The sequence below is a fragment of the Hemibagrus wyckioides genome, linkage group LG25 (genome assembly GCF_019097595.1).
Source record: "Hemibagrus wyckioides isolate EC202008001 linkage group LG25, SWU_Hwy_1.0, whole genome shotgun sequence".
NCBI lineage: Eukaryota > Metazoa > Chordata > Actinopteri > Siluriformes > Bagridae > Hemibagrus > Hemibagrus wyckioides.
The window spans coordinates 19530386-19818743 of record NC_080734.1 but is presented as its reverse complement, the minus strand read 5'-3'; the positions used below and the strand labels follow the sequence as shown (position 1 = coordinate 19818743).

Genomic DNA, 288358 nt, shown 5'->3' with positions numbered 1-288358 from the left:
AAAGCGTCGGATGCGGTGGTGTAAAGCACGCCGCCACTGGACTCTAGAGCAGTGGAGACGCGTTCTCTGGAGGGACGAATCACGCTTCTCCATCTGGCAATCTGATGGACGAGTCTGGGTTTGGCGGTTGCCAGGAGAACGGTACTTGTCTGACTGCATTGTGCCAAGTGTAAAGTTTGTTGGAGGGGGGATTATGGTGTAGGGTTGTTTTTCAGGAGCTGGGCTTGGCCCCTTAGTTCAAGTGAAAGGAACTCTGAATGCTTCAGCATACCAAGACATTTTGGACAATTCCATGCTCCCAACTTTGTGGGAACAGTTTGGAGCTGGCCCCTTCCTCTTCCAACATGACTGTGCACCAGTGCACAAAGCAAGGTCCATAAAGACATGGATGACAGAGTCTGGTGTGGATGAACTTGACTGGCCTGCACAGAGTCCTGACCTCAACCCGATAGAACACCTTTGGGATGAATTAGAGCGGAGCCTGAGAGCCAGGCCTTCTCGTCCAACATCAGTGTGTGACCTCACAAAAGGTCAAGAAAAATGCCAAGGGGGGTGTAGCATCTCCAGGTCGGCTCACTTGCCCATGGGGTCAGTTGCATCCTTCTCAAAAACTCAATTAACCACTACACAGCTCACAACTGACCTATTTCGCTTATAGTAGTTTCATTATACCTCAGCCGACATGCTGTAACTCATGAGAGCCAGGCTCCGGGATGTCTGATGGCTCTGGATAACGCCTAACCCCCCAACAAGACTGGAGACAAAGGAAGAATTCTACCACCATGAATGTTGGAGTTCTGGAATCGATGCCTTGACTGGGGGATGACCAAAGTTCTGACTGAAGACACACACATATACACACATACACACACACATACACACACACACACACGCACATAAGCGTCTGGAAATGCTCATCCTGACCCCCACACGCACACGCATAAGGAGAGTTCCTTTATTCAAGTTTCAATAGAACAATAGTAAAACCCTACCTGACCCATACCTAACACACCTATGTATATGTATTCCCCTTTTGCCTTTATATTTTTATTGTTGTATTACCACTCATGACCTGTTCTGTGTTTTGCATGAAACACATTCTTATCTGATAAAACGTTCTATGTTTTAATTGCCTATCCCCAGTTTCCTCTCCTCTCATACTGTCTCTTTCGTGTTTACTATCAAAATGAACCTCTTTTACTTTTAGAAGCAATAGTGTAGGCCATGTGGACATTCAAGTACATGACATGAGCCTACTATACTTTAATCGAAACTTTATCCATTCCCCAACTTCACCATAAAGTATGCAAATGAGTGACCGAACGGAGACAAAGAAACTTTTTCCCTCCAAAAGTTTCAGGTATTGGATTGGTCACTCTGAAAAACTGGGCATGACCAAGGGATCAATAAAAACCCTAAGCACCCATTTATCGTTGCTCAGCTCGGTTCAGCTCGGCTCGGCCCCATGGGGGCCAACCCCCTCTCGGCTCTGCCGTCGGGGGGCCCCGTGCGCCTTTTCTTCCCCGCATGACCTCTTCTATTGTCGCCCGACTCGACTCCGATCTTTCTTCGGGACAAGACTTTCACTTTCTTCTGAGACTTTGCCGGCAGCTTCAATCGAAGAACTTTGTTTGCACCACCAAAACCTTTTTCGTTCCAGCAGAATCTCTTGCTTACTCCAAGGACTTTGAATCTCTGAACCTCCTTGATCCACTACATCAGGACTCTTATCATCGAACCAATGCAAGTAAAAGTTACCAATTATTTTAGAACCGCAATTTTAAGCTGAAGCCCCTTTATTAAGGCAAATCCTAATTACCTTGACGATTCTCACACGGTGGTAATCAAAACTCGATCTGAAACTTGCCGTATTTGATCTCTTCTCTAGTTCCTTATCTCTTTCTCTCTCTTTCTCTCTCGTTCTGATTTCCTCCATATTCCCTTCCTTAATCTCAATCTCTCTTTGCCTACTTTTCCCCTCTCTATGATCCTTATTCTGTCTTTTATGTTATGTGTGTCATAGTTAGTATGTGTTGTGTGTTTGTCTTATTAAATGCATTTTATTCACGAGTGATTGTCTCTGTGCTTTGCTCACAATTTCGGGGTCCCTGAACATTGCTCTTGCTACATGCTAAATTACAGCTAGTACTTTATAAAGTAGTTATTCTTTCTTGGCCAGGAAGATAACTTTCCCTGGAATTAATACATAATTATACTGTCTGTTCGCTGGACGAACAAATCAGATAATAGTGTTATTGATTCTCTAACAGTTAGTTCTAAAACCCCGTTTGAATATTTATAATTAATTATAACCAGTTATAATTGCACTTAAATATTTAAATTTTGAGCTAAATTCGTTACAGGGGTGAATACTTTTGCAAGGCACTGTATACATATGCATATATTTATTAATACAGATGAATATATAGAGTAAATAATGCACAAATCTGCACATACATTATCTGTTCCAGATTCATATACATTTTTATTTATTGTCAAGCCCTACTATTTAAATTTTCTGTTCTCATGCCAGATCTGTATGTAGGCATGTATGTACCAAGAGTACCTTAAAAAAACACAAATTTCTTGTGTCTGTGCACACTTGGCGAATAAAGCTGATTCTGCTTGTGATTCTGATCTAAAATGTTTTAACATGAGTTTGCCATAATACCAATAACATCTTGCAGTAATTATATTAATTGAGATATGTCATATATACATTACAGCACAGTGAAATTTATTCTTCGCATATCCTCCCAACCCTGAGTTGAATTACTTGAAGCTTTTAGTGTCATCTAGTGGTCAGAATCATGAAGTGCAGAAAGTAGCTTGCTTCTAGTGGATGTTTCAGCATGGTTTGGGGTTTATTAATTGGTTTCCATCTAACAAATCTGTGCTTTGCAGTGCCTTGACAATTTTTTTTAAACAGTCAAATGTCAAACGGTTACACAATGGTCATAATGTCCTTTTTTTTTTAAATAAAAGAGTCATTTATAGCAGGTATTTACAGTGAACTTGTCTATATACAATATAACCTCAGTGGTTTGTTTAACTAAGCCATAGTTCTTTGCACATTACATCATAGACAAGGTGGGCTTACTTGAACAAAATTTACATTTGAAATTTTTTTTTTTTTTAGTGTAGTTTATAATAAAATACCAATGACTATCTGATTGAAGCCAAAGTGAAAGCGAGTCTTAGGCACAGTTCATTAAATATAAAGTGCATTAGGGAAGAATTGTTGGCACTTAAAAACGTATACTTTAGTAGATTTATACATAATGTACCTAAACTTAAAAAAAAAAGCTAGACATTGTTCTCAAAGCATGGAATTTTGACTTGCTATAACTTGTCCATGAGTCTCGGACCTCTGGATTATGAGGTAGATCTTTACTTGATGTTGTAAAGGAGAAATCTGCATCAGATTGGCAAAGTTGAGATTCACAGAATTGTTAATAAGTTGAGTGCAGAGCATAGCAGTGGTATGAAAAACCTTGTGAGGATATAGGACCTCACCAAGAGATTGACTGTAAGAAGTTCTGAGCCTTGTGGCACACCAGTCTACATGGAGCAAATGTGTGTCCACTCCATGTCACCTGATATGACCAACCCTCACATAATTGGGAGATTACTATCAACTATCGTTACGTTTATTATGTACTTACTAGTGAAATATGCTAGTGCTGTTATTATGCTCAGTGCTTCAGATATACTGCATATCTGAATACATGCAAATGTTTAATTTATTAAATAATTTTTCAATTTATTAAACTTATTCTTTTAAAAATAAAATCTTTTAAGGATTTTTCCCTGGCACAAAAAAGTTATGAAAATATGATTTAGGTATGATATACATGTATATGACTATAGAATAGGCATTCTACTCAAACTACTCTTTTACTTCTCAAACATTGACATGCAGCCTTTGATTCTGAATGTGTATTGGAGTTTTTTTTTTTGGTAACTCACTAACAAGAAAATTTTACATTCTGTAGCTTTAATGTTCTGTTATATATGTGTTTCTTTAATTATACAGTTGTTGCATGTTGTCTTGCTTATTTTCTCAATAAATCACTCATACTGAAGGGGAAAAAGGCCCATATACTGTTTTATTAGTTTAAATCACAACACAGGATGTAGTGCAGCCATGGCATCAGGGGCACATATACATGCAACATATACAAAATAATCTCGAAAATTAAAACAGTTGCCATTGCACAAATTTGGTGGTAGGTGAGTAAACATTTTATGTAAAACAGTATGTGTAAAGCTTTTATTAATAACATACATAATGTTAACATGAATTCAAACTTGTGAGCTGAATAAACAGTGCAGACTAGGAAAAGTTTCTGAACTTGTCACTAACAATTTGTTAATGGTGTTTTTTAAACTACATTTTCCTAAACCCTCATACGTTGTCTGTTATATGCAAGAATTAAAAAAACATTTAAAACCTTTCTGGGTAGACAATAAAATACCAGATCTTGAGCAAAATACAACCTTTTAACTGTAATATACTCTCATGTTGTCTGTCAAATTAAATGAGAGACAGGAACACTATATAAAGATCTCTTTAACAGAGCAGCATGTGTAATCCATCTGCAAAATGATATGCAGTGTATATGGGAAAATATTCAGTTTAAGGGCATTCAAATGATTTAAAATGGTACCATACTGCACATAAGAGTAAGGGTTTTTTTAAAACTACATAGTGTTATTGGGCAATCGGAGTATACATATTTTATATAGTATAAATACATTAATCTGTATTTTTTTTCAGTGATGATCAGTTGTGCACAGTGAGATAAATACTGCACAGGGAGTATTTGAGAATCCACGAGTGCCAGTAAGTTCAAACTGATAATATAATAAGTTATAATTAAACAAATTATAAAATACATCCCTCGTATCATCAGTCTTTGCATATCGTAGTAAACAGGCCCTCCTAATATTTCAGTTATACAGACCCACAGTTTCACTTTTCTGAATGAATATATATGTAAATGTCTGCTCAGACAATATCACTGGAAAATCTGAAATAGATACTCTTACCAATGGACCTGATTTTGTTTGACATTAAACAGTATTATGATACATTTAGCTAGCATCAATAATGTTGTACAATAAATAGTTGCTTAATTCAGTAGAGCACATCAGTGATGCTTAAGTTCCAAGTGAATGAAAACTGTATGGGACGTATGTTCTCCCACTTCACATATTGGCAGTTTATTTGAACTTTATGTATCTATTAGATCTATCTGAACTGTGTGTGTGTTTGTGACAGCCGGTACTGTGCATGTGTGTGTGTGTGCTTCTGTCCGTGCATGTCTAAAATTTGTTTGCAAAGAACATTCTCATGCACACAAGTGTTTCAAACACAGGAAGCAGATCTATTGAAAGGTAGTCCAAGCATTTTTTTTTTCAGTGGAAATAGCTGCAAACTGAATGGAACATTGATCTTCGGTGCAGTCTCTGGCGTTTCACTCAGACGCCACTTTTATTTTTGCAGGTCACACTGCAGCAGTAATACGATGGATGGGTCACTCTTTGCTGCCTCTTTGAACTCCTCCAAAGAGATCTGGTCATCGTTGTTCTTATCCATCTTGCTGAAGATTTTGTCGACCCGTTGCTCAGGGGTAAGGCTGTCCTCATTCATCTTCATCATGATCACAGTGCCCACCATTTTGTAGATTGCCTGTTGAGGGAAAGGAGAGTCTCAATTTTACATTTTTTTTATTATCTAAAAGCAGTGATTTCAATTTAAAAAAAAAAAAAAAAAAAAACTAATGTAACCTCACAGCTGTTAATTTCCTAACTAATAAACGCCTATCGTTTCTTTTCCCAGCCTGTCTACCGGAGACCAACGTTATATAATCTGTATGTGATATAACCTCTTGCTAACAATCCACTGAATGGATATAGACTAGATATTGCCAAAAAACTGTACTGTCTCTAAAATGGCTGGGATGTATGGTATTGCAGCTATTAATATTGTAGATAAAGTGATACTTTGCTGATCTTTACTATCTGTCTGCCCTAGACTCTCGTAAGTGTGATCTCAAACAAATACATGAATATTTGTAGGATTTATATGGAATTATGCTATAACTTTTTTTTTTGTTTTTGAGTACTACACTACTAAGTGTTTTTTTTTAATTGCTTATACTGCAAAAGTATTAAAAAAATAAAAACAGATTTAACATAAAAGATTTTCCCTGAAACACCCAATGCTCAGACTCTCGCATGACCATTCATCAAAATCTTCTACTTCTTTCAGCTTTTCACTTCAGGGGTGGCCACAGTGAATCACCTCTCTCCACCTATCCCTATCTTCTGCATCCTCAACACTTGCACCCACTAGCTTCATATCCTCATTTATTACATCCATATACCTCCTCTTTGGCCTTCCTCGTTGCCTCCTGCCTGGCAGCTCCATGTCCAACATTCTCCTACCAATATACTCACTGTCTTACTGCTCTTACTACAGATCACAAGGTCATCTGCAAACATCATTGTCCAAGGAGTCTCCTGTCTGACCTCCTCTGAAAACCACCTCTGGTCCACCACCATAGCAAACAGGAAAGGGCTCAGAGCTGATCCCTGATGCAGTCCCACCCCCACTTTGAACTCCTCTGTCTGCCCTACAGCACACCTCACCACTGTCCTGCTCCTCTCATACATGTCCTGCACCACTCTGACATACTTCTCTGCTACTCCTGACTTCCTCATACAGTACCACAGCTCTTCTCTTGGCACCCTGTCATACGCTTTCTCCAAGTCTTCAAACACACAGTGCAACTCTCTCTGACCATCCCTATACTTTCTCAGAATTCTCAGAGCAAAAAATTGCATCTGTTGTGCTCTTTCTGGGCATGAAGCCATACTGCTGCTCCACTAGCTTTCACTACTCTTTCCCATAGCTTCAGTGTATGGCTCATCATCTTTATCCCCCTATAGTTGCTGCAACTCTGTACATCACCCTTATTCTTAAAGATCGGCACTAATACACTACTTCTTCTCCATTCCTCAGGCATCTTCTCACTCTCTAAAACCCTGTTAAACAAACAGGGTTAAAAATTCCACTGCTGCCTCTCCTAGACACTTCCAGACCTCCACCGGGATGTTGTCAGGACCAACTGCCTTTTCACTTTTCATCCTCTTCAAAGCCTTCCTGACTTCATCCTTTCTAATCTTATCTACTTTCTGTTCCACAGAGTTCAGCCCTTCTACTCCTTTTTTTCCCCCTCTCTCATTTTCCTTATTCATCAGCTCTTCAATGTACTCCTTCCATATCCACTGTACACTCTCCTCACACTCTACCTTTACATCTCGATCCCTCTGCCTAGCTAACCTGTACAGTCCTTCTCTAGTGTCTAGTACACAAGGTGCCGCATTGGCCACACAACTCACCCATGGCCACCTGCTAAAAGGGGAAGAACCACCATTATGTCAAGCCTGAAACATCAATAAAACACATTCTACTCCACTGCCCTGCCCTGAGCACTATAAGGCAGAAATTTTATTCAGGAGAAAAATATCTTCAAGACAGCTCCATCGTACAAGATTCTGAACTTCTTAACAAGCATAAACCTCAAAAAACTTATATAAACCCTTCTTGTTATCTTGCATATCAATGTAACCCTATCTATTGAATATCACCCTATGTTTTAACTACATTCAAACTTTTGCCATAATATAGCCATTGAAGCTAACATGGCATTAAAAAATCAATCAAAAAAAAATCTCTAGTGTCTAACCTAGTGTACAACTCATCATATGCCTTCTGCTTGGCCTTAGACACCTCCCTCTTTACTCTGCTCTGTAACTCCTTGTATTCCTGTCTATTCTCTTCAGTCCTGTCCATGTCCCACTTCTTGGCTAACCTCTGAATACTATCCTAAACTTCCTCATTCCACCACCAAGTCTCCTTATCTTCTTTCCTCCTTCCAGATGAATGATCATTCATCAAAATGTTTTCTTTTAAATAAAAGATAAACATCACTGTGTGAATGCAAACTGCATATTATGTATAATTCTATAGATACATTTTAAATTCAAACTACACAACATTAAAGCTGCCACTGTAAACATGATTAAAAGGTTAAGTTGAGGACTACATGCATGATTTTCCTTTTACCTTCCATGTACAAATAGCAAAGTCATTGCATTGTGACTGTGGCCCCAAGCAAAAAGAAACCTTCCATGTTATGTTTTTTAACCCCAGTGACTAACCCCAACTTTCCTGGTGGGTTTCTTCTCGGCCGTAAAACCATGTTTATGTGTATCCTTCAGTTCTACTTCATTCGAATCATCTAGGATGGTTTCTTTGGAGGCCACATATTAAAGTCTGACAATGGTTGAATTAAATGATTCTGTTGTTTATTATGGATGAGACTCAAAGGTCTAAAATGGCAACTACTGAGGATAGAAATTACACTGTATCATACTGTGTATTAAACCTAGTTCAAAAGGAAAGTTAATCTGCTAGTGTGTAACTGGAATATCTGTATTCCACACCAAGTTCCAACCAAATCATCCTCATAGTGTGTCTGGTGCGCATAGTACATGCATTTGTTTGTTTGAATCATAAAATGGGAGAGCATAAAGAATGCAGCCAGTGCTTGTTTCTCTTGTTGTGACTGCACTTCGGCAGTCAATGTAGCCAGCTGGTGTGTCTTGCTCCTTTTGTAAAGTGGAGCCCTCTTTTGTGTTGGTCAACATTAAACCTGTAAGTAAATGTGTATTTTCAGAAATGATTATTTACTTTTGGTGAATTGTTTCAGTGGAGTGTGATCACACCCTGTTTACAAAACATTTCTAGCTTTGGGTTTATATCTCACACCACACGTACATTGCTGTGGTTTATAAAACCCAGGTTTGCAGGAACTTTGAGCCAGCCAACTTCCTTTCTTATCTGATTTAACAAACCCAGTTATCTACCACACTCGCATGTCTTTCAGTGCTTCGAAGGCTACCTTCAAGATATCTGTACTTATTGCTTCAGCAGTTTTAGGCATTCTCTCAATTAAGAACTAGGAACAACTGTGCTCTGTTTTAGACACACAATTTATGGTCATATTCAGGCTGGCTGCATCATGGATTTATGCACATGAGGTCATGCATGTTTCTTCTGGGGGTATTGATATCTAACATTTTATATCAGCAACTGACAATTTCAGATTGACAAGTTACAGATGGATATTTATTGCAAAAGTAACAATTTAAACAAAATCCTTGAAAGCATAAATCGGGCAAAAAAGTGATGGGTGTGTGAGGTCAGGCTAAAATATGTAGCTTCATTATGTTTAAAAAGAAAGGGCAAAAACCATCCTGGAATAAGATGTGGCAAAGCTACATGTTGCCATATTATAATGTTACACATTTAAATTCAGAATTTATCTAGGCATTCATAGAATAAGAAACAAATAGTACTGTTTTTTTATACATAAAGTTTTTAATCTTGGCCAGTTATAAAGTAACTGACAGTAACTCTTCCATGCCTCAGCTGAATACTCCAAATATATTATTCACAGAATACAGCATGTCTCTTATTCCCATCAGCCACAGACACTAATTTTTGTAGCATTTAAGTCATGTCTTGCACAGCACTCGTGCTCTAATGGTTGTCTTTTTATTATTATTTACCCTCTAGTCTATGTATGTCCTTTCGCCTTGTGAACATATTTTGTTGTGGTGCCTAAGGTTTATGTTTTCTGTATCATTTGTTTTATTAAAATATAATCTGCACTTGTATCCACCCTCTGCTCTACAAGTCCATGGCAGAAAGCTAGACCTAACATGGATGCAGTGGATTTTTTTCACTTTTCAAGAAGCCCTCCTGGAAAAGAACCACCTGATGTGGGAGGAACAGATATCCTCTGCAGAGCAAGGAGGTGGAGTGATGCTATCACTCCTCCTCCCTGCAGAGAATTTCAATCCCCACTCAGGCCTCGCAGAGAATGTCTCTCTCCATTCTGGCTCCAAGGACGGTGTTGCACAAACTTTTGGACAATTACTGAATGTTGGATACTATTGACTACTGTACATACCTCAATAATCTCCAGCATTTCCACTCGTGTGATCTTGCCATCTCCATCCAGGTCATACATGTTGAAGGCCCAATTGAGTTTCTGTTCGAAACTGCCTCGGGATGTAATGGACAGAGCACAGATAAACTCCCTGAAGTCAATGGTGCCGTCTCCATTTTTGTCGAAGGTCCGAAATGCATGTTGGGCAAACTTTGATGCATCACCATAGGGGAAAAACTGAAAGAAATGTGAAAAAGTATATTAACTGTAAATGCAAGTGCTGTTGCTTTTGTTTTAAACAATTTGTACAATACGGTTTAGTTTTAAATTACCAATGGTTAAGATGTGAATTATATACAATTTCATATGTTGTGCTCTGTGTGTGCGCTTCTGTATGTGTGTTTGATCACTACATCACTTCAGTGTGTCTTTGGCAGCCTCACCGCAGGAGTGGGCTGCAATGCGGACCAGCACTCAGAGCTCCGAGTGCTGCAGCAACACAGCTCATCACTCCTTCCTTTATGGGGTGGGCGGATAGATGATAAGACTCTTAATCACCTCAGACAGAAATGACCTCCACCCATCTCTAGTGCATACACTGCCTCTGCATTTAAAACTGTGAATTCATGCAGATGAAACACTAATCTATAAACTAATTACAAAATTAAAATACTTTTTCTAATTCAAATGTAAACACACTGACAGTTTATTGACTGAACATGCCCAGAAATGTTTCAATTCAGTCAGGCTTGGAATGCATTGTCATATTATGAAGGTTTAAATCATAGTATCATGAAAGTTTTAAAGGAAATATATAAGTATCAGAATTATTGGTATGTCTCTTTAATAAAACAATATTCCTGCATTTTTGATCAACTTAAATAGATGAACTGAGCTTGAGAATATTTAGATGCAATGTTTCCTGAACACTGAAGGCTTCTCTGCTTCAAAGCAAACACTACTGTAGATCATCTTATGCAGGTTGTAATTACAGATAACTATAATTTAATTAGAAATTGTGGACACAGTGGCAGATGTTATGTTCAAGTCAAGAAATGTCAATATTTGATAAAATAATGTCAAAGAATGGTGATAGATTGGGGGCAGAGGGAGACAATGTATACATGTGTGTAATGTTATGCAAATTTATGACTGTTGATCAAACTGCAAAAACGTTAAATTATTTGCCTGAAGTCTAAATCGTAATCACTACTGTCTTAAGGAATAAGAAAAACCATGTCACCTGTAATCTGAATTGAAAATGTACAAATCTGAATGTGTATAGCTTAATTTGTTTGTAGTTGTATTACACCAAATTGAAACTGTATTCCACATCTTGAATGTGTTTGCAAGGTTTCAAATTACATTTATCATTTGTCAAATTTATCATTTGGTTTTTACAACCCATTCCAGATTTCAGTCAAATTCAGATTAAAATGTTCCACACAGTCATTGAACCAATAGTTGATTGAGCTAATAATTTAACACTTTAATGAGCCAATGATTTGTTTTTTAAATGATTTAATCTGAACTTGAATTGTATTTGAAATGAATTGTGCCAATGAATTGAGTAGTGGAACATCTCATTCAATAGTTTATCATTTAGAACAAATGAAGTCTTAATTGTCTGACAGTATTTCATAACACAAAATTCTGACTGAAAATTCGAAACTGATCAACTATTATTAAATACAAATATCTGTAATCCTTATATATTGATTAGTAAAATTAAGATTAGTAAAACCCTAAAAAAGAGACTACGCTGTATTACTGAGTACAGACTGCAAATGGCGTCTGCATTCAAAGCCAAAGAATATTGCAGACAGCCATACATTGAACAATTCCTCAATTCTCCTACATAAAAAAAGGCAGCTGAATACACCGTTTATAGTCAGGAAGAAAAAAACATGACTGAATAAAACAGTGCACAGGCTCACTCTGAGGATTTCAACCTGAGAGACAGTGCACTCTATGATCATCTTTTGATAAGACAAAACACTAAGACATCAAGACAGCAGCATTCCCTTTCTATCCCTCCAGCAGTCTTCCTTTAGTGGAGAAGCACTGTGTCAGGAAACGGCGCATGCCGCCATGCATCCTGCAATAATGCAAAGTGACTCTCTCATGGGGCTGGCCCTTCTGCTCCATCTGTCATAACATGGAGGGGTAGAAAAGCAAGGGAAAAAAACTGCAAGTCATGGAAAAACAGAGCCACAGTGAAACCACCTCTATTTGTACTAGAGAATGCCAAAGATTTAATTAGGAAATCCCATCCAAACAAACATTTAATTAAAATTTTATATGGTATTTGCAAAGTTTGAGACTGATTGTGCGGTGACCGTGAGCTGATGCTTGCAGATTTAGCAATTCGCGTTCTGATGAAATGTGATCACTGGTCAGTGATGCTTTTAAATGCAATCCCAAGATGGATGTTAATACTATGTCTAACAGAATCTGAGGCATTAAAAGGGTCTGGAAATTGTCACGTTAAAAATAATTGTTTTGTGAACATAAAGCCACACAAATGTATGGGAAAAAAGAAAATAATGACCATGAATAAAACACCTGTAACAATGAAGCTTGTATGTGGAACTGAGTCTCCAATAGGACTCAAGTTCATATGTAAGGCATAACAGAATGGGACAATCATCAAACAAAACATGACGAAGAAAATTAGGAAATAATCCCTGTTCAAAAGTTTGCATACCTTTCATTCTTAATATCATGTACTGTCCCCTTTAGCATCAATGATGGCATGTAGTCTTTTGTGATAATTGTGCATGAGCTTCTTGATTCTCTCTGGTGATATAGCTGCCCATTCTTCTTGGCAAAATGCCTCCAGTTCCTGTGAATTTTTTGATTGTCTTGCATAAACTGCACATTTGAGATCTCCATAAAGTGGCTTAATGATATTGAGGTCAGGAGACTTTGTTGAGACCTTGTTGACTCCTCTCCAAACATAGTGTTTATGGTTGTGACTATAAAATTTAATTTTGGTCTCATCATTCCAAACGACTCTGCTCCAGAAGCTGTGAGGCTTTTCTAGGTGCTGTCTGGTGTACTGAAAGTGGGCCTTTTTGTGGCATGGGCACAGGAATGGCTTTCTCCTGGCAACTTGACCATACAGGTCATTTGTGTTCAAGTACCTCCTTATGGTGTTCCTTGAAACACCACTTTTTTCCGGAGCAGCCTGTATTTCTCTCAAAGTTGTTTGTGGGTTTTCTTTGTGTCCTGAACAATTCTTCTGGCAGTAGTGGGTGAAATCTTTCTTGGTCTACCTGACCATGACAGTGCCCAGCTGCATCACCTCATGAGCTGAGAAACTCGCTGACTATTTACACACAGACTCTAATTACAATTTCAAGGAGTCACAGGTGTGGATACTTCCCTTTAATAGCCACTTAAACCTCTGTTTGTCAACCTGTGTTTATAATGTGGCCAAACATTCAAAGATATGTAAACTTTTGATCAGGGTTGTTTGGGTGATTTTCAGTTAGTATTAAGTAAAAGGAGTCAAATATGTATAACTATGTGATAATTCCTTCATGTGACCACTATCCTTAAATATGGAAAAACTTTTGGATTATCAGTCACATTTTCCAAATTTAAATGCCAATATTAACAATTTCTTTCACAGTATGCAAACTTTTGAGCATGGATGGATGGATGGATGATATAGACAGAGAGATGGACGGACGGATGATATAGACAGAGAGACGGACGGATGATATAGACAGATGGACGTACGGACGATATAGACAGAAAGACGGACGGACGGATGGATGATATAGACAGAGAGGCGGACGGACGGATGGATGATATAGACAGAGAGGCGGACGGACGGATGGATGATATAGACAGAGAGGCGGACGGATGGATAATATAGACAGAGAGACGGACGGATGGATAATATAGACAGAGAGACGGACGGATGGATAATATAGACCGAGAGACTGACGGATAGAAGATGGATGGATAGATGAACACAGTATGATAGATAGGTAGATTAGATATATAGATCAATGAATACTGAATGAAGGGATAAATGCAGTATAGATGGACGGATGGACACAGTACAGATAGATAGACAGATGAGATATATAGATTAATAAATACTGGATGAATAAATACAGTATAGATGGACGGATGGACACAGTATAGATAGATAGACAAGATATATAGATTAATAAATACTGGATGGATAAATACAGTATAAATGGACAGACGGACGGACATAGTATAGATAGATAGACAGATAAGATATATAGATTAATAAATACTGAATGGATAAATACAGTATAGATGGACAGATGGACGGACACAGTATAGATAGATAGACAGATAAGATATATAGATTAATAAATACTGGATGGATAAATACAGTATAGATAGATAGACATAAGATATATAGATTAATAAATACTGCATGGATAAATACAGCATAGATGGACGGACGGACAGACACAGTATAGATAGATAGACATAAGATATATAGATTAATAAATACTGGATGGATAAATACAGTATAGATGGACGGACGGACGGACACAGTATAGATAGATAGACATAAGATATATAGATTAATAAATACTGGATGGATAAATACAGCATAGACGGACGGACGGACACAGTATAGCTGGATAGACATAAGATATATAGATTAATAAATACTGGATGGATAAATACAGTATAGATGGACGGACGGACGGACACAGTATAGATGGATAGACATAAGATATATATAGATTAATAAATACTGGATGGATAAATACAGTATAGATGGACGGACGGACGGACGGACACAGTATAGATGGATAGACATAAGATATATATAGATTAATAAATACTGGATGGATAAATACAGTATAGATGGACGGACGGACGGACACAGTATAGATGGATAGACATAAGATATATAGATTAATAAATACTGGATGGATAAATACAGTATAGATGGACGGACGGACGGACACAGTATAGATGGATAGACATAAGATATATAGATTAATAAATACTGGATGGATAAATACAGTATAGATGGACGGACGGACAGACACAGTATAGATAGATAGACATAAGATATATAGATTAATAAAAACTGGATGGATAAATACAGTATAGATGGACGGACGGACACAGTATAGATAGATAGACATAAGATATATAGATTAATAAATACTGGATGGATGGATGGATGGATAGCTGAATGAATAATAGATCGATAGAGATGGATGGATGGATGGATAATAGGTAGACAGTGAGACAGATGGATGGATGGATGGATGGATGGATGGATAATAGGTAGACAGAGAGACAGATGGATGGACAGCCGGATGGATGAACACAGTATGGATGGATGGATGGATGGATAAAGTATAGAAAGATAAGGCAGGCAGACAGACTGACAAATAGGTGATTGAATACAGGATGGATAGATGGATGGATGGATAGCTGAATGAATAATAGATAGATAGGGATGGATGGATGGATAAATAATATAGAGGATGGATGAACATAGTATAGATAGATGAATGGATGGATGGAAGGATGGATGGATACAGTATAGAAAGACAAGGCAGATGGATGGATGGATGGATGGATGGATACTAGACAGACAATTTATTTGTCTTATTTTTAGCTTGGGGAATAATTATTTTATTTAGGCTTGTTTACCACTGCAGCCTAAGCTTTCTGTTGACATTGTTGTCTGCTGTTGTAGCCCCTCTGCCTCAAGTTCAATCAGCTATGTTGTGCATTCTAAGATGTTTTATGCTCACCATAGTTGGTTTTCTGAGTTACTGCAACCTTCCCATCAGCTGTCTCAGGAACAAGGAATTTCCATTAGACGGATAGATAGACGGATAGATAGATGAATGAATGATAGATAGAAAGACAGATGGATGGATGGACAGACAGCCAGATGGATGAACACAGTATAGATAGATAGATAGATAGATAGATAGATAGATAGATAGATAGATAGATAGATAGATAGATAGATAGATAGATAGATAGATAGATAGATAGATAGATGAATGAATAATAGATAGAGAGACAGATGGATGGATGGACAGACAGCTGGATGGATGAACACAGTATAGATAGAGGGATGGATGGATACAGTATAGAAAGATAATGCAGGCAGACAAACCGACAGATAGATGAATAAATACAGGATAGGTAGATAGATATAAATAGATAGACCGACAGACCGACCGATAGATGGATCAATACTGGATGGATGGATGGACGAACACAGTATAGATAGACAGACGGATAGATAGATAGACGGATAGATGAATGAATAATAGAGAGACAGATGGATGGACGGACAGCCGGATGGATGAACACAGTATAGATAGATAGACGGATAGATAGACAGATGGATAGATGAATGAATAATAGATAGAGAGACAGCTGGATGGATGAACACAGTATAGATAGATAGAGGAATAGATAAGGTGGGCAGACAGACCAGGATGGATGGATGGATGGATGGATGGATGGATGGATGATCCATTTTACTATTTAACTCTAAAAACTGTTGAGCAGAAAAATCCCAGGAGATAAGCAGTCATAGAAATACTCAAACCAACAATCATGACATATTCAACATTAACCCCCCCCCCCACCCCCCACCCCCAGTCTCATGGTTGATGTGAACGTTAACAGAAGCTGCCACACAATTGGTCACATTATCATGGTCAGGATTGCAGCAGGCTTTACACCTACAGTACATGTTACAGCACATCATGCATTATATAACATTTACAGGGCATCATTCAAACTTCACACAGTCAGTAACTCAAGCTCAAGATCGTATCAAGGTACTCTGAAGCTGTGAGTCAGCAATGATAACTACTGCATCCATGCTGCCAATGTGTGTGTATGCAGGATGAGTCAAAGGTTTAGAGAGTAGTGAATCTTTACATGAGCCATCATAACAAATCATAGGTGCAAACTCTCACAGCTGGCCATAGGTGCAAGTTGCTTCCATTCATACAATAGTGGCTGATTTAAAACTCCACCAAAGGCATCCAGACTTTCCCCTAAAGACACTACACTACTATCACTATCACTAACTCTCTTTAACATCTAGATGCACACCTCTATTTCTGCAATCTTCTCCATCAGAGTGCTAACTAACATACAATTATCACACTGATAATCATTACATTATATTATATAATACACTTATTACACTGATAATCTTGTTCTCTACAAAAATCACCATTCGAGCGCAAAATTTAAAAGGGTACTCATTCCCAAAGGCCTTCATTCCATAACATTTGAAGATATTTTAATGATTGTTTAAAATAGTCCCTGTGTAAATATATTAGCTGTAAATCAAATATGCCTGAAAAATATTATTATTTTTTAAGCAGGAGGCACTGGATTGACATGGTTTATTCCTGTTTAGCAGGTGTAGGAATTCCGACAAGAGGAAGCTTATATAAATAATAATCTGAAGCGTCTTTTGTTTGTTGTATGTTTGAAGGGGAGGAAATTCTCTAACAATTTTTTTACCAGCATAAAGTTGAGCCTAACACACTTTTATAATCTTAGTAAGAACAAATATTTTAATGACCAGCATTTAACCTGTTTTGGCCAGGACCAGTTAGGAAATTACAGTTTTCAATTAACAGAAATATCTAGTGTCTTTTTTTTCTAATGGTAGCTTTCATTACAACAGTGTCAGAATGTGAAGTTTGTATGATTCAATCACAAGCATTTATTGTCTTGTCCAGAAACATTTAGTTCATCCACCTCCAAGAAACTAAGAAACATAACAATGTGCTTAGGTTTTATTTTAGAGAAGAGCACAAGTGAATTAAGCACTAATGCGCCGTAAGCATAGTTGATACAGTATGTGACACTGTCTGCTCTTGTTGTAAAATGTTCTCTCTTACAACACACATACACACACACAACACCAAGTAGCTTAAAATGGTAAGCTACAAGATCCATGCATTCTCCAGGTCTATCTTAGGACTAGAAAGGCAGTTTATTAGACCGTAGTGATAATGTGTGAATGTTGTATTTGAGGTTGTGTTATACTGAGCTTTGCAGGGCTTGAGAGAAGGGTTATGTAAACATTTAGTGCCTTGCTTCACTAAGCCCTGTAGGGCCTTGAGGTTTGAGGTTAGCTACAAATACAGCTTCAATGCCTAATTAACCACTATCATAAAGTTCTAGGTATAACTTAAGCGAATACCTAAAATTACATCAACTGGTTTAGACCCAGTACAGGACCAAATTTACTCCTGAATAATTAGATAAAACTGAAGTATATAGTAGTCTGTATGGTATTTGTGCTATGTCTAACAATTAAATAGATTTTAAAATCCCAAAAATTATATGGCAATGTATTACAGGTAAGACTAACAGCAGTTCTCTCATGTGGAACAATGATCTTTAGATTTATTAACCTTATTTATTAAATAATGAACACTATTCCAGTTCACATAACAAATAGACTGCAATATGATGTTTATTTACTGTCACAAAATTAAAAAAAAACAACCCATAAAACTCTTTTTGTTTAGCCTTATGTTTACAGGGTTATTTATACTTGATTCACGTTCACCTGTAAATTAATTTGATAAGCTGATAGAGGTGATGTGATTTTGAAAAGACACAACTCTATATGGTGTTGTAGTGGAGATCTGGGTAAGGGTCATGGAGAATCTCTGACAACTGCAGAAATGTTCAAGAACACAATGGCAGCCATTATTCTTAGAATAACCACCTCAACATTATGATCATGCCAAAAATGCAAAATGGCACCCAGTTTATTCCCGACAAAACAACCATTTTTTCAACCACACTTGCATTGTGTTCCAGCGTCATTGTAGAAATTTATTATATGCATGTCTGGTACAATAGTCACATTTATTCTGAAATCTTTATTTAAATCTGACATAAAACTTGTGGACTGAATTAAAGTTTGACATTCACATGTACAATGAAAGAATGCAAATGGGCTTGAAATATTCTGTATTTAGGAGTGGTCCAGGATCCCGCTACAGTGTTTTCCATTATGCAATTTTTCTATAAACAAAAATGTCTAACAACTTACGTGTTTTTGCTTTTCCAAGGGACAAATCATTTTGGATTTTCTGTTGGTAACTAGAGTCAGCACTGCTCTGATACCAAATATTATTAGGTCAATACCAGTAAAAATGGTGGATTGGACATTGGAGAATTCATACTAGATCCTGTAGCAAATAACAAAGGAGCAACTGTTTCCATATAAAGAGACTTGACTGAGTCATTTTTTGTTATGACTGTTTTTTATTAGATTTGTTCTTTATACTTTATTATATGTATGTGTATTTATATTTTGTGTTAACTGTGAAGTGCTTAAGTTCACAAATTAAAGCTAAGTAAAATTTTTAAGAAAATATTATTGAATTGCTATCAGCTTGAAACCCAAGATACTTGATTCAGAATCGGTTTCAGAAAAGGAAAAGTGGTATCATGCAATTTATATTAGTAACGTGTGCTGAGACACTATGAGACTATGGACATGTGATCATTTACTTTTATAAATTCTTTTTTAAAAAGATTGAAGTACCATTTTTATAAAATAACCAACCTGTTAAGGCAATGAAAATGTTCAAGCAATTAATGCTCTTACGAATGTATGATGGAATGAGCATGAGTGTAATTAAATGAATTTAAATTTGAAAGTAGTAGTAAAAAAATTATGTACAGGTCAGAAATATATCAATGGAAAAAGAGGAACATATCAATGGGTCAAAATATCCAGAACCTATATAATTTCTGCAGTACTACAGCTCAATTTGGCTTTCTTTCTGCAATTTAATCAGCATTTGAACCAGACTTCGAGCGCCTCACTTAAACGGTCTGCACTCAGCGATATTGATATATTCTTACCTGCTTTAAAGAACCGCACCAAGGAAGAAATCACAACCAGGATTTGATTTAAATTTAGTAAACACTGTCTATGTAAACATACTCTTAAAGCTGGGCTGGAGTCCAGTCCTCCATCACTTGAGCTAGACTCTTGTGATGTAGTGTATTACATAAAATTAACATTTGCAGGGGTCTGTCTCTCATCCTGTGGCTAGCCCTCTCCCCTGATTGAGTGAGCTGGGCCAGGTGCCTGCAGGGGTAATTGTGTCCAGTTGGCACATCCTTCCATCTGCTGCAATGGCTCCAAATGCCATTATGTAACCCCCTGCAGCCTATTCAATCCAAACTGGCTAGTGTTAAATCACATCCAAATTCAATTTTTAATAAAAACAGTTGTTATTTATATGCAATTTGTTCAAACTTAAAAAAAATATTACAGAAAAGGAGCAATCCAGCAATAACAATTCAGAATGTACATCTCACTGGGAAATCATAGATTACTATCATAGATACTAAATAATTACATATAATATTAATTATACACATAATAATTTTCGGTCTTTTTAAGGTTTTGAACCACTTTAACAGATTTTTAGATAAATACTTAACATTATTTATTTTCCGGCACTTACAAAACTTTTTAAATGCTAGATGGGGGGCTTTATAAATATATATATTATGTACAATCTATGTACAAAATATATATATATATATATTATGTACAATCTTAGACCTCCATCAAAAGAGAAGAGAGCATGGGCGAATTGAGTGCACAAAACAGTGAGCTGTAAAGCTAGCATGTGGGAGCACTTCTGTTTGTCAAGAACTGAGGAATGACTCAATCTGAGGGATTGACTGAGGGCTTTCTCCTGCTTGCCAAGGTCTTCATAATGACTCAAGTTTATTTCTGAGGTTTCTAAAACATACAACTGAAAGAATTCACTGAAGTGCATGTTTTTTTTAAACCAAGCTGTCAGTATACAACCTTTCTGATTCTGTTCACCTACATAACTACAGGTTACATGTGAAACCCATCTTCCTTATCCTTGAACAGTTCATTTGTTCAGAGTTTGATCTTGGATTCCAGCCCATCACAGGCAGGGGGCAGACATACAGGCATGCTCAATACATACAGTACACCAAGACATTAATCTACAACTGCTCCATGAATAAATGAGGAAATGAATGAATGATTTGAAGTAACCAAAACACAAGAGATTCAGAAAGAATAAAAGCAAAAGTAAGAGTTTTGGAAAAGTATCCAAAGTATAATCTCACAAAGGTGAATAATACTGGCCATAATCATGGTGATTAGGGTGATTATCTGAAATTTATGATATTATAGCAACTACTCCTACATTCATTAAATCTGATCACCATTTTCTATATTTTTGTATAAAAAATTATACAAAATTTCTATATTATTTTAAAATCTATTAGATGTTCTCTAATAAGAGATTAATTTTGCACTATATATGTTCTAGTAGGTGTTGTACATATAGTTTTATCTGCTTCTGATACTTCTGATGGTCTCATTCCATCAGTTTGTGAGTGCAGCAGTTAGTTGGAGTGGTTTACATTTTAGAGCTCCTGTACAATGAGACTAAAATCAATGGATGGTAATGTCAAAAGTTTCACACTTGACTATTTTGTTGCATTTTAACAATGGACTGTAATGTCTCATTGTAGAAAAAGAGATACAGTTCCGCCACCTTAGTTGAAATAAACCTTTATGCAGCTCACACAACACACTATGGATTTAGATTCAGATTGTTATCAGACAAAAACATGATACAGCCAAAAGTCCAAATGAAATCATTTGAATAAATACAAAGTGGATGTTTTACCATAAGTCCAATTCCTTAGAAAATTAGGTAACAAATATCAAACACTCAGGTCAGCAGCACTTTGATGAACTGGAAACATAATTTTTTTTTTTTCTATTTCAGTGTGTGTGTCTAAAATCATCTATGACCACAGTGCATCATTTTGTACATACACACAGAATTCACATCTAGGGCAGAGATTAAATCATTCATGTTTTACATTCTGTGCTCAGTGTCAAATCCTGGAGCTGCTAGATAGCAACGCCACCATGTCGACTAATTACCAATCAAGTGTCTGACATAATCTGTCCAGATCTCAGTCTCGGTCACGCCTCTTGCAGTCTCAACTACTGAACACACAGCATAGCTTCGCAACGCAAACACACAGGGAGTGGGTGAGAAAACAAGGGCTTGGTTGGTGAAAAAATAAGATGGAAACAGGAACAATCACAATACCAATAAATAATCAGAAATCTAATTTGTTTGTTTTAAAACATTAAAACATTTTTAATCAAACTTCATCCCGATTCACAAACCAAGTATTTTTTAAATCATATTCAGAATATCTACTGGCATAGACAGCAATGGATATACTTTATATACTTATGGGTACTTTAAATCAGAGCTACAATTGTAGTACCACTAAATAGTGGGAACCTGATAAACAAATCTGCCTAAAAACTGAGTATTTGCCATTCATATGACTGAGTGATCAATTAAGTGCCTACAAAGAGTCAGAGAGTCTTAGTTGTCAATTAAACTTTAGTGAGATCCACATTAATGTGCTATAGTTAATCATGTGACATGACACTGTTTTACTGTTTGCTTGCATGTCATACTGCTATTGAATTTCTATTACAGCCGCTCAGATGGTAATTCCTGCTGCAAATTTTATATTCATGTGGTCATTCTAATATGTTTTCATTTCTATAATAACACCTTAGAACACAAGGACTTGTATGGTGAACGCTTCACATTAATGCATTTAAAATAGTTGTTATTGTTGATGTTATGTAAGCATTCTGTGAGGAGACATTTATTGAGCATTTTTGCTAAGGGTTTTCAGTGTCAGCATTAACATTTACTAATACAGGAACGTTTTCCAGTTTCTCAGTAACACAAAATAACAAGAGGGAAAAGAGAGAAATTGGTGATGAAAGTTTATAGCTGATATAGTGAGCATCAACTATAAACAATTAAAAAATATAAGGTAATTCTTTAATTAATACAAAATGTTAATTAAAAATTGATGACTGACACATCCGCATCATGTCATTAATGTCCTGTTGCAGGCTGCTGTGGTGTTTTACTTTTCACTGGGTATAACATATAATACAATTAGTCAGTTAATCAGACAGCATTGCTTGTGATGTCTGCATCCTATCACATATCCAGCAAATAAATAATTTCCTTGTAATTGATGTTTCCTGAGGCACAAAGCAAGTGGTTACTAATCAGCATGTGAAAAGCTTTCATTTTTGACGTTCAATTACATAAATGCTGTTTCAAATACACCATTTCTAAATTAACACTGCTATCTGGGTATAGTAGGCAGTGTACACAATGCAGCTGCATAGAAGAGTTGGTATAATGCATGGTTAGTAAGTAATGAAATAATACTATATTAAATACAGCCTTCCTCAATGTATACAGATCAAAGTGCAAAGACAACATTTATAATAAGAACAAATTATTACCTGGAATCCCTGCCACAGACAGGTGTGGCAACTTTGGCATTCGAGCTCCAGAAGATATGCTGACAGGGAATGCTGCTTTATAACTTTTTTTTGCATAATTTTGTATTAATTAATTGATAAAAGATATGATAATAAAAGCTGTACAAGAAAAAAAAACCTCTAGTTCCTCAAATACCACTTAAACATGTTAGAAGCTAAATCAAAAATTCTAAACATTAGGGCTGTAAAATGCAGAGGTCAACCTCGAGGTGGGCAAAAGAAATTATACACCTGGCAGATTCAAAAAAATTTTGTGGTGCCAGTACTTTATGACGTGTTCAGTAAATCGAAAGTTTCTAACTGAGTTAGAAATCATCTACTGAGTGATGTTTTCAGGCTCTGTTAGTCTCTAGATCACTGGCAAAGGGAAGACCTTGGGGTAACATTGAACAGACATGCATCAGGGTTGCTGTGCTACCACACGCTAATCAGAGCAGCCATCCATGGCTTGTTTTTTTTTGTTTTTTTCACCCAAGCTCCACTGCATGAGCACGTCACACAGACCCGGCCAGGGTCAGGCACACAGTATACGCCTCCAACCTTGCCATCATGTGCTTTGAAGTGTTGTTGTGCGTCAGTGACAGGCTTGTTATTGACTGCGTCACAGCAATGGGACTTTTCCAAGGACTAGAGCGTTATCCTTTAACCTTTTCAAAGCTCTATAACCACCTACTTCTGCATATTTCTGCACTTTATTTTCCAAAATAAAATTAACATTTTTTAAGGTCAGTGGAAGATGGCAAGACCTAAAATCAGGGTTATTATCCCCTGAACTACAAATTACAGTCAGAATATTCAAGCAGGGTTGGATATGAGTCAACTCTGACAGTAATAGGAAAACATTAGGGAAATTTTTATACAAAGCCCTATTATTGAGTTGTGGTGAGCTCATAGGGCACCACTGGCAGTATTTTAGTCTAGACATTCATTCATTGACCCTAGAGGAGAAATTTATTCTCCTGTTGCAGGAACCACTTAGCATGACTTTGAGTTCACCGACATGCATGAATAAGACATATTGTACAATAACTATAAAACACAGAGTATTCCAGACATTTATAAATCCATTTGGCAGTAGAAGGGAGACTCTGCCCAGAGCTGAGCAGAACTTTATATCTGTAGATGTATTCCACCTGCTGGTTTCATTTTGTTCAGTAGTAACAAAATTATCTTAGTGCCAAAGGTTAGTATAATTAATATTAATATTAGTAATATTCTTGCATGTACTACCTGAATGCATTTACAAAAAGAGCAAAAAGCATTCATTTATTTATGCATTTTAGTAACCACTTTATTTAGATCAGGTTCCTGGTAGATCCATTGAATATTTCAGGATCACCGGGTGTGACACAGGAATACACCCTGGATGTGATGCCAGTCTATCACAGGGTTCCATGATCACACACATTCACGCCTAGGGCCAATTTAAAATCACTAGTTCACCCAGTGGCATGTTTTGAGAAGCAGGAGGAAACTAGAGAACCTGGAGAATACCCACATAAGTACACAGAGAACATGTACAGAAATTCCACACTGACAAAAGGATCAGGATCGAACCTGAGGCTGTGGAGCTGTGAGAGCTCTAGAACTCACATTATTATGTGATATTGTAACCCTATACTATGTATTCATAATCTCAAGGCTCTATTGTTATTATAAAAATGTGCTGCTGCAATGTGTGTGCCTCTTTTAAAATAAGGAATACAATAAATCACACATTACGATCAGCAGCACCAGAGCGGAGAGATAAATCTGGGAGCTTATGGTGTCTTTTGGAGTAGGAAAACTGAAGGGGTATACTAAGAGAAACTGGGAAACAATGGCAGCTTTCTATTTTTAGATGACGCATATGTGTTCCCTATACTGATGTACAAACACACTGTATCAAGTGGTGTTTATTTATATGCAAAGAGGGATTGAGTGAAATAAAGACAATACTGAATCCATTTGTCTCCACTGTCCACTACATAGCCATTTAAACCAAGGCATAAGTCAAGATTAAATTTATATCGATCTATTCTCTTCGACCTGGTTTGTTTTGCTGGGCCGCATTTTAACATTAGCAGAAAACCAGAACATATTTTATTTAGATTCAGGTTATCATACAAATGTAATTTACATGGTAAAGAAAAAAAACATTTGATGGCATGAACACAAACTTAGCTAGAAACTCAACAAAGGTTGATCCTGATATTTGTGTCCAACATTTTTTATATGTGCTTGTTTTTACAGTCTGTTCTGCAGCCATCTTTCTTGAGCACCACTGTGATAGACATTACTGTGAAATGATCTCAAAATCAGCAACAATGAGCATCAAAAAGGTTTCTTTACAAGCACCATGTTTTGCTAACCTACAGTTACAAGTGGTAAATATAGTGAGATGTTTTAACTGTTTAACTTTTAAGTAAAACATCTGCTATCAACCCAGTCTCACCAAAAAGAAGTGCCACAGATGCTGTATGTTTTTTTTGTTTTGTGATATGTTGAATATCAGCCTTCTGGCAATGTGTCAAACATTCAGGTGAATGCTCTGTATGCCATGTTCTGCACCAGGTATTCTCAAAACTCTGAAAGTCTCTGAGGTCTAAGAAAATTTCAGCCTAAAAAATGAAAATATCCACGTCACCATAGAGCCTTACCATATGACTTGCATGCCTGATTGTGTTTGCAGAGAAAAGGAAAAGCTTCATGACCCAGGTAAGTTTATACTGATATAAATCTATTTTTCAAAGTTGGTGCTTCGGATTTACTCTATTAATAAACAATATGTGTAGAACAAACCTGCAGTTATAGTTATTATTAATTTTGGCATATTATTTTGAAACTATTTAAAGTTTATCTAACTCTATTGCTGTCTGCTCTGAAAGTTAATGTACAGTCCTGGATGAAGTGTGCATGTCAAAATGCTGTGATACAAAGGCTGAGTGACTTATTCCTGGACATCCCTTAAACATTTTGCTACAAGCTGTCTCTGCATGGACAATCACATATCTCTGTCACTGCCCACTATGCTGTAGTCAGTATATCAGAATACCAAACCACCCAAATACTCCCAAATACTAAAACTCTCTCTCTCTCTCTCTCTCTCTCTCTCACTCTCTCTGTCACTCACTCACAATATCCCAACAACCCACTCACCTTCACATATACACACAGACACAATATCCCAACAACACACCCACCGTCACAGACTCTCTCTCTCTCTCTCTCTCTCTCTCTCACTCTCACTCACTGTAACACAAACACTTTTTCCAGCCCCACACCACCCTGATAATGCAAGGTCATCCATTTTCTCACTATCTTTGTCTCTGGATTTTAATAAAACCAAAAACTGTTGCTGGGTAACACATCACACTAAAAGGGTTTGTGACCAGCAGACTAAATTCCTTTGTGTTCAAAGCTGATCCAGGATGCAAAGTGGCCTCAAAACACTGGCAGATGGATGAATTGATCATTTAGTCCAGTTGTGTAATATCCTGTCCCTCTGAAACTATCACTAACTGTTATAACCATTAGGGTTTGAGATCAAAAGAATAATATAATCAGAATATTTTTATTTTAAGTTCCTTCACACATCTAGATGTAAATATCAGAAAATGAAAGCTGAGGTTCTGATCTATCGTCTTAAATTCAATGCAAATGAATTTGATCTACAGAAAAAACAACAGGACCGGCCGTCTTGTTTCCTGGTCTGTAATACTTAGAAGGTAACAGTATACACATATTAATATGATGTAGTTACAAGTAAAAACTGTGTAAATGTAGTTATGTCTTCTGTCAACATTATAATTTGGTAATGGTGGCTGGTGGATCTGAGATCCAATAATGTAATTTAAATACGTATTAAAGATACACTGCTTTATCCAGATTCTGAAAATATTAGTGAATGGTTAATACATGCTGCTAACTCCAGGAAAATCCAAAACTTGTATTTAATATTACTGTTCAGTTTTTTTTGTTGTTGTTTTATTTGTTGTGTAATACATTATTGGGCGCCAACTTATGTTTGTGAAGTCTGTATCATAATCCATGTTGAGAAATGGTTTAGTGAGAACAACTCACAGAGGACATTCACAGTAAAAGCTAACACGGTAACAGCTAACACTGGCTAAAAGAATTTTGTTGGTGGTTCTGCCCTTTCTTCTGGTGCTCAGTAACTGACAGTGCACAATAAAGCTTTTGTAATTCTGAACAATCATGGGTCACCCACACATGCAAATACCAACTGCATATTGCTGTGCTAAACAGTACTTACTATCACTGTCATTGTTGTCATCACTATTTAGCCACACTTAGTGTGCAATGTATGGTTTGGGACATGGCTAAATTTCTATTTAAATGTAATTACAAGAAGCAGAATGATGCACCAAAACCCAGGTTATTTTACTATTATTCCACCAGAGAGGGTTCAAAAATCCAAAAAATCAAAAATCATACATTCTGTTTTAAACACTTTGTCTGCAGTTCAAAGCCTTTAACATCTGTCCTGAAGTTCATTGGTTAAAACTTCAAATGACACATGGAAGAGCATCCGTCTTTTACGAATAACGTAAAGAAATGGAAGCAATAATAATACTCACCTTCACATATAGTTGCTGGAACTCTTCAAGGTTGAGGCGACCACTGGGGCAGTCCTTTAGGAAGCCCTTGTACCACTGCTTCAGCTCATGCTCATTAAACTCTGTGCTCTTTACCAGATCGTCCAGCACCTCAGGGGTCAGCTTGCTGTTCTGTTTCCCCATGGTGTCTCTGTAGGAGAAAGCCCAGAGAAAGAGGAACATCTGTACATTTGTATATAATTCATGACAAATTGGTCAATTAAATAACTGATGTTGAAAATGTACATATGCCCATATTCCCAGCTAAAAACTTTGGGGGTTTTTAGGGGCCCCCTTAGGGGCCCATAACCCTGTTGCAGGTAGATTGTTTTTTTTCCTGCCCATTCCTATGTTCTATGCTCTACAGTGCATCATATCACACAGATAAAGGTCTGGAAACATCACACTGGGATGACTCTGTCCAGTTTATTGGACTACTGTGGCTCAGCTACCTCAAGGTACATCATATCAAGCATTCTGAGATGCTTTTCTGTTCACCATAGCTGCAAATAGTAGTTATTTTTAAGTGAACGAAGACTTCTCATCATCACCATTCATTGTAACCTCTAGAGATTGTTATGCATCAAAATCCTCACTAGTTTTTGAAATATTCACACCAGTCCATCTGGCACCAGCAACAACCAAGCCACAGTCAAAGTCACTGAGATCATATTTGTTCTTCATGCTTATGTTTGATGTGAACAGTAACTGAAGCTTTTGACCTGTATCTGTATGATTTTATACACTGTGCTGCTGCTGCTACATCACTGACTGATAATAGAATGAATGTTGGATAATTGGAAAATTGCATGAATGAACAAGGGTACAGTTAGCCAGTGAGTGTATATTCTACACAATGTATTGTGTGTATGGTCTTCTACAAATATCATTGCATTGCACTAAAATGCGTAGTTTGAATTTGTTCATAGTTAAGAGCCCTTGAGAAAGAAACATGCATTAAATATGATTCAATTACACAATCATCACCAATAACCAAAAAAGATTATGTAATGATTGTTACAGGACAACCTGATACATGCAGAGATGTGCTGATCATCAGTTTTACAATATATTGTGATCTTGTACATTACTAGGCATCATATCTAGCTCCAAGTCAAATTGCCCCAAATATATTGATATTAATAGATATTTGAGGCTCATTACTAAGACTGTATCTTTATAATATCATTACTGTATCATGATATTTGGTGATTATTATAGCTACTGAGTCATGAATAGAGCCAGTCACTGAGGATGATATCATCAGAAAGATAATTGACGATGTATTAAACATATGTTTGGTGTAATTAACCAGACAAAAGAGTCTTAACAAAAAAAAAACAGAATGAGCAATCGAAAGTGATGGGCAAATTACAATGCCTAATACAACCACAGGGGACAATGTTGCATACAATGTATTCTGGTAAACACACAGGCGTGTGCATGGGCTGAGAAAATTAGACTTGCATAGCTTACATAACCATTTAGAAAAGAGAGAGCCTTCCAGAAAAACTCTGGGGAGGTTTGATGGAATAACAGGGCAGATGGCCTCTCAAAAAAACACATCAGAAGTGACGCCAAATCCATTCAAATCCCCAAATTTGCTGTCACATTTCACACTGTGCCAGTCCATTTTAGAGGGGTGATGCTATTTCAACCAACTTGCCACTGTTTATCTGTATAGCAAGCAGCTACCTGCTTCAGAGCTTCAATCACAGGTGAACGCGTGAATGCATACAGATTTTGCAGTGTTACCTGGCAGACAGGTTTATTAAGCAGCCTAATATCACGTATACAAACTCATAAAAAGGCATTGTTACACTCTTAGATAAGCAATTAATTAATAATTTTAAAATTAGGGAGTAAACACAAACAAAAATAATTATATTTCTCATGAGTGGTATTTCATTTCCATCAAAATGGAGGATTGAACAACATTTTATCTTCATGTTTTCCTTGTGTGGAGGTGGGTGAAGAATAGAATTTGCACTCCACTCTATATCTCACCTCACCACCCACACTGCACTGCTCTTGGAACGGCAAGCCATGGTCAAAGGTCATGGCTAAAGATCACATCATATCCCAAAAAAAGGAAGGAAAAAAGCCTGTGCTGCATCATGGTGACAAAATGGCTCCACATCAAACAAGTTGGTAATGGAGCAACTGAGATGTTTTGAGATTATTTCTCTTCACATCTACTAGCTTGCCCCAGGCATTTTTATGTGACACAGCAGCTGTCACTCTAGGGTATTTACAGTACCCTCATGGGCTCTGAATCAGGAAAAAATCTGCACAGTTTGGTCCTCTATGAAATGTAGTAAGTGTAATTATAATCAGATTCCAGACTTACCACATAAAACTGGGTTGTTTCTTTAAATAGACAAACATCCCAACAGATTCATCTGTTTTATAGATTATAGCCCTGGCAAGTCTGTGGTTACAAGAGCGTTTTGCAGTCCATAAAAAAAACACAGTGTGATACATGATAAGCAGTTAATAATTTTATTGGTGTTTTACTGTTAACATTATAGATTCTTTTTTACAGTAACATCACAACAATGGTACTGCTGGGTCTAATATCTATTGTTATGTATGTTACATCATTACATACAGTTATCGCTCCACCCATTCTGTAGAAACACCATGCAATCTAAATCTAAAGCACAAGCACAATTATTTTCTGTTCATTGGGTTTCTCTTTCGAGAGCAAAGCATTTGCATTAAACATATATTCACTCCCTCCTTTCATGACCGATCTTTTAAATTAAAAATGTTTCTTACATTCAAAGGGATGTGTTTTCTTTTCTTTCTTTTTTTACTGTATTTTTACTACATTTCTTATTTAGGGAGAAATGAGAAATATACAAAAAGCATATGTGATATGTAGTTTATGAGCTTCAATGATTATCAATATAGTGGTAGAATTAAGCACAAGAGTCATTAAGAACGACCACCACCTCCTGTTAGTCTGCATCACTGTTATTTATGCTTCAGCAACAACACAAAAAACAACCCAGTGAGAAGGTTTTCCATATACAAGCAGACCAGGTTGAATCGATCTGTATGAATGATCTTGCCTTTTCAGGCAATGCTGCTTTAATGCAGCTACGTTAAATTGATCTTTTTCAATTACACAGACAGAAAAACAGGCTGGTATTGAGAGCAGAGCACATCTAGCTCTAGTCCTGTCAACATTCACAACTAGATCATGACTAATAATTGTACTCAGCAGGGCATTCATTAGCTTATTACCACTTCTGAAACAATGATCACAATCATTATCATTTGCTCAGCACTTGTGGTGTTTATTGGCTATGAGCTTATTAAATGGCACAATGCTGACCAGTCCTTATAAGCTAATGACAAGCCATGTGAAGGTCTCACAACAGATAAAAGGGCTTTTCCATATACATGGAACCCAGCCTTTTCCATGTACATTAAGGCATTAAGGCGCATACAAATGTGTTTTAATTCATTGCAAGATTACATCTTCATCTCTCTATGTAGCTTTATGATAGCTATACACTATTTGTCATAGACTATAGACCTATACAATACATGGTAGAAATGAGAGGTGATCTGCTTTACTGGAGCAGACGCATTGTGTTCCCCTGAAAGCATAATTTCTCTTCTTTCTGTGATGACCTTGAGTGTCTAAGTTCACTGCGACGACAATAATTTCAATGTGGCCAAATACTAGTCGATTGCAATGTCGCCTCTTAAGATGTTTAAATCACGGACACCCAGCTGTCATTGCTTACTGCAGAGGAACTTTGCTTCCCATTAGGCTTAACCCTGGAATTCCAATCTCATGCGCAACAAACTGATAAAGTGCATAATATGGGAGGTAACATATGAGAGTGGAAGCCTTTTCATGAGTGCATACCGACACAGAATAAAAACATTAACAATACCTTCAAGGTCCATGTGCGTGTAAACAGTTACCAGCGGCTTCTTCACGCAAAATCCCGACGTCTCCTTTATTGCTTGTTTTTTTTTTTGTTTGTTTGTTTGATAGGTCCCGGGTTGACCGTTTTTAAGGAACTAAATGAAACAATTATTTTTTTCCGAGGGGAAAATGCGTTTAAGAGGGTTTTGTAATGACTAAAAGCATTCACACGGAATGAAGGTGGATAAATAAAGATGGTAAATACTTTTAAATGTAAGCGATCCATGCAGTGCGGTATACACTGCAGGTGGACGATTAATAAAAAAAGGGATGAAAAACACTTACCTTTAACAAGGAGGAGCAGAAAAGCCCGTGTATGTTTTTCGGTTTGAGTTACAATAGAAGATGAGTGCAGGCGTGTGGTTCCAAGGCGAGAAGTCGCGCAATAGAAACGGATGCAGGATAGGAGGAGAAAATCGTTAGCGCGCGACGCCGCAGATGAAGTGACGCTAGAAGAGAAACGACCAAGCGAGCGCTCTCTCTCTCTCTCTCTCTCTCTCTCTCTCTCTCGTGCACGCAGCTGCACAAGCCTGATGGGCTGCTAAAATCACAAATTTAACACAAAAGACACACAACTCTAAGTACACTATGGCCAATACCATGTGGACACCTCACCATCACACCCTCATAGGCTTGCTGAACATCACATTCGACATTGAGTCCCTCTTAGCTGTTATAATAACCGCCACTTGTTTGGGAAGGTTTGTCCATTCAGCCACAACAGCATTAGTGAGGTCAAGCACTGTGCACTGGTTGGGGATGTCTGGGGTGCAGTCCGTGTTCCAGTTCCACCATCCCAAAAGGTGTTCAGTGGGGTTGAGGTCAGGGCTCTGTGCAAGACATTAGTTTTTATCCTCTACAACCTTGACACACCATGTGTTCATGTAGCTCACCATCGTGCTGGAACCGGCCAGTAAGGTCCAGCAAAAGGAAACTGTAAAGCTTTTTAAACAGTTTTGGGTCATGTGTTCACAAACATTTGGCCTCGCAATGAAATTCTCTGCTGCAAAATCCTGATTGATCTGAGCAGGTACCAGCTGACAAAACACACACTGAAATGATTAAGCTGGAGGGCATAAACACTTTCTATATTTCCTGTTGCAAATGAAACATAGTAGGCAAGCTGCTCTTAGGAAATAATATACCAGTGAGGCACTTAAATCTCAACGTTTATTGATCAGTTTAAACAAGTCATTGGGAAGCTTTTAACAGCTTACTAAATGGCAAATATAGACTGCAAGCTTAAATCACTTGCCTGCATTTATGGTTGAAATTATAATTTAGCATTAAAAAAAACAGCATTATATTTGTCCTGGACATTTCTTAAGATCATATATCAAACATTGTATACTACAAAAAATGACGACAGGTAAAAAAACAACAACATCTGAATATATCTAGTCAAATGTATACAGTATTTAAACAAGATACAATAAATCATATATAAAATTATTAAACATGCTTATAGAAATCATCTACTAATTTCAGGCTTGAAATAGCCTTGTTCTGTTGGCAGATAATTTTGTTAATTTTAATTAACTAAATTGTCCACCAATAGAATAAGTTAAAGTTTGACATATATAAAAGAAAATATCTAGAAATAAGTTAATCATCTTACATTTGGTTTACTGTAATCATATAACTAATACTATAAGAAATACAAGTTCAATATACTATAATCAAGATATTTTCACTTGCTAAGATATTTATTGTGTATGAACTGAGACTTGGTTGAAAACGTATTATTATATTATTCTAAAAAAAAATGTTGCACGTGTTTAAAACTTCATTTCAAACAACTGGAGAAACAAGTGACTTCTCGTCTAACAAAACCATTCGAATAAAAATTCCTTTTTTTAAAAATAATAATAGTGTTCTGCTGTCTTGGTGCAGTGTCACAGTGAGTACCATTGCCAACTCAGAGCTCCAGGTTCCTGGGTTCAAGCCTGAGCTTGTGTTACTGCTTATTTGGAGTTTCTGTGCATGTTCTCCCCGGGACTGTGTGCGTTTCCTTCAGGTTCACTGGCTTCGTTGCATCACACAAAAACATGCCAGTAGGTGGGCTGGCTAAAAGAAATTAGTCTGTAGGTGTGAGTGAATAAGTAATTCTGAGTGTGAATGGTGCCCTGTGAAGGACTGGTGTCCCATTTAGGAATTATTCCTGCCTCATGGCCAGTGTTCTTGGGATAGGTTCCAGATCCACTGTATATTATCAAGAACAACAAATTACACAACAATGAAAACAACAGTTTCACCGTTCAAAGCTAACAGGATTAGACCTTTAACACATGAGTAACTGTTTGTGTCTCTGGGAATTAATGGCCTGAATAAACCTTGCAAGAACTAAAGATTCCACACGCCATTTCTTAAGTGTAATTCCCATTTCCTAACAAATTTGTAAGCCGAGTACAATGCCTAAAAACAAGTAAAAGCACTGATCATTTAAGACTGGAGTATAGAGGGACTAAGTATTTAATCAGGATTGATATCTATATCTAGTGACTAAGGAGCCTGAGAGTTATCCAACCATTACTGATCACATTCTTCCTCTATCTCTCTCTTGTGCACAATCCTCTGAGATTTTTTAATGAAAAGATACAACAGTGATTTTGAAAGAACATGCAGAACCTCTGTTGGAGAAACAAAAGATGACTGTTAATTAGAAGAATATTAAAAGTCTGTAGCAGGCCAGCTGTTTAGCAGACTGGTGTTATTGAATTCCTAACCAACCAAGAGTTCAGCTGCAGTGCTCTGGTTCCAGAAGGGAACTGATGCCATATTAGAAAATATGTTGTCTTCATTAACCATTCTTATGATTGTTTAACATATGGCTCTGAGTCTATTCCCAGTAAAACTGCATGACATAGTAAGGGATGAGACTCCAACCAGGAGTAGGGCATTAGCATGGATCATGCAGGTCAGGATCACTAGTATCTCAGGCATAGCATATGTGTAGCTTGACAGAGAAAGATTATTTTAGAATTTAAGTAGGGAGTTTTGACAATTCTAAAAGGTTACGCATGATATAGTAGGTGAATGAAAGGACATTATCCCTATAAGCTAGGTCAGCTGAAGTGCAAACAAAGGAGGACTAAAGAAGACTGATGCGTCCACAGACATTACAGTCCAAAACTGTTTCCCATTATACACATAATTTAATTCTTCTATAATATTTCATCCAGTCATTGTAGCATTTCACTAACACTGGAAACCTGACAGGATACTGAAGAGGAATGCAAGAGTAAAAAAGAAATATCATTTGTAGACCTTTCATGAACGAAACATTCGTTCATTCAGTTTGTTCATTTGAAACTGTTCATCTGGTCTATAAGTGTTCGATGTGACCATTGCTCTACCATTTGTTACGTTTCATCTCTTTTTCAAGCTTTTTTCATTTTAAGAACTTATTGCAATTCCATTTGACACACATTTACTGACACTCAAGAACATAAGGCTTAAAAATGACTTTGCAAATAATAATTTAAATAAATGTTATGTTAATTCACTCAGCAAACAGAGTTCATTTTGGTGAAAAGGAAATACATTTTGGGAAAGAATATGTCATAAATTGTTCTCATGGTTGTACAGTTTGGAACTTCTCATTGACTAATGTATAGAAAGAAAAGGCTACATAAAGTGTGGGAATTAGCCACTCTAAAAATATCTATATTAAAAAAGGAACTGAAATTAGTATCACATGCATTAGTGCACTTTGTCTTTTTACTGTGCCATTGAATTTTTAACAGTCTGCTGAAGATACAAAAGATTGAAGTTAATTAGAAGTAAGTAGTACTAATTTGTAATATCTGTAGCAGGCCAGCCATATGGAGGACTGATGTTATGGCATCATGCTGGCAGAAGTTCAGCAAGGCAATCAAATTGGACCGAAATACCTCACCGTCATTGCTTTCTTTCTTGCAGGGCAATCAAACTATTCTCTAAATCTAAAATAATTATTGCACGTATTTTCACAGAAAAGATTTTAAATTAATTTGTTTATAATAATTTAAAATAAATGCTTACCATGTGAAATAATTTTAACCCCATTAAAATACAGAGTGTTCATGTTCATGCATGTATATACAGTTTTGTTAAAAATGTAGTTCATACACAGTTAGAAACACACTTGTACAATAACACAGGTGAAAACAAACAAACAAGCACTGTTTACTGATTGGTTAATTGGATGGACGCAGGAAGAAAAGAAAGAAGGGGGGCAGTGAGCAAGAAGTTTCTCTGTGAAAACTAGGCATTATGAATAACTAATAAACAGTTTAAGTTAAAACTTGGGATTGTTAAAACAATAATCTAACTTACTAGTTACGAACTGTTGAGAAGGAGGGAGCTACTGTTCCTACACAAAGTCTGAACACCACGTATTACCTAGTTGACTAGCCTACTTATTTAATGAGACTGCTAGTTTATTGTTCAGCTCACAGCTTTACACTTTTGGCCGCCATTTTTCTCCTGGGAGTCACTGAGGAGAACCAGATTGCACTCCAAGCTACCGGGTAATGCTTAGGGTTTCAGCAGTGCAGGTGCTAATTTCGGAAACACTGAGCATGTAGAAGCCCCAGAAACTTCAGATACCAGGTACTTTTTTTACTCAGTATAGTCATAGACTTCATAGAGTAAAGAGGCCATTCCATGTCACAGGCCTGTCACTTTTGTTTTGTTTATGTGTTTTCAAGCTGCCAGCGAGCTTGAATAAATAATTGGCTGTTATCTGGTACAAAGTATTAGTTGCTTGGACTGTTGTTAATATAATGTATGATTACTGTAAGAGGAAGTACACCTTTGTTATGGTTAGGCTGTTTTAATTTATTTTGTTTTCATTTGGCAAGTACACATTTTGATTGTTGTCAGTGAATTTGTTTTATTTTATATACTGGCACAAGGGTCAGTAGCACAGCCAAGGCATTTACATCTACCAGTAAGTAGTCCCTCACGGTCACTGAAATACAGTAAGCTATAAGTAGGAGTCCAAGGGATTATATTCCTTCATCTAACATAATTTAGGAAACCACAAAGTGAGTTAGGAACCAGGAGCTCTGCTCTTGCAGCAACAGGGAGTAAAAAGGGCTACATAATACATTGACTTTGGAAATCATTTTGACCCCTTCATTTTTTTGCACACTTCTTATTTTGTTAATGGACTGGCATATGTTGTCCTTGAATGCACCCCAGAGCACAGGGGGGTGGCCAAACACCTAATTTCCACTCTAACAGAGCTTCACAAGTGCTCCAGAGAGATGGGAGAACCTTTCTAAAGACAGCCATCTCCAAGATACTCCAATCATTCAGGCCTTTGTGGTAGAGTGGCTAAGGCAGTAAAAGGCAGGCATTTAATGGACAGAGCATGAAAAAAACATTCTATTCTCTGATGAGATAAATGTAAAATTCTTCAACCAAATCCAGGATCTGCTCATCAACTGGCTAATACCATCCATATAGTGAAGCATGGTGGTGGCAGTATCATGTCATAAGGTGGTTCTTCAGTAGCAGGACTGGGGAGACTGGTCAGAAATGTGGGAAGGATGAAGGCAGCCAAATACAGAGAGGTCTTTGAAGAAATCCTGCTCCAAAGTGCACACAGCTCATCCAAGAATACTGCCAAAGGTGATTCTACAAAGTTTTCAGGTTTTGATTTTTAATAAATTTGCAAACATTTCTAAAAAACCTGTATTTGCATTGTCCCTATGGGTTATTGAATGTAGATTAATGGCAAAAAGTAAGTTTTATCCAATTTAAATTTAATTATTTGCAAGATTAAGCCTCTGGCATAATTTCATTAAGCGACTGAACATTTGTTTTTGATGCAGTTGGGTATAAAGATATGAATACTGCATACACACTGTTTAATCAGCAAAACTCTTTCTAAGCAGTTAAACCTATATATAAAAATAAAACCTATATATTAAATTGGATATAAACAGGTTTTTACAATTCTTTATATATATATATATATATATATATATATATATATATATATATATATATATCTTAACAAAAAAGAAAGTTATTCAATATCTTGAATAATTAATATTTAATTATATTAAGATTCTGCACTATTTCTTGGTCCCTAAGCAAATGTGATATCGATCATTTTAAATGCTTTCTCTCAGGTTGTCAATAATATAATTTCTAATAAATATATTTGTATGAAATTTAAAAAAAAAAAAAGAATTATACATAATGTCTCTCAGGCAGGGGTTCTGTTTTCCAGAACTGGAGATCTGACTTCATTAATGGTAACCTTGGTTTATCTAAAACAAATCAACCGTGCCTGTAACATGAAAGAGATAAGCGAGACATTGATAGGACATGGAGACATCAAAAGGATGGGAGGATGTCTTCTGGCTTTTTATAGGAAACTTTGAAGTTCTTAAGACATTAGCAGCCGCTCCTCTCCTACATGCTCTTCTGTATAATTTGTTTACATCTAATAATGAGATCCAATCATTCATTAATGTGACCTAACATCTCGCAGAGTATATCACTGAAATCACATTACATTTACATTATCAATGCATTTAAATAACGGAAAAAATATTCCCTAAATGGAACAGTGCGGTAATCATTGTTGAAACATCAGTCAGTGTTCACCAGTATGAAATCCCTGAGTGTGTTCATGTTAAAAGTAATCTGATGACAGAAAAAAAAATTGGATTTTGGTAAACACAAATAAACAAGAAAAGCTGGAACTCAGTGAAAAACACTTGATCAAACACCAATGTAGAAATGACTACACCATCAGCATGATTCGAATTCCTGCTGTGTTCACGATTTAATCTCAGCTATCAGTTGAGGTTCATCAATCTCAAGTAAAGATTGAGGACTCAGGACTGCTCTTTTTTTTAATCCCACTTGCACATATTTAACACATAGTTAACATATTTTTGTGCACATGGAGCACCAGTTGTGCAGATCCACATCATTCAAAGAATTTACCTTTAAAGACCTTAAAGACTCCAGCTTTCATCTTGTTTGTTTTTATTATAAAAGTTGTTAGTGCTGTTGGTTAGTGCTCTTACAAGCAGAAGCAAAAATGGAAATCTCAAATGTTGATAAGCGAAATTAAAGGTGATCAGTTCTTTAATAATAACCTGCTTATTGCTTATTAATGCTGACATTAGATAAACAGATACTGTAGTTTGTTATATAGTATATTTCAGCCTTGTCTGGTTTAGTGATATAGTTTATACACAACAGTGCATATAAAAAACAACATATATAAGTATAAAAATAGAATTTACAGAGAATAGAATAGAATAGAATAGAATAGAATAGAATAGAATAGAATAGAATAGAATAGACAGTGTCCCTGCCAACGAGAGACAAAGAAAGCGATTGGAGCAACCAGACGAAGGCATGTTATGAACTTGCTGTTGCTTTCTAGAATCTAGATGTGACATACGAATCATGATAAAGTTATGTAAGGGCTGCTGTTAGACAGACATTCTAAGTGATGAACAGAGCCACTGTGTTTGTTTCCTCCCTTGTTTGAAGGGAGTGTTAGGCATGGAGGGATTGTAATCCCCCCTCCCTACACCCTCAATGGCATAGGCTTGGAGCAAATGAGGACTGCAATGCAGCAAAACATCTAACGAGAATTATTTGAGAGGAGCTGATTGCCAGAGCTGCATGGCTGAGTGTAAATTTACTGTTCAAAGGAGCAAATCAGACTGAATTCAAAAATGAAAACATGAAACAGAAAGCAAGGCTTAAACCTGCAAAGGATGTATGGAGTGAACTGACACGGCATTTCCATGTATTTCACGCATCTCGAATTTACCCTGTCCTAGCTAAGTCATAAATGAGTCACTTGGTACACACAGCCTTGTATACACAGCATGCTTGTGTATGTCGTTAAACCTACACAGTTACACTCTCAAGTGTTTGATTGGCAAATATTCAGGAATCAGGTAGTGTGAGAAATCAGTCGCTCACTCATGACCTCCATGGGCTGGGGTTCAACATGCCTGCACATGCTGCATATTCAATAACTCTCTGCTCTGCCTTCTGTTATCCATGGCACATTTGTGCTGCACATTCTAATCAGTACATTATAATTACTGTACACTGATATCTAAACTCAGCTGTGGATTGTAATTAGAGCTAAACAAATAACGTGTTTGTTTGTATTGCACAATGATCCTGGTTTACTGACATAACACACTTACTCATGGGTTCCACTGCAGAGACAAATTGGTAAATATCAGGTCAATGAACAAGCTAGATGCACTGACCGTGTGCAGCAGGATACATACAGACATGCATACAAAAAATTACATCAAATTATCCAGTGTGACTGGAGTCCTATTGCTATGGTAACAAGCCATGCACCCTGTCCCCTGAATGCTATTTGCTTATTTCTCTGCACACCTGTGCTCTGGGGGAGCAGCAGGGGGTGAAGGAGGGGTTGCACCATGAATATGCATAAGGTACCACCTGTCCACTCTGCCACCCAAGCAACACAGCAGCAGCATTCTGTGAATTTCACTGTTAATTAGCATCATCTTTCACTTCTTAACAGACAGCACTAACATGCAAAGAGCAGCTCAGGCTTTGAAATCGGCCAGAGCATTGCCATAGTGCTGCCTATTAGAGCTGTAATTAAGTGAACTTTAATCTGTTTAAATGAATATCTAACACAAATATTTGAAGATGAATGTTGGTTTGAATTCTGAGTCTGTGTGTGTGTGTGTGTGTGTGATTTCCTTTAATGGATTGATGTACCATTTATAATGTATTTCTGCCTTGCACACTAACCAGGATAAAGTGGTTACAGTGGATAAATGAATGAGTGACTATAGTGTGTAATTTGTTGTATTTAAATTTGTAGTAATGTAGTTATTTTGCAGCCATTTTTATTAGATCACTGCACAGCTATCTGGGTTGTGTTTGCAGAATCATTAGATAGAGTGCTATTGACTTCCTATCCTGTTATTCAGTTCCAACATGTTCCTCTGCTATTAAAAATACACGCTCTTTCAATCTTGTTATGTATGGAATACTTCAACCCCTCTGCCTCATTCTCTGACCCATACACACCCACACAGGCCACACTTTTCTCTGCAGTTGCTCATAATCTAGCACACGATTTCATTAAAGTTTCAGTGTTCCAGCTCATCTCTGAGCCACTGTAGCACTCCTGAATTCTCCACCTTCCACATGACTGCTGATTAACAACAGCATCCACTTCCCAAAAAAAACACCAATCTCTCTGTAGAGTAGTAAGTTAAAGTTATGTAACGCAATGCCATTATTTGCACATGTTTAGTGCTTGAAATACTCAGATCTGATTTTAGATCTAAGTCCTGGAACTTCCTGGAATATTTTCTACCATCTTCTGACTAATGCAATTGTATAATTTCAAGTTCTAATTTTATTTGTCAAATACACAACCATATACGGTTCTACATGTAGTGAAATGCTTTGATCTAACTGTGTTCTTAACCAAGTTAAGAATTTATTATTGATACAGTTAAAATTGCCATCTATTAGCTCCAATTTATTTGAGATTTTGTGTTTGTTACTTTCAGGAAAGATCAGATCATTTCACTGGACATGCTCATTATATTACCGCTATGATTTTCCAGAATAGTATTCTTTTGACAACAATAAAGAGAACGTATTAACAAATGATATAAAACACATGCAATGAATGAACATAATTTTTATTAAATAATTATATTTGCAGGTCCAGCAGAGATAATGCTGCCCTGTGCACAGCACACAGTCTTCATGGGTCATTTGGAACAGCAGCTCTAAAAAACAAGCATTTACTATTTGTACAAAGATATGGTAGAATTATGTTTTTTATGGTTATTTAATTTCAGACTTTTATTATAAGATCTTTAAAGAACTAGATTCTACATATATGCCATTGTACCACAGATAGAGAGTATACTGAATATCAGAATGCACACAAGTGTTAACTAATTTCTCTGGACAAAATTTGGTTTTAGAGTAAATATTTCACTGAAACCTGGCAACCCTTCCTATGAAGTGGAAAAACCCTGCACTCATCTGGTTCCTTGATGCATACACCCATTCAGTCACTCAGTCATCCAGCCTTACTGTTACATTCAAGGTCATATAGATGTCAGTCAGCCTGTGTCTTTGTACAGCCAGAAGGAACTCTTTCATACTGGGGCACAGCCTTTTATTGTTAATTACAGTATATAAACATAATCACAATCCAGGTTTTCAATCATCTCACCGAGGTTGAATGTGAAGCAGCATCCAAGAAGCAGATCTTTAGAGCCAAATATACCTTGGCAGGATTCTTTGATATTTTTATTATTCGTTTTGTGATAGAACCACAAGATCAAGGCCGGTGCAACACACTTCATTATATCATTATATACCTCCTGATGAATTCTTGAGTAATTCATCCTTAGCTTTGCCTGCACTAAAAATGGGTGAGATTTGGAAATGGCAAGCATTAATTACAGTGGATAAAAGGATCAATAGAAAGAGATGTTTATATTGAAATCAATCCAGCTCACTGCATGAGTGCATGCAGTGATTGGTGAATCAATATGAGAAGCACCACCAACAAAGAAAAGGTAATTCCCTGATTCTGTGCAATATCAGTAATCCCTCTGTAAATCCAGTGGTGTGGGAAAAGAAAGAGGGGGATCTCTTTCCCTCTTTTATTCAACTTGCTTCATTATTCATCGGGCCATTACTTTTGACTGTGGCAAAGCCAGGCAGAGTAAACATAGTGCTTCCATCAGCAAAGCCCCACACTACCCAGAAACCAGAGGCTAAGTACATCAGATATAGTAGAGTCAACACTTTAATGTTGAATTAGTTTGTTTGTTTTATTTTTAGACTGGGGTAATGCATAGTCAATACCATTATAACTGGCCTTTAGAAAATACATGTACATATACACAGTATACAGAGATTAAATATACTGCAGGAATTGCTTGAAAGGAAGCTGATGACTTAACACATACTCTTTAGGTGTTATTGGGGAATACAGAACAATAACAGATTTTGAGATGATCATTATAAAAAAAAGTGACAATATTTCACCTCTACATGTGTGAAGATGAATAGGAATATAGGTAGGAGTTTTTTTTTTTTTTTAACTCAGCCTAACATCAGCCTACTATTTGCTATCATCCTACTTTTAATTTTTATATTATTATTATTATTATTATTATTATTATTATTATTATTATTATTATTATTATTATTATTATTATTATATATTTAAGGGTCAGTTCTAAGCCATTTGCTTACAGAACCTTGTGTACACTGGTCAAAAATGTGGAATGTAGAATAGTTCAAGGGTGTAAATACTTATGCGAGATAGTACTTCATGTATATGTTGTGGATAGTAGGTTTTATCAGAATAGGATTTGTTCAACCTAAATATCAGAAAATTGCTATTGCTGATATGAATGCAGGGTATTCCCTCACACCCTCCACTGTAGCTATGGCAACTAAATACTGGCTCTTATGTAATTTAATCACTGATATTTGCCTCATGAAACAAGGGGAAAACAGTAAGGACTAGTGTGTCTGCAAGTATTGTCATGTTCCTCATCATCTCAAAGGAAGCTGTGAATTTAGAGCCAGGAAAGAATAAACAAATGCTAAATAAATCAATAAATAAATAAATAAATAAATAAATCTTGTACAACCTTAAACAACTGAGCAATTTACTTGATTGAAATGTTCTGTTTTTTTGACAGCTTTACTTCAGTATTTGCCATTTTCACTAGCTCTGCATGTATTGCTAAGTACACTGTAACTCGGGAGTTTGGGCTTAGCCAAAAATAGACTAAAGATTGGCATGAACCCATCCAACTGCCTGGCAATAGTCAGTACACTGCAGTTACTCCCTGGATGATATTTTGATTGTGCCAAATTACTTTTTATATTGAGCTCTACACGTCAATTTAAGCCTCTAGCACAGCTGAAGTGGACCCAGCTTCTCTCAGGTTACAAGGGGAGATATGCATCTTCACTGTTCTGTCACCCAGGTTGTGGAATTAATCCCCCTTGGCTGTCATCAGACAGAGATTAAAAAGACTTCTTCATCAAACATTTGAATCAGCACTTATCTGTTTTTCAAAAAATACAACCCTTGTGGTTTCTTTTCATGCTGTACTAGTCTCCCCAATGTTTTTAGACTGGTGATAGTCCCTGACCTTGTGAACTAGCATGAGAAAACTAGAAAAGCACATCTGTTAATTAATCTGGATTTTGAATGGACTGCCAACTGTGAAGTTAAATATTTTTTTCTCTCTGACGTTTTTAAATATTTGAGAGAATTCCGATTAAGTTAGTGATTCCTATTATCTAAATGTATTAAAATGGCCTCAAATGTTCAGAAAGTCAGAAATAAAAGTATAATTCAACATTTAACCCCTGTAAAACCCTGCTAAGTACTGTAAGTGTGAAACGCAATATAGAAAAGGGGACACTGCATAAATAACATGTGAACACAAACAGAAACGACTTTCCCAAATAATTTGATGCTTCTTTTCATTATGCCTGTACGAAGGATACAGTCGCACAGGGGCTAAAAAAACACCTTGAATGGATGCCTGACTATAAAGTTCAATATTGCAATTAGAAGAATCAAATTTAAATATTTTATGAAGCAATTAACTATGTACTTATTCAGCAATATTGCACTTTTTAAAGCTTTAAATAAATGCAGCTAATATTTTTTTCAGACTGCACTGGAGGATATTTTGAGACAATGATGAGATATTGATTAGTAGTGTGCTGGTTGCTGATTGGCTCCTCGGTTGACACACATTGATCGATGGTACTTGTTTGGGTGCTTGAATTACGGCCTGGGTGTGTCTAAAGGCCATTTGTTTTTAGTGCATTGGTGGGGATAACACACATAGATGGATCAGATTGCCGCTCCTACAGCTAAACCATAAAGTTACCAGTCTACCGTATCTCACTGTCTCCTATATGACTGTAGAAAATGACAGCATTTCTAACATTTCTAAACACTGAACACATGCTCTAAATCTTTAATTAAGGATGGTGACTGATTAATAATAACAGCAGGGAACAGCAAATCTGCTTGATTTACTAAATGCTAGCCTACTAAAACAAACACAGGCCATTTGAATGACAAATCACTTTGGTGACATTTTGAAATGAATCACTGGTTGAAACAAGGACATCCTGCAGTGGTACAGATTCTTAATGTCAAATTGGCAGACTGATTTGGCAGAAGACTTAAAGTGGCAGCCTATCATGCCAAGCCATGAACACTCATCTGTCCAGTTGCAAAGGTCAGCTGAGTGACCAAGACAGACTCTCCATAATCATGGTCTTGGCCTCAGCAGCAGTGGAACCCAGTAAGCTGCATGTCTTTATAATGTACTTGAATATATAAGGATATGTTTTGAGCAGTAATCCCATGATTGGTATACACAGTATATATGAATTTGGTTGACCATACTGACCATCAAAGGTTAAGAAAGTAAGAAGGACTGCATTTCTGCAAGTACCCAGATCTCATTCTTCCTGTTTCCTTAATGCATTTCCATCTCCGTGACAGGTCTAACTAAACTTTTTCCGTCATTTATATCCTGTCTCTCTCCATCATCTTATGTTTCTGTCACTCTATTTCTGCTCTGCTTCTCCTGTTTCACTTGCCTGTCTGTATTCTCTTCTTGTTAGGGACACTCATCAGACACCTCATTGAAGAGGACTTACTTCCAGTTGCTTTCAGTAAACGAACAAAAATGTATGATTCTAACGAAATGATGCTTAATGCATGTAACAACTGCAATGTGAAAAATACGATTAGGATAAGAAGAGAATGAATAGCAATACCGTGAATTGTGGCATACTTTAGTCTGCTCAGCATGCAGGTGATACTTACAATGCTACAATAGAGCCTGAAGTGCTGGAAAGGAGTCTTTGCTGATAGACTGCTGTGACTGTGATGACAGCATTGTTCCCATTCTCACACCTATACACAATGATGTCTTTACACAGATGCCATTTCTATTTTGGGAAATATTTATTGTCAAATTTGATGTTTTTTAATGCACGTTATAGCACTTTACAGCTAACCAGTTTATTCCCTCAAACTAATATATATATATATATATATACAGTAAGAGTGTGACAGTGAGGAACAGTCACATTTTACCATCTTCAATAATTCATCAGAGTGCATTTCCACCTCATTTAAATTTCTGGGAACTACAATCACATGGGATCTTCAAATAGGAAATACATACATCAACCATCAACAGGAAAGCACATGTATTTCCTGTGGCAGATGGGAATGTTCCATCTACCGCTGGCTATACTGGATGGGCTCAATTCAACACTACCACTATAGAAAGCATCGTTACATCTGCCATCACTATCCAATTTGGTGTAGCCTCCTCCAGAGAAAAGAGGAAACTGCAGTGCACTATGGGTCTGATGAGAAAATCATCAGCTGCAGTCTGTCATCACTTTGTCCTACATCTCCAGGACAAAGAAGGGAGCAGGAAAAACTCATCGGTGACACCTCCCACCCTGCTAATAACCTAGTACAAAAAGTACCATCAGGATAGCAATTCTGGTCCCTGATAACCAAAACAGCATGCTACTGAAACAGTTTCTTCCACTGGCAATTTCTGTTGTTAACCAGGAATCAGTGATCACTACAGTAAGCTGCCAGTAACAAGTGATGCAGAACTACAAATTATAAATAATTGTATTTTTAATTAATTATTCCTGATGTATTTTAACTTGTTACATATTATTATTATTATTATTATTAGTTTTTAATATTTATTTAATATAGGATTATTTATTTGCATTGTCATTACCATATACCATTTACTGTATACTTTATTTATTGTTTATATCCACTCTGTTTAACACAAACCGAACTGCATCCAGCTGCTTTTTCTACAATCACTCTAAATTACAGCTACAATTTCAATCTACCATTTCTGCTTGAGGTGCAATATTTGTATTTTAAGAGATTAATTATGTGGTGGTGTTCATGGAAAATTCCTAATATGTGGAAATGTATATGGCAAATAAAATTATTCTGATTTTGTTTCAGCTATTTTGTTTCAGGCTGCTGGTAAATTACCTTATCCCCAGAGTCGGAAGGAAAACATGACTTCCCTACCTGGTTCGGTTTACAATTTGTCAGGCTTTTATTTAGGCTTTGTTGAACACCATGTAGATTTCTGCTGCATTATTCAGCTCACAAATAAACAAACACTGCAAAGTGTTTTCATGCATAATATCAAGCATAACATCATGCTGATACAGGGTTAAGAGCTTCAGTTAATGTTCACATCAAACATCAGAATGGAAGGAAAATGTGATCTCAGTGGTTGTTGTTGCCATATGAGCTGCATAAGTATTTCAGACGCTGTTGATCTCCTGGGATTTTCACACACAACAGTCTCTTGGGTTTACACAGAATGGTAAGAAAAACAAAAAAAAAATGGAATCTTCAACATCATTTTAAAATGAACCAATTATTTACGAATGTTTGTCCCTGTCTTGTGCTGCAGAGCTGTATATTATGAATTATAACCTGGGTTCACCATGTCCTCTTCTCAGTTCATTAAAGCCCTAACAACCTGGCAGTTCCTGCTTTCCCATCAGGTAGCAAAGCCCCAAGCCAGAACCGTGCTGAGTTCTACAAAACACAACACAAGCGTGCAGTATGCTTGAACACACATACTCCCACACATAAGCCTATAAGGATAGCACCTCGGCCATCTGTTTATAAAAGCTCTCCTCACATGCTACAGAAGATTTTTTTTTGTTTATTCACTGTTTTAGATGAAGTACAAGATGCCTAAGTAACAGCACTGGGTTGTCACAGAGGTAAAATAAATTATTGTTAACAGAAAACATATAACACCCCAGTCATAATCTCCTTGTCTATTAAAGGAATGTAAACAGCTAAAGAGACTAAATATATAAATAAACACTAATTAGAACAGTTTAGAAAAAGCTCCCTTAATCCCCGCCATATTAAATAAATTATTAACAAAGGGAGAAAAAAAACGATGAAACACAACATTGTAAAGGTCATTAAACAGCAGCAGGGGTGTTTAGAAACTACAGTTAAAATGCACGAGTACTAAAGAGCAAAAACATCGGTCAAAAAAAATGTCTACATACATTATGATGAGGAATAGCATGCTTATGTAGAGAATATATTGTTAGAGAAAAATTGACCAAGATGACACTGACCATTTGTCTGAGGTTCAATTTGGCGGTGGATGTAAATGCAGGAAATGTAATAAGGAAAAATAATATAGAAAACAGGTAACACATGCATTACATACAGAAAATAGGAATTAATAAAACATGTTAATTAGGTGCAAACAGGAAACAGGTGAGGAAACAATAAGGTCATGTGACGTGCAGCAGCTGATGTGTGGATTTGGTTGGAGGGGGTAGGTGGGGAGTTCTAAATGGTTATGCATCCTGCAAAATACATAAATCGGAAAAAATCAGAATTGAAATATCATCAACAACAAGGTTTTGAAATAAAATTTAGCTAAAATAACACTATGCTAACTTCTAACTCTAGGTATAGTGATGTAGATTGAGGTATCTGCTCTCCCAGTTGAACTTTGTTCAAGCTCTGTGTTCTGAGGCAATAGTTGTAACTTGTGCAACAGTGTTTTTTTTAATATTTAGCATTTTTATTTATTTATTTATTCTGAACTTACAATAGATTCAGAGGTCCAATAATGTTATAAAATAAGTTATTTCCAAATATATTTTAGTATTGGGGTAATGGCTAGTTCTGATTATTGTAGAAATAATTCCCCCCAGGAAACTACCCCCTGGCAGATGGTTAGAGTAGTTTTGGTGCTAACATGACACCATTCCCAGGCTAAGATGGATGGAGTACACATGACAGCACAGGAGTCCTGAATTATTAATACAAACTGATAAAAATAGGTGTCCAATATTGCAGTTTTTTACACATGCAAGAGATGTCTGTTGTCCATGCTGCAGCATGAAGGGAAGGCAGAGCGTGATTCACCATTTTCTGCTCCTCACAGGGGGTTTAATACCTGCTGCTTTACAATTTATTTAGCAGCATGCTTGATGGGTTGGGCTGAAGGATCTGACAGAGCTCATGAAAAATCACTGAACACAATTAAGCTACAGAAAGGCTTCCAAAAAGTTCCAGTAAATGGGAAATGCAGATAAACAAATGAATTAATTAATAAAAATACTAATTATTTTAAATAGGTCCCTCATGGATATGTATGTTGTATTACTAACCCTTTTGAATAATAGAGTGGAATAGTAAAGAACAGTGGCATCCTGGTGACAATGCAGGAACAAGCAAGAGCTTGAGTCTCTGTTGTTAAGACACAGCAAGACTAGGAGATAACATTCAGATAGACTACATGACTCTACAGAAAGGGTGTGATTTGCAGCCTCATGCCTCCTCCTCTGTGTCCATGTGTGTGTGTGTGTGTGGATGAGAGAGAGTGAGAGAGCAAGCAAGGGCACTTACCAAAGCAAATCAAATATGGAAACACAAGGGAGGAAGGGGGAGAACAAGAAATAAAGAGCTCTGAGGCTACAGAGAGGAGGTGAGAGGAGCGATACAAAGAGTAGGCTAAAGATAGTATGGGTGTGGGGAGGGGGGTAAGAGATTAAAAGGAGATGACGAGAGTAAAGTGATGGGAGGCAAAGAGAAGAGAGTAAGAGATTTGTAACAAAAGAAAAGGAGGAGGAGGAGGAGGAGGCAACAAAGGAGCCAAAGACATAGCATGGACTTTATTAGCCTGAGATCAATTGGTTTCAACTCTAAAATATACTCCAGACGCAGGTGGGTTATTCATACATGTCAAAACATCTTAGCAAGTAAAATATCTTAAGTACAGTCACATTTATTTAGTATTTTCAATTATAAGATTTCAATAAACCAAATATACTAAACAGTGAATGCTGGCTGATATACAGGAGTAAGATCACACAGAGTATCACAGCTTGCTGTGTTCAGAGCTGCGTAGCTGCAGAGCACTCAGAGTTCCACTCAAAGCTCCTACAATGTGCAGGTGGGCATTAGAACTGAACCATGGAGCATGGGGAGAGCAATGGAAGGAGGCCTGGTCTGAGGAATCATGCTTTCTTTTACATAATGTGGATGGCCGGATGCGAGTGTGTGTCACTTACCTGGTGAACAGATGACATCAGGATGCACTATGTGAAGAAGTGGAGCCGGTGAAGGCAGTGTGATGCTCTCAGCAATGTTCTGCTGGAAAGATTGAGTCCTGCAATCATGTGGATGTTACTGTGACACAAACCACCTTCCTAAACATTGCTGCAGAATAAGTACACCTCTTCATGGCAATGGTGTTCCCTAATTGCCCTGTTCTTTTTCAGCAGCATAATGCTCCCTGACACACTGCCAACATTGTTCAGGAACAATTTTAGGGTGGTTTTAAAAATTTTTTTTAATGTATTATCATATGTCCTAAATATATGAATGTATGATTGGCTGGGAAAAATATGTTGGCAAATTAATTCATATCACAAGCAGTTTTTCTTTTTATTCCATGTCTTTCATCAAAGTGAGTCCTACACAGTTATCCAACGGCAAATTTTCAGCTTAAATGTACAGTGCATGATTTTAATCCCTACAGACAGGGAATCCTTGTGCAGCACATTCTCTCTCTCTCTCTCACCACTCAATGGTATTCCCTCAACCCCCCCTCCTTCCTGTCCACTGCAGTATGCCCCCTCCCCTTTACTCTGACCTGCACTGGCATTCAAAAAGCCATACTGCAGAAAAAAGGCATCTGGTCTTACATACCAATCAGAGGATTGTGGGATATGGGTGGGAAGCTCAGCTCTCCCCTTCCTGCATATTACAGTCAGCTGCATGAAGCAAAGCTTAACCATTACAGTGCAGATTGCACAGGGGATCTAACCAATGACCGATCTGAGGTTACGCCCCAGCCGCATGCCGCCGTCATCATGTTTGAAGCTACAGACAAAATGTTTATGGAATTAACAATAAATGAGAAACTGTAGCTTTGCTGTCAATCAGAATGCCTTTGAGAAAATGGTTTGGATCTTTGCTTTTCTCTTAATCAAATATTCAAATCTGTATATTTCATATAAATACCATTAAAAATACTAACTGCAATTAATTCAATGAGTTACTCTTCAATTCCAAGGCAATGCTGAATGGTTACATTACGTACAGACTACAGTCAATGTTTGAATACTGCTTTTATAATTGAGCAGCGCTTGGGGAATTGATGAAAGGCTTATGTCAAAACACTTTAGATCATATTGGAGGTTTTAAGTACATATCAATCTTTGAGTTGATTGAGATAGTGTTCCAATATCTTATCTTGTTATGAGCTAACAGCACATTTGTGATACTTTCCATTCAATTCAACTATATTTGTATAGCACATTAAACAATGGATTTTGTCACAAAGCAGCTTTACAGAAATATATAAATTCAGGGTATAAAGTATACATTTTAAACTTATCCCTAATGGTCAATGGTGATGGTGACGAGGAAAAACTCCCTGCCATGATATGAGGAAGAAACATTGAGAGGAATCAGACTCAAAAGGGAATCCATCCTTATCCTCAATCATTTCCCTTCTATAACTGTGTACTATATGGTCAAAACGTTCAATGTGTAACCAGAAAATTCATTCTAGTTTGAGAAAGTACACAGAGCACACACAGTGCATAGTGTTGTAAATTTGACCAACACTTTCATTTAATGGCAATAAATTGTTCATTTCGCAGGCATTTGGACTTGATACCGCATGTACGCAACAGAAAGGAAGGTGGAGACATCTTGGAAACTTCTTATAGGAGAATTACTGCTCAGTCCAATGGTATTTAAATCCTTCTGGTCCTCCTCGCACAAAAGCAAAGATACCGATCCTACTGCTGGTTGTTGCCCTATTACAGCCCTGTCCAGCTCTCCTCATGTAACGGCCCATCTCCCGGTATCTCCCATCCGCTTGAAACTGGGGGTCTGAAGGTTTTCCAGTGAATCTTCACTGTTACACAACAATCCTGGATGGAGTGGAGAAAGTACCATTCATGTGGCAGGGTTACGCAACACGACACACTTTATCTCGAGCACACGGCAAAGACTTTGATGTATATTTCTGGAAGAAAAAAAAGAATCTATTATTCAGGGGAAGGAGACGGCATTCTCGAGTACATTTCTTCGCCGTGCTTTCTGAATTCTCAAAGTTTTACTTCAACCAGGCCAAGAAAAATGACTCACTGTTCAGGTTACACTGAAAAATTCATTTCTTTATATATTCAAACTGTGCCCTTACTGACATTTTCCAAAACTGTTGTCTTATTAATAATATAAACATGTGATGTAATCCTGTATACACAGTATTTAGTATGCATTGATACACACAAACGTCCCATTGCGGTTATAGTAAATGTAAGCACTCTTGGAACAGTTCGACCAATCGAACTTGTGAATTGGAACAAATTGTTGCATCACTCCGCTTGTCTGTGTTCTCCATGTAAACTTCCAAATTCAATACGTTTACTACAGTAAAGCTGCTCATGACATACAGACAAAAATGTCCTGTGCAAATGTAGTGTCTGAAAATTAGTCTGGAGTCAAGAGGAATCACTTCCACTCCCCCTCCTCCTGCTGCAGCGTCCGTGTTCATTAGACACCTCGATGAAGATGTAGTTCTGTAAATACATAGTTAAAAGTCTTACCCAATGCACAATTTGCACCCATTGTTCTCTTTCAGCTATGTTTTCATGTTCCTCCATGTTTCTGCTTAAAGCACTATAATGAAGGTAAATAAAAAGCCCCACCACATGCAGAGTGATGTTCTGCCACTTCAGCGCCACTGCTGTGATGAAAAAGATCATGACTTATTTGTGTGGTCAGTGCCTTTCCACTGGTAGTGGGGTAGAGGGAGTCTGATGAGCTGTGAGTAGGAAAGGATAAGCTACAGACAGTTATTACGGAAATGTACCTCATAGATACCCGATTAAACAGGTTTAGATGTTGTAGTGTAGTGTTGTACAGTACTGGGGTCACTGCTCAAACCACAAGCTGATAATACAACAGTACCTCACACATGACCTAATGCTGCCATCATGTGCTTGTGAAAAAATGCCATTTGCACCACAAAGGCAAGACCCTTTCACTCCATCTGTTTAAACCCTAATCTTTAACCCATGACTGAGATCACTGCAAAGACAAATTCGAGAAAAATAAATACATTTTCATGAAATATAGCTGCAATAAATAATAGCCTTGATCTACTGTAAAATAATTATGTTCATTTTAAACACATTTTTTCCAAAGAAGCAGCACAAAAATCTGGCAACAGAATAAGAAAATGTTAGTCATGTTTTAGTGTCTAAAATGTCTAGAAATACATTTTATTATAATCTTAGATTAGGAAATGCTATCCACCGTGATCATGACTCTGCGCTGTACAGAGGTGTTCTGCAGAATGATTGAAACAGTCTAATAATATTAAAATATACTGAAAATGTCAATTTATTTCAATTTTTAAAGCTGTGGCATTGAGCAATGATTGTGTTAGAGGCAGAGGCACAAAAACAAGAGCAAACATCACAAAAGAAAAAAAAAAAAAAAAAGTGTACAACAAAAACAAACTGAACTTCAAATTAAAAACAAAAAAACAACAAGATAGAGCATCTGTGGCATTATTAAACTGGCTTTTCACTCTTCCATAAGGAAAAAAAAGCACCACCCACTGAGAACACTTTTGTTTTTAGCTTGACATCACCTCGTCTCACTGCTACGCTGCATTACTTGCCCTGAATACAGACACTCCGCAACACATTAGCTACTTTGGTTAAAAACAATCGCCATTCTTGATTTTAAAGCGATATGGAGAACCATATCAGAGTTGTTGTTGTTTTTAAGGCTATACGGTTTCATTTATTTGTGCTTTGACAGAATATAGGCAATTTTAATTTAAAGTATATTGTTGGGAATGGCTATGTAAATACACATAAGTATTAACATCAATTTCTTAAATAAATGTAAACATATACATCTTTTGAGGTCTGTACACTGATCCTCTTCACTTAAAAAGAAAAACAAAGGTTACTGGAGCATTGTTCTGATATTTTTTGGAGTGGATTCATCGTTCAGATGCTTTGTGGTGAATCTAAGGAAAGAAGAGAGGAAGGAAAACAGGAGAAAAGGATAAAACAATTTCTAATGTAAGGACAAAGTTTTTTTTAATGTTTAATACCTCTATTAAAAGAACACACAAATGTTTAGTGGGAACACATTATGGATTGTTAAGGGCTTAATGTAGATCAAGAACTTACTTCAGGGCATTAAGGAGTCCTTCAACATTATCAGCTGGCTGGTCTCTCAGGACTTTTATGCATCCTTTCATCTGTACAAACACACACACACACACACACACACACACACCCCAGAACACAGTGAAATACAGAGAATAACAGAGCCAAAGAGTAAAGACTGGAAAATCATTATAATATAGTAGGTCTCACGTCTATTTTTGAGGATTTGGTGAAGGCACCATTGGGATGCACGTGGTCATAGAGAATGATGACACCCACCATCACCCTCATGCAGAAGAGGAGTGTGTCTTCACTGTTGAACCGGCTCGTGTACTCTCTGCCAAACAAACACAAAAAGAGATATACAATTAGCCTCACTTGACTGCGATTAATGCTTACATCATTTAAAAAAAAACAGGTCATATCTAGCTTTATATACAGCTTTGAGAAGAACGTATGAGCAAGAGAACAGACAGAACCTGAACTACAGCTCCAGGGCTTTCACGTCTCGGCCGTGGGTATGCAGCGTTTTTTGTGTTTTATGCATGAAACTGGATTAAAGTTATTCTTGTGTGTATATTTATACTGTATTTACAACATCTGAGAACCTCCTACTTCCCACATTAGAGCGTTCACACCTTCTGAAGTTCCTAAATAAAATGAACACACAAAAACAGTGTTCTGCTGCTGACTACAAGTGGAATTACAGTTCTTTGGTTATTGCTTTATTTTTCAAAGTGGATGTAATAATTCACCATTAATATCTGTGAGAATTTAATTAAAAAGCAGTTTAAATAATTAGATTTAAATAAAAAAAAAGAAAAGAAAAATTTGTGCAGAAAGCAAATTAACTTTTCAAAAATCTCAAGTATCAACTAGTATTAAGGATATCAAGAGTTAACACAAACTTGAGAGGCTGCTTAAAAACCTTAAATCACAGTTATTTCTTGTCTTATTTTATACCATGAAAGCCACCATACTTTGACAAACCACCAAAGTTTGACTAGGAATTACGAGTTGGAGAGCTAAAACTTTCCATGAACGCAGCATTTGAGCTAGCCCTGACCGCGTGCATGCAGAACCCCCTGGTGGTAGAACCGCGTAATTGCGGGTAAAGTGATATGGAGGAGATCTCACCACACTAATGGTTAATCGTCTCAGACAGATAATAAAAGATGCAGAGAAGTGATACGGATGAAATGTAACGTCATGTAAAGATTTTGCCACACAGACTGCCGATAGTTGATTTTGTTTACCCAGGCCAATTTTAGTTGATCTGTGCCAACACTACTTTTGCACAGGCCAACACATACACACACAACAAACACATGTAATAAACACTAACACTTCTGAAATTGAGGACATTGCTTTTCCACTTAAAATTTGCCATGATGTATGCTCATGTAAATGAAAATGTGAACAGTAACACACAATTTGCATTTTCATTTAAATTGGGTCACAGTACAAAAAAATGCAACTGCAAGTACATTTTGTCCTTAGTACTTGTACTTAGCTTTGAAACTAGCATGTGAAGGACTTCCAGAATATTCCACATCAGTTATAAATTCACAGTAAACTTGAGTAGTCTTATTTGCCAGGTCTATTTGGAATTGCCTTTCCCATATATTAAAAGGCATGACCCCGTTACAGTGAAATAGCTGTTACCCCGTTAGCTACTTCACATTGCATATGGAGCCAAAAGTTTAAATTGAATCATGGTTCACTTTGCTTTGCATTTCCGATGCCTTTCGGGGCGGGACATTACTATAAGGTGTGTTTGTATTTGGAAGTGACGTCAGTTTACAGTAGACTGCATTTTAGCGCACCTTGTGTTCAGTAATTTTTCCTTCTTGCCATTTGAACAGACCTTTTGTTCTAAAAAGCAATACAGCTTTCTTGTTGTCTGACTGAAGAATAGTGCTGATATTTATTTTTTATCACAGCTATGAAGTCAGGTCAAAACCATATACAGTAATTTGGGGGTGTTTATGCAAGTATGAGGCAACAAGCAGGACAATTTAAATGTGCAGGATGTACAGCTTTATGAGAAGAGATATCTGATTATAGATTTATTTAAATACAGCTGTGTGAATGTGTGTGTGTGTGATCAGTGCCAATGTCCAAGTTAGCACTGCTTCCTACATAACAGAAAGCTGTCTCCAGACACAGTGATAAAGGAGACTGGGCTGGATAATGAAATGAGAGATGCTGGCTGAATTACTTACGGAGTCTCCAGCATGACCTTGCACACACTGGCCATGGTGCTCAGACAGTCTGTGGTGTTCTCCAGGGGCAGCGTCTTATTCTACAAGGAGAGAGTTGGATGTTTGAACACAACTGATTCAATTTGTAAGATAAATAGCGAAACCTTCTTTCGATGAATCTGAGTGCAAATATGAAGAAATATTCCTTTTTACTATTAAAATGTTTTACATGATCCCACTTACTTGGTTGCATACTTGAGGAGCAAAATAAGAAAATAATTCAAATGGCAGCAGAAAGGAGTGCGTTACCTCGGTCACAAAGTTTGTAGTTGCTGTACTGAGGGTTTTCAGCATCGGAGTAGCCTCAGCATAAAAGAGTGACATTCTGTTCGCCATTTCATTGTTGACTTCATTTTCAATTTCCAGCTATGGGGAAAAGGAGCAAAGCACTCAATTAAATACACAGAGGTCCAGAAAGGTACACAAGTTTTTTGTTTTGGTAGTTACATCAGGATCACAAGTTATTTCTCTCATGATAAGTCAAAACTGATGGTGTAGCAGCGTACGACAGTGTAGCAACAGTGTATTGTTGTGACCAGTAGCACACTGGTATATACTGGTGTTATGTTATGGCAAGTCTCGAGATGCTGCCTATATGGTTTATTGTCCATATCATGCGGTAACCATAGAAACACCCTGGTCCCGAAAGCTGGCTGGCAGTGTAACTGATCAGCTGTTTATGATCACTGTAGTGTCCACGTCAGTACAGTTTCAGCTTTCTCAGTCACATTATCAGGTGACACTAATATGAAAATTGTGCTGACAGACGTACAGCTATTTCCTGTTGTGTCAGTTCCTGATTAAAGTGAAAATGGATTTGCTCATCCATGATAAAATAGTAATAGTCTTTTTTCAACTTCTGCACATATGAACATTTTAGAAAGAGACACGAGATTAACTGTATCTGCTTACGTTCATGTTATTTATCCTGTTTCGACTGATTGTTCGCCTGTAGTAGCTGAAGTCATTTTGGATGGCAGGAATTCGCATCTGAGGAAAGAGCAAAATTCTGGATGAGAGAGAATAAAAATGAAAAACATTGAAGCAATACTTCTGCCAACTGGTTATCTGGAGTTTTATGAAGAAATAAAAGTAGAACCTTGAGCTCATCGAAGCGCAGCGTGAAATGCAGGATCTCAGCGAACTGCTTGGCGAGGGCCTGCTCCTTCTCCAGATGCTGAGTGGGAGTGTACGGAGGACAGGTCAGAGACTCCAACAGGCTTTTCAGGGCTTTCTCTGCACCAATGGAAGGAGAAAAATGTGTGACAAGTGTGTTTTATTAAACAAAACAAAAAAAAAAAAAACAAAACAAGAGGATGTGGGATGAATAGTGAGAGTTACCCAGCTTCAGTGAGAAGCCATAAAACTTTTTGAGCCGGATGACGAGGGGACACACGGAGTTCCAAGCCCTTTCTTGAAGCAATAAATCATTGGGATTCTGTATAGCCTGAAAAACACAAATCGAAGGGTTTCATTGTAGAACATTCTTATCTACCGTTCGTTATGAATCCATGTGTGCAACCTACATCTCGTATCTCCTGCCCCGCTCCTTTGTAGGCCTGCAGGCCTGACAGGATGCTTTCAGATTCCTGGAGTACGGCATTCACCTGGTTCCACACGTCACGCTCACAATCTGTGGGCTGTGCATCTGATGCATATACAACACAAACCCTTACTCACTAAATAAGCAGTATTTAACAAATAAGATACTCCACTATCCTCCACATTGAAGATGATCCTTTTCATATACACACTATTGATCTAAAAGCAGTACATCTTCAAAATATAAAATATTGCTTCTTTGGCTAAACAATCATTTACATATGAGGAAATGTAAAGAACAAGGTGAATGGAGGAACATATTTACAACATATGGACAGTACATGGGTTAGTGTTAGTACAGACACATTAATGGGTTAAGGTTCTGTTCAGAGAAGTTGTAATAGCATGCAAATGAAGGAGAAAAAGATGAAGCAGATTCTAAAAGATATTGTAGGAGTGAAAAACGTTGTGCCATGCATCACAAAGCATGCAGTTCAGCCACTTCCTGGCATTGTGGCTATAACGTATATGAACAGTATCCATGCTTACGCACACATTCATCTGTAAACAATAAGGAGGTTCAAGTTCTCGTCTTGGGTAATGGACAAAAACTTTTGCATGTGCAAAATGTATGCAAAACGGTACACGCCCACTATGACAGCATCTGGTTTTCATGTGCAAACGTTCTCCCAGAGAATAATGCATGCCTTTAAATTATTTAAATCATCATGATGTACAATTTATGAAAGGTGCACTGATGAACGTTTGGCTGTGTTTATCGGGCATACAAACAAACAACGAGACACATGCAGGAGTTTAGTAGACAGCAGGAAGGACAGACTGGGCCAGGCAAAAGCTCTGCTCACTTTCAAAGTCAAGGAAAAAGTTTGGCCCCTGATCAAGCTCTGTGCAAGTGAGCACTTTTAAAAGATTCCCCATTTGGTTTCTGGAAGAAGAAAACAGAAGGAAAGGGAAAACACAGAGAGAGAGAGAGAGAGAGAGAGAGAGAGAGAGAGAGGGAGAGGGAGAGAGAGAGAGAGAGAGGGAGAGAGAGAGAGAGAGAGAGAGAGGTGTTGCATGTAATGGACAGCAATACTTCAATCTTACTGCTCCCACAGGTCTGAAACACTCACATAGACTTTTCTTTTTATTTTCAAAATGAAGCTCAGGTATAGAGAGCAAAACATTATTCCAAAGCTCTGACCTCTCTGGGTTTTTTTTTTTAAATTAATGCAGAGATGTCATTGTAGTCTATGTGAGCATTCAGACAGAGAGGTTCATTTAGTCCTGTGGAGTAAAGATCAATGGTTACACAGTTCCCCTTTCTGAGGCTGCAAGTCCTCGCAAACTTACTTTCAAAGTCCAGGAAAAAATGTGGATAGTTCTCTATTTCTCTTGTAAGGACTTTTAGAAGATTACCCATTCCAGCAAACCTAATCAAAATATAAATGATAAAGAATTGGGTGAAAAAAAAATGTAAAAGGTGCATTACACATTTTTTAACACATGCAGAACTTTTGCTGATATTTACTGAAGTCCTACATTAATGATTTTCGTATTCAACTATATATGTTCCACTATACAGAGCATATTCTTAATTAAAAAAGACACATGTACTGTTATTTGTAATTCTTGGCCTCTGACTAGGAAAAAAAAACCAAAGAAACACCTCTAAACTCGGGGCGGTCTCCTCAAACCTGAGCTCAGGAAGCGACGCCAAAACATGGCACAAGCAGCCGCACTTCGTACTTTTAAAGAAGTTGTACGATGTATATACACAGGTATTTACTTTAGATGAATCTACACACACATGCTTATGTTAAAACCACAGATTCCCATTTTGTGAGGAATAAAGTACACGTCACACGTCAGTCAGCTGCCTAGGGTGTTGCAAACAATAGACAACCATAGAGGCATCCACTCTGTAGCTTACAAGCAACGAGGAAGAAAACCCGACATCGTCCCAAGCTCTGATCTCTGACTACTGAGGAAATTCAAATGCAGAATGTCAATTATATCCAATACAATGTGCATGGAAAGGTAACTGGCCCTATTAAAGGACCATAAAACTCCTGTGTCCAGAGAGTTTAGTGCAAGATGAGTGAGTTTCTGGATGGTTACTTCATATGAACCTAGATGTTTGGGGTTATGATCATAAACTACATAGTCAGAAGTATGTGGTCACCTCGTATATGTTTCCCCCCAAAACTGCTGCCAAGTTAGAAGCAAACAATTATATAATGTCTCTCAATGCTGCATCATAGATAGATAGATAGATAGATAGATAGATAGATAGATAGATAGATAGATAGATAGATAGATAGATAGATAGATAGATAGATAGATAGATAGATAGATAGATAGATAGATAGATAGATAGATAGATAGATAGATAGATAAATTAAATTCTTGTTCATACATAAAGGACACACAGTACATTATCAAAAGTGCAGATGTCTTGTGTGTGTCTCTGAAAAGCAAGATTTGTCTATTTTTCACAAAATTTTCCCCCCCGAGTACCTAGATAGAATAATATTTTCTGTTTAGTTTTTTTAACACTGTATACTACATAGTTATGATTCCAAAATAAATGTCATGTGACTTCACATCCACCTCATTTACAGTAACTGATGCCGAGATGCAGAACTGGAGTTTGGTGTGTTAAAAACATCTATAGGTTCCTAACTTGGAATGGAATAAAATAATAAACAAAATATCATTAATCACCACCACAGTGTCTGAAACACCGAGCAACCAGCAGGGGGCGCAAAATGATTCGAGTTATTATATGCATAGAAGTATGTGGACATCTGACCAGGCATGCTGAACATCTCGTTCCAGATTTTATTCCTCTGTTTGCTGTTATAATGCACTCCACTCTTCTGTGAAGTCTTTCCACTAGATGTTGGAGTGTGTCTGTGGGGATTAGTGATCATTCAGCTACAAGAGCATTTAGTGAGATCATACATTTCCAGAGTTATGAAGGTGACATTTGCACTCACTTTGGCTAACAAAATGTCTCACAGCAGACACAAGCTTGGGGTCAATGAGTCCATTTGCATTGGTTGGTGAGGACAATGAGGGCAAATCTTAAAAACTCATGTATTTATTTACACATTTCAAAGGCAGCAGTTTCTCAGGGTGCGACATCAAACAAAAAAAGATTTTCTATAAAGGAGGTGCAAAGAGACAAAATGTAAAGATTTCGAAAAAATTTTAGGAACGCATTAAGAAAAAAAAAATGTGACTGCATGATGCATTTAACTTCCTTTTTGAATTATAGAGAAATTTACGAGTGAAAGGACATGAATGAACATGTTAAAAGTAGATCTGTTCCCTCCCTGTGCTCACAGCTGTATTGCGCTATGGGGACAAAATTAAAAAAGAATTCCCAGGAATAATTTCTAAGACAAAGCTACATGCATGAACAGGAAAAAAAAAACACCATGAACAGCAGGTATGTAGATACAATCTATGATCTGTTTACATATTGAGATTAAACTTCATTTTCAGCTGAGCGAATAAGCAGAAAAAAAAAAACAAAAAACAAAAAAAAAACAGGGTGCACACTGTGTGGGGAAAAAGTAATATAAATGCCAGACTTTTGCAGAAGAGAATATGAAGAGTACAGCAACACTGCTGGATGCGGTTAACCATATTACAAAGGGTGCTGCATGCTTACAAAAAAAAAAAGACTTCTTGTCGCACCTTTGTTACTCCAGCTGCCTGAACAGCCTCTTCTCCAACCACAAACTAACACAAAGAACGCACCAGATATCTGAGACAGCTGAAAACATTGGCGTATTCACACAGAACCAGTCAAAATAAACATCTTAAAAATCACACACTGTCCATAATCAGGACAGTAGTGATCCTCAGTCCTCCTCCTTCAGTAGGCGCTTTATTTAATCAGGGTTGTGGAGAATCTGGAGCCTGAGGCAGGAAAACAACCACGATGGTACGCCAATCCATCACAGAGCACACATTCACACCTTGTGGAAATTTCTTGTCTCTACACAGACAGTAAAGCTGAGCTCACCATGCTGCCAGAAATCCAAAAAGTTAACAAGTAAATGGCAAAAATGAAACAAAATGAATAACAACAACAACAAAGGTGTGGGCAACACCAGTGTGTCTAAAATGCCCCATGATGCATCTGCGCATGATGCACTCAAACCAGAGCAACACCCAGTACCACCTTATACATGACGTGTGTTGTATTAGAGTTACTCAAGCAGTGCTGCTCTCACTCTCTGCCTTCTTAAATCTCATGAGATGTTTTTATTTTGCTTATTTAAATGTTAAGATTATAAACATCCACTTAAAAAAATCAATTAAACCCAAATTCCTTTAAATAAAATACTTATTTTTGTAGAGTAAAAATAGCTGAGGGACCTTGATAAGTTGTGTGTGTGTGGGGGGGTGTCCTTCAACATGCCCGAGTCCGACGCAGATCTTACTATTGTACTATATTCACTAAAGATACTAGGAATCATTAGACCACAAATGTGAGGTCAGGTTTCACCAGGTCACGTTTTACAAACAGGGAATGCCACTGAGGTTTGGTCATTTAAATCAGTTTCCCTTTATACAGCTACAATGAGTAATGACTGAAACAAACAGTAACTGTTTCTAGAGTAACAGCTAATACACAGGAAACTGTACGGCAGACGTGGCTCATAATCTAAAACTAACAATGAGTGGATATTTTTTTGTTGTTGTTAGATGCTTAGTTAACATTAATGAAAGGAGACTCAGGAACAGTCACTGATCTGTAAAGTTTCCATATACAAGAAAAACTTCAGGACAGAGAAATCTGTCTCTTTTCACTGTCTCTCATTCCAAATGCTATTCTTTCTTTCAGCAAAATGACAAGCTGATGAGAGAGAGGGGATGTAATGTGATTGAAAACTAATTAGATGTCTCTCAGACAATCCACAACATTAAATCATAGACCTTTAAAATGAGTGATGTGTTAAATCCCTGTAGTATAAGCAGAACACACTCCAATCTGTGCTGTTATTATAATCCACTCTGGATGGTAACAGTAACTCTGATCGATGTCCCGCTGTATAGCACCATCCGGGTGATTACTTTTGTACGTCATTCCACTGACGAGTAAGAGCAAGTAAAAACTCCTTACTATAACGCATGTCCTCAAGAGGCTTACTGCTTTCATAAAACAGTGATAAACAATATGATCACATCCAGTATTTAATCAGTAATATTCGCAATAAACAGGTCTTCCACATCACGATGTAGTTTGTTAACAGTAGGTATTAATCGCTAAGCAGGCAAAGATGGGAGCATTTCATAGACAGAATAAGGGCTCAGATGTAATCGAGCATGTTTGATATTCTAGCAGATGCACTGCGTAAGGTAAACAACTTGACAACAAGATGACATGATACTGCCTCTTCACACAGAGCTGGTCTTCTGACAAGTACAGGATTGACTTCATGCAGTTTATCTTCATTTCACGCACCATTCACTTACGATACAGGAGTTATAAGATAAGATGGGTCGGGAACATCACTGGTGTCTCATTCCAAATGGCTTTTTGACACCATGTCTGTCTGCCCTGACTGCCGCCCACACGGCCCGCTGAACAACAATCAGAAAATCTGCTGCCAGTCAGTAAACCAGTGCAGAATCAGTGCGAATGGTTACAGGGTTCTTTATACAACCCATCCGCTGTGCTGATAAACCATGATATTGGGCAATGATCTAACCAAGTTTCCCTACACCAAGCGTGGTTATCTATCTGTGCTGTGGCTCATGGTTTAAGTGAACTTTCTGTGCCAAACTGTCTAGATGGAAATGATATTGGGTTAGTTACTTGCCTGCTTGGGTAGCTAATGAATTTATAATTAACCCATTCATCCAAAGAATAAAGTATACACACTTTAAACAGATGGTTTTACCAACAAATACTTAAGCAGACTTATCTCTAAAAAGTAAGAAACCTAGCTTATTATTTGTTAGCAAATGCAAACCAAATCAGGAGCATCAGAATACTATCTGATGACATGATGGTTATTTGCATGTACAGTACCAGCTTACCTTATCTGGAGGAAAATGTGTGGTTCCTTTTAGATCATCCGCTTCTTCTTGATTTCTGAAACACAAGTTTGTGAAAGGAAAGAGTTAGCTAAATCTGTGCAGCATACCAAAAGCTTTCATATAGATGAGTTTAAGAAATCTTTAAATAGCTTTTAATGGATATTAAACTCCAACAGTGTTTGAAATGAATGAACTTCAAATGAATAAAAAAAAAATCCTAATGAGTAGACAGCAACCCAAACCCATTTCTGTAATGGCTCACCCATTTGACTCATAGTACATTAGCACGAGCCTGGTACAGTTTCTTAGTGACTGGAATACAGCTGCCCCAGACAGCATCCCTTATTCAGGTTAATGTTTCTGCTAATAAATCAAACTGCCTCTCGCCTCGAGGAAGCAACAACAAAAGTGCATTTGAAATAGGAGAAGAGGGGATAGAAGACAGATCCTTCCCTCTAGATCACTGTCCATCTGTCACTTTTTGCAGGACACACACCCACACCCTTACATACATACACACCCAGTTTTACATTCATTCATACACACACACACACACACACGTCAGCAGTTGCGCTCTACCACACTCATGCAGCATAAAAAATAAAACAATATTTACCATTTGAATTTCTTGATAAAAAGAGACATAATTTAGAAGCCAAGACTTCCCCTACAGCTAAACTGATATTCAGACAGAGCTCCTATTGTACAATAACCCATAACACCACATGGCTAAATGCTTGTGGACACCAACTATCACACTCATGTGGTTCTTCCCCTAAAATATTGCCAAAAACTTGGAAAAGAATGTTCCCTATACACTGCATCATTTCAATTTCCCTTTACTAAAAGTAAGAGGCTTAAACACTGTTCCAGCATGACAATGCCCTGGTGCTCCACCTGTTCATGAGACATCATGCTAACCACAATCTCTCTGGACAACCAACCACAAAATAATAATTAAGGCATAATTAGGGGTTTGTTATGTTGATTATGAAAATGAGTCCTTTTAAAAAGTCTTTAAGGACGTTTCTTTAGCCTGCATTCTGGATGATCTGACCATTAGCAAGTGCTGGAATGAATGGGGTCCAATGTGTCCAGAGTCATCAGATCACTCGAACCACATTTGAAGATGGTCTGGGATGCAAATGATAAACAGACTAATTGGAAAATGCACAATTATTACAAGGAAAATCACACTAAACAAAGAGCTCTCCACCACCAGGGCAAGTGGATAAAGGTGACGCTATAACACCAGCTGCTTTTTCATAGCTTCATTCGTCATTTAATCTCCTTCATATACACAGAAATGAAACCTTTGAGAGCCTGTACAGGTACATTAGAGAGGATTCAGACGATATCTCTGCCTGAAAACAAATGCAGCAAACTAAGACGTGATAAATGTGCAGAAAACTTCCTCCAGAGGAAACGATGTACGAAATCCAAAATCACCACTTATCAGATCAGTGCATGTTAACAGCAGGCATGAACACGACCCTCAAATCTTACAAACCTCAAACGTTTACATTTTACTTGTAGAAATGAAAGAATTTCTGTAAAACTATAATGAATTCAGAGATTATGATGCTCACGCTTATAAGTTGCTCAAAAGCTCCTTGTTAGATGATTGCGGTTGTCTATATTATGTACAGCTGTATTTATAAATCTCACTCTCTGGTGTCACCGAGATGAGGATGAGGATCCCTTTTGAGTCTGCTTCCTCTCAAGGTTTCTTCCTCATATCATCTCAGGGTTTTTTCCCCTCATCACAGTCACTTGATCATTAGGGATCAATTTAAATTAAAATTCTTAACGTTATCATTTTTATTCTGAGTTTATATATTTCTGTGTTCTACAAATAACATCAGAGTTAACAGACCACCTCTGTGTACTTTGTGCTCAGTTACATCCCTTTACAAAGGCATATAACATGAACACAATTAAACAATTAGCCAGAAACCACATGCTTGAGTAAAAAAAAAAACAACCTTCAAATAAAACCCACGCTTATTTTATGTACTCTATTGTGTTGCTAGGTGTTCTCCCTGATCCCTATGATTTCACTCCAGCAGCATTTTGGCATTGAGACAAAACCAAAAATAGCAGACTTGGCTTTTTTTTCTCTTCAGAAGACTGACACTGCAAAGCTTGAGGACCTTGACAGGTAGATAGTTACCTGATCAAGTGAAACCCGAGAAGGATGATGTTTGAGTTAAGCAGCTGATGATATTTTCTCTGTGGCTTTTACCCCCTTGTCAAATTTAGGAGCTAAAATTCTCAGAAAAAATGTTCACAGCTCACACATGGAATTTTCCATTCATCTTAACAAGACTGAAACTGTAGACTCTGGATCTGTGAAATTTGTGAAGCGATGAAGCGAGCACCCTTAGCGCCTGCAGCTGCTGTATCTTATATACGTCAAACTCGCTGCGCTGCACCTGGATCATTCTTGACGAGCGGAACGCTGCAACATGTGCTGTAACACGAGAAGATTGTCGTCAAGAAGGAAATGGCAGACAGGCGCAAAGAAAAAATTTAACATTCTACGAGAAACAGACTGCAATTGTGCAGCCGATTGGCTTTTTTTCTCTCCTGCACCTGATGGAACAAATCGTCAAACATCTGAGCTCTAGCAGAGTCGTGCCACGCTTACGGCTTCGCTGCTTTCCTAAATGTCAACAGTCACCATGGAAACCAGGTCATTCCTGGTTAGTTTAAAAACTTAACTCGAATAATGATATAATGGTCACTCGCAATATAAACGGTTCTCTTTAAAGGAATTTTCCGAATGCCTTGCCACAATAATAAAAAAAAAAAAAAAAAAAAAGGAACTACAAATCCTTCAGCAGTGTTCTCCACTACTTCAGAAAAGGATTCATGTGGTCAGGTCCAGAGCTGTGGTCGTATTGCTGCCTGGGACGCCACTTCCTCTTCGCAGGAGTTCAAGCCCACGATCTTAACCCTTTCATGTGTAATAAACACTTACATGTAGTACTATTTATTTTGCTTGTTTGTTTATTTTTTTTTTTTTTAAGTCGTAAACCAGAAGCAGCATTTTCTCATTTCTGTTGCTCTCTAGACCGGGGGTCCCCAACCTTTTTTGTACCACGGCCCAATGGGCAAAGGAGGGGGAAGCTCTCTAGTGACATTTGTTTTTGGGTCATTTTAGCGTGGGTTAGCTTGTGGACTTATGTGTTGTGGATTTTTCCATACACCAGTATTCTGCACACTATCCCAAATGATATGAAATAATGTATATATGTATAAAATATCTAAAATATGTATAAAAGCAATAAAAGTCATAAATCATATAAGGAATCTGGATATGTTCCAGATTAACTGATGCGGAAAAAGCATTAATCCAGTACAACCTGCTCGAACCCTGCACACAACAGCTTCACAGTGAAGTCACGTGTTATATATATATGTTAATGAGCGAAGACGAGTGAGCAGCAGATGCAGGACTTCTTCATGCTCAGTGTTGTAGTATGGACAAGTTACCGCTGTTCCCAACCACAGACTGACCATGTTAGAGAAACTGCAAGTCCTGCAACCTGCAAATCCTCAAACCATTATAACAGACCTGAAAATCCTGGAGACGTTATACTGAAAATTCTGGGATATCCGCAATCAGACACTTCATGCTGCTAGATATCGAGCTCCAAAATAGGGCGACAAATATTTAAATCATGTAAATATATTATTTTACTGTCAACCTTCACAGAGTTTGTGAAGAAGCAATGCAGTACACTAGTAAGTGTCATCACTCAGGAATACACTGACCAGTACAATGGAAAAATCTTAATCTGGATTGATTTTTTGCACAGGTGCTCTGGACACACCAGGAAGCCCCGCCCCTAGAAGTATTTCTCCATTTCACCCACACTTGACTTGGACTGGTGTGATGCCCTCTTATCCTGTCCAGGTAAATGGAGAATGTTTTGAGTTGATTGAAATCCATTAGTGGAAGTTGACTAACATTCAAAAAGTGTATATTTAACATCAGTTAACCATATTTACCACAATGGGGGGGAGGGGGGGTATAGTGATTACAGCTGTCAGGACACTGCTCTCAACTGCACAGCGGATAACACGCTGCATCCGACATGTCTCAGAAATGTGGGAATTCGGGACCTCAAAGTAGGGGAAAAAGCCATAGGTGCCTCCATGTTAAGTTTTGTTCTGCAGCCAGAATCTATCAGGAGTGATGAATATTTTCCTTCTTAAAACAGTGAACTACACAGTCAGTGTTTTAGATATATTGAATGCATGTGTATGCTGACTGATCCAAGTAAATACTTGTGTATATACTAGGGATGCAACAATACAGTTAACCCACGGTTCAATACGTACCGCGGTTTTCGGTTCGGTTCGGATGGCTTGGCAAATTAAAGTTTTTTTTCCATTATTCTTTGCTTAAGTTACAGGAACAGTAAATATGTTAAGAAAAAAAAACTGGTTTTAGTTGCGTTTTTTTTCCCAATCCGCTATGTAATGAACAGTAAGGGTGAGACAACTCTCTGTTATTAGAACAAGGCTTTGCGCTTTAGCCAATTGGTTTTAGATTTTTTGCGTGTTTTTTCGTAGAGATCAGGGGAAAAAGGCCGTGTCGGTAGTGTGTAACGCGGTTCGAGCACTTTTATAAGTTGCCGAAAGCCCACATCACCGATCACAGAAAACGGCTACAAACCTTTACCAATTATGATGTTCTAATTATTTTTTGTGTCTCTCAGAACCGGTTGTGTATGAATGCTGGAAGGAATCAGTTAGGGACTGTTGCTTTTTGGGTTCCTGTGTTACCTGCTCTGCCATCCTGCTTCCACACAGTGATATCTCTGGTGATGGAGCTGCAGATGTGTGGTCATGTTGGAAGTATTTCCATGTGAGTAAAACTGCTTAAACAGTCATTTTTTTGTTTAGCATTTTTGTTTCATCGCCATCATGGTCAACAACAAATCCAAAATGTTCCCACACCACAGATCTGAAAGACGGAGCTGCTTCCTCATATTTGTCTCGCTTCACCGCTCTCCAGGGTTAGAGTGAAATCTGACACCAGCATCGCAAGCACAGTTACCGCCCCTAACTTTAGCGCTCACTGATTGGATATTTACTCGCGGGGAGGCGTGTCTGCCTGTACTGTACGTCTACGCGCTGAGACAAACACAAACAGGCAGTTCAGAGAGTAAAACACATGGTTATTATTGTTTTATGGAAAAACTGAAAAACTGCGGTTCACATATGCGTATTGAACCGTGGAGGGTCGAACCGAACGCTTCAATATTATATTGAGTATTGTGGCATCCCTAGTATATACACACACTTGTGTAACTCATTTACAGGTAAAGATGTGCTACTGTGTTAACAGCTGATGCTGTGAGCAGCCATGTTGATTCAACATCACTGCCTGAGCTCATAGAATTCCTGCTTGGGATCTAAGGACTGTCTTCCCATCTAAGATGAGGGGTTGGTTTTCTTTGGTTTTTCCTGGTCAGAGGTCAGAAATTATAAATTATAATAGCACTTGTGCTTATTCTCCGTAAACATGAAACGGTGGACATGCTTGCTTTCCAACAGCATAATATCGTTTAGGAGATGCACTCTGCAGAGATGAACCTAAGGGAGACCTCAGAGTACCTAATAAGTAGAGAACTTAAGTACTGGAGTAACACTACTGATTGAAATTATTCTCTTATTTTTTTTTTTTATTAAAGAGAGGAAAATGAAAACCCGTAAACTGAGTCTTTAGAGACAGGCAGAAGACGCAACATTAGTAAGTTAGAATCCATGGTATATTTTTCTCAAATTGTAAAGTTTCAAGCATTTCAGTGACCTGAAGTTCAACATGTTGCCAGAAAGTCAGAACTTGCCTCAGAGGACTGAATTGCGGTTTTCCACTACAAGCTTGTAGGAGTGTGGTGTGTAAACTTGACATCCATAAACGATTCTGCTTTTTCCTCATGGGAACATGACGTCAGATCTAAACAGCGATGGACCACCACAGTTTGCATCACCGCTCTGGGAAAAGTGTGAAAGCTCCTCGGTCTGTGAGGCTTTTTATAGAGTCGTGATGAACCTCACGCTGAGAAGAGTTTCAGTAAAAGGCTGTATTTGAGAACAGACTCAGGAACAGGACAACATTCTACACAATCATCTAACCAACAAGCCAAAAATAGACACAAGCTGCAATCTTTTCATTCTGAGAACATCAGCACAATGTACTTAAGCTCCATGTTAAAAAAAAAACAAAAAAACAAAACAAAACAACAAAAAGGTTGGTTGGTATTGCATTGTGCTCAGTCATGTGCGGTCAAAAATCCAGTCTTGCCACACAGTCTGCAGTCATTTAAAGAAAACACCACACTTAAACAGAGTAAATCAGACCTAGATCTGACCAACATCTGAAACCTGTCACACTTATCCCTCCTGAATAACTTGGTCATTTCCATCTCTATGCATTTGTCTGTCTTTATCAGAAATAAAGATGGACGACAGGAGAGGAGCTAGAGAACATGAAACAAACTAGACAAATAAAAGCTTTTCTACATCGGACACCAAACACTCAGACTTCTCTCTTCTACACAGCTCATAAAGAGCAAACAGTGACTTCTCACAGAAGGAGACCAACACTTCTGGGAATGTCCTCGAGCACACTGAAGAATTTAAAACATCCACACACACACACACTTTTCCCCAGGGATTTCCTGATGTTGGATTTTCTACTAAACTAGTGAATTTTCTTTAGCAAGTGTAACAAACTGCTTCTGAACCCCGGAGCAGTGTGACGTCCTGAACAGGAGACTGGAACAAGCCTCGTTCATCCATCTGGAGGTGAAGCTGTGTGTGTTGTGGGTAAAACTGAAATCAGATCTACAGAAGTTTCACTACCACTGATTTTCTACATCGTGTGTGTGTGTGTGTGTGTGTGTGTGTGTGTGTGTGTGTGTGTGTGTGTGTGTGTGCGCTGAAGAAATGCCAAATGGACAGTAAATTTTCCAAGCATGTTCACGGTGATTAGGTTTAGCCACACCCACAAAATTCCATAAAAGTCAAACGGTTAAAAAATGACGACCAAATGGTGTCAGTGAAAAATGCTCTGAATAACAGAGCATAACAGTGTGTGAGAAATCTTTCAGTATCACAACACAGCCACTGCAGATCAGCACTAAACACTTTTTACCCACTGGTTTGTCTTTACTTTTCCTGATTTCTGGATCTGTTGTAGTTTAATTCCAGTTCCTGTGTGTGCGATCAGAATAAACAAACCTACTTAAGCTTGACACAGCACGCTCACGTGGGATACGGAGTCTCTTTGGAAGCGGTGACTCAGATATTGGAAAAAACAATTTAACAAATAAATAGAATTAGATTAGGAAAAGAAATTTTTGGAAATGCTTGCATATAAGAAGCTTGACTTTTTTTCTAGGGCTGCTTTGATTTAAAAGGTTTCGATGTGAAATACATTTTACAGTTTAGAGATTTCTAAAGAAAACGTCGGCTGTGAATCCGCATCATCTCACACTCAAGGGTTTGGTTTCGTATCAAGTAAGGATTTTATGTATTAAAGAAATTCAATCAGAAAATATGTTTTTTTAATGCTTCAAAAATGTCTACAAAGACGAGGTTTGAAGAGAAGTAACAGGATGGAGTCCAGAGCAGCTGGCTCAGTTTTGCCCCTATATGGTCACAGGAGGTGGGGGCAAACAAGGGGCAACAAGTCCAAAACCACAAAGCGTGTGTTGCCTCTTGTGCCACATCACAGCCCTCGAAAGAGCAGTGAAGTGAATCAGGATCTCTCTCTCGCTCTCTCACACGCACACAAGCAGGACCACAAAAACCCAACACAAGCCCAAAAGGTGGAGTTCATTAAGTTCCTCCTCAGTTTCATTAGCAGTATTGTTTTGTTTTAATAAACTAGAGGAGTTGAGCAGCATTGAGGTTTCAGGGCGTAGCTGCTCCGGGTTCTGCTGGTGCTGGTATTCAGAAGGGGTCTCTGTGCCCCGTCGTAAAAACGTGTAGGAGTCAGAGGCACACAATTCCTCCTATGAATGGCCGCTGCTCTGAATGCCACTTCTGTATTGTGAACTCGACGCATCTCAAAAGCAGCGAGGCACAAAAAGCGCCGTGTCTCAGCGTGGAGGAGAAGACAGAGGGTCTTCACTGATCTGCAAGCCTCGTCTGAGACATCACTGTTAGTCCTGCCACAATATCAGCCTCTGACTGACTGCTGCCTCTGTTCCTCTCCATTAAATAAATAAAGAAAGGAAGAAAATCTTAGTGAGATCAGCGGCCTCGCATCTTCATTTACACGTCTGTAGTCCGACTTCTAGACTGGTCCGAGTTCAAGAACACAGAGCTAGACTTCCAGCAGTCAGAGTATTATCATGTCATATAACTACTGAAACAGAACTTAATGTTAATCCACTGCTGATATTTTACAATCCAAGTGATGATTTAGGTCAAGAGCTCTTACACTTATATATTTATTTATATATATAAATAAATATATATTTTATATATATTCATTCAGGAGTGCATCTCCTGAACCTGTAATCGATCTAACCTGACAAACAAGCCGCTGTAGGAGCAGGTTTTCATTCCAATCGAGCAGAAGCCACACCTGAGTCTATTAAAAGCCAAGATCAGTCAATTAAACAGGTGGAATCAGGTGTGGCTCCTGCTTGATTGGTATGAAATCCTGCGCCCACACTGGTCCTCTGTGGATATGATTGGACACCCCTGACCAAGAGTTAACATGTTAGCTAGTGTTAGCATTAGCGAGGACATCAGTTTCAACCAAACAGTCATTCAACTGTTTGAAAGCAGATTTGTGTAAAGAAATAGCGTGTTTTCCCCTAGAACAGCGCACTAAGGAGTGACATTCCAGCTGTAGCACAACAGTTTACCAACAAACACAATGTTTATTTTTTCATTTAATAACGAACACGTCACACAACAGTTTATAGATGTGATGTCATGGAACATCCGAGAGACGAGTTCCCATTCTCACTTACATTGTACAGTAGCTGCGCTAAAACAGCCACTTCCTCAACAACTTCTGTCTGCTCTCTCTCTCTGTGTCTGCTCTCGCTCTCCCTCTCTCTCTCTCCCTAGCTGTCTGTCTGCTCTCGCTCTCCCTCTCTCTCTCTCTCCCTAGCTGTCTGTCTGCTCTCGCTCTCCCTCGCTGTCTGTCTGCTCTCGCTCTCCCTCCCTCTCCCTCCCTCGCTGTCTGTCTGCTCTCGCTCTCCCTCCCTCGCTGTCTGTCTGCTCTCGCTCTCCCTCTCTCTCTCTCTCCCTAGCTGTCTGTCTGCTCTCGCTCTCCCTCCCTCGCTGTCTGTCTGCTCTCGCTCTCCCTCCCTCGCTGTCTGTCTGCTCTCGCTCTCCCTCCCTCGCTGTCTGTCTGCTCTCGCTCTCCCTCCCTCGCTGTCTGTCTGCTCTCGCTCTCCCTCCCTCGCTGTCTGTCTGCTCTCGCTCTCCCTCCCTCGCTGTCTGTCTGCTCTCGCTCTCCCTCCCTCTCCCTCCCTAGCTGTCTGTCTGCTCTCGCTCTCCCTCCCTCTCCCTCCCTAGCTGTCTGTCTGCTCTCGCTCTCCCTCCCTCTCCCTCCCTAGCTGTCTGTCTGCTCTCGCTCTCCCTCCCTAGCTGTCTGTCTGCTCTCGCTCTCCCTCCCTCTCTCCTAGCTGTCTGTCTGCTCTCGCCTCCTCTCTCTCTCTCCCTAGCTGTCTGTCTGCTCTCGCTCTCCTCTCTCTCTCCCTAGCTGTCTGTCTGCTCTCGCTCTCCCTCTCTCTCTCTCCTAGCTGTCTGTCTGCTCTCGCCTCTCTCTCTCTCCCTAGCTGTCTGTCTGCTCTCGCCTCCTCTCTCTCTCTCCCTAGCTGTCTGTCTGCTCTCGCTCTCCCTCTCTCTCTCCCTAGCTGTCTGTCTGCTCTCGCTCTCCCTCTCTCTCTGCTGTCTGTCTGCTCTCGCCTCCCTCTCTCTCTCTCCTAGCTGTCTGTCTGCTCTCGCTCTCCTCTCTCTCTCCCTAGCTGTCTGTCTGCTCTCGCTCTCCTCTCTCTCTCCTAGCTGTCTGTCTGCTCTCGCTCTCTCTCTCTCTCTCCCTAGCTGTCTGTCTGCTCTCGCTCCTCTCTCTCTCCCTAGCTGTCTGTCTGCTCTCGCTCTCCCTCTCTCTCTCCCTAGCTGTCTGTCTGCTCTCGCTCTCCTCTCTCTCTCTCTCCCTAGCTGTCTGTCTGCTCTCGCCTCCCTCTCTCTCTCTCCCTAGCTGTCTGTCTGCTCTCGCTCTCCTCTCTCTCTCCTAGCTGTCTGTCTGCTCTCGCTCTCCCTCTCTCTCTCCTAGCTGTCTGTCTGCTCTCGCCTCCCTCTCTCCCTAGCTGTCTGTCTGCTCTCGCCTCTCTCTCTCTCCCTAGCTGTCTGTCTGCTCTCGCTCTCCCTCTCTCTCTCTCTCTCTGTCTGCTCTCGCTCTCCCTCTCTCTCTCTCTCCTAGCTGTCTGTCTGCTCTCGCTCTCCTCTCTCTCTCTAGCTGTCTGCTCTCGCTCTCCCTCTCTCTCTCTAGCTGTCTGCTCTCGCCTCCCTCTCTCTCTAGCTGTCTGCTCTCGCTCTCCCTCTCTCTCTCTAGCTGTCTGCTCTCGCCTCCTCTCTCTCTAGCTGTCTGCTCTCGCCTCTCCTCTCTCTCCCTCCTCTCTCTCTCCCTAGCTGTCTGTCTGCTCTCGCTCTCCTCTCTCTCTAGCTGTCTGCTCTCGCCTCCCTCTCTCTCTCTAGCTGTCTGCTCTCGCCTCCCTCTCTCTCTCTAGCTGTCTGCTCGCCTCCTCTCTCTCTCTAGCTGTCTGCTCGCTCTCCTCTCTCTCTCTCTAGCTGTCTGCTCTCGCCTCCTCTCTCTCTAGCTGTCTGCTCTCGCTCTCCCTCTCTCTCTAGCTGTCTGCTCTCCTCTCCTCTCTCTCTCTAGCTGTCTGCTCTCGCCTCCTCTCTCTCTCTAGCTGTCTGCTCTCCTCCTCTCTCTCTCTAGCTGTCTGCTCTCGCTCTCCCTCTCTCTCTAGCTGTCTGCTCTCCTCCTCTCTCTCTCTAGCTGTCTGCTCTCGCCTCCCTCTCTCTCTCTAGCTGTCTGCTCGCTCTCCCTCTCTCTCTCTAGCTGTCTGCTCTCGCTCTCCCTCTCTCTCTCTAGCTGTCTGCTCTCGCCCCTCTCTCTCTCTAGCTGTCTGCTCTCGCCTCCTCTCTCTCTCTCTAGCTGTCTGCTCTGCTCTCCCTCTCTCTCTCTCTCTCTCTAGCTGTCTGTCTGCTCTCGCTCTCCCTCTCTCTTAGCTGTCTGTCTGCTCTCGCTCTCCCTCTCTCTCTAGCTGTCTGTCTGCTCTCGCTCTCCCTCTCTCTCTAGCTGTCTGTCTGCTCTCGCTCTCCCTCTCTCTCTAGCTGTCTGTCTGCTCTCGCTCTCCCTCTCTCTCCCTAGCTGTCTGTCTGCTCTCGCTCTCCCTCTCTCTCCCTAGCTGTCTGTCTGCTCTCGCTCTCCCTCTCTCTCCCTAGCTGTCTGTCTGCTCTCGCTCTCCCTCTCTCTCCCTAGCTGTCTGTCTGCTCTCGCTCTCCCTCTCTCTCCCTAGCTGTCTGTCTGCTCTCGCTCTCCCTCTCTCTCTCTCTCCGTCTGCTCTCGCTCTCCCTCTCTCTCTCTCTCTCTCTCTCTCTCTCCGTCTGCTCTCGCTCTCCCTCCCTCTCTCTCTCTCCCTAGCTGTCTGTCTGCTCTCGCTCTCCCTCTCTCTCTCTAGCTGTCTGCTCTCGCTCTCCCTCTCTCTCTCTAGCTGTCTGCTCTCGCTCTCCCTCTCTCTCTCTAGCTGTCTGCTCTCGCTCTCCCTCTCTCTCTCTAGCTGTCTGCTCTCGCTCTCCCTCTCTCTCTCTAGCTGTCTGCTCTCGCTCTCCCTCTCTCTCTCTCTCTCTAGCTGTCTGTCTGCTCTCGCTCTCCCTCTCTCTCTAGCTGTCTGTCTGCTCTCGCTCTCCCTCTCTCTCTAGCTGTCTGTCTGCTCTCGCTCTCCCTCTCTCTCTAGCTGTCTGTCTGCTCTCGCTCTCCCTCTCTCTCTAGCTGTCTGTCTGCTCTCGCTCTCCTCTCTCTCTCTAGCTGTCTGTCTGCTCTCGCTCTCCCTCTCTCTCTAGCTGTCTGTCTGCTCTCGCTCTCCCTCTCTCTCTAGCTGTCTGTCTGCTCTCGCTCTCCCTCTCTCTCTAGCTGTCTGTCTGCTCTCGCTCTCCCTCTCTCTCTAGCTGTCTGTCTGCTCTCGCTCTCCCTCTCTCTCTAGCTGTCTGTCTGCTCTCGCTCTCCCTCTCTCTCTAGCTGTCTGTCTGCTCTCGCTCTCCCTCTCTCTCTAGCTGTCTGTCTGCTCTCGCTCTCCCTCTCTCTCTAGCTGTCTGTCTGCTCTCGCTCTCCCTCTCTCTCTAGCTGTCTGTCTGCTCTCGCTCTCCCTCTCTCTCTAGCTGTCTGTCTGCTCTCGCTCTCCCTCTCTCTCTAGCTGTCTGTCTGCTCTCGCTCTCTCTCTCTCTCCCTAGCTGTCTGTCTGCTCTCCCTCTCTCTCTAGCTGTCTGTCTGCTCTCGCTCTCCCTCTCTCTCTAGCTGTCTGTCTGCTCTCGCTCTCCCTCTCTCTCTCTCTCTCTCTCTCTCTCCCTAGCTGTCTGTCTGCTCTCGCTCTCCCTCTCTCTCTCTCTCTCCCTAGCTGTCTGTCTGCTCTCGCTCTCCCTCTCTCTCTCTCTCTCCCTAGCTGTCTGTCTGCTCTCGCTCTCCCTCTCTCTCTCTCTCTCCCTAGCTGTCTGTCTGCTCTCGCTCTCCCTCTCTCTCTCTCTCTCTCCCTAGCTGTCTGTCTGCTCTCGCTCTCCCTCTCTCTCTCTCTCTCTCCCTAGCTGTCTGTCTGCTCTCGCTCTCCCTCTCTCTCTCTCTCTCCCTAGCTGTCTGTCTGCTCTCGCTCTCCCTCTCTCTCTCTCTCTCCCTAGCTGTCTGTCTGCTCTCGCTCTCCCTCTCTCTCTCTCTCTCCCTAGCTGTCTGTCTGCTCTCGCTCTCCCTCTCTCTCTCTCTCTCCCTAGCTGTCTGTCTGCTCTCGCTCTCCCTCTCTCTCTCTCTCTCCCTAGCTGTCTGTCTGCTCTCGCTCTCCCTCTCTCTCTCTCTCTCCCTAGCTGTCTGTCTGCTCTCGCTCTCCCTCTCTCTCTCTCTCTCCCTAGCTGTCTGTCTGCTCTCGCTCTCCCTCTCTCTCTCTCTCTCTCCCTAGCTGTCTGTCTGCTCTCGCTCTCCCTCTCTCTCTCTCTCTCCCTAGCTGTCTGTCTGCTCTCGCTCTCCCTCTCTCTCTCTCTCTCCCTAGCTGTCTGTCTGCTCTCGCTCTCCCTCTCTCTCTCTCTCTCCCTAGCTGTCTGTCTGCTCTCGCTCTCCCTCTCTCTCTCTCTCTCTCCCTAGCTGTCTGTCTGCTCTCGCTCTCCCTCTCTCTCTCTCCCTCTCTCCCTAGCTGTCTGTCTGCTCTCCCTCTCCCTCTCTCCCTAGCTGTCTGTCTGCTCTCCCTCTCCCTCTCTCCCTAGCTGTCTGTCTGCTCTCCCTCTCCCTCTCCCTCCCTAGCTGTCTGTCTGCTCTCCCTCTCCCTCTCCCTCCCTAGCTGTCTGTCTGCTCTCCCTCTCCCTCTCCCTCCCTAGCTGTCTGTCTGCTCTCCCTCTCCCTCTCCCTCCCTAGCTGTCTGTCTGCTCTCGCTCTCCCTCTCCCTCTCTCCCTAGCTGTCTGTCTGCTCTCCCTCTCCCTCTCCCTCTCTCCCTAGCTGTCTGTCTGCTCTCCCTCTCCCTCTCTCCCTAGCTGTCTGTCTGCTCTCCCTCTCCCTCTCCCTCTCTCCCTAGCTGTCTGTCTGCTCTCCCTCTCCCTCTCTCCCTAGCTGTCTGTCTGCTCTCCCTCTCCCTCTCTCCCTAGCTGTCTGTCTGCTCTCCCTCTCCCTCTCTCCCTAGCTGTCTGTCTGCTCTCCCTCTCCCTCTCCCTCTCTCCCTAGCTGTCTGTCTGCTCTCCCTCTCCCTCTCCCTCTCTCCCTAGCTGTCTGTCTGCTCTCCCTCTCCCTCTCTCCCTAGCTGTCTGTCTGCTCTCCCTCTCCCTCTCTCCCTAGCTGTCTGTCTGCTCTCCCTCTCCCTCTCCCTCTCTCCCTAGCTGTCTGTCTGCTCTCCCTCTCCCTCTCCCTCCCTAGCTGTCTGTCTGCTCTCCCTCTCCCTCTCTCCCTAGCTGTCTGTCTGCTCTCCCTCTCCCTCTCTCCCTAGCTGTCTGTCTGCTCTCCCTCTCCCTCTCTCCCTAGCTGTCTGTCTGCTCTCCCTCTCCCTCTCCCCCTAGCTGTCTGTCTGCTCTCCCTCTCCCTCTCCCTCTCTCCCTAGCTGTCTGTCTGCTCTCGCTCTCCCTCTCTCCCTAGCTGTCTGTCTGCTCTCGCTCTCCCTCTCTCCCTAGCTGTCTGTCTGCTCTCGCTCTCCCTCTCCCTCTCTCCCTAGCTGTCTGTCTGCTCTCGCTCTCCCTCTCCCTCTCTCCCTAGCTGTCTGTCTGCTCTCGCTCTCCCTCTCCCTCTCTCCCTAGCTGTCTGTCTGCTCTCGCTCTCCCTCTCTCCCTAGCTGTCTGTCTGCTCTCGCTCTCCCTCTCTCCCTAGCTGTCTGTCTGCTCTCGCTCTCCCTCTCTCTCTCTCCCTAGCTGTCTGTCTGCTCTCGCTCTCCCTCTCTCTCTCTCCCTAGCTGTCTGTCTGCTCTCGCTCTCCCTCTCTCTCTCTCCCTAGCTGTCTGTCTGCTCTCGCTCTCCCTCTCTCTCTCTCCCTAGCTGTCTGTCTGCTCTCGCTCTCCCTCTCTCTCTCTCCCTAGCTGTCTGTCTGCTCTCGCTCTCCCTCTCTCTCTCCCTAGCTGTCTGTCTGCTCTCGCTCTCCCTCTCTCTCTCCCTAGCTGTCTGTCTGCTCTCGCTCTCCCTCTCCCTAGCTGTCTGTCTGCTCTCGCTCTCCCTCTCCCTAGCTGTCTGTCTGCTCTTGCTCTCCCTCTCTCTCTCTTCCTAGCTGTCTGTCTGCTCTTGCTCTCCCTCTCTTCCTAGCTGTCTGTCTGCTCTCTCTCTCTCTCTCTCTCTCCCTAGCTGTCTGTCTGCTCTCGCTCTCCCTCTCCCTAGCTGTCTGTCTGCTCTTGCTCTCCCTCTCTCTCTCTTCCTAGCTGTCTGTCTGCTCTTGCTCTCCCTCTCTTCCTAGCTGTCTGTCTGCTCTCTCTCTCTCTCTCTTCCTAGCTGTCTGTCTGCTCTCTCTTTCTGTCTGCTCTCTCTACCTAGCTGTCTGTCTGCTCTCTCTCTCTCTCCCTAGCTGTCTGTCTGCTCTCTCTCTTTCTATCTGCCCTCTCTCTCTAGCTGTCTGCTCTCTCTCTAGCTGTCTGTTTGCTCTCTCTCTCTGTTCTATCTGTTCTCCCCCCTCCTCTCTCTGTCTCTCTCTCTAGCTGTCTGCTCACTCTCTCTTTAGGTCTGTCTTTCTGCAAATCCACAGAGACAATTGGTTGTGACAAAAGCTTGTCATAAAGCAGTCATCATCTTCACTCTCAGGATTAATTAATTAAAACAAAACTCTTATGATAATTTAGATTGTCATTGAGGTCTTCTAGTGATTAGAAAATTGTTTAGAAAAAATTTTGCATAAGCAATAAAATCACTTTTTGTACTCTTTTTGTATAAACTGTCTGTTCTACGTTCTCTCAAGTCTCACTGAACACATTCATGTTGTTGTTTTCAGTGTTAGAGCACTCCTACTGTGGGCAAGAGGGTTTTACTAAAATGTTTCGTGTTCTGGATTATTCTGATCTCCTGTTCAGTGTGAGGTTCTCCACACATCTCCGTCCTCGAGAAACTGCAGACATGAACGGAAACCAGGAGCATTCTCCTCATCCAGGAGTTCACCAGCTTATACTGTGTGTGTGTGTGTGTGTGTGTGTGTGTGTGTGTGTGTGTGTGTGTGTGAGAGACAGTCACTGCACACTCCTGATGTCATTTGAGTCATGCAGGAAAAACATCACTATACTCAAATAAAGAACTGAAAGTAGCAAAAGTTTAGATGCATTGTGTGATGCTGCTTTGTAAAACCGTCCATTCAAAGAGTTTTGTACCATTCAATCGAGTTTATAAACGAATCCAGGAGCAACGTCGCTAAAGCTACATCCAGCTCTTCTGCTTCGCCCTTCATCAGTAAAAAGCTCAGAAACATGCTGATAAGTACTGCCAGAATTTATTCTGGTTTTACTGCCTTCCTTCAAAGCAGGAGACAGATCATTATCATTATTATTATTATTATTATTATTATTATTATTATTATTATTATTATTATTATTATTATTATTATGATCAGTGGCAACACACAACACAAAGAACTACAAAGAACACTAAGAAGAAAGAAGAACTAGAAGTCTTAAAGTCAGAGATCATTAAACACATCAAAAGTCTCTTGATGTCCCTTTCTGAAGTTCTGCAGGAGAACGATGTGGCTGCGCTGGGCTTCAGACGGAGGTGTGGGCGGAGTGAAGGGGCAATGGGGCGTGTCTAGGACATGACATACAGGAAAATATTTCAAACACAAATTGAGCACATCGCTCCGTAATGACCGGGTTTTTTGCTAAGCCATGTAATACACTGCAGCTCTAATGAGTATTATAATTATAACTGACTACGTGAGGAACTAATGAATATTTTTAAGGATTTTACAAGGTTTCAGTTTTTATCCGTTTTAACAGTCTGCGCCATCAGATAGCATTTTATTCTTTACAGCAGCATCAAATGATAAACCGCCCAAAAAAAGTGTGCATCTCATCATCATGGTTCTGTACACGCAATCAGACACGCCTCCCTGTCAACCAATCAGCTTTCACCGATGGCACACACTGAAGGACTGCAACTGAACACATCACTGCATCTCATCTTTACCCATGATCCCTCACTGCGTTGCCATGCAAAAAACCTCCTGAACTATCTGTTAAAGTTCAGAGTTAAACTATAATCATTTACTGTAGTACTCTGACTCAATTAGATAACTGGACGAGAACTTTTATTTATATTCTCAGGCAGAAATAATCTATACAGAGACTATTCTCATACAATGAGTTATTATTCTGAAAATATAATCTTCTTATAACATTAATAAATGATCTTAACTCATCTTAGCAACAACAATTATTCCTTTATCATCATTTTATTCTATTATCAATTCCATCAATCTACAAATCAGGCAAATTATTTAATACAGATTTAATAAAGTTTAATAAACAGATGAGATGTTGAGTACATGATTATTAATTAAGAGGTCTTTAGTCAATTAACAAATAATGACTGGTACCGCTTTAACACAGTCATGCTCAGGCCAAGCTACATATTTTCCACATTTCCTCTGTATTCCCCGCCGCACCTTCACAACAACCGAAGCTCGATCTCTCAAAATCATTAGACTTTAACCTGCCTGCTTCTCAAATAAAATAAAACGTAATAAACAAATCCAACACCAAGTTCCTATTGACTCCCACACTCTGTAATTAAACTCGACTTTATAGCCCAGTGTCCGTGCGGTCAGGAATTATTTTCCTGCTGCGATCACCAGCTGTTCCCACGGACATAAAAACATCGTAAACTTCAGCTTTCCAGCAGCTGCTGAAAAAAAAAAAACAAGTCACAGCTACAGATTAAAATCACGTGCCAGCTGCCGAGTCAGCGCCGAGAGTACGGCAAGATCACATCACTCACAACAGATAACGGCAAGCATGCGCACACACACACACACACACACACACACACACACAATCCTCATATTACAATCACCACGTGAACCTGAGCCAACGTACTCTGACAAAACGCATGAGCTCAGCATGCAGCTCTCCCTCTCTCTTTCTCTCTGTCCATCCATCCACTTGTCTGTCTCTCTCTCTCTCCTTCTGTCCGTCTCTCTCAATCTGTCTGCCTCTCTCAATCTCTGTCTGCCTGTCTGTCTCTCTCAATCTCTGTCTGCCTCTCTCAATCTCTGTCTGCCTGTCTGTCTCTCTCTCTCGCTTTCCATCTGTCTCTCTGTCCGTTCGTCCATCCATCCACCTGTCTGTCTGTCTCTCCTTTGCTCTGTCTGTTTCTCTCTCACTCTCTCTGTCTGTCTGCCTGTCTCCCTCTCTCAGTCTCTCTCTGTCCGTCTGTCATACTCTTTCTCTCTCACACACAGGATGTGTATCCGAAAAGTGAAATGACAACAGGAAGTGCTAAGAATGCACTCCTCTCTGTGCTACAGTGAAATGTGTGATACTGTAGCACACTGATCCGAGTCCGGCTGCGTCGTTATTGGACTGGCACGGCAATTCACAAAAGGAATGCTGTAAAATTTCCAAAAGCAACAGAATTCATTTGTGTGAAATTTGAAAAATTTCCCCCCTGGATCACATTTTCCTCCGCTCTGAAAAACACTGTGTGGTTATAACAGGTCATGTATCTTGTCACTCCTCTGAACCCTTGTATCAGACTCACTGCTGTGTCCGACTTTAAAAACAGCCTTTCATTAAAAACGTGATTTCGGACGTCAGAAAAAAAATATATAAAAAAAAAAGGAAAATAAATGATGAGGTAGTGCGACACCGTGTACTGCATGTTTTATTGATCATGACATCATCATGACACCATGCAAATATCTGAAGTTTGTTGGAATACACGAGGCACATCGTAGGAATCAGAGGACTCTATTACACACCCGTTTGAGATACAGGAGCACATTATAACAGTTACAAAGAGTTCTTCAGTATCTTTTAAACGACTCCAGCTGAGAATCCCTGTGATATACGGTACCTGAGGAACAGGCAGTTCAGCCCACTTTGGAGCTCTATTACAGTTAAAATGGAGTCTCAGAAACTACAGGGTTCATTACGATCATCCTTTACCAAATCGATCACATTTTAGGAGAATTTAGAAACAGAAGAGAGAGAGAGAGCGCAGACAGACAGATAGAAAGAAAGAGAGAGCAGACAGACAGAAGGTGATGAGGAAATGGCCGTTTTTCATTCATTGTTATCCAGTACAATATTAAACCTATGTTAGAAGCATTTTTATCTCTTACAGACAGAAATGCAGAACGGATCAGATTGTTTATGATTGTAAAAAATTATTTTAAAGAGATAAACAATCTAGTTGTAATTTTCTTCATGCAAATTTACAACTGGATCCTGAAGCCAGAACTGTGACTGCAGTGTCACTTCCCCACACTTTTTATCCTTTTACGGTTACACTTTACCTAATGAAACAATGCTGCGCTCAACTAGACGTCACAATTCCTGATCCCCGGCCAGACAAAAAGAACAAATAAAACCACTCTCTACTAGGAATTCCTACTTATGAACTCAGGACCTCAACTTCGAGTTCAGCAAGTGGTGTGAAATCAGCATGTCTGCTCAGAGCATCAGCAGTACACACACACCAACTAAATGCAACTACTCTGTTTTAGATCACTGGACATACAGACATAACAATGTGTTAAATCATACAGAAGTGTGAGGAGGGAAGTCCACTGGAAATAAAAGAAACAGAAGAAAAGTTTTTTTTGTCCACCAATTTGTAGTCAAATTGTGGAAAGTGACGTCATTCTGAGCTCCGACTTCTGCTTCGGCTGTACTTTTCTTGGTTCTTTCTCTTGTTTTTACTGAAACAAAAAGAAGAACATGCGCCTTGTTTCCAATCAACCACAACATCCTGAAGACTTTCCCATGGAGGAAAACTAGCTGACGCGTGTAGATGACTTCCATAAAATGTTAAAATAAATGCTATACAGCGAGAAGGTTATTAGCAGGAAGAAACAGAAACACACTTCTCTTAAAATCTCCAACATTTCATCTACACTACACCAGAAACACTGGAGTATTTGTAATGTTTAAAAAATAAAAAATAAAAAAAACCTTATTGTCCAACATCTCTACAAATAAAAACCCACCAAATAAAATGCTCATTTTGCTGGAATTTTACTTTGCAAAACTTTTTTGCTTTGTAAATATTAGAAATTAAAGCTATGCGACGTAAACAGGCGAGCACTTGGTGAAGATCTTCACATAACCACCGACATCCTCATTTACTCAGGGATCTGAAACGTTCCTTGAAATCATCCATATTAAAATCACATCCATACTCGATTCCTCAAGTCTGAACTCCACAAATTTGCTCATGTCAATTATCAGGTTAGATCTTCAGAGGCTGCAGCCTGCGAGAAAAACAATCAGTGTGACAATACCACCAACCAGCAGCATCCTGTTTTCGCCGTTACAGAAACACCGCAGTCAGACGTGAAGCATGTTAACAGGTCATACTACTCACTTCAACATTTCACACCCGTCTCGCTCTTTTTGTCCTCCGCGGCTCTTTCATCAGCACTTTTTCTCCACTGCGCTTACAGGTAAACAAAAATGATCATCTGCCAAATATGTAAAGATGAAGAACTCCGACATAAAGGACAAAGTGCAGCTCACTTCATACGTCTGTTCACGTGGCCATCTTTTTAAATGAAGCAGCTGAAATTAAACCGGCTGTGAACAACCTCACTGCTTTATTTATAAGAATTCTTTTGTTCGCACCACGACTCATTTATCAACGTGAATGATGTATAGCGTTGTTCAGAATGGTGGCTGTGATTCAGATGTAGAGAAAAAGCAGAACCGAACTGAAACACCAAAAGTTTGTGCACACCCGGACATCACACCCATATGTGGTTCTTCCCTACACCTTTGCCACAATGTCTGCTGTAGCTTCATAATTTCCCTTCACTGGCTAAACGTTCAGTACTAAGTACATGTGAGTCCAATGTTTCCGGTGTGATCGATCACTCAGCAATGGTGTAAGACGCATATGAACATGTCACATCTGAAGCGATAATGGACTAATAAGACGCTGTAACAAGAATCTGCTTGTATTGGCTTCTTTTGTTTACTGATAAGCTTCTTAGATCATGTGATCACTAGGTTTGAAGCTTTATGAGATACTACTCCCATGACATTTCTGCCTGAAAATAAACAAGTGGAAAACAGATGTAATGAATGAGAGCGACAGGATCTCTCCGGACAGATGTTAAAACCAGGTGTGAAGAGGAACTAAAGACACTCAAACCCTGTTCCTGAGCATAAAGCACAGAGCTCCATGAAGACATGGTGTGTTAGGGTTGGAGTGGAAGCACTGGGGTGTCCTGCCCTGAGCCCTCACTCAACCCCACTGAACTGGGACAGTGACTGAACCCCAGACCTCCTCACACTCACAACATCAGTGTCTGATCTCACTAATGCTCTTCTAGCTGAATGATCACTAATCCCCACAGACACATTCCAACATCTAGTGGAAAAACTTCACAGAAGAGTGAAGTGCATTATGATGGAATAAATGTGGATTTGGACATCCCACAAGCACCTGTCCACTAAAATACTGACTATCTAGCATTTACAGCAACCTGTAAGATCTTACTCTTTAAAGTGGGTTTGTTTTCACAGCATGCAGATCAACCACAAATGACTCACCAGAAGATCTGATCTCAGTACAGTTGGCTTGTAGGGTCTGAGGTCTTTAAGTGATTACACACACCAAAAAAAAAACCCAATGATCTGAGATTATTGAAAGTGTGAACACACTCTGCATGTGAACAATCTCAAAACTCTACAACAACAACAATGAGGAAGCCACAGAGAGCTCCGTCCATCAGCGCTGTAATCAGATCCAGGTCTTTCTGACAGGACCAGAGGTTTGAACACACCGCAGCTGTCGCTGTACATCACTGAGGACCAGAGACAACAATCAATCTGAGGGGGAAAAACTCTGCCAGGTTTTAGATTGGAAATGAACTCATAATACAGGACTGGGGTATTAAGTAAAATACATATGACTTGAAGAATATTACAGAATATTATGGCATTTCAATGCTATGTACCTGTACGTTGCAACGATAAAGTTGTTTCTAAAGGGCAATGGAAAAAATATCTTTATAAACAAAAGCACTAAAGTGAAAAGACTCCATTTCATGAGGTTGTTATGAGAAACAGATTTCTGACATCATCCCATCTTTATACAATCCAGCTCTATTTACATCTCATTAACAAGTCTTCAGGTCATGATGAGGAAATAAAAGCCCTGATCATTTATTCCAAAGAAATAAAAAACATTTTCTCTCTAATTTTCTCCAGCATGAGCTATAAAACCTCATTTGTGCAACAAAAGTATAAAATCACAATGCAGAAAAACAGACTACATTTACGTTTCTAGCATTCGGCATTCTGACACCCTTATCCAGAGTGATTTACATTTTATATTATTTTATGCATAAAAGCAAATTGAGAGTTAAGGGCCTTGCTCAAGGGCCCAGCATGGCAGCTTGGTGGAGCTGGGACTTGAACTCACAACCTTCTGAGCAGTAGTCCAACGCCTTAACCACTACGCTACGAAATAGGAACTCAGAAATACTGAAAGGAGTCTGTTTTGTTTTTAAACCTTCAAAGGCCAACCTAAAGGAGAAAGGGTTTTCAACTAAATTCTATTCAATTCAGTTCCATCAGCCACTCACTCCTCAGATTTACACGGCAGGAGTGTGACTTCCTGCGGTTTTATGAGCAGAGAGACAGCAGTTTCCGCACAGAACAAAACTCCGAGTGAAGGAAATGATTTAAACTGGAAATTGAGATCCTACTAAACCTCTCAGTGAGCTCTCACTCTCTCTCACTCTCTCTCTCACACACACACACACGGCCTCTTATCTACGCACAGGCCTAGAAGTAAGCTCGGGAAGTTCAACAAACAAACAAACAAACATGAAAAAGAAAACAAACAAACATGAAAAAGAAAACAAACTCACGGGTGTTTCTCCCTCAAGCGCTGCCTCTGACTGAGATTTTCTCCCCCACTGATAGCTCTCAGTCTCTTGACTGAACTATTTTTCTAACACACACCGGCCCTGTCTAAATCCCAGCTCAACCCTTCCCTTATCGCTTCACTTTCAGGACAGTCCATGATGAAGGGGTGTGGCGGATTACATTTTATTTTTAAATGGTACTCAATCTGTTCCCGTACGCTATTTTTATTTCACGAAAACACAGGTTTAAATGAATTAACAAAGTGAGTAAATAACTCTTTGAGCCGTTTTAATGCCGTGTTTTATGAAAGAGACGTTTCCCCCCCCCCGCTTCTGCGCTTTGGTATTTCCTGAGTGACGTCACACGAGGGAGCGTAAGACAGTTTTTTTCTGAATTTGGGATCGAGCCAGAATAGTGACCACTGACACAATAGGAGAGATTCAAGATGGCGGCGATAAGGTTGGGTTTGTGTTCGCTTTTTAATAATAAATCACCCACGAAACTCCCAAACACGTCTAATAATTTTTTTTTTAACAATAATATCCTATAAACACTCTTTTATGAGGAAATATAATACACACTCGTTTAATAAGAAATGGAATAAACACTCTATTAAAAGGAAAACGTAATAAACACTCTTTTATTAGGAAATGTAATGAACACTTTTATAAAAGACATTTCTAATATCAGAAGGAACAATTTCATCATGTAGAATTTATTTATTTAACAATGCCACACTCTTGTATTTAGTAGCATTATTAAACTGTCAGTTTTGCTGGACTTGTTACTGGTTTGGAGAATAAAACACTAATCTGAATAAACCGCACCTGGGCTCTTAATTTGTCATTCACGCTAAATGAGGTTGAGGGTTGATCGGTACTGAAACCTAGTGGTCATTTAAGGTAATGTCAGTTAAATTCACAGTAGAAAACAAAACAATTAAATAATTAAATAAATAAAAAACAATTATCGCATTTTTCTAAAAAAAAAAATAATAAAATACTTTGAAAGAAACAAATCACAACACTACTATACTAATACAATTTCCCAGTGTGTGTGTGTGTGTGTGTGTGAGATTAAACTCTTAGTTGAATATGTGTGTGTGACATATACAACATGACATTGACATTCCTGAGGTAAAGCAGTACATTGGTGCAGTTTTCATTGTGCTCCATCAGATGGCGAGGATGTGCAGGTTTTCATCTCAGGCTGCTGTCCAGGTCGTCTGTCCTTCATCCTCTAGCGGTGCTGCAAGGTAATAATGCACACTGTTTATTCATCTGATAACCGTACCATAGTTTAATATATTTATACACAAAAATTACTGCTCAATGATGCAGATGTGTCTGTTCTTTTCCAAGGATCTCCATCTTTATATACACTGATCAGCCATAACATTATGACCACTTGTGTTGGTTCCCCTTCTTTTGATGCCAAAACAGCCCTGACACATCGAGGCATGGACTCCACTAGATCCATGAAGGTGTGGTGTGGTATCTGGGGCCAAGATGTTAGCAGCAGATCCTTTTCCATGAAAGGGTGTAGATGGTCTGTAACAATGCTTAGGTAGGTGGTACGTGTCACAGTAACATCCACATGGATGGCAGGACCCAAGGTTTCCCAGAAGAACACTGTCCAAAGCATGACACTGCCTCCGCCGGCTCGCCTTCTTCCCATAGTGCATCCTGGTGCCACGTGTTCCCCAGGTAAGAGTCAGATGTTATAGCTGATCAGTGTAGATTATAACACCACTGATATATGATATGGCCCACTGCGGTATCATATCACATCATATATAATACATCATATCATATCAGTAAAAACTGCTTACAGTATTAAATTTGAGGAATTTTTTTATACCGGTAGCAGAAAAAAAAATGCACATGCAATTTCAGAGTCACTTCACCACATGTACACATTGATATGACTGTCAAAGACATGCTTTGTGATTCTACAGTCTGGGTTCATCTATTTTTACTTTCTTTTTGGTTCCAACAGTCATAAATAATCCACTTGTTAATGTATGCACACAACTGAGGTTTAGTTTTACATGAATTTCCTGTGCCCTTTATCTCTGCTAGCCCATATTAACCAGATGAATTGAACAAAGTTGATCGTAACTACATTATAAAATGAATATCCATCGTAAATTCCTCACTTGGTGTGCTTCTGTGAGATCTTAATGAAGCTCGGAGACTCTTCTCGGTCAGCCTGGGTACCGGATTCCTCACCGGACCCGGCCGTATCCCAGCGTTCCACTGGACTGTACTGATCCTGTCTTCCGGGTCTTTACTGGAGAATGGCATGGTGTTCTGCGTGGCCCACTGCGGTCTGCTCTGCCTTCTCTTACTGTCTGTACTCAGGTCCAGTGATGACAATATCTGAGAAAGAACAAGGCTGTAATACTCTAACCTTCAGGACTTTATTGGTTAACCAACCGCTTAATGTTGTAAACATCCTGACCAATATCAGATGTTTTCAATCAGACTTTGTGGCCGTTTGTCTGAAAAGTGGTGTCTTATGTAATATCTTTACCCACATAAAGAAAAAAAAATGCTGGAAAGGTAATGTTTGGAAATCTGAAATGTTTTAGTATTGACTCAATAAAGCAGAAGTCATAAAATCATCTATGAATAAGAATAAATTTGTGCCTGGACTTTAACACAGTGCTGTCTTGTTATTTTGAGAAATGCATTTTGATTAAAGCTTTTAGTTAATATTTCTTTCTGAAATGAAGGTGAATATTACAGCTCATGTCCATGTAGGTTTTTTTTTTTAATCAAAATGAGTTGCATAAAAAACTGCATTACTCCACATGTTTACAGGCTGCATGGTGTTTACTGTGTCTTCATTATTTATCTAAAATCAAAAAACAAAAACAGAAAATAGAGAAAATGCAGACACTTTTTCTATGAACAGGTGATCTAATGATCTAAATCAGGGATCCTCAAATCTGGCCCACTAGATCCACTTTCCTGCAGAGTTTAGCTCTACCCTTAATCAACACACCTGAGCACGCTAATCAGTGTCTTCAGGATCATTAGAAAATCACAGGTAGAGGAGTGTGATCAGGGTTGGAGCTAAACTCTGCAGTGGATTGACCCTCTAGGGCAAGATTTGAGGAACCCTGATCTGCATCATGCCATGATAAACTGTGTATAATGTTTTATTCCACACAAAGGCAAATTTATTGAAAAATGTGTCTCTGCCTCTGCATGCCACTATAACATTAATTATTAAATCTGTTCCATACACATAGCTCCTTTAATATACAGTATACTCCATGCTCAGAGTAAGCCCTGGGTAAGAATAAGTGAAGAATAATTCCCACTGCAGGAGCTCACCATAGACTTGGCCTTGCACCGTTTGTATGATGAGGCAGAGAGAGCTTTCTTCTCTGTGCTTTCTTGTGTTGTGTTGGGATTCATCCTTCTGCTTCTTGCTTGTCTGCAAAAATATCCATGATGTTTTCATTTCTCAGTTCACACTAAACACATAAACTCTATTCATATGCACAAGAAACTGTAGAGAAGGACATTTTTTGATTGTATCAGAATAATATAGAGGGTGAAGTATGCAGTGGAAGATAAACTGTGTGTGTGTGTGAGTGTGTGTGTGTGTGTGTGTGTGTGTAGTGAACTGAGGACGGTGTCTTACACTTGTCTTGCATGCTCGATTGGGTCGAGGTTGTCTAAGTAGTTAAAGCGTATGGTGTCAGTTGGGTGTCTGTCCGAGTCTCTCCACGGCGGAGGTCCTTTTGGTGAAGTCACCGTGGCACGACCCAGTAAACTCCGCCCATGCTGACTCAGGGCGCTGGGCCTCGGCTCTCCGTTCTCCAGAGTCGGCTCCTCAAATTCACTGCTGATCATCTTCACCTCAGGAACGATAAATTCCTCCTTGTCAAAAGTCTGTGTGAAAAAAACAAAACAGCAATGATTGGACATGGAAGTGTTTGGCTGTAGAGAAAATTATAGTTTAAGAACCGTTGATGATTTCTGCATAAATAAATAAATATTAAGTAAATTGACTTAAGTTACAATTTTCTAGCTTGAGAATTATACTGTGTCTCCAACGCATGGCTTCTAAGTTGAGTCTCACCTGGGGTCGGATGACATGAAGCCCCTGCACTGTCTCTAGATAGTGCCTCTTCCACACCCCTTGCTCAAATGGTGTAGGTGTGAAGGTTATACACCATCCCAGTCGCAGGCATTTTGGCATCCAGAGTTGGTCCAGTTCCACCAGGCTCTTCCAATGCCAGCTAACCTTAGAGAGGTTCACAATAAGTAGATCAAGCATTAGTTTCTGTGTTAAACATGAATAATAATGTGCTGAAGGACATCACTGGGGGTCACTCACAACTGAAACATAAAGCAGTATGAACCCTTTCAGGTGTACATGCCCACATTGATGGACAGTCGATTTAAGGCTGTTAGAAGAATGCAATCGTACTCAAAATCACTCGAGACTATTACTGTAATTAAACAGTATTTTGATACTGTTTTGTGATCAGTATTTTTGATAAAAAACATTAAAATTTTTTTTTACATAAAATAAAATGGCAGACTCTATTAAACACCTTAGCTTCCACAATGAGCTACATTATACAATAATTATTATACAAGTATAAATTTGTCAAAAACTGTCAAGAATATTGCAAATTTGTATTTTAAAAAAATATTTTCTATCATTTAAATCTTCAACATTTATTTTACTGATTTTTATATTTATTTACATTATTTATGCATTTATAATTTATTTTACACCTAAATCTTTACCAGTTGTCAATAAAGCCATCATTAAACATATTAAGTAAATCAGTGCAAAGAAGATTATATATATATTATATATTTTTTTTTACATTATAATATAATTTAATAATAAAGGTGAAAAACTTCCCCTCAGGTTTAATGTTTTTTACTCTTGCAATTCCTGGGCATATACATGGGCAGTCCATTGACATTTTATTGTCATTTATATTTATAAAAGAAGTGTAAATTTGTATGTCATGCAGTAGAAAGTTATATAAGTATTCAAGTATGCTTTTTAATATTATTATTTTTAATAACATATGTATGAATTGGATAAGCAATATAAAACTAGAATAGCATGGGAAAACTGAATGATAAAATAAAACTGTGTGGGTGAAGCTCCTTACCTGTGCACATCTACAGAGGCTTCTTGGGTCGAGGAAGGAGAAGACATAGAGAGATATGACCCTGGGCAGTACACTGGTGAAGTCCAGTGCTTCCTCAGGCACCTGAGTGCACAGAGTCTGTCTAAGATACTTCATCTGGGCCGAGGAGCAACGGGAAAAGAAGTCCTGTAGCACCTGCTTCCTCTGGCTATCGGACCACTTATCAAACTGGGAAACAGATCAGTATAGTGGTGAGGTGAATAAACAGTGTGGTGGATGTGTGTATGTCTATACATGAAGTACAAAAGGCCAGAGTACTGAATATTATTCCTCACCCACTTGCCAACGAGATTTCTCCTCTCTTCAAAGACCTGTAATATTGAACAAACCCAAAAAGATTAACATCTGGAGTGCATCACCGCTACATAAAGGAAGGACTAGAATAAGTGTGGTGCTGTCAGATGAGCGTACCTGGCTGTTGGACAGGTGATGGTTTAGCGGTGTCCAGGAGCTGCGCTTGGTCTGCATCTTACCACCAAGTTTTTCTTTAGGAGCGAAAGCCATTTCAGTGTCACATACAACACACTCCTGTAAAATAATAGGTAGCACAAGTGCTTAAGTACTTAATGATATTTAAACTATAGACACTCTGCCAAAATCATACTCAATTACAAGTGGACGTATCCAGCCTCAAAATGTTCTCAAGGGAATGTAAATAAGCTGCTACTTATAAAGGTGAAAAGTAACTTTTGTTAGTAATGTGAAATTTCATTTTTTTTGTTGCATGGCATTTTGCCTGAAAACATCATTTGATCTTTGTAAGATTTTGACTACAATTTGACTTTCTGCCTAGTCATTAGCATGAGGGACTGAAACTGATGCTAGCCTAACCTGACATTATCAGAAAAAAAAATCACAGGTGAACTTAGTCAATAATATCCAGGTAATGTTAGCAAATTAGCAAAACTTATGTCAATGTCCCTTTTCAAATTTAAACCTTACAAAACAGACCATTTTATAGGTTGTTTACTCGAGCATAATAAACCATTTTACTGATGAAGGGCCAGGAGTGTGTATACTCAATTCCACACTGTAGTGTTGTGGATTATCCATATTCACTCACACACGGAGGAATACAGAGCTAACTACATCATGTTGCACAGGTGTGCACATAGGGTGCAGTCATGACATGAGTCAGTTTGTGGTCACTTGATGTACACATGGGGTCAGGAGAGAAAGCCCCAACCTCCTAAAATTTTACAAACTAATATTACAAATATCCGAGAGGTGAACGATGGCATTTAGACGAGCCACATTTAATTAATAGGTGCTTTTTTTTCACAATCCTGAAATTAAAATGTTTTTACATCCATCTACCTCCACTAAACAAACTAGTGTCTCATAAAGTGTATTTATTGACCACTAGCACTAATTGATTTTCCTTTTACAGCTTGTGTTTTTATTTATTTATTTATTTATTTATTAATTACTATGCCACCTTCAAACCTAACAAATGGTCTGTTTAGTAGACTGTTCATCAGGATTTTCTAGATTAGTAAACACTTTTTAAAGATAATTGGAAACATTTCAGTTTAAGACACAACTCATGACGAGTCAGCTAATGATGACAGCTAAAGGTCACAGCAAAGCTCATCAGTGTGTTTAATCATTAGAGTGCAGATCATCGCTAAACATTTTACAGGGTCACTTGGAAACCTAACAGATGGGGTGTTTGGCCTTTTAAAATATTTTGGATGTACAGAAGATACACAGCAAGTGTGTGAACAATACATCAACTAGAGTATAGGTTAGTCAGTGTAAGGAATATTCCCTTTACACATTCATATGTTTCTGACATAAATAATATGTTCAGTTCTATATTATAAATCTATTGTAACCTTTTTTTGTGCAGTGTCCACATTTCAGTACAGTCAGTTTAAGGCAGTTTTTAGGAAAAAGATCTCTCAATCACATCAGAGCATTACAGTAACTTCATTTTCACGTAACATTTCAAAAGTAAAAAAATATACCAGAATCCACACAATTAGTTAGCATTTTAAAAACCGCTTGGAAATTTAGACCAGTGTATCGTGGTTATGTTTTATTCTGAAAAAAAGTCCAAATTCACACATGCACTATTAAGTAGTAAAACCATCTAAAGGGTCTAAGGGTTATAAATATGTAGAAAGTCATGTCCGGCGATAAACTAGCACAATTCAGAGACCTCCGTGATTTCTAATCAGTACTTTAAAGGTCTAAACAGAACTCTAAGAAGTTGTTTTTTAACGTAAATATAACTAGGTAAGAGTATTCAATTTCAACAGTACTGAAGTTACACACCCAAATAATACTTACATGTACAGTATAGTAACCTAATACTCAGGTGTTGTCCAGCGCAGGTTCTACTGCATTACTGCACCTGAGCAATGTGGCATAACATGACACATTCCAGATAAAAGACAAAATAAAGATATAAAACCAACATCACGAGCTTCTACAGTACCGGTAAAGCAACCTGGAGATGTCATACCGTCGGTATTAGCCTAGAGAAGCCGAGGAAGAGGTCATAAAGCGTCATGAACTGTATTTACCGTTGAATGGTTTTTAGTTTAGTGGTTTCCATAGAGTTTGTTTGCGCCGCCTCTTTACACCGCTCCGAGCAACCGACTACACCACCACCACCACCACCACCACTACCACTACTACTACTACTACTACTACTACTACTATTACTATTACTACTACCACTACTACTACTACTACTACTGATACAAGCCCCGCTGTTTCATTCAGATTGACACGACATGATAGACCCAATCAGGTAACGTCTATCAGGTATCTTGTCTTTTAAGAGCGCTTGTGACGCTCACGCGCTGAGTGACGACAGCGCCTTTGCTGTTTTTGTTGTCGCCGCTGCTCGACGCGTTGAATGCGCGCGCGCACGCCACACACACACACACACACACGCACACACACACGCGCACACACACACTCACACTCTTCACACGTACAAGGGACGTGAAGGCGAGCCGTTGTTTCAGAGTCCTGTGCGTGATTCCCGGGAAGTGAGAAGGCCTACAACACGTTACGAGCAGCCGGAGGATTAGGAAACAATAACGGAGACGCCTTTTTCCAGGTACCGTCAGTTTACATCATCTCAAACAACACGACTGAACAACGCGCTTTTGTTCATCCAGGCAGAATCGGGTTAAACCGGGAGCAGAAGATGGCTCGTGCATGAGTGAAGTGATACCGATGGGATGCTTGTGTCGGTTTATCATATTAATATCGTTAGTTTTTTTCTTTTTACAAAGCTACTTTCTTGTGCAAGGAGTCTAAAGACGCAACTGTACATAAAAACTGCATTTCACTTTAATATAAATAAACAAGGCGAGTCAAATAAAACCTTATATAAAAATAAATAGCAGTTTAAATCGATCCCTTTTTTGTAGAAGAACTGGAACACACACATTGCATTAAACGTAATGGAGATTATGTAGAAAAGCTGTTTGTGTAACCTTGTGTGCAATAAACAATGCATATATATATATATATATATATATATATATATATATATATATATATATATATAATATATATAATATTAGGCTTTCATTTGACTCACCATCCTATATCTTAAATGTATAAATGCTAACTGATATTTGGGTCACTATAAACGATCATCACAATCGAGATTGCTGAACATCTCATTCCAGATTTATTCCCTCTATACCGATATAAAAAGCTCTAATTATCTGTGAAATCTGTGATCATTCAGCTACAAGAGCATTAGTGAGCTCAGACACTGATGTAAGAGTGAGGAGGTCTGGGGTTCAGTCGGTGTTCCAGTTCATCCCAGTGGGGTTGAGTCAGAGTCAGGGCTCAGAGCAGGACACTCCAGGTCTTCCACTCCAACCTTAACCTCTACACCACGTCTTCATGGAGCTCTGTGCTTTGTGTACATGGGTGTTGTCATGCTGGAACAGTGAACACTCGTAGTTCCAGTGAAGGGAAATTGTAAAGTTGCAGCATACAAACACATTTTATACAATTGTGTGTACAATATTGCTGTTTTCTACATTTTTCTGTTTTGGAAATTTTATATGAATGTTTTTAGAATTGATCACAGTAAGAACTGAAATCCACACAGCATCAAAGTATTAATAAACAACAAGCTGCTGTTGAGAACCAGAAGAAGAAGAAAAGACTGAAAATAGCCTAAATTTTCATAGTGATTCAAGTTAGGATATTCTTGAGCTATTACGATGCCTTCTTGAGCTATCTTAGCAGTGTGTTTGGTTAGATGTCTTGTAGAAACATCTCTGTCCATGGATTGAGTTTCCTGGCTGATGAGATTAAATTCTCCTCTAATATGTCATGGGACATCGCTCCATTCGTGATGTGTACTGACCCAGTGCTAATTCAGAGAAGCAGCCACATATAATGACACCCCCACCACCATGGTTCAATGTGGGTATTGTCTTCTTGGGCTCATACACACAAGCCTTATTTTTCCAAATATGATGAGGTGAATTATTGCCAAAGTAATAATTTATTATTGACCAGGGTCTGTTATTACAGAAGAGCTCAGATTGTAACCAGTCTTACTGACAGGGAGGTCAAGTGTTGTTTAATAATGTTATCCCTGAGAATTTTAGGAATGATTGTCGGAATGATGTGGCATAAGAGAAACAAGAACTTACTGGTTACAATCTTACTGGTTTTTCTTGTAATATTTATTCTTTCTCTTATAGACATGGTGAGGCAGTAAACTGGTAACATAGGTAAATACAACAACAACAAGGTCTTTCAAGTACACCTGAAGATGGATCTCTACTGAGATGATCTCTTGCTACAGCAAACAAAAATGGAGGTCACCTACACTACTGACAGCACCTCCGGAATATATTCAGCTCTCATCGAGTCAGTGAGGCATCTCCTGCTGTTGTAACACTCAACTATCCCTCGCTGAGACTCAGCCTAGAGTGACATCATTCCGTTCTTGCCATGTTTCTGGCTGGGTTTAGGACAATGGATCTCGCTTGGGTTGTGCTTTCCATGCTGACAACATGCTCGGCTATCAACATGCAGTCAGCAGGCAGCCACAGCACCTTCACGTGCGAGCCGATCACGCTGCGGATGTGTCAGGGTCTCTCCTACAACACCACGTTCATGCCCAACCTGCTCAATCACTACGATCAGCAAACCGCAGCCCTCGCCATGGAGGTACAGGCACATCTTTTATTTGCAAAGTGTGCTTTTCAAGTTACTAAATATATGTTTAGGTTTGTAGATATGAACCTGATGTATGAACACACTGGTGTGTGTGTGTGTGTGTGTGTGTTTAATATTTATACTTATATACAGTGACAAGAAGTATTCCTTCTCCAGTGAATCTTTGTGCTGTGTTGCAACATCAAATTTCAAGAGTATTTAGATGACCTCACCCTGTGAATGTTCCACATTTGTGCAGCAGTTCCAGATCTGAATTGTCAGATGTCCCTCTATGAGCTCTGCACATTTTAGATTTGGGCATTAGATTTTCTCCTACTGTGCTAAATTAGATGCAGTCTGTAGGTGGACAGCAATAATTTTAGCAAAAAGTAAAATTATGCCTTGGCTTTGACTTAACTTACCTTTTTTTCCAGCCACTCCTTTCTGTTGTTTATATGTCATGTGCTTTGTCTCATTGTACAGTTGAACTGCAGATTCGGTTTGATTAGATTTGCTTTCATCCATTTTGACCATATTGATGGCAATAAGCATCATATATCTACTTATCATGCTTTATCACTGGAGTCATGTTACCTGGGTGCTGTTGGACTTTTAGTTGGTTTTTGAATAAATGACTCAATTAGTTAGTTTCATCAGAGTACAAAATCTTGCACAGATTCTGCTAATTTTGCTGTCTGGGTTGTAACATATTACTATAATCTAGAAGTTTCTAAGTCAAACCTCTGAGAGACATTAATTGTGCTAGCATGCGGTTGGATTGAAAATGATTGCAGGTGTTTAACCTATTTAGTCAGAGCTCTCAAAAATTCAATAATGCTTTATGGTTTGTAGTTTTTTGTAAATAATTCAGAGGATACCTTGTGAGCACTTTATTAGGAACACCTGTACATCTACATTCATGCAATTATCTAATCAGACAATTATGTGGCAGCAGTGCAATACATTAATCGTGCAGATAATGACCATCAGCTTCGGTTAATGTTCAACCATCAGAATGAGGACAAAATTGCTGTGATTTTGACTGTGACATGTTGTTGGTATCATATACGCTGGTGTCACCTGGGATTTTCACACACAACAGTTTCTAGAGTTTATTTGGAATGATGAGCAGCAGGTCTGTGGACAGAAACATATTGTTGATGAGAGAGATCAACAGAGAATGGCCAGGTTGGAGCTGAAAGGCTACAGTAACTCACCTTATCACTCTGTACAACTGGGATGAGCAGAAAAGCATCTCAGATTGGGGCAATTATTTTTGCTGATCATGTGCATCAATTCTTGCCCACAGTTTATCATATTCTATTGGCCACATCCAGCATGATGATGCTCCAGGTCACGAAGCAAACGTCGTCTCAGATTTGGATCATGAACATGATAATGAGTTCAAAGTTCTCCAGTTGTCTTCCCAGTCACCGCTTCTGAATCTGGCCCTTTGGAATGTGGTAGAATGGTACAACATGGAAGCGATCCTTAAAAAACCTGCTGGAATTGCGTGACGCATCCCAAACGAACGTGTGCAGCATCTTGTGGAATCCATGCCATGAAGAATTGAGGCTTTGTGTGTATTCCTGTGATGTTCTTAGTGAGTGCAGATGTTTTACTTTATTTCATTTCTGTAGAGAGTCACTTTAAAATGAAGAATATTCTAATATACTTAAATTTGATGTTGCAACAGAGCAAGAAGAGAATGAATTGCTTTAAGGGGGATATTTTTTGAAGGCATTGTTTGTCCCAGATTTCAGCGAATGACTCAATTATTTAAAATAAACCTTTTATCGTGACTCTGGTACAGGAGAAGGCAGGGCTAATGGGTGGGAAAAGGCTGAAAAAGACTGACAGGGAACACTAAATGGAAATGAGACTCCTTGAAAAGCCAAGATCAAGACTAGAAGAACTATAGTGTTTCTCTTAATCTGTACTTTCGTTTAATTTATTTCTTTATTTTTTATTTGTTGATTGTACTGGAAAGATTGGCTTGTAAAATGTGTTTTTTTTATTATTTATTATGTTAGTATGTTAATTTAAATTTAATTCAAGTAAAAAAAAAAAAAAGGTAATTTTCTTTTTGGGACCTCAGAAGATGGGAGGTTTAAATGCTCCAGTCTGGACTGAACTCTGGGTAACCTCGTTTGTGAAATGAGACGTTTGCCTAAAGGGTTTTGGGGTTGATGGAACGTTGTGCTCACAGAATGACAGGGATATTTGAGCAGGATTAATGTTGTCATGGACAACTCAGAGCTGCTTCTTTGTTCCAGTATTTGCATTTTTTTTAGCCTTAGTTATCCAGCAAAGTCTGACATTAAAACCTGACCACTGTAACATGACACAAGTCAATTACGTCATTGCGTTAAACCTGCTCATTTCCTTCAAGCTGCTCTTTCAAAACAGATGTACTTTCCGTGTGCCCATAACTACTCCAAATGTACTCCAAATATCATACCATAATGTCTTATCACATCCTTACAGCAAACATTATTAATAACATTTATTCATTCAGATCAGAATGCGGCATTCTGTTATTTTTACATCTTGACCATTCAGCGCAATTTACCCTGAGCCAGTGGTTTACCCATCATTCTCCCTTCTACACCGCAGTCTTTTGTTCCTTTTCTACTTTATGTCTGTTCCTCTCTTCCACCTCCTCCTCTCTCTATCTCTCTCTCTCTCTCTCTGTCTCTGTCTCTGTCTCTTCATCCCTCCCCCACATAAAGTAGAGCAGTTGCTTTGGAAACGAGTCCCAATTGTCTTGCAACAAAAGAACAGGGCTCTTTTCTCTCTCAGGAGGTGGTTCCCCTCCACCACCACGCCCTTTGACCCTGCTCCGTAGAGACCACTCACTGAACGCAGGCCCTTGCCTAGATCACTGGTTGTCATGACAGCAGGATGGATATGCACAGATCCATGCAGCCATGATGAGGAAAAAACAAATATTTAGTTTGATCTAGATAAACACAAAAAAGCAGTATGATTTTTTTTTTTTTTTTTAATGATTTAAGGCCATATGATGGCTTAACTGTGTGCAGTTAAGTGACAGTGAGAGTCTTGATGCATATTCCTGACCTTTTCTGAACGATGCCTTTGGTAATTATTTGGGCACAGTCTTTGTTCACAGAGGGGATATGTGGAGAAGAACATATGCGTCTAGATTAGATACAGAGTCATGATAAGAGAGAACAGATTGATGCTCTTTTTTCTGATACTTAAATACTGCATATCATGCAATACTGATACTGGTCCGATTTTAGCACTCAGGTTGAACACCTAAAAATCACCATTCACAATCTGCCAAAAGGATCTGAAAACCCTTTAAATCTAGGATTTCAGTACTTGAGCTGATGTGCCGATCACTGAAATGCTCATGTCTGATTTTTTAACGTCTGGAATTAAATTTAGGCAATAGTTAAACTTTAGGTTGTTTGTCAGTGCTGAAATTACATTGAAACCACAGTAGATAACAGCTGCTGTTCTCAACTCAGTGACCAGATCAGTTTCCCCCAACGCTGGTTATAGTGATTACACAAGTAGGCATATGTACAAGAAGTACAAGAAGACCTGAGGGTTCAAATAAAACAGCTGTTACAGCTTAAAACTCACTCTTTTATGCATTGCAGTGGGTTGGACTTGGAGCCAAAGTCGAAGAGGATAAGGGTTTTTAAAATGTGCTTTATAAAGGGTTTTTTAAAAGATTTAGAGACTTTTATTCTGATATTTTTTGTTTTTTAAACATAGTCCTAATTACTGATGTTAGAAAAGGTGAAAATTTTATTTTTTCCTTTGTATAATTTTTTCTTGCACATTCATGAAAGCGAGTACAAAGTGGGGGAATACCGTATGTCTGGACAACTCCATGGTCATGCTTATCTTTTGTAAGCAACAAGCTTGCCAAACTGTGATGAGTGACGTATATTGTCCTCCTCCCTGTATAGTCAGTGTTACAGGTGCGATTGCGTCTGTATGTTAACTGATCTAAAGCAAAAACGGACTCATTAAGTAATAATACTCATTAAAATTTACGAAGTACTGCTGTGTTTGCTGCTGATGCTGTCATGAGCAGCCATGTTGTTATTATGTATAACATTGCAATGAAATGAAAACCTGGCCTTCACCTCCTAAGACTTATTAAATTAAAGATAATAAGAAATAGAAACATTTGCATTAAATATGCAAAAAATGACTAGTAGTAGTTCTGAGCTCCAGCCCACAGTCAAATGCAACAGAATATTCATGTATATTAATAATGAGAATTATTATTCATAATATTTAATGTTAATTTTTATTTAATTTTATTTATATTACTATCTAATCAAAAAATATATAAGTATTATTTTTGACCTATCTATTTTATACTAAATAACGTATGAAACTTACATTGATGTCATTTATTTTTGTCCATAGCTTGTGATTTTGCATCATGGCTTATAAAAAGGCTTTCTATAAACCCGAGCAAGGACAGCACAGATTTTTGGAAAGATTTTTGCCCGAGGACAACCAGTGACCATCAAGATGCACACATTGTAAATGATGTGCAGGCCAGCAGGAGAATAATGCTGTCTACTGAACCGGTTCAGGTTTAATTCACTTTACAGTTGACCGGTCTGGATACACAAATATAAATGTAATGTAATTACTGAATTTGTTTACATTTAGAATTCTACCTTTAAGGTAAAAGAGGGCGTCCATTACATTTCTCATCACTCAGAATATAATGGACTGCGGTCCAATGCTGGGGGAAAATGTTTTGTAAAACCGTAGCCTCTGTCACATTCCTGAAAACAAGCATACAGGGAACATGAACAAAATCTGTAAAAAGTATAAACGTAAAAAGAATTTTATTCTCCTACACAGAACTCAGAGACTGAAAGGCTGGCGGCTACTTGAATGCTGCACACATTTATGCGTCTCTGTTTACAGCATCACGATTGTGTCAAGTCTGAATCCAAGCGGAATTCAACATGTTAAATATGGATTAGGTGTGAGGAAAAGATGCCTTGATGAGGATGCTTTGTGTCAAAATGGGCAAGACTAACATCCATCCTAATCCTTTTTTACAGGCAGTTTGGTTGGCAGCTTGGAGAAAGTGTCAAAGGAATAACGTCATTCAGTTATTGATATGTACATACGAAACATCTTACATCTTCTAACACTGACTGTAACATGCTTACTACTGGTTTGTTTCATTTCTCCAGTTAACCCAGAGCACACGATAAACGTTAGTTCAAACATCAAAGGCTAAATTTAACATTTGCTCATAAATCTGTAAGGACTTTGTGCTAATCTTCATAGATTCACTTCTGGAGGTTTCAGCTTGTTAACAAAGAGCTACACAACACCTTAATAGCTGATGATGACTTTAAACATTTATACTCAGAAATGTTGTTTTTGGAACATTTGGCAGGAATGTATAAGCAACATTTACAAATGCTATAAAAACCAGGATGTTTTTTCACCTCAAAGTTATTGTGGCAAAAGGACAAAGGCAGAGAGGCGCTATGCCGTGTACTGGGTGGAGTTCTCCCCCACTGGGAATTTACAAATCCAAGTCCAGCCCCCGTGGCTCATATACTCCAGTCAACTAGAGCTTGCAATTCCCAATATTCCTAGCAGGAAAAAAAGAAACAAATAAATGCCCCTTTAACTCAGAATTCCAAGGTAACTTAGAAAGATCTCCTCCAGGTCTTTTGAGTTCAGCAAGTGACAGCTAAACAATATGGCTTCTCAAAGCATCAGCAGTAAAAACAGCTTTAAATGAGTTATACTGTATAACTTATAGATATGTAAAATCTGTAACACTGACTCTACAGTTTGCTGTTTGATGAATGTAAAAATGCTCATCATCACAGTTAGATGACTAGCTTGTTGTTAACAAAAGATGAACACTGAGGTATCTGTGTTTTTTTTCCCCCCACTTTACCTGACTTCCTGTGTTCTGAGGTAAGTCAGATGGAGCATATGTATTGAGGTCTCGCCCATCGTATTTTGCATATTTAAGTCCAGCTCCCATGGCTCAGACAATCCCAGAATGCATAGAAAGCCTCAGTATAAAACCCTACACAAAGGTGCCTGAAAAATTCAAGCGACTGAACAGAGACGGTTTGTCTATAACAGGGGTGTCCAGTCTTATCCAGAAAGGGCCGGTGTGGGTACAGGTTTTCATTCCAACCAAGCAGAAGATACACCTGGTTCCAACTGGCTAATCCACTGATCTTGGCTTTCAGTAGACTCAGGTGTGGCTTCTGCTCAGTTGAAATGAAAATCTGCAACCACACCGGCCCTTTGTGGATAAGATTGGACACCCCTGATCTATAGGAACTAAAGCAAATGAAGCAAATCCTAATGTACTGCATTACCAGTATTTATAACCACTAGACCTTACTGCTGCCATAAAAGTAACCATTAATAAAGATCAAGACTATGTTGTGCCTTGAAAGCTGATGTTAGTGATGCTTTAATGAATCGTTTTCCCGTTCCAGCCCTTCCACCCCATGGTGAACCTGGAGTGCTCGGCTGACATGCGTCCATTCCTGTGTGCGCTCTACGCTCCGGTGTGTACGGAGTACGGTCGAGTAACCCTGCCGTGTCGCCATCTGTGCCAGCGAGCCAAGAGCGACTGCTACAAGCTCATGGATATCTTTGGATTAAGCTGGCCTGAAGAGATGTCCTGTAACCGGTAAATCCTATCAGATGTTCTGAAAAACACTAGGATACATGTGTGCTTATTCAGCCTTAGTCAGTTTTTTAGTCTAGTTTAGGAGTAATAAGAGAATAAGGACAATTGCAGCTACACTAAGCTGTCTCATATGCTTTCTGTGGCTGCAAAAATCTTGATGTTTATTTTGAACAGGATAGTATGCATATTTATTAAAATCATACATTACTGGTAACCACAGCTTCCCAGCAGATGTTTGCAAATGGCTCATCTGATATACGGATATACAGTTTGTACTACAATAGCCTAAAAACTGCAGTTTGCCCGAAAACATTAGTCATATTAGAGCCAGAGATAAACCAGCAACATTAACACGTGGTCAAATCAGTCACCGTGGCATTGTTTCTGTTCTTCTGTTGATAGGAACTCATAAGTTACTGTGGTTCAAATTCACTTGCATGTGATTAAGATTTAATCATGTCTCACACCAAAAACAACTGAAAACAATAATTAACTAACAGTTGCACAGTTTCATTATTCACAAACCTTTTCCATAACTTTACATTTTAAAAATGGCACAATTATGAGGTATCTCATATTCTTAATTGTTTCTCAGGTTTCCTGAATGCGACGAGCCGTATCCACGAGCCGAGGACCTCTTCTCAAGTGCTGACTCTACAGAGGAATCTCCCGCATCTGTACAACGTGATTATGGCTTCTGGTGCCCGCGCGAGCTGAAGGTTGAACCTGAGCTGGGCTACAGATTCCTTGGAGTGCGCGACTGCTCACCCCCGTGCCCAAATATGTACTTCAGCAGGGACGAGCTGGTCTTTGCCCGCTACTTCATTGCTGTGGTGTCCATCATCTGCCTGTCCGCTACGCTTTTCACTTTCCTTACCTTTCTCATCGACATGGGACGTTTCCGCTACCCCGAGCGGCCCATCGTCTTCTACTCTGTGTGCTACATGATGGTTTCGTTGGTCTTCTTCCTGGGCTTCCTGTTAGAGGAGCGCGTGGCATGCAACAAGGCAACAGCGGGACATTTTCGTGCTTCCACTGTCACACAGGGCTCACATAACAAAGCGTGCACACTACTTTTTATGACCCTCTACTTCTTTACTATGGCGGGCAGCGCATGGTGGGTGGTGCTCACCGTTACATGGTTCCTGGCTGCGGTACCTAAGTGGGGCAGTGAGGCGATCGAGAAGAAAGCGCTGCTCTTCCACGCAGTAGCCTGGGGACTGCCTGGTGTTCTCACTGTCACACTCATGGCACTGAACAGGGTGGAGGGTGACGGTGTGAGTGGCGTGTGCTTCGTGGGTCTTTACGATCTCACGGCTTTGCGCTGGTTCCTCTTGGCTCCACTAGCTCTGGCTGTGACTGCTGGAGTCGTGCTGCTCTTGGCTGGCATTGTGGCACTGAACCGTGTCCGTATGGAGATCCCCCTGGACAAGGAGAACCAAGACAAGCTGGTCAAGTTCATGATCCGCATCGGCGTGTTTTCTGTGCTCTACCTGGTGCCACTGCTGACGGTGATTGGCTGCTTCATGTATGAGCAGAGCTACAGGCCAGTGTGGGAGATAACATGGGTGCAGGAGCAGTGCAGGAACTACCACATCCCCTGCCCATTCAAGGTAGGATACACAAAGTGTACACAAAGCAGCAAGATCAATATTCTTTCTAATTATTTCACAAATTTATTTGAGTTGTGATTTTCAGTCAAACAGAATATTTAGTTTGAAAGAAATGGCATTCAATAATTGATATTGTGTAAAAAACCTAATAATGCATCACTGTGGTGCCCACAAGCCTCAGGCAAACTCCTAGTCTCTTACATTAGCTTGGAATAATTAAATACTGTACACTCACACACATGTATTCAAGCACTTACTCTGCATGAAGCTCTTTCTGTCTGTTTCTCTCGTACATTCTGCTTTTTCTCTCATATTCCTGTGATATGATTCCTTACTGAAAATGTGTGTAAAGGACAATAAAACAGACTTACACTGAATGATGATATTTAATCGATAATTTATATTAACATTTTCATGTCATTGTGACCTAATCATTTGCCAGAATTCCATATAGTTTGAAAAAAAGAGGCTATAATGTAGATTTTAACAGGTAATATGAATCTGGTGTAGACAAGACAGATGTGAGTTGTATGTCTGAATATAGTGCACTTTTGCTGTGTGTGTGTGTGTGTGTGTGTGTGTGTGTGTGTGTGTATATGCTGAGCCTGTATTAAATTTGTTTTTAATGAGGTCCCATTTTCTCCATTGGGCTTTAGTGTATATATAATATCACATAACAAGGGGAAAGGATAACTTTGTTGTATTATGCAGTATTATTATATTTTTATACCAAATAATTAATAGTAGTTTTAGAGTCTACAGTGAATTAATAGTGCATGTATTGCACGGGGAGGATGTGCCCTAAGATATCTATTCTTTTTTATCTCCTTTATTTTATTACTCATTTTTTTAATCTCCACAGACAGTGATAGAAAGCAGGACTCAAGTACCAGCATGCATTAAAACGTATGAAACTGTATAAAAACGTGTTTAAAAATTTTGCTCTCAGATTCCTTACTCAATATTCTTTAATGTATCTAACCTAATCTAATTAATCTAGACTCAATGAGCACTAATTAAATAAAAATCCTCAACTTGTTCTACATGTACTCCTCTTTGACAGGATTTTAGCTTGATATTATTTCTGGACCTATATGCACTAGTATGAGGATATGGTAAAGTTTACAGAGCATTTGTGTAAGTCGCTCTGCATAAAAACATCCACCAGATGTTGTGAATGTAAACTTATTTTGGCAGCGAGAAATCACTAGACAGAGGGGTGCCATTAATTGTGACACATGTTTTGTTATTCCTTTTTTAAATAAAGGGTTATATATATTCAGTGTGAGATGAAGCTCATAAACCATGAACACTTTTTTTTTTTTTTTTTAAACACAGAGGTGCCAATACTTTCGGAGCTGCCCTGTATGTCCTCATGAAAATATCTAAATAGATGGACACAGTAATTTTTTGCAGCAATTTATTAAATTCTCCAATCCAGAGTCATCCGAGTCACAGTGATGAGACATGTAAACTATGACATGGTTCAGTCCAAGTGTTTTCAGGAATATGAGTGTGTAGATGTGATAGATTTTTATTTTTAAAAAATTCTCATTTATTGTTCTGCCTAATAAATGAAAGGCGTTTCTGTGTCACTTGCTGTCATCAGCAATTTGTACAATATTGTCTGATATCTAGCTGTTGGACTGTTGTGTGTACAGGTGGAGCAGACAAGCAAACCGAATGTTGCCCTCTTCCTCATTAAGTACTTGATGATGCTGGTGGTGGGAATCCCCTCAGTCTTCTGGGTGGGCAGCAAGAAGACCTGCTTTGAGTGGGCCAGCTTCTTTCACGGGCATCACAAAAAAGAGTGAGTCTCCTGAAGAGATGAGCTGTCCCTGAAAAGGCCTGTGATTATATTTTTGTATACTGAGTTGGTCTTGGTTTTGTGACATGTGGCCACACTTGGCTCTTTGTATAGGTGATTTGACACAAATTAGTGTTTCTTAATTTATCAGATACAGTTTAAAGTAATATTTAACAAATGCAAATTCTAAACACTCCCTGCACTCTTTATGTATATTCATATCTTTATTTTTTATTCTCCTTTGCACATCAGCAGTGTGGTGAACGACAGCAGACAGGTGCTACAGGAGCCGGACTTTACTCAGCTGCTGCTGCGTGAGCCTGGAGTTCCTGTGGTGCGCCAATCCCGTGGAACCTCCACACAGGGCACCTCCACCCACGCCTCCTCCACCCACCTGGCCATGCTGGATGAAGGACACAGCGGTAGCAGCCGTCCGAGCAGTATGCACAGCAAAGCCAGCAGCTTCCACAGCAGCCGGCGCCAGTCTCATGATGGCAGGTGAGGAAGCATGAGCTGGTTAAAGAGCTCTGTGTTGTTGAAGTATTATTTAGAATGTTTGAGTGAGTATTTGGTAAGTTCTCAGGCTTCACTCGTTTTGAATTGGCTACAAAACAACTGAGTTTAACAGCAGGATTGAAACAAGACGTGACCTAAAGTGAAAGGTTGTGATCTGTATTGCTGCTGTTAGAGAGAATCTGTGCAAGGTAACTCGATTAACAGAGCATGCGAGTGTGTAAGGGCCCACTTCAGACTGCTGCACTGCTCTCCAATCAAACTTTTCAAGTTTTTTAATACCTCTGGGTTTTCTCAACCTGTTATGTTTTAGAGAAACAATGAATTTTTTTTTTTTTCACTCTTGCAAAAATAAAAACTGTTCAGTTAGAACAGAGCATGCTCTTCATCTCTGCTTTAGATTTTTTTATATAGCCTAAAACATTCAGTAAACTGTAAAATGTTTTACCTAAACTAAATAAATTTAGTTCTGAACTTTTGCTCTGGGACTTATGAAGCTTTGACTGGATTAACCCTTGTAAGGTTTGTAAAGTAGACTGAACTAGACCTGTGTTACATTAAATCCATGCTTAAACAATCTGTTAGAGAAAGAAAGACTCTAAATTGCAAGAAACACCGTTGGAGCCAAATCGGAGAGCTTTTCCCCCTGATTTGATTTTCCTGAACTCTGATTGACAACTGTTCCAGTACCTTGGCTTGGAAAAACATGAACAATCAGAACACAGTTATATTTGTATGCCTAGTCTTTATTAATCTTCTTCTTCTTTCAGCTTTTCCCTTCAGGGGTGGCCACAGCATATCATCTCTCTCCACCTATCCCTATCTTCTGCATCCTCAACACTTACACCCACTAGCTTCATATCCTCATTTATTCCATCCATATACCTCCTCTTTGTCCTTCCTCTTTGCCTCCTGCCTGGCAGCTCCATGTCCAACATTCTCCTACCAATATACTCACTCTCCCTCCTCTGGACATGTCCAAACCATCTTAATCTGTCCTCCCTAACTTTGTCCCCCAAACGTCCAACATGAGCTGTCCCTCTGATGTACTCATCTCTAATCCTGTCCAACCGTGTCCCTCCCAAAGAGAACCTCAACATCTTCAGCTCTGCTACCTCCAGCTCTGACTCCTGTCTCTTCCTCAGTGACACTGCCTCTAAACCATACAGCATGGGCGGTCTCACCACTGTCTTGCATCACCTTCCCCTTGATTCTCGCTGAAATTTTTGTATCACACAGAACTCGTGACACCTTTCTCCACCCATTCCAACCTGCCTGCACTCGCTTCTTTACCTCTTTCCTATACTGTCCATTACTCTGGACTGTTGACCCCAAGTACTTAAACTCCTGTACCTTCTTCACCTCTTCACCCTGTAATCTTACTGTTCCACTTCCCTCTCTTTCATTCACACACATGTACTCAGTCTTACTACAACTGACTTTCATTCCTCTTCTCTCCAGCGCAAACCTCCACCTCTCCAGGTTTTCCTCCACCTGCTCCCTGCTCTCACTACAGATCACAATGTCATCTGCAAACATTATTGTCCAAGGACACTCCTGTCTGACCTCCTCTGACAACTGGTCCATCACCATAGCACATAAACTATTAGTATTGCATGATTAACAAAGACATACAAGAAAAATAACTTGTTTTTCATTGCGCATCAAATTGTTATTGTAAATGTAAATTTTAGCTATAATCAGAATAAATTACTTTAATCTAAAAATTATATTCTATAAATTTAATTTAATCTATAATTCATTTAATCTAAAATCCTGACCTTACAAAGCTGTTAAAAAAACCTTCAGAACACTAAGCTACACATCAAGTCAGATAGTAGGGATAAAATAGTAACATTTAATTAAAAATTTATACATTTTTTCCTTCTATGTTTTTATACTTCTGTAAAACTTCTTTGAGACAATGTCCATTGTTAAAAGTGCTAAACAAATAAATTAAATAGAATTGAAATTGAAGTAAAATCAAGTCTTATGAAGTAGAAAATAATGCAAATTATTTTAATTAATGGGAATTTTGTGGCCATTGTCTGTGTGCGCTGCTGTATCTCTGTGATGTCAGGTTTGTTTATGTTGGAGAATTAGGGAAAGGTGGATTTTGCCCAAGTTCCTGACTTGGAATTCCCAGTCGAATGACTGTTCCATTGCTCTTTTCCAAGTCAGAGGTCAGGTTTTTCCAATCCAGGTACAATGGATTGCAGTGGATTTTCTATTAAGTTTCTCATGGAAATATGTAAACAGACAACACAGTCATTTTTTTTGTATGTGTTTCATAATACTTCTATGTTCAAAATACATCACTGTGACTGTAGAGCAATGCAGTGGAGTCGCACATGCCCAGTGACACCATTTCATGTACAGTGAAAAAGCAAACAGAATGTAGATCAGTGCTGTAGAAACAGCTGACCTGCTCTGTGTTGTGTTCGTTTCTCATTGCAGGTACACGTCCTGTAATTTCCGTGGTGCAGAGGAGCTCCGTCTGCCCCACGTCAGCGCATCCCGCCTTCACGAGCAGCTTCAGCAAAGCAGCGCGGTTCGATTGGAGAGCCAGTCACGACACGGCGGGTCACAGCACCTAGACAGCCAGTCACGACACGGCAGCATCCGGGACCTCAGCAGCGTTCAGCTGGCGTCCCAGAGCGGCCCTGTTAACGGCGTCCACTCAGTCACAGAGGAAGGCGGAGCCACTCCTTGAACCTTACACACACTACGTTTGTAAATGAAGCACATGCTGAAGAGGTTCTTCCTGCACACGGATGCCAAACAGACTCCATCAAATACACCCTGATCCAGCATTAGACACAGACACTGCAGGAACTTTAGGAAAGCTTTCTGATCAAAGAGCTTCAGGATCAACAGGGTAAAAACAAGGGCTTTTGCTATATTATCTTTTTAATACTGTATTGAAGCACTTGCTGCTTTATGTTCAGGCGTAAACTTTTGTGTAAATTTTGTGTATGTTTTTTTAATACCCTTTATAACATTTATAGACGGAAACAGGTTTGTGTTCCACTGTTCCTCGGTTGCACTTTGCGTAGATTCCTTGGGTTAGACTGACACGTTACAGTACGCCTTCCTCCTGACGTAACGCCCGATTTCCCACAAAACTAAGTACAACAGGAGTGGGTGAAGACTGAATGTTTTATTGGTGATAAACATTTGGCATGTAAAGAGCAGTATTACAGAACAGACAGACTGCAACTCAAGTGCTTGCTGCAAATGTAGAATCATTTGATGTAGAATCACTTTGAATAAATCGATGAGTAAACTGTTATGTCTCACTTTATAGTTTAGCAGATAAGAGTAAAGTTTGGTCTTGAAAATGAATTCTTCTCATTTGTAGTCTTGAAGTAGTTCTCAGTTATGTACAATTTTAGAAACTGTGAAATTTGTCCTGTTTGTGCAGGTCCAGTGTTATTTCTCAGCCAAATGAAATAACAGAACAGAACAAAAAAAAAAACCCACAGAGTCGCTTCCTCTTCTGTTTATAGAAATACATCAAATCAGTCCATAGATTTTGTCAATCTTCTGCTTGATATGTTTGCAAAAAAAAAGAAAAAAATTCCAGCAGTGAGCTCTCATCAGGAAATACACACTTAACCTTTCAAAGGTGTGACAAAACATAATACAGCCCTGTAACAGAAGCAGGGAATTAATACATCTAGCATGCAAAACTGTACAAATTATTACCAAATAACAAAAACGTGATTGTGTGATGTGATAATAGCAGAGAGAGCTAACGTGGACTACTGCAGAATGTCACTAACTGTGCAACAGCTGCCTGATGACTTCCTTCACGTGAATGAGCTACAGCTGACACAATATTGCGACTCCTGAGTTGCGAGCTGCTCAAATGAGAGCCAGCGTCTACATTTGCACTCGAGAGGAAGCCAATTATTCAGCAGCACAGTGTAACTGAACTGATCGAGTGAAGACGGCAATGGATTTTCACACATAATCACATCAGATCCCAGAGCAAACACTTGTCCAACTCTTAAGGCCTTTAGTGGGGAACTTAACAACGTTCTCTAGACCACTTCAATGAGTTTAACATGTAATAGAATTGGGACTCTGTCTCAAAAGACCATTGGCACCAAGGCAACTCTAATGAACGATGACTTACTTCGAAATCAAGTGGAACCTGTTCACAACATTTCCAGTAAACACACAATAAAATAATCAGGATTAAAAGACAGGTTTCTTTTTGCTTACAAAACACCTTTCTTACAGTTCTCCTTCTTGAGCTGGGAATGTAAAAATGTGGGCGGAAATATGTTTCAACCAATAAGTTATACAAATATTCTAACCTTGTTTCAGATAATGCGTATTAAGGTCTCTTATAATAGAGATCCGAGGGGGAAAATTATAATTTTTTTGCAATTCACTGATCAGTTTTTAATAAGATATAAAAAATCATCATTGTAGTTTTCAGGAACTGGATAAAACATGTTTTAATTAAATAATGCAGGTAAAATGCAGCTAAATTAATAAACTAATTATTTCCTTGTTTTCCCATCTACAGAATTTCCTTATATATATATTATCATATACTTCCAGCCTATGTACATTACTGTGATGGAAATCCGAAGTCACAGGTTAGTGGTGGATTGTGAAAGGCTCTGACTGAACGGAACTCGTCAAAATAAAACACTTTTAGTCTTAAACCACGTCCTGTTCTCTGTACTGTGTATATAGTGCTTTATATTTGGAGGTTGACTTTTTGTCGTCGTGTCTGACAGCACAGTGGTGAAGATCCAGTGCACTCATGAAATCCCACAGTCGGGATGTAGGTAGTGACCCCAGCCATAACACTATGTTGGTGTAGGTTGAGCGTGGCGTCGGACCTGTGTACTGTTGATAGGGTGTGGTTGGTGTGAGAGAGTTGGGCGTGTAGGGCAGGTAGCAAATGTCTGCATCGGCTAAGAGAAAGCTGTAGACGGTCAGAATGGCAGTTTAAGTAGTAATCAGGTTTCCAGAATAATTGCATACTAGAACAAAAAAAAAAAGAAAGAAAGAAAGAAAATTTTCTCCCCACAATTATGGTGGTTGGTACGGTCCACAGTTGAAGTGCGTGAAAAAAAAAACTTAAACAGCTAATATTGGACTGAAATAAATAGTTCACCCCATATCCCAGTTTATATACAGTACAGTCAAGTTCAAATGGAGTGTGTCTCTGAAATGGCTCAGGACCGACGTGAACTTTGAGCCAGACTGAGATGAATTCTGATTGAAGCCCTGCTTCACCCCGGTCCCCAACACACACACACACACACACACACACACACACACAGGTCCCATACATTTTCCTCTCTTAAGAAGCCAGATAAATAAGGAGAGAGGATCCAGTTATGCTTGCGTTTTATTTATATGGGCGGGGGGCCGCAGGGCCAGGACATGCCGCCATTAGTCCTGTGATGTGTCCATCATGTGTCCCAGCCCACACGGTCTGTGCTCTCCAAAGAGAGAGACTTGGTCTTGTGCGGTGATGCAGGACTGGGCGGGCTGCTGAAGGTCGAGCTGTTGGAGGCAGTGGAGTGGCGCGGCGAGTCTGAGTCCTGCAAGTCCAGATAGAACCACAGTGTTAATCAAAAAACACTGGCTGTGTGATGCTTTCAATTTTCATCTTTGTGGCTGAATTGTCTATTAAAAACCATCACATCATCACATTATAGACAGAAGTAAATCATTTATTAGAGTAATTCCACAAGTGGGTTCTGTCCCGGCCCATTATAATTACATTTTACAGTGAAAAACTTAAAACAAATACCTCAGACCCAAAACATCCTTTTATAGTAAAAATAGTGGATATTTTAGTCCCACAACATTAATTGAACCCTGTTAACTAAACACATTCACCCCTCTGAATATTCCACAAGGCATATGTTCAACAGGAAGTTGATCATCTGTATTTCCTGAAGATTATAGGAAGAAGAAATTCTTTTCTTCTTAATTTTCAATGATATTTTGATTAATGTCGCTTTGAAAATACAGCCCAGTAAGTAAGTAATAAATAAATAAATAAATAGTCCTGAGCCTCCTGTTTGTTTAAATAAAATTTTGACATTTTGTTTCCAAGTTAAAGAGCTAACTGGTGCCGCAATCATTGATTACAGGAAATTAAGTATAAATGATTCATGTTTATTTAAGTAAAACTGCCGCTGAGGCCTGAAATCAGCACAAACACAAAAACACGTAACTGCAGCTACACAAAAGAAGCAGAGACATGTATTACAATCAGTGTACCGTGAACACTACAGCTACTAAAGATGCGCATGAGATGCATATTTAAAGCCTCAGTCTGCACATGCATAAACCTCGTATAAATATTTGAGTGTTTATATCTCCTCAAAGGATCAGTTTGACATGGCAGCCTTGAAGTGGAATGAATGAATATGGATGAGAGCTGCGACTAGCTCAGTGCTCTCACCACACATACACTGTGTTCTTGCGCATTATTTAGTTCGTTTTCAACATCAAGATCATCAAATGTGGCATAAAACCAAATCCAAGATCCATCTGCAAGGCAGTTGAAGTAAAATAATTACAAGCCATAATTTGCTTTGACAAAAATAACTGTTTTAAGGTAATGATTTATTATTGAGACTCTGTAATGATTTAAAAATGTAAAGAATATATGAAACTATTATTGGTCTCGCTTTTCTTTCCATTCCTTTTTTTTAGTACAGTTTCTTTTAATTAAATAGAATTAAACATTTTTTCTTTGATGTTGAAAATGGCAAAAAACTCAGGCAAATTTGAAGCACACTAAATTCCCAAAAATCAGTTAATCACTGCCATGGCGTGTTTACCATGAGAGTTTTTGGGAACAAGTCACTTTGCCACAATGGCTCAGACACTGCACTTTATCTGCTGGGTTTTATCACGAGTAATACGTTTCTGCTGGAATTCCAAAAGTGTCCATCCTCAAGCAGAAGTGCTGAAATTAAATGTACAGGGATGTGGAGGTGCTCCTACTAACACAATATGCTTTCAAATGCATGCAGAGCTCTGAATGTAATCCATCAGCCTCAGGATGACTATCGAACATCTTTTCTCCTTCTTTAATACTAAATTGGAGTTCAAGATGGAGTTAGGGCATGCATGTCAATTCAAACATTTTTTTTTAAAGCACAATCCTGCTGTTATGCAGATTTGACAATCAGAGGCTGAGGATTTTAAGTAAAAGAAAAAGAAAAGCAGTAATGTGGTTGTTCTGGTGGAGGAAATGAGGGAGTGCTTTCAATACCGAATGCATCAACGTTACCTTCATCTTACTAAGCAGGGTCCTTAGCGCCCGTTTCAGATCGGGCGTCTTCTCCGAGGGCGAGACAGCCTGCCACTGGGAAGGAAAGGTACACTGAGAGCCCAAAAGTGGCTTCCACACCGGGGGAAAGGATACAAAATGCTATAGTATGGGTATGTGTGGTGGTGTAGCAGGAGCTAAAGGCTCCAGTGGAGGCGAGTTATACAGTCAGGTCCATAAGTATTAGGACAGTGATTCAATTTGGGTCATTTTGCTTCTGTACACCAAACAATGGATTTGAAATGAAGTGATTAAGATGTGATTGAAGTGTCAGAGGTGTGTATAAATGACAGCCTCGTTTACTTGTACCGACTCTACAGACCGCATACTGAGACTTTCCATGAGCAGCAAATACAAATCTGACACTTAATCAACCTTTTATCTCGTAATTCTTCATATAATAAGAAGGAAGCAGTCCACAACTGAATAATTACTATTCAGCTGTTCATTTCTTTTGTTAAACTCCTTCAAATAAAGCTGAAAGTCTACACATCTTCATTTCAAATCCATTGTATGGTGTACAGAGATAAAATGAACAAAACTGAGTTACTGTCCAAATGCTCATGAACCTGGCTTGAAAGGGATGGTGAATGAGAGCCAGACGTGTATAGTTTGGCCAGGAGGGTATTGGAAAAATTCAGGCATGACAGGACTGGATATATGACTATACTGAATGAAGAGTACGCTGAACAGGAACCTGCTGGTAGAGTACAAACTAAGAGAAGAAATCAGTTTTTAGTATCAGATTAGTTCTTGTTAAGGAATCTGCTGACATGATGTTTTACATGTTTGAAAAAAAGTTATATTGTATAACCTATAAGATATCTTTCTAATGTTTTTTGAATAGACATGTTGAAGGACAGTCTGTTCCTGACATCTACAGAATGAATGATGAAGTGATTTTCCCCCATGGAGATGTTTTTTCTATCCACCAGAATGGAAGACATGAAGTTTCATTTTCATAGGCTGGTTACTCAAGTTACTCACCTCCCGGTCAAACTGAGAAAGCGTTGCGTCTCCTACATCCATTCCTCCGCCTGAGGACAGAGAGCTCTCAGACGGAGATGTCATGGTTTGCCGCTTGGAGCTGTAGCTACTGCTCGAGAGCTCCCTCCTCAGGGCACTGCCATTCTGAGAAGAGGAACCTGAGACACAGAGAGACCGAGATAGCAAAAAAAAGATTTTACAATTTAAAATACTTAAATATTGTTTCCAAGTAGAAGTACCTAAACACTCATTCTTCAATCTTTCAAAACAGTAATATATTGACATTCAAAATTAATTAGTAGTTTGAGTTTTTATTACTGCACTTCAAACATTATTGCAATATTTGCATTTTCTACAATGCAAATCTTCCACTAGTCATTCATACAACTATCTAATCAGCCAGTCATGTGGCAGCAGTGCAGTGTGTAAAGTCATGCAGATACAGAATAAGAGCCTTAGTTATTGTTCACATCTATAGGACTGAGGAACAATACGATCTCACCGGTGGCACGGTTGTTGGTGGCAGATGGCCTGGTTTGAGTATTTATATATATATATATATATATAACTGCTGATATTCTGGGATCTACAGTCAATAGGGAACAGTCTCTAGAGTTTACATAGAATGGTAGGAATAACATCCAGTGAGGGTCAGTTCTGTGATGAGAGAGATCTGAGAAGAATGGTAACTCAAACAACCACTCTTTACAACCGAGGTCAGCAGAAAAGGGTCTTAGGATGTACAGTGTGGCAAATCTTAAGGTCGATGAGCTATAACAGCAGAAGGAAATAACTTGTGTCAGCTCAGAACAGGAATCTGAGAATACAGTGGACACAGGCTCACTCTAACGACTGGACAGGTGAAGGCTGAAAAACCAGGTGACCAGATAATGTTTAATCTAATGTTTTGATCCTTATTCTGATTAACTAAAGCTCTTGACCTGCAGTATTTATATATTCTCCCTGCCATCTGTAAGAATTATGCATTGCAGCCTCCTTGAGCATATGCATAGGATATAGTAGCACATGGTAGTATTTTAAATAAAGGACAATAGTGTGGTAAAGATGTAAAAAAAAGTGACTCATTATTACATGCATGACTGAAATACACACAAAGTGAAAGAAATATCACAGTGCTTAAGGACTTATAGGAGAATGATATGATGGTGTCAGCATGTGGAAGATGCAGAAACTCACGTATACCCAGGCCACTGCTGGCGCTCATGGAGCGACCGGGTTCACTCCGATTCTTTGCTAAGGACGGGATACTGACTGAACCACTGAAGCCAGACCGGCTCTCCTGAGCACGCACGTTCTACAGAAGTGAGAGCAAGATAAAGAAAATTCACTGGAGAATTTGTGTCCAATTTAGCCTGAGTCGTGTTACATGTGCCTGATGTACAAATACAAGGTTAGTAGAGAGCACACATATTACTCCTACCATCGGTAAGTCCTTAAGAATCTGCATGCCATCTCCAGGTCCCATGTGAGCCACATGGTTGAAGTTAGTGGGGTTGGAGATCAGCTTGCTTCTCTTCTCAGGGTCCCTCAGCATCTCTCTAAAGACATACACAGGACCTTAGTAAAACACTGCAGCCAAGATCACTAATGCTGCTAAGAATGGCTTATAGCCTGTGGGGATTAGTTGGCATAACATTTGCTTGACTGAGCTTTCATAGAAATATTGACAAATGCTGTTACCAGTGATTTTAATGACTATTTTGCTCATAGGGAACATGCAGAATGAACAGCATCAGCTGATGCATCGATAGCCAGATATTTGACACTCACTGTGATACTGATCATAGTAAATTAATGCAATAATAAACTACATGAACAAATCTGTGTTGACATCTAACTATCACAATTATATGGGGTTCTTCCCCAAACAAAGTTGGAACCACACAATTGTACAAAATGTTTCTGTATGCTGCAGCTTTACAAGAGACTCGAACCCTTTTCCAACATGACGATGCCCCTGTACACAAAGCACAGAGCTCCATGAAGACATGGTGTGTTAATGTTGTAGTGGAAGAACTGGAGTGTCCTGCACTGAGCCTTGACTCTGACTCAACCCCACTGAACATCGACTGAACCCCAGACCTCCTCACTCTTACAACATCAGTGTCTGATCTCACTAATGCTCTTGTAGCTGAATGATCACTAATCCCCACAGACACACTCCAACATCTAGTGGAAAAACTTCACAGAAAAGTGGAGCTCAGTATAACAGTAAAAGGAGGACGTTCAACAAGCACATATTGGTGTAATGGTCAGATGTCCACCAACCTTTGGCCCTATAGTGTATCTTCACAATTGTCACATTGCATAAAATTACATTTTATGAAATATGTTTTCAATGTTAAATGGCTGCTAAATGTACAGACTGGTGAAAGCACAAAAAATCATCTGTTTGCTCCATTTATTCACTGAAATAGGCCAGAAACAGGCCTTTTTGTATTAAACTACATTATCTCACAACAGCTGTGTTCTGATATCCCTTATCACGTAGTTATCACACCCTATTTAATCAATAAAGCAAAGGAGTACAATAACATATCTACCTCTCCTTCTATATAAAGAGTAAAGGGATGTTGGAGAAGAGTGTTTTTCACAAGTGTACATATTTTCACAGCATATAATTGTGCTTTTCAATGATATTCTTTTTCTTCTGTAGAGTATAATTTAGTGTAATAATGAATATAATTAAACACCTGCTGTGTACGACCTAAACGGATACTGCAGCTGTGTCATAGTGCTAATGAAAGTTTGAACATCTAGTGAGGCAAAAAGGCAATCTGCTCAGCAGTACAGTGAGACATGTAAAGCTTTTGTAGTGTGTGTGTGTGTGTTTGTGTGTGTGTATGTGTGTGTGTGTTCGTGTACCTCCTTTGTTGTAGTCTCTCCTCCTCAGGTATGCGGAATGAGAAGCGCCTCTTGTTGTTCATACTGCGCACCATCTGCTTGCGGCTGTTATCTGACACCTCTGGCACCACCAACTCGTCTCCCTCTGACAAACACACACAGATTACAGACCAGAAACACACACCTCAGACTAAACTGAGGTAAACTGAGGACTGCCTGTTACCTGCTGTCTTGTTTCTGAAGTAGATGAGCCTCACTGTTTCTGAGCCGAGGAGATTCAGAGAGCCGTCCGTGTTCAGAGGCCGCATCTGCGCACATTATATATGTTTAAACAGAGAAAGTTCCCAATATGATACACTGCTACACTTTAAAAATGTTGAGTCGCAGATGAATTACTCTTACTGATTATCAACAAATGAATGAATCTTCCTGTGGTTAGGATTCAGAAAAACAGTCACCTTTTTTAGTGGAATGGTCTGAATCCATTCCATGGTGTTGACGTCAAACACGTCCACTGCGTTCTCGCTGTACACTGAGAGGTAGGGGGCGCTGTAGCCTGCAGCATGTTCAGGAAATAGGACAAACGTGAACGAAATCCCTTTCCACAGTCACATAATCCATGTTTAATTTCTTACTTTTTTAGATATTATCTGTATACACCACTACATGAATATTCTAAGAGGAAAGGTTGTATATAAACTTGACTATAATCACAATATTAAAAGGTACTGTACCTCAGTCTTATCTGATCTGATCTGTACTAAAAATGACATCTTAGTAAGTAAAAAAATAACTTGCATATAATAAAATGTATCTAGGATCTCTTGTTATGGGATCAGATTATCATATATTAAATCTAAGATTATTTGATCTATGTCTAGATATTTTTACTCATTTCAAGCTTTAATTGTGTTTTTCTACTTTTTTTTGCTTAAAATTGAAAAAAAAAAAAACCTACATTAGATTTTTGCTTAGATTTGCTTAAGGCAGGTCTGATCCACTCACAGCAGGAGGTGGGGACAGCAGGCCACATCAGCTCCATCTGACGTGAGCGTCGGCCATGGAGGTCCACACAGACGCCCACACAGCTGAAGCACAGCAGCAGCTCCTTGCTGGTGATTTCCACGGCGCACATTGCGTCCATGCCCTGCTGCGTGATGAAGGCCAGCGTGTGATCGTCAGGGTGCAGGAGGCTAACAGGAGGAGTGTCCGAGTGCAGGCTGTAGCGCATGAAGCCGCCCTGAAAGCCCACTACAAGATATTCGCTCAAAAACATCATCCACTGCACCACGCCTGGCACCTGCAACAATGGAGGGACACGTAGGGTAATTTGAAATAAGTGTAGTTTGGGGGTTCTCTTATAATAATCTTATAATGAAGAGTGTCTGTATTCTTTATGACTCCATGTGACATCTTGCACAAGCGTACGCTGCGGCCTATAAGCATGGCCATACATGACTTCATTTACATTTCAGGCATTTAGCAGACACCCTTATCCAGAGTGACTGGTATTTTATCTCATTTTACACAACTGAGCCATGAAGGGTTAAGGGCCTTACTCAGGGGCCCAGCAATGGCAGCTTAGTTGACCTGGGATTCGAACTCACAACCTTCCAATCAGTAGTCTAACACCTTAACTACTACCACATCACCTTCCCCTTCCCAGATTACACTCTCACTTTCTCGTTCATAGTCATCAGCTTACTGATCACTACCACCTGTGTCCAAACACACACACACACACACAGACAAACACACACACACACACACACACAGTCCCTATTAAAAGAGACCTTCACACTCACAGCAGTTGCAAAGTTTACCTTCAGTGTGTCTTACAAGCCTTTTTACTCTGCCATCCTTTACCTGGTTTACGAGCTTGTTTGTGCAAGTTACTTGACCCCATGTCTATTTATTGATTTGGATTTTTTTTCCATTGTGTCAACTTCATTTCTCTCATCCTCTCTGTTGTGACTGTGGGCTAGTTATAGAAATATCTATTGTCTAAAATAATAACCAACTTTCCACCACACTGCTCTCGTTCACCATGTAAAAATACCCTCGTGCTGGTGCTTACCTGAATCTCTCGAAGGCGCTGGTGCCGTGCTTTGCTCTTGTTGAGCTCGCAGCAGATGACCTGACGCTTCATGGCCACACACAGGCACATGTGGGATCCATGGCGAGATTTTCCTGAAGTCAGCAGCTGACACCCTTTAGTCTCGAGCAGCTTGAAAGAGTCGGTGTCGCGTCCGTCAAGACCGACCATGGGCAAGAGACGCACGTGACGGTTCCTGCCTGAGATCACAGCCAGCAGCTGCTCTGAGGGTATCAGCTCCACATGGTGCACTTTCTTATTGTCGCCCACTCGGATGATCTCTGTGTGACGAGTGTGAACGTTCAGTTACAATCAAAATCTAGGAATTTCACAGCTTATGAAGTCTCTATTAAACATAATTGTATCAGTACACTGTTACTTTGCACACAGGAAAGGTCAATTCTGCAACATTTAAAGAATCTAGACACAATAACGTACCATCTTTGGTGACATGGACCACGTAAAGGCCTTCCTCGTTACCTAGAGCCACACGCTCATGGTCTAATGAGGATAAACAATAAAGAAAAACATTTACTAAAAAGCACATTAAAGTCTTGAATAAAAAAATAATTATAAAAATGACAGAAGCCGTGTAGTGTCGTAGTGTTGGGTGTGACGTAGTGCAGCACCTATAATAGCAGCAGTCTGGGTAGATTTGATTAGAGGCAGCGTGCAGTCGTAAGCTTCTTTGGGAACGTAGACAGAGCGATCCTTCAGCTTGTTCTTCTTCAGAATGCGGTGCAGCTCAAGCAGCAGACTGACCCACTTGGTGCGCTCATGATCGCTATCAGCTAGAATCAAGATGGACGTCTTCTGGCACAAGGAGGACAGATAAGACGCCGTTACCTATGGAAAAGACAAAATACAAAATAAAGTTTTAAAATAAAAATTTGTATTAGTTTCTAAAAATGCAATCTTTACAAACAAATTAAAATAATATGTGATTCTGAAAGTTAAATCGTGGCCAGAATAAACATTAGGATTTCATTATGAAATGAAACAAATGAGATACAAGCTACATTTTGGGATACATTTCCATATCTCACAAAAATTACATAAAAGCAAAAAAAATAAATCTATTTCTCTTAGTTCTAAAGAAAATATTATTGACTAATATAGCGCAAATATAATTATTTTCATTGCTTTTGGTTGTAGATCTAAACTTTTTAGGATGCTCCATTATACCATATACAAGGTTTATATGAAGCTGACAGAGTTATTAGATATATTCTTGTACACACACACAGCAAAATGCTCAAACCTCTTACCCGGAATATACAGGGGACGTCCTTCCTGTTGGCGTGAATGACATCCGAGGCCAAGACGGAGCTGACCGAAAACTCTTCATCCCTGGACAAGCAAAAGGAACATGTGTGAGATGTCAAACAAAATACTGAAAAAAAACCCGATTTGTTGGCTCTGGAGCTCCTGCTCACCTCATGTCTATGACCTGGCTCACTATCACACTGGGCTGAGTAGTTTTGGCTTCACCGAGCTCATACAGAAACAGCTTAAAGTCACACACTACAGCCAGTGCCCGCTGCCAGCCCTTCTTCACCCCTGTGGGCTTGGGCACCTGAGGGGCACAACATGGCACTGCTTAATCACGTCAACTTCTTAACATCATCAATAAGTATCACACACACACACACACAGACACCAATACACACACACAGAAAAACTGTCATTGTTTAAGTGGTGAAGCTTTAAGGATGGGTGATGATTTCCTCTGAGATATTTTAAAACTGTAGACATATAAAAGTTGTAACAACCTTTGTGTGTCATGAACTTTTCTGTTTTTTCTGGTAGAGTCATTCAGCTTTTTTTCCTGAAAAATGACCTGCTATTTCACCTTTTAAAGGACAAACAGTAGATCCTGAACAAGACTTTATTCACTAGCACCACCTAGTGTACAGAAACTGTCCAGCGTTTTTAAGCGAGGTTTTATTCCTGCCTCAACACCAATCATGAAGACCTCTGAATGCTGTATTTGGGTCAAAGCTCACCCGCACATAGCCCTCGTAGGCTGTGCCAATGCCTCGCAGCGGGTCGATACCCAGCGGTCCTTTGGTCTGGTCAGAAGGGATGGGGCATACAGAAGGAACCTTATCAGCACAATTTACGTGACAGGAGAAATTACACACTGAAAAAGAGAGCAGGCAGAAGATCATTAGAAATGACGAGGCATTATCACAGGAATCTTAAAGAAGTCTACATGGGGATGATTATTATATTAATGAATCGTCTATCAACTTACTAATTTCTTGATTTGGCAAATTTACTGGGCAACTATGAATAGCTTGAAATGAATAGCCTGAACACATAATCTCTCTCTCTCTCTCTCTCTCTCTCTCTCTCACCTTCGCATGTGCAGCCCTGCCGCATGAGGCCGACCATCAGCGAGGTGCAGTAATTACACTTGGTGGGGACGCTGAAGGATTTCACTGCAAACTGATGCGGCTTGGGCTGCAGAATAGAGGTGGTGAAGTTTTACTTTAATATTCCCTCACAGTTACAAACAAACTTCTTCACTTCATCATGCAATATTTTACTTTTCATGATTTAAAACCAAATAATCCAAATAATCCATACAAACCAATTGTCTCATCACTGGGGAGTATAGTTAACTCTACTATCAACAATCTAAATCATATCAGCATGTCTGTGGTTGTTCAGTTTCAGAACTGAGGCTGTGGCAAAACAAACTGTGTGATATTATGTTACTTTTGCTCATTTATTTTCATCACAGTTTAAATAAACACACATTTTAGTTTACAGTAACATCATTACATCATTACCGGACACATATTGGACACACTGAGTATCAGAGCTCTATTATCCAACGTGAGTGTAATCCACGTGCTTACTTTATTACAGCCGTGTTCTTGGCTGCTGTAGCTGGATCTGCTAGTCGGGGTGTGAAGACGTGACGAGTGATCCACCAGCTGCGGAAAGATAAACCCCAAAAATGTCAGTGGAATTCAGTAGATTTCAGTAGATTTAGATTTTTCAGTAGAGAATACAGTATTTCCTAGGATGTGAGTATGCTCCAGATTACCTCGATCGGCTCCATGTCACTAGCAGTGGATGGAGAGCGTGAACGGGACATGCGACGTGATTTGGAATCTTCATCCCGTGATGGAGTGTTATAGGGAGTAAAGTCACCTGAGTCGATCTGGAGAAACATAAAGGTGGAAGAAGTGAGAGAGAGAGAGAGAGAGGGGTGAGAGGTCTCCAAATCTGATGACAGTGCTTATTAATGTACATTGCTTATGAATAATTATTAACAGTCTTATTTGTTGTTAATAGCAAATTAATTATAGTTCATTTGTAGAAAACTGAATTGGGCTTATACACTAGATAACAGCTCTGATTTAATTAGATTTGTCTAGAGCTAAACGTGGCATGTGATATGATCCACTTTATATAGTATGAATTACAATAATTACCTATTAAGCCTATTTAGAGAATTTTTTTAATCATTTCAAGCTTGTTGAAATAGCCTTTTTCTACTTCCAGATAAATGTGTTCATGTTTAGCATAGCTAGAAAGTACCAAAATTATTTGACAATAGAATAAGAAAATGTAAAGCTCAAAAAATTCTAAAAATCAATCAAATCTATGGCATTCTCAGCACATCAGTGACATGGCCATGCGATGAGCTTTTAATGGTACGTGTGAATCAAGCGGCTGTGTTGGGCTAAGAAACAGTCCACTAGCTAAGGTCCAGCTTATTTTCCTGTAGTCAGATCCTGACACTGATCAAGGGGGAATTTCTGAACACCTACAAGGTGCTCTATCAATACAGCTGCTCCTAATAAAGAAGCCAGTAATTGTTTAAATGTTTAAATAATGTGTTTGATAAACCAAGTAAACAGGTAGTAATAAACCATGCCTAGTAACAGATGGACTACAGTAAATAACTGTAAATAACCTGCCCTCTGTATATGGAGGGCACAGGTACGAAGTACTAAAGTGGCCATTAAGTAAATGTAAAATGTTCTTCTTGTAGTATTTTCTTAGAATAAATCTACTTCAATTATCAATTCTTTTACATTTTCAGTGTGACAGACCTCAAGCTACTTAAACACAAAAACATGGTCATTTCTTCTAACTTTAACAATAATTCTGATGCTGATGCAGGTTAATATGACACCAAACAAACAAGATAAATGAGAAGTAGTCCAGGAATAATAAAATGTAAACAGCCATTTTTCTGCAGTTTAACGATTGCATTAGCGATTGAATCTTTCCTCAGTGCTGGATTGTGTTTCCTCAGTAATCAACCTACCAGTGATTTAACTAATGAATTAACTAATGTCCAGCCCATAACCCAGCATTTAAACACGTATGTAGAACCTGTGGCTCTTTGGTTCCACCCACAGAGCTCAACAAATTCAAATGCAAAGGCTTCAAGCCAAAAGAAACACAAACCACCCCGAAAAATCCAAAACACCCCACATGCAGGACAAAAGGGGAAAAGGATCCAACCACAAAACCATGAACCACAAGCCAGGGCATGCAAACACCACATGATAGCAGATTTCCAAATGCATCAGACGTGGGACAGAAAAAGAATAATGACTGAACCTCAACCTTTTTTTTTTCATGCAATCGATTACAGACACAACCAACACTCATGCCATAAACAGAACACACAAATATGAGCGGAGATCACAGGACCCGTGAAAAACGCTCAGCAACAAGACTCAAGAGTCTTACACGTCGGCCTTTGCTTCCTGGACCCCATGATGGTGAGCGCTATGAAAATCGAACAGAATTAAAGATATGTTAGTCTTATACATATACAATGACAACAGCAGAGTGTTGAAGCTGTAATTCAGGGTTTGATGAGCATTCTGGAGCTGATACAAGGGAGAAAAGTCAGAAAAGACTCTTTGGAGGCTCAGAGTGTTATGAAATATGTTAGGAAAAATAATCAGTGCTGGAGCATTGAGAGAGATGAGGACCATCACAAAGCAGTCTTTACCACACTGAGGCTGATTATTTTACAATATCAGCATCTACCACCACAGTCATTTACCAACAACAACACTTTTTATTCATCAAAAACACAGCATTTTAGTTTCATACCTATTATGTGTTTCATTCCTACATTACAGCAGTAATAAATGGTCATTTTGTATTTAGACCCTCTTTATTTCTCTCTCCTTAAGTTAATAAGACAAAAAACAAATAAAAACCCACAGCTTGTCATTTTACTGTGAAACTACAAGCACAAACTGATTTTACAAACAAGTTTGTATATCCTGAAAAAGTTATCTAATATCTGGTTTAATTATATAGCAGACATATGACCATTAAGAATAATCCTATACATATTTCCTCACTGGAAGCTTGAAATTGTTTTCATTTATCGGCATATAATCTAAGAAACCTTATAATAAATAAACACTTCAAAAAAGCAAAATTATTTGGCAACAGAATAAGACAATTCCAAGCTTGGAAATTTGGAAATAAGCCTAATCATTTTAGATTTATTTCAAATAAACAAAATAATGAGTTAATACCCAAGACATTTTTATTACCAATATATCATTTCTTGCATTCATGTCCTGAAAACTCTCCCATGGTGGAAAATTTACTGACTGATATTTCTTTAGAAATAATTTTTTAAATTTTCCTTCCACATGTACAGGTGGGAAGAGTGAGAGTGAGCATGTGGTTCATCTGAGAGAGTAGAGTCAGATACTGTATTTTTTCCAAATTCTGCTCATCACAGTGCTCTAAATGAGCTCTACCAGCCCTCTTCCACATACATGATGTCACAGTTCTCTATCATCAGCTAGCCATGCTTTAATTTAACAGGAGAGAGACAGAGACAGATTAATGAATAAACCTGACCGATTTTGCTCTCTTGGACAGGCCACATATGAATATCATATGGTATTGTACTGGGATTTATATTTGTCTGGTGTTGACAGGAGGGAATGACTTTCTGCTTCTATCCTGTTCTGTTGAATCTCTAAACTAATTTCTGCTACCACACTTTCTTTATATAAATGTTAAACACCTCCTTACAGTGAGCATCATCATATTAACAACAATTCATTTTTATATGTTGAATAACAACAGGATATAATTAGTTTATTGTTGAATGAGTGGCTACTACGGGATTGATAACATTAGAATGAGCGCTTTAATGTAAGAAGGTGATTTGTATTAGAGCTGTCACACTTCTGCTATTAGAAAAAGAAATAATCAACACCTTCTGACCAATCAGATTCCACAATAATGTAGTGTAATGTAGTTTGTACATGTAACATGGTTCAGGAGAACTGCATGAGGGTTTCATGCACATATTCATCAATAAACAAGCACTAACACTCTTAGTGCTGACTGAAACAAACAGACGTGTGTTAAAGTCTGCATTTTGGAAAAAACAAACATGGAATGGCAACAAAAGTCTATGCAGAAGCTTCAACTTACATTTTCCACATACGCAATTAAGGAGGATGAAGAGGAGGAAGAAGAAGGATAGTCCTGATGGACAGTGAAATAAGAGAGAAAAAAAGGAAAGGAAGGAAATAAAGAAAGAACAAAGAAATGAACTGAATAAATGTATGAATGCTGTACTGGAATAAAAACAGAAAAAGGGCAAAATGCAGCAGAAAAACAGTAATAAAAAATAAGGAGAATATGACATTAAATGTCAGACATGTGCAAGAGAGCAACAGTAATCTGTTTGTGGTTCTGTATTGTGTTAATCTGGAGAACAGACTGTACAGATTTGTCACAAGCATTAAACTCACCTCAAAGTGATCTAGCACAGAAGAGGGAGCGTTCAGGAAAGCCAGGAAGGAGTTCTGAGAATCCTGATGCTTAACACCTGATAACAAAACCATCTCAGGGTCAGAGTCACACAGAACAGGAACCTTCAAGAGCACATATTCCCTCAGCTGATAATTATTTTCCCCAAATATTCTATTTAGAGCTAACAAAAATCTATGTTGTATGAAAATCCAAACTCTCTCAGAGTGAGCTTGTCTACTTATGTAGAATACAGTATACAGTCCCCTCCAAAAGTATTGGAGCAACAAGTCCAATTATTTTAGTTCCAATTGTTTGGGTTTGAAAGCAAAATATGAAAATGAGACAACAGATCAGAATTTCAGCTTTCAACTCCTGATGTTTACATCCAGATGTGTTAAATAACACGGCACCCTTTGTTTGAACCCACTCATTTTTAAAGTGTTCAGAAATATTGGAACATGTTCTCCTAGGCGAACACCATTGAAAACAGCATGTCCCAGGGGGAAAAAGTGGAGGTCAGTCACCAGACCTTAACCCAACAGCAGCATTGGGAACAACCTGCTGAAGAGGAGACTGAAGGGAGAAAAAACCCTGAACAAACAACTATTAAAATAAGCTGCACTACAAACCTGGAAAAGCTTCAGGATAAAGCTTCAGGATTCTATCAAAAGTAGAATCTAACAGTTTTGTGATCACCCACTTGATCCAGTTATTGCAAGCAAGACACATGCAACCAAATATTAAGTGTTATTATGTTTACTTCAAGACTGTTCCTCTTTTTTAACCTCCAAAAAAAATCCAGATGTCTTCAGTTAATAAACTTGCCAATTTGCCTTGCTGTTCCAATAATTTTGGAGGGGACTGTATACAATATACTGCATGTATTATTAATATTAGTACAGTAGTAGTATTAGATCTGCTTCACAATACACACACAATACAATGAATTTAATGTCAAAACTCATTCACAAACAAAAATATCCACCTCTTCTGCGACGCAGATCCTCCGTCTCCTTCTGTAACCTCTCAATCTCAGCCTGCAGCATCCGGTTCTTGTTCTCAGACTCCTGCAGCTTACTGGCATAATGGAACGAATTGGATATAATTTAATAATATATGATGTTGTTGTAAGCAATTTGCAATATTTTGAGAATAAAATGCAATTTCTCTTTTAGCAAAAGATACAATTGCCTTCAATTTCATGTGTTTTTTTTCTCTAAACAAACACAATTTCTTGTCCAATCGAATCAAGTTCTAATAATAATAACAACCGGGTGCTGGTGTAGAAGAAGATTATGTATTTCCATTTGTAAAGTATGAGTTTACTTTAAATTGCTCTACAATGTTCTAGTCTGTCATAATATTATGACTTTATTCTTAGATTCCTTATTCTGATTATTACTGGTTTTTCCTCATATGACTTTCCTTTTAAACTTTATTCTCAAAATACTGCACCATTTTCTCGTAATATCTTATGACATTGTTCCTCTAAATATTATGACCTTATTCTCAAACTACTGCCATTATCTTTATTTTTCTAACAGTGACCCTAAAACACTATTATAGTCTTCAACCTTAACACACGTAACAAGGCAATCATTTAAATGCTTTTTGCCTGAATCTATTAATTGTAATCCTGACCTACCTCACTATAAGTAGAGTTCAATTCAAAGTTATCTTAGCTTAACTTAGCCCTCCAGATGAGAAACAAATCAGTCACATCCACCAACAGAAGCATCTTATTTCATTCTTTTTCCCAGCGGCCAAAAAATGGCGTTTCCTCCTGTTTGTTTGTGTCCATGTTCAGCACTGAAAGTCTTTGTCATGTCTGACTCCACAGTGGTGCTTAATATGAAGCTCATATGAAAGTAGACACTCAGAGCTTTAAGCTTTCTAAATGGATTTCTGTTTTTGTCCAACCTACTAAGGGGCAATATACACAATATTGCTAAAAGTTTTGGGACACCCCTCCAAATCATTGAGTTCAGGTGTTGTTTTTCAGGGGTTAGACTCGGCCCTTTAGTTCCAGTGAAAGGAACTCTTAATGTTTGAGCTTCATACCAAGACATTTTGCTCCCAACTTTGTGGGAGTGACTCCTTCCTGTTCCAACATGACTGCACACCAGTGCACAAAGCAAGGTCCATAAAGACATGGATGAGTGAGTTTGGTGTGGAGGAACTTGACTGGCCTGCACAGAGTCCTGACCTCAACCCCATAGAACACCTTTGGATGAATTAGAGCGGAGACTGTGAGCCAGACCTTCTTGTCCAACATCAGTGCCTGACCTCACAAATGCGCTTCTAGAGGAACGGTCAAAAATTCCCATAAATTTTATTACTCATTGTCTATTTTTAGGACTTGTGTGTGTATGAAACCCATTTCTGCTCTCTGAGATGCCAGTTTAATTTAATTCGGACTTCCGGCAATATAATAATTGCATAATAATAAAATGTGCCATAAGTCAATTTTCATTCTGCCAACAGACATCAGTGTGCTGGTAAAAAGGGTTAAAAACATCAGCATGTTGTGCCCCTGGAATCTGAGGCTGTTTTTGCACTCAACACACACACTCCCACATTCCAGCATGATAACTGTATTGTAAATAGGGCTGAATCTGTGTGACTTGTTCAGTGAGTATGATAAGTGAGTGCTATGACTCTCTGAGAGTCGTAAAAATCAGCATAATGCGGTAGAAAGCCCGTGGGATTATTTGGAATAGCAGGTACCATTAGAGGCACATATAAACTCTATCTGGAGTGTGGAAGTCTGGGATAAAATTGTCAGGAATGACAATAGAAGATACTGGTGGACTTCTTATCTGACAGATTTGGCATTGTTATTAAGGAGAAGTGAGGGCTGTGTGTGTGTGTGTGTGTGTTTGGAATCCCACCACTCCGTCGAGATGTTGGAGGCCTTGACTTTGTTGAGCTCATCTTGGATGGTCTGCTTGGCACGGATCTCAGTGTCCAGTGCAGACTGAAGCTCCAAACGAGCCGACATGTCCAGCTTGGCTAAACGGCGCATCTTCCACGGCATGTCCTGAAAAAATATAACACATATTATCTTCAGCTATATACATATGAGAAATATGTGATTTAGAGAAAAATGTAGGTGCTAAGTGGTTCACTGTATCATCTAGCTGTATCTGCTTGTAGCTGATGATGGTACAGAAGTAAAATAACAGCATTTTTAAAAAAAATAGACTTACTGTGCCTCTGGCCCCGAGGCTCGCGTTCCTCAGACCTTCCAGCTCCTCGGTCATCTTAGTGGCCAGTGCTTGAAGGTAGCCTCGAGCATCCTTCTCATCACTTACCCTTTAAACACACACACACACACCACAGCATTCAGCACCAGTAGTTCATGTCTGATGGAAGCAGTTAGGCCTGTTATATACTTATTCTATGCAAGTACGATTGATGCAAATCTTTTAAGTCTTACACATAATCTCAAGCTCTGCTTGTGTGTGTGTGTGTGTGTGTAAAAAATCTACTCACCACTGGATGATCTCTGTGATCTGAGCCTCCCAGTGTGCAACGCTCTCCTTCTTATCAGCCAGTTCTCTCACCTCCTCCTCTAGCTGCTTGTGGCTACCGCTCAGTGCCCCGTGCACGGTCTTCAGCTGAAAGAAGAAAGGAATAGCCGGTTAGGAGAGAATTATTTGGAATTAGAAAGAAAGAACCCATTACAGAAGAAAATCAGACTGTTGGAGAGAGACCGGGGGTCGATAGAGGGTGAAAAGGAGAACAGAGGATGGAAAGGTAGAAAACAGTTCAGAAGGAATGTAGAGAGCAACACTACCATACTCCAGATTATACAATAATTCATAATAATCCATTTTACTATACTTTTATGCATTGATGAGTTCTTATCTTTCAGCAGACACCAATCATGACAATATAAAAGCTAAAATGTAACGTGCACAAATTTAATCAATCCTAATCATAAATACAATTCCTTCCAAATGTCATCAGTGTTTTCTTTAACCACTCAATCTGACAGCAGAATCTGCATCTGTGCCACGAGTTTCCAGACATTTCTATGAAATAAATGATATTTGCTCCATGAAATGAAAAGCTACATTTATATCTGACATGTCCAAATCTCCAGCAGTTATTTAACTTGGGAGCTCGTGCCTCAGAGTGATATGTAACCTCAATCCAAGACAAACAGGGATCAGGTCAGAGATCCAGAAAATAGTTTCATTTGCATAAGCATTTGGGGTTATAAAAGCTCTAAAAGAATGTGCAATAATATGAGACAGGCTTGTAGACAAAATAGCAGAGAAGAAAAAATGTACAATGAAAAGCGACTGCGCAGCACGGACACATATATTTATCTGAAGTTTTCTTTCTCTTAATTTCTCTTCAAAGTACTGTATGTATAATAATAATAATACTAAGAAGAAGAAGAAGAAGATGAAGAAATGCAAGCAGGATTTTCTGCAGCCAAGCACCCAAATTCGGCGAGTGACACATTCCCAGAGTCAAAAGTGTTCATTGTGTGTGTGTGTGAATTCTCTGACTGTAGGAGGAAAGATCTAGACAAACATGGGGCAGCAGGGTGACATTGCTGCTGTAGCTGACACTGCTGTGACCTGTTAATGTTCTCAGTTGATGTTTGATCGATGTTAAGATGATGAGCCAAAGCTAGTGAAGAAAGGGCAGAGTGTGGAGGTGGAGTAGCAATAATGGCATAGCCTCAGATCTGAAGTTCTGCGTCAGTGTCCAAAGTCGTTGCTGAGATACAGCCTCATTTCCTGTTTGGGAGCTTCACTGTCAGATTGATTGGCCCATTATAGAACATTTAAAATATTCAAAATTCTTTTGATGACCTTTGTCTATGTTGGTCTAAAGATGATGAAGAATTAAGCAGACATTCTTGAAATGATGAAAAGGACACGAAAGTTGTTACTGTTCTTGTACAGTTCTTGACCACAAGGTGGCGCTGTCACAAAACTTCCTAGTAACATTCAGGTTATGGTCCTGAAGATAAGCACCATGTTCTGTGATAACATATAGATAGCATTGGTGTGATACGCACTCACACAGCGTTATTTGCAGACATGTTACAGGAAAATAGTTTCGAATAGCTAAATTCATCAAATGATGTCAGAGGAGTAGCAAGAATAGCAATTAAGCATTTTTAGCATGTTATTGTGACTATTGGGCAGTAGGTGACACTGTGACAAAAACTGGGGCATAGACTTTGGTCATGGTTTCGAAGAAGCTGACCAAGATTTGTGTCAGTGCTGAGATAAATCGTTGCTGAGATGCAGCATCACTGTCATCACTGAGTATTCAAATTTTGTGTGATAACTTTTGTGTTTCCTAGGAAGATGACATGCCACATATGGTGAAAGTGGACACAATTTATAGGAGTACTAAAAAAAATTCTTGATTTAATTGATGTCACGGTGTGTTAAACTTGACCTAAAGAATCTATGTTAAGCCAGTGGGTAGGTTGAAATCCTGTCAGCTATGGTGAAAACATAGTTTGTCAAGAACAGCTGAAACCTTCTGGCTTGTAAGACAAACAACAGAGTCGTTCAGAGTGTCCTTAACCAAAACTGCTGCTCTTCTGGAAAGGTAGGTCAAAGAGGACTGTTGTAAAAACACAATAGGGACTGCTTTTAAAGCACTGACCATAGGTATTTGAAGCAGGTATTAAATGCACTGCCTACTCATGTGGTCAAAATAAGAACTGGGCACATTTACTTATTTACAGTTCACAACACAACTGGCCTCAGGTGCTGCTTGTCAGAGTGGCTGAGCAGTCTAACGTGCTGTGTTCAGATTGCAGGCTCCTCTGGAGGTGTGGGTTTGAATCCCACTTCTGACATTTGGTCTATCATTTTGCTGCATTTTGGTGATGGTGTATTGATCCCATATTGAAGACCATTGTTAAGATATTGAAAGAAGTCCTCTGAAGTGTCCCAGTGGAGTCGCCCCACTGGATGTTTGCACAGTAAACCAACTATACTGCATTGTTGTGTTGTCAAGGCACACAAAACCTGAGCATGGTCCCTAACTGAAGCCTATAAATTCTGAACGGAAGCCCTCTGAAGCATGTTCAAAAAATCAATTTAGATTTAGAAGTTAGAATGCTCAAGTGTCGGTCTGAGCTTCTGTTTGCTGGGAAAATGGGTGAAAAGTGCTCAATGCGTTTGTTTCATGGTCCATTTTACAACAATGGATAGATTTTACAGCACTTCCATCAAATAGTTGCACAGTAAACCAGATAATACATTGCCTTGCAGTGTTGCTGACATAAAACCGTGTGCCTGGACCCTATCAGAAGCCTGAAACAAAGCGCTATAAAACATGTTCAGCCATTGGTCCCTGCTAAAGTCAGAAGCTTCTGTAGTCATGGTGTTTAAAGCAAAAGACTAGATAGCCACTGATATCTCATTGTGCAGGTTTGAATCCTGCTGTCTTTGTCTGATATTTGGGCAGCTGAGAATGTGATTGTGGTGGCTGTCACAAAATGAAAATGATTCAAAATCCAAAGCTGTGTCCTTAACTAAAACGCCCTCTAGGATAGGTCCAAAGCACTGTTGTGAAACATTCAACGAGTTACTATTAAGCACTGACCATAGGTACTTGAACAAGAAACCAAATGCATTGCTTACTTGTGAACATAAGAGCTGGGCATGGTCCACTGGGCACTCAGGACCTCAGATTGTGTATTGATTCCATCCTGAGGTTTGTTTTTTTAGATTTTTAGATTTTGAAAATAATTCTCCCTACATAGGTTTGAATGTTTATGAATAGTCTTGAGCCAGAAAATGGGAGAAAACTGGTCACTGCAGTCCATTCAAGAGTTTGTTTTACAGCCTGTGCTGCATTGGACATTGGACTGCCTATAAAGAGTTACAAAGTGAAGCAACAACACTGTCTTGTTGTTTTAAAGTAAATCCCATGGATGGTCCCTAACTGATGCATAAATTCTGAACTGAAACACGTGGAAGCACATCGAAGCATGTTCAGACATTGCTCCACTGTACTCCTGCAGCAAGTGGTTATGGTGATGGATTTGAAATTGGTGCCTCCCTGTGCAGGTTCCAATCCTACTGACTTTTGTAGAAATGTATTTTGTTGGACAGCTGAATCCTTGTGACTGACCCAAAATCTTTGACATGTCCTTAACTAAAACTGCTGCTCTCCTGGAAAGGTTGTTCAAAGACCAGTTGCTTTTAAAGCACTGGCCATAGGTATTTGAACAGTAAATCAAGTGCACTGCCTACTCATGTGGGTAATATAAGAACTAAGCTCGATCCACAGCACCCCTAGCCTCAGGTGCTGCATGGCTGAGTGGTCTAAGGTGCTCTGATCATGTTGCAGCTTTCGCTGGGGCTGTGGGTTTGAATCCCACTTCTGACATTTGTTCTATCCCTTTGGTGATGATGAATTAACCCCATCCTGAAGACCATTGTTAAGATATTGAAAGAAGTCCACTGAAGTGTCCCATTACTTTAGAATGCCTATGAATAGGATTGAGCTTCTGCTTTTCTAGGCAGATGGAGAAAGATGAAGAATATAAATTCTGAACTGAAGCCCAAAAACAAGTAACTAAAGTAAAATTTGAATTGTTTTTAAGTGTAATTTTTGTGAATTTTAAAGAAGATAAGCTAACACGGGAATGCTTATGGTTAATGATACACTTATGATACACTTGGCAACCCTTGTTACTGCATCCACCCATGTAATACAGTCAATACTTCTGTAATAGTTGAGAGACCTCAATAATGGCTGTAGATATAATACTATATTCCAGTTTGGGCCATATCCCAAATCATATACTACTATATTCTTCTAATGGCATCGACAATACTATTTGGCAATGTATTTCACTTCTAATTGATCCAAATTTAGTTATAGATTTATAGAAATCTAAACTTTTCAAAATGTAGGTGCATGAAATTTTAAGCTGGAGCTCACCTGCTCCAGCTCACCAGTAAGCTTCTTGTTGTCCTCCACCAGAAGTCCCCTTTCCCGCTCATACTTCTGTTTGCACTCTGCCTCGAACTCCTCACGCTCACTTTGGCTAAAATAAACACAACATTACAGACATCATCAACATGTCTCTGCTTCTCTCATACTTCAATGTTTTCTAATATAAGCCATAATCACTTTACTGTAAGTAATCATTGTGTGGTTTTAGTTAAATAAAAAGATTTTGAACTTTATATTTAAAGGAGAATAAAAGCCAAATAACGTAATAAGGATTTTGTAGAGCATAAAAACACTGCAGGTAAAGGGTAGGATTGAGCTAACAGCTATTTATCGAGTTCACACAGAGAGGGTGGTAAAACAAGTTCTCTTTCCCCCCTCAGAGCTGCCAGGGGTGATGTATAACACCTGAGTAAGCCAACACCCGCATGCCAAGGTACTATTATATAGCATTGTTTTAAAATGCTACTGTGTACCATAGCATTTACTACCATGAAATATATTTATTTAGTTAAATATCGTGTCATCTACTGCTTTACATTTATCACTCACTTTTATTATTATTATTATTATTATTATTATTGAGGTGTGAAGAGCACATTCTGTGCAACATCACATGATGAAATCAGCTTTTATACAATTATCCAGACTATGTCTCCTGTAAATAACTGAATAAGAATATTTCTGTATCTTCTGAAGCTGAAACCCAGGCTTCTGGGGTCAATATCTTTTGAAGCCATTGTCTGGGGTCAATTAAAAAACCTCCCCAATTTAAACAAAAGGTTTTAACATCCTTTAAAACGTTCTTCTCGTGCTGGAGACTCATAAGGATGTTCATTGTGATGTAACTGTGACATCATTCACGCTTCCTGGTTATAAAGACCTAACAATAGACTATAATAACAAGCCAGATTTTGCTTAAACAATGTGATGTTACGCTGTTGGAGGTCAGAATTAGAGAGATGTTCATTAATTTTTACCATGTGCTATCAAATCAGACACTGTTCAAAGCAGGTTGTGGTTACAGGCAGAATTAGGTGTCATAGTGTCGCAGAGGTCTGTAGAGAACTATAATAGCAGTGAACTAACCAAGAAAATAACAGGCTTAGCTTACTAGTCAGCTATAATGCCTAATCTAGATTGCTTTAACAAACCTACCTAGCTCGCCTAAAATTTGCATCAATAAACTATCTGTCTAACTGTGAACAGCTAGGCCATGTTGCCTGGAATGGAGATGTTTTCCTAGCTAATTTATAATTCAGTTTATGATGTGTTTGGGCAGCATCTTAGCTTTCAGTGCCACAAAGTCATCAATGTGGTAATTGGAAAACATCTTGAACAAGCCCAGAAATATTAGTAGACTTGCATCCGAAAAATAGCATCCAAATAACATTAATAAATAAATTTAATTCTTTATAATATTCTTGCTAATCTGACTGCTAATTCATAATAATAAGTGATAACATTTTAGCCATCAAAAGAACATTAATAAATAAATAAAATTCTTAATAGACTCTTTAGTCAGACTCTGTATATATTGTACATTTTGAATTATTTATTTAGTTTACATGTTTGAATTATTGATCCTCCAAAATCTCATGAATATATGGCAGCACACACCTATCTAATTTCCTTCATCACTGGATCACTAAAATAAGAGAAAGTTAGGACAAAGATTATCCTCAAACTGCAGTTAAACGCAGAGAATAACAAGGAAAGAAGATCTTAACCCAGTCTACACAAACGTGAACATACTTTTCTCGCCGTGTCTTCTCCAGCTTGTCTTTGAGCATTAGGATCTCCTTCTGCAGAGTGAGCTGCTGAGCTTCAGCATCATTCAGCTCTTTCCTGTGGCTCTTCAGCTCAGTGCTGTATTGCGTTTCTCTGCGACACAGCTCCTCTTCAAGCTGCACGCTCTTCTTTTCCAGCTCCGCTCGCAGCCACGCCACTTCCTGCTGCTGCTGCTCCGCACTCGCTCCTGGGTGCAGAGGTCCAGCCTATTTCAACAGATACAGGAGCTGTGTGATTATCTGGAAGTGTTAGTTGTTAAGTGGGATCACTATTGAACTATGAACACACACAGATCACACACATTGCTCAAGAACTGAAAATTATAAGTCATTAAATGAATCTATTCACTGTAAATAATCCTGGTCAAAATTCTAAATGCCTAATGTTGAAGTGCAGTTTGTATTGATTGAATGTCAAGGCCCAAAAAAGTGTGCGATTTAAGATAACACCGATCAGGCATAACATTATGACCACTGAGAGGTGAAGTGAATAAGACTGATGATCTCCTCATCATGGCACCTGTTAGTGGGTGGGATATATTAGGCAGCAAGTCAACATTTTGTCCTCAAAGTTGATGTTAGAAGCAGGAAAAATGGACAAGTGTAAGGATTTGAGCGAGTTTGACGAAGGACCAAATTGTGATGGCTAGACCACTGGATCAGAGCATCTCCAAAACTGCAGCTCTTGTGGGGTGTTCCCGGTCTGCAGTGGTCAGTCTCTATCAAGAGTATCCTTTAAGTCCTGTAAGTCCTTTAAGTCCTGTAAGTAAAGGATCTGCTGCTAATATCTTGGTGCCAGATACCACAGCACTCCTTCAGGGATCTAGTAGAGTCCATGTGTCCACAATATTAGGCAGGTGTTCATAATGTTATGCATGATCAGTGTACATTTCAGGTGTCTGTGTACCTTCAAGAGCAAATCAATACATAAGACAAATTTCAGCAGAAATAGAGAGAAGGAGAGGCTTTTCAGTGGTTTAACTGTGTTACAGTCACTCTGCTCTTGAAGTGATTTATAATTACACTCTCTGGTGTCACTCAGATGAGGATGAGGTTCCCTTTTGCATCAGGTTCCTCTCAACGTTTCTTCTTCGTATTGTAGCAGGGAGCTTTTCCTCACCATCATTGCCTCATTAGGGATGAACCTAAACTTAATTTTAAACTTTATTAGTTTTATTCTGTAAAGCTGCTTTGAGACAGTGTCCATTGTTAAAAGCGCTTTATGAATAAAATTTGTTTTAATTATTTTACAAATTAACATTAGAAACATCATAAAATTTTGTGTGCTAATATTTTTAATTGTTACATCCCATTTAAATAAAACACATTTATATTAATAGTGCTACAATCCTGATACATTGCACTAATGCACTGCAAAAAATGATTACGTTTCCTCATCCATCTTCCTCCACTACGTAAACTAGTGTTGACTAAACTCACATGCTCATTATGACCAGCACTGAGTGCACTGAGAACACTGACCAGAATTCCAAAGACAGTTAGTGTATCTTCTGAATTTCCTTCATTATTAAATACTTCTGAATGTAAGAGTTCGTCAGGATTTTCAGTTTGAGATGCAGCTCATGACAGCAATCACGATGACAGCAGAATGGTTTAAGAGAGGAAGATCATCAGCGTGTTTAATATCACTGTATTTAAAATGGCTAACATTTTGCAGTTTCACCTGGAAACTTGATGTATTGGGATGTTTTGGCTATCTAGTGTATTTCGTTATAATGTTCTGGATGTAGTGATATGCAGCGAGTTTGAGAATAATGCCACGCCAGACTCCTCTGCCTAACCTGTATCACATCATTCCCACTAGATTTTTAAGTCAGCGGCAGGAATATTCCTTTGTTTGTTTGTTTTTTGGTCACGTTACTCATTCTGTCTGTATGTTAATCACATAATAAAATGTTGACATTAGTCATATATTATAAATCTGTAAAAGAAAAAAAAAAAGGGTTGTTGCTATAGCAAGTTTGGGAATCGTACCTTGAACCCCTCCAGTTCCTCCTCGAGCTGTCTGCTGAACTGTTCATTTCTCTCTCGCAGTTTCCTCTCTTTCTGCATCTCAGCTGCCTGCTCCTCAGCCTGCACCTCCAACTGAGCAATACCAAAGCACCAGTTAAAGACATTTCATTACTTATTCAAGAAACACAGATGGAACAGACAGTAAGATCTGTTCTTGTTCTATTCACTGTTTAACAATTTATAGAGCTGAAGTAACAGCTAGCATCTTTACAACACATTCCTGAAGACCCTGATCATTTTTAGGATAAAGGAATAACAAACTGATCACAAAGGGATTTAACGTTTTTTGGTTCAGCCCATGTGATTTTGACTGTTGAAGTTCTTGTTATTTATTCATTCAGTAATTTTCAGTGCTTTATCAGGGTAAGGTTCTCCATGGATCTGCAGTCTTGGGAACAATCTCGGGAACACTAGACATGAGGCAGGGCTACACCACACACTGCCACACACTTAGGGGGCAGTTCAGCCAGCTGTGACTGTGTCCAGTCCATGTACCAGCATGTTTTTATAAGATTGGTGGAAATTTTAGAGGAAACCATGGCTTCATTAGTAAAGGTGAATAATCCTGCCTTAAACATTTCACAAGCAAAAGATTTGATTTTTGTTTTTGATCTGGCAACCGAATAGAATACTTTACTTCCTCCATCATAAGCCGCATTTCTTATTAAGCTCTAGGATTTGATCACACAGCGTAAAAACAACATTTATAATAACCAGGCAAATCAAAGCAGGACATTTTAAGAGTAGAGGAGATCCATTCCTACCTCTTTGCGAGTTCGCTCAGCTTTACGTATATCCAGCCTCAGCGTTTCCATCTTCTGTGAAAGACCTTCCACCTCTTCCTCCTTGTCCCGAAGTTGGCGTGCGAGCCGTTGCTTGTGTGAGCGCAGCTCAGTGAGGCGCTCATTCAGCTCAGAGAACTCCTGCATGGCCATCTTCCTTTGACTGTGTGCCTCCTTTAGCTCCTTTCCCTGGGCTTTGAGCTTCTCCTTGGTGTCTAGCAGCTCCTGTACAGTACAGTTCAAACATGTAGATTGTGTCTAAACATACTAGTTTCTAATCAGCTGCTTCCAATGTTACATTACCAAATTGTAAAAAGTTTAACCTCTATGACCCTTTAGTATATACAGTATACTATCACAGAACCGAGACGGAAACCAAATCTTTTCCACCCTTGTGGAGATCTGTTACCTGCTTCAATATCTTTATCTTGCTCTTTATTTCCAAACTCATGGCTTTGCTCACTGAATACTGTATCCCCTGACACAAGGATACAGAGCACCTATGCTTATACAAATAACAGTAATTATGCCTACAGGGAGAGATTTAAAAAAGGACGCATTACCGTAAACCATTATGCTAAACTTCTCCTGACTTAGCTGCAAAATTTTTCCATCATGAAAATTCATTGCACCTTGTTCAGGTTGTCTTTCTCCAGTGTAACAGACTGAAGCTGCCTTTCCAGGGTCTTCATTATCTTAGACGAGTCATCTTGGTCCTTCCGTGCCACACTGGCCTCCTCAAACTGCTGCAGCTCCAGATGACCTGAATCTGAGACCGAGCAGGAGATTAGAACAGAATCAGACCAGAAGTGTGACTGGGATCAAATGTGTGTGAGATTTCTTCAGAAATCAGATTTTGCACAATGAAATCTGTATGTTTGTGTGAATCTGTAACCTGCTATCTGCTTTTTCAAGATGTCTATCTCACTCTTCAGGCTCCTTATCTCCACCTCTTTGTTGGCGCCAGGTGGCACAGTTGAATTAGTGTGCTGCAGAGCCTGCACCGTCTGAGTGGCCTCTGCAATGGGAAACACACCGGTGTGTTTAAGGGAACTTTGTTTTGGTTGCAGAAGTAAAAAAGAAAATCGCCCGATAACATGAAGACGAGGTCAAATAAACATTTACATTATTATAGAAATATAAAACTGTGTGAATTTTGTGTATCACAACTAGCTTGTAGTTTCTTTTTGATTCATTGGTTAAATATCCAGAACATGTAACATTTCTGCTGCTTTACAGGTCTGTCTTTGCACCCTGCAGGTCACTTTAACAGCTTGTATCTACACAGGAAAAATGCTGCCTGCAACTCATCATACACTTACTGCAAATCAAACCACGCTACGGTTCACTCAGAACCAAACCAAGATTAACTTGATCATGTGGTTGTTTTCCTCTACACCTGAGTGAGACTGCTGTGTTTTCACCTGTCCAAACGAACCACATCGAGCCGAACATGTGCCAGGGTTCAATTCAAACAGACGAAATACTACATGTGATAACATGCAAATAGTTTTCTCTACAATTTATTTTTGTAAGGAAAACATCTCAAAAAATCTTTCAGGTTCCCCAAAATGGAAGAACCACTTCAAGTGCCAGATGTTGCCTTTTTCTAAGAATGTATATATGCGTCTCTGCTCACCCTGGAGCTTGCGGCTGAGCTCAGTTTTCTCCTGCTCCAGTCGGCGGATCCTTCTTTCATAGGCTTCAGAGGCCAAGCTGTCCTCTAAAGTTCTCTGTAGACAGGAATCCACCCCTAAAGATCCTCCAGAATCTTTCAAACAGCCCCGGTCTGAGAGAGAACTACAGGCACACACACACACACACACAGGGGGAAAGAGAGAAGGTTTCCTTCTAAACTAGTATGCAACACTAATCCCAGCAAACAGAACACCACAAGCCACACATATCTAATATCAAAAGACTGTCAATTTTAGATAAACATGGATGCTGCGAGTCTGCTTGCTTTACCATAATCATTGAAATAGTTGGGAAAAACTTGCACCCAAAAGCCACATCATTCCAAACCAAAGGCGATAGAGTTACACGTAACTCAACATGAAGCTTGAATATATTAGTTGTATAGCTGAGCAGTGGATTGTGCCACGCTGACAAATTCCTCTTTTATGATAACACACGTCAGATCATGGCAGATTTCCCTGAAGTGTTCTGAAACGACAAAAAAAAATCCACTCACTCACTAAACACTTACCATTTGCTAGTGTAGGTGAAGCCGATAAACGGGAGATGGAGTCCGGAGAAGGCTGCGTGGGAAGGTGGAGGCATCGTTTCCTGTTAAAATCAGGCATTAATAAATCAATGTTTTTGAAATGTATTACTATAAATGTTTCCTAAATTGCACTGCATCGATATAACTTAATGGTTCTTATATATATAGCATTGGGTAGACGCCTTTATCCAGAGCAACTTACATTTATCTCATTCATACAACTGAACTTAAGGGCCCAGCAGTAGTAGTTTGGTGGGTCTGGGCTTCAATCTCACAACCTTCCAAGCAGCAGCCCATTACCTTGACCACTGAGTTACCAGTGTCTTACAGTGGCTTGTATCTAAGCATTTAATTCCCTTGACCTTTTTTTTTACGTTTTTGTAGTTTTTTTCAAAAACTTCAGATGAAAGTCTCAGCAAACATAGGAAAAGGATCTTTGGTCTGATGTGAACAACGATGAACTTTTGAGCACATCATTTGGCAGACATCCAGTGCTGCTCATCACCCTGAGAACTTTCTCCTCCACCATAATCATTCACTGGAGTAAAAGTCACCAAGAAAAGCACTAAGAGCAAATAAATCATCTGGTGAAAAACTACTTATGTAATTACATTACAGTTTACCTTTTCATACAGTAAGCCTACTACACAAAAAACTTAATCTCTTATTATGTTATTATCCAAGAGAGCAGAAGGCATCTCTTTCGGAGACATTGCATTGTGCCGAATCAGACAATAACCAGAATCTCGAATGGATGCATGGACACACCTAGTAGTGGAGGCATGAAAATGAATAAAACTAAGCAAAAAATGATTACAACTAAACTAAATGTCCTATGATTTAGTTATACTGAGAAGCAGGAGTGTTACAGTGAATCATGTTCTGTAATAAGAGAACAGTTTGCTCTTTTCCATCCAAACTTATGAGTGAATACTTTTTTGTGTATTACACTTAATAATAATATATTTCTTGCCTTCAAATGTTAAGACATGTTTTGTAGATCAAATGGTAGATTTTAATTCAAGGTAGAAGCATTATACACTGGAAAAATTCAAGGGGGTGAATACTTATGCAAGGCACTGCTTATCAGTTAATCTGAACAAACAGGAATTCAGATGCCTCATACAGGGCTGAATATGTACAGGAGACATTCCTGTGATGCTGTTTTAACTGATCTCGGTGGAGAGAAAAAGAATTTTCACCACATACTGAATTTTTTAGGCAGTCGTCTTCCACATCAAAGTTGGAGGTGTCTGTGGGGCTGCTGACTTCAGGGATGTACGGGGCCTCGCAAGTGCGGATGTCGTCCCAGTTGATGCCTGAGAAGAAGGGGTGGCTCTTGAAGTCCTCGATGCCGTTCTGGCCTAGCCGGTGCTCACGAGAGCAGATCAGCCTGCGCATTAAGTCTTTGGCCTCTTCAGATACATCAGACATCTGCAGGGGGAACTGAAACCTCTCCTATAGAGAACAAATAGGGCATGATGAAGTGAGGGTGAAGTGAATATATGTCAAATCAGGATTGTGCACAGCAAGTAAAGGGCTTGTCTACTGGACCTAAAAAGTATAAAAGTAACACACAATCCTAAATTTAACCTTGGTACCAAGGGTTAATGCCCTCAGTGACAGAATCCAAAATAATCAATTGAAGCAAAGACAAATTATCTTAAATTAAATAAATAAAAGTTATAAGACTATGATGATTAAAGCACAGCTCTGAGTTGCAGGTACTTATCAACTTATCTAAAATTATTACATATGGTGTGTTCACCTTATGGTTCATGATTTTGCCATATGTCTCCACTAGTGACTCAGCGTAGAAGGGCGTCTCCCCATAAAGCATCTCGTACATACACACTCCCAGAGACCACCAGTCACACTCTGGCCCATACTTTCCTTTCCCGTCTTCCATGGCCTGCAGGATCTCAGGAGAGATGTAGTCCGGCGTTCCTACTGCGATCGAGGATTGCACCTGAGTGAACCACAGCTCAGAGTTATTCAGAGAACTCAGCAACAAGCTCTGGGGAGGAATAATTCAGCTCCATAATGCAGCACAAGTTTAAATATAGAGGGACTTACTGTTCCGTCCTCCTTAAGTCTGAGACAGGAGCCAAAGTCTGCCAAGCGAATGTGGCCGTTCATGTCCAACAAGATGTTGTCAGGCTTGATGTCCCTTTTAGACACAAGGGAAAAAAATGAAAATGACAAAATTGATTGTTTTTACATATCAGCATTCAGAAACTCAATCTTAAACCACAGAGCAAATGCAACATACAGCATATATTATACAATGGAGACGAGTTGATTTTACAGAATAAAGAGGACAGTTTTAGGCTTTGTATATTTTTTATTTCCATGTAGATAGGAATTGGCTTTAAGCTTTAAAGCTTGCAGTACAAAGAAAAGCCATGAGTGCTCGAGTGCCGCAGCATGATCCATTCAACACATTCATTCATTCATCTTATGGATTGGTTTCTCCTGCTCAGGTTTAATGTTGTTTAAATCACACATTTGTTCACATTTTGTAATACAGAACTATGTTCATCAGGTGCAAACAAAACTGTCACGTGTGTGGAGTCGGTCAGACTACTGTCACGAGCTGGAGCTGTTCCAAGGGGTCTTAAAAATGTATTCTAGCCCTGGAAGATGGCGAGAATCTGACTGGAAAGATAAGAATGTTGTTTATGGACTGCAAAACAACCATTAAGATGTCATTTTCAGTTTGTTTTCGGTAAAAACATGTGCTAATAAAAAGCTGCTTCCCCTGCTCTAGTCTCCAAGTTTATACTCCTGAATCAGTGCCTGCTGAACTTTGGCTCATCTACAGTGAGGATTTTAGGTAGTGAATACGATAGTCTTATTGTGTGATCAAATATAAGCCAATGCGTATGTTGTGGGGGTGTGGTATGTAAGAACCTTTGTACTGCGTTTTAGCTGGGGAACCAATGTAAGGAAAATCACATATGAGGTTCTTCTCCAAATTGTTGCCTCGAAGTTGTAAAAACACAATTATACAGAATGTCTCTGTAGATAGATAGATAGATAGATAGATAGATAGATAGATAGATAGATAGATAGATAGATAGATAGATAGATAGATAGATAGATAGATAGATAGATAGATAGATAGATAGATAGATAGATAGATAGATAGATAGATAGATAGATAGATAGAGGTACATAGCAACGAAATGCCGTTTAGCATCTACCAGAAGTGCACATAGTAGAAATTGTGCAAATGAACAAGTGCAGAAAAATATGTAAATATGTACATCAATAAATAAGACTATGTCAGTACATGCATAGAGAAGTATGTGCTGTATTCTACAGCTTTACAGTTTCCCTTCACTGGAACTGAGTGGAACTTGAACCCTGTTCCAGGATGACGATGCCCCTGTACACAAAGCACAGAGCTCCATGAAGACATGGTGTGTTAAGGTTGGAGTGGAAGATCTGGAGTGTCCTGCACTGAGCCCTGACTCTGACTCTGACACCTTTGGGTTGAACTTGAACACAGACTGAACCCCAGACCTCCTCACTCTTACAACATCAGTGTCTCTCTTGTAGCTGAATGATCACTAATCCCCACAGCAACACTCCAACATTTAGTGGAAAACTTGGAGTGGAAGAGTGGAGCACATTATAACAGCAAAGTCATAGGAGTGTTATGGTCAGATGTCCAAGAACTTTAGGCGATATTGTGCATATAGACCAAAAACTAATACCAGAGGAAAGGATTGTAGGAGGATATCTGTAGGCGATGTAAAATGTAAAACAGGCTACAATATGAATCAAGAGGAAAGAATTAAAGTATACATTATGAGTCACACTACAAAAACACAGCACCGAGGTTGAGGAAATGAAGAACCAACACCAACATTAACAAGAAGAAGAATGTTAACAACCCTCCGAAGAAAAGTCTGGGCTATAAAGTATGTAGAAGCAGAAAAAGTTATGAACAGCGGAGGAATCATCACTGAAGTGGTTGAGGATAGAGATAATGACAGCAGGCTTAAGTGTAAGATATGTTAGATGAGAGACAGGATTAGGAATGCTTGGAGACTGATATTTGAGAGAGAAAGACAAGAGTAGACTGGTGGAAGGCTCGTGCCCTCTCTCTCTCTCTCTCCCTCTCTCCCCCCAGAATTCCCAGTGATCCTTAACCCCTTCTGCTCTCCAGACCTCCACAGTAATGGCAATAATTGAAATAATAGTTTTGCATTACTGTGCTTCTTCATTACAGTTTCTGTAGTAACATCTCATTCACAGCAGATGCTCTTCATAATCAAAGACTGCTACATTAAATGCATTAATAATGTGGTTGAACAAACCAATTATTGAAAACATTTAGACAGAAATTTTCCAGTCATGGGAGATAACAGAAGCTAATTTGTGGATGTTCTACAGTATGGCCACAAGTATGCATGCATTCATTATAACTGTTCTTCTATTACAAAATATTTTGTCCCTGTTCAGTTTTATACACCAATCAGCCATAACATTAAAACCACCTGCCTAATATTGTGTCGGTCTCCTTCTACCACCAAAACAGTCTAAGGCCTCGACTCCACAAGACCTCTGAAGGTGTGCTGCGAATCCTTAGCAGCAAATCCTTTAAGTCCCATAAGTTGCGATGCGGTGCCTCCATGAATTAGACTTGTTGGTCCAGCACATCCCACAGATTTTTGATCATATTAAGGTCTAGAGAATTTGGAGGCCAAGTCAAGTGCTTGAACACTTCAAACCATTTCTCTACAATGTTTGCAGTGTGTCAGGGAGGATCAACCTGCTGAAAGAGAACACTGCCATCAGGGAACACCACTGCCATGAAGAGGTGTACTTATTCTGCAGCAATTTTTATGTAGGTGGTTCACGTCACAATCACATGAATGAAGGACTCAACGTTTTCAGCAGAACATTGTTCAGAGCATTACACTGCCTCCACCAGCTTGACTTCTTCCAATAGTGCATCCTGATGTCATCTCTTCCCTAGGTAAGTGACACACACTTGCATCCGGCCAGCCACATGATGTAAAAGAAAACAGACAAGGCCTCCTTCTTCTTCCATTGCTCCATGGTCCGGTTCTGATGCTGATCTGCACATTGTAGGAGCTTTGAGTGGTGTTCAGGAGTCAGCATGGTCACTCTGACCGCTCTGCAGCTATGCAGCAAGCTGTGACGCTCTGTGTGATCTGACTCCTGTATATCAGAGCCAGCATTCACTCTTTCACTAATCTGTGCTACTGAAGCTCTTCTGTGGGAAAAGTCCAGACGAGCTAGCCTTCACTCCACATATGTATCATTGATTCTTGGGCCTCTCGGAGCCTGTATCAGGTTCAGTGGTTGTTCCTTGGGGTTCTTTTGGTAGGTATTAACCACTGCATACTGGGAACACCACACAAGACCTGCTGTTTTGGAGAAGCTCTGACTCAGACGTCTAAACATCACAGCTTAGTCACTCAGATTCTTACACTCGCCCATTTTTCCTGCTTCAAACACATCATCTTTAAGATCTGACTGTTCACCTGATGTCTAACGTAACCGACCTCTTGACAGCTGCCAGTGCAATGCGATAATCAGTGTTATTCATGTCACCCGTCAGTGGTATTAATATTATGGCTGATCTGTGTATAAATATTTTGTGATATGTTTTCTCACGGTTGCACTAAACGAGAAATGATAGACAGATCGCTGGAGAATTCAGAGAGAGCGAGTTTTAGTCTGGTTTTGATTTGCATGCTCATTTCCTCAAGCTGTTTGTGGGTTTGCTCTGATGACAGCTTACTGACAGACTGATTTGTGTGTGTGTGTGTGTGTGTGTGTGTGTGTGTATTTCACTGTTCACTTTTTAACAGACGTTAATTTTTTGTAAACCAACTTCAGCTGTCCAGATAAAAAAAGGTCACCATGTTACTCCTAATTCATTTTCTCATTACTGTTCAAGACATTAACATACTGTAAAGTTTATATTGCAATACATGACATAAATGAAGCAGTTAATGTGAACAAACTAACACACACAAACACACACACACATAGGGCCACACTTATTCTAAACACTCCATTACACTCCGTCAGTACAGTTAACAATCAACAGCTGTAGAAAAACAAACCTTCCATCGAATGTTTTTTTTTTTCTTTCATCATGGTAGGACTCCGGGGTCTGCGCACGTACACACGTAACACATGCAAGCGTAAAGGCTTTTAATGGCTATATTTACTGCTAGCTTTTGAGAAAACCGGTTAACAATTTGTTGTTATGATGCTATAAAAAGAACAAAAGTGTGTGTGTGTGTGTGTGTGTGTGTGTCCTGAATCGAGGTGAGATGAGGATTGCCATCTCCTCCTGCTGTTAAGCACTACAATGGAGAAGTTTGTGGATGTGGCTCCAGCTGTGAGGAACTCCACAGCTGTAAGCCATCTTTCAGAAAGCCAAAAATTTTCCCGACAAGTGGGGGACCAAGTATGGTAAAATAAGTTACATGAGCATATATACTGTAGATAACGTCTGGATATCTTACTCAATTAAAAGTGGCCGTATCCAGCCAAAACAAATGTATTGAAGCAAAAGTTAAAAAGTTGCTACTTCATACTCAGTCATTAAAAGAGTAAAAAGTAAATGTTTTAACTAGTAAAACTAAGCTAACGTAATGTTTTCATGTGAAAAACAGCTATCTAAAACAGATTTTTGCTTACATATATGAGCTGTTTTGCCTAAAAACTTCATTCAGTCTCTGTAAGTTCAGGATATTTACCATTAGCTAGAATCTGATCAGCTACCTAGCCAGTTACATTAGCACCTGGAATCAATGCTAGTCTAACCTGATATTAGCAAAGAAAACAGGCACACTAAGTCAGTTTTAGCCAGATAGTTTAAAAAATAATCTTAGGTCAACTCTCTTTCAGATTAAATTCAATCCATGCCATTAATTAAAGAAAAAGCACATTTTTTCCAAGTCTTCAAGTTATCTATGTTCAACTCATCAACTACATTGTGTAGCAGAAGAAGGTCACTGCAGATGATGAACTGACCCTCTACAGTGATTGGATGCTAAACTGAAATGATTAGATACTGAACTGAACCTGTTCTACTGATATATTACATTTGTAATGACTACTTTAAAGGTCTAATTAAAAATGAACGTTTTCAGAAAACCTTCAGCTTGATGAAAATGGAACTAAAATAATATTGAAGTATATTAATGAATTAATGAATTACTTGAGTATTTTCTAACCACGATTGTGAGTAAATACCAAGTTGGGGCAGAAACTGGCCTGAAACAATAGAGTACATCGTATTTGATTTGGTTTTATGCAGTGAATATGTGCACTGTTGACTCACTTTTCACAGGTCCTACACGCGAGCACCTCATCTTAAAGTGTATTATTGTTCCTCATATCAAAAAAAGGATCTAATCAAAAATGAAAAACAGGAAAAAGTGGAATTGGTGAATCCCTTCACCTGCTCCTGAAAGACTCCTTTATTTGATTTCTGAATGCGTCAGCAGATCATTAATAAATGTCTCCTAAAACATACGTTAAAAATAACAGCGTGAGGTAGACGAGGTGCCGGTAAACCAATTACAGAGCTGGAAGTCATCAACACCGAGTCGTCAACAAACGCAGAGCAAATAAACAAACAAGCTGCCAGTGGAGTCAATACATCAACACGGGTGTGAACGAATCATTATTGCGCCTCAGCTGGACATTTCAACTCAAAATTTAGAACACGCTCTCATCCAGGGCCACTTACCACAAATACAAACACAACTAACAACTGAACAGAAGTCTGTCTGTTTGTTTATAAGCGAAATCCCTCAAGAGGAATACCGCTGAACTGCAAAGATTATATTTCCAAATATATTATCATACCTTTATCTTTAGTAAGGGTTAAATCTAGAGCCAGTACTTTTTTTTTTTTTTTTTGACATTTGGGTTTGAGATGATATATATGAGATGATAGTACAAATATAAGATGATAGCTCAGAATTTCAGCTTCCATGTCCTGATATTCACATCTAAATGGGATGAAAACACCTTTTGTGTGAACCAACCAATTTTTCAATGACCAAAAATATTGGAACATGTGACTAACAGGTAAAATGGTCACATTTTGCCTGGGAGTGTTCCTGTTAGATTGATTATATGAACAGTCAATACCTCTATTCTTATGTTGAGCTCTGAGTTTTGCCTGTTAAGATTGTAAAGTGATGAACTAACATGAAGACCAGAAAGATGTCACAAGACAATAAACCCAAACCCCAGAATATTAACAGCCACCTCAATACATTTTGTCTTATATAATAAAATAAATTACTTTCTCACTTCTAGCTGTTTTGCCATTCTGCTAGATCTGTGATTAGCAACACTAAGATGCTTCCCTTTTATTTAGCTGTGAGAGACCTTTCCTTGAATTTATTCCTTGAAGAAAACACTGCTGGGGTTTCAGACTTTCGGTCCAACTTCCAATCCAAGCAACAGAGCGAACTTACGCTCTAATATCCAGTGTAGATATTGCTGGGCTTTGTTTTTCTTACGATTGCATCGTGAGAGCAGACAAAAGAGTTGGGATTGAAGGAAGTCGAATGGACTCTATTAGTGGCCTAGTGGAAATTAGTAAGCAACACTAACAACACTTCTTTAAACTATCTTAAGAAAAAAAAAGAAATAAAGAGCCTGGATGATTTAGCTACATCTAATAAGGACACCTAAATGACTTTATTTCAAGTCCAGAATATCGACAGACATGATGGATCAACACCATGCAAGGGTCATGATCCTGTTGTGGTTTGCAGTGTTAATCCATTTGTTACAGCCATGTGGGTGTGCTTCCTGTCAGCCAGGCTACGAATAAGAAAAAGATTGAGAATGAGACAAAGAATGGGAAGTGAGTGAGCTAGGGTGTTGATGCCGGTCTCTTTGGCAATCAAATTGCTTTGATTTGCAGATTTATGATTAAAGCCGCAACACTGAATCCATTTAAGCAGCAAATTTCCATCATTTCCTCTCAAGCCTATAGATTAACCTCTTGGAGAGCTCATATGCATGCGCTGGTACTTGTTCAAACAAAATGAGCTACAGCCCGAGGCTGTGGTTGTACCTAGGTTATCTGCATTAGTTGGTGTTAGTCATGCGATGCTATTTTAAGAAGAAGTCGTTAAGTTTTGTTAACCAAAATTCACCTCAGCTCAGCTTCTGCAATGGCACACATGGCACTAATCAATAATCAAATGTGCATATGGCTCAGGTCAATATCCTGCTGGAGACACACAATGCAGTGGTCACACACCCCCAAACACACACAACACACAAAGGGACAGATGCAGCTGTGTCTGGTGGAGAAGGGTTCAGTTGTGGCTACAGAAACATGGGCCACTCCTCTTTGCTGAGGGTTTACTGAGCACAGCAGGAGCTCATGCAAATATCTGGGGCAAGAGAACACAGTATTTAAACACTGCACTTCTCTGTCTAGCCATGTTTGTGCTGATCACAGACTTAGCATTAGCATGTCAACTTAGGCATGAGGCTGGTGTATAGAAAGGCATTTAAACAATTCTAAAACAGGAGAAGAATTATCAGATAAAAAAACAAACATTTATGTCCTGTACACTGTCTTACGCTTGTTCGCGATTATTCTCCTGACAAAATGTAATCAATTCCATAAACCAAGCTCAAATTTCAACTGTAGGCCAATACTTTTTTTCTTGTACATTAACATATGGGTTTGAGATCTGCTGATATGAGATGATAGAACAGAATTTCAGCTTTAATTTCCTGATATTTACATCTACATGTGTTGCAAACACCTTTTGTTTAAACTCACTCATTTTGACTGAGAGGTAACAAGGTCACAACTTGCCTGGGTGTGTCCTGTTAGATTGAACATTTAAACAATATTATATATTACAATATATTAGCTCTGAATGTCTACTCTTGTGTTGAGCTCTGAATTTTGCCTGTGAAGATTGCAAAAGGATAAATCAACATGAAGGCCAGAGAGATGTCTATGGGAGAAAATTTTGAAGCTTTTGAAGCATTTTGAAGCTGAATAAAGAAAGACAATCTTTTATGTTTAATATGTTCCAATACTGTGCCCTGCAATAGACTGGCATCTTGTCCAAGGTGAACCCTGCCTTGTGACCCGAGTCTCCTAGGATAGGCTCCAGGTTCCCTGCAACCCAGTAGGATAAGAGGTTGGATGGACAGATGGATGTTCCAGTACTTTTGCACAGCTTAAAAAAAAAAAAGCCTGGTCTGCCACCAGTGGTGCCATGTTATAAGTTGTATATGTAGAACACATGTAGATGTAAATATCATGAAGTTAAATTCTGGTCTATTGTGTCATTTTCATCTTCTGACCTCGACCTCAAACTCAAATGTGTTCAGCATATAAGAAAAACAACAGAACTGGCCTTTCTGTTCCAGTACTTTCAGAAGAGACCATATGAAGCTAAATATGAGTGGTTTTAGAGAAAGTGTGTGCTGCGCTGCCATTTCTAGCCTGTACTTATTTACTATTTATTCACATACGCTGTTCTGTCTTAGCGAACCGCAATTTGGATATTTTCTGTCTGTCTGTGTTATTTTTACTGAAACACAAATATACATCAGAGATGCTTGTGCACTGGGTATTTTTACATGTTACTCAGCATGAGAACACACACAGACACACACGCACTGTTTGCTCTCAGAGGATCTGACCACGCCGTCCCCACCCTCCTATAGCTAGATGTGCCAAAGTCTCACGGGAGCAAGCTTGACCACACCTCTAACCCCATCATTACCGCCTCACTGCTCCCCCCCACTAACCCCAAAACCAGCATGCAATTATCACGGCAAGAATAGAACATGCGTGTGTGTATGTATGTGTGTTGGGGGTGTGCATAAAAATAAACACACATGAGAATGTGTTTATGTGTTTTAGGGGGTGTTGGGAGGGGGCGGGGTTAGGGCTAGGTGGGGAGGGGGTTGTGTGTATCTCTCTGCAGGGTTGATTAAAGTCCCACCCTTCACGAGCGCAAACACATCAATCACAGCAAAGCTCGGAGCTACTGGTGTTCGTCTTTAAGCAAACGAGAACGAGCCACTTCCTGTGTATTTACAGGTTTCCCAGCGACACTCAGACGTGTGTCTGTCTGACTGAAGACAATCCTGTTACACCACAGCGTTCGCTTGACATGAGTTTTATTCATGAGCGGCTCTTTGTCGAGGCTGAAATCTTTACCGTAAACAGCGTACTACATTTCACACTCTAAGCAGGATTATGACAGGATTTTTTGAAATAACTAAACCTGTGTTTTCAGTTTTTTTAAAAACCGCATGTCAGCTAAATCACTTAAACTTTCCCTGCTGGAGCATGGCTAGTGTCTGGCACACAAACTGCACCGCTACCTACAGAATGTATGTTAAAACACATATGTTAATCCACAAATCAGACATCGTTTGAGAGCTTTTGCTCATTTCAACCGCAAATCAGATGTTTTACTTCAGTTATTGAGAAAGGACTTGTGTATAAATTGTATTAATTTATAATAAATCACAAACATTGTTTGCATTTCACGATCGCTGCTACATTCATCAAACACGTCAAGTTTTCACATAAACACAGGAAATAGAAAATTCATATAATAGGGAAAAAATTGCCACATAGCTTTGCTTCTTATTTGCATAAATTTAAATTCAGCTCAACTTCTTTGTGTAGCCACGCCCACTTTACTCTCATTACAAATGACTGAGTTTTACTATAGCTATATTTATGACTTTTACAGTAGCTTTACAATAATGGAAACAGTATTGAAGTCAAAACATCCCAAAACTCAAAAATAAAACAGGATCTATGCTACACTACGGCCAGGTGATGAGGTACATCAGCTCACCTGTGGATGTAGTGCAGCTGGTGCACAGAGTCGATCGCCAGAACCATCTCTGCCAGGTAAAATTTAGCCATGTCTTCAGGCAAGCGGTCCTCGAACTTGCTCAGCAAAGTCAGCAGATCACCGCCAACATAGTAGTCCATCACCAAATACTGCAGAGAGAGAAGAAGAAAGACGAAAAAGATGAGACTTTGGAAATGCACAAGACAGTTAGAGAAATATAAGCTAATGCATTAGAGACTGAAACACATTACTGATGTAACCATTCATAAAAACTCATTCTCGGTTTGGGTTTCTATCCCACTGTGGGAAATTTGTATGTAATTATGGAAAATAATCTTAGCAAGCAACAAAAAGTACAGTGAACAGGAGAAGACGTGTGGGGCGAAGTGAGGTCTCAGCCATGTTTTTGTTCTTCTAAAACAGATGTTTAAACACACAACACCAGCAGCTTGAAACCCTGACCTTCTGATCAGTAACCCAGAGTCTTATGCTACATTCAAATGACCTCAGAAATGAGAATTCATAGGTTGGAAGTTATGACCTCTTGTCGAATGCAGCATTAACCACTGATTCACCAAGGAAAAGGTGGATTCTAAAAAAATAAAAATAAACTGTGCACAAACCATCATTTCCTTGTTCCATGCCACCCGGGCTACATGAAGCACACAACAGTGCACTTCTGTAACGGTTTTAACTAAAGCTAAAACAAAAATATTGATGATTTTCAGCCAAATTCAGGATTTTAATATAGTGGATCTGTCAATCAGTGCTGAAAATTCTGCACAATATTTCAGGTTGTGTGATTTTGTGATCGAAGAAACGAACACAAAACCAGGCAAACTCTGGGATATTCTGAATTTTTAAAAATTACAGACAGATTCGTTCAGAGACGTGTCATGTGACAACAAAACACATTCAGCCAAATCGCTTCCATTCGTGTGTGTCCTAGAAAGTCATTACATAGGTGTCTCACTGCTAGGAGTTTAAAGGAAGAATCCAGTGCTTGTGATTTCACCAAGTCAAGTAGTTTTCTGCAAAAAAAACAAAAAAACACTGTGAAATCCTGGAAGGACTGAATAGCTCCTGCTCTGCAGAAAATTGCCTGCTGTGGAGAGCAAACTTGATGGAACTAAAGTTCTTGGAAAAAGTTGCTTCCAAAGGTTCCTGAAGTGGAAACATGGCAGCTGTGTGGCTTTTTTTTTTTACTTTTAGTGTCTCTTCTGTAAATAAAAGGATTATGAAATAATATTATTCTATATGCAAAACTCTTCCTCATCTTTGATCATTATAGCACTAATGTAATAGCGCACAGGATCATTATCAAAAACACCTCTCTCCTTTTCCTCAATATTTTCATTCAGCCTTCACTTATTTTTTTCACTGCTCAACAGAAGCAAGGAAGTTTATCCTCTACACTACACCGAGGGGTATGCTACACCTCCATCACTCATCCCTCAACCCAGACCTATTTTCTTCTTCACACTTCACCTGAATCCCTCAAATCCTCTCACCGCCATGCTTTCTTCGTGTTATTTTCCCAAAAACCTCACACAATTGCTTGCACATTAATCAAAATAGCAACTAAAGTGCCCAGTTTAGTCTCATCAACAATCTCCTTAGAAAACAGACGGGCAATCAGACGCTGAAAAACACAAACCTTAGAAAATTCCATAACAGATTTTCCTCATTGCAGCTCAGAAAATCATTTGTTAGAGTTGAATCACACAGATAATCTACAAACATTCCCTCCCTCTTTTCACTGCTCCGTAAACACAGACATGGGAAAGTCTCTCTCAGTAGGAGTCAAAAGCATCCACACACACACACACACACACACACACAGACCAGCTGTGAGATCATTTCCCCTGAAACCTTCTGTCTATAACAGTAGACTCAGGGACAAGCCCATCTTTTCACTTCCAAAGCTTATCTGACATCAACAGCCAGACAGCAGCCAGGAACCACACTCATCTTTTCCTCTTTTTTAATGTAAAGGTTTTAAATATCTCCTAAAAGCAGAAAGTTTCTAGTGTGGTTGCTCTTTCCTCTGTAGACTGCACTAATGTTGACTCCAACAATATTACACTCCAACATGGAAATCATGGGAAATTCCTCACCAAGTTGTTCTCATCCTGGAAAGCGTAATGTAAAGTGGTGATCCACTGGCTGTCCCCGTTCACCAGGACGTCCCGCTCCTCCCGGAAACACGCCGTCTGAGAAATTAAGGTGAAAAACTGTCACAGGAAGTTCATTAAATCCAGAAACAAACTGTTAAAGATCATTATCAAGTTTTAGAATTAAACTATTATTATTATTTCTTATTATTTTTCCAGTAAAATAAATCAAGCAGAAGGATCAGTGTGGTGTAGTGCTCATCTACGAGACTGGACACTCAGTTCATAAACATTTCAGGTTAAATATGAAAAGATCATTAGCTTTAGGTCCAAAACCCCAGAGCCATTTTAGTGTGAGATACACTGGAAAAAGTGAAGCTGGAATTATAAAGCGATGCTCACCTCAGCCCTCTTCAACATCTTCCACTTGTTTAGGATCTTCATGGCAAACACTTTGTCTGCGTTCTTCACCTTCACAACAGCTACCTGTGAACAAGAGCATTTTATGCTATTAATAAGCTATAATAAACTCTTTAAAAGGAGAAAGAAATCTGCATTGCAGAATCATAATTATCACGCTGATCTATTTTCACTTTATTAGCCATTTCCCTTTTTTATTTCTTCCAAAGCATTTCATTTTTCCATGTACACAACTTTTTGTATAATGAGGTGCTGTGAGTGGTAGATGAAAATCTTTTTTTTCCCTAAGTGCATTGTTTCAAAAAATGCCAGCTTTGCTGAGGAAAATCACTGGATCTCATTATACAATGTCAAGGACAAATGTACATGGACTGCATCCAGATAACTGAAGGAAGGAAGGAAGGAAGGAAGGAAGGAAGAAAGAAAGAAAGAAAGACAGAAAGACAGAAAGACAGAAAGAAAGAAAGAAAGAAAGAAAGAAAGAAAGAAAGAAAGAAAGAAAGAAAGAAAGAAAGAAAGAAAGAAAGAAAGAAAGAAAGGCACAGACAAATTTTGTGATTATTTTTCTCCTGAGCTTTCACTGACTGGTTTCTCTGAATATCACCAGGAAAACGTTGCTCTCACTTCTGTAGAGCGCACCTCTACACCAACCACACAACAGACCGCAGGCACTAAATGTCATGTAGTGTGGGGTTTCAAAAGTTGCAGTGCCCACTAGGCATACGGTAACACAACACTAATTCTTTGGCCGTGTTTTTGTTCCCTACATGGTGATTTGATCAGGGAGGGAACGCGCTGCTCTTGGCCTCTGGCTTTACTCATGGTGGACTAGCTTTCACGGATCTTTTCGCTCCCTAACATTTAAAATGCCAGTTCCTTAGTCTGAGACTTTCATCAGGCCAATACTGTGAAACGATTAAATCATAGAAAGGTTTCTAAGAGAATAAGGCCACTTCTGAGTCATTTCAGGATGAGCAACTTATGAACTGTTTGTGTTTGTAAACGACTTCATGCTGAATTTCTATTTCACTTGTTTTTCACTTGAACTCCAGGAGTCCTGTTAGTCCTGGTAAGTATTATAATTAGATGGCTCAGGATGGCCTGCTACTACATAAACAGAAATAATAATGTAAAACACCTGCTGATTCCTGCTCCAAACTCGGGGTCACTCAAATATCTCAAACCCACTAAATCCCCCGGAGCGTGAAGATCACTCATCCGAGACCTTTTTCCCTGCTCGATTCCCCTCGGCTTCACTTCCCTGGAAAAGGCCTCATAATATAAAAAGTGTGGTGTATGGCTGGTTCAAGTTGTGTCTGAGAGGAAGGGCGAGATTTAAAATGTATAAAATACCATGTTAATTCACGGCAGGTTGCCAAATCACTTGGAGATTTTTGACTCTGGCTTCAGAACGTTCTCCATGTGTTAAAGCAATACAGGCTGGAGCAGGCTGTGAGACACAAAGTTTTCTGAGTTACTGTGAAATAAAACCCCAATAAAAACGTCTGTTAAGCCAGGCATCGGGGCTTTAACGCTGGGCTTCTCTCCAGAGCCCTCCAGTTCACAAGGCCAATGCTCAACAACCAGGTCTAGGCACCTCATCCAAAAGCACTGGCTTTCTTGGCATACCTGTCTGCCACACATTCCCCAGTCAATGCATCATGGCTAGTGAGTCTACCAGTTATTCTACAGAAGTTCTGAAGAGCGCCCTTTTACTCATCTTCTGAATGAATACAAAGAATCCTTCATCAAAAAACTGCACATTTAAGCCTTTAACATCTTGACCAAATATGTGTTTTGGACACAGGAAGCTGATTTTACAACCTGCATATTCTCCATATTTATGAATCACGGTCCCACTGACTAATGCTGAGAATTAAAAAAGAAAAAAGAAAGCAAAATAAATGTACATGGAGGAACACACTGTTGCCTTCCCTCACCTAATTCAACAAAAAGACACTTTTATATCATTAGATTGCATAAATTATGATTAGTTAGCTGATTATCCTACAGCATTTTGGGGTTTTTTTCATCTTGGCATATTAATAGCATCCTCTAAGGCATTGTTTTATAAAGCCCGCTCCTGTGCTAAAATAATACGATGAGCTTTACGGTGCAAATGGGAATAACTCATTACACGTGCTGTACACGTACCTCTCCAAATGCTCCTCGACCAATCACCTTCAGGATCTCAAAGTCTTCCTTGTGCAGGCGCATCTGCTTCACATTGGAAGTGAAGGGTTTGGCTGTAGAGAGACGAGATGTGATGAGATCAGCATCAAAATATGAATAAAGCATTGCTAATAATAGGTGGAGGTAAATTTCTAATTACCCAAAGGAAACCATGTACTAAAAAAAATGCAGATGAACGGAAATAAACCTGCTTTAGCATGGTGGCCAGTGAAATGAAATGAAACTGAAGTCAATAAACAACAACTACTAGAGAAGAGCCAAAATCTGTCAACTTCCATCAGTTGTGTATCAGAATCATGACTGTTTTCATCTGGAGAAAGCCAGTTAGAAAAAACTAAAGGTCAAGCTAGGCCTCTGTACACTTCCACATAGACTCAGCTCACGTGGAAGCACTCGAACAGTGGCTACATCAACACTGCTTATGCTTTTAATAATGATGCGCTAGGCAATTTGTTCCAGTTTGTGGCCACAGCACATTTTTTCAGCACTAGGTATTTACTAAGCTATTAATGTTTAAGTGTTTATTTAAAGTGTGTAATTTTTATACCACAGATTCTGTCTTGACCTTGCTGTTTGAAAAAAGTAGTATATTCTTTTGAATAATAAATCTTTTATAAAATGTATAACATTATTTATACTGTTAACTAACTAAGTTAACTATGTCAGTCACCATATGCCATGGAGTTCTACTAGAGTATATTCTCATCATCATTGTGGGATACTGAACCACGCTGTAATCTCACAGAATAAACACACTCACATACATTTATCAGTGTCAATGTCTACATCCCATGTCACTCCGTATATTTCTCTCTTTCTTCTTTTTAGGTGCAAAAGTCCACTGTCCACTTAGATCAGGGATGTCCACCTGATTCCACCTGTTTACTCAAATGATCTTGGCTTTTAATAGACTCGGGTGTGGCTTCTGCTCGGTTGGAATGAAAACCTGCACCCACACTGGCCTTGTCTGGATAAGACTGGACACCCCTGACCTAGATCATGTTCTTTTTGATCAGGTTTTCCAGCACAAATAAACCTGTATGTATTTATACACTTCCACTGTTGTTAAACATCATCCAGAAAATCTGAAGTCGTATTAAACCCAGAATCTGTGTTTTTGGTGTCCTGGTACACAGAAGACTGAAATACTGGATTGATCATTCGGTCTCTTCTGTATTCTGAATGAAAGTGACCTGAGTGAACTTGCAACTGCAGGGTGAGACTGTAAAAACACACCCGAGACTGACGGAGAGAGTGTGAGGGTTTGTGAGCTCGTGAGAAACAGTGAGTGCTGAGGTAAGTTTGTCTTTCTTTCAATTCATGATTTGAGGGATGTGGAGATGTCTATGAGGTGGTATTTACATGCTTTTGTGTGTACGTGTTCCGAGTGTGTGTGTGTACGTGTTCTGAGTGTGTGTGTACGTGTTCTGAGTGTGTGTGTACGTGTTCTGAGTGTGTGTGTGACACAGATCTGGCAGTGGGACATCTGGAAGCCATAAGAGAAATTATTTACGGTCGCGGTGAGGTAAAAGCACAAAAATGCCGCCTTGAGGAGAAGGAAGGACCTGGGAAATGGCTTCCCCTGCCACCTTCCAGAGAGCAGAGATGTGCAGCATGTAGTGCAAAAACACACCAATGACTCCAGGATAATATTTCACATAGTTCACATGTGTAACATATGAGTAACTTTAACCATTTTTTAAATTATTGTTAAATAAATACACAGTAAATATGTGATCAGACAAATTTTTTAAAAATGCTATGTATAATTTACTTTTTACTTGTTTGTTTATGTTAATATTATTTGTATGTTACATTATATTATTACTTGTTTCTCAACAAAACATGATTTAATTGCTTAAACAATTTTCTAATGAACTTGAACAAGTTTCTGAATGAAGTAGAGTGATAATTCCATGTAGAATACATAAATTAATGAGGCAGGTAAAACATGCACAGGCAAATAGTGTAGTGTAAAAAACAAAAAAGCCCAAGGTTCGAGTGTCAGCTCAGTGTTTGCTTTTATTCAGGATATGTGATATCACATTGTGTTATATGAATAAAAACTAATTGTGTTCATGTTACTCAGTTCAGTCACGTGAAACCGATTCAGTAAATAATTAATTAAGCAAATTCAGTTACCTTTTTTCCAGTGGGCACTTTTAAAACTAATATTTATAGTTTATATTTAACAGTCAACAGCATACAAAGTGTGTAAACATCAGGAAAAACCTCAAATCACTATTTGCCGTGATCACTCTTTGCCTTTAAAATCATCAATTCTCCAGTAAACGTTCACACAGTCAGGGATTTTGTAAGCATATAATCCTATTAATGTTTAAACAGTTAAGCTAAAGAGCTGCTAAGGATCAACAATATACTATTGAAACCTAATCATTAGCTGAAACATAAAAAGCTGTTTGGGAAGAATAAAACTGGATGAGGAACAGCCATGATCTACTGACATGGTGAGAGTGCTAAAGAAGACCGAGCACCGCAACACGACATGAGGTGGTCTAACAGCATCAGCAGGCTTGTCAAGGCAGGCAGGTGTTTCCAGATGTGGTGTCCAAGCACAAAAAAAATAGGTAGTGACAGATGCAGTCACTAAAGAAACTTAGTGGAGCAGATTAAAGGAAGAGTCATCAGCTCAGACCTGGCGGAAACCAGCAGGACTCCATCAAAAATGGTCTTCATGGAAGACTTGCAGATGGAAAGCCCTTACCTCTGGCAGGAAATCAGGCTAAACGACTCAACTATGCACAAAAGCACAAGAACTGGGCTGCAGAACAACAGCAGCAGGTGGTGTGGACTGATTAGACAAAATGTGTAATATTTGAAGAGCTGTACAAGAATGAGTGTCTGCAGGCAACAGTGAAGGATAGTGGAGACTCCTTTCATGCTTAGGGCTGAATGAACGGTCTTCTCAATGCTGAGAGGTATAGACAGATATTCAACAGATGTTCATCATGATCTACCATCAGGGAGGAGTCTGATCAAATTCATTCTGAAGCATGACAATGGGATCAAACATACAGATAAAGTCATAACTGTCTTAACATACATTGTTAGAAGGTAAAGAAAAGGAAAGGAAAGGAAAGGAAGGAAGGAAGGAAGGAAGGAAGAAAGCTATCTTTTTAATCTTCTTTTTAATTAATATAAAAATAAATAGCGTGCACGGCTTCACACGAGACTTGAGAGCTGCAAGAACCACAAGAGCAACTCTCTAGTGGTTTACTTTTTCGAATAGTCTGTGGCACTCCATCGATGAATTACAGATGTAAATTGAAACTGCGGGCTTTCAATCATGGGCAGAATGTGATGCGAAGGCAGACGGTGATATTAAAAGAGAACAGCTGGTCAAAATCAAACACAGAGTAAAGGCCTGTAATTCATGCAGTTTGTGGGGAATCTCTCTCATACACACACACACACACACACACCAGGGATAGGGGGGAAACTGTAAATCATTCATACTATCTAAACATATTGAAATGTGCCCAAGTATCACATTCATACACAATCCACATGCAGCAGGGCGTTAAATTGAGTTCACAGCTACACTGAACCTCTGAAGTAAATGTTCTCCGGCTTTAAAAATGTTCCTCAGTCTCAAAAAGACACAATCTCGCAGACATTGTGTTTAGACATCTGTATGAACCAGTTTTTACAAAAAATCAGAGCTTAATAATCCAGGACTCTCAGAGCCTCAGGTGAAGGACATGTGGGGAAAAGAAGCTCTGTGATGTGCATCATGGAGCCTTTCATATTTATTCCTTAAACAGAAACACATTTTTCAACAGCAGTGTAACTTGGTGTATTTAGTTGAAAATATTGCTTGACTGCCATCTTCATAGAAACTACAAAATTAAAGACTAAAAAATCTAAATTTAGTCAAAAATTTTCAGAATGTTCAGTCCTGATGAGAAACTGGTACAGTATTAGCCAAACAGCTCACAGCACACGATTTACCTCAGCATCCAAATTATTTGCCTCTAAAATATATTTTAAACTAATGGTGCTATTGTAAAAAGTGAAACACTTATGAAAATTGGTCATTTGATATACATTAGCAATAGATTAGCGGTGTGCGCCACTAATTACTAGCACCACCACCGTGTACTTGAATATGGTTATGCTGTATCTCCAAGCTAACAAAACACAAATTCAACAACACATAACTCGTTGTGAGAACTAGTTATCTGATTTACATAGCAGGTTTGATATTAGCTATTAGCAGATTAGCAGCTGAAGCTTCCTGCGACCTCAATCTCTGCTTTTTCCTTCCAAGTTTTATTTTATTTTATTTCAGTTGTAACATCTCTAGACACATTTAACGAGAGATCGGAAATTTAATAAGATGAAAAAGCAGTTGAGTCAAACAGGAACTAATTAACTGCAGAAATTGAAAAATGTACCACACACACCACATGACTGATGAGGCAAATTATTCAAGTCTAATTTGCATAAAGTTGAGAAATTTCAACACACGTCACAGTGTAGCTTGCTGGTGTCACGGCTCTGTGTGTCACATATAAATTATTAATAGTCTCCTGTCGCTTTGTTGCTCGCTAGTGAGAACACACCATAAGATGCTTCGCTCTCTTTATTCTGCTGATTTACTAAGGGTGCTTTCACATATGTCTCTCTGTAAAAAAAACAAACTCAGTCCACTTAAAGACTAGAAATTGGGCTGATAGAAAGAGAACACAGTTTTCTCAGTTTGCGTTCACACTGTCTCTCGCCCTGAAAGCTCAATCAGCTCACTGCTTCAGCTCTTATGAGGCTTTTTGGACTGAGACTCTTCACCAAGCGCCAAACACGAAGCAGAAATGAACCGTACTCGGAGCACATCCCGCTTCGAATTCCTCTGTACATTTGGCAAATAAACCAATTCTGAGTTGTATATGACATTCTTTAAAAATTGAAAACATATGAGAAATACTTTCAAATGAAACAGGAAGTCCAAGTATCATCTATTTGTATTATCTCTTCTTCTGTGCATCTACACTTAAAACCTTCTGTCAAACTATTCCACTAAACAAACCCAGATGTTAGATCAGCATTTCTGCTTCATTAATGAATCTCCCTGTCGAGAAAGCCTACAAAATAAGAAATACATGGATCAGTGAAATCGGGTCTAGCTGGTCATGATGATTTTAAAAGAAAACAAACAGCAGGAAAGCGAACGAAAAAACTGGCATATTATCCGGAGAATGAGAGTGAAGTGACCGTAGCATAAAGATGGCCTCCAAAATTAGCATAAGAATATAGAAATGCACCAAAATTTGACCAAAGCTCTCAAAAAGTAACCAAAAGACACAGATTGTTATATAAGCTACATATCAGGACAGTACTCTTTATTTCTGTCTCTTTGTCAGGATACACATGCTGCTCCTGAGCTCCCAGTGTTCCTGACTGCTTCTGCTCTCCAGACCTGCCTGATCCATCCTGATGCCCTACTTCTGATTGGAGTCTCATCGCTTGGTGCTCACTGCCGCTGAGGATGGCCCACGTGGACTACCTGGCGTTATCTGGGACTGCTGTGGAGAGAAGCACTTGGAGACCACAGCAGTGGCTTGGCCAAGCATTAACATGACCCACTAAACTAAAAAACCGACTGGTTTCATATGGAGTCCTGGATTCTTCCTCATGTCCCTCAAAGAGTTTTTCTTTGCCACAATCACCTCATTTTCCATAGAAGTTTATTCATTTATGTATCAATACCTTAAAAATAAACACTTAAGATGATTCCCAGGAAGATCTGTGACGTTAAGAGCTTCTTGTGTATTTAAACCTTCCTCTAACCCACAGGCTGTTTCCCTCCACATCACACAGCTTGTGAAAAAATGAACTGTTCATAGCTTTGATGGGACGCCACAACATCCTTAAAGGCACACGGATAAAATACAAACATAAGTCATAAATATACACAAACAGCAAGTAAACATTTTCTCTGTAGTTTTCCAGTACAGATACTTTCTAGGCCACAGCTGATCCCTAAGGCTGGGAACAAAGCACTAATTATAACCTGCAGAAGAAAGGTGTCATGGCTGGGTCATAAACCCACAGCCATCCTGAAAATATGCATTATGGCAAAACATGTCCTGACGAGTGTGTTAGTGAAAAGTGTAGAGAGAAGAACAGCTCATACACATAAGAGATTATTGCAAAACACCATGCTGAACAGATAAGCAGTAAAGGGGGGGGGGTAAGTCATGTACTTCCAGCACTGGAGGAGAGAACACACACACACATACACACACACACACACACACATACACACACACACACACACACATACACACATACACACACACACTAACACTGATTTGTTATCCGTAACAAAGCATGATATCGTTCCAGGACCAAACGCACAGCCTCTGATGGCTGCTTTAATCCCATACCCTCTATTAAATCTCCACCCCCTCCGTCTTCTTCCTGCAGCAGGTCGGAGACTCTCTCAGCACTCATAATGAGATGGAAGCTGTCTCTGACCTTCACATCAACAGTGTGACAGGAACCAAACCTGACCTTCACTGCTACATTACTAGCATTTAGTGCTTAAGCCAGTTATCCTGCAGCTTTCCTGAACTAAATCTGATCAATGTGAACAATGGTAAAAGAGGCAGTTTTTCTTTTCCAACTGTTATAACATTGATACTGTTACAAATCCATGTGAAATCCATGTGTGAGATCTGCCATGAAAAGAATTCTACCACTTTCTAGTACGTTTGTTTTCTTTCAGCAATACACCTAATATTTACTCTGGGGTTTCCTCCAGGTTCTGCGGTTTCCTCCCCAAATCCAAAGACAGGCTCTGGGGGCTGATATGCATTTCTACAGTGTATGAGTGTGTGTATGATGTAAGGAAATGTCTGATATTGACCATTTTAATTGCTATGTACCAAAAGTCAGATGAATGTCCAAGTCTAATCTACTGTTGAAGCATATGATCAGGTAACACTCTGATTCAATTCTATTCATTTCAATAGTAAAGAAACAGAATAAAAAATGATGAAGTTTAAAGTTAAATTACTATTTATCTCTAACATTTGTCCATAATGAGAAGCCTGAGGCGATGGTGGCAAGGAAAACTCCCTGAAATGATATGAGGAAGAAACCTTGAGAGGAACCAGGCTCAGAAGGGAACCACATCCTCATCTGGGTGACACTGGACACTAAATAATGTAAATGAAGATAATATGCTTTCTTCAACTGTTTATAGTCACATGGAATTGTGCAACCAAGAGCTCCTGAGGAACTAGAACTATTATAGATTTAACATTAATTATGATCTGATGATTTGATCTAAAATGAATTGTAAGGTGTTGCTTGCTTGTGGAGTCCACGGCAGCTTGAGCGCATTAAAGTGAAAGAGGGACGAACAAAATGATGGGTGTGTATATGTGTATACATCAAGGCATCGTGTGTGTTGAGAGTCTGCATGTGATATCTGCATGTGATGTGAATGTGGCCTTTAAAGGTCATAATAAAGGTCACTGCAGAAGTAATGAGAAAACTTCCTGGTACTAAGTCCAAGATACCACATGAAATTCCAACAGATTGAGGACAATTTTAATTTTATATATATATTTTATATATATATATATATATATATATATATATATATATATATATATATATATAAAAACATGTCTCAATAAAGAAAATTGAAAATAGGATCAAAGTTTTTTATGCTTTGTGCTCATTACAGTGCTGCATCAGGATGATTCCAGGTCAGATTATAGGATTATTTTGGCAATATTCCTATAAAAAAGTATGACACCTCAACTAACTACTACAAACTAAACAGTGTTTACTGTAAAAGTTGCTTCACGCACAGATGACATCAAATCCTACACAGGGTGAGGATTTCAGGAAATAACACGCCACCCTCCCACCTTAACCCTCCCTTCTCTGCATAGCAACATGAATACACCTCAGTGACATAGATAACACACAGCTCATCTACTGCTATCTCACCTCAATCACAACTGAGACACGGAATAATCCAGCAGGCTGAAAATAAAATGATCATCTCGGACTAGGTGATAAATTGTGTCTGCTTTCAGCAAGAGGGAATTGTTTAGTATGCAGCCGAGCGTCGCTCTGCATGCGGTACAGCATCACCAAAAATAGACTGGCTGACCCTGTAATGCAGCAATGCACTAAAAAAAAGGGCATAGCACTATGAGAGCTGCAAACACACACACACACACTCACTCACACACACACACACACAGACAGAATTCAGATCAATCAAATGACAGCACAGCCAGCTGACCCCTTCCTGCTCGATACAGTCAGCAGAATTTGAGGACGTCGAACAGCACCAGCTCTTCAATACTGTCAAGACTGCTCGCTAATGGAGACCCGAGACAGCCACAAAGACAAGCAGACTACAGCAAGCATATATATACGCCAATATGAAGATGAAGATGAAAAGAGAAAGAACAAAACACGTAGGCAAATCTATCTATACTTTAAACTATTCATAGGTATATATTTGTATTTATGTAAAAGACAGCAATAGGGAAAGAGGCAGCTCCAACAGCTGTGTGTTTTGTGCATGTCCTCGTTCTGCAAACTGGAGCTCTGAGTCAGCGATTTCTTCCCCAACCCCCATCCAGGGCTGCTCATGCCTAAAGAGAATGCAGTGATGCTTCACCTACAGCTACGCTTGAAGGTTCAAACACACCACCCAAACCCCAGACCAGACCCTGTTTATCAGAAATCCTTTCAGCTTTCAAAACATACATGCACTGCACACACTGGAGATAAATATGTCTCTAAAGCAGGCACTTGAAAGAGCAGCCAAGGAAAAAAATCTGCTTTAAACCATACTGTTAAAACCAGGTCTTGAGTGTCAAGCGCTCAGGAGGAACACAATCATGTCTGGTGCAACTTCAGAGTATAAAGTGAAGTCCCTGTGTTGCTGTCAAAATACTGCATCTACCTCTCCCAGGTAGATTAGAGTAGAGTAGATTGAGCATCAGAGCAGCCATGTTGACTGGTATAGAGTAAAGTAGTGTAAATTAGAGCAGAGTCTTGTAGAGTAAAGTAGAGAAGAGAGGAGTAGATTAGAGTGGTAAAGAATAGAGTAGTGTAGAATAGAGCGGTATAAATTAGAGTAGAGCAGAGTAGAGTGGTATAGAGTACTGTATATTAGGGTAGAGTAGAATGGAACAGTATAAAGTAAAGGAAAGGTGAACAGAGTAGAGTGGAGTAGAGTAGAGTAGAATGGAGTAGAATAGAGTAGAGTAGAATGGAGCAGTATAAAGTAAAGAAGAGTGGTACATAGTAGAAAAGAGTAGAGTAGGGTAGAGTAGAGTATAGTAGAGTAGAGTAGAATGGTGTAGAGTGGTGCAGTATAAAGTAAAGGAGAGTGGTACAGAGGAGAGGAGAATAGAATAGTATAGAGTAGAGTAGAATGGTGTAGAGTAGAGTGGTGCAGTATAAAGTAAAGGAGAGTGGTACAGAGGAGAGGAGAGGAGAGGAGAATAGAATAGTATAGAGTAGAGTAGAGTAGAGTGGTACAGAGAAGAGTGGTGTAGAATAGTGTGGAGTATCTACCTCTACCAGGATAAAACAGAGTCTCATTCTTTACACCTACAAAAGACCTTTGAATTCCAACATCTCATTTTACATGATACTAATTTCCACACAAACGTTTCCAGTGTAATAACTATTTAAAATATTGCTCTGAAAAGAAGGAACCACAAGCCCAGACACCCGGAACACACAGATTTCATCTGCAATTAGTAAAAAAGACCACTTGTTTATTTATGTATAGTTGCCTGAGGGACAAGTAGATTCAACAAGCAGAGAAAGAAAATCCTAATTCCTACTGACTTTAGCAATTTTCAACTGTGTGTGTGTGTGTGTGCTTGTGTGTGTGTAAAGATAATGAATTTCACAGTGGTGTTACACACATCAGGAGCTGAAGAGCGATCTGGCTGACAGGAGATGTATTTTTTTTTTACTAGACAGATTAATAAGCGTGCATGTGTGACAGACGATCTGTTTGGAACTGAACTGATGAAACAGAGCCAAATGAAATGCATCACAAAGCCACCGTCCTGCTTACTACACCGAGTCACCTCACATTCACACAGAGAGAAATAAAATAAAAAACTCAGTCCAAACTCTGTAGTCTAAGTACAGAAATATATAGTTTATGTACAATATTTGCCAATTATTTTGTAGCTAAATCAGTGTGCTATGATGCAATATCTTAATCAGTAAAGGATAAGGACCATGTCTGTGACTGGTTTTTAGGATCGTCCATAAGGTTTCCAGGCAACAAAAATAAGAAAGAGAATTTTAATTGCTTGGTCAGCTTCCTATTCAATCATTTGTCCAAGCCAACTGCTGTGTATTTTCCTTCAACAATTTTTTATCAAAAACAAAAAAAAACTAGCACACTAGCTAGATCTAGCTAGCTAATATCAAGCTCACTAGATTTCTATAGATAGATCCTTCTGAAAAAGGATTAAACCCTGAAAAAAACAGTAATAACTCACTGGCAAGTAGAGTAAATTATAGAAAGGTAGAGTAGTGAAGAATACAGCAGAGATTTTAAAGATTTAGTGTAATGAAACATCTGAGAGACAAGTTAGTTCTTATTCTCACTTTATAGCCATGATAAAAATTCTGTCTGTCTGTCTGTCTGTATTAAAACACACAGCTTGTCATTTTACATAGAAACCAGAAAGCCTCCTCTGTCCTGAATACTTTTCTGTGCTGTGACACTCAAGACTCCTGCAATAAATGTTAAATAAACGTCTCCTATCAAACGACCACCACATCAAAAATATTCTTTATTTCGTTAAACATTTATTTGAATGCAAATTTTTATTCATAGTCGTAGATTATGTACAGCGTCCACAGTACAGGTCCCTGTGTACGAGCTGTTATTAGTGACAATAATGCGTACATTAATATAAACCTCTCCATCAGGTTACAGTGACGTGTTACTAGTAAACAAGAATAAGCCACAATTTCTGACCAATCCGATTCAAGTATTCAACCACACTGTGGTATAAAACAGATTTAACCTTGTGATAGACTTTTGAGAATCTAAAAAATGTGCAAAACAGTACAGAGGATATCATCTTGAAGAAAATGTCGTATCAGTTAACTTCCCTATGGCTTCACCTCATGAGGCTTAAATAATCCAATTTATTTAAAGTGCTGTAAATCTACAACAAAATAAAGAATTCCAAAATGTTAAAAATGAACTGACAGAACAAGACAGTAACAGAGCGAGATTATTATCTGTATTATCTGTTATCTTGTGCATGATTCCTTAAAGTTTGCTTTCCGGAAGCGACACTATGGTCATTTCCACAGTACCGGATCTGCTCATAGGTGAAATACACACAGAATATAAACTTAATCTTGATCCTTATCTTAAACTTGATCGTTACCACAGAGATCAAAATTCATTAACTTACTGTATACGTTTATAGATTTTCAAAACATGAAAGGATTAAATTGTATTTAATTGTAATTAATTCACACTTTGATTTTCTGTGATATTATGGATGTTGTGATAGTTTTTCATAATTTTATTTATGTTTTTATTATAATGTGCTGTTACAATTATGTACTTAAAATTTAAGAACGTAAACATATACATTTACAAGATTTTACCTTTTATTTTCCTATTCACTGTACAAGTACATTGAAAAAAATAAAAATAAATGTATTTTGTTGCCATTAACTAGTGTCATCAAACAAGCTTTCATTAATGAATTGCGTCCCTCAAAAAAGTTTATGAGCAAACCTTTACATCTTGATAAATAATGTAGAAACTCTTTGGAGTAATATATAATATTTTTGTCACATCACCCAGACCGAGCTCACTGTACTCCAACTCCTGTATGGATTCAGTCAAAATCCAGCTGTAGATCCAGCAGTAAAAAGCTACAGCATTCATTCATTCATTTTCAGTAACTACTTTATCCTGCTCAGGGTTGTGGTGTTTCCAGTCTGCATGAATTCACCCTTTGAGAAGTGAAATAATAATCAGAACCAAACCAAATATCTAGAGGCTGAATTTGGTTTAGTGTAGAAAAGAGCAAATTGGGTATGAATCATTTATCCTGTGCCGTTTAAGCCTGGGCGTATGTTTACTGACCGTTTACAGCATTCCACAGAGTTCTTCACTTAAGCACAGAATACTAGGCTCTTCTTTGTGTACATGTGACTCCAATTTTTTCACCATGAGCTTTTCAAGACTCCACTTAACTCAGACCCTGTCCTTAACTGAACTATTATTATATAAGGAATGAAGCTGGATGTGATGGACTGGTATAGAAAAATAATCAGTGATGGGGTGGAATGTTGAGGCCTGATGTGAAGCAGACTTCCTTTTAAGACTCGAAAGGAGAGTATTTTCAAATAACATCACATCACAAAGTGGTTTATTCTTCTTATACCGCTGATATTTGGTTTTTTTAAATTTATTTATTTAACTGTGCAGGGGCATCAGACAGGACGTAGTAATGGGTCTGAGTAACCTTGGTCCTTGTTGTATTATCATGACCACAATGACAACAGTTACAATAGATATAATAACATGCTATCGATAGGACCAAATGTAATAAATTAAGTGAAATGTATTTTACTTGCTCTGCAGCAGTGCCCTGCATTTTTAACAATCCCCCTGGTTTACAATATAAAATATAGCATTTAGACACTTATGCCTGGTGGGACTGGAGCGGAGGGGGGTGGGGCAGTTGGTGTAGTCAGGGGTCCACCCTTTGGTTCTGTAACCAGGGCCTGAGATTTGGTGCTACACCCTGTAACTGTGCATCATTATATTAAATGTTGTGGAACATCCACAAGACAAGTCAGTTCCTGTTATGCTATAGCAGCTAGAGACAATTGTTCCCACAGCAGAATCTCTCTTTGTCTCTTCCTTAAACAAAGAAAACGAAAAATATCCTCTGTCCTCTGTCCTGTAAGACGTCAGAGTCTTACTGACTCTTACACAGCCCTGACATCAGGGACTCCTTCTATAAAGGTTTGATAAATGCCTCCTTACAGAAATATTTATCATAATGGAGATTATATGTTTGTCTCATCTGACCAATCAGAGTCAAGGATGCTTATAGCACTCTGGAAATAAAAACATTTATCATACAGCAAATCCACAGCAAAGAAATGAGATTAAGTGACAACATCTTATACTGTATGTGTTCACATTTGTCTAGTATTTTCTATTATATCATTGCAATACACCCAATCTCTACATTTTTTACTCATTTTAAACTAGAAATAAGGAGACTGAAGCCAGCACCCAGTGTCTACAGACACGACTAATGAATCAGATGTAGTACTAAGGATTTCCTTGACCCAGGAAACCAAAACTCATCTTCAGCTTCCTTCTCTCTGGTCCTGAAACCCTGTCAGAGCAGGTTGACTGAAATATTACGGCTGTTATATGCATGTTGAGTCGTAAAGAGACAGGACACAGGTGACAGAGACAGTCCCTGGTGAAGTCACCAAACCTCCATGGCCTAAGGACATTTATTCTGGAGTGAATGAAGATGTGTGTGTGTGTGTGTGTGTGTGTGTGTGTATAGGTCAGTTAATGAGCTCATGAGTAAAGGATCTATCCGGAGGCTCTTTAAATAGTCGTGCACACAAAGAGGACAAACACAATGTGCAGCCGTTTCCCTGTATGACATCACTGCGTGTCCAGTGGCCACAGGCTGCTTCCTGACTCGGCCCTGGCGAGCTTCCCACAGGAAAAGGGCACAGAAATACATTCAAGCCCTTCATACACACTCTCTTTCCTGAACTTTAGGCTGAATAATGGATTTTATGAAGAAGTGAAAGCATAATAAAATTAATATTAAGCTATGTTAACCACCAGTCAGTCTCTCGTGACCAGAATGTACCTACAAATCAAACAAATAAATGTCAGCTTCAGCTAAACTGTAGAGGCTGTCAGAACCTCGGTCATGTGCACCTTGAAAGAAATAAGATTCAGCGTTCAGCAAAACACAAGGCACACTGTTTCAAAAACGCAAAACTGAAAAATTGATGTCCAAAGCTGAGATTTTATTTTATTTAAAAAAAAAATGTGAATGAATGTTTAAGTAACAGAAGAGCTAATCTGCACAATTTACAGAGTTAAACTATAGAGACAGCACACTGGGCCCAACAGCTCCGGATCACAACAACTGAAACACATTATAGGTTATATGGTTACCCAACCGGCTTAGTGGTTAGCACTGTTGCCTCACAGTAAGAAGGTCCTGGGTTCGAGCCCCAGGTTCAAACAGACAGGTGCCTTTCTGTGTGGAGTTCTCCCCGTGCCTGTGTGGGTTTACTCCAGGTACTCCGGTTTCCTCCCACAGTCCAAAAACATGTACATTAGGTTGATTGGTAATTCTAAATTGCCTGTGTGTGGTTGTCTGTCTGTGTGTGTGGCCCTGTGATGGGCTGGTGACCTGTCCAGGGTGTACCCCTGCCTTTTGCCCAATGTGTGCTGGGATAGGCTCCAGCAGATCCCTGTGACCCTAATTAGGAATAAAGTGGGTATAGAAAATGGATGGATGGATGGTTACCCAACCATGTTATAACCATTAAAAATTGCTCTCCAGTTACAAAATTCAGCCATTTTAGCCGATGTTGGAGCTCTATTACGGTTATATTGATATTTCAGGTGCTGCTACAGGGCTCACTGTCTCAAACAATTATTTTTTCCCAAGTTTTTCAAAAGATTTTGTTTATTTAATTAAATATTTGGAGCATTTAACATTTGCCATTTTTAAAAAAAAATTATTTTGTTGTGAAAATCCCAGGAAATAAAATCCTTAAGCCAGGCCATCCGGTACCAACAACCATGCCATGATCAAAGTCACAGAGATCAGACTTTCCTCATTCTGATGTTTGATGTGAAGATTAACTGATGCTCTTGGACTGTATCCATATGATTTTTTACCTTGTGCTGCTGCTGCCATATTGGCTGCTTAAAGAACTGCATGAGTGTGTACAGGTGTTCCTAATAAAGTGGATGGTGAGTGTATATAATAGAAAAATCAAAATTAACAAAAAGCAATAATAATATATTATGTACAGAGTGCATTATATATTGCTTATCTGCCTACAGATTCAGTAAGTGAATACATTTGTGACTCAGAATCTCAACCTCCAACTAGGGAAGATCTCCAACTAGTTCAGGAAGTGACATCATGTCAGCATGGCTGCTCGCAGCAACAGTAGTAAACAAAGTAGCACCTCTAACTTTTAAATAAGTTGTACTGTATATACAAGTAGATCAATCAACATACAGACATGTTTCTATGATAAATCTTTAACACTGACTTGTGAGGAGGAAGATTGACATCACTCATCACAGGTAGCTGGCTAGCTCGTTGCTAGGAAAAGACAAACACAGAGGCACCCATGCTTCCCACAAAAACCCTCCCGCACCTGACTTGTAGCTTGAACACAAGTAAAACATGAAATAACTCCAGTTTCTGACATCCCACTCAGTACATCACCGTAAGTCAAATACCGCTGACACACAGCAAGTCACATCCTCTCTTCTTTACATACTTTAGTCCACTGCACAGCATCTGCCTTGTAGGCATCCATCATTAACTGACATCGATGAAAGCATCTAAGGCAACCAGTGGAAGTGCTATGGGTGCTTGTGATTGGCTGTAGACTTCAGCACCCCCTGTCAGTCCCTGTTCACACCTGGTCTCAACGTGTATCTGATAAGATCTGACGATAAGGAAACACCTGAAACACAGCTGTTTCCACCTGGCGTTCTGAACATGTCTCTAACAAGCACTTGTGATCGGATTCTGTGGTGAATTCATACAAAGAATGGCGCACATTTACATTTACGCCAGTTTTATCCAAGCTTCATCCTCTCTCATTTACCTGTATGGACTGTTTCCAACATTACAACTGCATAAAAAAAAAAAACCCATGAGGCTCCAAAAAGCTCCTAGTGTTATCTATTAGACTAGACATGAAGTCCAACCTACTCGAGTATTTGCAGCTTGGACAATGACTAGGCTGTCGTTCGTTGCTGTCCAGCATGCTTTTGCGTTCACACTACAAATGGTCACGTGTGTCTCATAGATGGATTGCATGATCAGAGACAGCAAGACACCTGAACCTCCGTCCACTAAAGGACGCATGTTAACACCGGCTGTGAAGTGGCCTTCTGACCTTGTTCAGGGCCAAAGCACCGGAAACTGTAACTGGGTTAAACAGAGAGTAGCCTTTACATTCCACTTTCATGCACAAACCAGTAGGTCGATGATGCATTGTCATTTTTTCCCCCTTTCCTGACCCGGTGTGTGTTGTGTGAGGTTACATGTGAAACAGACATCACTCGACTGCAATAAAGATTACTGACATGCTACTGAGTTGAAAAAATATGATTTTACCCCAGTCAAGAAATTCCAAGATGTTTTTCTCTCGTCTGAGTGGAGAGTTGCTGCACTCGTCGTACAGACAGACGAGGACATCGAGCAGCGTCTCCACACTGAGACACTGACCCCCCGAGCGAGCCGCTCCGTCCAGCAGCAGCTCCTCCAGCTTCTTTAAACGCACCTCTGCCGACATGATGCACAGCTGCTGCTGCTGATGATGATGATGATGGGTTTTTGCTTCAATATCCAATTTCCAACCTCGACTGGACGACACGAGAGGCACCTCCGAGTGACCTCAGCATTTAAGAGCTGAAGTGCTGCATAGCTGAAACAGTTTAGTCATGATCCGACACACACACATGCAGACACACGCGCGCGCGCACACACATCTTGAGGTAGCACGAGGTTGCGACACATAATATCATTTTCCCGTCATCTGGACACATGAACCAGGATCTGCTAGTCTGATCTGACCGGTAGATCTGACGTCTCCAAAGACCCGAGTGTCTTCTTTCCCTTTCTATTTACAATCCTCCGGATCCTTTTTAAAGGACAGCGCTTGCAACAAAAAAGCGACCTTTTCAGTTCTCGATATACATGTGTGTATATATGTGTGCGCTCATCCGTCATGTACTAACACACACACACACACACACACAGAGAGAGAGAGAAAGAATATGCACCAGTCCGGGATCTGCAATGCTACAAAAGCGCGTACGCCCCTCCTCTGCGAGAAGGCTTAGCAGGCTACTTTAGTTTTTGTCCCCTTTAAATTCCAGCTAGAGATGAACTGATCCTCGGTGGGACATGAATTTATTTATTCCTAGGAAATACAGCCCTGCTACAAACAGCTCCATTGAAAACACCTCCTCCGTCCGTGCTTTGGCGTTATCCCCTCTCTCTCTGTCTCTCTCTCTCTCTCTCTTGCCGTAGCGTCACTGCTGCAGGCAGGATCCGGCAGCATCATGGCGGACGTCATCATAATATCGCTGCGTCCACATTATGACGTAGGAAAGAAATAAGCTGAAGATTGAATTGTATTGGAAATGTTAACAGACGAGGACATCGAGCAGCGAGTTAACAATGAGTTAACATTTCCAATACAATTCAATCTTCAGCTTATTTCTTTCTTTCTATTCTTTCTTTCTTTTTATTTTTACTTAACGCACAGCAAAAAGTATTTTCTATCATATTAAATCCAACAGCCTGCTGCACAATCCCCCCTTCTTTAATTTCATATTTTAATTTCTATTTTATCCTCTATTCATTTTCAATTCTGATTCTCTATTGTCCCAGTTTTCTGCTTCAAGTTTATTATCAGGTTCCCGAGTGGAACAACAGAAAAGAATTTGTCCTATCATCCAGTCCAAGTTCAAATCCTGACGATGCCACAGTTTCTTCCCTGGGCAGAAATCCAAGCGTCATTCAACTAAAGAGAGCAAAATTGCTTGTGCTCAGTGGGTGGAAGTGATGGCGTACACTCTGTCAATCACTAACCCATCATGGGTGTCTGTGAGCTTATCCATGTGGAAGATAACGCTTCCCTCTCAGTGGGTTACACCCCTGGCTAGTGGCACAGCAAGTTCGAAAAGATGATGGTTGCTTGCTTCAAATGTCTGCGAGGAAGCATGTGATCTCTTTCACACTTTCAGACTGGTAGCTGTAGCGTGGTGGGTGGAAATTGGCCGAGACTAAATTAGAGGGAAACATGTTTGCCATTTGAACTGAGTCCTGTTTTTTTTTTATATCCTTTTCATTCCTGCTAGCATTTTCAGAACACTGCAAGATGCAAGATGCAGATGAAAACAAAAGCATTTTGTTGAATGAAATGAAGAAGATGGGCAGCTGAGCTGTTCATCCTAGCAGATATGACCCAACACACTAAAAGTTAAAAATAACCTGATCTGGGTCAGACTGAATAAATACAAGGTTAGGTCTAGGATGGTCCATCACAGAGAGGTTGAGTTAAGATGATGACCTAGAAACTGGGTTGCTTTTTTGTGGGTAAAAAAATGGGCAAATATTTTATCAATACTAAACTAGCTTCAGGCAGTGTTTCCCTCCACAGTCCAGCAGCTCATTTTGAGCAATACCTTTGTGCAGCTGTGATTGAGGTAATATCAGTAACCAGGATTGAAAGCAACATTCCCAGTCCAGCAAAATCATTAGAAAACTTAAAGAAAAAGACCTGAAAATAGATTAGAAATATGGGAATGGAAAAAGGGAGACATTTTCTTCTTTATCTCCGTCTTTCTCAGAGTGTGAAATACTTGTTATCCTCTCCATAATCCATCTTTTTCTCCCACAGTCATTAGAAAAGTCTCACAATAGATATGGATTTGTACGTACTTGACAAACTTACACTTTGAGTTTTATTTGTGAAAATGTTTTAGATTTAATTCTGATGATTTGGTATAACACAAGATCTGGGCAGCTGGTCCACTGAAAAGTATACAGGGCAACAAGATTTCTGCCTCAGTGCCCCTCTATTAGCACTGGTTAGTACCATTTTTGACCACTAGGAGCATAAGAACTCAATTGAAGCTCAATAGAAGTGGCACAACACCTAGAAAAAAAAACAAGCTTATATGGGTCAAATTCAAATGCATGTTTTTTAATCATTGGTCAAAGAAAGTTAATGAGTATTTAAACATATGGAGTTGTCAATAAAAACCTTATGAACTGCTCTTATAGAAAAACTACAACAGTCATAATTTGGTATTATTTATAATTTAGGCAAATTTATTCTTTTTTTATTAGCTAATATCAGAATTACATTTGGCTATCAAGCCATGGTAAATGTTTATGTTTAAAGTAAAACAGTTGTAACATCTATATAAAAAGAATATAGAATAATATACACAAATCAGGCATAACATTATGACCACCTGCCTAATATTGTGTTGGTCCCCCTTTTGCTGCCGAAACAGCCCTGACCCGTCGAGGCATGGACTCCACTAGATCCCTGAAGGTGTGCTGTGGGATCTGACACCAAGATGTTAAAAGTGGATCCTTTAAGTCCTGTAAGTTGCGAGGTGGGGCCTCCATGAGACTTAAACGATACTTAAAGGACATAAAGGATACTTGTTATAGATACTGACCACTGCAAACCAGAAACACCCCACGAGAGCTACAGTTTTGGACATGTCCTGATCCAGTCATTCACCCCTTACAGTCTGACCCTTGTTAAACTCACTCGAATCCTTACGCTTACCCATTTTTCCTGCTTCTAACACATCAACTTTGAGGACAAAATGTTTACTTGCTGCTTAATATATCCCACCCATTAACAGGTGCCATGATGAGGAGATCATCAGTCTTATTCACTTCACCTGATCATAATGTTATGCCTGATCGGTGTACATTTCAACCAAATAAAAACAGAAAGGTGACATTAAAAAAAGTTGTGAACAGAAAAGTATCTTGCAGTTACAGATCATTTCTTTTACATTGACACTTAATCAGTGGAAAGTTCCAGAAAATTAATCTTAATGGAATTTGCCTGTATCCTTAAAGGTCTATATCACCAACCCTACATATTTATTTGTCTATTATCCACCCAGTCTGGCACTGGGTCATGCCAACCTAACTACCTGACCCAGGAATTTAAACCCAATAACTATAAACAAATCATAGTGTTTTTATACTGGTTTGCCAATACTGGGAATGCACCACAATACACTGTAGAATCACATTAATTAATATGAGCAAGGTTAAGGCAGGCAATGATGTGGCAGCAGCAATGTATAAATACAGATAGAGGGCAAGAGCTTCAGTTAATGATGACACCAAGCATCAGAATGGGGAAATAAGTGACTTTAATTAGATTCAGTGTCAGTGGTACCAGAGTAACTGGTTTAATTTGCAGGGGAAAAATCCAGTGGGTCACAAGAGCAGAAATGCCTTGTGAGGTCAATTTAATTTAATTTGATATAATTGTATAGCGTTTTTAACAATAGACATACTCTCAAAGCAGCTTTACAGAAATATAGAAACATAGAATAAAAATGATAGCGGTTAACTATTTATCCCTAAAACTTATCACTAATGAGCAAGCCTGAGGTGACGGTGGTGAGGAAACCAGGCTCAGAAGGGAACCTCATCCTCATTTGGGTGAAACTGGACACTAAATAATGTAAATGTTGATAATGTCCTTTCTTCAACAGTTTATAGTCACATGGAACTGTGCAACCGGTCAACTAATAGGTCAGCAAAGTTTCTGGGGTCAGAGGAGAACACCCAAACCGGTTCAAGCTGATAAGAAAGCAAATAATGACTCAGTCATTTTTATAAAGAATTGCAATCATGCTTAGCTGAAAAGTATCTCAGATCACACAACATGCTAAAACCTGAGGGAGCTGGGCTACATCAGCAGAAAACCACATCAGGTTCATTCATGTCAACCAAGAACTAGAATCTGAGGCTACAGTGGGTACAGTCTCACTCATATACACCATTTGGACAAAAGTATGTGCACACCTGACTATCACACCCATATGTGGTTCTTCTCTAAACTGTTGTATAGAATGACTCTGTGTGGTTTAGTGTTACAGTTTCCCTTCACTGGAATTAAGCAGCTCACACACATTTCCAGCATGACAATGCCCCTGTGCACAAAGCACAGAGTTCCATGAAGACACGGTGTATTACACCTGTTTCACACTGGATGCGTGGGCAGAGCAGAAGAAGCACGCTTGTAGAACGACAGCTTGTGTACTGCAAGTCTGCATTACTTGAACTTGATATTAAACGCAAACTGTGTTAAAGTTAATACATCTTTAATGAGAGGAAAACCTCTCAAAGAAGCTTAATTACTATTAATGTAGTTTGTAAAACTTTAAGTTTGTGTTTTATCCACACTGTGGATTCTCTTTGTGAGTAGTGTTGTAGTGCGAGTGGTAGACAGAAGAAAAGCCTGTGTACTTAGAGGATGAGATGCAGAATTTGGGTTCACTCAGTCAACCTGAAAAGGAGAGAATATGCTGAATGTTATTACTATTATGTGACCTCAGATACATCTGGATTAGTGCAAGGCAAACAACAAAAAACCAAGAAAGCCATCAAACCCAAGCAGTGGCTTGCTGTTATGCTGAGATAAGGCCTATTACACCTACTACTACATATATATTAAATATCTTATTATCTAGATTGTGATATGTGTTGCTGACTGGAAAGGTTACACGTTTAAGGCCTAATTTGAACTGTGACAATATAACTTTGGATTTTTGATAATTCCAATAAAAATGATTTATTGTGCAATATGCATGCAAAAAGTCATGCAAACTATATACAATGACAAAAATTAAATAAAAAATTCAGAACACTGTTAAACTATAAAACTACAGAATTGTTTATAACATACAGGCTACAGTGCTGTTTGGAATGGTATTAGACTAATACTGAGGAAAAATAGGAGTAAATGGGACAGGAATGCTGTGTCTGCTCTTTAGGGTAGGAGGGTGTTGGCTGAAATCCTGTTGTTTGTGGGTGTTGGCTACTTCTGCTAAAGATGACTGGGTGGGCTGATGTGGATTGCTGTCTCTGATTCTCATCCTCTGACTGTAGGTCAGCCAGGTAGCTCAAGATGAGAATTTGGGCTCTGTTCTGGTTCCTGGGAAACAGCCTGTTAAGTTTGGGCTCTAAACTGAGTGCAAAATAGTAAATTTTATCCTCCTGTCTAGCTGAGGTTGTGGGTTGGGTTATTCTGTTATAAAGCTTTTGCTCTACTGCACTTGGTGTAGTAAATCTCTTCCTTTTCTTTCTTGAACTCTGGGGTGCGGTGTGGGGGAATGGGTGTTATCTGGCTGTCAGCTGGGTGTCAGTGGTTATAGGTGGTGTGGAGGTGCCTGGTGGTGGTGTAGGGGAAGCAGATCATTTATGTGACTGTGTGGATGTTTCAGACTTCTGTATCTCATTACGGGAACTGTATGGTCTTGTTTCTGCCAATAGCTCAGGTTCCACATCCTCCTTGAACTACAGTCAAGTCCAGAGGTTCCTCCCCTGGCTGCCAAGTGTGTCTGGAGCTAAAAATGAAAGAAAAGCTGTTAATATATTGACACCATCTCACAAGCAAAGTAATAATAATGTACTTTTGCTCAGTGACACCATATTGTTATTACATTTCCAAAACAATTCAATAAGAACAATTACATTTCTTGTGGTCTTTGACATGCTAAATTATAATGTCAATACCAGTAACATATACTAACATTTAGGCTGTGTATTTTGCAACAGGAAAGACATCAATCTGTCAAACTCCCTCACCACCAGCAGAACCACTGGGCTTTTTTTTGCTTCTGATTTCTCACAAAAGCATCTCTCATCAATTCCCATCTATGCTTGCATTCACTCACTGTAAAAACAACAACAAAAACACACTTTAACAAATATTTCTTTCTGTCTTCAACAGATATCTTGGAACCAGTGAGAGTTTCATCAGCCTGGCCTTCCAGTATCAACTAGGAATAAGAACCGAGTTTGTATTCAGGACCTGCAGAGCCATCCAGAGGCACTTGATGGCATCACAGTTCCATATACTAACTAAGGAATTGTAGAGCCACAAACCTTTGGGCAAGATGGAACTTTTTAGCTGCCAGTGATGGGAAACATGTCACCACAGTGTCCTCTGCACATTCTGGCAGATGCTGACTACAGATTCACATTTGTCCAGGTGGATGACTTTGCCAGAACAAGTGATGGTGGAGTGTTCTGCTTTCTGAAGAGCCAAAGCTTTGTCCCTGCAGACTGCCAGGATCAGGTACAGTGCCATACACCATGGTGGGAGATGCTACATTTTCCCTCACAACTTACTTGATGAGACCATTTCCAGACCAAGAAGCAAATTCCACACTGGAGACAGATTACATACGTCTATCATCCACCTGGAGGAAACTCCTTACAAAGATGAAAATCCTGACTCTGTGACCAAATGGTCTAGAGATTATCACAAACAGTGGGAAACTATATATTATATACACTATATTGCCAAAAGTATTCGCTCACCTGCCTTGACTCGCATATGAACTTAAGTGACATCCCATTCCTAATCCATAGGGTTCAATATGACGTCGGTCCACCCTTTGCAGCTCTAACAGCTTCAACTCTTCTGGGAAGGCTGTCCACAAGGTTTAGGAGTGTGTTTATGGGAATTTTTGACCATTCTTCCAGAAGCGCATTTGTGAGGTCACACACTGATGTTGGACGAGAAGGCCTGGCTCTCAGTCTCCACTCTAATTCATCCCGAAGGTGTTCTATCGGGTTGAGGTCAGGACTCTGTGCAGGCCAGTCAAGTTCATCCACACCAGACTCTGTCATCCATGTCTTTATGGACCTTGCTTTGTGCACTGGTGCACAGTCATGTTGGAAGAGGAAGGGGCCAGCTCCAAACTGTTCCCACAAAGTTGGGAGCATGGAATTGTCCAAAATGTCTTGGTATGCTGAAGCATTCAGAGTTCCTTTCACTGGAACTAAGGGGCCAAGCCCAGCTCCTGAAAAACAACCCCACACCATAATCCCCCCTCCACCAAACTTTACACTTGGCACAATGCAGTCAGACAAGTACCGTTCTCCTGGCAACCGCCAAACCCAGACTCGTCCATCAGATTGCCAGATGGAGAAGATTCGTCACTCCAGAGAACGCGTCTCCACTGCTCTAGAGTCCAGTGGCGGCGTGCTTTACACCACTGCATCCGACGCTTTGCATTGCACTTGGTGATGTATGGCTTGGATGCAGCTGCTCGGCCATGGAAACCCATTCCATGAAGCTCTCTGCGCACTGTTCTTGAGCTAATCTGAAGGCCACATGAAGTTTGGAGGTCTGTAGCGATTGACTCTGCAGAAAGTTGGCGGCCTCAGCATCCGCTGACCCCGCCCCGTCAGTTTACGTGGCCTACCACTTCGTGGCTGAGTTGCTGTCGTTCCCAAACACTTCCACGTTCTTATAATACAGCTGACAGTTGACTGTGGAATATTTAGGAGCGAGGAAATTTCACGACTGGATTTGTTGCACAGGTGGCATCCTATCACAGTTCCACGCTGGAATTCACTGAGCTCCTGAGAGCGACCCATTCTTTCACAAATGTTTGTAAAAACAGTCTGCATGCCTAGGTGCTTGATTTTATACACCTGTGGCCATGGAAGTGATTGGAACACCTGATTCTGATTATTTGGATGGGTGAGCGAATACTTTTGGCAATATAGTGTACATGTATGCATCCGTGGGTTTAACTGCAATTTACAAATGAAAAGTAAATGCTTCCATTGAGTCACTTGTTTATGGGGAATGAGGGGTAACACCGCTTTGAAGGTTTGGTCATCCCAGAACAGGAGAATGATTTTTCCAAGAAGGAGTAGTGAAATTATTAGTAAGTCAGGATGCCAACTGATGAACTCTTACATTAAAATATTGAATACTTACTATGATAAAATGTATAGGTGTATTAGTTTATGTAAAGGTCTACTCTTTTTTTAGTTTTATTAGTTTATTAGTTTTATTAAGTGCAACCAGGTTATAGTACTATGTTTTATTATCTTTTCCCCTGTACTGTTTTTCATTTTAATTTCATTTAAGTCAAAATATAGTTAGAAAAAATACTGACAAGATTTTGTGCCTTTTTTAACAGGGGTGTCTAGACGCTTTATATCTTGTGTGTCTCTGTATATATAAAAGAAGGTCTTTCTATAGTGTTCTTAACATTTTGGAGCTTATATTACTACTTTCCTCTCAGGCCACAAATGCTACAAGGGTTATTTTAATGAAATAATAAGCGCTACTGCCATCACCTGGTCACAGTTAGTTATTGCATTTGAACGTGGACATGAATGATGTATGGATATTTACCTGCTGGTGGTGTGTAAGGAAATTTATATCCAGTATCAAATCTATAATTTTCTGCCTCTTTGATATAAAGACAATACAATATAGAGGCAAAATGAGTGATAGACTGAAATTATTGATCATTATTTAATTATAAACCAGCTCTTGATATTCAGATATTTGTTTGCTCATACAATATATAGAGTAAGATGGGGTGAATTGATATATCGTTACATGGCTTCACACTGCTTAAATCCGCCATACAATAAATATTAAAACACAGAACACATTCTGTAATGCTTCATATCATTTCAAGTCATTTAGAAGAATTTGAAAATAATTCAGTTCTACATGACTGACACTTTATTCCACATGACTCTGTGTCTATCTACTTAACTTACTGACTTACAGATAAGTGTGTCTTAGGAGACGTCTGTATCTGTAATGTCATGTGTCGAGTCTGTAATTGTCTGGAGTTCATGTGTGGGATTAAAATAGTACTATCTATCTATCTATCTATCTATCTATCTATCTATCTATCTATCTATCTATCTATCTATCTATCTATCTATCTGTCTGTCTGTCTGTCTGTCTGTCTGTCTGTCTGTCTATCTATCTATCTAAACCCTTTTTCTTTTTCTTTACACCAGAACATGCATATAAACATCATAATGTGTGAAAGTGTAAAATAAACAAAAGGCTACATGTCTGGTATTTCATGTCTCTCATATACAGTACAGATCCAGGTGAGGTGTATCATATGCACTTCATTATCTGCTCTTTAAAGCCCTTTATTGATGTTTATGTAAAGCTTTCCTGAGGTAGATCCTGTGAAAAGAGCTCTTTTGAACTTTTTATGAAGATATTCAAACAAATTTAGATCTACCCCCCCACACACACACACACATACACAGCGATTAACAAGGTGCTAATCATGTCTTTCGTGTCAAAACATTTGATGTAAGATCTCATGTAAGACACTATGGAGTTGTCTAAACCGGAAGTATTGCGTATATTTATTAACCTGTAAGCACGCCTGAATAATGTGTACTGTAAGAGCAGGTGGTGTATATTGTATAGCGTGCTGTGTTGTTGTTGTTGTTGTTGTTGTTATTTTGGGCTAAACCACTTGAGCAGGTTGCGTTAATTCAGTGTGGGACGGCAGCAGAAAAGAGGAAAAATACACCGATTTGTAATCTGTTTTTACGCCGTTACATTTCAGTGGAGCGACATTGTTTGTTGTTTTATTACGAACCAGAGGCGGGGATCCGTTTAAACAGAACTGCTTTTCATATGCAGTTGCTAGGTGCTAATTAGCACGTGTTTTGTTGATTGGGACTCCTCTCTGTCCTTTGATTAAGGACTGTGGCATCCGCGAGAATGAGAAGTTCCCCCGTGTTGACCAAAGGGCCAGTGGATAATTGACAAGGGAAGGGGAGAAGACTGACACATATCACACAGGGGATTCGGGCTCTCTAATTTGCTACAGTGTGTGTGTGTATGTGTGTGTGTGTGTATGTGTGTGTGTGTGTATGTGTGTGTGTGTGTGTGTGTGTATTGGCGGGATGCTATATGAATGTGGTTTTATTGAAAAGTGAAAAACATTGCTCTGTGTATTCTTCTTCATGTAAGATGTATAAACCTTTCACCAAACCTTTAATATTTGCAGCTCACTCTATTATAAGTATGCATGTGATCTACAGTGATCCATTATCATTCTTTTCTTCTTTCTTTTTTTTTTTGTTAAAACCTTGTTTGCAAAAAAACTTTGCATGCGTATATGCATGCTTGCACAGAGATTTAAAATGCACAGGTTGTATATTTAAATATAAATAAAGTCTAACACACAAATGGAAATACTTGGTCATGTCAATACGCTTGTGTCTGTATGTGTGTTCCATTCATTCCTTCCTCAAACCACAAGAAAAGTCATCGGCCCTTCCTTTCCTGCGAGCTACCTCAGTCTGTCTGACATCTCAGAGCAAATAGAGGGGCCAATACACAAACTCAGACAGTGGCCCCTCACTGCCACTAGGCCCTTTTCTTATGTTTGTGTGACCAAACAAGGCATGGCAAATTTGGCAATGGAATCAGATGATCACCAACCTGTGAAGAGCTCCCCAATCCACATCCATGCGGCCTCCCTGGATTAGCTGTCTGTTTGGCTAATAATTTTAATCTGGGGATGTAGAAACAGGGTGGTAGTCTTGGAATAAACATCCAATTTCCCCAACTTCCTTCAAGACTTATCAGCTGATGATGATGATGATGAGTGTTATAGTTAAAGTTGATCACCAGAAATGGCTGTCAGACACATAAGAAGACATGTCCACTTGCCAGACTAGGAATGTTTTACAATGTCCAGGGGAATGTACACATGAAGAACAAGGGCGGTACAGTAACACTCGTGTGACCAGGACAAAAAAAAGTGAATCCAAGGTTCATTATGTATGAATATATATATATATATATATATATATGTCATTAATAAACAGAATGATACCTACAGATGATAAGAACCATTTATTTGTTAGTAACTGGTTTTGATTAAATGCACCTGTTTGATGAATGAATATTTTTTATTATAAATTATAGTGATATCAGACTATTGGGAAAGTATTTCCCAAAATCCATAAGACTCAAAGGCAGAGCTGTGTGCATATTTATTTGCTTTGATTTCCATGATAGCCATTGGAGCAAGTTGTTTTTAAGAGATCAGATTTTAATGATCAAATATCAGTTTGGAGTTATGACTTGGAGTACACTGTAACTAATAAAGGGATAACTGAGAGTTAGTAATTGGTCACAGGAGGGAAACCATTAGATTTGAATTCATTCAATGACAATGCATCATAGGCCAATCTTACACACTGAATTTGGGCATTTTATATAAATGTTTGCTTTTATGTCGCGAAATTACGATATCACCACATACACCCCCCTCCACCCCCGCGCGCACACACACACTCCCTCCCTTTTCACCTTTGTAAGTGCGTGAACAGTTGGGGGTCGCGGGTGCATATAAAGTGCGAAGCTCGCTGTCAAAGCGCCAGTGTTTCATTTCCACTCTTTGCAAGAAGGACTAAGAACTTCAGAACTTCTTCGGGGATAACCATGGCTTCTGTTTTTGCCTCCTGCTTCCTCTGCGCTCTCATTCTGGCACTGACAGAAGCCTTTACGCACGACGACATGAAGGATGCCATGTTGAAGAAACTAGGACTCAGCGAGGTTCCTCAGATTCATAAACGGGACCTGGAGAACCTAGTGGTGCCGGCGCACATTAAGAACAAGTACTTGTCCATGCTGAAGCTTCACCATGAAAGGAGGCGCCGGTCTCTTCCCAGTTTGGCAGGAATTTTACGCGGCATCCCGGGTAACGCAGGTGAGCTTATTATTATTATTATTATTATTATTATTATTATTATTATTATTACTATTATTAACACCTTTAGAAGGTTATGTGCAATGTATTTGGCTGTAGACATCAATAAGACGATTAGGTCATTTAGTTAATAGATGTTTATTTCTTTTAGACATTTCCGGGGAGTTCGTGTATTCTGACACGACACGTCAGCGCGTGCTGTTCGAGATGAACTCGAGGATTCCGGATAACAGCGAGGTGACCATGGCCGAGCTGAAGCTGTACAAGAAAGCGCCACACAAGCGATCCATGCCCGAGAGGAAGGGTCAGAGGCCAGTAAACAACGCGCGAGTCAGCATTTACTGGGTGGAGGTGCTCGGGAACGGCTCCAACCGCACATCTCTCGTCGACTCCAGGTAAGCCGAGCGCGCACACGCCATGTGTCACTTTGAATCCTGTCTACTAGTGCGCACGTTTTCTGTCTCGCGCGTCCGACGCTCACTGTGCGCTCCCACCTTCTCTCCAGGTTGATTCCCATCCATGAATCTGGCTGGAAAAGCTTCGATGTCACGCAGGCTGTGCATTACTGGTCCAAGAGTGAGCGGAACGCACCCATGCACCTGGAGGTGTGGATCGAGGGTGAGAGACCCGGCAGTTATGCGGCGGAAATGGCCAAGAGCGTCCAGTTTACCACTCAGGAGCCGAGCGACATACTCGGCAAACCCGAACTCGTCCTCTACACACTTAACCTTGAAGAGTTTGGGTAAGAACTTGTTTATATATCTATATCTATTTTAATATATTTTCTGCAATTATTGTACATTATATAACAAATACGCGTAAACATTTAGCCAGCTGCGTGTTGCTTAAAGAATACAACTATGTACCTTTTATATCTTTTATGTTTACTTGTTTATTTACTAGATCTCTTACATATGTACATAAAGCCTAAATTATTATTATTATTATTATTATTATTATTATTATTATTAGTAGTAGTAGTAGTAGTAGTAGTATTGTTATTATTATTATTATTATCATTATTATTATTATTAGTAGTAGTAGTAGTACTAGTACTAGTAGTATTATTATTATTATTATTATTATTATTATTAGTAGTAGTAGTAGTAGTAGTAGTAGTATTGTTATTATTATTATTATTATCATTATTATTATTAGTAGTAGTACTAGTACTAGTAGTATTGTTATTATTATTATTATTATTATTATTATTATTATTATTATTAGTAGTAGTAGTAGTAGTAGTAGTAGTAGTACTAGTACTAGTAGTATTGTTATTATTATTATTATTATCATTATTATTATTAGTAGTAGTAGTATTGTTGTTATTATTATTATTATTATTATTATTATTATTATTATTATGCTTATGCTATTTTGATCAGATATATTGATTCATTTTCTTTTTTTCTCCAGTTCTAACGGTGACTGCGAGCCAAACAAAAACAAGGACATGTGCTGCCGTGAGGAATACTTCATTAATTTCCGCGCTCTGACCTGGACGCAGTACTGGGTGATCGAGCCTGCGGGTTATCAGGCGTTCCGGTGTGCGGGGGGCTGCAGGCAGCCACAGCGCGGGGTTTACACTTACGGCCAGAGGAAATGTGCGGTGGTGGAAAGCGCCCCTCTGCCCATGATGTACCTGGTGAAAAAGGGCGATTACACCGAAATCGAAGTGGCCGAATTTCCCAACATGATCGTCGAGAAATGCGGCTGCGCCATGGACAATGTTTCTCTCGTGTGACTCCAGAGACCCCCATTTAACTAACGCACAGTACTTATAGCTTCTTTTAAGCTTGGGCTTTTTATATTTTAATTATTATTATTATTTGTTTTCTGCCCAGGCTGAATCACATCGAGCACTTTTGTAATAAGTTTGTATGTATTTGACATCATGAAACGTATTATTATTATTTTATTATTATTGTTTTTTATTGGCAAGCGACGTGACGCCGCATTAAACGCTGGAATTAATGAGAAGTTATATTTTTGACTGTTTTTTCCACTGATATATGAAGTAAAATATTTTTCACTGACGTGTGTGTCTGAGCGCGTGGTGTTCATTTGGAAGAGCAGCTTTGGTTATTGCAGTGTTTGTGTTTGCATGGAGCGCAGACTGTTGGCACACAAGTCCATCACAGCTTTGTTTACTCTGCTTTGCCTACATGACCTGCACTGTGTCCACAGCAACACTTTATTTAACAGGTATTTAAAAACTGTTGGAAAGTGGATTATGCTTCACGTATATAAGTGAGGTGTAATGTAATAGTGTATAGAGTTGGAGTGAATGTGCACGGGATACAGGTTGCAGGCTGTGCGTCGGAGAAATGCTTGTGCAGGGGGGGGGGCAAAGCTTTTGCACTTCAGTTAAGTAGGAAGGTTGACAATTACCTTTATTAAATAAAAGAGTGTATTCCATTTTTTTTAAATCCAAAACCACTTAATCATGACTTGGAAAATAGCATGTTAGTGTCATGTAAGAGATTCATTACAAAAGGATGTGGACACCTGAACCACCCATATGTGGTCCTTCTCCAAATTGTTGTCACAAATTGTGAAGCACAAACTTGTATAGAATGTCTCTGCATTACAGTTTCCCTTCACTGGTACTCCAGTATAAGATACTCAGACACAAAGCACAGAGCTCCATGAAGACATGGTGTTAAGGCTGTAGTGGAAGAACTGGAGTGTCCTGCACTGAGCCCTGACTCGACCCCACTGGGATGAACTGGAACACCGACTGAACCCCAGACCTCCTCACTCTTACATCATCAGTGTCTGATCTCACTAATGCTCTTGTAGCTGAATGATCACTAATCCCCACAGACACACTCCAACATCTGGGAAATCCTGCACAGAAGAGTGTAGAGCATTATTGCAGCAAAGATATGGGTGTGCACTAACATGTAGCTGTATAGTGGATATTGGGACAGTTTAACTTAACTGTATGTTCCTAAGCCCTTGTGGTGAAACTGAAATAAAAAGAAACCAATTGATAGAACTGCCATGACTTAATTCACATGACATCATATTATCTGTCCTGTAGTGTATTGTGCTGTCTGTCTGCACTGTCTTTTGTCTTGCAGTGTTTGCACTAGGTTGCACACTAGGCACTTTATGTGGCTACGACAACTTACTCTTTTGTCCTTAGCTCTGTGTTTTATGTAGCACCATGGTCCTGGAAGAACATTGTGTTATTTTACTATGTACCGCGTCAGCTATATATGGTTGAAATGACAATAAATGCTTCCTGACTTGACCTTACCTGGGTTGCCAAATTTCAGCAGATTGTCCAGCCCAGCTACATCTGAAAAAACACATTAAGGACTGAAACTCATCCAGAAAAATCCATCACCTAAAAACTCTAACTCATTCCAGTCGTCTCCATTTCCTTGTCTTCGAGGATTTTCTAAACTCTGTTAATGTAAGTTTTTTATAAGAATTATAAAATTTTACTTAGGCCAACATGTTTATGTGTAGATTTGTCATTTTACTTTGTGTTCTTTGTTCATCTAAAACCAAGATATATTGATAAATCATTGTAAACATATTATACCTTGGTTAGTTTAATATAACTAGAGACAACTTTTCGGGAAGGAGGAAATTGGAGGCAGTCTTACGAACACAAAATTTTATTTTATTTTAACACTTTATTTTAATTTTGTTTTTCAGCATCACTATTTAAGTGACAGGTGTGTGATTTACAACCACTTACCTTCCTCGGCTCTGCCCTCTACTCAGAAAACTTGACCATGCCCCCACTTTCACAATACTAAATAATTGAAATGGAAGGAAACTAAACAAACAAATGAAAATGAAAAGCATGGCATCTTTATGAGTGGTTGTTCTGCATGCCCTACACCACACATGGTATGGAAATCTATCATTTACTGTTCTTACTCCAATTAAAGCCTAAAAGCATTTCACATGCAGTAACGTCCAGCGGTTTAACTTTAAGTAACATGTAAGTTTACCAAATGTTTTGAGTGATGTTATAGTCACAGATATATGTAGCGTTACAATTGTGCCACTTTGCCCATTTTGTTTGTACTTACTGCCACATGTGCTTTGTTGAGTTCTTTATGGAGTCCTCATCCCTCACCAGCGTTTACCAAAGCCAACATCAAACCCTTTACAAGCTGCTGCTAAGCTTTAGCAATGCTTCACAGGCATAGGCAGAAGATTGACCAGTGTGTCAGAGCTTGGTCCAGCTCATCGTTACTCCAACAGCAGTCACAGTAGCTTCAGTATCTGTGACCGTCAGGAAGATAAGAGCTCCACAATGATCTAGAAACATTTCTTGAGTGTATGTTGGGTGCATGAAGACTTGGAACACAGCAGATTGTTTGTTTGTTGTTTTTCTGCTGTTGTAGCTTATCCACCCCAAAATTTGATATGTTGTGCATTCTGAGATGCTTCTGCTCACTAAAGTGTGATTATTTGAGTTACTGTAGACTTCCTGTCAGTCCAGACCAGTCCAGTCATTCTCCTCTGATCGTTCTCATCTACAAGGTGTTTCTTTCTGCAGACCCTCCACTCATGGGTGATGTTTTGTACCATTCTGTGTAAACTCTTGAGACTGCTGTATGTTAAAATCCCAGATCAGCAGTTTCTATTCAGAACAGCCATTCTGGGACCAACAACCATACCATAGTTAAAGTCACAGAGATCAGACTATTTCTTTATTCTAATGAACGATGTGGACATTAACTGAAAATTGGCATTCTGCATCTTCCACATTGGCAGATTGCAGGACTAGATTAACGAGTTCCTAATAAAGTGGGCAGTGAGTGTACTCATGACTATTGTTCTCTTTTCCAGTGTGCAGAAATGGTGATGCCTATGTACTTTTTATTATTTTTGAAATTTTGGATTTACAACTTTACAATGACTGTAAAAACCAAAGGATTATTCCTTGCACAGGCTAGTAGAAAAAGGTGAACGTTCATGGTACGTCTTTTACAAAACCCGTTGTCTGAAAGGTTGCACACACTTATGCGCAAATAGCCACATCAGATTGAAAACACTGACCTTACATTTAGAAGAAAGTCCCAGAAGACTGACCTAACCTTATGCAAACACCATAATAAAAACACAGGCATGGTTGAACGTCTGTGGAGCAGAACATGAAGTACAGATCAGCCTGGCGAGTGAGTGAGGGGGCTGTTGCATGCTGTCATTGTGTAGAAGATGCTGCAAAGCTCCATGTCACCATTTTGCTATTCAAAGCATTACTTCTGAAAAACATTCGAAAGAAAAAAGGTGTGTTGCTGTAACACCAAGTGCATTAACGTGTTAATTCAACGCTGGGGGATTTATTCCATGTAGGAGTGGTGAAGTAAGGCAATACGGCACCAATGGAAACGGTTTCATATGTTTATTACAGTCTTAAACGCCATGGACACCTTTGCAATATCAAACTAGAACAGGTTAACCTTGTAAGATAAATAGCACAATACAAAAAAACTTGAAGTAAATCAAAGGACACTTTTAATGCAACAAGCCACAAATGCCCTAAACTCAGTCATGTAACTCCAGCGCTTAATAAACATTTGTTATAATCTCAAAGATTCTCAACTCTCGTGCGCCTAAGTAGAAGATTAATACAGTATTTATCTCTTATAGGGAAAAGACCTAATTTATAGGAGAAAGACGCCAGTGTGACAGCAGTATCGGTATGCTCCAGGGGGAAAAACAAACTCGAGGGTGGTGCAGGTTCTCTCATTACAGTTAATAAAATAGCTGCCATGATATCGGTGGTCATTTCCCCACCACATAATTATAGAATTGCACCACTCCAAAGACACACATTCAAATACAAAACAGGGCTTTCTATTTAACACCAAGTACAGCTTGGCAACCAACTGATAACTATTTGCAAGGTTTGTTTTTATTTAGGTTTATGATCAATTTCTGCCAAAGAAATAATATTAATCAGTGGCTACATACTGGTCAATTCGGCACATAAGAAGATACCCAATCTAAAACATTTACCTTCTCATCTTTCCTGTACACACATTTAAAACAAAAATGGTGTAAACAAACCTGAACCTAAATGGACATTCAAGAGATCTTTCTCAGTGTATTAATGGGAGTGTAACGACATGAATTTCTTTGCTAGATCATTCAGACGAAAATAATTAAATGATGTCTCACAATTAGAAGCATGTAGGCCTACATTATACTGTAGATGTTGCAGTTTGTGTAACATGGCTTATAAACAGTATGTGATGAAAGTCTATGGTCTCCAGTAGGAGTAGGATCAGCGCCTCTGTACATGGTCTCTCTCAGTTCGGACCAGATATAACAAAGTTTAAGAATAAGCTTAGAACCCGTCAATGTTTAATATTTTAAAGCCGAGAAGGGCTAGAGAGAAGCGTAATCAGCTTATTCAAAGGCTAGCTCGTTTAATATAGCTTGTAGAAGTTAATAAAAAAATTAAAATAAAAAAAAAAAAACAATCCAAGTTGTACAAAAGCAAACAACCCATTTATTGTAAACCTATGGAGTTTAACTAGTACATATTGGACTGAAACACAAAATGACAGGAAGGAAAAAAAACGACGAGAGTAAAGTAAAATAAAATGAGCAGTTCTAGAGTAGTTCTGAGTAGAATCTTATGAGCAGTGAACAGGCGTTTTGCTAAACCACTACAATTGCCTTTAATAGCCTCTAAAATGTTAGAGAGATCTGTAAGATCCGATCCTCAAATGCCATGATCCTTACACAAAAAACATACTTGCAAAATAATAATTTACATTTAGTAAAAATGACAATAAAATCCACAACTCTCAAATTCAAAAGCATCCCATGCAGAACAGAACAGAACATGTGGTTCCTGATATGATATATATATCAAATAGTTAGGTCTAAAATAAGGACAGAGGGGATTTATTATTATTATTTTTTTTTTTACAAAACAGGTATGGAAAAGGGAACCCCTCACATCTACAGGGGGACCTGATATTGGGATGTGGAATGCATGTCCACGTGTAAATTATCTTAAAACACGTTTTATTATTTTTTTTTTTTTTAAAAGACAGTAAAAGTAGATCATTGGGGCTCTGTGGTCACAAGAGGGAGTCCTCCACATGCCACCAGTCTTTAATACAAAAGCCCACTTAATAATATCCTGGGTGGTACTGTTGACTCCATGGCTTCTGGTTCCAGAACTAAGGGGTTAAGAAAAGGGACTCGTTACTCATCATAAGAAAGAAGCTGAGAAAGATGTGCTTAACATAAAGCATATAAAGTTATTCTGATGGTTCAGTTGAAATTTACTATTAAACAATTCATCACCATTTCACAAATCAGACCTGATGACAAGTACACTCTTACTTACCCCCTGCTGCCAGCTCTGGTTGAAGGCTTGGGCTTTATTCATGCCAAAGTTCCCATTTCTGTTGCCAAATCCACCGCGATTCTGCTGGTTTCCACCACGTCCACGGAACTTCTACAGACAATTTTCATGCCTTACTTTTGTGCATACGTAATGACACACTGATATGACAAAGGTCTAAAGTAATCTCTGCACCTCGGCCAGACATACCTGATTGAAATTGCCCCTGCTGGGTCCACCACTGTGTCCACCTCCACGGTTCATGTTGCCTCTGTGCATTGGCTTTCCACGGTTCATGGCTCCACCTCTGTTTCCCATGCCGCCCATGCCACCTCTGGCAGGAGCTCCTCTAGGCACCATGTTTCGGTTGGGGGGTCCTCCACCACCTCGGCCGAAGTTGCCACGGCTTGGGAAGCCGCCTCTGAAGGCAGGAGGTGGTAGTGCGCCTCGGGGCGGCCGACCGAAGCCTCCACGGGGACCAGGCACTAGCAGAAAACAGTTCATCTTAAAACAATATCCTGAAAAAACGTGGTATTCAAAAATTCCTGCAGCCTGTAAGTGCAAGTAGATAGTACTGGCTCCAAAACCACATGTCCTGGAGGTGGACCTGATCCTATAAACCCAACCCAAACCACAAGACCATCTCCACACCCCAGGTAGAAGGTGGTCCAAATTCATCTCCCATTTGGTTCTGCACTGATTGGCAGTCCAACAGCTCTGCCTTAAGAGCTTTACTAGAATCCTACCATGCATCTAATTTAAGCTTTAGCCTGTGTTACATTTGGGAAGCAGTTTTCTTCACCATATTAAAATAAGAATGAAGAATTGCAAATTAATATTAATATACTAGAGAACAAGGTAATGTTTTACATTACCATTAATTTAATTTTACAGTATCATAAAACCTTAAACATGTTTAACCTCAAGTGTCTGGTAGCTTTATCTTTATTACCCCTGATTAGTCAAGGGGCTGCAAGGACATTTCATATACCCCAGACTCAGGAAAATTCTTCTTAGTTTGTGTCAAAGATACACACACAATACTAGAATACACACAGGAGTGTGGTTACTTAAACCACAGCAGTAACTAAATTCAACATGTAGTTGATAGCCAAGTGGGTTAAATGTGCAGAGTCTAGGCTGACTATACTATTTATCGTATTTTCATTTAGACCAAAAACCCCAAAAAAAGCATATTGTGCCAAGTAGAATGTGATGTCCTTACTTCCTCTAAAGTTGCCACGGTTCTGGAAAGCTCCTCTGCCCCCTCGTGGACCTGGACCACCTCCCCTGTTGAACTGGCCTTTGCCCCCTCTGCTGCGAGCACCACCTTTCTTGGGTGTGCCTTGGTTAGGTTTCTTCTCTGGGGGCAGGGCACTTTTACTCTCCTCTTTGTATTGGTCCAAGAGCTTGGTAGCCTCCTCCTTCTGCAGCTCCACATAGGTGACCTCTGAGAAACAGTCGCCTACTTCTGGCAATGTGTATATGCCTGTACAGGAGAGGCACACTTACTTTCAGCATAGGCCACAAGAGCATTTGAAGATGAAACACCTTTTAACATACACCCAGAAGGAAATGTTCATTTAAGCAGAAGGATTTTTACCCTAAATTTGTTTTGCATTTATTCATTTTTTTAAAATCTATTGTGAATTTTAATAAAGGCTCAGTGTAATTAAACACAATCAAGTTATACTGGCCATTTCAATACGGCAGAATACTCCTTGTATTTAAATGATGTACAGATAAATGAAGGCTTACCCTTCATTTTTAGTACAGCATGCTCAGGGACATCTTTGCCATCAGTTTCAGCTTTCTTCTGAGTGCGCTCCTTGTAGGCCTCATCTGTGGGCATGACCACGACAGCTTTGCGCTGGAAGCCAGCAAACAGACACATCTTCCTCCTCTGGGCTGCAGCAGAAACGTTGGTCTTTCAGGGAGAAAAGCATGGAGAGGGTGAACGAACTCTGTATTACACCAATACAAATTTAAAAGAAAAGAAAAAAAATCCCACAATCTTTCCTTGTCCTTTCCATATTGGCACGGATGGTGAACAAACGCTTACCTGGTCCAAAATGTAGTTCCTCTTCTTACGGGCAGCAATCTCAATGAACTTGCCAAGGAACAGAGGTGCACTCTGGGAGATGGCAGTGAGTTTTGCCGTGTCTTTGTTCTGACGCTTCAGACTGTTAATCTGCAGATGGAGAGAGATGATTAGCCATATGCTTTACTGTTGACAAATAAAAAGTGTAGAGGTGCACTCAGCAACAGATGAGAATGCTCACCATCATCTTTTCCACAATGGTGTTAGTTCCCAGAACTGTGTATTTTCCAGGGTTCTCTTCAACATGCTTGGTCACCCATGTGGTCTTCCCTGATCCAGGGAGGCCGACCATGACGATGACCTAGACGGTCAAATTGTAAAATGTTTACGGATGCATAAAGACAGTGTAAATTAGCCCTAAATAATGATTTTTTTTTTTTTTTTTTTTTTAACTTGCTGGGTTATTGAAATTACCTCACAATCCTTCTTGGTCTCAGGCCCTTTGGGTCCACGCACACGTTCATCTACAGGAATTTGCTGGAGAAAAGTGAAGCCCTCTGGCTGAGGAAAATATGGTGTCTCCTTCTGCCCAAAGTTGAACTCCACGGCACAGTTGTGACAGAGGACATGAGGGAAGAGGGCATGTTCAGCCAGAGCCTCCTTATTGACTCTGAATGCCACACCGAGATCCTTCCCATTCTTAGAGTATGAAATTTCAACTTCATCGCCATCAAAATTCTGTGTGTGGTGAAAAACAAAGGAACATTAAACAAAAACAGACAAGAGGACAAAACGCATACTCATAAGTGACAAATAAATTAGCTGTTAAAATGCAGGGGGTAAATCTTACAATGCAGCAGCCAACAACATCATTCTCATCAAAAGCCTCGCCGTAATCCTCAGTCACACAATTTGTCGTCTTCTTCCCCTTGACAGCAAAAGAATATGAATGCTCTTCCTCACCTAGTGAGAATAAAGAGACATGCATCACCAGTCAGATAAAATCACACGTTAAAGTGGGGTAGTAAATGGTGGAAGGAATGGATCTGTGTTTTTCATGGCACACAAACCTAAATACCAGCCTCGGGACGACTAAGAATAGTTTTGGGGGTCTGCAACAAATTCCAACCCATGTGATAGCTATAAGGCTGGATGATTTAAATATCTGTCAGAAAATGTAGCACCAGCTAATAACACATTGGGTTTATTTATCTTGAAAATGATTATTTTGGTCAATTAATTAAATAAAATCATTTAAAAAAAAAAAAAAAAAAAAAAAGGTTAAATGCTAATGTTGCAGCTACATAAAATGTGTTAAGTCCCCCATCATCCACACTGTAGTGACGTACTGGGGTCATGACGCGTTACTACAGTTTTGCGGTCAGTGTACATACCTAGCAGCAAACTGCCATTAGCCAGTGACCAGCCAATCTGCACATCATGAACATCCATGTTCTTACTCTTCACGTGCTTCACAGGAATCTTCTCAATTATCTGCAGGTTTCACAATTACAAGACATTCAGACACCCTGTTTACTCTACAGAGATAAAATGTATGCGGTGCATGAAGGGCTGCGATTCTCACCTTCATTTCGATGCAGACTTTGCCTTTGTTCACGCCATAGGAAGCTCGGCCTCCAGCCCAAAGGTAGGCAAAGCTCTCCATCGTGAGCGGAGTAGCACTGTAGCGGTCTCGTGACACCTTGAAGTGCAGGTCACAGTTGTCTACGCAAACCAAGAGATACGAGAGTCACAAACACACACTCCACTCTACACACAACTTAGGGCTGCAAGGTTATGACAAATAATTCTCTTGAAACTGTAATTGCGATTATTAATTACGATTATCACATTTTGCATTAAATGGTATTTTGTATAGCTTTATACCATTGTTTGAAGCAAATGCATGCCATATTTTATATAAAAATTAAAAAAAGCTGAAAACATTCTTCCTGAAAAACTTCTATTACTTAAGACTCAAATGTCAACTATACATTACATTGGTTTCTTTAAATAAAAAAAACAACATACATGGTATAAATAATGTTACACTAAAAAATAAAATTAATTTTTGAGTCTAGGCTAGGTAATTGCGGGAGGGAACGACATCTCTCATCCGGTGTGTTCGAGTATTTTAAACCCCGTGCTGGAAACTATTAATCTGCACCATGTCTTACTATGAAATGCGTAATGGCTTCAGTCCTCTCCATTTGTCTTGGAGAAGCTGTTGGATACGGAGAAGCACAAAACAATGTCGTGATGGGAGAGTGTACTGCAGTTCTCGCATGGCTTGTTGCTTTTTTCCATGCTAAAACACTGGTGGTATTACACTCTGTGGCTGAATTTTAAATGATTGAATTAATTTGTGGTGTTGCTTGATGGTGCAGAAACACACTAACACGCCGCTCGACATCACTGGGGAATCCAAAATAATTCCACACCACAGATAAAGCATTTCTTTTTGATTCTAATTCTTTATTCTTAGCAACACTTTGCAAAAAAAACTGATGTTTCTTTATCAGCGCACATGCTCACGGAATTAACATGAGATAGACATGCGCAAGTGGATAATCGGGGCATTGATAAGAACACGCCTACAGACCATTAGGCCTATAAAAAGTCTTTATTGCATGTTGTGTTGTGAGGGATAAATAAACACCCTTTAAGCATGCAGAATAATGTAAGGAGATAATTTTTTGTAACCGCAGCTTTGAACAATAACGTAATCACAATACGAGAGATGTACTAATCTTCAGAGAGAGAAGCATAACTCACATGGATCCAGACACACCAGAGTATCATCAAGCTCTTCATCCTCCTCCTCCAGAGGCGGCAGTGGAGATTTAGCCCTGAAACAGACATCCAGAAACATTAGACCCAAAAGACAAAGAGCTAATCAGCCCTCACTGGTGTACACTGGCACAACAATGCAGATTAAAAAGACTGCCTCTGCCACAGAAATGAGTTTTAAATAAATAAATCACTATGGCAGGGCTTAGTTTGGTTTTGCATAAGTAGTTGTTTTAAGGGCTAATCACACAGCATGGGTCATAAAGGATTCATCAAGGATTCTTTTTTTTTTGAAAAAAAATTAATGATACATTTTCAACAAAGATAAATTATTAAAAAGCCCTCCAGTATATTCATATTCCCAAGCTGTGTCTCGTGTAAGTCATTATGAGGCAAACACTTACACAGGACTGGACTCCTACAGAAGATAGGTCTGAAGCTAATCATTTTTTTGGTTTAAAAAAAAAAAAAAAAACAAATATTGAAATGGAAGAAAGTGCTCAAGTCTAATGAGAATTTGTACGACATCCATACAGATGAAATCATACTCACCCATTTAACAAGCAAGAAATAAACATACTGCCTTACCTTCCTTCACTCTCACACACAAACGCACATTCAAAAGTAAAAACGAAACCAATACAAAGACAAGGAACGCAATACAAATTTCACGTCCAGAAAACAAAAAACAAACAAAAAAGAAACTGAATAAATAATCCTGGAAGAGAACATTAAGTCAGAGGAACAGCTAAATGTGCAATGCATGCAAGCCACGAAAAATGAACGCTGGAACATTGCCACAACGACCCCATCCTGCTTGTTATCTCCTGCAAGTGGTTCATTACCAGAACACCTCAATCGCCACAAGGCATGCGTTCGGCTACATGACACGCTGAAATCTGGACATAACGCCCCTCGTCCCTTAGCCCTTTGAGCCAAAGGGGTGCTTTCACAAACCATATGTGCGTACAACAATGTCCCTGCCAAACAACATGAGGAACAATGACATGGTTTTAAAACTTAAATCCAAATAAATAGATTGAAGTTTTCTCAGATATTTTTACACAAAAGCACTGCAAGGTAAGGTTTTTTTTTTCTCCTTTAAAGAATAACCCTCAAATGATAAATGTATACTTTATTAAAGAGGGTGTTTTTTTATTATTATAGGTAAGGCATTGGCTCTTAAAGCCAATACATATTAAAAGTGGCACTTCGGGGATAATGAAGGCCATTACTCCAATCCTTACCGGCTGTATTTGCTTTCTTCAATAAATTCAAAGTAGCCCCTTCCATGTTCCTCTCGGCGTCTCTTAACACCCTTCTTATTCTTCTGATCAGCACTGATGTCTTTGTCCGCATCTCCTTTGAAAATAAAACAAACAGTGATGAAATGCTCAGGCGTGTTGGACCCTGGTTAAGGGTGGCCCACACATCCAGGAGCTCTCAGAGGCCTCCTCCTTCCCACACGCTTACTCACGTATTCAGTTGACCACCTCTGGTGAGTTTTAAAAAATAAAAAGGGAGGAAAAAAATGGAAAGTGTATTCATGCTCTAGATTATATCAAAAGTGAGAAGCCCATTCTGGTGGAATGAACCAGATCAGAAGCTTAACATTACATTTTTAAATTAATATATGAGCATTTGAGGAATAATAAAAATAATTTGCTATATACACTTAAGTCCTTTTGTGCCCCAACCCCATCCCTCCCACACAAAATAAAGGGAGAATATATAACATGTGTATAAATACACCTGGAAAGGTTTTCATGACCAGTTACTTACATACTGATCATTACTCCAGCTCAAAGTGATGAGCAAAGACGCGACACCTGACGAGCTCGCTGAGGAAGCGCTTAGCGTGCTAGCTGATTTAGGTTAATGAGCGCATACACATAAATATATAAACATATATATGTATATAGAAAGAGCGCTAACCACTTATCTTTAGCCGCTTACAGCTAAACTCAATGCTTTTACAATCCTGAACCAGAACCGAAACGTGTTTGTTCTTAAACCTCTAAGATGGCCATGAATAACAAAATGGCAAATGATGCTAGACAAAAACCCTCATACAGAATTGCTCACAAGCATCAGCACCGCTGTATCATTATGAAATAAGCTCAGTAGTGACCGAAGAAATATATATAAACTTTTTTTTTAAATCTTAAAAATAATCCGTACAAGAATATTCGTTAATTGCATATGGAAAAAGAACAAGAGTCCAATAGATACCGTTGCGTTAGCTATCTCTCTCAATCACTTGGCCCATTGTCCCAGGAGCACGGCTAATTACTAGCCTAGCAAGAAAAAACCCGACTGTATCCAAGTTAACCTTACTCTGCTAGGCTAGGCTAGGCTAGGCTAACGACATAAAGAAGTGCGCCAGGAAACCAGGTCGTAACTGCACAATAAGTCAGATAATAAAATAAACACGACACGAGACCAATAAGCTATAATTAAAAACAAATCCTCCGAGAAAGCCTGCCTGTCTTATGCGACGCTGAAAACCTTTTATATACACCGAGCGACAGGCTGCTAAACCAATCATAGCGTTACGGCTAGCGGTCGCGTGATGTTCGTTAGCAGCTTTAAGCCCAAGTCACCGGCACTCACCCTCAGTCGGCTGCGACTCTTGCTCACCATCCTCTTCGTCGATTTTGTCGGCGGCTTCGTCGTCCTCCTCTTCTTCCTCCTCCTCTTCGTCGTCGTCGAACGCTTTGTCTATCTCAATCCCGGCGTCTCCATCTTCCTCCTGCTCTTCTTCGTCGGCCATTTCGTCGTCCTGTCCAATGTCCTCCTCGCAGTTGCCCTGTGTGCTCTCCGGCTCGCCGCCGCCTCCATTTTCCTCCTCGGCCTCCATGTTCTCGCCCGCGGGCTCTTCGTCTTCCTCCAACTCCTCACCCATTAATTCTTGTTCGAGCTCAGCGCTATGCCCCTCAGCGCCATTTTCCTCCTCTTCGTCTTCCGCATCGAGTGCAGCGTCTCCAGCTTGGGCCTCGGCGTCGAGCGCGGCCTGCAGCCGGTCCATGAGCTCGGCCTTCAAGCCCTTATCCGAAAGCTGACGCTTCTTCAGTTCATCCTTAAGCTCGTTCACCTTCAGCTTCTTCACGTTAATTGTACTCATGTTTGCCGTTGCTTGAGAAGTAGAAATGATTGTAGTGGTTTGAATGGGGGGGAAATGTTTCTGCTGCGCCTCAGTACAACAATGAACCGCCTGCTTCAGTGTCTACAGCGCCGAGCCGCGTTGATCCTCGACCGCGCCGATGGTCGTAAAATCCGCTCCCGCTTTGGCATCGCTGGGCGGAGCCACACTCTTTAAACACGCCCACCATTACAGCGTCTCCCGCCTCGAGACCTGACTAGCGGATGCGTTATTATCTTTGTGTACACATGCAAATAAATAACAATTATTGATTCGATTTATTCAGAAGTGAATTTTTCACTCTTTCTGAGATTTAGATACATGAAAAATCTAATTAAAAAGACCCGCAAAGACCCGCATACATCCACATCGAACTTTCTACTGCTAAAATTATAGCTGCCTTGCAATCTCTCTCTCTCTCTCTCGACAAAAACACAAAAAGTTAGACATCATTCAGAAACCAGATGTGCAAAAGGAGATTATTTGTCTGTTTGGTGTTCTGCAGCACTCAGGTGTGTGTCTACATCGTGCCAGGAATGAAGGAGATCAGCCACGACCTCAATGAGGCAACTGTTACTGGTGATTAATCTGGGAATTGTTATAAGGCGATCTTTAAACAATCTGAAATTCATCATTCTACAGTGAGGATAGTTTTCAAATAGAGAGCCTTCACAGTTGTGACCTTGTTTCATCTTGGTTCATCTCGCATGCATAATAGCCTGTCTTGCATTTACTCAGTTTCTGACCACGGGTCTACATATGAGTATATGCAATTGTCACATACACTATATTGTCAAAAGTTTTGGGACCCCCCCCCCAACCAGGACACTCACTTCCACATTCTAAATTGCACTACTGTTCATTCAAACTCACACTTTTGTACACAATACTTATCTCATTCTACATTGTGTACATACCTCACATCTGTATATATGTTACAGTCACTTTCACTTTTTACATTTTTCTATTGCACTAATTTTCATACAAGTCACCTTATACAGTATTTATTTAAATTATTTACCTGTGTATATGTTTGCACCTGACACCAAGACAAATTCCTAGTACTGTAAAGTGCTCCTTGCTGACCCTTTGCTGTACCTGGCAATAAAATATTTTCTGATTTCTAATTTCTGAAATCATTGAATTCAGGTGTTGTTTTTCAGGGGTTGGGCTCGGCCCCTTAGTTCCAGTGAAAGGAACTCTTAATGTTTCAGCTTCATACCAAGACATTTTGGACAATTTCATGCTCCCAAATTTGTGGGAACAGTTTGGGGATGACTCCTTCCTGTTCCAACATGACTGCACACCAGTGACCAAAGCAAGGTCCATAAAGACATGGATGAGTGAGTTTGGTGTGGAGGAACTTGACTGGCCTGCACAGAGTCCTGACCTCAACCCCATAGAACACCACTGGGATGAATTAGAGCGGAGACTGCGAGACAGACCTTCTCGTCCAGCATCAGTGCCCGACCTCACAAATGTGCTTCAAGAGGAAAAGGTAAAAAAAAATTCCTTAAACACTCTCCTAAACCTTGTGGAAAGCCTTCTCAGAAGAGATGAAGCTGAGGCAACTCCATATTACATTCATGTGCATGTAAAGGCAGACATCCCAAAACTTTTGGCAATATAGTGTATGTGTATATCCATGTATCTTGAGTGCCACAAATCTCTCTGAAAATCTCTGAAGATGAATATATTCATGCCTTTACTGGGACAACTGCAAAATAAATTACAATTCCTGAAAATAAAAAAGGAAATCGAAGAGGAGAAGAAAAGAGGAAGCAGATCGACTGAGAGGGAGCAAAGTTTCAAGAGATGAAAAGAAAGGAAGCACTAGACAGGGCAAAAGTCTGCAGTTCTTCCAGAATGACAGAGTGAAAGGATTTCATGTTAGTATAGGAATATTTTTAATTGGATTTCTTGTCATGCTTTTTATCACATATACTGTAATGTAATATTCTGCATGTAATTACTGTATTCATTTTGTTATTGTTAAATTAATTTCTCCTCCAGAGCTGATGACTGAAGTCCTGAAGGAGAGGGAGGCCCAGATTGATCTGAAGAAAAGAAAAGAAATTCGAGGCTAAAGAAGCAGATGAAGAGATCTGGGCCATGATCGCACAAAATGAGGAGCTGGCTTTACAGCAGCAGCGTCAAAAATCCATGGAGAAGAAGCAGAAGTATCTGGCGGATGCTGAGAGTTTGAAATAACAGTAACATATCAGATAACCTAAACCTAACCATATGCCCAGTATTATAGCCATTAGTTTAATTTCTGATGTAACAAACAAGTCAACAGACCACAACACTTTGCTGTGATTCGAATGAGTCTGCATTTTGCCATAAACAATCAAAGCTAGTAATATATTACCTCTGTTTTGCTCAGTGAGGAGCACATATGTGCTATAACAGTGTTTTTGTTTATTAGGATTAAGAAGCATGAGCAGGCAAGAGAGGAGGACATAATGGAAAAGAAGAAAGAAGCAGAAAAACTCAAGCGTTTCCAAGAGCTCTATGAAATAGAACAAACCATGAGCAAGCAGAAGAAGCAAGAGGAGAAAAGAAACAACATGAGGGCTTTTCAAGTATTTATCTTTAATCAGGAACACTTAATAATAAAATCGTCCATGCGCCTGAGGCCAAGAACCAAGAGATGGAAGATGAGAAACTGAACCTTGTTATTAGGGCTAAAGACAAAATGGTGAAACTTAGGAAAGAAAAAGAGGCAGAGATGTTCAGGTACTCAAAATCGGGATGTTTTTGAAAATTTACAATACCGCATTTAAACCTCAGCTTGGTCCATACACTCCATACTCTTTGACGCTTGATGGATCAGGTGCTTTTTGTTAGTAATGGCTACTAGTTTTGTTGACGCAAAATTGTAATACTGCAGTATACAAGACATCCTAGACCATTGTGTGCCTCTAATCCACATATGGGTGTGAAGGTCAAGTGTCCAGATACTTTTGGCCATATAATGTGCTGTTACGTATTTGTGTAATGATCCTGTATTGTGACAGAGAGTTTCAGAGACCCAGGGAAACTGGCAGCATATCTCGAAGAGCAAACCGACAAGAAAGAAGAGCTGATCTCCAAGACAGCTGCAGAAGCCGTGGCCAAGAAGAATAAACAACGGTGTGAGAAGGAGAAGATGAAGGCTGCCATGTTGAGGAGTATTTCTGAACACAGAGAAGCTATAATTAAACTATAAGGAATCAAAACAAGACAATATTTTACCTTTAATGTTTGAGTAATTTACACTTTTTAAATGGTTTCTGGTCTTTTTTGGGGGGGGCATTTAAATGTATTTTTGTCTCCAATTATTTCATTTTAACAAAAAGAGCTGAAGTACAAGAAGCAAGAGGAGAAGCAGAACGCTGCTGAGATGATTAATGCAAGCAAAGCAGCAGATTTCTTTTGAAAGAAGAAAATCAAGGCCCAGAAAAAGAAAGAGGCTGCCAGAATGCTTCAAGATCAGATGGTGAGTCAGATCAGGTTTTTGCTTTGGTTTTATATAAAAACTTTATATAATACAATTCATAATACATAATTACATTTCTTTAGACTTTATTTAACATAACTACATAAGTACACTACATAATTAGCTCATGAAAAACCAAGAGCAGGACTCTAAGGTGAGGAATGTGAAGCTTATTACAGAGGAAGTGTCTCAGTTTCATGTGGCTATGTGACTGCTCATACTGCTGAACAGAGCCTTGAGTGAATGTTACCAAAAGTCGCACTGTTTATCTCTCTCTCACACACACACACACACACACAACACAAACAAACAATAATCTGACTCTGCACTGCACATGCAACTAAACAGCCAGCACTAAAGTCCATAGATCATTAAATACTGTGTGTAAAAGTCTGGTATGAATGTGATATCCTTTTGTATCCTATAATGTGATATATTTTGTATTTCAGTATCCAATCACATAACGTATGTTCAGATATTCCCTGTTGAACTGCTGTGTTTTTTCATTATCTAGATAATAAAGTGTTTGAATTGAAGCTGGATCCCAGCATAGGAGAGGTCAAAGCTTTTTAATCACACTGCGCTTGTGGCAGACCAACTGGTCAATTCCTGTCACAGAAATGTGCATCCAAATAAAGTCAAGATTATTAACTTTAAACACACTTTGTGAGAAAAGGAGTTCACCTGAAAGCCAATTCCTCCAAGGATATGCCACTGCTTTATTGGCAGCCATTTAAAGCTAATTTTAGTCAAATTACATTCACAACTAAACTCTGACAAGGATTTTAGTTATAGCACAATTATCAGACAATTACAGCTGATTTTCTTTATTCGCTAAGTAAAACGTGTACTTTCTAAATAAATTACTATGCCACACACCTGTGTTTTTGTCAAATCAAGCCCTCTCAAGTCCAGGATTGCCTCCAGTGTCTGAGTGTAACATTCATCCATCCATTTTCTATACCTGCTTCATTCCTAATTAGGGTCACGGGGATCTGCTGGAGCCTATCCCAGCACACACTGGGCGAAAGGCTGAGTGTAGCATAAAAAATGCTATTGCAGAATAATAAATATACTGAAAAGATCATCCATGTAATAAAAGGAGCAATATAAGCATTTAAGCACAATGACCCTGTGACAGGAAGACTTGTGAAATTCAGAAATGTCTAATTGCATTGTATCATTTGTGTATACATGCATTTATGTTCTTATTTATTTCATAGTTCTTTTATTGTCGTTAACTGCTCTGTAGTGGATGGAAGAAATCCTGCCCCTAAGTGTTGCTATGATTCATTCTTTTATTGGATGGAAAATCTTCATGGAAAGACATTTTAACAGAAATAACTTTTATAGGGACCAGCTCATGTTGGACTGGAGGGGGTGGATATTATAGCTAAGCATTTAAAAGACTATATAAATGTCCCTGTAGTTAACTCTGAAGACGTAGGATTAGTTAAAGTAGCTGTTGGAGCTATTATATTGAGTTGTAATGTTTGTTCCGGACACTAGAGGGCACATGTGAGCATTTTAAGTGTATTTCAGTAAGGTAGTGAAGGTTACATGTAAGGCATAAGAGGTCAAAAACCTTTTTTTTTTTACTGTACTCGTCTTGATGAAAATATTTGTTAGTTAAAAGTTGTATTTAATACGCAGCAGTTTTAGTGTTATAGTTGATCAGTGCATTCTTTGTCACAGAGTACACTTATTTGCCTTACCTTAAATATCACACTTTTGAAGGTCATTTCCTGATATTTTGTGCTACAAAATATGCATATTATGTTAAGTTTGATCATTTTTCTAATGTATGCTTTTTATTGCTCAAAATTAGGTAACTGGAGTGGACTTTACAACAAATCACAGACTGTAGATGATAATTATTTTATATAAGATGATGTAATTCATGTGTATTATATTTATGAACACCAGATACTATTTTTACAGTGAAGAAGAGAGATTCCCACTGTCTGTGAATATCATTTGAATATACAGTCAGCAATAATACAGTATACTGTATATAATATATAATAATGCATTTGTTCTGCACAGGTGTGATAAGTTGGGCTCTTAAAATGTTAAGAAAAGATAATACACTGACATAATGTCCTTTCTCTGAATATTAACTAAATTTCTAACTCAGTAATAATCAACTTAATTTCAAACAAGTTTCTTTAGAATGCTTTCAGATAGAAATGTTATACTGAAATCAAACTGGTGTACTGGTGGTAATGTTTTCTTGTTCGTATCAACCTGTCGGTAGGAGGCGCTGTTTCTCTGTGCTGATGGTTGTAGTGAAGGGCACGAGGACTCACTGTACTGAATCGATTCTTTTAAACTACCAATTTAAATGAATCAAAATGTCCGAGTGGCATCTAGTGACAGTGTAGGCTGCATGATTTAACAAAAAAAAAAAAAAATCAGTAAGCTAACATTTATAGTTCATACTGTCAATTTGTACAGGCCAAATAAAATAAATTAATTATATACCTTTATAAAAAAATATTGCAGGTTTAAGTGTGATCTCTCTCTCTCTCTCTCTCTCTCTCTCTCTCTCTCTCTCTCTCTGTCTATCTATCTATATCGTAACACGAAAACTTAACATGATAACAACAATGAAAATAATAAGAATTTGGAAACTTGCAATTTGCGCAAATCATAAAAGACTCGATTCATGAACCGATTCATTTATGAATCTCCTTCAGCATCTCTCCATGCGGTAACCAAAACAAGTCCCGAGCTTCAGGTCTCCTGACAATAACTGGGTGGCACCCCTCTTCTGTACGGACTTGGAAAAGACAATGAAGGCGGAAAACATCGCTTCTTCTTGTTTGTTTTGTTGTTATTTACAGTTTCCCGGCTAGTCTAGAGAAATTTATTAGGCCTATCAATTTCATAATTAGCTTAACGTAGTTTCATTTATTAAAGTGAATATAAGTCTAGTCTCCGGGACTTCTCCGGCAGATCAGGTGGGAGACTGATGATCAGTGGAGTCTTGAGTGATTTTTGGAGCTGGATGCAGCGCGTGCACCACGGCACCGAGCGCAGGACACTTTAAACACTGTTTCCGCGTTGATGCGCCTTCGGCTGCACCCACAACCTTTCATCACTCCAATTTAATGGGAGAACCTACAGGTTACGAAATTGTACTTTTAAACCGCGTCTTTTTATACTATGGGGTCTTCGGAAATAGCTCGGAAACAAAGATACGTAAGTATAATAAGCGATTTTCACGCAGCCTACGCGCATTAATCTAACGCACCAAGTTAAATTAACGCGCCCAGTGCGCAACTACAGGTGGTGTTTCATACGTTTTGTAGTAGTTGTTAATTAATATCGCATAACTGCATCCAGGCACACACAAACATGTGGCTGTCTAACTTGGCTGGGTTGATGATGTGTCCGATCTTGTGCATATGATTGCCTCCAGCTCGCGCAGATGACCAGCAATAAGTCGCTCTCCCAGTCTCAGTTCAGCGCGGTGTGTGTCCCGCGCGCAGAGCGGCTATCCCCAGAAGGCGCAGGAGCTTCAGGAGCTGCAGGAGACTCAAAATCCTACACGAACAAAAGCGAGAGACCGGTAACACCAGACGTGGCACGTTTGTGTGAAGAATGCTTTGCTCGTGTGCTTTATTTCAAGGAAGAAGCGCGGCGAGTGTTAAAGGATGGACACTTTTCTACCAGCGTAAGGACATCTCTACTACTCTTACTTACACTCAATCAATACATTTCAGACAATCTATCTTAAGATATGGCTGTGCGTCATGGTTTTGCGCACTCTGATACTCCTCATACAGCAGTTTTTTGTGACATGAAACTGACACACACATTGTAATTTAATATCCATTACACACACAGGCATCTCTCTCTCTCTCTCTCTCTCTCTCTCTCTCAAACGAGTTTAAATCGATTAGGCTCTGCAATAGAGCCGTGACTCGCATGTCTCCCCCCTCTTTACCTCTCATTACACAGGGAAGATGGGACATAATGGGTGGAATATAAAAAAAAAGGCCCAGTTCCTACTGAGAAGATAAAATGAAAATGTAATGTTATTTAAAAGACAGGGATGCACCAGTGGGCAGCATTTGTCTCAGTCTACAGTGTGCAGTGGCTTAAACGGGTTAGCGGACCACTCCTTGGTGTATGCTAGTCACACTCATAAAATGTCTGGACTTGTAGACTCTGCCTCCTTTGCATCGGGCTTCATATGCACTAATTAATTCTGATGTCCATTTGTTGTATTTGTGCGAGGAAGGATATGACTTTTCATGCAGGCCACGCCATCATCTTGATCTATTTAAGCTAGATTGTGTCACTGTGGCACAAATTTATGCACAGAATTTGCAGTTTACTTCACATGCATGAAATACTACTACTACTGCTATTACTGCTACTACTAATAAACTTATAGGTTAAGTAGCAAGATATTATGCGACAGCCTTGCATTCTTTTCCCTCTCTTTTTACTCCAGGACCCAAAACTGTCCATCCTTCTCCATGAGAGCTTGCGAGTGCCTTCTTGGATTGGTCTTGCTGGTTGCTGTGACGTCTGCTTCACTCACCTGAGCCAGCTCAAGCGGGAGGCCATCCACATGCTCCTAAACCAAAACCGGACCATCTGGCCCAATTCTCCCCCTGCCAACGGCTCACCCAGCTACGATGCCTTGGGTTCTCACACTTTGCCTAGAGCCATCAGCTCTCGTTCTCCAAGCCCCAATAAACGCCAGAAGTTCAGCAACCCGAGGACGGAAAGCTGGGTCAGAGAACACTCACGCTTTGAGACCCTGTGGAGTGCAAATAACGAAATGCCACCTTTTGCTGACATGGTATGTGGCTCTGTTTAAATACATTTAATCCTTTTTTATTATTCTGAACTGCTTTCTGTGAGCGTTGATTTTTAATCTAGAAGCCTACAAACAAACCTGTAGTTATTTCTTTAGAATCTTTCATAAATAACCTACCATAACCATTTGAAAGAACCTAGGCCCTGGTTTCTAATGTAATTCAATACATTTCTGTGCACTTGATATGAACTATGGACAGACATCAGTAAAAACCATTATCTCCGGCGGATGACGTAATCCCCATGCATTTCGTTAGGACATGTCATGTTACTTTCATTTTATGTGCGTACTGATGATAGCCAGGGCACGTGTGTGTGATTCACTGCCCCTCTAACCAGTCTCAATTAGAAACCAAGAAATTGGCTGCATGCCTTCTATAGTTAATTGCAAAGTAGTTCTTTAGTGATTTATTCCTCGCATATTTTGACCAGTCAAAAATAAGGACACAATCAATATCACTGTAATATTTAATGACTAGTGGAATATTCATACAGTGCAGGGCAATAAATAAAGATGGAATGGAAAGCTTTCTGCTGTAATAATGTTTCTGTGCAGCACTTGCTGATGTGGGCTGGGCATGGGGCTCAGCTGAAGAACTGCATGTATGTGTAACTAAATCTTATTTCACCCCTCCCATTGGAGGAGCTAAGCGCAAAGTGAGAGTAGAGAGCGGCTAGAGGAAAGAAAAAGGCGAGCAGAGGGAGTATCAGTGTGATGTACAGAGACCTCAGCACCTCCATTCCAGCATCTTCTTCCAAATGAGTCACAGGATCCCTCTCAGCAGTAATTGGCATTACAGCATGGCATTAATTTCTTGTTTGAAATGCATGCAGTGTTCTCTCGTTTCACATAGCTGGAATAAAACATCGATGAGGCTTAAAGGCAGAAAGTATTGTACCTTGCGTTCACCAGCACTTTGTGCATGAATGCAAGTGATCCTTAATCAAGATCGAGCCGATCTGATCTGGAGAGAGACGGGCCACAGACTAATCTCTGAAGGGCTAAGAGCTGACTGAAATGAAATGAAGCCGAGGGCTTTTATAGTCTCTTAGGAACAAAAGGGGGATCTTATGCAGTATGCCCATCAGAAAAGGGGGTGGCTAGTAAACAGCAAAGTGCGGTACAGAAAAGCACACTTTTATTATTGTGTGTTTAAACAAAATGATAACCTAATAGAACTGTGATGAGGATGATTTGCTTTTTCTTGCTTCTTGGTTACGTAAATGCCAAGAAGCATTTATTTATTTATTTACTTAGATTTTTACTTCATTTTCTCCTCATTCAGTAATTCCACATTTTCCACCCACTCTTCCTTAAGCTGCAGCCCAGATGATGTATTACACACTACACACTTATGCACTATGCTCTATCATCTAACGTATGAATGTTAGATGGGTCGTATTGTCTCAAATGGAGCACTAACATTTTATTCTATTATTTCATTCCCGGTCGATGGCAATTTACATTAAACACAGTAGCTTTAGTAGAATGCATTGAATTTTTTAAATGTTCAATTCAATTTGCTTAATTTGTAAGCTGTCTTGCCGGCCATCTTGATAATATTTTTTGGTCCAGTGTCAGTGCCTAGTAGCCCCGCCCCCCTTCTGCTACATAAGCAAAGCTGGAGTATTGAGTCATGAAGTGTCCAGCATTATACACTTTGATTTTTTGGTTAAATCATCCCAGTTCTTGAAGTGCGCTTCTTTTTATTAGAATTTTCAGTGTGAGCATGACTCACTATTTACACTACAGAATGGAGTAGAATGTTGTAGTGCATGAGTATACCATTTGGGACACACCTCAGGGAGGGTGAGGGCTGTTACATGTGTCCTGTGAGACACGTGAAGCCAGCTAACTGTCAAACTGCTGCTCATGCGACATCACGGCGCAGTGTAACACACTCCAACGGTCCAGTCAGCTCATACATGACCTCACAGATGCTCATCATTGGATGGTGTTTCTCTGATTGACAGGTAGCATCGCCCCTCCCACCCAGACAGCACAGCCAATCATGCTCTAAATATAAATGGGCTCCAAACAGTGAACCTGTCAGACCATATTAAAGACTGAGCAGCGGAGATTCTCTCTTAAAAGGAATGGACTTTATATAGAACCTTATATGGTTCCATCACTTGCTTCATATATGGAACCTAAACATTTTGAAGTGTTCATTGGAAAGAAGCCACTGTGGTTCTCTGACTCAAGTTCATTTAGGAGTTCTTTATTATTATTATTATTATTATTATTATTATTATTATTATTACTAGTACTATTATTGTTATAATATAATATTGTTAATTATTATTATTAGTAGTAGTAGTACTATTACTATTATTGTTATAATAATAATAATAATAATAATAATAATAATAATAATTAGTATTATAACAATAATAGTTTAGTTTTTCATTATTATTTGTACTATAAATGTTATAATAATAATAATAATAATAATAATAATAATTTTTTTTTTCAAATGTGAAAGGTGAAATATTATAAAAGCATTTTAATATAAAAGGTTTGTCGTTCTTCAAAGATTCTATACAGAACTATTCTTTTGAGTAAAGGTTCTATTGGGTTCTATATAGAATCCCAAGAATCCCAAATGTAGTTTCAGTTTTCTGTTTTATAATTATGAATTTTTTATGTTCATCCATCAGTTAATTATTATTTAATATACAGATTTTCTACTATTTAGAAGCTGCTTGCTTTGAAAGGAACAATACAGTTAGATTCACTACAGCCAACACGTTCTGTAATAAGCGTCTGAGGAAAGGGTGTGAGCTCCCACTGCTTTCTCACCTCTCTACTGGCTAATCACATATTCATTCACACACCTCTACCAGACATGCACAGTGGATGTGGACAGGTAGAGTGAAGGCTGGAGAGTGACTGCTGCTTTGCTTCATCCTTAGTGTCTTTTTAGAAGGGAGAATGGACAATGCCTGTAGTCTCGGGCATCCATTTTAAATTGATTTCAGCATTCATGATCTCATCTTACCGTATGAATCAGTTCACGGGCCTTGACTCAGCTCTTCAAAATGCAAACGTACATACAAACAATATTGCTTAAATTATAAATATAGCCGAGGTATACTAATGTCTAGAGATGATATCATCCGAAATTTATGACTAAGACATTCTATAAATAATGAAATAACTACGCAGGTAAGGTACGCAAATAAGTGCGCAGGTGGAAAAATGAGGCATGTTATATTTTGTAGGTTTCTCAGGACGCTATGAAAAAGAAAAAAGACGATGAGTCCACTGTTCTGTGCCGCTTCAGCGGTCCTCTGACCTTCAACACCTCCAAAGTTGCTGCAATGCTACCCTCTGGAACCTCAGCAGCTTTCTCTTTCATCGTCAGGTAGCACAAGTGTCTTTAGCACATTTTTAAGATTAGATGATAATATAAGATAAAAATATTAATAAAATATAAAATATAAATGAAATATTCTCTATATATGAAATGTATACAAAATGTATTCAAAGTTCCAAAAAGGTGCTAGGGAACTAGAAATATCACTGTATATTAGACAAAAAATACACTGATGATCACTGACAGTATATTAGGATGCAGAAGGTAATTAAATTATTAAATAATTCTGTAAATGATTGTTGCTGAAAGCTTTATAAATGGGAGTTGATGTGCTCTGAAATGCACGGAACTCCTAACATGAATGCACAGACAAAATGGCGTTAATGTATTGACTCCTATAAACAACACCAAACCACATGTCCTCAGGGCTGTCCAGAAGTTGCACTTGACCTCAAGAAGGAGGAAGCAGTGTTCTGAAAATGAACGCTATTCCACAAACTTCTGCGGTCTTCTCCAGAAGGACCCTCCTCCCGTACCTTCCAACCTTTTACAGATTCACAGCAAGAGCAGAGAGATACCAGAGACGGCAAAGGTACCAATAAGGTCCTGTTAATTGTTTTCTTTGTCTTTGCTAAATCACTCAACAAAGAGAAAGTGATGTGAATTAAAAAGCATAAAATGTACTTAATAAATAATTAATCTATATATGGCTCTGAAATATTTTGCATGATTAGAGTTTTGATTTCATTCAGTATTTTCTCACATCACACCCACACCACATAGCCCTTAACCCTTTTAATGTCCTTTTCTCTACTTTCTGCAAATTCCCAAGAGTAGAAAAATCGATTCGGTTTAATTGAAGCACCGCTGCTTCACTTTCACGTCTTCTGGTTCACACCGATGGAGGATCTTCTTGAGTTTCACGGTAGACAGCTCCCACAGTAGCACCTGCTGGTGAACAAGGCACTTAGCCGGGCTGCACCAAGAAAATCCGCCAGAGCAAATGGACTTTTAAATAATTCATCTCTCATAAACACAATTTAAAAGGACACTCAAAAGACCTAAAGATATCACCAGTCATTGAAGAAGTGCATTCCGTATCAGAGGCAAGTTTAGTCAGCTAGTCGTATAATTCCATGAGATGGGTCATCTCAGGACTTCGGTAATGGTTAATCAATTTTTATCATCAGATAGCTGCTCAGGAGATCGGGAACATTATCTCACGAGAAATCTATGAGTGAACTTCATATATAGTCTAAAAAATGGCTCATGAATTTGCAACATTCACAACAAAAGGTTTCTTGCTTAAAAATCGGAATATCAGTTTATGCTGTGATTCTTGTAAAGAAAAGTAATGATTACGTAATCCATCAGTTAGAAAATAACACTTTTTTACTCCTCATTTATATACGTTTTTTATTAAAAACTAATATAAAACTCATGGTAACACTTACTATGAAGATATCATGTTAAAATGCGTTCATAAGGAATTAAACACCTCAGCTACATGTGACCTTCTCATCTAAATTGGTTTGACATCCGTATACACACACACACGCACACACACACACACACACACACACACACACACACACACACAGTGGTTATTCCTAATCCCCTCACCAGATGTTTTATTCCTATGTTTTGTTTCCAGGTCAGAGTTATACTGAGACTTAACCCGGGTCCGACGTCAGACCCGTCTCAGTCTCAGTCTCAGTCTCAGGCTCTTAAAGTGGACTTACATAAGAAACAGGTCACAGTGTTGGATCCTGTCGCACAAAACACACAGCGATCAGCAGCAGGCGCCATTTTCACTCCAAAGACCTTCACGTTTGATGCTACTTTTGGCTCTGAGTCACCCCAGGTGCTGATCACACTGTTTTTCTGAGTTCACTATGATCACGTCAAATCATACGCCTTTACCATACACAAAGATCTTCACAAGGATCATGATTTAATTCCCACTCTCCTGTTTAATGTAATTATTTTAACATAGGTGGCTTTTGATTTGAAAATACCAGTAGGTGTTTTTGTCTGTGTGTATGTGCATGTGTTTGTGTGTGTGTGTGCATATGTGAGTGTGTGTGTGTTTGTGTTCATATGTGTGTTTGTGGCTATGTGTAAATGTATGAGTGTGTGTTTGTGTGTATATGTGAGTATGTGTGTATGTGCATCTGTGTATGCATATGTGAGTTTGTGACTATGTATAAATGTATAAATGTGTGTGTGTGTGTCTGTGTATGTTTTTGTGTGTGTGTGTGTGTGTGTGTGTGTATCTGTGTATATGCATGTTTTGTGTGTGTGTGAGTGTGTGTGTGTGTTCATGTGTGCATTTGTGTGTTTGTGGCTGTCTGTAAATGTGTGTGTGTGTGTGCATATGTGAGTTTGTGACTATGTATAAATGTATAAGTGTGTGTGTGTGTGTGTGTGTGTGTATCTGTGTATATGCATGTTTTGTGTGTGTGTGTGTGTTCATGTGTGCATTTGTGTGTTTGTGGCTGTCTGTAAATGTGTGTGTGTGTGTGTGTGCATATGTGAGTTTGTGACTATGTATAAATGTTTAAGTGTATGTTCGTGTGTGTGTGTGTGTGTGTGTGGCTGTGTGTAATTGTATAAGTGTGTGTGTGGTAGATTTATGCTAACACAGATTTATGATCTATTTTCATCTCACAAGAAAATGTGACATTAATTAAATCGGTCATGACGCCGCTCTGTAAACCAGTTGCCAGCAAAACACTTTACATTTACAGTAACTCTAAAACATTCACAAACTATATTACAAAATACTGGAGTATCTTTAAAGATAATTCCTGTAATTAAAAAAAAGATTTACAGTATATGACTTCTATATGTTTTGATTTTGCTAATAAAATTATAATTATAGCATATAATAACACACAATATAGTACATTCCTGTATCCTACTACTATCATTCCTGTAATAATATTTATACATTACAATATTGCTGAATGCGGTTTACGAAAGCAATTTCGTAAAAAGGGACATGGACATGGAGAACGAATCAATATATTGCCCATCAGCCTGAAATGGCAGCTAGCCATGAGCTAGATACTCAAAGCTAAATCCCTCCAAAGGTGTTATAATACTACAGGGAGTTTTATTGCAGCCTACAAGTAAATCTCATTGGAAAAAGAGCTTCCTGCTGTGTACTTTAGTGCAATCGATTCAGATTAGGATTAGAAAAAAACAACAACCTTGAATTCTTTTACACAAATTACATTAACCCGTTTAATCGTTCCACTAGGCTAAGGTCTGTGAGAAGAGCTTGTGTGAGGTTCTCCAGTCTGTTGTTGCTGGGGCAGATGGCTGCATCCTGAGCTTCGGACAAACCAAAGCAGGTAGGCATTAAAAGTGGCTGCTATCCACTAGCTTCATTTAGTGTAAAAGAGCTGCTCTGTACTCTACCTTGCATTTAGATGCTTGATCTTTGACTTGTTTCATTTTCCCACTTGATGCTAAATTTAATAAATTATACATTACCCTTTTGTCAGCACAAAGAGGCCGAGATTCAACTCGGAAAATGCCAGCCATAGTGACTCGGAGTGACGCTTAATGGATGTGCATTAATGTTGTCCTCTCTTTAGTGGGGTCTCTATATTGGAGGTCATCATGGGCTATCCACTTAGAGGGTTATTAATAGTTATTCACCTAAAATCACGAAAACAATTCTTCCTTGCTGCAACCTTGGAGAATTACATCACTGGCTATTAACTAATTGAATTTGCAGCCTATCTGTCATGATTCCTGGCACGGGGACAGAAGTTATAAATCTTTAAAAGCAGATTGCGGTTAGGGACGGCTAATGGCGGCACACATTTTTATTGAAGACAACATCCCAGGAACATATTTTATATCATATGTGACTTGCTGTGACACATAAACACATACACATATATTTTTCCTTATATCTTCACCCTTTTTGCTCTTCACAGGAACGTCTTACACAATGATCGGACGTGATGATGGAACACCAAACCTGGGGATTATCCCTTGTGCCATTTCTTGGCTTTTCAAGCTCATTAAGAAGAAGAAAGACAAGACCTGGGCAAACATCACGGTATCTGTGTCAGCTGTTGAGGTGTGCGGGGAGACTGAAGTCATCAGGGACTTACTGTCTGGTTTCGAAGCTGGTGATCACACCCATAAGCCAAATGTTTACCTCCAGGAAGATCCTGTCAGTGGAATACAGGTAAGGTTTCATATGCAGGTTTGAGACTTCGATATGTCAAAGTGCATTGAAAAGATTATTAAGAGATACCATATGGTGGACCTGCAACAAATGACCACATAAATGCATTATTTATTAACTATGTCATATGTGAATATTTATAAGCGTGCAAAAATCATGTTGAATAAATTAAATCCTCATTAATATTATAATCCAGACATGATGATTGTGCTAATTAAAATTTGATGTCAAAATTTCCTTTCAGCTTTACAACAACAGGGTGGTAAGTGCTCCTACAGAAGAAAGAGCAGCCTGCCTATTGGATGCTGCCCTGGCGTCTCGCAACACAGGCATTGCAGGGTGCAGAGGGACGTTTCATCATCCCTGCCATATGTTCTACACGCTACATGTTTGCCAAAAACACATAGAGAGCAGCCCCACATCTGGGAGTAAGTAGCATTGATTCTTTAGATTTTGCCTTCTCATATTTCTGATTCTGGTATCATGCTTTCTGTGACCAAAATAATGTAATAAATGCACATTTAACCTATATATATATATATATATATATATATATATATATATATATATATATATATATATATATATATATATATTGTAAAAGATAAGAAATGAATGGAGCATTATATTGTTGTTGTGCATTCAGTGCATGTGGAGCAAAGCAAGCTGAGCCTAATTGACTTAGGGAGCTGTACCAGAGAGAGGACTAAGATCAACACAGAGGTCTGTCTTCTTGACCTGGGCAATGTAATAATGGCCAAGCTGAATGGGCACAAACATGTCTCTAACAAGTATGTCAATAAAATATTTCATTTACACACTGAAATCAAATACATGCACAGAAAATGATGTTACGAGCAGTTGATACATTCTCTTTTGTTTTTAACTAGGGGAAGTAAACTGGCCATGCTCATTCAAGAGTCTCTTGGAAATGTTAACTGCCACACAACAGTTGTTGCCCATGTGTCCACCTCTCACGAAGACCTGGCAGAAACCCTGTGCACCCTCCAGATTGTCTCTCGCATTCGAAGATTACAAAGGATCAGAGTGTGTCTTTTAAGCTTTTACAAGATTTACATGCAAAATGTCTTGCCTATGATAAAAACCAGTTAATTCTATCTATGATCGAGATTGTTCTCTTAAAGCAATAAAAGATACTGATTGATCATTTTTTTCCCATTTATAGAAACAAGCCTGCAGCTCACCTGGGGCAAGAAGCTTGGGCAAAGAAAAAAAAGTGAACAACTCCTCTAAGCTAAGAGCATTTCGCTATACAGGCTCATTGGACCATAATGTTTCTTTACCTCACCTCCTTGATGATCTAGGAGACTATTCTGAGAGCGATAAGTCATGTGACACTGTGTTCAGTATGGATCCGAAAGGTGCCCTCCGTGATAAAGAGGCCAGAGGAAATCAAGAGTTTGTGCCAATAATTCCATCTTTGCAAAGGAAAAAGGCAGACTTCAAAAGCTCTTTCTCTATAAAGCACTGTGATATCTTACATTTAAGTCCAAATTTAAAACAGATGAAAAAACTTCCTGCTCAACAATATTCCAGTGCACCTGATTTGGAGTGTTTTAAGTGCAACACCTTTGCGGAACTACAGAATCGACTGGGGTGTATTGATGAAAGTGAAATGGTTGGCCTTCATTCTTGCAAGATACAGCCTGCCAATGCTATCATTAAGTCAGAACCTCCCTCAAGCAAAGTTGTGAAGATGCCAGCTGACAAGCCAGAGATTCAGCAATTTCCATGTAAAAAACAGGCTAACAACCTGGAACAAGGACAACCTACTCAGAGAGATGTCTTTAGGAAGGACACTCCATCTGAGTATTCTGGTCCAGACAAAATGACTCAGAAAATTCTCCCATGCTCACCCAAATTTCACAAGGCTAGTCGATTCAAACAATGTGAACAAAACACTGAATCCGAAAGCCTCACTAAAACAATGGACCCGGCTCCTTCTGTGACTTGTCCAGTGGAAGGGCTGTCATCTGATAAGTCCACCTTGACCCCCAAGATCCGGATACCTCCTGTGGGTAAAAGCTCATCCTCCCTGGCTCCTGCCATAGGGTCCTCGGTTTCTTTCCCTATTACCCGATGTGAAGTTATTCCACAGTTTTCCACAGAGAACCAAGGAGAGAAGGCAACCATTACTGTAACAGTTCAGCAGCCACTGGATTTAAATGGACATGATGAACTTATATATTCTGTGGTTAAGGAAGTAGAGGTCAGTGGCCCAGTTAATACAGGCAAGGCTACAAATATAGCAAATATTGCAGAGCTTGATTCTCTAAAGAACTTGCCACTAGGGTCTCAGCCTGTGAAGATCATTGGTAGTGTTGGAAAGGAACAAACTGCTGATGATTCTGTATCTGAAGTTCAGGCTTTAGGTACAAGTGCTAAGACATCATCAGATTTATCTGAAGGCAAGACCACTTCTACGGGTCAAAACCATGTTGTCAACTCAAACACTACCAATAACCTAACTCAACTCGATGTTAGGTCAAAAGAGTCACAGTCTAGGACGGTCACAGCGGTGGCCAAAACTGATACTTGCTCCACTTCCCAATATGGGGCCTCAAGGTTTGTGGAGGAAGCATGTGAGATGACAGACGAAAAAGAGGATACTAAGAAAAAATCTAACCAAAATAGTGGGCAGCTTTGTCGAGAGCTCAAAGACAAAGTTTCTCCAGCAAATCAGAGGATAATAGAAGAATTTCAAGTGAAACCAGCAGAAAATGTAGTCAGTAGTTACTCAAATTGTGACACAAGCAGTCTTACAAAAGCTTGGCTTGATTCTGACAAACAGCACATTGCTAAGGAGTCCCTTTATCCCTGTACAAGCTGGAAAAATGAGCCTTCAAATAATCCAAAAGCAACACTAGAAAAATGTTATGTTGCTGAACATAGTCTCACTGATTGGTCAAAATATAGTGTATCACTGCCTTCAGTGGCAAGATCAGATAACAGTCCCAATAAGAAAGCCAGAAACCATGTGCAACCTACTATGACCCAGACATCCTCAGAGAATCAGCTCAAAACTACGAACCCCAAATCCCCTATTGATGAGAGCACTAAGCTATTTAGTGCAAAACTGGAGCAGCTAACAAGCAGAAGCCGATCCTCAAGTAAATCAAACGTACAGTGTGTTGCTGTACAGCCTTTTGAGCAAAGCAATACTGTGTTCACTCAGGGTTGTTTGAGAAGTATGGAGGGCAACTGTACCCCACCAAGGGTCAACAGGTACCTTGAGAAGGAAAATCACCAGGATTTTGGTTCTAAAGGAAGTTTGGAAGAACAATATGCATCAGCTCATGCCAAAAGCACTGCATGTCCTGGTTTGCTGACAGTATTTGAAGCAGACCTCTTCACTTTGTCTCAGGGTAACCATAGCCTTAAGAGAGTTCCAAGATTTTTCCCACTTTATGACGTTGATGAAAGTGACAATACTCAGCCTTCTAAGCATAGTCAGTCCAATATGTCAAGTTTAAACAAGGATTTTGCTAACCCAGTGGTTCATACGTTGTCTGGAACTGTCCCCAATTCACCAAAATCTAACAGACGCTCAATAAATCGAAGCTCAAGTCTGTCTCCTGATGCATTTTCCAGAAAACAAATCTCATGGTCATCCCAGTCTTTATCCAGAAAGCAGTCCAAAGCTTCAGTCTCCTCCAAATATCCAAACAAATTACTGAATGGACGAGTTGAGGTTCTTAGAGCAAGTGAGGACTCTCTTTCTAGTTCTAGTCAAGGTAGCTCAGATATTGATGAACTTGAGGAGTCAAAAAGAAAAATCCAGCTGTTGAGCCACACTTTACCTTCCCCATACAGTAGGATTACAGCACCACGTAAACCGAACCATTGCAGTGGGCATGCCAGTGATAACACAAGTGTTCTGAGCGGGGAGCTTCCTCCTGCCATGTGTAAGACTGCGTTGCTGTACAATCGTAACAGTACGGTCAGCAGTGGTTATGAAAGCCTGAAGAGGGACAGTGAAACTACATATAGTAGTACTTCAATACATGACTCAATTAGCGACCAGAGCTGCTTCTACAGTACTCTAAAGAGTGCCAGAAGTTCCAAGAAAAGAAACAACTCAGGTAAGTCATCTACCAGGCAAAGTCTTTATCTGTAAGTCTTTATAATTTTTTTTTAATGTAAATGTTATTTAATGGGTTTATTTTTCTACTAATACTAAGTTATTTGTTACCCTGGCATTTTTGTTTACAGGATCACATCAAAGATATCCATCACAGGACACTCTCTCATCTTTAAAGAGGTCTATGAGTGGGTCAAAAATACGTTGGGTAGATCGTGGTCCCTCAGATGCATACGAAATTAAAGTTTATGAGATCGACAATGTTGCTAGTTTGCAGAGGAGAGGAAAGGCAGGGAACAAGGTAAAATACTGAAAATACTGTAAATATATAACGTTATGATTTGGTGGATCTGGCCACAGCTCTCTTTAGTTGTTATGTTGTAATACAGGTCCCTATACCACTACCTGTGAAAGTTATAAGGAATTGGCTGTATGGGTATATTTAATTCAGTTCAAATTTGGCACACGTTCATGGTTGGGGTTGTGGTTAATGGGACTTTATTTTGGCCATGTTGACAGAGTGTTGTCTGCTTCAGTGCCAAGCTGAAATTCCTGGAGCATCGACAACAAAGGATTGCAGAGATGAGGGCCAAGTACAACACCCTAAAGAGAGAGCTGGAAGTAGCCAAACAGCATCTGATGGTGGATCCAGAGAAATGGACCCATGAATGTAAGTGACGAGTAATTGTAGAATGTTTTACATTGGTCATTGCTTTTAAAGATTTGCCCATAAATACACTGGTTAATCAATTTCATTGTGTTGTAAAATATTTAGATACGGATCACCATGCCTGAGAAGTTCCTAAGTTTTGTAGATTTGTTATAAAATGATAACATAAGCCATTTTATAACATATTTTATGAACAACATTTTTCTTAAATATACGGTACAGTGCAGGCTAGTGTCAGATGGCCAATATTGCTTGAATTTTTCTTCAATTCTTTGTAAAAAAAGGTATATTTTTTAATCACATTAATGCAATTTGATCAAAATAGAAATACTTATTATTGTTAATTTTCTAATAGACAAGTGCTATAAAATGTTCATTCCTGTTCTGGTCTTCACAGTTGACCTCTGGCAGACATTTGAGGTAGATTCTTTGGAGCACTTAGAGGCCCTGGAGCTGGTGACACAGCGTCTGGAGTGCCAAGTCTTCCGCTGCAAGGCACATGTCATGATGGTAACCAGTTTTGATGCTTCACCAAAGCGAAGACAGAAGAAGAAATACCGGCCACCTGTCGATTATAAGGGATTCATAGGAATATAGCATACCTTTTACTTTTAATGATGTAACAAATGGTAGTTACATACATTGTGTACTGTTACAACTCTGCATTATGCCTACAAATACACCTTCTTTTATACATGTGCATGCGTTCAAGGACCTTTCTGTATGATGTAGTCTTTGCAATAAATACTTGTACCTGTACCTGTACTAGCATGCTATTTCACCCCTCCTAACCACCATAGAAATTGGTGAAGGTGCCACTGTGATTATATTTACCACCACAAACAAATCAAGCCACCAAGGCGTTCCTATCGCCATAGCAAGTAACTTGCCAAGTATTAAGGATGGAGGCATTTAGAGCCCCCAGAGAGAGCCCCCAGTGCTACATCTAGCTTTAGAATAGTTGGGACTTGTTGCTGTCTTGCAGTCTTTGAAAAAAGTCCAAGTTCTTGGAAGTTGTGCTGGGTCTAGACAATGAGGTAAACATCATTTGTAGAGAAGCCCACCTTATGGCATAATGGGCACTTGTGTGTGTTCAGGAGTGTTTCCTGGACTGCTCAGTTGCAGTCCTCATGCAGCGATTCAGTACAAGACCTACACACAAATGCCTTAAGGGACAGCACATCTGCTTGGGAAGAAAGATGCCAGGATGTTCTGACCACTAGCAAAAAAATAGGGTACAAAGAGTTCTTTACCTTGGTGAAGAAGTCCACCTATACCTTGACAGACCTTTACCAGATATGGGCTACCATTTCTGGGTGCAGATACTACACTTCTGGACAGTGTACCTACCGTGGTATTGTACCGTCCAGGCAGATGATTTGCTCTCAGTGAAGTTAGCTGTAGATGGACCCACCTGACTAGATTCTGTCCAAGGTGTAGAGAGACATCTGACCTGGGCCATTCTGATGGTTGATATAGCTGAAATCACGACATTTTCTGAGTTGACCAACATGTGGAAACATCTGAGAGGGAATAAGAACTTAAGGGCCATATGGACCTTCCTCAATTCCAGCTGGTGTTTTGACCTTACACCAGCGGGGCCAGATGTCCACCAATTCCATGTAGCACCACACCACTTGATGAGAAATACTTCTCACTGCCGTCATAAGCTGCTTAGCAGATAGTCCCATATCATGTACATGTTGTCCACTGTGTACAGGGCGAGAAGAAGAACCAAAAGAAAGATAGCTATATGAAGGCTGCATTAATTACAAGCACTGCTTCATAAGTATGTGACTCTTAGCATATGTGCATATGCACACAGAGGCAACCAGGTGTTTCTAACCACCCCTGGCAGTAAGGTAGGGTAAAACAGACCTGAAATAAATATTACAAAACTGCTGTAAATATTGATTTTTAAATAGGGTCATGAGATAACAGATAACCTCTTTTGTTCCATTCAGTTATTTTACAATTAGTACAAATATTGTGTGTTAATATTTTTGAAATGTTACTGGGTTCTAACTAAACAATAAAACTAGTCAACACCTAATCAGAAAGCTATAACTAGCAAAACATCACAAGCACCTCATCCCAGAACTCCATGTCATTTTAGACAGCCAACCAAAGTCTAGCTATGGCTAATCTCAAAGTGAATGGGAACTGAGAATCTAGCATTTTAGAGATTCAAACAGCAAGTTGGCTATGCCTAAAAATGGTCCAAAATCAATGAAAAATTAAATGGAATAGATGAAAATGTAAAAAAAAAAACAAGGGGCCATAACAGGTTTAACAGAAACAATAACTCATCTAATTTTAAACAAAATCTAAATCTAACTAAAGCTAAAGCTACATAAATGCCTGGCCAAGTGAAAGACAATAAGACACATTTCATTATGACATTATCATATGAAGAAAGAATCATTTACTCCTGACTGTAACTCTAATCAGAAAGCTTTAACAAGGTGGGTATGTACAGGCGCAGAGATTCTATATTCTAAGTCTATAAGTGAATGAGAATTGAATATCTAGCTGAGTGTAAGGTGATTAGAGCCACCCACCTCAAACACAGTGTAATATTTGGCATCCATTTTGGATCATACAGCCCAAAACAAAAAATAAAAATGCCTTCTGCTTTAAAGTACCAATAATGTGTGTAGCTATTACACACTGCTGCTGGTCATGTCAGTCTTCAAAACAAATGACCGCTTTGGCGACAGCTAATGCTTGGATACAGGTCAAGGCAACATATTGGACAGCAGAGATACAAATGACCTTGGCAGATGGAGGTTCTAAATCAAGCCTGCCAATAAAACCAGTTTACAAATGCCATTGCTCCTAATTTGCTTCCTCAACCATGCAACCAACATTCCAAATGCATTACGATTTATCACATTTTTAAAAAAATATGTTTTATATGTTTATATGTTGTTTTTTTTTAGTTTATTTTGTATTACTGTACTTTAGTAAGGTTTTTGTATTCTGCCCAATTTCTTATATTAGTTTGTGCATATTTATTTGCACTGATATTATTTATATGTACATTTAAATATAAAATAGGAACTGTACAGGTCCAAAGTTCTCTCCGATATTCACTAACAAATAAACAGATACTGTATATAGGATACTTTTTTACTATCATTAAATATACTAATGTTCTTACTACACACAGTATATATCATTAGTTTTAATACTCCATTTATTCATTTCTTTAACACTTTATAAGGAATTTGTGTGGTGTTCAGTTCTCGAACAAATTTGCAGTGAAACTCTTTCTCTTAAATAAACTGGAAAGTCATCACATACTACTGAAAATATTTTACTAGGTCTAATATTTTACTCTGTAATTCACTGCAAAGTGACTCCCCTAAGCAGCCTGTTATTCTGTCAGAAGGAATATGTCTCAACTAAGATAAAACAGGGAAAGCAGCTGGATGAAGTCATAAACTCAGAATTTATTTATTTATTTATTTCCCAGGGCAGTGTTTTGTTTCTTTCTGCTCCAGTTCCTACATTTGATATGATGACAGATTTATCTCCCCTCTAAGATACGAATGCAGAGTAGACAGGGACTTACTATCTACAGTACACATACTGTCCATCATCATACTACTTTCCTTTATTTATTTAGTTTTTTTTTTAAATAATCTATAGAAACAAAATTTTGGGTAGTGGGGATGAGGAAGGTTGCATTAACTGCAATTGTGCATCTTTTCAATGTTTTAGATATGTTTATAAGTTTATAAAGCATCAGTTGTTTAAAAGAATGTATTATTTCTTGATTATACTGGAGGTACTGGATGGTTGTTGACCTGCACAAATGAGGCAGACGAACGTCACAGTCAGGTTCATAAAACATTTAAAAAATCTGGAACAGTGTTTGGAGGAAGACAAAGGATGAGCAGGTCGACCCCCAAACCCACTGAAGAGGATGTGTTAAGATATAGAGCTTGCATGGAATCCAAGCTGCCTCTAAAACTGTCCAACCTTAGGCATTAGAGAAAGAGGCTCTGTACACCACATAGCCAGTATGTGGTTCATTTTAAAGTGTTTACTTATTTTGTTTCATCACACATCAGACCTTCAAGGATTGGCCAAAGATGCTTGAATTTACTGCAAATACCTGATCTGATGAAACTACAGGTACAGGAGTCTTCTTTTAAACTCCTACCTGTGAGACATACATGTGATGACCTTCTATGAGAGCTGTACTCATGTCTCACACACGTGAATGGAAGAGGGATTTGGCTCAGTGTGTGTTGTGAAGAAAACCTGCTGTTATTTCGAAAGGTTTCATGGGTTTTGCTTTATTTTGCATTAATTTTTGCAATCACAAATCGTGAAATCCCATAGGGACTGATTCATGGGGGGTGTTTACCAATGTATGAGTTTCTTTATATTTATTAAGTAAGTTTAGGTTACCACTAGATAAAGATTGATTTAGAATAATGGAGACACAACATTAATGCACAGACTTCTGTGGGATCAGGATGCTGAAGAGGTAAACAAAGGTAAGAACATTTTCCATCAATAATCTGATGTTTAAAGGTTATAATGATGAACAAAGTGAAGCTTATTCACACCCAAAACCTGTCACCCACCATGGTGCACAAATCTGAAGAGGATATGGCTATAGGATATAGGTAGTGAATCATGTAGTTAAATTTATTAAACATTTTCATTAGAATTATGATTAGTTTCTATTTTATGATCTGTAAATAAACTGGATGTAGTTTCTACAGAGTAACAAAATACATATACTCTCATTACAGTGTTGATGGGTCACTGTAATTGTACTGTTTGGAAAATAATTCAAATCATTTCTTTCACATTTTTATTTCCTAATATTTTTGATCAGAGTTTAAAAAAAAGAGATCTCGACACACTAACAGCCAAAAATCTCCAGTTCATCCTGTTTCTAATCTGATGCAAGAAATGGCCTTAAAATATATAGACATCAAACAGGAGCGAATCTGTTAAAGAGAAAAAAATATAATTTCAGACCTTCACTTGATCTACAGTATTAAGTTCATCAGCAGTTTAGAATAATTCCATATAAATCCTCCGAACCTTTAATTCGCTTATTCCTTTAACATCACGCTCTCTCAGTAATCTCTGATGGACACATGGATGAATGGACAATTATTGTGCATCTTATAATGAATAATGCATTAATAGTGCAAACTGTACGACATTTAAGAGACAGTCTGTGCTTTTTGTTAAATAATTAACACTTGAAATCCAAAATAAATTACCAAAAATAAAGCAGCTGACAGAAAATTCTGCACTTCAGGTACTGAATGCTTTGTCAAAAGCACGTGGAAAGGGACAAATTATCAGACACCTTTAGTTGCAAATGTTTTATTCTTTTTTTTAGATTAAGAGAACAAAAGGAAAAGAAGAAAGGAAGAAAAAATATTATACAGATGTGCATGCACTTAACGGTAAATGAGGCACCATTTCACAAGTGAAAAATACTTAAATACTTAAAAACACACACTCACTAAAAAATACGCAACTCTTCACATATATTAGAACATATTCAATATGATTAAATATATATTTACTCCAAATGTACACACGTTTATTGATGCAGTTATCAGGCTTGCTCAGGTAGAGATGCTCAGGATTATGTACTGTATAAGAGGCATATTTGCAAGATAGTGAACTATGTGGCTGGAAAGATGTAAGAATTAACATTTCAACAAACCTAGCAAGCTACTGAAATCCCAACAGAGCTTGGCTAAGTTAACAAGCCAGCTAATGTTAACCATTCATTATATAATGTTGATAAAACAGCTGATACAAAGCAAAACATTACAATGTCTAATGTGGTGCACTTCCGCCAGTGAGCCAGCAGGTGGCACTAAAAACTTACTTAAAGAAATGAATAAGGGTGCAAAGTGTATACGCCCTGATCCGCATCGAAAACAACCGCACAGCTGTACATGACAAAGCCTCAAACCTGATTCAAGATGTGTGTGTGTGTCAACCAGTCAAAACCACTGCATACAGGAAAGCACTGGACTACAGTACTGGAGCTGCTGGGCTTTACAGTGTCCACTTTGCAACACAAATGTAAGTAGACTTATTCTGTATGAAAGGCTGTGGTGTGATGGGGAAGGGTTCAGCACTGCAGTGAAAAGCAGGACAGAAGCTTACAGGCTGTGTGACAGGGTGAGGGATGGACTGTGCCATAAACACAGCTGTACTGTATACACTGCACAGGCAGGAGCATACACCTTAATGCATGCTCACATTTCATGTTTCATCAGGAAGCTGAAAGAGCATCTTCTTACAGGTAATAAAGATTAGCAGTAGAAATTTCAAACCAAGATTCTGCAGTTATGAAGCCTAGAATATTAAACATGTCCAGAACAAGCTCTGTGTATTAATTTATGGTACAAGGAGAAGTGGATGTGGTTAACTCTGTGTATAATACATTAACTTAGGGTCTTTATGAGAAAGCTGACTTGTTGTAGCCAAGAAAATTCCCTTTCAGTCCTGAAAAAGAGTTTGGAGAAAGTAAAGATGTAAAAAAAAATGCCCCAGAAAGTGTGAGGTAAACAATTGCAGTCATAAAAGTAAAATATTAATATTATATTAATATACATTTTAAGTGAGCTGTAAAATCAAGAGACTTCAAGAGACACCTCTAACATCTAACAACTTCACACTGAAAAACATGATTATTGCTCGCCGTTATTTCTTCTCTTTAATTCCAACTGTTATTTCCATACTTTCGGATATTCGACTCAAGTTTATACGTTGTTAAAAATGAACTTTTAAGTAATCCATTGTATTGTACTAGTTAGGTGAAACAAAGCTTATCTTCAAGTTAAGTTTACTCATATTTTCAAGGGAGCAGATGAACTTCCATTTAAGTTTTAAAAAATCTTGAATGTCTTACAGTGTATAAGAGCAGAAATGTGAATAATAACTTTATCCATCAGAGAGCATGATGCTTCAGGATATAGTACAATGATGCTACATATCATAATGTATATTCAAACAGGAAGTATAGATTCGTGCAAATCTGTTGTGTTTGCAAAGTTTTTTTAATGATAGAAAATTCTGTTTGGCAGATTTGAACAGTGAAAAAGGAATGGTGACCTGCCTGGATATTTTAAAGTTATGGGAGACCCTACAGCAGAAGAGGACATAAGAGGACACGAAGACCGCATCACTCTCTGTCCCAATGATACAGAAACCACCATTGGATCAAACCTTTCTGTTTCTCCCAAGAACCAGAACAAGTTGATGATGAGAGGAAGTATGGATTGCCCAGTGGAAAAACAACACAATATAAATAACAAACCAGAAGAGAAATCGAAGAACACAACCATAAGGTTCTGCTTAGACAGCAGTGCATCAGGTAAACATGTCAGAACACTGCAGTGACCTGATCTTATGCTTTCCCCTCCAAGCTTCAGAGACATTTATTCTCTCTGGCAGGTTAGGCTAGGATCAGCTTACTTTCCTGTTAATGCACATGAATATATGGCACACATGTGCACCTGCAGACTTTCATAACATGTCACGAGTATGTTACAACTTTCATGTCACATGTCATATTCTACTTCATTTCAATTTAATATGTATAGCACTTTTAACAATAGACATGGTCTCAAAGCAGCTTTACAGAAGTATAGAAACATATAATAGAAATGATAATGTTTAAAGCTCAGTTACTATTCATCTCAAACATTTATCCCTACTGAGAAGCTTGAGGTGACAGTGGTGAGGATAATCTCCCTGAGATGATATGAGGAAGAAACCTTAAAAGGAACCAGACTCAGAAGTGAACCTCATCCTCATTTGGGTGACACTGGACACTAAATAATGTAAATGTAAATAATGTCCTTTCTTTAACAGTTTATAGTCATGAGGAATTGTGCAATCTCCCGAGGAACTAATAGCTCCGCATATTTTCTGAGTCTGTTTATATCCAATTTGATGAAACTTGAAGCAGTGTTTTACCTTTTTATAGTCTCAATTTATAACATCGGTAAAATATTTGACATTTCATAAGAGGCATGCTAGCACAGTGAGTTTCCCTGCCACCTAACTTCCTGAAGCTTGGGTTTCTGTCTGTGTGAGGTTCTGTTTCAATCCTACAATCCACCAAGGAGACACATGCTTTAACACCTGGACACCTTCCTGTGTGTGAGACCTCTCTCTCTCTGAGACCTTACTGCAAAGTCATGTGGTGACTCCATGATGTAGTATTTGACATAAAATCCCACTGTTTGTGGCTCTCTGTCCCTTCTCACCTTGTACATGCTTTTGTATGTCTTGGAGCTATCTTTGTAACAGCTTGTGAATACAGTTGGAGCCACAGGGAATCTGTCCTCCAAAGCTGCCACTATATTAACTTCTAATTTTTTCAACTGACTTTGTGTAGCACTCAACCCTCAGGCCACCACAGAGTGTGTGTTTTCCGGACAAACCGAGTTGTTCTGTAGCATCTGATAAACCGCAGGTCTGTTAAGCTTCAGTACTGTTTTTTTGCAAAGTTAGTGGATTTAAGAATTTAATGTCATATGTACTGGAAACTTGAATTTTTAAATAAAATTCTTAGTCTGTGACTTCTTATAATTAACAAATAACAAAGTGCAAGAAGAAGTGGAAAAAATAATATATTTGCAATGTAAGGGAGAAAGAATGTATACAGGACGATACAAATATTACATATTATGAAGGTATTCTCATTTGTAAATGTGTGTGTAAGCAGGGTGGGGTAAATCTTGGCACCTCTCAAGATTAGAGGGCAAACTCTGTCTCTGTATAAGAGTCATTCACACACCTGATGGCCTGGGGGTGAAAACTGCTTCTCAGCCTTGTTGTACTGGCTTTTGCACTCTTGTAGCTGATGGTAGGAGTGTGGATAAACTGTATTGAGGTGGCTATTGTCTTTTAAGATTGCTTTGGGCCATCCAGATGACCCTGGTCTGGTGTGATGAAGGTGCTTTGTGCAGCTCTCTTTACTTACTGTAGATCCTGAACTGTGCAGATTCCAAACCAGACTGTGATGGAGCTGGTGAAGCTGCTTGGCATGCAGAATTTCTTCAGCCTTCTTAAGGCATTTAGATGCTGGATGTGGTTAGATACTGCTTTCATGCAGGAGTTCTCCTCTGTGTTTCTCTTCGACCCATTGTAGAGCCTCCCTCTGCATTTCAGAATCAGAGACCAGAACAAAATAATGGATTAGCCTGGGGCTGAGATTCAAATTGCCACAGCTTTGCAGATCAGCTAAGCAGCTACATATGTTCCAGCAGCTTCTTATAAACCCCAAACTGACTTCTCTCAGGCGTCTGTCAGACTTCTGTCAGGTGTTTAAACACCCATGACTTCAACCTTCAAGTTCCATGGAGTTCCATGGAGTCTAGCTACAAAGGACAGGGGCCGCTGACAGGATGCTTTATGGATAAAAGACACAAAGAGAAGACACTCACTGCGTGGTGACTAAATCGGAAATAAAATTCCTGTTTCAAGAAGTTTGTTTGCTTTTTGACTGAGGCACAATCAAAATGTGGTAGGATAGTAACAAGGTGAAGATAGTAACAAGATGAAGAAACAGGTTTGTTTTGTTTGCATAGAATTAAAAAGTCACTAAAACTTTTGGATAATTACGGTATTATCTAAACTGCTGCTGTCTGCTTTCACAGTTGGGAACTCTAAATGACAAAATATTCCATGCTACTTTTTAAAAATGTGTATATTTTCATACTGATTTTAACTGATAAGAAAATTGAAGTGTCAGGATGTCAGCAGATAAAGTATATTAAGTAAAAGATGTCAACTCTAAACTATGCATGTTTTCTCAATGGGATTTTCAATGTAGTCTGATAGAGCAGATTCTAAAAAAGGTATTTAAAGATATTTGTCACATGAAGGCTTGATGATTAATGATGAAGGTGGTTTGTGTTGTAGGTAATAGTGCTCCAGGGCCCAGTCCTGCCTTTCTGGCTGCACTGACATCTCTGAGTGAACACCCAGATCACATGCTCTTACCTCAATCATTACATCAGGTGGGTTTAATTAACTGGAAATTATTATAATTTTGCTGTCATGAGCATAAAATTGGCAGATACACAGATTGTCCAATAATTAACAATGTTTTTTTTTAACTGACAAAAATATTTTTTATAATATATTTCATACATGATTGTCGATACACATGCATTTATTTGTTTTGTTGTCTTTTTGGAGGTTTTAGTGTTAAGAGAATTTGTTAAAAACCTCTCTATTAGGAAAATGGAACCTTTCAGTGTGTTTTCAGTAGTTATTTGGAAAGTTTCAAGTTCTTAGCCTACTATCTCAAATTGTTACTACACTACTGAGGAATATCCAAAGAACCATTAAAGGTTCTAGCTTTTCATTTTAGAGTCCAGTCTTAAGTTGAGATTAATAATGACTGTCAAGCTGCTTCCCTTCATGGATAGTTTCATATTCTCTTGTGTTTGTTGGAGTTGAGAAAGAAATTTCAAGACACTAAGTATAGCAGTAATTGTTTTCTGCTCAAATCGTCCCCTTAAAGGAGTGTGTAGTGTGGAATTCTAGAGGAAGACTACTAACTGGAGCACTACATATACACAAATACATCAGTGAAGACTATAGAAATTTCTTTCTACCTTAAATTATTTTCTTATCACTCATACAGCGATCAGGCCCAAAGCACTCTGGATGGCCCAAAGCAATCTTAAAAGACAAACACATACACTGTTAGCTTACTTGCTGTTATATTTCTCTAATGAACTTACAAATGGTACATACATTTAATTAATGGTATTCATTTCTAACTTAGCATATATTTTTTGTAACTTTCCCAACCACTTGGGTTTCAGAGCAGGATAGTGAGCTGATCGAGTTGAATGATAATAATCAGTGTGCATTTTATTTGTGAATGGAGTATCTTTGATAAGCTTTACCCTAACTCTAAGATGATGGCTAGATGAGGTGACTGTTCATTACCAATCCTCTGGCACAATTGATGTGCTACTTACTACTAGACCCTAGACAGATTTTAGGCACACTGGCCTTAGACTGTCACAAACTTTATGTCCAGAACATCCTGGACATTTTGAAGCAGCAAGCTATATGTTAGGTCCACTTGTTTTCCGTAATTAGAGTTTAAATGGCTGGATTTTGTCAGCAACTTAGAAAGTCTGAGTCTGATCATGCAGCACTTCTATCATGTGCCCAGAAACATGGAAAATCTCCAGTTTGGACCAAATGAGACCAAATGTCACTCATGAATATCACTGTACAGCCCAATTGCAAAAACATATCCAACTCTCACACTGATCCTGCACTGAGATCCCCCAGTAGAAGATTGATGCTGTAACACAAACCCAGAACATTACAGAGGTAGGAAGTCTGGGGAGTTTTTTAGCCATGCTCAGGGCTTGATTGAAATTAAACATTTCAGTGCTTGGCACCCCTGAGTCGCTTCTGTCATATAAAATTATGGTAGCACTGTATATAGGAAAAAGCCTATTTGTGGCTAACCTAAAGTGTACTTCCCTCTGTTATAACCGGTTTTCCCACACAGCATAAAAAGGGACAATCTCTAAAGCAACTGGAAATCATTAAAGTTTAATATCTCTGCAACCATGAGAGTACCTGAATTTCCTTCATTTTAGCCAGGATTGAATGAGTGAGACACAAAAAGGACTGTCACTTATGATTCAGATTCAAATTCAGATTTATTTTCATGTCACATTTTACTCAGTTACTAATTAACAGTCAGTGGCTTCCAGACTTCAGGCAATCAACAACTGGCATCCAATATATACACCGATCAGACATAACATTATGAGCAGTGACAGGTGAAGTGAATAACACTGATGATCTCCTCATCATGGCACCTGTTAGTGGGTGGGATATATTAGGCAGCAAGTGAACATTTTGTCCTCAAAGTTGATGTTAGAAGCAGGAAAAATGGACAAGTGTAAGGATTTGAGCGAGTTTGATGAAGGACCAAATTGTGATGGCTAGACCACTGGATCAGAGCATCTCCAAAACTGCAGCTCTTGTGGGGTGTTCCCGGTCTGCAGTGGTCAGTGTCTATCAAAAGTATCCTTTAGGTCCTGTAACTATCCTTTAAGACCTGTATTTTTAAGTCTTGTAAGTTGAGAGGTGAGGCCCATGAGGGCCCCACCTCGCAACTTACAGGATTTAAAGGATCCTCTGCTAACATCTTGTTGCCAGATACCATAGCACACCTACAGGGATCTAGTGGAGTCCATGCCCTGATGGGTCAGGTGTGTTTTGGCAGCAAAAATGGGACCAACACAATATTGGTCATAATGTTATGAAATTATATTCATTGGTCAAATTACTTTTAATCATGTAAAACTGTAGAGACTGTGTAAAAAATGGAATTCCTAAATGCAGCATTTTAATGCAATATTTTGTTAAACTGCTTAAATTAAAGCTACACTTCATTCACAACTTGATTGCTTTATTTCAGATCCATGGTGTTGATGTTCATGATACAATGTCATATCACAGCAATCCAGAAATATATCACTATTAATATGACCGCTTCAGACTACACACTCACTGGCTTTCAAAAACCAAGCTTCTGACCGAACACCCCTGTGTTCTATCAGCCTCACATACAAGTTTGACTCATTCATTCTTTACACTGTATACACTCAGCATTGTCTTCATTCACCTGACTGTCCCAAGCTTGTGTTCTGTGTTTGTTATTGTGGTTTGATCCACTTCCCAGTTTAACGTGTCTATGTTTATGTAGCCTAACCTGATCCAGTCTGTTTGCTCATCACCTAACCTTAGCCTGTTTGTGACTTTGAACTTGCGTCTCTTCTTGGAGTTGTTAACCTGCGTCTCACCTGCATCCGTACCTGTCTTTGCTCCCATTTTGTAACACACAACATCGAGTCAAGAGTCAAATCAAGAAGCTTTAATTGTCATTTCAACCATATACAGCCGGTGCAGTACACAGTGAAGTGACCCAATGTTCCTCCAGGACTAACATGGTCCAGATTCATCAGCTTTTACAGGTTGAATGAACTTGATGTGCTCTTCAGAGGTCTTGATCCTCAACACTCATCCTCAGTACAGGGCAGTATCCACATGCTGAGTGATTCCTATCATTCATATCAGAAAAACTGTGTCTGAAGTCACAACTTTGCTAATGGTATCTAGTCATTTTGAGGGACACCACACTGACGGTCTTCAGCTTAGTCGTAGAAGCGTGGCTATATTCATAACCTTCTGTTTTCAGAAATGGATAACATGAAATACTGAAAACCATACCATACAGCATTATCCTGTAGAGTCGACTCCTTTCAGAAGCATGCACATTTCTATTTGCCCTGAATTACATTCAACTGCCATGTTACTTCAGAACGCCCGAGGGTAATGTGATATCAGTGCACTCACATGATTCTAATTATATCTTGCGAAATAACAGCAATTACAAGTGCTTTATCGGATATACAAACTAAATCACGCTTGATACCAGGAATTGTGGCCAACATTTATTAGACTACAAGCTAACACATTTGCTTTAAGATCAGTGCTTGCAACACTGCAGGAACAATGAAGCCAAAACTAAACGGATTAAAGTAGGAATCTTTTTCCTCTAACAGTTTTCTTTTTCTACAGATAGCAGAAGCTTATTTTCTTGAAGAGGACTGTATCCTTTTTTATGATGCCAAAGAAATATAGCTGGCAGGAATTTTATAAATGGTAATATCATATGTTATAAATATTATATACAAAAGATTGAGATGATTACTGAGCTATGTAGCATGTAGAGTTTTTGTATACATTCATTTGAAGGGCCCACTTCCTCTTTCCTGTCATTTCATCTCAATGATTATATTCTATTCATAGTGCCCAGGCCAGGGGAAACCTAATGAGGGTGCAACTTTGTTTACACCAAAAAGTTGTAAAAAGGAAATACAATACACAGCTATGGCGACTACATGCTATGAGCATCAGCACTAGTGTGATCTTTAACTGACCGACTCTGGCAGATCAGTGGGCAGTCCAGTTCCTGCAGTTGGAGATTCTTTATCACGAGAGACTGCTTTCCAACTTGGCCTCCATGCACAAGGACTGGGGTAAGTGAGGGAGTAGGGGGTAAATATAGAAGTGTTCAAAGCTAGCATTGTGTTTGCAGGATGATGAATTTGCAAACTGAAAGTGAAACACTAAGCTGGAGGGTTAGAATTGCCTTAAGATTGCACTTAAGTACAGGCCTGTTAGAAGGTTTTCCACTGCAGCATGTAAGTGTTTTCTCTACTTTTCATGTGATTAAGTCGACAACAAGAAGGCAATGCTACTGAACATCTTGGTTATCTTTTAGTCTTTAAAGATTTTAGAGCTTCGTGTCATAAAATAACATTATTTTGAATTGTTTTGCAATTTGCAAACAAATAAATTCCCTTGATGTGAGATGCATTATTTTTTACCAGAACATCCACATCAACATCTCTTATCTGGAAGCTTAGATGGAAAGCTTTGAGAAACAAAATCCTGGTTATTGAGCTCATTATTATGCTGAAAATCATTTATAATATAATAATATCAGGATTGTGAGGGCCAAATATAGCGATAATGGTTGTAGATGTGATTGAATGTGAAAGTGGATTTCACCTTCTCTTTCTGTGTGTGTGTGTGTGTGTGTGTGTGTGTGTGGGTGGGTGTGTGTGGGTGTATGTTGCTATGGTTTCATTCAGAATCCCACTGGAAGACTCTCACTCGAGGAAATAAATGCCCTGTGAAGATCCACTGTACTGAGATCGAGACAAAGTGCATGAACTCCCTGAATCACATCTGCAGAACACACCAAAGGTACAGCAGCATGGTCTCTGTCTCGGGAAAGCTTTATAGACAAATACTCTGGTGCCCTCATCACTGTGGCCCAGGTTCAGGTACCAGGCAGGGTATGGGCCCAGCCACTGGGGATTGCAAAATTCATCCAACTCTAACATCCTAGTCCTTCCGGGATTTTGTGATCACAGAAATTAGTGCAAATTCTGTGATATTCAGAGGAGCTTAAAATATTTCAAAATGACCACAGATCTGATGTCATTATTACACGCATTCAGCCAAAGCCTCTTTCATTCAACATGAGTACAGCTATCATATAATGTCATTACATGTGTGCCTACGAAAGTTTTCGCAAATTGCATCACAAATGTTGAAAAAAATTGTCGATAAATGAAGCATTTTGTCCACAACAATCAGGAACAATCTCCTGGAGGGACTGATATCTGGATCAATGATACGCTGTGGCATGGGTCAAACTGGAGTGACCAATAAAGGAAAGAAAAACAACCAACTAAAAAACCTTCACAGTTCTAGAGAACAGATACATGTTCCTTCTAAACAGATACATGAAGGTAGTATTCCACTTGAGAGCAAAGGATTATTTAAAAACGCTGAAAGAATCAGATGATATTTGCTTTGATTTGTTTCTTATGACTTCTAGGATGCAGTTCTATCTGAATAACAAAAAAAACCTCATTCAGCAATATCAGTGAGATACTGTAACTTTTCTACACATTTTTAGGGGTAAACTTAAATATAAATGAGTTCTTAAAGCAGAGTGAACACAGCTGTCCTCCCCAAAAAACGATTCCTGTCTAGACAAGAAACCACACCTTATTAATAATGCATTCCTGAATTTATGATTTTTGGCTTTTCCTTCACTACAACATTCTAGCTTTATTGGAGTGTGTGTTTTGCATTTTGTCTCGTCCTGCAGGTTCACCAAACCTACAAGGGATTCTCTGAATTCAGGGTTTCACATGAGGCTATTTATTACAGTGCTGCGGTGTAAATTTTAATAATTATTACACATAACATGCCTGAACTCACACTGCGTCTTTCTCCCTAGGCCTAACCGCAGTGTGGTGGAAAAGGTAAGATCCTCTCTCTCTCTCTCTTTTTCACCAATAAAGCAATCATGGTTGAAAAATAAAAAGGGGCTGGGATATAATATGGTTGATCTGACACTAAAAAACAGGTGACCAAGGAGAGCATTACAGTTCAGCAGATGAATACTGGACGTTCTTCTAAAATGTATGAGTGGACAGAGCAGCCGCAGAGTGACCCTGAAGAGGAAACTGAGGATGAAGATGAGGATAGAGAGGAGGCTGAACGTTTGATGGTGCAGGAGGAGGTGGAGAGAAGACAGAAGTTATTTGGGGATGAATCGACTGAGCTCATTGAAGTTGAGGAGGTAAGAAGACTCTTGTATGTTGTGTTGTGGAGATGATTAACCTACACACAAGGTTTGTATGTCGTCTTTAAATAATATATATATATATATATATATATATATATATATATATATATATATATATATATATATAATCATGTAACACCAGTCCTGATTTCTTTACTGAATTCATTTTAAATCTTTAAGATTCTTGTGATTAGGTTTATGATTATGTGATACTGTGATCCAAATGTTTCCTGGTGTTTATTTGTTGTTGTTTTGTTTTTGAGTCACTACTCAGAACTTTTATCTGAGACATTTCAAAGACAAATTGCTTTCACAGCAGGAACATGAAGTTCGGCAAACTACAAGCATGTAAAGTAAAGGAAAGTAAGCAAGTAACCCAGCGCCATCTTTTAATGAGCATGCACACTTAGGGTTCAGCACTCTCAGATTGTCCGCCCTCATGCACATTAATAAATAATGCACAGTGAATAACAGGGCTTCTAATCAATATTCATCAAAACAAGAAATTTAGAAGTATCTACAGTTTAATAAAGGTTTATTTTACCTTGCAGTTGCCTAAATATTTTAAAGACAGCATATAGGACACTGTACACAAGCGACTGTTTATATTTTATGGTGATAAAAATGTCAGCTCACTGACCACCTGGGTTAGCAAGAGCTAATTAATTCCACTTTATTGATTAAGACTCTATTGTTCTTCAGCTGAAGAGTTAGCTCCCTATCTAGCATAGTGTTGTTACTAATGATAGAAGAAATCTAAAAAGGACAAGCGTAAAGGAAATGGAAAATCTGGCAGGAAAGACCCTGTCACCTTTTATCACCGGTCTGTGTGAGTTTTTCAGGGAATATTCGGAATCTGAGCTCCTCTGGTCAGGGACTGCTGGTTGTTCCTCACACTTGGCTCAAGACAAAAAGAGACAAAAGGCTGTCGCTCCTCAAGTGTGGACAAAAAACCTTTAAAAATCAGATAAAGACCCATTTGTTTTGACTTACCTTTGTTTAAATATTATTTGTCTTACTTTATATATTGTATAGATTTTATTCAGTATGCCGGACTTGATTTTATTTGTCAGACTGCTCTGAATGCACTGCTATGCTGCATTTCTATTATTCAATATCCATTTGTCCTGGTGTCAGAGTAAATCTAAGTATTTTCATCATATTTATGATTTCAGTTGTCTGAATAAGGAAGTAAACAACACTGCAGTTCTGTAATCAGTGTCCAAGCCTCAGTGTGTCTGCTTTCAATTATCTGGCTCCATTGGTCAGTCCAGAGAGTCTCTAAAAACAATGCTATAATGTCACCAGCAGGAGTTATAACAGTCAGCTGCAGGAATTTGTGGAAAACTTGTCGAGGAAAAGTAATAACTTGCTGATGGCCTGGGTGTGGGCCTCTTATATAACACAAAGACCCAGTGGAGAAAAGCAGCAAATAGTCACGCTTTTGGGCTGAACATTAAAACATTAAAACATAAGCTGTGTCCAATGTGCTCACACTGAGGAATATAAGCAAATAAAGAACAATAAAAAGTCCAGGGTGAGTTTCATTGTAGAACAGAATGATCTGACTCACGATACCATATTTATTCATAAACTGTCTATTAAAGGGAACATCAAACATATTTGGTTAGGTTAGCATTGCCCAGTGATAGTTAGTGTTTAAACTGAATAAACCTCATATGTAAAAGCCCCATAAAGTACAGTATTTTGCAAAAGATTTGTAAAGATATGAGTGGATAAGTTGGCAGCATGGTGGCTTAGTGGTTAGCACTGTTGCCTCACAGCAAGAAGGTCCTGGGTTTGAATCCCGGGGTCGAACAGGCAGGGGCCTTTCTGTGTAGAGTTTGCTTGTTGTGCCTGCGTGGGTTTACTCTGGTTTCCGTCCAAAGACATGTACATTAGGTTGATTGGTAATTCTAAATTGCCTGTGGGTGGTTGTTTGTCTATATGTGATGGACTGGTGACCTGTCTAGGGTGTAACCCCTGCCTTTTGCCCTATGTGCGCTGGGATAGGCTCCAGCAGACCCCCGTGACCCTAGGAGTCCTAGGAATAAGCGGGTATAGACAGTGAGTGGATAAGTTCTACTGAGCATCTTCCAAAAACCCCACAAGACCTGCTGTTTTGGAGAACCTCTGACTGAGTCGTCTAAGCATTACATTGTGGCCCTTATCAAAGTCACTCAGATTCTTACACTCTGCCATTTTTCCTGCTTTCAACACATGAGCTTCAAGATCTGACCGTTCACCTGATGTTTAATGAATCCAACCCCTTGACTGGTACCAGTGGAATGAGATAATCAGTGTTATTCATGTGACCTGTCAGTGGTTTTAATATTATGGCTGTCACACACACACACACACACACAAATACAGGGAATAAAGTCAGTAAAAGTCAGAGATCACACCTTTTTTTGAGCAAATTATTTAGTAGTACACAACAATTATGTGCGTTAATTTTTATCTTCATTAATATTCATTAAAAAGTTCATTAAGTTAAATAGACCTATTATGAATAAATTATTTACAGATTTATACATTCTTCTCTTCAGTTAAATTGCTGGTGTGATTTAGGGACAATAGCAATAAAAAAATGTGAAAATGTATTTAACTGAAAATCACTCAACAGACTTATTTTCATTATAGAGATGTATATAGTATATCTCATCTACATTACATTTAAGAAAATATAGTGTTTGAAGATGTGTGTGAAATAACAGTTGACTGTGAGGCTAGTTTCAGTAAGGCTAGTCCTAGTTTTTAGTTTGAAATCAGTCGGCATTTGATATTTATTTGCATTGACAAGTGATGGGTTCAGGCTGAGATGAGGAACACACTGCTGGTCACACTGACCCCATGTGGTGACTCTTTTCCATTACTTCAATAATAAAAGTGTATTAAATCATTCAGTCATTTTGCAGTGACTTTCTAATCTACCTGATCCCGATTAGCAGTTGCTGAACAAGTGTTATGGTGTTTCAGGGTGTATAGTATTTACTGCTGCTTTTGTCGTTATTGTAGACCTTTCCCTCTAACGGCCTCATCTCCATCTTGAAGAAGAGAGAGGAGTCCAGTCCTGTCAGTCTGTCTCCACACAGAAACTCCTCCAAATTCAAAGTCCGCTTCTGTGACTCAGACGCCTTACTGGATAACGGTATGATATTTTGTGTAGAATTGTACACTTGAGGGCTTCTCACACTTGAAATTGTTAACCCTGGGTCATCCTAAACCACAGGTAACGCAGCTCATACTAAACCTGGGGTTAACTGTTAATCCTGGGTATTTGTTAACAGATGTTTCACACTGTACATTCCTAAACCCCGGGTTAACATTCTTGTTTGCCTATTTGCGGTGTCACTGATACTGATCGGACAAACAGCATGTGACCTGTTTACATGACGCGTGTTTCCTGTTACTGATGCAACATGAGCCTCGCTGCTCAATTTCTGATGCCAAGCATCCAGAAGCAACAAGCAAACACTGCTCTGTTTCACACTGAACAAACTTAGCACTGCAATGTGGGGTTAACACAACAAATGTGGTGCTAACCCTGCTCCGGAGTGCTAACCCTGCTTCATAACCCCGGGTAAAAAGCTGTGCTAACACCGCTTTCAAATTACGGGTGTGTGAAACGTTTCTTTAGAAGCGGTGTTTAGAATGACGATAACCCGGGGTTAAGCGCAGAGTGAAAAGCCTATTGGTGTGATAAGTCTGAGTATGTCATATTATGTATTATATTACTGTACAGATGATCTGGGTGAAGACTCCTGTTTGTTCTTCCTTGTCCTGTGCCTGGTAACGGTGGTCATCAGCATGGGCAGTACCATGCTCTACTGCTTCCTGGGAGGGGCTTATTCAAGTATTTGTGCTGATTTCTCACACAACATGGACTTTTTCTTTGGATTTGTACGCAGAGCTGTGGACTCTCTTACACACTGGTTCATTCCTGCCTCATCATAGCCCTGTTCCGCTTGTAACACACTCCTGGTTTACCTTCAACTGATCTGTTTGCCTCGTCAAAGAAAGGATAACTCTTTACCTGGTGAAGACAACAGGACAACTGCATTCATGTGTAAAAGCAGGTCGGAGATAACGTCAGTGACTGGAGGTTCCACTATACACAGATTGTATAGAATTCACATTATTTTAACTACTCTGTCTGAGTTACTAATAATTCTGTGAATTCTATTTTATTCTTAATTAAATAACATTTCTTAGTAATATATCGCCTATAACTTTTTTAGCGCACAACTTATTTGCAGAATTTGCCTGCCCATAAATCTCAACCTTGTTTTTTATTTCTATTATGTCAGACTATATTGTACGCTCACAATATTTTATTACTCACACCGGAAAATTTCACTGTACTAAATAACATCTATTTTATTTTACCAGCAGCACAGGTCCAGATGAAAAACATCTGGGTCATTTTGTGCTCTGAATTTACTGTTAAGAAAATCTGTTGATAATTTGTACAAAATTATGGCTAGACTTTTTTTTTATGATAAACACTGAAACACGTCTTTGTCTTTCCTGCATTCTGGACTTTATTGTTAGCTATTAAACAACATCTTTTAAAGGTTTTATTAAGTGTGACCTCATTCACACAGAAAAAGATAAGTGGATAATAATAGAAATACAGACATACCTAAAATTATTAGCACCTATAACAATCATATTCATATATATATATATATATATTTATAATAAACCATATAAAGGTTCATCACATACTGTACCATGGAAACCCAAAGACAATGTCATGTAATCTTTAGGTTAGTGATCATTTACTCTAAAGCATTCATATAATTTTTTATAAAAACTTTATTAAAAAGGCTTAAAGTGCTTCCCGCGAAGTCACATGAAAAAGCGCTTCCATGAACATGTTAAAGTATAATCATTAATCAGTTTTTCACTTATTATTGAACTATATGTGTGTCAATTCCATGTATGAATCTTTGTGTGTATGGATGATGTGATGATGTGTTTAACTCTACACAGTTACAGTATGTTTCTCCCAAATGTGATTTGTGATTTTTTTTTTTTGACAAATGTTTGTCATAGCTGTGGTCTTGCCTGTTTAAATTAAGCTGGTTGGAGAAACTGAGCCACTAGTGGGCAGTCTGACATAGAACCTTCATAATGTATCAGTGTGATGAAGAAGAATTCAGTGTATGAGAACATGAGTGAACACGCATCGCTGTCCTTGTGTCTGATTAATAAAGTTATATAACAGCTTTCTGCAGCTGGGTCTGATTTTTGTCTTCGTCTGATGGTAGTGACTGTGATCATGGTGTGACATGGACGTCAGCTCTGCATATAGACTTAAGAAGATCTCAGGCCCTTTAAATCTGCCTTATTGAGCCTACTAATCACATATTAATGAGTCATTTTGTTTGGTTTCCTTCAATGAGTTTAAATGGTCTTACAAACTCTAAAAATTAACACTATAATTATAATAGAGACACGGTGGCTTGCATGTTTGCTTCGGACCTCCTGGGTTAGGGGTTCAATTCCCATGTCTTCCCTGTGTGTTTGGAGTTTGCATGTTCTCCTCTGCTTCACGGTTTTCATTCCCAGTCCAAACTAATCTGTTGATTAGCTTCTCTAAATTGTCCAAACTGTGTGATTGTGTCTGCAATAGTCTGGTACCCTGTCCAGTGTGTCCTTCACCTTGTGCCCAGAGGTTACTCATGACCCTGCGTGGAATAACTGGATGGATAAACTTGTGTGTTTCTGCAGTTTAATATGGTCTTAATGAGAGGGATTTGATAAGAGGAGCTGGTAGAACCAAGCTTCCTTCATTACAGTTTCAGAATGTTTCCAATGTATTTCTTTCACTTGTGGAAGCAAGTGAATAATTAATATAACAGTAAAACAAGCATAAATAATTAAATGTTGCACAGAAGTGTTTATATCTTTATAACAGTATGAATTTGTTCCCCACAGGTTCTTCACACACAATCCCATGCTGGCTTTAATAAAATAATGCCTTGAAGAAGAGAAAGAGAGTCAAGCTGGGAAATGGCTCCACTGTGTGAATCTTGATCCTGCACTGTACTGAATTAAATATATTTATATACAGTTACTGGTATTTTCTATTCTGAATACATAACCGTGTTACATACATGTATGTATCCTGTTACTCTCCATCTCTGTATGTTTGCAGGACTATCTCAGAGGCTGATTTATCTGCTGATGAAACTATTATCTATTTATCTGCCTTTATCTCTTGCTGAGATTTACAAGAGGCATTGGCAGCTTCCTTTGCATATATCTGTATAACTGCATTTTATTGTGATGTTCCATCCGTAAGATCACTGACATTGGAGTGCTAGGTTTTATTTTAGCACCATATCATGGAACGACTTTAAGAAATATTTAACAGATTTTACAATATTTGTACGGGAATTGCTATGCAGAGCTGATTTAAAGTGTTTTAATGTTATTTAAAAGATAGCAATACGCTGTTTGAATACCAGTTATGTAGAAATCTGTAGATCATGAAATACAAAACGGATTAACCCTTTCTAGCAGTAGATTGGTGTTTCCTTCCACCAGCAGAAGTGATCAGTGTGTGAATGTAGACTCTTCTTTACACTCTGTTTCAGTGTTAGATTAGCTGTAGTTATTACTGGTCAGTAAAAGGACCAGTTTCAGACACTCTGGCATCATATCTGCTCCCAAAACATAGCAAAAGTGAAGTTGTCACCAGCTGAATGTGATCCTGCTGTTCCTGGAGATGCCCCTGGTTTTGTGGAAGTGGATTCAAAGACTCTGACAAAACCTATTACTCTTATATTCGATAGTGTCCAGATGCCATTGTATGTAATGATAATTCCAGTATCTGACATAATACTATTTTTGGTTGTGTTTCTCAGCAAGGCATGTGGTCTGTTTGAGTTGGTGTAGAGTCCATAAGCTTAAATTGATGAAACTTTCCCAACATTTTGTACATCTCAGGGCAGAATGTGAGCGGAACCACACCATACCTGCAGCATAACTCATAGAGCTGTTTACAGTATGCTTTTTCAGGCTGTGAAAATATAGCTGGCTATTTAGAGCTTGCTTTGTTTGTGGAAGGAACAGAAATGGGCCAGGACAAGTGCTTAACTCTTTGTACCAGAGGAAAAAAATAGAAATTGCGCCTGTTTTGTGTGTGCCTAAATTCAGCATTGAATTTATTTGTGTCGTCAAACTCCACGGTAGTGTTTAAAAGTTCGTATGATTGTAGACAGCGGCTTTACAAGAAATTTTCATCAGTATTTTTTTTTTTTTTAACCTAGCCTGCTAGGTTTACGTTATCCTTTTATTGTAGCAGCTCTATACAGTGTTTGACTATCAATAAATCTTTAGTTTATCTCTGTAGTGTGGACAGGTGTGAATTGTTTGCCCAGAAGGGGGCTCAGACCCCTCCTATTTCACATTGCCCAGCTGTGCAGCAGCTAAACACATAGTCATGATACTCCACATACAGAAACCCAACCCAATCCTTACTAATTATATATCAGACTTGCGCCAATAAAATAATTCATTTGTGTTTACTTATTGAAAATGTCCAAAATTCTGTCGAAGGAAGGGAACTTTTGATGGACTGGCGCCCTGTCCAGGGTGTACCCCTGCCTTTCGCCCAATGTCTGCTGGGATCCCTGTGACCCAGATTAGGAATAAAGCAGGTATGGAAAATGAATGGATGGAAGGCAACTGTTATTCAAACAGTGTAGTGTCATATTTTAGGAACACAGTGCACTAGAAATACAGAAATAACATTAAAAACAGCTCTGCATAGCAATTCCTGTACAAATATCTTAAAATCTGATAGTGAGTTTACACAAGTGTCAAATATTTCTTCAAGTCGTTCCATGATATGCTGCTAAAATATAATCTATCATACCAGTGTCAGATTTCACTGATGGAAATGGCTGTAAGTGCAATTTATTTGCAGTTATACAGATATATGCAAAGGAAGTTGCAAATGCATCTTGTAAATCTGAGCAGGAGATAAAGGCAGATAATAGATACAGTAATAGTGTCATCAGCAGATAAATGCAAATCAGCCTCTAAGATAGTCCTGCAAACATACAGAGATGGACAGTAACAGCATACATACATGTAATAGTGTTATGTATTTAGAATAGAAAATATGAGTAAATGTACAGTATATAAATATATTTAATTCTGTACTTCATTATATTTACCTTTTTAATTATAAATGGTAATCAGATTACACATTAAATTACTGTTTAGATTACATTTACATTCTAAAAAGGGTATATTATATGGAGGGATTGTCCATGATAGCCTCAGATTTCTGTTCTTGGCTCATAGAAAAGGAACCTGATGTGGTCTTCAGCTCTTGTAGCTCATCCACCTCAAGGTCTGATATTTTCTGCATGCTTCTGCTCACCATGACTGTAAAGATGGCTATTAGAGTTACTCTATCCTTCCTGGCAGCTCAAAAAAATCTGGCCATTTTCCTCTGATCTCTCTCATCTACAAGGTGTTTCCATAAACAGAACTGTTTATGTTGTCCCAACGTGCCTAAAGTCAACCACCATCATCCCCGTGCCGAAGAAGTCTCCATTGTCCTGTCTTATTGACTACCGTCCCGTTGCACTCACACCCATCATCATGAAGTGCTTCGAGAGGTTCGTCATGAGACACATTAAGAACCTGCTGCCACTGTCACTCAACCCCATGCAGTTTGCGTATCGTCCAAATCGATCCACAGACGATGCCATCACCACAACCCTCCATCTGGCCCTCACACACCTGGATAATAAAGACACTTACCTACGAATGCTGTTCATTGACTTCAGTTCAGCATTCAATATGATCATTCCTCAGCACCTAATAGAGAAGCTGAGTCTGCTGGGCATCAACACCTCCCTCTGCAGTTGGATCCTGGATTTCCTGACTGGGAGACCCCAGTCAGTCCGGATCGGGAACAGCATCTCCAGCACCACCACACTGAGCACTGGAGGCCCTCAGGGCTGTGTGCTCAGTCCACTGCTGTTCACTCTGCTGACTCACGACTGTGCAGCAATGCACAGCTCCAATCACATCATCAAGTTCACCGATGACACGACCGTGGTGGGTCTCATCAGAAAGAACGACGAGTCAGCATACAGAGAGGAGGTGCAGCGGCTAACAGCCTGGTGTAGAGCCAACAACCTCTCCCTGAACATCAACAAGACTAAAGAGATGGTTGTTGACTTCAGGAGAGCTCACAGTGACCATTCTCCACTGAACATCGATGGGTCCATCATGGAGATCGTCAAGAGCATCAAATTCCTTGGTGTTCACCTGGCGGAGGACCTCACCTGGTCACTCAACACCAGCTCCATCACCAGGAAAGCCCAGCAGTGTCTCTACTTCCTGCGAAGGCTGAGGAAGGCTCATCTTCCACCTCCCATCCTGACCACCTTCTACAGAGGGACCATTGAGAGCATCCTGAGCAGCTGCATCACTGCCTGGTTTGGGAACTGCACCGTCTCAGATCGTAAGACCCTTCAGCGGATAGTGAGGACAGCTGAGAAGATCATCGGAGTCTCTCTTCCCTCGATTACAGACATTTACTCCACACGCTGCATCCGCAAAGCTAACAGCATTGTGGATGATCCCACACACCCCTCACACACAGTCTTCACCCTTCCGCCATCTGGAAAGAGGTACCGAAGCATTCGGACCCGCACAACCAGACTGTTAAACAGTTTCTTCCCTCAGGCAATCAGGTATCTCAACAGAGAACTGGGCTGAGCTGGACACATATACACACACACAACCAAGATCTGACCTCAACAGAGAACTGAACTGTGCTGGACACATACTCACACACACATACATAACGCACATGCACAAAAGCTGAGGACTGTGTTCCAAAGGAACTGAACTGTGCTGGACACAGACACACACACACACACACACACACACACACACACATACTAAATTGTCCTGTTTGCATGCACATGTCACTTTACATTTCACTTTATATTAATCCTGTTTACGTGTGTCACTTTAATATTTGCACTCACTGTATACACTGTTCTTTGCACAAAAGTCGGTCTATATGTTGTTTGTCTGCACTTGTCTTGTCTTGTCGTCCTGTGCACTTCTGTTGTATGTCTAGTTTATTTCTTGCACCTTTATAATACCAGTATAATTTTAGTTTTTATTGCACCTTAAGTATAGTTTAGTTTTATCTCTATGTTTAAGCTCTATGTTTGTCTGCATCACTGTACTTTGTCTGTGTTCTGTGTAGCACCTCTGGTCTAGGAGGAACGTTGTTTCACTTCACTGTGTACTGCATCTGCTATATATGGTTTTGACTTTGTCACTCACTTGGCACCAGCCTATCTGCTACCAACAATCAAACCATGCCACAGTTAAGGTCACAGAGATCACACTTTCTCTCCATTCTGTGGTTTTGATGTGAACGTTACCTTAAGCTCTTCACCTGAATCTGCATGATTTTATGCACAAGATTGGCTGGTTAGATTACATATGAGTGATGTGTTCCTAATAAAGTGGACAGTGATTGTAAATAATAAATGATTAATTTCTGTTCTGTTAAATCTCTATTCTATTTCCTTTAACTATACCCTAATTAAAAAATCTTTCTTCTTCTTATACTTTAATTTGTAGCTTGGTATACCAGTGATCATGATGAATATATTAATATGCAAATTCCTCGATGGCGTCAAGCGTCAACAACACCGGATCAAGGAATAACAACAACAACAAACCTTAAATCAATCTTTAATCGACTTGTATATTACAGGAATAAGCCCACATGATCTACATCCAGCCCACAACTCTGCAATTTAATGAAGATTTATTCACTTTTTAAGCCAGTGTTTTATAAAGGAACATGTTTTCATTTATTTATACGACTCCATCAGGACCACAGACCTTTATTTAGGTTTAATAATACTTTATTCAAGACATGCGGAAGTGTGTGTGTGTGTTATTGAGAGAGAGAGAGAGAGAGAGAGCAATTAATTAAACAATTTTTAAAAAAAATATATTAATATGATATTATTATATATTATAACATATTATAACAATTGCAGTGTAAAATATAATGAGTTTTTGTAGGATTTTTTTTAGGTTTTTGTAGAGAGAGCAGCATATGGGATTGAACGGCGAATATTAAGCAAACAATTATAATATTTAATTTATATATATATATATATATATTAATAAATAAAATATAATTGTTTGCTTTATATATATATATATATATATATATATATATATATATATATATATATATGAACACTCATGAACACTGTCAATGAGTCGTTTACGAGCCGAAAGAGTCAGAGTCGTTTGGTGTGAATCACTGAAAAGATCCGGAGTTCCCATCACTACTCAGTAGTGCGGTTATGAGTCAGCCATCTTACGTGAGCAACCAAACCAACCAATCACAGCACAGCAGATTATCCGCTCACAAGTCACGTGAGCATAGCTTGAAGCCGGTGTAGCTTTTTTTTCATCCTATACGTTCATGGGAATGATGATGATGAGGATGATGATGATGAGGATGATGATGAGGATGTATAATTTAAGGCAATGTGTATTGCATGCCTTTGTTACTGAGGGCCTGTGAGGGTGGGGAATGACAGAAAGAGGAGAGAGGAGGCAGAGAGAACAGTGTGTGTGTGTGTGAGAGAGAGAGAGGGGGATGCAGTGTGATGTGACTGAGCCCCACCCTAATTCTCTCTCTCTCGCTCTCTCTCTCTCTCTCCTCCCCCCAGCTCTGTTGCATTCAGGTATTCCTTTCACAAACACCCACTTATAACTCGATTTCGCCATACTGACGCAGTGCATACCAGTCGCCCCCACTCATCCTTTTTTTCTTCCTGTCATCTCAGCTTCCCCTTGCCCTGAGATCTGTCTGGATATTACACGCCCCAGAGCAGTAAGAAGCATGTGGGCACTGCAGTGTGGGCACGGCCTTGATCAGAGCAGCCTATCCACATGTTGTCTTTGATGTAAGCAAAAAGGGAGGAGGTGATGGAATATCAGTAGGGTTATTGAGGACATGAAATTGTGAGACAGAAAGAGAATGAAAATGAAGGATCTGAAAATCCAGAACGCTGACTGTGGGCAGGTGATGTTGAACAGGCATTGTTCCTTCTTCTGTAGGAGGCTGTTTCTCCCTCATCAATTGCCATCATGCTTAATCACCACTGCAGTGGTGCAAACACAGCCGCCCGTGCCTCTGTCAGCCTGGTGCGGGGGAGAGAGGAAATCCTATTTACTCCAGTGCAGGAGGGGCCACGGCTCAACACGCTCACTTTTACAAGCTCAGATGAGGGGAATAAAAGTGCAAAGAGGTGTCTCTCGATGCCTTGTGTATCTGTCTGGTACAGGAACAAAACAAAGGCATGTATTATTCTCCAACAATGCCAGCATGAACAGGCAGGTCTGTTTGCAGGGTAGAGCAACAGATGTCAGCCTGTTTACAATGGACACAGAGCTGATGAATGAAGCACTACCAGCATCTGTTTAACCACAGATGCATATACAGTATAATGCAACATATACAGTCCCCTCCTAAACTATTGGAACGACAAAGCCATTTCTTTTGTTTCTGCTATATACTGAATAAATGTGTGTCTGAGATCAAAAGATATGACGATAGATCATAATTTCAGCCTTCCTTTACCTGATATGTATATCTAAACCACTCAGAACATGCCACCTTTTGTTTGAACCAAGTCATTTTGCATGTGATCAAAAATATTGGAACATGTGACTGCCAGGTGTTTCTTGTTGCCCAGGTGAGCTCTTTCAGACCGAGTGTTTACACAGTTAATAGTGCTGAATGTCCACTCTTGTATGGAGGTCTGTGTTTCACGTGTGAAGACTGCATTTGTTGTCAAAAAAGATAAACCAACATGAATTCCTGAGAGCTGTCTATGGGAGAAAAAGCAAGCAGTACTGAAGCTGAGAAAAGAGTAAAAATCTATTATTTTGAGCATAGGCAATACATTAATTTGGACTGTCTTAAAAAAGAAAGAAACCAATGTTGTGCTAACAAACAGATATGGAACAGGTCAGCCGAGGAAAACTCCAGCACATGATGAGAGAAACATGGGGAGAGCTGTGAGGAACACAATAGTCAGTGACATCACCAACAACCTCCACAGGGTACTTAGCACCAGAAGAAGCAAACCACTCTTCAGCAGTAAGCATCTGAAGTCACAAAGATCAGTACGGAGATCAGTCACAAAATGTTTTATAACTAAGCTCTGTAGAAGGTCCAAAGTGTGGAGAAAGAACGGTTCAGCTCGTGATTCAAACCCAGATGTGGAGCAAAAACAACAGAATTGACTTTCTGTTCAGGTACATTCAGCAGGGACTGTGTACTGTGTTGCTTACCTGCTACCATTTTGTGCACCAGCAGTGTCCAAACCAGGCAGTAGACATGAGGACGGGCAGGAGCTGTTTCAAATGTGTGATGTTTTAAGGTAACTTTTAAGCGAATGTAACATAAGACGCTAATAGAAGCTACAATAAGCAGCAGCTTTTCTCTCACCTGTTATAGCATCACCTTTATCCAGTGTATCGTAATGATTACACAATATAGTAGGTGATACTTCGTTTGTGTTCACACTACAAATGTTATGTGAAAATGTCCTTAAATGTCCATTTTCGCTTAAATGAGAAAATGTCCTTAAATATTGGAAAGTAGATCACGCCGGACCAGGGTGTTGGAGTATTAAAGAATGTTGTTGTTCGGATTTAACACTGCATTTTCTGTTGTCATGTATACCTCAGTCTGTGTATCCGTAGTCTGCGGTGCATCCTGTCTCATGTGTATCTGAATTAAAACTGTATCCAACTGTAGTAATGTTTGAGTCGCTTCAGCAAGAGCTAAGTTATTAATATTTATATGGATATATATATTGTGTATGAATACCTTTCAATTTTAGATCAGCTGTTTTATTTGTTGTAATACAGCAAATGATATAGAATAATTTGATTAACATTAATCATCATGATTTATTTGATTAAATAATGGGGACTCTTTGGGGATGGCTTACTTCTTTTACATCCACAGCCAATTTTAAAGAAGAAATATTTTTATTCCAGGCAAGATTTAATCATTCAGTAAATGGTTCTAAAGGCTGTGTGCTATGAGGTAACAATGGTGTCATTCATGCAGCAGTGCTCTATAGTTAAATTTGGATGAATCCATAACCCCCCCCTTAAGTGTTATCAGGGTTATCAACTCTCCATTCAGGATCTGTCCAAAGTAAGACAGTTCTGATCGTTTGCAGTTCCATACATCCATGCAAAACAATAAGGACAACCCATACAGGAGGGGTTATATTCATTTTAATTAATTCAGCTAGCTACAAAATGTCAACCACGTCACAGACTGACAGGATACAGAGGGAGATTTTTAATATTACATGCATTGAGGACACCAGTCTCACAGTTTAACCTATGTGTCATTCAGATAAGGTATTTATTTGTCTTCTTATACAGACTATTCAACATCGTAGCAATTTGGTGTGCATAGCTCTAAAGTACAGAAGCAACAAAAACCTCTTTATTTTTATTTTTTTTTTGTGTCACGGATTATTTTCTTTTTTCTTTTTCTTTTTTCTTTTTTTTAACCAATAACAAACCACACAGGGAAAGTAAACTAACAGGATACAGTCTTCTTATAAAAGTAAGATCTCTCAGAAATATGCATCTTTGCTTTACATTGCAAATGTTTGTTTATTTTATTTTTATTTATTTCTTTTTTTTCTCAGAGCATCCAAAACCTATGATACAGAAAACAACTTAGTCTCCACCATTCAGCACTTTCAGTCATTATCTTTTCCAGACTGCATAAATCATTTAGAAAACAGATCATTTTTGCAGAACCACCACATTTTGTCATGTCTGTTACAGTTCTTCTTTCGGTCATGTTGCATTATGTTACATCGATGGTCACAGTCTGTAAATATATATATATATTGACAGAGAGAGAGCACTATTGCAAACTTGCAGGAATATGGAACGTTCAACTGTGTCCTAATACTGAGCATGCTTTTGTCAATTTTTGCTACTGCCATGATTTATTTATTTATTTATTTATTTATTTTTTTTATATATTTTTAAGACAAGTTTTATGTATAAGACTCTAAAATCTACTATTCGTCATGCATAATGCACAATTCACACCACTTGGAATGCAATGTCTATTACAGCTACAGAATCTAGTTGCACTTTGTCTAAACAGTAACTGATTATGTCTGTGATGAGGAAAATGAACCAAGGAAGGATACTGTAAGTGCTTTTGTATCGGTATCATCGTCATATAGAATTAATCATCTTTTACCCATTCATCGTTTGCCATGACAACATCGAAATAAGGAGCATGACAGTAGCCTAATGAAATGACACAGTTTTACTAAGACGATACTGAGATACTGAAAAGGAAAGACATTTTGTAGAGCATTCCTATTATATATTTCATCCAGTAAAGAGGTTTATATCATATTTAATATATATATGTATACATATGTAAGGGTGTGGATATGTATACATATATACACATACATATATAAGTGACCAAAAAAAGAAAAAAGAAAAAAAAAGAATAAAAACTTCACAAGTGAGCTAGAGCCACCGAGCCAGCACTATATACAACCTTTGGAAAGAATGATACAGAGTTTAAGAAATCATTTTACGAGGACTATCATTGAAAAAAGCCGACAGACAGCACACAGAACAACATTTACAATGTGGGGGTGATATGTGCATGTGTGCAAACCTAGAAGGTAAATACCAAGATAAAAGCATGTTTGTGCATTTTGACAAACTGCACGGTTAGGAAAAGCAGGCCATTCAGACGCTTAACCGCTGCCGAGCATCTTTGTGGCCCTCTGGTTAGCTTCATCAATCCTGGTCTTGTTGGACTCAGCCTGAGAGACAACAAAACATAGAAGATGTAAGTCATTCAAGCATTTTGTTATTAGCTTAGCATAAAAAACCCATTACACATTGTAATGAGACGATGACCGCATCAATGTTAGGAGATTTAAATTCACATTTCTGGCATTTAGCAGATGCCCTTATCCTGATCGACTTACATTTTATCTCATTTTATACAACTGAGGGTTAAGGGCCTTGCTCAAGGGCCCAACAGTGTCAGACTGGTGGCCCTGGGATTCAAACTCACAACCTTCTAATCAATAGTCAAATACCTTAACCACTAAGCTACCACATCCCCTCCGTTTGAAATTATCCTAGCCAATCCTAGGTGGACTGTTATGTCGTTGTCGTTCTTCCGGCTCTTCCCTGTTAGGGCTCGGCACAGCGGCTCATCACATCCGCATATATTTGTTTTGCTGTAGCTTTTAATCCAGATTCCCTTCCTGAAACCACCTTCCCATTATATCCAGGCTTGGGACCGGCACTGAGATTTAACCCCTAGTTTACTTTAATTCTGTGTGAATTGATCATGTTCACTCTACATCAGTCAATCTGGTCATTACAAACGTTTTTAAATGTAGTTTGGTTTAAAGCAATACAATCATATTTTGTAGAGAAACCAATATTTTATACATAAAAAACTCTGACTGAACACATATATCAGTGTTTCTGACTGTATAAAAGCAGTTCCATTCCTTAAAAATCATTAAATTAAATAAATTCCATTAAAAAATGTTATTCCGTTTGTAGCTTTTACAGATAGAAGCATGATAAAATCTTGTATCCTCTAAAATCCTGAACATTCTCCTGCCACCCACCTTGTCCATGATCCTGTCAATTTGGCGATTCTGGGTGTCAATCTCATTGCCCATGTCCAGGGCCATGTGGCGCAGGTTACCAATGATGCCTCCCACCTGCTCCAAGTTCTCATCCATCTCATTTTCCCGGGCATCATCTGTTACCCTGCACAAACGATGACATGAAGGACAGGACATGAGCATACTGCAGGAGCGATTCAGGGCTCCAGGGTCTTTGTGTCACATCTGAGCTTGAATTACTGTCTTTTCTTATGTTTTTGGTTGAAATGGGTTTCCTCTGGGTGTTCCGGTTACACTCTCATCACAGAGACATGCCAGTAAGTGGATTGGTGATTCTAACTTGTCCATAGCTGTGAATGAGTGTTTGTATGGGATAGACTGCTGTTCTCTCCTGGGTATGTCCCTGTCATCCCTGACCAGGATGACAGGGATTATATGTGATATCAGTTCGCCTTATCTAACACTGTCTCAGTGGTATAGCTGTCTTAACCCTCCGCTTATGCACTAAAGGTCCAGTTCTCATCCAAGTTAACCTTACCTGCGGATGAAACCTCCGCTGATGGCCATCTGTTCCCGCTCATCAACCACACGGGCAGGCTGGCTGTTCACCACACCATCCTGGTTGTTGCCCCAGGCCTTGCTGCCTCCACTCTTCATTCTGCATGAATCATGAAGAACATGAGCGCCGAGGTGGCCGGAAAGCCTCCATATGACCAGTGTTTCCACCCACACACACTAGCAACAGTGGACAAATGCTGGACTAACACGCAGGCAAATAACAGGCGTAACCAAATCAGTTCTATCTGAAATGTTAGGCCTTGCTGACACATAACATACATGGCTTGTTGGCTAAAACACATACCTTTGGTATAACATGATGGGGAAAAAAAACAAGGGGGAAACTAGCTAAAAGAAATCTGGAACTCTGCAAAGGTAAGTAACAGGAGTGCATTACTTCCTGTTGGACTGCTTCCCCTTCCCAGTGAGAATGCCTTGTTCTATCTCTGATTATGACAAATAACAAAGAAGACAGGCCTTGGCAGACAGACAACACAGAATAACAGGACTGTCACACTGTCAGAGACAAGTGCAAACAACTGCAAAAGAAAAGAAACTGGAGGGACGAGAACCCATTCCTACATCACCATTTTAATTTTACTGCCTTGTTTGAGGTAGTCTTATTTATTGTTGGTGATTATTCTGGTGAATTCTGTAGGACTGAATGTTTTGGCTCAACATATAACAGAGAAGAAACTAGATTAAGTCTCTACAGTACATGTGTAGTATTAGGCTATGCAAATCCTTCCTAAAATTTAGATTAGCGTTTAAACTCTCGCTCTTTTGTATAAAAGTCTGTCATGATCCTAGAAAGGAATCTGCCTAAAATGAACGAGAACATTTCATCCTGCTGTGGTTCACATGGTTAAATACTGTTATCAGGGATCCAGATCTTGAAGCTAAGTTGAGAAAAAGCCAGACTGCCCACTGCAGTGTTATTTATAATCTTCACCATCCAACTATCTTGGCAGTGTGTTTAGCTTCATTTAATGTGGCAGGCTGAAGCTTGAACTGCTTTGACACACTGCCTGTGATACTCAGAAATGCTAAACAGTCTCTAATTAATAGCAGTATACTGTATGTCATACTGTGAAGTCTTAGTGACATGAAACAGAAGTGTGTGTGGTGTAATAGAGGTGATGTTGACATGTGACCCATTTTTTAAACCCCTTGTACGCTAAGAGTATGGTTAAATTTCTGCCTGAATGACGTAACAAAAATTAATTAGAAAAAAAATAGCTGATTTCAGGATTCTCAGGGAGTAACTGAGTTTGTTTTTTGTAAAATAAATAAATAAATAAATAATAAAAAAAAAAATAAAAAAAAAAAATATTTTATTATTATTATTATTATTATTATTATTATTATTATTATTATTATTATTATTATTATTATTATTATTAGGTTGTCTAACATCTAAGCTAAAGCTAACTTTAGGATGTTTTATAATCACACTGCAAAACAAAGCAGCTGAATCTTAAAGTTGAACCTTTATTATTAATTGCTTAACATTTTATAACACTTGAAATTTATTAAAGCTAAATTAAATATTAAATACAAATTCACAGGAACTTCAAGTTCTGCAGCACAGGAAAGCAATTCTGTCTTATTAACATCAAATAAAAGATTGTTTATGGCTGCTCTAATATATATAACTTTCTCTGTCAAGGACTCTAAAGCATTAAAGCTAACCAAAAATGGATAAAATATGATGTCTTGTTCATTAATATTTAGAGAAACCCTAATAGATGGGGAAATTGGTGTGTCACAGTATATATAAGAGGTATAAAATACTTTTAGGAGATTCTGTTTTACTGTAGATCTTGAGGATGGCCTTCATTATGGAGCCTCCGTTGATTATAACATAAAGACCCAACATTTTATTCCTTACTTACAGTATCATCAGGGTCAGATTAGCTGTAGGATAAATCGGCGATTTGCTTGGGTATTCTTTTATTTGACTTATACAGCCAAAGGCATTGCTAGTGATGGCCAGGATATTCAGATTAAAGCAGACACCACTGTCGCCCTCTCCACCTCTCTCTCTCTGACCTAGATCTCGTGGGAAACCAGTTAAAACATGGCTCTTTCCTCCGCAGTCTGCTTCTTCTTTTTATTATCACTCTAACGGTTTACATTGTGTTAATGAACGTGATTCATGAGAAACAATATGTGTTAATCTTCAGCATTGTGAGAGTCATTATGCATGATTATTTAACAGGTTTAACAGGCAGCATTAATGTCATTAATAGCAAAAGTTGCATCAACATGCATTTGGCATTCAGGGTCATGCTGTTTCACTCATTCAAGCCAGTGGCATTGATGGATGTGCTCTCAAAGTTGCAAGTTTATTACATTTGGTCAGCTTATGATGTTTAACGGATTCATTCTTTCGTTATAAATTAAAACTGAATTGAAAATAATAAGAATTGCCATGATTGATAAATTTGCTCACCAGAAGCTCACCAAAATGACTACAGTGTCCGATTTGTTACACTGAAAAAAAATTTATTTCTACATTAACAACTTTGGCACATCCATACATCTTTTATGGTGGATCCTTTGACATTTCCAGCTTTAAAGTTTTCTAAAGGACGATCGTGATTATCATTGCATGCGTTTCTCAGCGCAGGTTTATAAGCCAGACGTCAGGATCAGTGCAGCATGCCTTACGTCATATATATCTGATGGACAGTCGCTCTTTCGTAGAGGACTCAGAGCCGAGTCTGGAGGGCAGCTGGATGTGTGTGTGAGAGTGTGTGTGCGCCCAATGGCTCATGCTTTGTTGCTGTTGTTTCCTTTGGGGCAGGTCGTGATGAAGAGCGTGGGTAGTGAGTTTGGCTACTGCTGGCTAGGGCTACTAGATTTCTAGGATGTATTATTTTATATTCTAATATTTTTAGGCAGGCAGGCAGGCAGGCAAGCAGCACCTACTTGTTACATGGACAGGAGCAAAGACCACAGAATTTTCCTAGATCGTTCAAATTCTTTTCTGCATCCTTCATGTCCTTATTGATTTGGTCCATCCCCTCTTCGATGCGCTCCAGTTGTTCTGATTAAACAACAAGCAATTTATCCCCCACAGAACGAAGCACGTCAGAAGAAGACAGGGAGGAAAGAAAGAAAAGAGGAAAGAGAGGACAAAGAAGAGAAGACAGAAAGAAAAAAAAAAAAACTTCAGACAGTCACTGTGACAAAAGGAAAACAAAGGAGGAAAAAAAAAACGGACGCCACCACATACGCAAAAGACCCCTCCGTTACATGGTCAGTACCTACTTGTTACACGGACATATGAAAAGGCCACAGCATTTCCCTAAATCTTTTAAATTTTTCTCGGCCTCCTTCATGTCTTGGTTGATATGGTTCATGCCATCTTCAACACGATCGAGTTGTTCTGGTCAGGACAAAGGGATGACAGCAGTGGAATGAATTTTATTGGCTTTTTTATTTCGGAGTAATGAACACTATCAAGCTGGACGTGGCTTATCTAGCAGGGACAGCATGCATTTGAGTGGCTCAACTGTCAGCAAAATGATCCCTACTCTTTCGGATATAAAAGATCTTTCCATCTAAAGTATAATGGGTTCGAGAACCAAAAAAATTGTATAAAGGGAACTTCTACAGGGTACTGAAACAGATCCCTGAGGTGGAGTGAGAAGAGCTGCAGCGTTTTGAGTTTTAATTAAACCTCAGGACAGAAATCTTTCACCTCAAGCCCGAGGATATAGCGTGTTGAGTCGGAGTCTGCGAGTCTCACCGAAACCATGTGTGTAATTCTCAGTTTATTTGTCTGGGTGGGGGGAAGGCATGAACATGGCGGAGGTGGCTGCGTGATCAGTGGGGATGCAGTCTGACGCTGTTATATATGCTGTTAGGGGAGAAAAAGAAAAGACTGTGGATGGGAAGAAAGAAGAAAGTCCAGCGCCATCGTCAGATTTGTAGAATCCCTGGCTTTGAAGCCGTATTAATGGGTTTCTAGTGTTCAGAGAAATCTCCGATAAAATTAGGAGGAAGTGAAGACGAAGATATAAAGATAAATCATGAAATTATGAAATCTTTTTTTTTCCGGAAATGTGACCATTATTATCCTCATGGAGATTCTTAAACACTCAATCATGAGAATGTAACATACTTTTAGTACCAATGAAATTTACCAAATAACAATTTGCCTCAAACAATTCCAATTTCCTTTTGAAATGTCATGTTTTTCAGTTAAGGCTCAAGGCAAAGCCACTGGACATTAGTTGGCCTATACATTATGGAGCTTGCTTTTGCCATGTGGAACCAGGGATTATACAAAAAAGATATTAATAATGCGAAAGAGTGATGTTTGTCATCACCAGCTAAATCGATCGCTTTTTTCCCCACACAGAGAAAGAAACTCACTCATTTTTTAGGATTAATATGGTCTCCACTGATGGTACAGTTTTAAACTGACCAGATGTAGAATGGAAAAGATAATTTAACTCAGTGGCCACATTGTGTTACTGCTGGAGTGCATCTTGAAGTAAAGAAGCACGGAAGGTTGGAAGGACAGAAGAATAAAGGATAAGGAAAGATTCAGAAAGATGTTAGTTGAAAGGAAAACATTCAAAAGAAATAAACGGAACTATCGATTGGTTCATTAAGTCATCAGTTTCGAGTCAATTCAGTTAGATTACTTAACATTACTTAATATTACATTACAAATGAGAAAAACAGATTTTATGTCATTAATCATATTCTAATCATGCTTTTATTATCCATCTGTAAAGCATTTAGACTTACCTCCTTGCTCATCCAGCATAACCAAAGTCCTGATACCAGCATCTTTACTCTATGCAGCGAGTGGCATGAAGAGGTTGGCGTAGATGACGGTGAAAGAAAGTAGGAAAGAGTGGAAACAAAGATGAGGTACGATCACTAGGAGAAGTTACAGGATTCTTTTATGAGTTGGAGTCAAGGAAAGGTGCAGGATAACGAAATGTCAGGTTACGGGGTTACAGGGGTGTTTTATGAGTCGGACTCCAGGAGGAAAATCTATAGCATAAATGTCAGCAGTTAAGAATGCACAGATACCAAACACACCGCCTTCTTCCTTTCCTCAAACTGAAGCGACAAGGATTCTTAAATTAGTGTGCGCATGGCGTACAACAATGCTGGTGAGAAACATGTTGGAGAGGTGATAAGGACGAGACCAGGTGACTGCGCTGATTATAGTCCAATTGTTGGAGCTTATTTATCACGGAAACTATCAAACGGCTTAAACCAACAGCTCAGTGGCTTCCTTAAGGAAGGATTAAGGAAGAATGGTGAAATGCTTTTGGAGGTGGATTTTAAGGATTCAGGAGTATTTAAATTGTTGAACTCTTTCACTTTGGCCAAGTCACTGCTGGGGATTATAATACAGGGCGAGACTCTGGCACTGGGAATGTGGATGTGCAAATAATCATCACTACTGAGAGTGATTAAATCAGTCATACTGACAGCATTCAGAATGACATGATATCAGTCCCTCCAGGGTCTGCTTGATTTTGCTTTTGTTTTGTAATGCAAATTGGACTTTTTAATACTTTTTATGCAGAAAACTACTTAAACTGGTGAAGCTGCAGGCACAAGACTCTTCTTTTAATCTCTTAGCAGTGAGACACATGTAATGATTTTCTATGAGACCGGTACTCATGTTCCACACATGAATGGCTGAATGTGTATTGTAATCACGTCACACGACATCACACTTCTCAGGATATTAAGGGGTTTACCTGATTTTTGAGTGAACACAGAATTGTGTTCTGATTTCTTAGTGTTATTATATCAAATGATCCAGCTAACGTTTACCACATGTTCAAAATGAAACACATAAACTGAGCTACAGATGAACACGTGAATTTCATTACACAATGAATCTAGTGTTTATTTCTATATATTTATCATACAGAGCATTGTGTTTTCCTTGATTCTTGAAAAGGACACACATTTCTAGCTCAGTTGTACTGTGTAAAGCTCAGAGGCTACGTGTGGACGCTGTTATGAAAGTCACAGGCATCGATATATTGAACACTCAGAGCCTGACTGAGTCATTGATCAGCTTTAGTGAAAGTACTGACGTCCTCTGGCCTGTGTAAATCTCCCACCTCTCACCATTTTTATCAAAAACTTATTAAAACCCTTCTTTAAAAAAAAATCAGCTCTGGCGATTTTGTTGGGATGTTTTTGCTCTACTGTCCGTTGTAAGTGTCAGTAATGTTCCTGAGCTTAAATCAGAAGAGCGTCTGCATCAGCATTTCCAGTGGAAGCAGCATCGATGTTTCTTATAATCAGGAGGCTCCATGGTGCCATAAATCAGGCCGAGATGGAGCTCTGCAGCCATCTTTGCTTCAGCAAGTAAATGAATGCTGGGGGGTTGATGTGTTCATGTCAGATTGTCCAACCCACGCTGGAAAACCTGACTGAAATAAACTGCTGCGGCTCTGTACTGTGTGTATGTATGGAACATTTTGTAACCCAGATTATCTCTGTTATCTAATCAGTAACTGGGTAATGATTTGCTGAGATACAGAAAGTCTCCTTTTTAGGTAAGTCTTCCCTCCATCACCTATGGATTTGTCCTTACTCCTGACTTGTTCCTTACTTTAGAGCCAGTGTATCACTGTCCTCTTTTCTGCCCTGAGAGTATTAGACACTGATTATAAACACGACCTTGAGAGGCCATTCTCAAGAGTCTCCCTCTCTCTCTCTCTCTCTCTCTCTCTCTCTCTCTCTCTCTCTCTTTGTCCATCTCCTATCTCCATCTCACCCGACTGTCATCTTGTCTAGTCTTGTTAAGAAAGACTAAACTTGCTCCTGGTCAAAAAGCCCATCTGTCAGTTGAGCTCAGCAGGCAGCGCATAGAAATGTAAAAGAGACCCAACTGATTTACCACAACAATTCTTATTCAAATATCAGGTTAGGGTTTTCATTTTAGGGTCCTCTTCCACAACACTACAATCTCATTCTTACTCAAAATATTTTTCTTTAACAGTCTCTAATCGCAGTCGCAGCATCTAATCTTTTGTTTTTCATTTCAAAATGTTCATTTTCTTAATAAAGATAACTTTTTTTTTTGTATTAAACTATCCTATTAAAATTGTATTGTCCATATTTCATTCTCCTTAATGCATACCATACTATCGACCTATATTTGTTATATACAGTTTAGATGACTGACCTCTTCCACCAGCTGCAGCATGCGGCGAGTGCTTTCCAGTGACTGTGGAAAGAAAGAGAAGACATTGTGCATTATAAACAGAAGCAGGATAGAAGATAAAGATTTTTAAGACCTAAGGATGTGGGAGAAGAATAACAGAAGTCATTTATGAGTGAGTAGTTTACATTATTGACAGCAGCGAGTTACTGAAGTTCTTCTTTTTTATCAGACATCATAAGCAACAAGAGAGAAATATTACATTTTTGAACTCTTATTATTTGTAAAATCTCCTGAACAATTGATCCAAAATTACTGATCAATAAAGCACAGGCTTTTCCTGAAGTCTTTCACACAGCTAAAAGCCCTTGGAGCCCTTACTTGGATAAACATCAGTGTGAAAGGCATGGTGTAAAGTTTTGGAATTTTTTTACTGTCATATCACATTTATTTTTCAAAGGATCACTCTGTAGCACAGATTTCATTATGTGAGATGGTTCCTGGCTTTAGGAGCCTAAGAACTCCAGATAAATCTTCTCGCTTCAGCATGCATGAGCTTACAGACGCCCGTGATTTACTAACATCACTGTGATTGGTGGAGGAGAGATGTCACCCGTCCCTCCTCGAGAATATTTGCTCTCTTGGTATGGATGTCTTGGAACGAGCAATCTCGGGATGATAAAGAAAATGTTTTCCTGTTGTACTTCATGGACATTAGAGCAGCAGTGTACATGCTCTATATGTATATTAAGAGCGGGTGTGCATTAGTAGCGTTTGTACCTGTTAAGTGTTTATTCTCATCTCTATTTATTTAACTATTTCATTTGAATTGGTACAAATTTCTCATGGGATCAGGCTTTACTCCTCACACCGCTCATAAATACGTCACATGAATTTCAGCAAATGGAGACAGGAATATCTGCAACGTCTGCATTTTCCCCTGTAGCAAGACGCCAAACAGCCTGAAGCTTTCCAGGGGGAAAGGGAAAAACTGCCACGTCAGCTACACATGCAAAAACTACCAAAGCAGTTAAATTTTAATGAGCACTGAAATGATTCCTAACTGAATAATCATGACTGAAATGAATATTCATTACTCAATTCGAACAAAGGCTAAAACAATGACTCCTTAAACCATTTTTTATAGTGGTTTTTAACCATGGGTTACTTAATGTAAACCCGGGTTCTTTGATTACAGAGTGAGGTGTTTCATTATGAAAGACCATAAAGACATGATGTCTGGCGAATTTAAGATCCTCACCTCATCGGCCAGCTGGTCGGCACGCTGCTGCATGTCCGAGAGCTCATTGCGCATGTCTGCGTCGTCTGCCATGGCTGCTGGTGTGGATCCGGTGGAGCTGCCCTCCAACTAGGAAGTGTAGGTCCTGCAGGGAGTACGGGGCGAGCTGGAGCAAAAGCAGATAGATGAGTTACTGCTTATTAATCCCGCACTGCCCTCGAGTCAACATTTCAAAGAGCTCCTACATAACAGTACATTATTTAACCATGCACATCTCCTTAATAGGGGCCAGTGTTAGGAGAGGATTTGTGTCAGTCTGGGTCAGATTTAAAGGGTTCCTCAGATCCATTTCCATCAAAGATTTATCTTCGCCATCACATCACGGCATGCGCTGCAGAGGTCAGCCGGATTTATAGTCGCAGTAAAGCCATTTCATTTACACACGCTATTTTAAATGCCATCAATAAACACCTCAGAAAAAGCCTCCTTATACAATTACTTTGGCACTTCAGTAACCTAGTGGCTCTGCGTTATGTATCGGACCAGTTTTTATGGAATTGTATAATGATGAGGGCAGAGCATCCTTTATAAGTCGGAATGTAACTGGCATCTTCATGGCTGTTGAACTCTATAAAACCCTATAAAAATTCAACCCCAAGGAGTTTAGTGTACCAGCACTTTTTTCTCGTCTCATGTGCAGTCCTAGATAACTGTGTACTTTCTCTGCTGACAGCCAGAAAGATCCCCAGAGTGCTGGAAGAACATTTTGTTTCTTTTTTTTTTGGCACCCAAAGAAAACACACAAACACTCATAAAAAATATAATAATTATACAGTTAGCAGTACAGGAACAAAAGTCATGTTCAGCAGTCAAATATGAGCCGCAGCTATAGAGTTCACAAATATTCTCCCTTCAGTCGTTACAGTTACAATTAAAATTCAATCAGATCTGAGCAGACATTAAAGGTGCCATAAAATCAGAGCATCAAACTTAGATTTAATGTAGCAGCGTGACCTTAAACCGTGATGGAAAATGAAGGACAAGAATCTCAGAGATGCTGAAATGATGAAATGACCAAAGCCGCAGGTCAGTACGAAGCCTCCTGAGCAGGAGATAGATGATGGATTTCTTTCTGTCATCATATTACTTCTCAGAGCCTTGGAATAGTCTAAAATGATCTCTAGAAATTTGCCCAACGATATTAATGAGCAGGTCACAATCACCAAGGACAGATTGGTAAACAAGGACACGTTCAAACAAACATCAGTGACAGCAGCTTTAAAATAACCGGAAATTCCACGCAGTAGCAGGGTCCAGCTTTATCTTCATGGATATTTGAAGTAAAACACCATGAAGTCTCAATCCTAAACCTACTTTTTACTACCTCTCCTTTTTTCACCCTTCATAAGCTCGTGTGGTTTGGATATATAATTCAAAGAGCACTGAAAGAACACTAACACACCGCTGAGACAAGCCATAGGCTCAGACATGCCATAAACATCATTCCTCAACGTTTATAACAGATCATAGCAATGCTGATCTCACTTAAAGGTATTCATTTCATATACACACTTTTAGGACAAGCCCTTGCTGTGGAAAAACAATCAAGACCACGCCCACTTCGACATATAACAAATACCGTGTCTCTATTAAAGTACTACAATTCTGTCCATGCTAAAAACTGGCATTTAAGCAAAAGCAGCTGTTTTTGTTCGTCTGCTTTTCTTCTTATCTGTTCTTCTGCCTTTCCTTTGTTCCTCCTGCTCCGTTAATGTCTAATTTACTCCATTCTTCTCTTTCCCCATCAGTCTTTTTACCTGCGTTGTGCTTTTATGCGGAGTAAACAACATTAGCCTCTGTAAATCTTTTGACCAGTAAAATGCTTGGGACAAAGTGATAGATGCGTGTCCGATTTTCCTCGACTGGTTGAGGGTAAATAAATGGCAGGGTGCAGGAACATGGGACAACAACCGCAACAACACAACAGACAAAAGACAACAGAGCAGGACAAAAGAGAGAATTCAGCACAGATCATTGAAAGTCAAACTTGTACTTAGATATAGGTTTAATAAATGTCTTATAGGAAATGAGAGATCATTGTCACTTGCTTTTAGGAGTACTGTACTAAACAATCAGTGGCATCCGTTGCTGGTTGTTGTGCTTGTGAGCCATTCCAAGTGACACATTTCTCAAATATAGTAGAAAAATGCTATTTGAAACAAGATTTTGTAATTCTGATACGATATGACCTCATATCCTGTTTTCCCTGCATTTCACTGATGTCCAGAGAGCTGTAGAGGGTCCAGAGATGAAACCTTCATCCAGACCCGATCTCACCTGCAGTCAGTGATTATTCTCTCAAAAGCATCTTAAAACACACGCCTTAAAAAAAAAAAAAAAAGGACATTCATTTTCAGAGAGCCGTGCAGCGATGCATATTATTACAATTTCCTGTAGGTATTGCAACCATTTTTCTACCTAAATCTTATTACTCTCCACTTTCACTTGACAGATCACAGTAATGTTACACGTTTCTACTCAATCAGCATCACGTCTTGGCTTTATTAGCCATGCATTATTTAGCTCTTGTTGTCATCAATATTTCATTACACTGTAAAGGCATTGGTTTGTGAAATGTCCTCAGCAACATAATCAACTATTGCAGTGTAATGACAAAGATTTAAAAAAACAACAACAAAACAGAGTGCCTCATTTCCAGTCCCCTGATAGCTGTGGTTATTTTCACTTTCTCTGTAGTGAAGCAGTTCAGCACTAAAACACCGCACCATCGTTTCCTCTTTACAGACATTTTAATAAAACCGAAGCTGGAAACTCCGGCCATGCGCACATCTGCACTCAGGCAGGTTAAGTACGGGTTAAGCAAATTATCCAGATATTTTCAGATTTGTGGGAAGAAGAACCCACAAGGATGCAAAAAACTTAGTAATTATTTAAGCATTATTTTATAATCACACTATCCGTGTCACCCAGATGAGAATGAGTTCCCTTTAGAGTCTGGTTTCTTCTTCATATGGTCTCAGGAGGGGTTTCCTCACCACCCTCACTCTGACTTGCTCATACAAAAATTAATTAATAAATTTAATTTAAAAAATCTATCTATTCTGTATATATCTCTAAAGCAGCTTTGTGACATTGTCCATTGTTAAAAGAGCTAAAAAAGTAAATAAAGTTATAATGTCTTATTACAAATGTTCAGCTTTTCTAAAATTATTGTGGATAATAATAAAAAATTACAAATTAATACATAATAATAATAATAATAATAATAATAATAATAATAATAATAATACATGAAACTCCTATAAGCCAATTTAATAAATTAATATTTAATTAATAATAAATAACTCTTTAGAAATAAATAAGTTCCTTTCTTACATTTTACATATCAGATGTGAAATGTATTAAACATTAAAGACAGAGGATCATCACTGGCCCAGGAGTATCTCCAGTTTTAAATTCTTTAAAGGCAAGCGTGATAATGCGCTAGACAAAGAGCTCTATATTAAATGTAAGACGTCACATCATTGTTTTGCCTTTTGTGTTAAAGTATTAAAGTATACCTGCTGCTCTAGACTCAGTGATACAGCAGGGTAGTGTGTATCTTTGCTTGACAGCTAACTGTGTCTCCAGAGACATGCACTTCAACTCAGCTAGTAATACTGTTGTTGTGTCAGATGTAGACATGTTTAAAAATGTCTTTTGTAAAGTAATGACTCACAAGATGATCGTATTTCATTCTCATTTGCAAGGCTGAAACTATTATTGGACAAAAATTGGAGTCAGTGGGGAGTTCAGTAGGAGGACACTGAAACTCCTGCTGTCCGTCATGGACAATCCATCAAATCTCCTTCATCACACACTCCAGAGACAGCAGAGCTCATCCTCTAACAGACTCCTTCAGCTCCGCTCCCATAAACAAGGTTTTAGGAAATCATTCTTACTGTTCACCCTGACTCTGTGTTACAGAGAGACGAACACAACCAAGTGTACACGCTGTTTATCTGACACACAGTAGTACGTTTAATTCACTGTCATTTTTACACATATGATTTATTACTCTTTCTTAAAAAAAACAAATAAATAAATAAAGTTTATTATTGTTGTTTTAGTATTTTTGACTGTTGTACATATCTGTGTTTAATATTCAGTGTGTTATTTTCTATTTTATTTAAATGTTCAGTGTTATGTTACTGTAACATAACAGTTTCCTTATAAGTTCAATAAAACCTATCTATCTATCTATCTATCTATCTATCTATCTATCTATCTATCTATCTATCTATCTATCTATCTATCTATCTATGCTCTTTTTTAGTCATTTTCTTAATTTCAATGTTCCTTTTTGCTCTATTACGACTATTACGACAATAGCAGCATTTCTACTCAAGTCAGCGTTTTGTAATCTTTCCACCATTTCATGTGGTGCTGCAATCCCTCTCCCTCTCTGTCCTGCAAAAACAGCGAGAGGTGTGAAAATTTGGACCGTCTTCCGACTCCTTTTACCTAGGCCCACTCAGAGCAGCTTGTCTTTGTGCCAGTCAGGCTGCCATTTTGTTTCTGCAGCCTCCGTCTCTCCCGTAGCCGCTCTAACAGCATCTCTGTCCCCTGAACGAGGAATAAACTCATCAGATTCGACCTTGAGTTTTAGAGTTGGTGAAATAGACCTGTTCTGCAACAGGATTCTGGATATGATAGATATATGGTAGGGGTCTCTTAGTTTCTCATTTCTCGCCATTCGTTATTCTCTCAGTGATCCAGGTTCTCATTTTTAGATTTATCTGATTATGTGTTATTTTATTTCTAATAAAGCAGCTTGGGGAGTCCACACTCAACAACAATAACCCCACAGTAAGCATGCGTCCAAAACATGTTTAGAGGTAAAAAGTGGTGGACTGACTGTGTTATTTATCAGAAGGTTGTGGGTTCGAGCCCCAGCACTGCCATTGTTGAGCCCTTGAGCAAGTCCCTTATCCCTCTCTGCTCTAGGGAGCTGTATCACGGCTGATCCTGTGCTCTGACCCCAACTTCCTAACAAGCTGGGGTACATGAAGAAGGGATACATTTCACTGTGCTGTAAAAACTCTTCAAAAGCTTGAAATATAAGCAACGAAATACTGACTTTTAATGAGCTAAATTAAGGAATGTGTGGATCTGGAACATACGGCATCAACAGAAGCTCAGAGCATCAAATAAAACCCCAGAAAACAGAAAAATCATGCGAACGTCTGCGTTATGTTCAGTCCCTATAGTACACTGCTGTGAGCTGATACTGCTGACACTGCCATGGTGCTCATTTCACTGATATTAGTGAGTTTAGCTGTTCAGTATAATTAAACTATATTCCCACTGTATTCCAGGTGAGACACGATAGGAAATAGGAATGATACGGTTACACGGGTATTTTTACAGCCGGAGTTTTTCCCAGTGCGCACTGCTGAAGGCTGGAGCTATAATGAGAATCTTGATGCCTTTGCAGTTGATCTAACACGGCTGCGTTGCACATGCCCATCTGTGATCCTCCTGCAGTCGAAAGCACCAGATTCCACTGCAGCACTGAAACCCCTCCCAACCCCGCCGTCTCGCGCTCCACCTGCAGTCTGTCCACTTCCTGAGCCAGACTTTGTCCCGATTAGGGTGGATTCATTACCGGAGCACACGCTCGTAACAAGCTCTCTCAGTCACTGTGTCCACTCTAATCTCCCTCTCATGATTCACAGATTTACTTTCATCACAATGGACAATGTTTTTTTTTTTTTGGATAGTTTTGAATAATATTTTATATCTTTAATATATCTGTAATAAAATGTAATATAACACAAATACAAATAGAAACAATTCTAGCCATGTTTCAATGACTAAAAAATTCTTCACTCTTATTGGCACATTTCATAAAGATAGATAGATCCCAAAGGAAACTGCGATGAGTGATATTTTAAGCATTATGCCACATATTTAATACCCACAACTAAATATTCCTCGAAGCCTCTGTCTGTAATGTTTACACATCTCCATGGATCTTGGATCCGGCTTCCACGAAGAACATTTTAAGCCGCTGCTCTGCTCATGCTCTTGTGTATCTCACACCACAGGTCAAATCTGTTGAGTTAGCTGTTGAAAAAAACATTGATTTTGTGTTCCTGCAGTATATTTGTATTGATTTGTTTGGAATATGTTGATGGTGTTCATGACCGAAACTGGTGTCTCCTCCAACCACAGAACAAATTGCTTCTAATGGTTTGAACCTTAACCAGAAATCAAATTAAATGTGGACTTTTAATTTAAATGTAAATGCTTTTTTAAAATAAATGAATAAATAAATTTTTTAAATAAAAAAATGTGTTAAAATGTATTTTATTAAATGCTTATTTATGGTAGTTGATGGTATAAACCAATGGTACTGAATTCTTATTAGTGACTTTTTTAAAGAGAAAATTTACAGTTTCTTCAACCGTTTGGAGAATTTTGCCGAACTCATTTTTCCTCATATTTTTTAGGAAGCAAAGCCTGATCAGTTGTAATGTGTAACAGATAATTAACACTGCGAGGATAAACCAAAATCCTCTTGTTAAATAAACTAAGCCTGTTGAAAAAAAGGAGATCTTCTCTTAAATTTATTGTTCACTTTCACAGCAATGATCCTGCTCACACTTCCTGTACATTATGTGCTCCATCGTCATCACCAACCAGCCTCGGATACAAAATGAGCATCTTTCACTGTTTCTCTTCTCATCAATCAGTCTATTTCTTCCATGTGCCCCTGCTTATACGTATTATGAAGATTCTTGCTATAACACACTGTTTCGTATTTCCATCTCAGAACCCAAGCCGATGAGGATCAGGGCCTGAAAATACGCACTGAGATGAAGGATAGAGCTCAGGAGCTTTTAAGCTGAAAGCAGTAAGTCTTGGCTTCATCAACTGATAAATATTTAATGAGCAGCAAAAAAAACAAACAAAAACATTATAAAGCAATTAAGGAGCAAAATGCCAATATATACGAACAATACATTCACTTCAGTTCTCAGACTGATGAGATCTGATGTATTTCTGTATGTATTAGAAAGAGAAAACACACACAAAAAACACCTTTTACTCTAAGGTCACAACATCATTTATTTCTATGTTGAGGAATGTTTCCATCATCATCATCATCACTCTGTATCACTTTGCACTAAGTAAAAGACTCCGAAGGACATTTTTTTCCGGAGGGATTGGATACGAGCGAAATGAATGTGTGCAGCTAAAGCAGGCCTAACGCGCGCACTGAGAAGGGGATTAGTGTGTGGTGTTATAATCCTAGACGCTCAGGCTTTAGATTGACGTCTGACCCGTGACACAGCTCAGTCAAGCAGATTTGTCCTCACATACAAACACGAACTTATGACCTGTAGCCATGTGCTGCCAAATCAAACAGCTGCAATCAGAAAGAACAGCATCATATGACACCTTCTTCCCAGTCCCACACCAATGCTTATCTTTTATTTTCCCTGTCAATCTGCTTTCTTCTATCCATCCATCCTCTCTAATCTGTCCATTCTCAAACTGCTCTAGGGAACCTATAAGGCATTAGACCATATTTGTTTCATTTACATGCTTTCATGTGCTTTCAGTCCCCTGGCTTTCCATTTAAATGTTTAATGGGTCTTTGTGAGCACACCTATTGCTGGTCTCAAATAATATTCATCTGTTTTCAGATAAAACTATCATCTCAGCAGCATCACTGAAGCAAACGGAAAATAAGAGCTGATGAGGAGACGATTATTCAGACACCCTCAGCTACTGTAAGCGCAGCCAGAGGATTGTGCAGCAGGAGACAGGCATCACTAATAAATAAGAGGATAAGCGGTATACAGTATATGTTCTCATAGTATTCCTACACAAGGAGAATCCAGTTACCTTTTAATATAGAAAAAAGACCAAATCTTGTCGTGCAATTTCAGGTTTAAAAATTTCAAAATAAATAAATCATTTGCCGAAAAAGAACCCTAGATATGTATATAACTAATGCATGCATAAAAAAGGTAAGGATTAAGAAAAAGGAGCATATCTGCTTCCTCTCAGACTGATGGAGAAATATATCTATCACTATGGCAAACTGAGATCACAGCAGGATCAGAGCTAAAGCTGTTATGATGACAAAATGTGATAAAAACATATTACTAAAGTAAATATTTCCTAACCATCAAAGGCATAAACATTATCACATAAACCATGCTGGGTTTCCCCACCCCCACTGACCCTGCCCCCTGTATCGGAGTCATGAGATCTATCTTAATCAAAACTGCAATGAGTGATCTAGAAAGATCTCCACTGCATAATGGAGCGTAGTCGAGATTTATTGAATCAGCAGCTTGTGAGGGAAGATAAGGGGTTAAGATGATAGACGACTGATCAGAAGGTTGTGAGCTCAAATCCCAGTGTCCACTGCTGGGCCCTCTAGCAAGGCCCCATAGCCTTTATCTGCTCAGTTGTATAAGCAAGATAAATATAAGTCACTCTGGATAAAGGCATCTGCCAAATGCAGTAAATGTAACGTTTTAACTAATGATCTGTTATTTTGTTGTATTGATCCACAAGTAAAGTCAACAACATGAATAATGATGTGCCGTTCCATCACCTCGGATGAGCACACCGTAACACAACACAGCGATAGATAAAGTGTAAAATGATTTTTATTTTTAATTAAAACTGGGTTTTATACAAGTTTTAGAAAAACTCCTCAGTATGTTGGAACGGGGCCAAGTGTCGCTTTGTGAATTCATATTTTTCTGATGTTACATTCCTCAACTCAGCATGATGAGCAAACCTAAACAATTTAATGAAAGAAAACCCCACAAGCCAAATAATCACTCGAATCTTTTACTACCTAATCCATATAAATGCAGTAAATTTAGTCAGGATTCCGTACCTTCCACATAATCACGTGTTATCTTTATGTTATACAGAGCATTATGTGACTTGCTCTGTACATATGCTTTCAAAATATCAGAACAGAGGCTAAATATCGTAATTCTACCCTGTTTTTGATTTTATATATGTTCTCCTTCTGTTTAGTAACACTGAAATATGTGATTGCATTAAAGCACGCAGAGAAAACACATCCACACTCGTCCATGTCGATCAACAAATGGTTCCATCTTTTCCAACATCGCATTATTTTCATGAAAAGCAGCGACATGGTGTGAACGTTGGTGCAGATTGGTGTACGTGGTCGACGTCGTGAGTCACCATTTCAGGGAGAGGAGCAGCAGCAGAAGCAGCGCTGCAGTCCAACAGCCGCATTAAACCGTCGTGCCCTGATCAAGCCCACCTGCCTCTCACAAAAAGCACAAACACACGCGCACAATGTAGGCCTACACAATAGACGCCTTTCCACTGCGGGTGTCTGCTTCTTTTTTTTTAATTTATTAAAAAAGGAGGGGGATCTTTTATCAATATTTGAGGTCGCTGTGAAGAGCTCTCGGGATTTTCCACCCTCTCTCCCATAATGCACGGCATGAAGATGATATATTTTTCCTCTCTCTCTCTCTCTCTCTCTCTCTCTCTCTCTCTCTTCTGCGTCACGAGTGTGCAGTGACTAATCACTGCTAGGACGATGGCGTAAACAAAAAAATGGCTTAAGTATAAACAGTAAAAAACATTAACAATAAGAGTAACACCCTGCGGATAAAAACCAAGTATGAATTGAAGCACAAAAAAGCCAGGCACGTGACAGAGACAGATCTACATGCAACAGCCACAAATGTCTGCTTCTGTTTATTAAGCCACGAGCATTATTGTTGATTATGGCTGTTACCCAGGGCCAAAAATATGAATTTAAAAAATACTGCGTTAGAACGTGAACACCAGCAATCCCGCAGATTCCCGTCAGTGCGGGTCTCTCCCCTCTCCGCCCCCGCACACCAGGCCCCGCCCATCACCCACCGACCATCACTGACAAGACACGGACGGTAATTAGTGCCCCCGTCACGTAAATACTCACAGGATGTGGCCGTTTCCACCTTTCTACCTTTCCTTTCGTTCTTTTAGGTAATAACAACAGAAGACAACAAAGCAGCGCTCCAGAAATGTCTGATGCGTAATAATGACTTTCCTTCTAGTTCACAGCACGTCGTCTCTCCCTCTCTCTCTCTCTCTCTCTCTCTCATGTTATGTCGCAGTTTATCACGCCATCTGACGCCAGTTTCCCCCTTTTCCGTGATCTGTTTCCGCGATCATAAAGCCTATATGTATGCAATATAGACATATATTATTTTTTCCCACGTCACGACAGTTTGTCATTATATCCTTCATTACCTGAGCAATATTTTGGCTCAAACCAAATGCACATGCGGTGCGTAAAAACCCCGCAGCAAGGCGTGTGTTTAAATACTACGTTCTGACGAAGAGACCAGAAAACACACGACGTCGATTAGAGGGAAGAGAGGTTATGATTTCTGCTTGTTAAAACGAACGTAAAAGAAAAAAAAATCTAAAAAAAAATACAGACAAGCAAGGCAAAAAAGGGGCAAAAAACACCTTTGCCCTTGTGCAAGACAAATCGTCAGGGCTCATCGTTTCGTTTCGACGTTATAATCTGTAATATTTCATCTAACTAAATATTATTCAGAGGCAGAAATGAGATTAAACAGTCGGGGATGAGAGCGCTGTCGCTGTCCCAGGTGCTGAAGCGCAGAATCCGCCCACATCGTGCGCACCGGCCCGCGGCATCCATATAATCATCTCATATCCAGCTTTCTAATCACAACACCAACATTGACCACATATACACACCAGCTCAGTGCTCTGAGCGAAAACACTCTCAATCTGCAATCTTTCTTTGGTTGTATTGTTCATTCTATAGCATTAAAAAAAGACGTTTTTAAAATAGATATTTAGATTTCCTTACAGTCCTAAAAAGAACAACCCCTTACCTGATGATGTGCGCTATTCAGCAGCTGACCGCTTTGAAGCCTGCTCCTGCTGGTACTGCGTGGCTTTACTGCAGCTTCTTCTTCAATGGAGACGCTCTCTGCCCGCGCCAAACATGGCCGCCGCTTTGACGTCAGCGCCTTTTAATAGTAGTCTGGTGCGGGGGGGAAGAGGAGGCCAACAACTGAAATCGGTGCTTGCACACGCTACAGAGACAACAAAACACGTGAATGAATGAATTTTTGAACCGTCAATCATTTTCAACCGAAACGTTTAGAAGAGCAAGAAAGCTTAGTGATGTAGTTAGGTGCTGTTGTTCAGATGTCATCCTGTCATGGCACTGTGGCGTGGCCTGGGATACAAATGGGATTTTTTTGTACTGTTTGATTTGCAGGGGGATATTTTTTTTGATTATGGAATAATAATAGACACTGATCTGAACATCTGTTTTCATTTTTTTTGTTTTGTTTTCTTTACAATACATCGGCTTTATATCTTTATATATCATCTTATATGGTCTTCTGATACTTGAGGTCTGTAGAATTATTCAAAAGTTATGTAGAATCACATGTCTAAGGCAACATTTAATAATAATAATAATAATAATAATAATAATAATAATGCCAAAAAAGTAAAAGGGATCCGAGTATTTCTGATATTTTCCAAAAAAAAATCTGTTCAAGCTCAGCACGTCCCTCGGTATTCCCTGCTTTATTTATGCTGCTTGCCAGCAGGCTCTCTAATTATTGCTTTAGTTCAAGTCTTGCATGCTGTAATGTAAGAGGCAGGGTTTCTACTACGAAATGTCATGTTGAGGTTTTACTTTGGTAGGACAAAGCTGAAAAATAAGCCACAGTAGGCCGACCTTAGAAACGTACATACTCTTTAAAATAAACCTAATTTCCTGCAGTGACCAATCATCATAAGAAGCAACAATGGAGTGAATGAATTTGTATTTTCCAATATTCTCTCTCTCTCTCTCTCTCTCTCTCTCTCTCTCTCTTACACTCTCTCTCTCTCTCACTTTCACCACTTTAAAGACACAGAGAAAGAAAGGAAGGATACAAATAACATCTTTCAGTTCAGTTCTTGCTCTCTTCCCACTGAGCTTCCTCCGTCATCTCTGAAATATTATTTACTCCACGGTGTATGTTTAGCTTTAGCTTCTGACAGCCCCTTCTTCTGGAAAGGACACAAAGGCAGAAGGATGCAAACACTTCGACAGCTTGCAAACAGCAGCAATGACTTGCAAAATTTTGATATAGGTCAGAAGGTCCTCCTCGCACACAGACGCAGTGACTCTGATCAGATACTCATTAGCAGGATTTCTTAGCAGGAAGAGACTAAATAATACCAAAATGCCCCGAAGCTGTATTACATTTTTAATATGATCGATATACGAACACTTTTTTGGAATGTGCGCAGTGCCATGACTGTGCAAAAGATTTATCCAAAAAAAATCTAGTCTTATGTGATGCTGAAACAATCCTCTGTGTGAATCTTTGATCAGTTCTTTAACATGGTTTCTGTATTTAATGCTAAATCAGAGACAGGGACTCCAAATGAAGAATTTCATATTATGCATTATTGACTTTGTGTGTGGTTGATGGGTGACCTCTGACCCTGAATCTTCCTAATTAAATGCCAGAGATAAATATATAGATAGATAGAAAGAGAGAGAGAGAGAGAGTGAGAGAGAATGTTAGGAGGGGGTAGTAGAGAGATAGTGTACAGGCATGAGTGGGAGATGAGGAGATGAGATGAAACAGAGAGAGAGAGAGAGAGAGAGAGCTATTGAGTCGGAGGGAGAGAGTGGGAGGAGGTGTGCAGGCCAGAAAGAAAGGACTGGATGGAGGAGGAGAGCTGTTGAAACGCAGGAGAGGGAGGGGGTGAGCATGGTGTTTCTGCAAAAGTACTCTACCCATGACTCAGCAGTCTCCCCCAATAAACATGTCTCTACCCTGCTGCTCCTCAGAAACAGGCCACAGAGATGACTCAAGGGAACGTGTGCATCGCCACATCACTGTCATATCACTGGACTGATTATTGAACTTATTTGTTATTGCCTTGATTTGACTTCATCCCATGCAGCATTTTGTTTGTTGCTTCTGGTTCAAAGCTTTGTCACATGCACAGATGAAAAAAACCACATACTCACTAAAGGGACCGAAAAGAATACAGCTAGTGAATTATATAATGTTGTCTTGTTCGCTGCAAAAGGTGTGATATTTATATTTATACAACAGTGTGGTGGAATTCTCCAACCTGATTGGTCAGAAAGCTCGGACAGTAGCTCCTGCTGTGATCTGAATGACAGCTTTATATTAATGCACTCGCTCTAATACCTTATTGTTTCTATAGTAACAGCTCATACACACGGAATTTTTCGAAGAAACGCTCTTCATAATCTAGGAGTAATATCAAATAGATGGAAAAAACCTTTATTGCATAACAAAGTAAAATGTACAATTCTTTATGTGATGGGTTTTTTTTTTTGTAAGGAGACTTTTCTAGAACGTTTGTGGAAGGAATCTCGAGTATCAGAGCTTTGTAAAGTTTCCCAGCACAGGACAGTCTTCAGGACAGAGGAGATTACACTTCCTGGTTTGTCTAGATTGCTGTGGATTATCACACTCCAGCCTGTGTGTTTATATGAAAATAATCCACTTCAGGGTGGTAACATTAACTCCGCTCCACACTGAGCCACGTCACAACACCCCAGCGTGGATTATTTCCATAGACCCAGGCACTCTATTGTGTGTTATTCCTTACATAACATCATACCAGACATAATGATATATGACTTCTGAATCTTTCTACACAGGAGGCAAAACCTACAATATATTAACCTCCTACACTCCATGTGTAACCTGTTCCTCTGACATGACTCCAAACTGAAGCACCTGCTATTATTATTATTATTGCCTCTAGAATTCAACTGCTTCAGCAACAAGATCTTGAGTCCAGATGCAGAAACCTGTTTCTTCTAACTACATACTAGAAATGTTTAATGAACAATAATTAACATAACTTTACAATATATATCAAATCACTGAATAATCAGCTATGAGAAGTTAAAGATGTATATTTTTATAGTTTGCACTGAGAATGCCAGAATTCTAAGCAACAGCTACGTGGAGTAAACTACAAAATCCCACCTGAATGATAAAGTGTATCTTAAGTCACCTACTTACACACCATTGTGTAGTATAAATAGTGTGAGTCATGTGCAAACACTGAAAATTCCAGCATCCAGAAGTAGAAAAAGAAGAAGTGCACCCAGATGATGCATTTATTTATCTCAATAAACACAGTGTGGAATATCGGACACTTCATGCACTCGACACGGCGCGTACATAAAGGAAGAGGGGGCGGGGCTAGCCAGCACTGGATTAGAAAACATTTTCAAGATGGCTGACAATAATCCAGTGGCAAGACGTCTTACAAAAGTCTTTTATGTTAGCTCAGGGTGTGTGATTTATTTATTTTTAACATTTTAAAAATTACTGTATGCTGTTAAAGCTATGTGATGTCATTTGCCATCGACTGGGAAACGGCTTCTACTTCCTGTTAGTAAAAATATGTTCCATTTTTGAGACGATACGACTTTCCATATACAACATTTGTAGACTAGATGATAGATAGATAGATCTAGCGCAAATAGTAGAAATTTAGTTGTCTTTATCTGTCACATATACATTACTGCACAGTGAAATTCTTTCTTCGCATATCCCATCCTTGGAGGTTGGGGTCAGAGCACAGGGTCAGCCATGATGCAGCGCCCCTGGAGCAGGGTGGGTTAGGGGCCTTGCTCAAGGGCCCAACGGTGGCAGCTTGGCGGTGCTGGGGCTTGATCCCTGTTCTTAGACAGACAGACAGACAGACAGACAGACAGACAGACAGATAGATAGATAGATAGATAGATAGATAGATAGATAGATAGATAGATAGATAGATAGATAGATAGATAGATAGATAGTACATTATAATTGAATTACACAGAGAAAATATAGCAGGATGTAAAGGGTGAAGCAGAACTGCAAGGTGGTGAAGTGTTAGTGAGACCTGAGTGTCCTAGCAGTGTAGTGTAGAGTTCAGAAGGTTTATGGGTACATACTGCTTAGTGTAAGTGTGTAGTGTGTAGTATGTGATTTGAGACACAGCTCTAGTCAGATTTGGACCGAGAGTGTGTGTTGATTACAAAAATGACAGCAGTTAAATTCTCGAAACAAAAGCTGATGACTGATTGATTAATAGCGCAGTTGCAGTTGTAGTTAAAGGGAAGTCAGGAAGGCGCTCTGAGCAGAGCTGCACACCGTGTCCTTGATGAGACTCTCATGGTTTTATAAGTCTGGTTAGTGTTTGGTTTAAGTGTTGAATAACACTGATGTGTGATGCTGAAGGTTTTGTCTGCAGGTCCGGATTAATCCTGTGCAGTCATGATGTTTCACTGCTTATCCTTTCTGATCATCATACTTGCCATTGAAGTATACGATCTGTATCAGACCGAAGACCTGCAGGATCTCTACCATGTGTTTTATTCACATTTTTTTTAACATCTTTACATTCGTATCCGTGTCATGGTAATGTGAAATCAGCACTGAACTTCATTACCCATCAGCCCCAGCAAGTCACATGACCTTGGAACTGACCTGTTTCATGTTACTCCTCATAAACACTCTTCTACTATCTCGTGTGTTTGGTTCTCAAGCTTGGTGTTATCATGTGTGTGCTGTCTCTGTGCTTTTGTTGTCCTGGTTTCTGCTGTGTAAATTTATTTGTCTTAGTTGTTGTCATAGTCTCAGCTGATTTGTTTTGTACTTTTCACAGCATTTAATCTGCCTCCGCCTTCGCCTCCATCTGTTCAGACAGATAATTAAGACTTAATATGATTAATAGTTAATATCTGCACCTCACAATATCATCAACAGGAGAAGCAGAAGCAGGAGATGTGTCCAGCTTTAGTGAGTGTTCTAGTCATGGATGAGATTTGATGTCAGTTTGAGTTAAACAGATTTAAACACTATCAGAGGTGCGAGATCTCCCTTTTTGGACTAACCTCCAGAGAGGCAGTGCTTGGTTTGGTGGTTAAAAATCTGCCGATGTTAGGTAATATAGCAGTTAAACAGATTACTCTTCCTGTGCTGCAGAGAGCTGTGTGGTAAAGTAGGAGAAGAGAAATAATGGTGAAATTGCAGTATGTAACGTCATTTAAATGAAAAAATGTACATTTTTATATGTTGTTCTTTTATTCTGCCTGCCTTGAATGAGTGTGTGTGTGTGTGTGTGTGTGTGTAGTAGTAGTAGTAGTAGTAGTATTAGTGTTCCATGCTGGAATCACCTGAACCCTGACAGGGATAAAGAATACTGAATATGAATGAATGAGGGTCACTTCATGTGTACAGATGCTCAGGTTTGGTCCGTGTCCGAATTTCAGGACAGTAAAAACATTCTGATGTGAGAGTGACCGCAGGTACGAACAGGACGACGCAGATGCATGTACAACAGGAATGAGTCGAGGCAGAGGTTTAGTAGAGGACAGATTGCTGTGATAGAAGACTGTATCAGCTTCAGTAGTTTCTCACATCAGCTGAGGGTCTGAGTATTAAAGCAGAATTCCAGGTGAAGGCACCAAAATTATCCTCAGAGAAACTCTGAGAAATTTAAAGGAACTTTTAAAGTAATGAGTGCTTCTTGTGCACAGCCAAGTTTGTGTCAGGATGGTAGCATACTGTGTGTGTGTGTGTGTGTGTGTGTGTGCAATGGTCCAGAATGAAATGTCCTTTCTGGTCAACTCACAGGAATCCAATGAAATGTGTGTTTCTCCTCCAGTGCTTAATCTCCTCTTCTTTTGCATGAGTGTTTTTGTGTGTGTGTGTGTCTGATGTGTGCTCTGATCAGATGTACTGTAACTCTTAAACCATCAGGAATAAAATCCGGGCCTAAATAAAAATAGCACTGAGAGATCACACTCACAGGCGGCCATTTTGCACCGGAGTCTGCTGTGTATGGAAGGGAGGGGTTGTTGAGCTGTGGGTGAGAATGCCATTTGGAAAATAGATGGAGAGATGGATGAGTGGAGTGTGTCACCAAAACCATCAATCCTCCTACACACAGCTACTCTGCTTTCTTTTTTAATCTGTTGTGGAGGTCATTGTTCCGGTTGATGACTCAAGGCTTCTGCTGCTAATCGTTACACTGAAATCTTCAGGCCGGAAAAAAACCTGTGTGTGTGTGTGTGTGTGGGTGTATAAGAGAAAGATTAGTATGGTTATACGTTTGTGTATAACGGAGTGGGACAATACCGGAGATGGAGCACCTGATTAGCCCTTCTGCACCTTCACCTGTGCGTTGCCATGGAAACACAGGGTTCCTCTCCGGTCCGTCTGCGTCACCTGCAGCCTCGATTCGTCGTCTCTTTCCTACTTTCGCTCGATCCTCTGGTCTTTGTAGAGGAAAAAAAACAACCACGCGTTTGCCTGTGCATGTGAAAAAAAGAAGAGAGCGTGGGAACTACACTGCACAAACACACACACACATACACACACACATACACACACACAAACATACACACACATACACACACACACACATATTGCAGGAGCTTTGAGCAAAGTGCTGAAGTGACTGACAATAAGTATCTGTCCTTATGGAATTCCTCAAGGTGTGTGTGTGTGTGTGTGTGTGTGTGTGTATATGATGGCCTCAAGATAGAATGGTACATGACTCCACTGCAGTGAAACCACTGCCACTTCTCTGGATCGATGGAAAGACTGCACCTCTGTACTGTTGCCTCTGCCCCGGTAGTTCACACTGATTTACTGTCCACTCGCTCCAACACGTTGCTCCACACACTAATGTTTCACGATGGACCGCAATGTGCTTGCTGTAAGCTATAATACCTAACAAAGTCCTCACTCTGTCTGCTGCTATTACGTCTACAGCATGTATGATCATTATAGAGTCACTAATCTCGATTCTGTAGATCAATAGTGCTTGCCTATAGAGCAACATGAAGATCCTGAAGCTTTATGATCCCAGAAAAAAAAGATAATTACATAATTTATCATGGCGCTGTAGCATGTCATTGCTGTATACTTACAGTGAGCTGATAGCAAGACTTTATTAAAAGCTTATCATGGACCAACACTTCATCATTCTGTACAGCTACAGCTGAAAGACAAACACTGTTTATCTATTCCTGTTTGCCTACTCAATCCAAACCCATGTGCACTATTTTTACACTTTGCTCAATGCCCTCCTTCAACTCTGCTTATGTAATTTTTCAAGATATACTTCATTCATCTTTACAGCGCCTCACTCCCATAGAGTTTACTGCTCTCCTGTTTCGGCTCGCTGTTCCGACTCTGGGAAGTAGGAGGAAAACAGCAGAGGAGGGAGGCGACGGCTCGGAGTGAGCGTGCCAAGTGCAGACGCTGTGCAGCACTAGGCGAAGAAAGATGGCCAGCAGCAGGGGACACTAAAGGCATCCATCTGCCCTCAACTCCTGAAATTCCACACAAATTCAAGTCGTTTCAGAGCAGTTAGATATTACCAGCGTGTTTATTACATGAATGATGAATTCTGAAGCAACGTGTTCGCACTTGATAAGGAGATTCTTGTTGCACTTGTGTATTAATTGTGTAATCAGTTTTAGGTAACATGGTTTTCTACATGTGCAGTACTTTGTATAATTATTCATCCATTTGTGTTAAGTTGTCTTTATCTGTCACATAGACATTACTGCACAGTGAAATTCTTTCTTTGCATATCCCATCCTTGGGGGTTGGGGTCAGAGTGCAGGGTCAGCCAAGATACAGCGCCCCTGGAGCAGGGTGGGTTAGGGGCCTTGCTCAAGGGCCCAACGGTGGCAGCTTGGCGGTGCTGGGGCTTCTGGTCAACGACCCAGAGTCTTAACCACTCGAGCTACCACCACCCCAGAATTTGAACTTTTCCACATAAAAAAGCCAGATCCACAGAGCAGAACATCCCACAAAACACCAAGATATAAATTTTCGTGACTTATCATTTAATGTAGCAACCAAAAGCAACTCTTTACTGGCAGGTCTTCCTCGGAATGCAATTCGTCCACTGCAAATGATCCAAAATGCTGCTGCATGGCTTGTTTTCAACCTGCCTAAGTTCTCCCACACCACTCCTATACTACGTTCCCTCCACTGGCTTCCTGTAGCTGCATGCATCAGATTTAAAGCACTGATGCTTACCTACAAAGCCATGAATGGACCAGCACCATCTTACCTCAAAGATTTTATTACTCCTCGCACTGCACCTCGCTCCCTCAGATCCACTAGCACTGCTCAACTGGTCCCACCATCTCTCAGGGTAAGAGGTAGTTATACATCTAGACTCTTCTCTGTTCTGGCACCGAGGTGATGGAATGAACTTCCCCTAGATGTTTGTACAAGTACTACTGACTGTCTTCAAATGACGTCTGAAGACCTACCTTTTCCTGAAGCACTTAAACTAGCTCTTATTTTTCCCTGTTTTTATGTATTGTTATATGTTTAAAAAAAAAAAAATTTAGGCTAATGGTATTCTAAGTCTGTAACCTATTGAACCAGTGTTAATATATTCATTGATTGAGACTTAAATTTTGTACTTCACTCTGGATAAGAGCATCTGCCAAATGCCAAAAATGTAAATGTAAATGTAAAAGCAAAAGTGATGCTCAACACCATGCTACCACCAGCATGCTTCACTGCCTGCCAACATCAGAATGATGAATGATGTTCAGCTTCTGTAGCAATTCCAAGCTAAAAAGATTCCGATAAGCTTTTTCTACATTTAGAATATTTGTGCCTCCAACATGGCTTTTGGCAAACACCAAATGGAATGTCTCACCGCTCGCCCAGTTTGGTGCAGGGCCTGGTCTGTGTTTTTTCTGTCATCTGTTGATCTCTCCAGCTCCTTCAGAGTTACTCTTGGCCATTTGGTTGCTTCTCTGACTAACAACCTCCTTAGCGAGTCACTGACGTCTGGTGGACGGCCCCCTCTAGGCAGAGTCACGGTCATGCCATATGCCTTACATTTTAAATCATGGATCTAATAATGCTTGGTAGGATGATTAGGATGTTTTTTAATAACCAAACCTGGTTGATGCTTTCCAGAGCTTCATCCTGGAATTGTTCTGATAGCTCCTTGGTCTTCATGATGCTTGTTTAGGTATGTTCTCTATTCCTGGAGCCTTCCAGCAGCTGGTGTATTTATACTGAAATCATGTGAAATCTGCACACAGCTGGCTATTTAATGAACAAAATATGTGACTTCTCTTGGCAACTGGTTTTACTGAACTGACAGAACAAATTAAGGGGTCAGTGGAGGGTCAATACATATACAATCACCACTACTCCATTTTTCATTTGTAAATAATTCAGCAAACTATATTAATTCTCCAACTTCCCCTTCTTTGGATTATTAGCGTGCTAACATTTTTTGGTGTATCTGGGGCTATCCATGATATCTTCTTGATTAAAGGCGAAGTTCTAAAGAGAAGCAGCTCGATGCTGACAGCACCATGCTTCACCCTTTCAGAGTCACTGTCCATGTTTTAGCTCAGTGGTTAAACTGTTGGACTACTCATTAAAAGAGCATGAGTTTATGTCTGAGGACCATCAAGCTGCCCCTGCTGGACCCTTAACCCTCTGACCCTCTGCCCTTTGAAATGTAAATAAGATAAATGTAAGTTGCTCTGGATAAGGCTGGAAAATTGTTTTTCTACTAAACTATTTCTTATGATTATGCTCTATATGCTCTACGTTTGTTTAATCAGACCATTACACACCTTTTCTGAATGTTTTATTATTATTATTATTATTATTTATTTTTTTATTTGTGTATTTATTTATTTATATATTTATTTTGAGAAAATTATTTTCACATTTATTTAGTGACCAGTACATGCCATATAATCCTGCAGCTTCTTTAACATTGCTGTAGGTCTCTTGGCAGCTTCCCTGTTTGTTTTTCTCCTTGTCCTTTCATCAGTTTTGGAGGGACGTCCTGTTCTGTAAATTCATGGCAGTGCTCCATTTTTCCCTCACTTGTTGATGATGGCCTTCACAGTGATTCACGGTTCATCTAACGTTTTGGGAATTCTTTTTTTTTTTTTCTCAAAAAAAATAATCAATGATCAATACTGTTTGACAAAAGGACACCGTCTGCTGCTTGAGTAATCCAGAGAAAGTGAGAAGAAGAAACTCCTACAGAAGCAGCTGATCTTTATTTGGGGTTAATTAGAATCACGTCATTGATGACAGCTTCTTTCAGTACATCTCTGTGTATAAAACTGTGTGGTGGAAATGTGTGTGGTAAATTGTGTGGTATCACATTAAAGGGAAAAAACTGACATGACAAAGATGGAACATCACAACGCTTGCAGTTTTAAGAGAAGGGGTGTGGAGATGTATTTATTTCTACCAAGCACTGAATCATAAGATGCAACACATTAAGGTTGAAGTTCAATAAACAGACTGCTTATATGAATAATTAAAAGAATGAGGCCACAAATGTGTGCTAATAAGAGTATGTATAATTATTCTATACTCAGCAACTCATTACTAATACTCTCATGTCCAAATACAGCATCAACACCACCACATTTCTGTTCTATCCGCTAGCTGCTCACATTCACATCTGTGTATATTTTTATATTAGATTAACAATTTCATGTATTATGTTTGTGCCTCAATATATTACCTTTTGTAACACGATTGAAGGATTATAATTTTTACTACATATTTAGCTATTAATATTAAGGAGTCATACTTTTTGAAATGAAATGTAAAATAAAGTGCCAACATTGTCTATCTCTATTCTCTATCATAGAGACTGAAAAACATTTGAGTCATGGTCATGCCATATGCTTTACATTTTAAATAATGGATTTAATAATGCTCAGTAGGATGACCAGGATTTTTTTTTTAAATAACCAAACCCTGGTTGATGCTTTCCAGAGCTTGATCTGATAGCTCCTTGATCTTCATGATGCTTGTTTAGGTATGTTCTCTATTCCTGGAGCCTTCCAGCAGCTGGTGTATTTATACTGAAATCATGTGACACACAGTGGCTATTTATTCAACAAAGTATGTGACTTCTGATGGCAACTGGTTTTACTGAATTCCCGGAACAAATTAAGGGGTCAGTGGAAGGTCAATACATATACAGTCACCGCTTTTACATTTTTTATTTGTAAATAATTCAGCAAACTATATTGAACTTCCCCTTCTTTGGATTATTATCGTGCTAACATTTTTTGGTGTATCTGGGGCTATCCATGATATCTTCTATCTTGATTAAAGCCCCAGGTCCAAAGAGAAGCGGCTCGATGCTGACACCACCATGCTTCACCCTTTCAGAGTCACTGTCCATGTTTTAGCTCAGTGGTTAAGCTGCTTGACGTCTAGAGACTGGAAAAAATGTGGGAAAAAAGAGTGTGTCCATTCATTATAGATATTGGCCCTTAAATTATTAAATTCAAAAATAAGCATTGCTACGGGTTCATAGTGAAACTGAGTTTATAAACAACATGAGCCCTTAACGC

At 39.2% G+C, this 288358-nt stretch overlaps 10 protein-coding genes and 2 pseudogenes across 23 annotated transcripts; 5 read left to right on the top strand and 7 right to left on the bottom strand.

The window, feature by feature from the left end:
- Positions 1–4090: 4090 nt before the first annotated feature.
- Positions 4091–32541, bottom strand: vsnl1a (visinin-like 1a). Its single transcript, XM_058379573.1, has 4 exons — positions 32302–32541; positions 28050–28218; positions 10050–10265; positions 4091–5695 (listed from the first exon to the last, which is right to left on the bottom strand). Exons 2-4 carry the CDS (start codon positions 28209–28211, stop codon positions 5498–5500), a joined length of 576 nt encoding a protein of 191 aa, XP_058235556.1. The 5' UTR covers positions 28212–28218; positions 32302–32541; the 3' UTR covers positions 4091–5497.
- A 20983-nt stretch (positions 32542–53524) lies between these two features.
- On the bottom strand, positions 53525–87143 carry fam49a (family with sequence similarity 49 member A). Of its 3 annotated transcripts, XM_058379342.1 has the most exons (13): positions 86987–87143; positions 64197–64251; positions 59487–59566; positions 59000–59079; positions 58118–58239; positions 57933–58038; positions 57691–57827; positions 57504–57581; positions 56841–56957; positions 56553–56632; positions 54538–54664; positions 54349–54419; positions 53525–54182 (listed from the first exon to the last, which is right to left on the bottom strand). In XM_058379342.1, the coding sequence occupies exons 4-13, from the start codon at positions 59070–59072 to the stop codon at positions 54119–54121; spliced, it is 975 nt and encodes a 324-aa protein (XP_058235325.1). In that variant the 5' UTR covers positions 59073–59079; positions 59487–59566; positions 64197–64251; positions 86987–87143; the 3' UTR covers positions 53525–54118. The 3 variants fall into 3 exon arrangements, with proteins under 3 accessions (XP_058235325.1, XP_058235324.1, XP_058235326.1); XM_058379341.1 differs by lacking the exon at positions 59487–59566; XM_058379343.1 differs by lacking the exon at positions 59000–59079 and having other exon boundaries at positions 86987–87142.
- Positions 87144–87615: 472 nt separating this feature from the next.
- Positions 87616–94841, bottom strand: fbxo16 (F-box protein 16). 3 transcript variants are annotated; one of them, XM_058378883.1, is made up of 10 exons: positions 94649–94841; positions 94474–94537; positions 92590–92706; positions 92454–92489; positions 92140–92346; positions 91083–91247; positions 90642–90892; positions 90329–90431; positions 89143–89365; positions 87616–88232 (listed from the first exon to the last, which is right to left on the bottom strand). In XM_058378883.1, the coding sequence occupies exons 3-10, from the start codon at positions 92680–92682 to the stop codon at positions 88189–88191; spliced, it is 1122 nt and encodes a 373-aa protein (XP_058234866.1). In that variant the 5' UTR covers positions 92683–92706; positions 94474–94537; positions 94649–94841; the 3' UTR covers positions 87616–88188. The 3 variants fall into 3 exon arrangements, with proteins under 3 accessions (XP_058234866.1, XP_058234867.1, XP_058234868.1); XM_058378884.1 differs by lacking the exon at positions 94474–94537 and having other exon boundaries at positions 94710–94841; XM_058378885.1 differs by lacking the exons at positions 87616–88232; positions 89143–89365 and adding an exon at positions 89383–89843.
- Positions 94842–95113: 272 nt separating this feature from the next.
- fzd3a (frizzled class receptor 3a) lies at positions 95114–111104 on the top strand. 2 transcript variants are annotated; one of them, XM_058378882.1, is made up of 7 exons: positions 95114–95254; positions 96873–97344; positions 103824–104020; positions 104616–105633; positions 107295–107443; positions 107696–107938; positions 110411–111104. In XM_058378882.1, exons 2-7 carry the CDS (start codon positions 97126–97128, stop codon positions 110664–110666), a joined length of 2082 nt encoding a protein of 693 aa, XP_058234865.1. In that variant the 5' UTR covers positions 95114–95254; positions 96873–97125; the 3' UTR covers positions 110667–111104. The 2 variants fall into 2 exon arrangements, with proteins under 2 accessions (XP_058234865.1, XP_058234864.1); XM_058378881.1 differs by having other exon boundaries at positions 107693–107938.
- A 2138-nt stretch (positions 111105–113242) lies between these two features.
- On the bottom strand, positions 113243–176726 carry cdc42bpab (CDC42 binding protein kinase alpha (DMPK-like) b). Of its 3 annotated transcripts, none has more exons than XM_058378878.1 (40): positions 175806–176726; positions 159340–159431; positions 157168–157251; positions 156769–156864; positions 154652–154800; positions 144855–144948; positions 144547–144747; positions 143988–144236; positions 142761–142840; positions 142191–142351; positions 141447–141569; positions 141184–141320; positions 140534–140776; positions 139731–139841; positions 137701–137942; positions 135934–136039; positions 131491–131615; positions 131205–131310; positions 130887–131035; positions 128981–129072; positions 127995–128071; positions 125944–125982; positions 124280–124396; positions 124089–124166; positions 123582–123687; positions 123228–123364; positions 122658–122797; positions 122490–122571; positions 121851–122067; positions 121660–121722; positions 121204–121502; positions 120132–120426; positions 119585–119682; positions 119350–119434; positions 119148–119271; positions 117703–117820; positions 117459–117576; positions 116262–116419; positions 115236–115310; positions 113243–113526 (listed from the first exon to the last, which is right to left on the bottom strand). In XM_058378878.1, exons 1-40 carry the CDS (start codon positions 175981–175983, stop codon positions 113395–113397), a joined length of 5376 nt encoding a protein of 1791 aa, XP_058234861.1. In that variant the 5' UTR covers positions 175984–176726; the 3' UTR covers positions 113243–113394. The 3 variants fall into 3 exon arrangements, with proteins under 3 accessions (XP_058234861.1, XP_058234862.1, XP_058234863.1); XM_058378879.1 differs by having other exon boundaries at positions 117465–117576; XM_058378880.1 differs by lacking the exon at positions 115236–115310.
- Positions 176727–177398: 672 nt separating this feature from the next.
- Positions 177399–182559, bottom strand: LOC131345831 (uncharacterized; annotated as a pseudogene).
- Positions 182560–187719: 5160 nt separating this feature from the next.
- lft1 (lefty1) lies at positions 187720–189837 on the top strand. The gene is made up of 4 exons (XM_058379759.1): positions 187720–187987; positions 188139–188382; positions 188493–188729; positions 189404–189837. The coding sequence occupies exons 1-4, from the start codon at positions 187720–187722 to the stop codon at positions 189729–189731; spliced, it is 1077 nt and encodes a 358-aa protein (XP_058235742.1). The 3' UTR covers positions 189732–189837.
- A 3512-nt stretch (positions 189838–193349) lies between these two features.
- On the bottom strand, positions 193350–203422 carry hnrnpub (heterogeneous nuclear ribonucleoprotein Ub). Of its 2 annotated transcripts, none has more exons than XM_058378864.1 (14): positions 202771–203422; positions 201405–201519; positions 200143–200216; positions 198953–199092; positions 198762–198861; positions 198218–198330; positions 197842–198105; positions 197609–197728; positions 197389–197517; positions 197085–197253; positions 196552–196815; positions 195537–195811; positions 195330–195440; positions 193350–195159 (listed from the first exon to the last, which is right to left on the bottom strand). In XM_058378864.1, exons 1-14 carry the CDS (start codon positions 203279–203281, stop codon positions 195109–195111), a joined length of 2436 nt encoding a protein of 811 aa, XP_058234847.1. In that variant the 5' UTR covers positions 203282–203422; the 3' UTR covers positions 193350–195108. The 2 variants fall into 2 exon arrangements, with proteins under 2 accessions (XP_058234847.1, XP_058234848.1); XM_058378865.1 differs by having other exon boundaries at positions 195330–195437.
- Positions 203363–206063, top strand: LOC131345830 (cilia- and flagella- associated protein 210-like; annotated as a pseudogene).
- Positions 206064–206648: 585 nt separating this feature from the next.
- Positions 206649–224627, top strand: kif26bb (kinesin family member 26Bb). 3 transcript variants are annotated; one of them, XM_058378862.1, is made up of 15 exons: positions 206649–206780; positions 210205–210459; positions 211246–211599; positions 214842–214984; positions 215363–215528; positions 216591–216800; positions 218202–218295; positions 218890–219146; positions 219391–219574; positions 219793–219937; positions 220037–220193; positions 220333–223249; positions 223380–223549; positions 223768–223918; positions 224316–224627. In XM_058378862.1, exons 1-15 carry the CDS (start codon positions 206763–206765, stop codon positions 224513–224515), a joined length of 5421 nt encoding a protein of 1806 aa, XP_058234845.1. In that variant the 5' UTR covers positions 206649–206762; the 3' UTR covers positions 224516–224627. The 3 variants fall into 3 exon arrangements, with proteins under 3 accessions (XP_058234845.1, XP_058234844.1, XP_058234846.1); XM_058378861.1 differs by lacking the exon at positions 206649–206780 and adding an exon at positions 209472–209984; XM_058378863.1 differs by lacking the exon at positions 206649–206780 and adding an exon at positions 209472–209984 and having other exon boundaries at positions 223785–223918; positions 224316–224456.
- Positions 224628–229827: 5200 nt separating this feature from the next.
- cnstb (consortin, connexin sorting protein b) lies at positions 229828–245395 on the top strand. 3 transcript variants are annotated; one of them, XM_058379674.1, is made up of 10 exons: positions 229828–229996; positions 231004–231293; positions 233852–233949; positions 237557–237587; positions 237931–238017; positions 238636–238750; positions 239799–239823; positions 239928–240143; positions 243168–243300; positions 244061–245395. In XM_058379674.1, exons 2-10 carry the CDS (start codon positions 231053–231055, stop codon positions 244147–244149), a joined length of 1035 nt encoding a protein of 344 aa, XP_058235657.1. In that variant the 5' UTR covers positions 229828–229996; positions 231004–231052; the 3' UTR covers positions 244150–245395. The 3 variants fall into 3 exon arrangements, with proteins under 3 accessions (XP_058235657.1, XP_058235656.1, XP_058235659.1); XM_058379673.1 differs by having other exon boundaries at positions 229829–229996; positions 243895–245394; XM_058379676.1 differs by lacking the exons at positions 229828–229996; positions 231004–231293 and adding an exon at positions 233222–233498 and having other exon boundaries at positions 243895–245395.
- Positions 245396–254473: 9078 nt separating this feature from the next.
- Positions 254474–276959, bottom strand: snap25a (synaptosome associated protein 25a). Of its 2 annotated transcripts, none has more exons than XM_058379726.1 (8): positions 276801–276959; positions 265888–266032; positions 264651–264692; positions 262232–262280; positions 260399–260516; positions 257445–257564; positions 256907–257051; positions 254474–256078 (listed from the first exon to the last, which is right to left on the bottom strand). In XM_058379726.1, the coding sequence occupies exons 2-8, from the start codon at positions 265957–265959 to the stop codon at positions 256010–256012; spliced, it is 615 nt and encodes a 204-aa protein (XP_058235709.1). In that variant the 5' UTR covers positions 265960–266032; positions 276801–276959; the 3' UTR covers positions 254474–256009. The 2 variants fall into 2 exon arrangements, with proteins under 2 accessions (XP_058235709.1, XP_058235710.1); XM_058379727.1 differs by lacking the exon at positions 276801–276959 and adding an exon at positions 275870–275889.
- Positions 276960–288358: the final 11399 nt, after the last annotated feature.

Coding starts and splice junctions, on each gene's coding strand:
- vsnl1a (XM_058379573.1), bottom strand. CDS start 28,211: ATGGGGAAACAGAACAGCAAGCTGACCCCTGAGGTGCTGGACGATCTG. Junction 10,266..28,049: donor TCCAGCAACTATATGTGAAG/GTGAGTATTATT, acceptor CATTTCTTTCAG/TTTTTCCCCTATGGTGATGC. Junction 5,696..10,049: donor AAATGCTGGAGATTATTGAG/GTATGTACAGTA, acceptor TTCCCTCAACAG/GCAATCTACAAAATGGTGGG.
- fam49a (XM_058379342.1), bottom strand. CDS start 59,072: ATGGGGAATCTTTTAAAAGTGCTCACTTGCACAGAGCTTGATCAGGGG. Junction 56,633..56,840: donor CTACAAACTTTGTGACCGAG/GTAACGCACTCC, acceptor CTCTCCTTGTAG/AATAAGACGCTGCCCCTGGA. Junction 54,420..54,537: donor CCAAATCCTCAAAAATAGAC/GTGAGACCTACT, acceptor GTGTTTGTACAG/ATGAAAGGATGCATAAAAGT.
- fbxo16 (XM_058378883.1), bottom strand. CDS start 92,682: ATGGCTTTCGCTCCTAAAGAAAAACTTGGTGGTAAGATGCAGACCAAG. Junction 90,432..90,641: donor ATCGAGCATGCAAGACAAGT/GTAAGACACCGT, acceptor ATATTTTTGCAG/ACAAGCAAGAAGCAGAAGGA. Junction 88,233..89,142: donor ATCTCACAGAAGCACACCAA/GTGAGGAATTTA, acceptor ATTACCTTGCAG/CACCGCTAGAGGATGAAGGA.
- fzd3a (XM_058378881.1), top strand. CDS start 97,126: ATGTTTCTGGCTGGGTTTAGGACAATGGATCTCGCTTGGGTTGTGCTT. Junction 97,345..103,823: donor CCGCAGCCCTCGCCATGGAG/GTACAGGCACAT, acceptor TTCCCGTTCCAG/CCCTTCCACCCCATGGTGAA. Junction 107,444..107,692: donor CACGGGCATCACAAAAAAGA/GTGAGTCTCCTG, acceptor TTTGCACATCAG/CAGTGTGGTGAACGACAGCA.
- cdc42bpab (XM_058378878.1), bottom strand. CDS start 175,983: ATGTCGGCAGAGGTGCGTTTAAAGAAGCTGGAGGAGCTGCTGCTGGAC. Junction 141,570..142,190: donor GCTCAGCCGCAAGCTCCAGG/GTGAGCAGAGAC, acceptor TTCCCATTGCAG/AGGCCACTCAGACGGTGCAG. Junction 120,427..121,203: donor AGCGCCTTCGAGAGATTCAG/GTAAGCACCAGC, acceptor CCATTGTTGCAG/GTGCCAGGCGTGGTGCAGTG.
- lft1 (XM_058379759.1), top strand. CDS start 187,720: ATGGCTTCTGTTTTTGCCTCCTGCTTCCTCTGCGCTCTCATTCTGGCA. Junction 187,988..188,138: donor CGGCATCCCGGGTAACGCAG/GTGAGCTTATTA, acceptor TATTTCTTTTAG/ACATTTCCGGGGAGTTCGTG. Junction 188,383..188,492: donor ACATCTCTCGTCGACTCCAG/GTAAGCCGAGCG, acceptor CCTTCTCTCCAG/GTTGATTCCCATCCATGAAT.
- hnrnpub (XM_058378864.1), bottom strand. CDS start 203,281: ATGAGTACAATTAACGTGAAGAAGCTGAAGGTGAACGAGCTTAAGGAT. Junction 198,331..198,761: donor TAATGGCAGTTTGCTGCTAG/GTATGTACACTG, acceptor TATTCTCACTAG/GTGAGGAAGAGCATTCATAT. Junction 197,254..197,388: donor GGAACTACATTTTGGACCAG/GTAAGCGTTTGT, acceptor TCTCCCTGAAAG/ACCAACGTTTCTGCTGCAGC.
- kif26bb (XM_058378861.1), top strand. CDS start 209,949: ATGGGGTCTTCGGAAATAGCTCGGAAACAAAGATAC. Junction 211,600..214,841: donor TGCCACCTTTTGCTGACATG/GTATGTGGCTCT, acceptor TATATTTTGTAG/GTTTCTCAGGACGCTATGAA. Junction 219,575..219,792: donor GAGCAGCCCCACATCTGGGA/GTAAGTAGCATT, acceptor TTGTGCATTCAG/TGCATGTGGAGCAAAGCAAG.
- cnstb (XM_058379673.1), top strand. CDS start 231,053: ATGGGAGACCCTACAGCAGAAGAGGACATAAGAGGACACGAAGACCGC. Junction 233,950..237,556: donor TACCTCAATCATTACATCAG/GTGGGTTTAATT, acceptor CTTTTTCTACAG/ATAGCAGAAGCTTATTTTCT. Junction 237,588..237,930: donor TTATTTTCTTGAAGAGGACT/GTATCCTTTTTT, acceptor CGACTCTGGCAG/ATCAGTGGGCAGTCCAGTTC.
- snap25a (XM_058379726.1), bottom strand. CDS start 265,959: ATGGCAGACGACGCAGACATGCGCAATGAGCTCTCGGACATGCAGCAG. Junction 264,693..265,887: donor CCGACCAGCTGGCCGATGAG/GTGAGGATCTTA, acceptor TTCTTTCCACAG/TCACTGGAAAGCACTCGCCG. Junction 256,079..256,906: donor TTGACAGGATCATGGACAAG/GTGGGTGGCAGG, acceptor GTTGTCTCTCAG/GCTGAGTCCAACAAGACCAG.